Source organism: Bos taurus, chromosome 17 (genome assembly GCF_002263795.3).
Source record: "Bos taurus isolate L1 Dominette 01449 registration number 42190680 breed Hereford chromosome 17, ARS-UCD2.0, whole genome shotgun sequence".
NCBI lineage: Eukaryota > Metazoa > Chordata > Mammalia > Artiodactyla > Bovidae > Bos > Bos taurus.
In genome coordinates this window covers 40,662,298-40,950,655 of record NC_037344.1, presented here as the reverse complement: position 1 = coordinate 40,950,655, position 288,358 = coordinate 40,662,298, and the positions used below count along the sequence as shown (strand labels likewise).

At 39.4% G+C, this 288,358-nt stretch overlaps 2 protein-coding genes, 2 long non-coding RNA genes and 1 pseudogene across 15 annotated transcripts; 2 read left to right on the top strand and 3 right to left on the bottom strand.

Moving 5' to 3' along the window:
* Positions 1-140,998: 140,998 nt before the first annotated feature.
* Positions 140,999-155,467, bottom strand: GASK1B (golgi associated kinase 1B). The gene is given in 3 exon segments (NM_001083778.1): positions 140,999-142,002; positions 153,490-154,633; positions 155,341-155,467. Coding segments are annotated over 2 exon segments (1,083 nt in total). The 5' UTR covers positions 154,400-154,633; positions 155,341-155,467; the 3' UTR covers positions 140,999-141,829.
* A 149-nt stretch (positions 155,468-155,616) lies between these two features.
* Positions 155,617-180,193, top strand: LOC132342601 (uncharacterized). The gene is made up of 2 exons (XR_009491047.1): positions 155,617-155,911; positions 179,543-180,193. It is a non-coding gene; the product is annotated as an uncharacterized lncRNA (long non-coding RNA).
* On the bottom strand, positions 164,097-186,229 carry LOC132342600 (uncharacterized). 5 transcript variants are annotated; one of them, XR_009491046.1, is made up of 4 exons: positions 186,169-186,229; positions 183,552-184,050; positions 165,852-165,896; positions 164,097-164,530 (listed from the first exon to the last, which is right to left on the bottom strand). It is a non-coding gene; the product is annotated as an uncharacterized lncRNA (long non-coding RNA). The 5 variants fall into 5 exon arrangements; XR_009491043.1 differs by having other exon boundaries at positions 184,893-186,221; XR_009491042.1 differs by having other exon boundaries at positions 186,114-186,214.
* Positions 186,230-186,286: 57 nt separating this feature from the next.
* Positions 186,287-255,339, top strand: TMEM144 (transmembrane protein 144). 8 transcript variants are annotated; one of them, XM_024977206.2, is made up of 12 exons: positions 186,287-186,511; positions 215,839-216,010; positions 219,285-219,407; positions 221,906-222,005; positions 224,054-224,134; positions 231,551-231,632; positions 233,829-233,905; positions 235,926-236,044; positions 238,868-238,987; positions 241,302-241,468; positions 246,335-246,388; positions 251,761-255,339. In XM_024977206.2, exons 2-12 carry the CDS (start codon positions 215,902-215,904, stop codon positions 251,842-251,844), a joined length of 1,116 nt encoding a protein of 371 aa, XP_024832974.1. In that variant the 5' UTR covers positions 186,287-186,511; positions 215,839-215,901; the 3' UTR covers positions 251,845-255,339.
* Positions 228,773-231,291, bottom strand: LOC107133288 (ubiquitin-ribosomal protein eS31 fusion protein-like; annotated as a pseudogene).
* Positions 255,340-288,358: the final 33,019 nt, after the last annotated feature.

Genomic DNA, 288,358 nt, shown 5'->3' with positions numbered 1-288,358 from the left:
AAACTCAATGTAAATGCTTTTAATGGATCCAAAGACACAAACCCACTCAGGCACTGTGAAGTCCTTTGTTATACCCAGCAGATTACATCATTCTCAAGCTTGTGGAGACTTGCAAACTGAAACAAGAGGAAGCTAGTTGTATTTCTCAAATTTCTAAGAGGGTAGTTAAAATAAAATCATTATTCTCTGTATGCATGTGTGCTCAGTCACTTCAGTCATGTCCAACTTTTTGTGACCTATGGACTGTAGACCACCAGGCTCCTCAGTCCATGGGATTCTCCAAGCAAGAACACTGGAGTGGGTTGCCATAGCCTTCTCCAGGGAATCTTCCCAACTCAGGAATCGAACATATATCTCCTGTGTCTCCTGCATTGCAGGCATGTTCTTTACCCACCGAGCCACCTGGGAAGCCCTATTTTCTGTAGAAGGATATGCAAACCAGCTAATCAAAAGAGACCTGAAAGATTCAGACTTAGTTTATTCATTTTTATATTATTGCTATTTCATGAAATAAATTTTTCAGATGGAAAAATGTATTTATCCTGTATTTATTTATCACTCTATCATGTTAGGTAGATGCATTTTTTATTTAGTAATTATATAGAGCCACGGAGAAGGCAATGGCACCCCACTCCACTACTCCTGCCTGGAAAATCCCACAGATGGAGGAGCCTGGTAGGCTGCAGTCCATGGGGTCACTAGGAGTCAGACATGACTGAGCGACTTCACTTTCTCTTTTCACTTTCATGCATTGGAGAAGGAAATGGCAATCCACTCCAGTGTTCTTGCCTGGAGAATCCCAGGAACAGGGAAGCCTGGTAGACTGCCATCTATGGGGTTACACAGAGTCGGATACGACTGAAGTGACTTAACATAGCATAGCATAGCATAGCATAGAGCCACATCAAAGTAACTGAGTACATTAAGGTTAATTTGGCTCAGAAAAATTGATTATTCAAAATGTATTTGGCATAAGGAAGTAACTTCTGAAAGAAATGCAAGTTCACACGAGACTAGTAAATTTTGAGCAAACATGTTATACAACTAAAACATTACTCAAAAGGAAATCTACAGTTTTAAATATCACATTAATACTTAAAAGATTAAAATAAGTAAAATGAATCAAGAAAGCATTTCTCTTGAGAGGATATAAAAAATAAACTTGTGGCAAGTAAGTCAAACTAATAAATATAAAAGCAAACTTTAATGGATTAAAAATTATTAGATTAATAGAATAAAAATACATTAAGAATAATTTTCTTTAAAACACAAAAAATATTTAAACCATTAATCATTGAAACAATTTTAAAAAGTAAAATATGAATACAAACATTGAAATGCTTTTGTGACAATAACCATGGACAGAGAAAACACTAGTAGAATAATGAGAGAATATTTTGCTCACTACTCTGCTCAATGACAATGAGAACTTGCAGGAGATAAATTATCTGAGTTAGTTCAGTTCAGTTGCTCAGTCTTGTTCAACTCTTTTCGACCCCATGAATCGCAGCACACCAGGCCTCCCTGTCCATCACCATCTCCCGGAGTTCACTCAAACTCATGTCCATTGAGTTGGTGATGCCATCCAGCCATCTCCTCCTCTATCGTCCCCTTCTCCTCCTGCCCTCAATCCCTCCCAGCATCAGAGTCTTTTCCAATGAGTCAACTCTTCACATGAGGTGGCCAAAGTACTGGAGTTTCAGCTTTAGCATCATTCCTTCCAAAGAACACCCAGGGCCGATCTCCTTTAGAATGAACTGGTTGGATCTCCTTGCAATCCAAGGGACTCTCAAGAGTCTTCTCCAATACCACAGTTCAAAAGTATCAATTCTTCAGCGCTCAGCTTTCTTCACCATTCAGGTAGGACCTAAATCCAATCCCTTATGATTATACAGTAGAAGTAAGAAATATATTTAAGGGACTAGATCTGATATATAGAATGCCTGATGAACTATGGACTGAGGTTTGTGACATTGTACAGGAGACAGGGATCAAGACTATCATCATGGAAAAGAAATGCAAAAAAGCAAAATGGCTGTCTGGGGAGGCCTTACAAATAGCTGTGAAAAGAAGAGAAGTGAAAAGCAAAGGAGAAAAGGAAAGATATAAGCATCTGAATGCTGAGTTCCAAAGAATAGCAAGGAGAGATAAGAAAGCCTTCTTCAGTGATCAATGCAAAGAAATAGGGGAAAACAACAGAATGGGAAAGACGAGAGATCTCTTCAAGAAAATTAGAGATACCAAGGGAATATTTCATGCAAAGATGGGCTCGATAAAGGACAGAAATGGTATGGACCTAACAGAAGCAGAAGATATTAAGAAGAGGTGGCAAGAATACACAGAAAAATTGTACAAAATATATCTTCACGACCCAGATAATCACGATGGTGTGATCACTGACCTAGAGCCAGACATCCTGGAATGTGAAGTCAAGTGGGCCTTAGAAAGCATCACTCTGAACAAAGCTAGTGGAGGTGATAGAATTCCAGTTGAGCTATTTCAAATCTGAGTATATAAATTAAAATTAAAGCCTGAAACAGTATAAAATATTGCCAGAACAACTACTCTAAAATATGTTGCTATAAAGCTATTCTTTCCAAAATTCAAATGTTCAAATAACTTCACAGGGATTTCTACCAAACTTGTAAGGAAAAATTCACGACAATGCAATCATATTCTTCAAAAAAAAAAATATTAGTAAAACAGGGGAAAGAATGTAAAAAACCCAAAACTCTTTAGGAAATAAAAATAATATGGACTCAGAACCCAGAACAAGAGCAGACAAGGAAAGCTGAGTAGAACTTACTCTCAATGAATATTATAACTGTAAAAATAAAAGCAGATTCCAAAAAGCAAATTAATATAATAATACAGCTTAATAATTGTTATTTATTCTAAGAATGTAAGGATTCTTAAATGCTAGTATATCTATTTATATAAATTTGAAGATGGAGGAAACAATAAATAAAAATCATATAAATGACCTTTATATGCACTGAAAGGGCATTAACAAGCACCCAAAGTATTTGTTAGTATTCTCAATCTAAGACATTTAAGTTACTTGTAAAAATCATACTTAATTGAGAAACATTAGCAGAATTTAATTGAAATAAAAATAAGACAAATATATATTTTATCATTTTATTTATTTTTTTAATGAGGAAAATGTTTTTATTTTTTTATTTTTTTTAAATTTTATTTTATTTTTAAACTTTACATAATTGTATTAGTTTTGCCAAATATCAAAATGAATCCATCACAGGTATACATGTGCTCCCCATCCTGAACCCTCCTCCCTCCTCCCTCCCCATACCATCCCTCTGGGTCATCCCAGTGCACTAGCCCCAAGCATCCAGTATCGTGTATTGAACCTGGACTGGCATCTCGTTTCATACATGATATTTTACATGTTTCAATGCCATTGTCCCAAATCTTCCCACCCTCTCCCTCTCCCACAGAGTCCATAAGACTGTTCCATACATCAGTGTCTCTTTTGCTGTCTCGTACACAGGGTTATTGTTATCATCTTTCTAAATTCCATATATATGCATTAGTATACTGTATTGGTGTTTTTCCTTCTGGCTTACTTCACTCTGTATAATAGGCTCCAGTTTCATCCACCTCACTAGAACTGATTCAAATGTATTCTTTTTAATGGCTGAGTAATACTCCATTGTGTATATGTACCACTGCTTTCTTATCCATTCATCTGCTGATGGACATCTAGGTTGCTTCCATGTCCTGGCTATTATAAACAGTGCTGTGATGAACATTGGGGTACACGTGTCTCTTTCCCTTCTGGTTTCCTCAGTGTGTATGCCCAGCAGGGGGATTGCTGGATCATAAGGCAGTTCTATTTCCAGTTTTTTAAGGAATCTCCACACTGTTCTCCATAGTGGTTGTACTAGTTTGCATTCCCACCAACAGTGTAAGAGGGTTCCCTTTCCTCCACACCCTCTCCAACATTTATTATTTGTAGACTTTTGGATCGCAGCCATTCTGACTGGTGTGAAATGGTACCTCATAGTGGTCTTGATTTGCATTTCTCTGATAATGAGTGATGTTGAGCATCTTTTCATGTGTTTGTTAGCCATCTGTATGTCTTCTTTGGAGAAATGTCTATTTAGTTCTTTGGCCCATTTTTTGATTGGGTCATTTATTTTTCTGGAGTTGAGCTGGAGGAGTTGCTTGTATATTTTTGAGATTAGTTGTTTGTCAGTTGCTTCATTTGCTATTATTTTCTCCCATTCTGAAGGCTGTCTTTTCACCTTGCTGATAGTTTCCTTTGATGTGCAGAAGCGTCATTTTAAATAACATTGTTTTGAAAGTATTAGTTCAGTTAGATCAGAGAAGAAAAGAAATATGGAAATTGAAAGTTTTATTATCATTATATTTAGGTTATATTATTGTTTTCTGGGGAAAAGAATAAAAGAAACAGCTGAAAAAACTATAAGCAGTAAAAGCATTTACCAAATTTCAGTGAAAATTCAAATATATAGAAATAAATCATCTTCACATCACCAAATAACTGCCATTTGGAAAAGATAATTCATTTGAAATGAAACGAAAGAAGCAAAATATCTAGGAATAAACTTAAGAAGTCTACAAGATGGACATAAGCAAACTTTTAAATCCTATTCAAGAATTCAAATTTAGAAAAGACAGAGGAATCAAATCACCAAGATTCATTGGATCACAGAAAAAGCAAGAGAGTTCCAGAAAAACATCTACTTCTGCTTTATTGACTATGCCAAAGCTTTCGACTGTGGATCACGATAAACTAGAAAATTCTTAAAAAGATGGGAATACCAGACCACCTTACCTGCCTCATGAGGAAGCTGTATGCAGGTCAAGAAGCAAAAGTTAGAACCAGACATGGAACAATGGACTAGTTCCAGATTGGGAAAGGAGTACATCAAGGCTGTATATTGTCACCTTGCTTATTTAACTTATATGAGGAATATATCATGCAAAATGCTGGGCTGGATGAAGCACAAGCTGGAATCAAGATTGCCAGGAGAAATATCAAAAACCTCAGATATGCAGATGACACCACTCTTATGGCAGAAACTGAAGAGGAACTAAAGAGTTTCTTGTTGAAAGTGAAAGAAGAGAGTGAAAAGGCTGGCTTAAATTTCAATATTCAAAAAACTAAGATCATGGCATCTTGTCCCATCACTTCATGGCATAGAGATGGGGAAACAATGGAAACAGTGACAGATTTTATTTTGGAGGGCTCCAAAATCACTGCAGATGGTGACTGCAGCCATGAAATTAAAGGACGCTTGCTCCTTGGAAGAAAAGCTATGACCAACCAAGATAGCATATTAAAAGCAGAGATATTACTTTGCCAACAAAAGTCCGTCTAGTCAAAGCTATGGTTTTTCCAGTAGTCATGTATGGAATCAAGAGTTGGACTATTAAGAAGGCTGAGCACCAAAGAATTGATGGTTTTGAACTGTGGTGTTGGAGAAGACTCGAGAGTCCCTTGGGCTGCAGAAAGAGAATAGACAGAGTACAAGGCAGAACAAATATTTGAAAATATAATGGCTATAATTTTCAAAAGTAATAAAAGATACCAAAATTGAGAGTCAAGAGGTTAGGAGAACCCAAAGCAGGATACAAACATATAAACCACATACAGAGTTATCACATGTAAACTGCTGAAAAAGATAAGGAAATGTTGAGGGTAGCAGAGGAAGGAAAGACCCACCATGCACAGAGGAACAGTGATGAAAATTACTACTTCTTCCCATCAGAAACCATGTAAGTGAGAAGATAACCAGTGGTATTGTTAAAATTATGAAGAAAAAAAGAAAAATCTTCTGTCCCAGGTATCTATACCTCCTAGAAATATTTCTCAGAGATGAAGTTTAAAGGCTTTTTCAGACACTAAAGTGAAAGTGTAAGTTGCTCATTCGTGTCTGACTCTTTGCAACCTCATGGACTATACAGTCCATGGAATTCTCCAGGCCAGAATACTGGAGTGAGTAGCCTTTTCCTTTGCCAGGGGATCTTCCCAACCCAGGGATTGAACCCAGGTCTCTTGCTTGGCAGGTGGATTTTTTAGCAGCTGAGCCACCAGGGAAGCCCAAGAACACTGGAGTAGGTAACCTATCCCTTTTCCAGCGGATCTTCCTGACCCAGGAATCAAACCAGTGTCTCCTGCATTGCAGGGAGATTCTTTACCAAATGAGCTATCAGGGAAGCCCTTCAGAGAGTAAATGTGATAGGAAAAGATTGCCTGAGTGGTCACTGAAGAACAGCTAGCTACCCTAACCTTAAATATTTTCATCAGGGCAGAAAAATGTCCCAGATCACTGGCCTAAGCTTCCACCTTTAGAAACTAGGAAAAGAAAAGCAAACTAAATCCATAGTAAGCAAAAGGGAGAGAATAATAAAAGCAGAGGATAAATCAATTATATTGAAAGGCAAAAAGAAATTGCAAACAAATCAGTGACACCAAAAGCTGATTAAAAAGTGATTGATACAATTGATAAAACTCTGGCCAAACTGATGAAGAAAAAAAGATGTGAAAAAAACAATATCCAGATTCTACTAAAATAAAGTGAAAAGGAAAGTGCAATCATGTAACTGGATTATACTACAAGCATCATAGACATGAAATAAAATGTGTGTGTCGTAGGAATACAAGCTGTCAAATTATGCAATGGAAAAAGAGAGAACCTTAAGAATTGATAGTGCTAGATGGATCAGTATGGTTATATATAGAACCAAGAAGTATGAGAATAATAGCTATTATTTAAGAAACAATGTCAAGGAAATGGGAAATTTATTAAGAAAAATTAATTTGGACTGTTATTCTCACACTTTGCACAAGTGAAATTTTGATATCTTAAGTGTATGAAAATGTGAAATGTAACACTGTAAAAGTTAAGTGTAAAAATGTATTAGAAAGCATCTATCATGGGAGAATGGCATTGAAACATGTAAAATATCATGTATGAAACGAGATGCCAGTCCAGGTTCAATACACGATACTGGATGCTTGGGGCTAGTGCACTGGGACGACCCAGAGGGATGGTATGGGGAGGGAGGAGGGAGGAGGGTTCAGGATGGGGAGCACATGTATACCTGTGATGGATTCATTTTGATATTTGGCAAAACTAATACAATTATGTAAAGTTTAAAAATAAAATAAAATTAAAAAAATAAATTTAAAAAAAGGAAAAAAAAAGTTAAATATCGGTGAATGTGAATACCTCAAAATTAAGGATTTTTGCTTTACAGAGAAAGCTTGAGAGAACATTATAGGCATGGGGGATTGCAAAAAAGAAAAAAAAAAACCAAGACAATGTTATCTAGAATATGAGAGTCTCTTACAAGTTTTGGAAACATAAATTGCATCCCAAGTTATAACAAAAAGGTGACATATGTGACTAGGAAGTGAAACTTCTCAGATTAAAAAGCAGATGCAGGTGTTTCAATCTCCCTAATCATCAGAGAAATGTAAAGTTAAAACATTATTTATCACTTTACATCCATCACATTAAAATAACTACAAAGCTATATGATACCAAAGGCTGAGAAGGATGTGAGACGATAAGAATCTCCTGTGTTTTAGGTAGAACTATAATCGGGCAAAACTAATGTGAAGAAAATCTGAGAACATAGTAACTGTAAGGATGGCCCAACAGTGCTACCGCTGGATGTGGAGGAACTCACATATAGATGTACAGGAGCGTGTGTGCATATGCTTATTACAGAATCACTTGTCATCACAAACCCTGGATACATCCTATGTGTCACATATAGATGTACAGGTGCGTGTGTGCATATGCTTATTACAGAATCACTTGTCATCACAAACCCTGGATACATCCTATGTGTCACATATAGATGTACAGGAGCGTGTATGCATATGCTTATTACAGAATCACTTGTCATCACAAACCCTGGATACATCCTATGTGTCACATATAGATGTACAGGAGTGTGTATGCATATGCTTATTACAGAATCACTTGTCATCACAAACCCTGGATACATCCTTTGTGTCACATATAGATGTACAGGAGCGTGTATGCATATGCTTATTACAGAATCACTTGTCGTCACAAACCCTGGATACATCCTATGTGTCACATATAGATGTACAGGAGCGTGTATGCATATGCTTATTACAGAATCACTTGTCATCACAAACCCTGGATACATCCTATGTGTCACATATAGATGTACAGGAGCGTGTATGCATATGCTTATTACAGAATCACTTGTCATCACAAACCCTGGATACATCCTATGTGTCACATATAGATGTACAGGAGCGTGTATGCATATGCTTATTACAAATCACTTGTCATCACAAACCCTGGATACATCCTATGTGTCACATATAGATGTACAGGAGCGTGTATGCATATGCTTATTACAGAATCACTTGTCATCACAAACCCTGGATACATCCTATGTGTCACATATAGATGTACAGGAGCGTGTATGCATATGCTTATTACAAATCACTTGTCATCACAAACCCTGGATACATCCTATGTGTCAATATAGATGTACAGGAGCGTGTATGCATATGCTTATTACAGAATCACTTGTCATCACAAACCCTGGATACATCCTATGTGTCAATATAGATGTACAGGAGCGTGTATGCATATGCTTATTACAGAATTACTTGTGACCAGAAAACCTGGATACATCCTATGTGTCAACTTCTGGGAAGCAAATTAGGAAAAAGTCATAGACATGTGAAAAAGGATCATTAGGGAAAAATCATAGACTTGAAAAAAGATCATGCAGCAGTTCAGAAAGCAGTGCCAATGAACCACATTATAGAACAATAACAATACCATTAATGTAATTTCTAAATGCACACAAGCACACTAAAAAATATTTCACAGTTTACAAAAATACATATCCAAAGAAAAACACCACACACACTAGTAATGGCTATGGTGGAGGAGAGTGAGGAAATGCATTTGATGATCAAAAACAAAGGAAAATATAAAGAAAAGAATAATAAGGGAGACTTATACAGACCAATAATATATTTTAGTGCACCAAATAATGTAACCTCTGTATTTAAGCTTCATCCACACATCTATATACACAAAACACCCACATACTTACACAGACATATGTACACAAGAAAAGTGAAACACAAAGCCAGAACATTTGACAACATTTTGGTATGAGAACTGGTTAAAAATATTATGGCACATTCATGCAATGGCATGTTATGAAGCTGTTAAAAATAATGAAGTACTGATAGGAATCAATTTCAAAGGCTTACTATTGAGGTAGCATAGCAAAGTTCCAAACTATGTGAAGAGCATGGTAGTACTTGTTTTATCTAAAAGAATATATAAGTCAGTACTTGCATATACATAGACTGACTCTGGAAGGAGAGAGGAGAAAATGGTAATAATGATTGTTTCCAGGGAAGATACATATGCAACTGACAGTATTGGGATGGGAAGTTTCCATATTATAGCATATCATTTACTTTAAATTCTGTAGTCTATTTGCACTTCCAATTCAGACAAATAAATAAAAGCCACTGTTAATGAAAACTTACACCAATAAAATAATTGTCTGCTTTGAAATCAACAATAAGCTTCTCATAGGCTTATTATTATTTGTTTATTACAGAATTACTTGTGATCACAAAACCTGGATACATCCTATGTGTCAATTTCTGGGAAGTGAATTAGGAAAAAGTCATAGACGTGTGTCATAGACATGTAATAGCCAAAAGTAAAAGCTAAATATTTGTGATATATATTTTGATTAAGGTGACAGATGAGAAAAACAGAAACAGGACTTCTATGAAGTCAGAAAATTTCAAAAATGTCCATGCTTAATCTAAAATTTGTTTTATATTCAGAAACAACTATATTCATATCTACAACTCTGTGTTTTTATCATATTTGCTGTATCACAATCTTTGGAAGTAAAGCTATGTTTCTGATGAGTTAGAAGCATATTATATTTAGAAGTCAGAATAACTAGTAGGTTGCTAACAATCCTTTTTTGGCATCGGGTGGCCTAGTGGTAAGAATCCACCTGCCAAGCAAGAGATGTGGGTTTGATCCCTGGGTTGGGAGGATCCCCTGGAGAAGGAAATCGCAACCCACTCCAGTATTCTTGCCTGGGAAATCCCATGGACAGAGGAGTCTGGCAGGCTACAGTCCATAGGGTCACAAAGAGTTGGACACAATTTAGCAACTAAACAACAGGAATCTCTTTTAGGGCACACACAGCAGCATCTTCACTTTTCAATGGTGAAGGATCCCTAGATGCTAAAAGGTTCAGAGGATTCCCCATGGCAACCCTAAACACATCGATCTGCAGATGTACTGGGAGAGCTGTCCTGTGAAAGGACCTTCCTGGTGTGAGAACCAGTTTCAAATCTTGGCTCTCTCTGGAGTACTTTTGTTCAGAGCTTCACTTTAGTCTCAAAAGCCATTCACTTAAATCTTTCTTGATATGTTACTCATCGCTCTCTGATACAATTTCAGACTTCTATCAACTTGTACTCAACTTGTACTCTGAATTGTTCAACTGAGAGCAATTTCTTTCCTAAATCTCTCTATTCACCTCACTTAACTGATAAGAGGCCATTCTACAAAAACTTTATAAGAACATTTTGTATTTCTAGAGCAGACTCTCTAATTAGGGAAGGTAGGGAAGTCTGCCTTTACTCAGGACCTGGACACGGACTTATCTTGAACATATCATGATCTTGCTGAAACAATGATATGTGCTCTTAAGAAAGACTACAGAAAGAATAAGAAAGAAAAATGCAGAATAATGCTAATGCAGATTTATCTTTCCCCAGAGCTGGCTCCCAGAGAATTAAAAGTATTAGAAAGAGTAAACATTCAGCTAAAAAATGAACATTGTCTTTAAACTTAAAATGTTAGTAAGACATTCAAATATTCCTTTGCTTAATAATTGACAAAGCAGTTGCTAACAAGACAATAACTAGAAACGTGATTCGATTTACAGAATATAGAGAAACAATACCATTAACCTCAGTAACATTTTCAAAAAGAAATACTCCCACATGTTTAGATAGATAAGTTGCAAACACAATTTATTACCAACCTTCACATGTAAGGGAAACAATAAAAATTAAAACACAGCCAGAGAAACAGGAGTGAATCAGTATTAATTTTTCTTCCATGTGAAAGAGAGGTGAGACAATCTATTGTGCTCTTTGTTTGAATTTTTTCCTTGTTTTTTATCTGTTTTATTTCATTTTATTCGGGATATAGTTATTTCACAGTATTGTGTCAATTTCTGGGGTACAACAAAGTGAATCAACTATGTGTATACATATATCCCCTCCTTCTTGGACCTCCCTCCTACCCACAAACCTGTCCCATCCATTTAGGTCATCACAGACCACCCAGCTGAGCTCCCTGCACCATACAGCGTAAATGACACTAAAAGACAGCCCACAGAAAAGTGGGAAAATATTTGCAAACAAAACAACTGGCAAGGTATTAATCTCCAAAATATGTAAACAGGTCATAAAACTCAATATCAAAAAAAAAATAATAACCCAATGAAAAAAATGGGCAGAAGACCTAAACAGACCTTTCTTTAAAGAAGACATACAGATGACTAAGGAGTATGAAAAGATGCTCAACATCACTAATTGTCAGAGAAATGCAGATTAAAACATTGAGGTATCACCTCACACAGGTCAGAATGGCCACCATCAAACAATCTATTAATAATAAATGCTGAAGAGTGTGTGGGGAAAGGGAACACTTCTCCACTGTTTGTGGGAGTGTAGATTGATGCAGCTACTATGGAGAACAGTATGGAGTTTCCTTTAAAAAAAATCATATGTTTGATTTTTAACTGTGATTTGTTTCAGGCATCAGGAAGCTTTTCCTATACAGGGACAGAGAGTAAATATTTAAGACCACACAACCAAAATGTTCTCTGTGACAGGAACACAGCTCTGCCAGTGGCGTGCCATAGACAACAGGTTAATGATTGGACATGGCTGTGTTCAAATAAAGCTTTATTTACAAGAGAGGAGCCAGGCTGGATTGGTTTGCAGTGTGTGGTAATTTGCCTACCTCTGATCCATGTGATGGACATAACAGATTCATAAATGTATAGTTAGAAGCAAATATAATTCAGAGTTTCAAATCTCATCAGCATGTGTCTTTTGTGACTTCATGAATTCACCTATCTAATACCTAACTTGACATCATTTTATTACTATACATTCACCTTCCTTTCCCCTTGGACTCACATTAATGATAAATGGTAGAATTGGTGGATTCTTTAATTTTTTTATTTCACAACTTATTTTCTGGTCTAAGCTGAAGCTCTCACAAAGAAAACCATATTGTGTTAGCAAATATTTTCCAGAATTCCAGTACTCTTAATGGCTACCAAAAAGAATGTTGCTATGAAAAAGGGGGTGAGGATATCTTTTTCACTTAGTATTTTATTTCCTTGATGTATTCCTAAAGTGGAGTTGCTTGATCATATTGTAGTTCCATTATTAGTTTTTGAGGAAACTCCACACTCCTTTCCACAAAAACGTCACAATTTATATTCCCAATAACAGTGCACAAGTGTTCCCTTTCCTCCATATTTTTGCCAGCAATTGTTATTTATTGTCCTTTTTGATAATAGCTATTTTAACAGGTATGAGGTGATATCTCATTGTGGTTTTAATATGCATTTTCCTAATGATTTGTGATGCTGAGCATTTTTTCAGGAACCTGTTGGCCTTTTGTATATCTTCTTTTGAGATATATCTATTTAGGTTCTTTGTATATTTTTAATTTGTGTTATTTGTTTTTAGGTTTGTTTTTTTTTTTTCCTGCTGTGGAGTGTATGAGTTACGTATATATTTTGACTATTAACCCCTTATCAGATACATGATTTGCAAATTTTTTTCTCATTTCACAAACTATCTTTGCACTTTGTTGATGGTTTCTTTTCTTAAGGCTTTTTAATCCTAGCACATGTGATACATAGAAACTGTCTAATAAATAAGATAGTGAGGAGTATTGAACATACTCAATACAAATACATGCTAGTTTTATTCCACTCTATTTCTTCACCATCTACAACAAACAGCAATCTCTATGCTATTATTGGAGAAGGAAATGGCAACCCGCTCCAGTGTTCTTGCCTGGAGAATCCCAGGGACAGGGGAGCCTGGTGGGCTGCCATCTATGAGGTCGCACAGAGTCGGACACGACTGAAGCGACTTAGCAGCAGCAGCATGCTATTATACAGTTACAAAAGTTTTCTCTATGACCAGTATGGCTAATGAGCAGATCTAGATGGTTAAGGAATATATTTAGAGAATTTTATTAGATAGCTTATATATTGAATAATATTTGTGGAAAAAGATATTTTAAATAGCAGAATAACAATTTGCCCCAGTACACTGTACTTAAGACTCTGTCTATTCTAGACAACTGCAAAATAATTGATGAACAGCAGAAATTTCAGTCATGCTTATATAATACAATATTCTCAAGTACCTTATTATTTTTAACAAGATTAATTCTTTCAAAATCTCAGAAGCAGTTAGAGTTGCTAATAATACAGTCGACCCTTGAGCAATGCGGGGATTAGAGACACCAACCCCTGTGCAGTCCAAAGTCTGAGGATAATTTACTTTTCAGTCAGCCTCCACACCAAGGGTTCTACATCCCTGGATTCAGCCAGAAAAAATCACCATGTAAATGGATCCACGCATTTTGCAGCTATAGAGATGGGCTCCCAGGGAATAAATGATGTCTACAAAATCAGATAAATTGTTAATGATAGGATCTAAATTAGAACCCAAATGCTCTTCCTTTCTTATAGGTTGTACAGTCTAATCCCAGAGGTTAATAGTTCTGAGATAATAATATCAAGACATTAATATAAATCATATCCGGTAAGAAAATAATATCAATAATATCACATAATACACACTGCAAATATGATTCTACACACAACACATCGAGGGGTCAAAGTGTTCTGACCAGAGTTCTTGGCCTCCTTAATCAATAGAAATTGACTAGAGGTCAGAAAAAAAATCCAGGCAAGGCTTTATTGGGGCCCCTCCTGCAGCAGGGTGGAGCAAGAACAAGCAACATGTTCCCTTGCTTGTTCCCGAGGTGAGTCGTGAGCTGGTTCCTTAAACGGGGAGAGGGGAGGGGTGTGTCCAGGGGTCAGGCCTGAGGGCGGTGTTAGGTTGTTTGCCCACCCCTCTGGTGGTATTGTGTGCAGAGAGTATGCACAGTACCCTGCTTCTGCTCCCAACACCCAGTTTTTGCTCCAGGCTCCTCAGAAGTAGCAGTTGGGTTTTTATCTTTTTGTATATTTTGGGTCCAGAATTTGCTCCAACCGCACATACAAGCAGTTACTTTTAGTCCTGCATAGATGCTTTGTGTTTTGTTGCTAGAGGAGAGGTGTGTCCAGGTACAAGCTTTGCAGTAAAGGATCCCAGATTCCAGCCTGTCCCGTCTCAAGGGGTTGAGGAGGAGACTTAATTCAGAAAAGCTGTATTGGGGCACAGTTTGAAAGGCCAGGGTAGAAAGGCTGGAAACATACTCAAGGAAAGATCTTTTATTGAAAGGCCTTGCGCTTCCCTGGTGGCTCAGTGGTAAAGAATCTACCTGCCAATACAGGAGACGTGGGTTCAATCCCTAGGTCAAAAGATCCCTGGAGAAGGAAATGGCAACCCACTCCAGTATTCTTGCCTGAAAAATCCCATGGACAGGAGCCTGGCTACAGTCCATGGGGTCGCAAAGAGTCTGATAGAACTGAGCATGCAGAGAAACAAGATCTGGTTTTTAAAATACAAGGCTGACAAGAATGAGACTGGCCCTGAAAGTTAGTTGAGGACCAGAAGAGGCTGGTCTCTGCCTCTATGTATCCTGGAGGGAGCTGGAGCCAGCACCGTGACTTCTCCCCAGAGGGAGTCAAGGAGACTTGTCCTGCTCGTCCTTTCTGAAAACTTTGGGGCCTCAATCTTCTAACAGGAGAAAAGTCAAACTTGTTTTCAGCTCCTACTGCCTCTTGGGCAAAGGGGCAATACCATGGGTATCTACCTACCCCCACCCCCCCACAATCTGATTTGTTTAGTCCCAAGAAAAGAAAGGGCAGTTTGCCATTATTTGGGGACTTGTTCCTAACAATTAGGAATTTTTGTAAAAGCCATCTTCTCTCTCAGGAAAGAGAGAATTATTTCTCTTTCAAACAGGGTTTTATATTTTCTGTGCGTAACTGTTTGTTAGAAACAAGAGAAAACATTTCCTCTCCATGTACAACAACAAAACTATATGAAGAGAAAAACAAAATCTATTCTCCATGGAAAGAATTCTGGTAACAATAGAAGCTTGAGTCCTTTCCAGAAAAAATGTGTGTATGTGTGTTTTTCGCATGAACAGGGGAGACAGCTGGACACTGACCCATGTTAAATCCAACTTTCATTATCAGGTATTACTCAGGTCTTATAGAAAGAAAACCAGAAAAACCCAGTAGGCAGAGTTCCTTACAGACACCATGATGCAACATTACAAAATGCCTTTAGTAGACCATTGTCTTTCCAAAGGCTAGACTTTTAAGTAGTTCTGTGCAGCTATGTGGAATATAAAACCCAGACTTCATGCTTCAGCCTGGCTTCCTGGTTTGACCATGAGGAAGTCTGAAGCCTCCGGGTTTCCTAGGTGGTGCTAGTGGTAAAGAATCCACCTGCCAGTGCAGGGGACATAAGAGTAGCAGGTTCAATCCCTGAGTCAGGAAGATGCCCTGGAGAAGGGACTGGCTACCAACTCCAGTATTCTTGCATGGAAAATCCCATGGATAGAGGAACCTGGTGGTCTATAGTCCACAGAGTTGCAAAGAGTCTGACACAACTGAAGTGACTTAGCACAGAAGTGACTTAGCATACATGCACAAGCCTAAAGCATCACACTTGTTCACTGCAACCCTACATGTGAAGCTCAAAGCCGAAAATATGCCTCTGTGTGAAAGAAATAAAATGAAACTACAGACCAAACTGTTCCTGCAACACCCAGTCCATACAACATTCTTTGTGTTCTCTACATGGATTGATTGATAGACTTGATGTGCTATTGATTTGCAATGTAGTTTTACTTTCAAGTGTATAGCAAAATGATTTAGTAATGCACACACACACATTCTTTCTCAGATTCTTTTTCCTTATAGGTTATTACAAGATATTGAGCATAGTACCCTGTCCAATACAGTAGGTCCTTATTGGTTATTTATTTTATACATAGTAGTGTATATCTGGGCTTCCCTTGCTGCTCAGCTAGTAAAGAATCTGCCTGCAGTGCGGGAGACCTGGGTTTGAACTCTGGGTTGGGAAGATTCCCCTGGAGAAGGGAAAGGCTACCCTCTCCAGTACCCTGGCCTAGAGAATTCCAGTCCATGGGGTTGCAAAGAGTTGGACACGACTGAGCGATTTTCACTTTCTTTTCACTTTCAGTGTGTATCTATTAATCCAAAACTCTTAATTAATCCACCTTTGGTAAACATAATTTCTTGATGTCTGTGAGTGTGTTTTGCAAATAAGTTCATTTATATCATTTTTCAAGATTCCATAAATAAGTGATATCACTTTACATTTGTCTTTCACTATCTGACTTATTTTACTTAGTACGATAACCTCCAGGTCCAATGCTTCAAATGGCATTATTTCATTCTTTTTATGTCTGAGTGATATTCCACATGGACTTATGTTATCACACTGTGCTGTGCTCCTCCCACCACAACAACAACGACTCAAACTCACTAGGTCTACACCAAATCAGTCCTCTCCCCACCACCCAAAACTATGTCTTGTTTTGTTTTCCATTTTCCATAACAACAACATACTCCAAGGCTATAAAACCTTGTTGCATACTCCCCTTCCCCTGCTCACCCTCCAGATTCAGACCATCACTTCTACTCCTCTAGCCATGAGCCTCATTCAGACTTTCAACATCTCTCACCTGGAAAATAACAGTAACATCTTTATTTGGTCTGCCAATCTCTGCTGTCTCCCCTTCTTATTTCCTCCTTCGCACAATGGCCACAATCAGGTTTGATAATATAAATTCTCTGTTTGGAAATTCATCATTGCTAATAGTACCATTTCCTTGGCAAATCAGATTTGGCTTTTTCTAAGGTACTTTCAAACAATGTAGAAGGAAAGAGGTAAAGACAAAGACATTGGAAAGAATAAAAGTATCTCAAAACCTATGAAGTATGTTTACTTCAAATTTGGCTTTGTGTTTTACTTCTGTATGTTTAATGGACCTATTGTACAAAACACTCCTATTTAGGGAAATAAGAAAACATATATGGATCTGCTTATTTTTGCAAAAACAACCAAGAAAAGAATACATCTGAAACTAATATAATTAGTTAGCTACAAGGGATAAAACATAGATTAGATTGAAATCAACTTTTCTGAATTTTCTAACTATATTGATTTTATAAGAGAATATCTTTGTTCTTATTAAATACTTATAATATTAACAGATAAAGGAGTATGCATAGTCTGCCTACTCTCAAATGGTTCAGATTAAAAAAAAAATGAAACCAGTTTGTATATGTACATGTGTGTGTGTGAGAAAGAGACAGAGAGACAGGCAGAGTCAGAGACAGATCAAGAGAGAAAAACCAATTGTGCAAGATGTTAAAAATTGGTCAATCAATGTCAAAGAGTCATTCTTTTTTACTGACAGAACATCTATCAATTACTGCTTCTGAGGACCAATCAGAAGACCTTCCGGGTCACAATATCTATTTCTCAACACCAAAGGACTGGGAACCATGATAATTTGCTATTTCTGTGTCAGGAAAGACTGTCAATGAGTGAAGTTCCTCATCTGTGACCATGGGTTTTAGCATAGATTTAGTGAGTGGTTACTTTTTGCATATTTTCTCTTTTGTAGATGTGTAACAGATAGTTAATTCTTACTCTACTTTCAGCTTTATTGCCCAGTCTCTCGTGTAGCCTGTTCTTATGAAATGAGTATTTCTGGGCTTAAATTTTCTCATCTGCCAAATATGAACAGTTGAGTAATCATTAGATTACAACTTGAAGTTCCTTTACCTCTAAAAATCTTTTATATTTCCTTCCTCAATTTTCCTTTTAATTCCAAATGAATTTCATTATCTCTCGCACAGCATTTCTGTCTCTCTAGGGAAGAAAAAGCAATGCATTCATGGCCATGATTAAAGTGAAGTGAGGTTTGTTGTCATGCTTGTCCTTTCCTACATAATTTTAACTTAATTGAGCCTAGAATTGAAAGAAGCTTAGTATAATCAGGATTTCAAGAATACTAACTCATGCCTAAGATTGTTTGCATTCTTACAAATAAAAGAAAATTGTTGAAATAATTGATTTGTTGCCAGTGGAATGCTTTCGATTTTTATTACTTCTCAGCAGTGGCTTTGTAGAATCACTACAGGGGTTTGCTGCAAGTGCTAACTTGGCATTGGCTAAAAATACCCAGCATCAGGAAGGAATGATGTGCAAGACCAGTGTTTTATAGTTGGCAACAATTCTTCCCATTGTAACCAATGTCTGTTTATTTTGTAAATCATTGGCTAAATCATGTAAAAGGCAAATGTATTTCCCCTCCTTTTCTTTCCCAAGAATCTGAAAGGAACTAAAGCAAATGAAGCTGAGAAGCAGGCTTGTGACCTCTGACAGGTACTGGTTCTAGCTGGAATTCCAGGGAGAGAGTGTTGAAAGGGAAAAGGGACCACAGGCCATGTTCCAATAGTTGAAACCCTATGGGAGGTCTGTGTCCAAGGATTTGATTCTTCCTTTCATCGTGACACTCACAGACACCCTCAGCCACAATAGAGAGCCTACTTTAGGGGGAAAAAATTAATATGTAAGAATATAATAAGAAAAGCCAGGAAGATAACTTGGGGTTTACCTCCTAGGTCCCCGAGTCTGCACCACTTTGGAACACAGTGATCTCTGCCAGCCCTAAGGAGGCCATCAGGAAGATGCTGGTGACAAGGACCAAGCTAACTGCTAGGAAGATGACCAAGACCCCTGGACCACTGAGCCCTGTAGACAAGCCACCACAGCCTTCGACAGTTCCTCTCCAGTCCCCTGTTCCAGACATACCCGCTCCTGCCAGATCTGAGGGTCTGGAAGGATCCCAGCAGAAGGAGGGCAAGCCCATCACCCCACTTGCCAAAGCCTCCTTTGCCCACTTTTCTCCCTGATGGCTCTGAATCTTCCAGTTCCTCTTGGGGTGAAGCAGACCAAGTTCATCCCAAGTACCCCAGTTTGAGGTAGCCTTTAGTTTATAAAGTATACAATTACATTGATACTATTAAATAAAATCAATGTTACATATTAGAATTAGGCTAAACAGGATGGAAATCATATTTTTTTGTCAGTGAAAGCTCACCAATTTAAAAATAGCCTTAGTTCACTCATTCAATAGACATATATTAAGTATTTATTACATCCCAAGTTCTGTGGTCCACAAGACAGGTCCCTGTGTTCAGGAAGCTTACAGGTAAAACATTAAAGGAAACATTTTACACCTTAAGTATTAATTTTTTTAAATAAAAAGATATTTAAAAAATAAAAAGGAAAGAAGTAAAAAAAAAACAGATTAAAAAAATTTAAAAAAAAGATTAATTTGTGGTTGAAATTTTTAACTTTGTTTTGTGAAAGACGGATTTCTTTAAATAATGAAAATGCCAAGAATATAATTTAAATTTTTTCCCCAGTTACAAGTGATATTATTCTTGAAGATGGTTTGAGTATACCCTTGAAAACTATACTGATAATACTTTTTCTAAAACCTTTTTTGAGTATTATTGTTTATACTGTCCTTTACTTTGCCTCTCTACAATGTCCATGTTAAAAATCAAACATGTATTTCCAGGAATCTGCAGAATCAATACATTAGAAATTGCTGTTTTGCAGAAAATATTTTTATTTCCTGCTATGACATTCAGCTCACTTCAAGTTTTAAAGGTTCAGACACCTAGCTGGCGTTGACAACATTGTTAATCTTCCCTCACAGACATTCAGGCAAATTACCAAGGCAGGGGAGGAAAAAGTTAGAGTCATTTTTAAAATGACTTCTATTCAAACAATATTGTCATTGTCTAAATGCCAAGGTCTCCTTGGAGCCATAAAAGTTTTCATGATATCAGGCCGTACTGTTTGTTAAGCAATAAGCAGTTTTGGCTTTTCAAAATATGCTCTGTGTGTTTCTTCTGAAGAAATATTACCTTTGAAGGAGAAGATAGCATTATTTTAAAATTAATGCTTAATAAAATTATTTTGCTAGGATTGATTTTTAAATAAATATAAAACCATATTGATACTTGTATATAATAATCAATGCTATATAATAGGCTGATGTAGAACAGACTCTATATTAAAAGCAGAAATCACTTTTTTAAGTCAGTTAAAACTCATCAGTTAAAATATAGCTTTAAGGAAGTCCCCCTCATTAACTTTTTAAAAAAAATCTTTAACTCAACCATAAAATGGCAACCAATGAAAAACAAGGCAAAGAATCTAAATAGGCATTTCTCCAAAAAGGATACGCAATAGTTCCTAAACACATGAAAAGATGGTGGCCTCATTAGCCATCAGGGAAATTCAAGTCAACACTGGAAGATACCCCTACTCTGCCTCCACCAGGATGACTAAAATCTTTGTATAGTGTAGCCTGTATGGCTTTCATATAGTGGAGACTCTTTGGAAATACATTTTAAAATTTTTATTTAGATATTAAGTTATTAAGGTTAGCATTGTCTAATACTGGTGTTAAAGTACTACAATTTGAATTCTATTATCAAAAATATTGGAATAACCCCATATTCCTGGATAAAATTTTAAATACATAAACAAATAATGGTATAAGTTTAAATATTTAAATAAAATGAGTAGTGTGAATTAGAGAAATTAAGTAAATTAAATTAGTAAAATAAATTAAATTAATAAATTAAATAAATAAAATGAATATTTTAAATACTTGATGGAAATACTTAGCCTTTTCCCCTGCTTAGCTTCATTACAAGTTTGCTATAAAGAAAATGGAAGGAAAATTAATTTCATTCCAAAAGTCATTTACAAAACAGGGGAATATCTTCAGCCAGATATGCTGATGACAGCACATTTTTCATTTTGTTTTGTTGCACCTTTACACTAAATACAGTGTTGGAAGGAGAATGATCACTTCTGAGACAGGACACGTAACTTTCCAGTACTACCACAGAGCTGTCTGAAAGAGGACACAGAGGAATTTGCAAAAAGCAATTGCAATAGATAAAACAAAAATTAGAAGCTCGTCAGTAAACCGAAAGAACCAAAACCAACAAAAGTAAATTGGGTGCTGAATTTTAGGAGTAAAGATTCTGAAATTATCCCATGAAACACACACAAAAGAAGCACACACACAACAATGGCTCATGAAGACATTTATTTCATAAAAATTTACTTCATCAAAGACCACGAATCATTCACAAACACTTAACTCATAGAGAGTTTCCATGGAGACACAGAAAGCCCAACATGGAAACAACTTTTACAGGTTCTTAACTCATACAATGGCCAAAACTGTCTAGAATCGTAGTGGCAACTCAAGATATAACAGCCACAAGCAATTCCATAGAAAAATCACTTTATTACCAATAAAGAAATAATAAATCACACTATTCTAAGGCAACAGACAACAAATTCTGAAACATTAATGAGTTGCTGTTCCAAATGACATGCCCATATTTCTTAAAGTGTAGATTATTGATAAAACTGTTTCTTTCCTTTAATACATTTCATATGAGTCTCTGTGGTTGAACAAAACCAACATTAGCTGTTGCTATGGTACTTATGTATTCAGTACACATTTCCTACAGAAGAGTTATGAAGCTAAATTTATGTGAAGAAATTTTTGTTTGTGTGTTTCGCAATACATACAAGGGATAAAAAGTATGATTACAGGGCACAGATGAAATGCTATTTGACTCCAGTTACTCATAACCTGTGTTAAATAATCACTACTGCCCTCCACACATCCCTCCTCTTATATTTAGTGGAAAGAAAATTGCAGGGCTATTTTGTGCCACCAACATAGCCCTTCCTAGATGAGAGGATTACTACAACATCTTGCTTTATCTCTGGATTTTTCTAGTCTATTTTCCCTTTCTACATTGGAAAGAAAAGACATACTTAAAGATGGCTTATTTGAATTGACACTCCACAGGTCTCTTTACTCCCAACCTGTCTCTAATGTTGTTTAGTCACCAAGTAGCATCCAACTCTTTTGTAAACCCATGGACCATAGCCCAACAGCCTCCTCTGTCCATGGAATTCTCCAGGCAAGAATACTGGAGTGGGTTGCCACTTCCTTCTCCACTGTCTCTAATGCCCCTGAATAAATTGAGAACTACAATGCTGTTTTATTTCCTTGTAGGAGTCTTGGTTTTACTATTATGAGTAGGTAGAACTTGATGGTTTATTTCGTTTCTTGCATGAATTTCAGAGGACTAGAATTATGAAAAAGCTTACATTTTCCCCTCCAGTATTCTATAGTGCTAAATATAATCAGGATTGTCTATATCTCTGTCTTTATTAATCAGAAAAGTAGTGTGTTAAGGAAATTAAAATGGAAGATATCTTGTTCAGGCCTCAGAAGCACAACAGGCCTGTGACCTGCTTCTGATCTGCCTGGATTCCATGCCTGCCTCCAAGCACAGCAAATCAGGCAGCACTTTAGATAAGGAAAGGAATGAGTCCTGAAATCTTCTGAGTCCCTGAGGGCCTGGCTAACCACCTCCCCCAGTGGGTCTAAGATGTCTTACGACTCATTAGGTGAAACAAACTGCATTTTCAAAAAAAGAACAGAGCTGTATTTTCAGAGGAACAAACTGATGATGATATCAGTTCATGGTCTGGGGTTATAAAAAGGAGCCCCCAAAACTGCAATTTGAATTCTCATCTATGTGGTGAATGCACACTACCCAGGACTCTTTCCCAACTGGGACTCCAGATTGCTGTTAATGAGGGACTCCCCAGTGCTGTTCAAGACTGGATACAGGTCACTGGCCCAATTTGGTGATGTATATGCTGTTACTTCTCTTTATTATTTGTATTTCTGTTCTTTTAATGACTGTATATTGAAATTAAGTCAAATAATCCTCTATTAAATATTGAAATTGTTTATTTGTGAGCAACGAGTGGTTTCTATTGTTAGAAAATCCTTGGAACCTAAAACAAAAGTAAAATTTTGGACAAAATACATTATTTCAATTCTATTAATTATTACTTATATTTGATATTATCCAACATATCAAATGTTGGATCTTTTAATATAAAAGCTGATCAATCATATAAAACATCTTTAATGGAGTTGTTGAACACAGGCACATTCTTTTAGTCAGTTTTGGCAATTTTCTTCATCCAAAAGATAATTACTGGGTTGAATTTTTTCTCAGAGACTGTTGCACTATCCGTTGATTTCAATGACAAAGAAATTTAAGGACAGCAAAAGAAACAGGAGGGCTGCATTTTAAGAATAAGAATAAAAAGAGAGTTAAAAATCATAACCAAATGGAAAAAAAAAACTCATTAAAGGGAGAGGATGAGAAACAAAACCATAGAAGATGAGAAGAAAGGTCCTGATTGTGAGATATAGAGTTGAAAATTTTAAGACTGATACAGGAAATATTTTAATTTAGACAATATATTGATATTTAATAATTGCAGGCATGTTACTTTTTAACATACCTTTTAAGACTTCTCAGGTATAAATGCATTTAATTCTCACAGCCCATACTGAGTAACAGATGTCCACACTGTGAGGTCTACCATCACGATCAAATGATATGGCTGTCTCCCAAACTGGCCATTCTTTTCTGCCTTCCCTCTGCTCAAGTAAACACTGATCTGCTTTATGTTACTATAGATTAGTACAGACTACTATGAATTAGTATGTTACTGTGAATATAGCCACAGTCATACATAAAGGGCGGAGAAGGCAATGGCACCCCACTCCAGTACTCTTGCCTGGAAAATCCCATGGATGGAGGAGCCTGGTAGGCTGCAGTCCATGCTAAGGGTCGGACACGACTGAGCAACTTCACTTTCACTTTTCACTTTCATGCATTGGAAAAGGAAATGGCAACCCATTCCAGTGTTCTTGCCTGGAGAATCCCAGGGACGGGGGAGCCTGCTGGGCTGCCGTCTATGGGGTCGCACAGAGTCGGACACGACTGAAGTGACTTAGCAGCATACATAAAGGGAGTCACAAAGTATGTGGCCCTTTTCTGTCTGGTTCCTTTCCCTCAAGCAGGTTATTAATATTTTGAAATCATCCATTCTGATACATGTATAAATTCAGTTCAGTTCAGTTCAGTTCAGTCACTCAGTCGTGTCCAACTCTTTGGGACCCCATGGACTACAGAACGCCAGGCTTCCCTGTCCATCACCAACTCCCAGAGTTTACTCAAACTCATATCCATTGAGTCGGTGATGCTATCTGATCATTTCATCCTCTGTTGTCCCCTTCTCCCACCTTCAATCTTTCCCAGCATTAGGGTCTTTTCAAATGAGTCAGTTCTTCGCATAAGGTGACCAAAGTATTGGAGTTTCAGCTTCAGCATCAGTCCTTCCAATGAATATTCAGGACTGATTTCCTTTAGGATGGACTGGTTGGATCTCCTTGCAGTCCAAGGGACGTGTATAATTAGACATCAGTTTTTCTCCCTTAGTCGGTTCTATCACATGGTGTACCACTACTTGTTTATCCATTCATATGCACACTGACTGTTCCAGCTCCTGGTTATTACAAATCAAGCTTCCATGAATATTTACAGACAAGTTTTTGAGTAATTTTCTGAATAAATGACTAGGAGCAAACAGCTGGATCATGTTATTGATAGCTGTATGCTTACTAAAGATATTGCCAAATTGTTTTCTACAGTGGTTGAATCACTTTACATTTCCGCCACCAGTTTATTGGGTTCTATTTCTCCACATCTTTGCTCACATTTGGTGTGGTCAGTCTTTTAAGTTTTTGTCCTTTTTGCACAGTCTACAGTGACATCCATTGTGGTTTTAATTTTCATTTGCCTATAATAAATGTAATTTTACCTGGAAAATCCCACAGACAGAGGAACCTGATGGGCTACAGTCCATGGGGTTGCAAAAGAGTCAGACACAACTTAGTGACTAAACAACAACAATAAGTAATGAGTTAATTATTATTAACAATAATAACTTTTGTGTGTTTGCTTATTGAAAGTCACTCAGTCCTGTCCGACTCTTTGCAACTCCATGGACTATACAGTCCATGGAATTCTCCAGGCCAGAATACTGGAGTAAGTAGCCATTTCCTTCTCCAGGGGATCTTCCCAACCCAGGGATCGAACCCAGGTCTTCCACATAGCGGGTGGAGTCTTTACCAGATAAGCCACCAGGGAAGCCCCAAAATACTGGAATGGGTAGACTATTCCTTCTCCAGCAGATCTTTCTGACCCAGGAATCGAACTGGAGTCTCCTGCATTGCAGGCGGATTCTTTACCATCTGAGCTACCAGGAAATCCCATTTGCTTATTTGCTATTTGTAAATTCTCTTTTGTGAAGTGACTCTTCAGATCTTTTGCCTATTTTTATGGGTTGGCTTCCATGGTGGCTCAGCAGTTAAAGCGTCTGCCTGGAATGAGGGAGACCCAGGTTCGATCCCTGGATCAGGAAGATCCCCTGGAGAAGGAAATGGCAACCCACTCCACTACTCTTGCCTGGAGAATCCCATGGAGGGAAGAGCCTGGTAGGCTACAGTCCATGGGGTCTCAAAGAGTCAGACACAACTGAGTGACTTCACTTTCACGTATTATACTTATTGAGTTTTGAGAGATTTTACATATTGTGTGTACAAGTCCTTTAATTTTCTCTTAGTATATGGCTTATTTTTTCATTCTCTTGAATGTCTTTTGAAGAGGAGTTTTTTGTTTTTTGTTTTTTTTCCAATGTTGAAATACCAATTTGTCAGTTTACTCTTTTGTGGATTATGCTTTTGCAGATTGTGCATCGAAGATATTTTTGCTTAACACAAAGTCACAAAGATTTTACCCTATGTTTACATTTAGAATTATTACCATTTTAGGTGTGATATTTATATCTAGAATCCATTTTAAACTAATTTTTTATGGTATGATTAAAGGATTTTGCTTTTTGTATGTAAATACTCAACTGCAGATGGTGATTGCAGTCATGAAATTAAAAGACGCTTACTCCTTGGGAGGAAAGTTATGACCAACTTAGATAGCATATTCAAAAGCAGAGACATTACTTTGCCAACAAAGGTCTGTCTAGTCAAGGCTATGGTTTTTCCAGTAGTCATGTATGGATGTGAGAGTTGGACTGTGAAGAAAGCTGAGCGCTGAAGAATTGATGCTTTTGAACTGTGATGTTGGAGCGGACTCTTGAGAGTCCCTTGGACTGCAAGGAGATCCAACCAGTTTATTCCAAAGGAGATCAACCCTGGGATTTCTTTGGAAGGAATGATGCTAAAGCTGAAACTCCAGTACTTTGGCCACCTCATGCAAAGAGTTGACTCATTGGAAAAGACTCTGATGCTGGGAGGGATTGGGGGCAGGAGGAGAAGAGAACGACAGAGGATGAGATGGCTGGATGGCATCACCGACTCAATGGACATGAGTTTGAGTGAACTCCGGGAGTTGGTGGTGGACAGGGAGGCCTGGCGTGCTGCAATTCATGGGGTTGCAGAGTCGGACATGACTGAGCAACTGAACTGAACTGAACTCAACTGTTCTAGAATCAGTTGTTAAAAAGACTATCTTTTTTTCATGGAATTTCTTTCACCTTTGTAAAAAAAATCCAGTGTCCCTATACATGTGAGTCTATATCTGGACCTCTGTTCTTTTAATTGATCTATTTGTCTATCTTAATGGCAATGCCACATTACTCAGTTGTTGTGATTTTATTAAAGGTCTTGAAATTAGTTGTTAGTCCTGTAAATTTGTTCTTTTTAACAGTTGGCTTTTCTATAGTTTTGGTATTCAAAATCCTTGGTATTTCTTTATGAATTTTAGAATCAGCTTGCCAGTATTTACAAATCACTTGCTGAGGTTTGATTGAGACGTATTTTATGACCAAGAATATGAGTGATCTTGTTAAGTATTCCACGTGCAGTTGAGAAAAGGCATATTATTCTGTTGTTGGGTAGAGTGTCTTATATTAAGGTTTTCATCAAGCTTAGAAATGTTTTGGCTGTTATTTCTTCAGATGTTTTTCTTGACTCTCTACTCTCCATCAGGAACCTGAATACATGAGACTGCTTGAAGTTTTCCTACAGCCTACTGATGCTTTTCATTTACTTTTTCTCTCTCTACTTTTTATTTTGTGTAGTTCCTGCTACCATAACTTTAAATTCACTGATTTTTTTTTCTTCTGTGATATCTAATCTGCTGTTAATTCCATCCAATGTATTTTAAGTCATACTTTAAAGGTTTAGCCTCTAAAATTTTGAATTGGGTCTTTTTCTACTGAACACATTAAACATATGGAAAACAGTTATAACTATTTCAGGGTTCATTTTTGCTAATTATAACATCTATGGCAGTTCTTGGTTGCTTTGGCTTTTCTGATTATTTTATTCACTATGCATAATGTTTTCCAACTTTTTGCATGCCTGGTAAGCTTCAATTCAATAACAAGCATGGTATAACATATATACTCTACTATGTATAAAAATAGATAAACAACAAGGACCTACTGTAAAGCACAGGGAACTATACTCAGTATTTTGTAATAACCCACAAGGGAAAATAATATGAAAATACATATATATTAATTAAACACTGTACTACATAAATGAAACTAACACAACATTGTAAACCAACTACACCTCAATAAAAATTAATCTTAAAAAATAAAAGAAATGAAAACTAAAAGAATAATAAGTGGTGAACTTTGCTTTTTGGGGGGTTTTATTTTAGTATGCAATTAAGTACTTGGAAATAATTAAACCTTTTTGATCTTGCATTTCTGGTTTTTTAGGCAGCTGTAGAGAGCTGCTCAGTCTAAGACTAATAATTTCCTGCTCCTCGGGCAAGACCTACCTTGAATTATGAGTTTTTCCAGTCTGGCTACTGGAAACAGGCACTATTCCCAGGCTGTGCGAGTGCCAGTCACTGTTCCCACTAGCAGTTTTGGTTGGTTGTTTCCTCAGGCTTGGGCAGTTATTTCTTCCTCTGCACTGACCGGTGCTCTGATGAAACCTCCAGGGAAGATCTAGTCTTTCGATCTCCAGGGAGCAAACTCTGTGCAGCTCTCTTGTTTTGGGGTGGACGGCTTCTCTGATGGCTCAGTGGTAAAGAATCCACCTGCAATACAGGAGACATGAGTTTGATCCCCAGGTCGGGAAGATGCCATGGAAGAGGAAAGGGTAACCTACTCCAGTATTCTTAGCTGGAGAATCCCATGGACAGAGGAGCTTGGTGGGCTACAGTCCATAGATTTGTAAAGAGTCAGACACCCCTGAGCAACTGAGCAACACTTGTTTCCAAGGGCTCTGTCCTGGGAACTCCAGCTTCCTTTGTCTCCCCAGGTGGAGACTCAGGTCCAACTCTTACAGGAGTCTCCTGGGCTCCAAGTAGGTTCCCTTCCTTCCCATGCAGAAACGTGGGGCAGTAATGAAGGGAAGTGAATGACAGGACTCACTTTCTTTGTTTCTTTTGGGGATCATTAGGCTTTGAGTCTGATGGCCAGTGTCTTGAAAACTCTCTTTACATGCTGTCTGGATTTTTGGTTTTGGTTTTGTGTTTTTATCAAGCAGGAGGGTGTTTTCAGTCTCTGATACTATATCTCATGCAAAAGAGGAAATTATCCCTCACCTTTAAAAAATAATACTAAAGGAACTAAGGAAAAAGTACGAAATAGTTAAAGACAGAGCAGGAAAGGCTGAAACTGTCCTCTTCCTAACTTTTGATGATGTTGAGTAACTCATAGATTTCTGTTGCTGCTGCCAGAAATTATCATAAACAACACAATTTTATTATGTATATTTCTGTAGATCCAAATTCTGACACAGATCTCAGTGAGCTAAAATCAGTTTCATTCTGGAAGCTTTACAAGAGAATCCATTTCCTTGCCTTTTCCGGCTGCTAAAGACCACCCACACTCTTCAGCTCATCACTTCTTGCTCCATCTTCCAAGACAGCAAATTTGCACCTCTCTGATGGTTATTCTGGAGTCCTACCTCTCTCTGACCACAGCAGGGAAAGAGTCTTTGCTCTTTAGGACCCCTATAGTTACACCAGGCCACCTAGATAATCCAGCATACTCTCAACAACCTCAAGATCCTTAACCTAATCACCTCTGTCCTTTCTGTTGACTGATGCTGGCTGCAGGCATTGCAGTTTTTGATGCCTCTCATCAACTTGCTGAGCATACTTCTCACATGTAATGGTTTCACCAGGATTCAGAAAGCTGTAGTGGATCAGACCATCAGCAGACCACCAAACAGTGGCCATGATTTTTTGGTGCAAGTTTGGTTTTGGGAAGTGCTTTGGAGCTTCTTCTCAGTCCAGCCACTGAGCTGGTCATTACCAGTTGTATAAAACCCACTTTTCATTGCAGATCACAATCTGATCAAGAAATGGTTCATTGTTGTTGCATAGAATAAGAGAAAATGACACTCAGAATGATGATTTTTTTATTTGCAGTCAGCTCATTAGGCACCCATTTATAGAGCATTGTCATCTTTCCAATTTGCTTCAAACGGCCAACAACTGTAGGATGGTCAATGTTGAGTTCTTTGGCAACTTCTTATATAGTTGTAAGAGGATCAGCTTCATTGATTGCTCTCATTTGGTCCTTGTCAATTTCTGATGGCCTGCCACTATGCTCTTCATCTTCAAGGCTCTTGTCTCCTTTGCAAAACTTCTTGAATCACTCTTGCCCTGTGCGTTCATTAGCAGTTTCTGGGCCAAATGCATTATTGATGTTGCAAGTTGTCTCCTCTGCTTTATGACCCATTTTGAACTAGAATAAGAAAATTGTTTGAATTTGATTTTGGTCTAACAACATTTCTATAGTCTAAAATAAATATAGAATTACCAAGAAGTAATAAATTATTAGCAAAAAGAAAAAACATAAAGCAAGAAATGTGCATTAAAATGATGTATAACATAACCACATTGCAGGTCAGGAAGCAACAGTTAGAACTGGACATGGAACAACAGACTGGTTCCAAATAGGAAAAGGAGTTCGTCAAGGCTGTATATTGTCACCCTGTTTATTTAACTTATATGCAGAGTACATCATGAGAAATGCTGAACTGGAAGAAACACAAGCTGGAATCAAGATTTCTGGGAGAAATATCAATAACCTCAGATACGCAGATGACACCACCCTTATGGCAGAAAGTGAAGAGGAACTCAAAAGCCTCTTGATGAAAGTGAAAGTGGAGAGTGAAAAAGTTGGCTTCAAGCTCAACATTCAGAAAATGAAGATCATGGCATCCCGTCCCACCACTTCATGGGAAATAGATGGGGAAACAGTGGAAACAGTGTCAGACCTTATTTTGGGGGGCTCCAAAATCACTACAGATGGTGACTGCAGCTATGAAATTAAAAGACGCTTACTCCTTGGAAGGAAAGTTATGACCAACCTAGACAGCATATTCAAAAGCAGAGACATTACTTTGCCAACAAAGGTTCATCTAGTCAAGACTATGGTTTTTCCTGTGATCATGTATGGATGTGAGAGTTGGACTGTGAAGAAGGCTGAGCGCCGAAGAATTGATGCTTTTGAACTGTGGTGTTGGAGAAGACTCTTGAGAGTCCCTTGGACTGCAAGGAGATCCAACCAGTCCATTCTGAAGGAGATCAGCCCTGGGATTTCTTTGGAAGGAATGATGCTAAAGCTGAAATTCCAGTACTTTGGCCACCTCATGTGAAGAGTTGATTCATTGGAAAAGACCCTGATGCTGGGAGGGATTGGGGGCAGGAGGAGAAGGGGATGACAGAGGATGAGATGGCTGGATGGCATCACTGACTCGATGGATGTGAGTCTGGGTGAACTCCGGGAGTTGGTGCTGGACAGGGAGGCCTGGTGTGCTGCAATTCATGGGGTCGCAAAGAGTCGGACACGACTGAGCGACTTATCTGATCTGATCTGATTCCAATATCAAATGACAAAGCTGAACAATGCAAAACCACAATTACTTTTGCATCAACCTAAATAAAATATTCACATCATTTAAGAAGTAGGAGATAGATATCTTTAGGGAAATCATTATTCTGCCTACCACAACTAAGATTTGGTGACTTAAATTTTACTATTCTATTCATTTTAAGCAATGAGAATGACATTCACAGAAATCTTTTTAAAAACATTCAGTCAAATTCAAAGTTTTAAAAAATTTGCCTGTTATTCCTTTTTTCTCGGTTGATGAAAAAATTAATTGGACAGACTGCTTTTCTGCACCACCCACTGGTAAACTCTCCTTCATTGGCCTAAAATACTGGTTCTTTCTCAGTTATCTAGATTAAAATAGTGAAGTCTCACGTGCAATGAGTTATATATATATGTGTGTGTGTGTGTATATATATATATATTTCTCTGTATTTTTATATTGTATAATATATGGTGTGTGTGTGGTTGTGGTTATTGTCCAGTGGCTAAGTTGTGTCCAGCTCTTTGATCCCATGGACTACAGCATGCCAGGCTTCCCTGTCCTTCTCGATCTCCCAGAGTTTGCTCAAACTCATGCTCATTGAGTCAGTGCCACTATCTAACTATCTCATCCTCTGCCACCCTCTTCTCCTTTTGCCTTCAATCTTTTCCAGCATCAGAGTCTTTTCCAGTGAGTTATATATGTGTGTGTGTGTATACATACACACACACACACGCACAAACACACACACACACATATATATATATTATTTCAGGGTTGAATCTTTCTTCTTAGCATTCACACCCAAGAGTCTTCTCTAAAATTGCTTTTTGTATCTGTTAATATTGCTTTGAAACTAATTTCATCAGTAATATCAATAATGTAACAATAGCCAATGTTTATTATGCAGTTGCCATAAGTCAAACACTTGATTTAACCTAAATAACTCCTTTGGCATACATAGTAGCTACTACCATTTGAAGAGTTTAGAAATGAAGCAGAGCGAAGATAATTCACACTATGTTTCTGAAATACTTTTCTTGGAGGTCAGATCAAAGACAGGACAACCTGACTCCTGAGTCAGCATGTTGATCCCTAACATCACAGAATTTTGAGTTCCTGGAAGACAGAGATCATGCTTAAATATTTTGTTTACTGTTTCAAAGAATCTGGTGCAGTGCTCACTAGTGCTTAAACGTACAAGACGGCCTGATCAATTAATACTTATTCCTTTTATGTCTTTAACAATTAAGCAATCTAGATAGTGTTGGTGTCCCCATGGTGCTCCCCTGATTTCCGCGAGAGGCAGTGAATGAGGAAGAGGGGATGGAGCAGAGTATATAACTACCACTACACATTGGGACAACAGTGTTACACGGTTGCTAATGAGAGCGTGTCGACCACACGAGGAGCCTCATGATGGCGCATTGAGATCTGTCATCCTTCATCTTCACAATCACATATTTGTATACCTGAATCTGGAATTCTAGGCATGATTCATGTCTTTTCCTCTTATAATAGTTAAACGTTGACATCATTTTCACTAGAGTGGCAGAAAGCAGAGAGTCACAAAGTTCACAAACTGTTGAACCTGAGGGCAGTTGTGAAGAGCTTCTAAAGATAGAAGGGAAAAAAATACTCCCTTTCTGGTGATCAGTGAGAACATTGACCTCAAGGCCAGAATCCTCACGTTTCTCAAAACTTGTTTTCCCTCAGTGAGGAAGGAAGTATCGAACTGGCCAAAATGTTCATTCAGGTTGCTCCGGAAGCTGTTATGAGAATATCCCAAATGAAGCTTAAAAACCCAAGCAAACTTTTTGGCCAACCCAATAGTTAGCTGACTTCTAAGCTTTTGATTTTGTTTTGTTTTGTTTTTTTCTATTACTTGTCTTTATTTTAGGCCTATCAGCCAGGTCAAGATGGCTTGGAAGAAGTCTCCTACGTATACTGGTTTCCTGGGTGGCCATAACAGATGATCACAAACTGGGTACATTAATGCAACAGAAACATTGTCTCAGTTCTGGAGGCCCTTAGTCTTCCATCAAGGTGTTAGCAGGGTTGGCTCCTCCTGAGAGCTCTGACAGGGAAGCTCCTTCGTGCCTCTCTACCAGCCTCTGGTCCTAGCCAAGCATTCTTGGTTCCTTGGCTTGTGGATGCTTCCTGCCAGTCTCTGCTTCTATCCTAATAGTGTTCTCCTGTGTGTCTGCATCTGTGACCAAGAGCCTCTCTTCATATAAGGACACCAGTCACACTGGATTATGATCCACCATCATGACCTTATCTTAACCTGATTAAGTCTACAAAGACTCTATTTCCAAGATGGATCAAATTCACAGGTGCTAGCCACCTCATGCGAAGAGTTGACTCATTGGAAAAGATGCTGAGAGGGATTTGGGGCTGGAGGAGAAGGGGACGAAAGAGGATAAGATGGCTGGATGGCATCAATGACTCGATGGACGTGAGCCTGAGTGAACTCTGGGAGTTGGTGATGGACAGGGAGGCCTGGCGTGCTGAGGTTCATGGGGTCGCAAAGAATCGGACACGACTGAGTAACTGAACTGAACTGAACTGAGAGATTAGGATTTCAACAAATCTTTTGTAGAGAACACAATTTAACCCATAACACTGCCCTACCTGTTGAAGAATTTACATGTCAAGAATCACTTAAGCCAAGATCCCATTTAGGTCTGATTGTTTAGATACTTTATGGAATTCATTGATTTGATCATGTATCACTTATATGTACAATCTAAAAAGAAAAGATACAAATGAACTTATTTACAAAACAAAAGTAGACTCACAGATGTATAAAAATTTATGGTTACCAAAGGGGAAAGAGGAAAGGAATAAGCTAGGAATTTGGGGTTAACAGGTACACACTATTATATATAACATAGACATAACCAATAAGAACCTACTTACTGTGTAGCACAGGAAACTATACTCAATATTTTATAATAACCTATAAGGGAAAAGAATCTGCAAAAGAATACACACACACACACATGCACATATTAATATATGTTGTTATTTAGTCGCTAAGTTGTCTCTGATTCTTTTGCAACCCCATGGACTGTAGACCGCTAGGCTCCTCTGTCCATGGGCTTCTTCAGGAAAGAATACTGGAGTGGGTTGTCATTTCCTTCTCCAAGGGATTTTCCCCATCCAAGGATCGAACCCACGTCTCCTGCATTGAAGGCAGATTCTTTACCATTGAGCCACCAGGGAAGACCATATATGTATATATGTATAACTGAATCACTTTGATGTACACTTGAATTTAACAACATTTTAAATCAATAGGTATTGATTTCAATAAGTATTGAATATCAATAAATACTGAATATCAATAAATATTGAATTCAATAAAAATAAGTTAAAAATTATTATAGAAGAAAAGAATTCAGTGTTTGGTTTCACTCTGAAGATCATCACCTCAGGTGTCAAAGCCTTCCAAGAAATCAAAGAAAATTCAAACACTGGCCATTGAAATATGAAATGTATAATCATCCATTCCATACATCATACCATTATGTGTGGTAATAATACATAGTGCTACTTATGTATCATTTATCAATCATGTAAAGCTTGTATTCCTTTTTCTCTTGTCTTATGTGGGTAGGTTCACCTACATCTGATTCAACAGCTATTTAATCAGATGCTATTTAATGATTATTTAAAACTGTTTAAACCAAAGTGATACATACACACACACACATCACACACACACACACACACCCATATATATATTCTCTTTTTACATTCTCTTCTGTGCTGTGCTGAGTCACTCAGTCCTGTCTGACTCTTTAAGACCCCATGGACTGAAGCCCACCAGGCTCTTCTGTCCATGGGGATTCTTCAGGCAAAAATACTGGAATGGGTTGCTTTGCCCTTCTCCAGGGGATCTTCCTAAACCAGGGACCGAACCCAGGTCTTCCACATTGCAGGTGGATTCTTTACCAGCTGAGGTATCTGGGAAGCCCAGGTTCTCTTCTCTTTACAAGATATAGAGTCTAGTTCCCTGTGCTGTACAGTAGGTTCTTATTATTTATCTGTTATATATATAGTTATGTACATCTGTTAATCCCAAACTCCTAATTTATCCCTCCTCCTATCTTTCTCTTTTGGTAACCATGAGTTTGTTTTCTGTGTTTGTGAGTCTATTTGCTTTGTAAATAAGTTCATTTGTATCATAGCTTAGATTCCACATATAAGTTATATCATATGACATTTGTCTTTCTTTGACTTACTTCACTGGGTCTATTCACATTGCTGCTAGTGGCATTATTTGATTCTTTTTATGACTGAGTAATATTCCACTGTATGCATGTATCTCATCTTCTTTATCATTCAACTGTCAATGAACATTTAGGTTACTTCCATGTCTTGGCTATTGAAAAGAGTGCTGGTTTTAATTCAAAACTCACAAAAATACTTTTACCATAGTATCATTCCAGCTTTTCTCTCCTTTGCTCTTCATTCCTGATTACAAACAGTGTGAAGGAGAGAGTTCCCAATTTTGTCTCCAGGAGAGTAATTCTCCCTTCTGTCTTCCATTCTGAGGACTTAAGTGTACATTATAACATGTCAATAGGTGAATATTTGCTATTATCACTTTTTATCTAATAAATAAGCTTGTAGAAAAAAACAAAACCTCACTCAGGTTCTGTGAAGCTGCTTAAACTGTCTCAAAGTTGTCTTCCTTCCTGAAATTATCCTAATTCTCAGCATTTCACTTTGTTCAAAAGAGCACTGAAGGGTTTGCTTGGGCAGCTGCTAATGTCTTTCTCTGAATATGAAAAAGACAGTTACACAAAGAACAATCACATTCTTAATTGATGCCCCTGAACCTGGGCAATAAAAATTCAGATTGATTTTTGATAAGTTATGACTTCCTTCCTTCAATTCACTAATCCTTTCTCCAATTTTCATTTTCTATACAATCTGAAATCACAGGCACTATTGTGGCTTTACAGCAGAAATAAATTTTAAAAGGAAGCATGATTAAATTTGCCTCAATTCCTTTTTTAAAACCAAAGGGGATATATGAATTTCAAAGTGTGCAACTGTCTTTGCAGCACCAAACATATTCCCTGATTAAGTTAGGTAACCATAGTCCAAAAAAAAGAAAAATAGGGAAGGGTTAAGAACCTACATGGAAGGAGGGAAAATTCAGACAAAATTAAAGGTAAAGCCACTCAGCTAGTTACTTAGTTACTAAACCAAATATCCCTTAAAGATATTGCTAACCATAATTTTGATCAGAAGAATTAGACCAATAAATTTAAACAATATAATCAATCTACAAAATTAACTTGGAGCCCATACCTTGTATCTTTAATGGAGAAATATGTTAAAATGTTTTTTTTTTTTTTTGGCAATAGCCAGATAATTTTATTTTCAAGCTATATAAATTTCACCAAAAGTAGCTTTGCAGAGGCACATTATAGCATAACATTTAAATCAAGAACTCTAAAGTTAAGCTTCCTGGATTTAAGGCCAGACATTGCAATTTACTGGCCATATGAATATGACCTTGGACAAGTTAATTAACCTTTATAGCCTTCCTCTATTCTTTCTGTCTGTGAAACAGAGGTAATAAATAGTCCCTGCCTCACAGGAATGTTGTATAGATGCAATGGAATAATGTATGTAAAGTACTTGTAGTCAGGGCTCCATAGATAATTCACTATTATCTGCCTGAAAAAGTATGTCAAATAAGGCATTTGGAGCTCAAAATATGGAAAATGAAAAATAATGGACAAAATGCAATAAGAGGTTAACAGTGGTTAATATCAGAGTAGTGTAGCTATGACTGATTATTTTTTCTTTTTCCACTTCCCCCAAACTTTAAATGTAATTACATTATATTTAAAACAGAATACAATTTTATAAATTTCATTAGAGCAAATACATAGAAATGGAAAATTTTAAGTTATTCTTAACATTTTTTTTTAATGGAAACTTTCAGTCTCTAGAAACCAGAATCCTTCCTACCCCCATATCCACTCAACATTCACACTTCTCGCCACAAGATGAGGCTTTACCAAAATCTACACCCCTAGTGCAGAATCCTCATAGCACAGCACTGATTGAGTCAACCCTTTGCAGTTAAGAGTCATGTTTTAAATATCTCTAGAATTAGAAAATAATGTTCTGCAGAACTCAACAAAATAGAGCTGATTCATTTGTATATGTACTGATGTAATCATATCAAAATTCTGGATTTACAGTAGACATTTCCTTGCAATATATCGTCCAAATGTGATTTTATTAAAATTGATTGAATTGACCACTATTGATTGACTATCACATTAAAGAATTGGGGAAAATAAATAAGTTGGGGGATGTCTTTTTTAGTTAATTAATTTATTTTTGGCTGTGCTGAGTTTTCATTGCTGTGCTTGGGATTTCTCAAGTTGCCGCAAGCAGGGCATACTCTCTTGTTGAGGGGAGCACTGGCTCTGTGGTGCTCAGGCTTCAGTAGTTGGAGCAAGCGGACTCAGTAGTTGTGGTTCCTGGGCTCCAGCGGCTCGTGCTTCAGTGGCGCAGGGGCTTTGTTGCCGGCGGTATGTGAGATGTTCCCATATCAGGAATTGAATCTGACTCTCCTGCATTGGCAAATGGATTCTCAACCACTGAACCGTCAAGGAAGTTCTGGGGGATGGCTTTTTTAACATCAAGATTATTCATTTAAGTTCAATATTTTGAAGTTTAACTATAGAATGCATGGTTCTGGGTGGAAAGAAAGAAGAAAAACCTGCTTGTTTATTTTTTAACAATAAGAAATTCTGAAATAATTTATGGCAGCTTATATAAATAAATATAATAAATAAGATTAATACAACAACTATGTCCACATAAGGGACTTACTTAGAAAGCTAACTTATAACTTACAATTAACAGTGTTAGTCACTCAGTCATGTCCGACTCTTTGCAACCCTTTGGACTGTAACCTGCCAGGCTCTTCCGTCCATGGGATCATCCAGGCAAGAATACTAGAGTGGGTTACCAATTCCTTCTCCAGAGGATCTTTCTGACCCAGGGATTGAACTCAGATCTGACTTAACAATTAGTGGATTTATAAACAGTTTGTTTTAAAAGTACATAAAAGCCAACATCAGTAACCTGTTAAAGTGAGTTATTTGATTCATTATCCTGAGCGCCAAAGAATTGATGTTTTTGAACTGTGGTGTTGGAGAAGACTCTTGAGAGTCCCCTGGACTGCAACCAGTCCATTCTGAAGGAGATCAGCCCTGGGATTTCTTTGGAAGGAATGATGCTAAAGCTGAAACTCTAGTTCTTTGGCCACCTCATGCGAATAGTTGACTCATTGGAAAAGACTCTGATGCTGGGAGGGATTGGGGGCAGGAGGAGAAGAGAATGACAGAGGATGAGATGGCTGGATGGCATCAATGACTCGATGGATGTGAGTCTGGGTGAACTCCGGGAGTTGGTGCTGGACAGGGAGGCCTGGCGTGCTGCGATTCATGGGGTCGCAAAGAGTCGGACACGACTGAGCGACTGATCTGATCTGATCTGATATGAGTTTTGAAACAATATTTTGTTTAAAAGGGGGGAAAGTTATACCAAAAAAATGGCCAAGAGACTTTGTATAAAATTTCCTAAAAGTTTTAAAAGATTTTATGACTGATAAGAATTTGGCCATGACTGGTGAAATTTAATCTGGATTATATTTCCTTTTTCTTCCTGGTAGCATTCTAAGAAAGTAGCATATTTGTTCCCTTGGAATTTAAAATTGTAAAATATCATTTGCTTAAGCTTCTCTGGAGATGGGTGAACGGAGAAGACACTGAGGATGTTAGCAAGCAATGTGTCCCCCGACAAGATTCTCTAGACATGAAACAAGGTAAAAATAAACATCCACGATGTCATGAATTGACAAATAAGTCAGAACAAATCAAACAACCTGCTGGGACTTTGCCCCAAGCCTCTTCAATCTTTCAGTCTGTGAGAAGAAGGGGTGGCCATAGACACCTTTGGAAAATGTAAGTGGAGTTTTAAGCATTGGCTGCACTCCATGTCATTTTATTTTTACCTACAGACAGGGGCCACCTCCTTATGTATCTTCCTGGAACTTCCAACAGAACCACATGAGCACCAAGTATGAGTAACCCTGAAGGCATGTGTACTTAACAAGTTCATTAAAATGAAGTATGAAAAAATAAAGTGCTCTTCACTTCCTGCAGAGATTAGTGACAGCAAACTGAACAGGAAAGCATTCTTGAACTATTATTGTTTTTGCTATTATTTTGAAATTTTTACAAGATCAAGTGCAGATGCCCCTGAGTAGGAAGATGAGCCAGAGATTTTACATCTATCTAAGAAGCAAATGAATATTTGAATATTCAATATATTGAATAAAAATATTATGAATATTTTTCACTTCCAAATATAGTAAGCAAGTCTTCCACCATTATTTTGGGGATACTTCTTTTTTATTAAAGTACAGTTCGTTTATGAAGTTATGTTAGTTTTAAGTGTACAGCAAAGTGATTCAGTTGTGTGTATATATATATATATATAACACATCATATATATATTTACACACACACACGTATATATGTGTGTGTTCTTTTTCAGATTCTTTCCCATTATAGTTATCACAAGATACTGAATCTAGTTCCCTGGGCTATACAGCAGGTTCTTCTTGGTTATATCTATTTTATATACAGTAATAGTGTGTATCTGTTCATCTCAAACTCCTAATTTATCCCTCCCCCCATCTTTCTTCTACAGTAATCATAAAATTATTTTCTACATCTATGAGTCTGGGTCTGTTGTGTAAATAAGTTCATTTGTATCCTATTTTAGGTTCCACATATAAGTGATATCATGTGATATTTAATTGCAAAATATTCTCATCCCCATGATATCCTTTTTAAAAAATAGGATTTATTTGCAAAATATTGAGAAACACATCTTCTATTCTTGGCAAATAACTTTGTCATTAATATCAGCAGAAGCAGATGTGTGTTCACACTGCTATCCAAAAAGAATAAAAGAACACACGAAAGTCAGAGCTATCTGAAATCCAAACTCCAATCTAAATCCAGTAAATGGCAGATGAAAAAAATTATAGAAAATGAGGGATGTACAAGAAAGGCAGGAACCAATGGTTCTGTTCCTGGATTACACTGACAGTGGAGGAGGCAAGGCAGGCTGGCATTCATTATGGTTAGTTTTATGAGAAGTTCGTCACCTGGAACTGCAAAATTCTGGCAATCATTCATGCTCACACCAGATCATGTCCGACTCTCTGCGACCCTTTGGACTGTAGCCCGCCAGGCTCCTCTGTCCATGGGATTCTCCAGGCAAGAATACTGGAGTGGGTTCCATTTTCTCCTCCAGGAGATCTTCCCAACCCAAGAACCAAACTAACTTCTTTGTAATTAGGGCAAAGTCTAACTCCATCTTCATGAAATGTTGTAGAAGCTTTCCCCACTATTTGTTGAGATAATATTTTTTAAAAATATGAGTAAATCCAGGAGGAGGAGCTAAGATGGCAAGGAGCAGGACGGGGAGAACACTTTCTTCCCCACAAATTCATCAAAAGAACATTTAAACGCCAAGTAAATTCCACAAAACCACTTCTGAATGCTGGCAGAGGACATCAGGCACCCAGAAAAGCAACCCATGTCTTCAAAAGGAGGTAGGAAAAAATATATAAGACAAAAAAAGATACAAAAGAGGGAGGGACGGAGCTCCATCCCGGGAAGGGAGTTTTAAAAAGAGAGAAGTTTCCAAACACCAGGAAACCTTCTCACTGCCGAATCTGTGCCGAGCCTTGGAAGCACAGAGGGCAACTTAACAGGGAGGGAAAATAAATAAACAATTAAAACCCGCAGATTATGAGCCCTACGTAACTCTCTCAGCGGAGAAGCAGCGCAGATGCCTGCATCCACCATTAGCAAGCGGAGGCTGGGCAGGGAGGTGTGGTGCGGGCTTCATTGCTTAGAATAAGGATCTGGCCTGAATACCCCGAGCGCTATCTGAGCGAAATAATTTGGGCTAGCAAACCAGACTGCGGGATATCTACCACGTGATAAGCCAGCCCTAACCTGAGACACCGTCAGGCCCGCGCACGGAACAAAGGACTGTACAGAGATAGCCGGCTGCAGACCGTCCCCCTCTGGTGACAGGCAGCCAGAGCCAGAAGGGGGCAATCACAGCCCCAGAGAGACATTATCTACAAAACTGTAAGTAGGCTTCTTTGCTAACTAAAACTTCTTGGGGGTCTGGACGGTCAACATCCGCTTGAGAAGGTGCACCAGTTGTACACCTAGATAACTGAGCGGTGGGGAGGCGATAATCACAGCAATCACGCTTACCAAACACCTCATCACCTGAGCTGCTTGGACCTGGGAAGGGCACAAAATGCTGGCCCAACCAAGTCTGCACCTCTGAGGACTACCCGAGTGCCTGAACCTGAGCAGCTTCGACCCGGGAGGTGCAGGCAGCCCAGGGCCGGCCTCGGATGGTTCCTGGCAGAGCAACCTAGAGCCTGAGCAGTGTGGGCAGGGAGGCTACACGCGCCGTGAGCCGAGGCAGGCCCAGTGTGGCTGAGGCACTGCGAGCACACGCCAGTGTTATTTGTTTGCAGCATCCCTCCCTCCCTCCCCACAGCGCGACTGAACAAGTGAGCCTAAAAAAAAAAAAGTGTCCATCACCATCCCCTTTGTGTCAGGGCGGAAACCAGACACTGAAGAGACCAGCAAACAGAAGAAGCTATAACAGAGGGAACTGCCTTGGAAGCGACAGGCAATAGATTAAAACCCTGTGGTTAGAACTGAATACATAGGAAGGGGCCTATAGATCTTGAGAAATATAAGTCAGACCAAGGAACTAGCCGAAAATGAACTGACCCCACAATACTCAAAACAAAACCAGAGAAAGTCCTAGATATATTTTTACTATTTTTATGATCATTCTTTTTTTCTTTTTTTTTTTTAAATTTTAAGTCCTCTATTATTCCTTTAATTTTCACTTTTATAACCTACTATTACTTTGCAAAAAAAAAAGAGACCCTATTTTTTTAAAAGCAAACTTCATATATGTATTTTTTATAATTTTTGTGACCTTGTTTTTTTTCCTTCTTTTCTTTAACATTGTATTTTTGAAATTCCAAACTCTACTCTAGATTTTTAATTTTAGCTTTTTGGTATTTGTTATCAATTTTATACCTTTTTTTTTTTTTTAATTTTTGTGACTTTTTTTTTCCCCTCTCTCTTTCTCTTCTTCTTTTATATAACATTGTATATCTGAAATTCCAAAGTCTACTCTAGATTTTTAATTTATGCTTTTTGGTATTTGTTATCAATTTTGTACCTATATTTTCTTTATAATTTTTGCAACTTGGTTTGTTTTTGTTTGTTTTTTCTCTCTTTCTTTTCCTTCTTCTTTTCTTTAACATCGTATTTTTGAAATTCCAAACTCTACTCTAGATTTTTAGTTTTTGCTTTTATGTATTTGTTATCAATTTTGTACCTTTAAGAACTCAATCTTCAGTACCCATTTTTCACTAGGGAGTGAGATTACTGGCTTGACTGCTCTCTCCCTCTTTGGACTCTCCTTTTTCTCCACCAGGTCGCCTGTGTCTCCTCCCTAACCCCTCTCTACTCTATGCAACTCTGTGAATTTCTGTGTGTTCCAGACGGTGGAGAACACATAGGGAACTGATTACTGGCTGGATCTGTCTCCCTCCTTTTCATTCCCCCCTTTTATCCTCCAGGCCACCTCTGTCACCTTCCTCCTTCTTCTCTTCTCTGTATAATTCTGTGAACATCCTGAGTGGTCCAATTGTGGAGTGCACATAAGGAAGTGATTACTGGCTAGCCTGCTCTCTCCTCTATTGATTCCACCTCATCTCATTTGGGTCAGCTCTAACTCCCTCCTCCCTCTTCTCTTCTCCATGTAACGCTGTGAACCTCTCTGGGTGGCCCTCACGGTGGAGAAACTTTTCATCTTTAACGTAGATGTTTTATCAGTGGTGCTGTATAGAAGGAGAAGTTTTGAAACTACTGTAAAAATAAGACTGATAACTGGAAGCAGGAGGCTTAAGTCCAAACCCTAACTCCAGGGAACTCCTGACTCCAGGGAACATTAATTGACAGAAGCTCATCAAATGCCTCCATACCTACACTGAAACCAAGCACCACACAAGGGCCAACAAGTTCCAGGGCAAGACATACCAAGCAAATTCTCCAGCAACACAGGAACACAGCCCTGAGCTCCAAGATACAGGCACCCCAAAACCATAGACATCTCATAACTCATTACTGGATACTTCATTGCACTCCAGAGAGAAGAAATACAGCTCCACCCAACAGAACACCGACACAAACTTCCCTAACCAAGAAACCTTGACAAGCCCACCTGTACAAACCCACACACAGTGAGGAAACACCACAATAAAGAGAACTCCACAAACTGCCAGAATACAGAAAGGACACCCTAAACTCAGCAATTTAAATAAGGCGAAGAGACAGAGGAATACCCAGCAGGTAAAGGAACAGGATAAATGCCCACCAAATCAAACAAAAGAGGAAGAGATAGGAAATCTACCTGATAAAGAATTCCGAATAATGATAGTGAAATTGATCCAAAATCTTGATATCAATATGGAATCACAGATAAATAGCTTGGAGACAAGGATTGAGAAGATGCAAGAAAGGTTTAACAAGGACCTAGAAGAAATAAAAAAGAGTCAATATATAATGAATAATGAAATCAAAAACACTCTGGAGGCAACAAATAGTAGAATAACAGAGGCAGAAGATAGGATTAGGGAATTAGAAGATAGAATGGTAGAAATAAATGAATCAGAGAGGATAAAAGAAAAACGAATTAAAAGAAATGAGGACAATCTCAGAGACCTCCAGGACAATATTAAGTGCTACAACATTCGAATCATAGGTGTCCCAGAAGAAGAAGACAAAAAGAAAGACCATGAGAAAATACTTGAGGAGATAATAGTTGAAAACTTCCCTAAAATGAGGAAGGAAATAATCACTCAAGTGCAAGAAACCCAGAGAGTCCCAAACAGGATAAACTCAAGGCGAAACACCCCAAGACACATATTAATCAAATTAACAAAGATCAAACACAAAGAACAAATATTAAAAGCAGCAAGGGAAAAACAACAAATAACACACAAGGGAATTCCCATAAGGATAACAGCTGATCTTTCAACAGAAACTCTCCAAGCCAGGAGGGAATGGCAAGACATACTTAAAGCAATGAAAGAAAATAACCTACAGCCCAGATTATTGTATGCAGCAAGGATCTCATTCAAATATGAAGGAGAAATCAAAAGCTTTTCAGACAAGCAAAAGCTGAGACAATTCAGCACCACCAAACCAGCTCTCCAACAAATACTAAAGGATATTCTCTACACAGGAAACACAAAAACGGTGTATAAACTCGAACCCAAAACAATAAAGTAAATGGCAACGGTATCATACTTATCAATAATTATCTTAATCGTAAATGGGTTGAATGCCCCAACCAAAAGACAAAGACTGGCTGAATGGATACAAAAACAAGACCCCTACATATGCTGTCTACAAGAGACCCACCTCAAAACAGGGGACACATATAGACTGAAAGTGAAGGTCTGGAAAAAGATTTTCCATGCAAATAGGGACCAAAAGAAAGCAGGAGTAGCAATACTCATATCAGATAAAATAGACTTTAAAACAAAGGCTGTGAAAAGAGACAAAGAAGGCCACTACATAATGATCAAAGGATCAATCCAAGAAGAAGATATAACAATTATAAATATATATGCACCCAACACGGGAGCACCGCAATATGTAAGACAAATGCTAACAAGTATGAAAGGAGAAATTAACAATAACACAATAATAGTGGGAGACTTTAATACCCCACTCACACCTATGGATAGATCAACTAAACAGAAAATTAACAAGGAAACACAAACTTTAAACGATACAATAGACCAGTTAGACCTAATTGATATCTATAGGACATTTCATCCCAAAACAATGAATTTCACCTTTTTCTCAAGTGCACATGGAACCTTCTCCAGGATAGATCACATCCTGGGTCATAAATCTAGCCTTGGTAAATTCAAAAAAATTGAAATCATTCCAAGCATCTTTTCTGACCACAATGCAGTAAGATTATACCTCAATAACAGGAGAAAAACTATTAAAAATTCCAACATATGGAGGCTGAACAACACGCTGCTGAATAACCAACAAATCACAGAAGAAATAAAAAAGGAAATCAAAATTTGCATAGAAACGAGTGAATATGAAAACGCAACAACCCAAAACCTGTGGGACACAGTAAAAGCAGTCCTAAGGGGAAAGTTCATAGCAATACAGGCATACCTCAAGAAACAAGAAAAAGTCAAATAAATAACCTAACTCTACACCTAAAGCAAATAGAAAAGGAAAAAATTAAAAACCCCAGGGTGAGTAGAAGGAAAGAAATCTTAAAAATTAGGGCAGAAATAAATGCAAAAGAAACAAAAGAGACCATAGCAAAAATCAACAAAGCCAAAAGCTGGTTCTTTGAAAGGATAAATAAAATTCACAAACCATTAGCCAGACTCATCAAGAAACAAAGAGAGAAAAATCAAATCAATAAAATTAGAAATGAAACTGGAGAGATCACAACAGACAACACAGAAATACAAAGGATCATAAGAGACTACTATCAGCAATTATATGCCAATAAAATCAACAACCTGGAAGAAATGGACAAATTCTTAGAAAAGTACAACTTTCCAAAACTGAACCAGGAAGAAATAGAAATCTTAACAGGCTCATCACAAGCATAGAAATTGAAACTGTAATCAAAAATCTTTCAGCAAACAAAAGCCTAGGTCCAGACGCCTTCACAGCTGAATTCTACCAAAAATTTAGAGAAGAGCTAACACCTATCGTACTCAAACTCTTCCAGAAAATTGCAGAGGAAGGTAAACTTCCAAACTCATTCTATGAGGCCACCATCACCCTAATACCAAAACCTGACAAAGATCCCACAAAAAAAGAAAACTACAGGCCAATATCACTGATGAACATAGATGCAAAAATCCTTAACAAAATTCTAGCAATCAGAATCCAACAACACATTAAAAAGATCATACACCATGACCAAGTGGGCTTTATCCCAGGGATGCAAGGATTCTTCAATATCTGCAAATCAATCAATGTAATACACCACATTAACAAATTGAAAAATAAAAACCATATGATTATCTCAATAGATGCAGAGAAAGCCTTTGACAAAATTCAACATCCATTTATGATAAAAACTCTCCAGAAAGCAGAAATAGAAGGAACATACCTCAACATAATAAAAGCTATATATGACAAACCCATAGCAAACATTATCCTCAATGGTGAAAAATTGAAAGCATTTCCCCTAAAGTCAGGAACAAGACAAGGGTGCCCACTTTCACCATTACTATTCAACACAGTTTTGGAAGTTTTGGCCACAGCAATCAGAGCAGAAAAAGAAATAAAAGGAATCCAAATTGGAAAAGAAGAAGTAAAACTCTCACTCTTTGCAGATGACATGATCCTCTACATAGAAAACCCTAAAGACTCCACCAGAAAATTACTAGAACTAATCAATGATTATAGTAAAGTTGCAGGATATAAAATCAACACACAGAAATCCCTTGCATTCCTATACACTAATAATGAGAAAACAGAAAGAGAAATTAAGGAAACAATTCCATTCACCATTGCAACGGAAAGAATAAAGTACTTATGAATATATCTACCTAAAGAAACTAAAGACCTATATATAGAAAACTGTAAAACACTGGTGAAAGAAACCAAAGAGGACACTAATAGATGGAGAAATATACCATGTTCATGATTGGAAGAATCAATATAGTGAAAATGAGTATACTACCCAAAGCAATTTATAGATTCAATGCAATCCCTATCAAGCTACCAACGGTATTCTTCACAGAGCTAGAACAAATAATTTCTCAATTTGTATGGAAATACAAAAAACCTCAAATAGCCAAAGCGATCTTGAGAAAGAAGAATGGAACTGGAGGAATCAACCTGCCTGACTTCAGGCTCTACTACAAAGCCACAGTCATCAAGACAGTATGGTACTGGCACAAAGACAGAAATATAGATCAATGGAACAAAATAGCCCAGAGATAAATCCACGCACATATGGAAACCTTATCTTTGACAAAGGAGGCAAGAATATACAATGGATTAAAGACAATCTCTTTAACAAGTGGTGCTGGGAAATCTGGTCAACAACTTGTAAAAGAATGAAACTAGACCACTTTCTAACACCATACACAAAAATAAACTCAAAATGGATTAAAGATCTCAACGTAAGACCAGAAACTATAAAACTCCTAGAGGAGAACATAGGCAAAACACTCTCTGACATACATCACAGCAGGATCCTCTATGACCCACCTCCCAGAATATTGGAAATAAAAGCAAAAATAAACAAATGGGACCTAATTAAACTTAAAAGCTTCTGCACAACAAAGGAAACTATAAGCAAGGTGAAAAGACAGCCTTCAGAATGGGAGAAAATAATAACAAATGAAGCAACTGACAAACAACTAATCTCAAAAATATACAAGCAACTCCTATAGCTCAATTCCAGAAAAATAAATGACCCAATCAAAAAATGGGCCAAAGAACTAAATAGACATTTCTCCAAAGAAGACATACAGATGGCTAACAAACACATGAAAAGATGCTCAACATCACTCATTATCAGAGAAATGCAAATCAAAACCACTATGAGGTACCATTTCACGCCAGTCAGAATGGCTGCGATCCAAAAGTCTACAAGCAATAAATGCTGGAGAGGGTGTGGAGAAAAGGAAACCCTCTTACACTGTTGGTGGGAATGCAAACTAGTACAGCCACTATGCAGAACAGTGTGGAGATTCCTTAAAAAACTGGAAATAGAACTGCCTTATGATCCAGCAATCCCACTGCTGGGCATACACATCGAGGAAACCAAAATTGAAAGAGACACATGTACCCCGATGTTCATCGCAGCACTGTTTATAATAGCCAGGACATGGAAGCAACCTAGATGTCCATCAGCAGATGAATGGATAAGAAAGCGGTGGTACATATACACAATGGAGTATTACTCAGCCATTAAAAAGAATCCATTTGAACCAGTTCTAATGAAGTGGATGAAACTGGAGCCTATTATACAGAGTGAAGTAAGCCAGAAAGAAAAGCACCAATACAGTATACTAACACATATATATGGAATTTAGAAAGATGGTAACAATAACCCTGTATACGAGACAGCAAAAGAGACACTGATGTATAGAACAGTCTTTTAGACTGTGTGGGAGAGGGAGAGGGTGAGATGATTTGGGAGAATGGTATTGAAATATTTATAATATCATATATGAAACTAGTCGCCAGTCCAGGTTCGATGCACGATACTGGATGCTTGGGGCTGGTGCACTGGGATCACCCAGAGGGATGGTATGGGGAGGGAGGAGGGAGGAGGGTTCAGGATGGGGAACACGTGTATGCCTGTGGCAGATTCATTTTGATATATGGCAGAACCAATACAATATTGTAAAGTTTAAAAATAAAATAAAATTTAAAAAAAATATGAGTAAATCCAAACTCCAATCTGCAAATCAGACTATTTACCTTGAGGAAAAAGCAACAATAGAAATTCATCAAATATCAAATTGCTCATATTAAATGAGAGACCTTTGCTTTACAAAGGATACCCTGAAAGGAACAGTGCAGTGTGTTTCCTCTAGCGGCACACATCAAAGGAAATTCTGCACAAATGTTGCTCTTTTGCAAGTTTGTTTAGATAGGTCTCTTAAGGACCTGGATTTAGTCACTGGGTTAATTCTTAGCAAAAGAAAAAGTGAACAAATGTCAAAGTTATGGAGGATCAAAGTTAAAATCTACCAAGTGATTAATCTGCTCTAATGAAAAATAATTCTTGAGAAGCACTTGGAAATCCAATGCTCTGTTAAAAATCATAAATAAATGCTTCCTGACCAACTGTTGCATGGGATTTAACAATGATTTCAGCACTTACTGACAATATGATATTGCTCACGTCAACTTGGCTATGAATGGGCAGTCCAGACCCAGCCTCTTTGGAGATGAGGGAGAGAAGAGTGTACTTGGAGAAAAGTGAACACATGGATTAGCCAGGACAGAAGCACAATTTATATCTCCTGCTAGTAAGTTCAGGCAGGCAAATATCCGGACCCAGATTTCAGAGTTCTGGAGGTGCCATCACCATTAGTGCACCAGGCAAGGAGAAGTTCAGGGAGATGAGCTTGTTCCTTCACATCTGCTGCAAAACGTGAGGGCTGAAACCCTCTGAGCCCAGCAGCTGAGGCCCGAGGGATATTGATTTTATTCTTCATACCCTTCCTTCACCCCAGACTGAAAGGAAAGCTCATTTTCTCCAGTCTCCCTGAGAAATGACTGGAGATATTCCTTAAAACTTAGAGAAAATAAAATCTTTAACAAGGACGCATTTCATAAAGTAAAATTTTGACTCAAATGTGCTAATATTTTGGCTTATATGAATTATTTAACTCCTATAATACCTAGTCTGTAATTATTTTTATTATGGAGTCACTTTATATTTTATCTCTAGTTTTCAGAGAGACCACCTAGCTCTCGATCCTAGACTTCGTGGCAGTAAAGACTTTATTTCATCCATTGCTGTAATCTCTGCAGCATGCATCCAGCCAGGGCCATAAACAAGGCTTACTCCTGTCCTCATCTCTCACCTCCATACTTCACTGACATTTCCTAGCATCTTGTAACATGGAAAGCAGATTCCATATTCATCAAGTGGACACAGTCTATTCCAAGGATCCACACTGAGGATTTACTTACTTACCTTTAGTCCTCACTTCTGTCCATTTTTTCCAGCCCAGTTCTTTTCTGGTTGTTTTTTGTGGTTTTTGTCCCTCCTACTGCCATTCAGTGATTAGTCAAGTACCAGAGAAGATGCAAACGTGAAGTGCAGCAGTAAAGACATGACAGTGGATTGGTTGAAAGTCATCAGAGGAGACAGAACAAGAAGAGTCAAGGAAGGTATGACATACAGAACACAAGCTAAAGTGGTGCCTCGGGGATGTTTGATCACCCACTGAACATAGAACCAGAACCCATGATGTGAAACACAATAGTCTACAACTTACTCTGTAGTTTGGTCTTTATTGTTCTGAGATCCAGTAACCTACCATCATGTGAGATATTTACAGACACTAGTTAGTGAGCAGAGCACATCCTGGGGCTTTCTATGGGATCTTCTCTAAAATAACTCCACCAACATTAAAGGAGCTTACTCATTAAAGCCCCAGGAGTTTCTGTTTCTGAGACCAGAAATAAAAAAGAGAATTATGTTTCAAGTTTGACTCTTCCCTTTGCCAAATAAGGATATTCTTTCGTAGAATACACTGGAAGATTGGTATGTTAGGCTCTGAGAGTCATGAAATCTTCAATCCACTGCCAGTTAGGAAGGCTCATTATGGAAATTACAATCACAGTTGCTTAATTTGCATTGTTAAATATAACTTCATAACATTAAAAGTCTGTTCCATGATGATAGCTACCATATCCAAAATGATATAACTTACCTAATAAATCATTGCATTAACTATGATAGGAGAATAATTCAAGGTACTGTTGACTTTCCTAATGCTTTGGTCATATAATGTGCAAACAAGCTTTTGGAATATTAATTATTCTTCTTCCCTCTCAAGTATAGATCTTACCCCAAGACTCAGATAGGGAGAAATAGAGGGGGAAAATCATGGCGTACTTAAAAATAAAAAAAATTTAAAATGTAATAAAATTAGATTTTTCAGGTAATGTAAATTTCAAGATGAATTTACTATCTTAGACCATGTTTGGTATATTGCTGCCATCTCTAATTTCTCCACACATTTTTAAAAAATCACTCCAATTGGACTTCCAACCCCAGTACCCCAGAGATGCTTGGTTTGAAGGTCACTAATAAGTGGTCAGTTCTCAGACAGAGTTTCTAATCTTTCTCTTTGCCATGCTTTGTTTTTCTCTTTTCCTTAGATTTCAGGCATGGCATTAAGATGGCTTGGTTTTCCACCTATAGTGCTACTCACTCTTTTTCAGGAGCCACCATGCCTAGTAAACACCTCAAACTTAAATGTGTCAAAATGGACCTCTCCCCTGACCCCAATACCCATCCAGACTCCCCCATGTTGGCCATTATTCATTCTATTTCTTTCAAACCCACAGGCAGTCTGGTAGCTCCACCTTCAAAATGCATCCAGCATCTCACTACTGAGGTTCAAAACATCACAGTGCCTCACATGCATCATTACAGTACCCTCGCTGGCCCCCTTCCTTCTGCTCTTGCCCCTGAAATGTGCCCTCCACACTCCAGCCAGAGTGAGCCTATTAAGAAGGAAGTTAGGTGGCATCATCTTTAAATCCTTCACTCCAGTATAAATTAAAGTACTCACAATGGCACACAAGTCTCACATAATTGAAGCTACTATAAATGCAAAAATAACAGTTTTCTCATAAAAAGCTAGTATGATACCCCATTCACAGCCCTGATCTGTCTCTCTCTATATATATATATTTTTTTCTTTCATTTCCTCCATTTTTCTGTCATCTACTTTTCCTTCCCAGTGAGTATCCAACAGAGGATGCATCTAGAAGGTGTTGGAAATACTGATCTAAAAATCCAGGGTCAGACCCACAGAAACCAACTAGGGATTCACCAGTCTCCACTTAAACATCCTCAGAAGCAGAGAATTTATGAATAGTTCTGATTGTGAGCACATTTCCTAACTGGAATGAAATTAAGCTCCTTACAACTTCCAACCACAAGTCCTGTTTTTGTTTGTGAGGCAAGCCCTGAATGATTATTTTCCATCTCCTACATGAAATCTCCTCAGATATCTGAATATAAAAAATATGTCCCTATTGCTTCCAAAGTCTTCACTTCTTTTGTAAAGTAGCATCCATTCCTTCTGTTAGTTATCTGGTTTAGAATTTTAAAATGTAAAATTTATTCTAGGGTACCTGGAAGCACATCCTCTATGATGGAGATTGTATTAGTGGGGACCTCAAATGAGTCACCTCACTCACTCCTCACAGCAATACATTTGGGGAGGTGCAGCTATTTTTCATCCTTACTTTATGTTTTAAGACCTGCAGTTTGGAAGAGATGGGCAACTTGTCCAGGGCCCAGCGAAGGAAAGTGGTCCAGCTGGGATTTGATCTCGGGTTTTTCCAACCCCGAGATTAGATTCTTACCTACTATACTGTGCTGTCTCTTGGCAAATTGCTAAACAAATAGAGCATTCAATGTCCCAGTTATTTCCTAGGGAAACAGACTCTCTCATCTTCCCAGTTCTCATCGGGGTTTGAAATCCCAGGCTCACTGCTCACCATTTGGTGAAATTGAGCAATGTGTTTAGCTGCCCTGTGTACCATTTTTTTCACCTGCAGCGTGTGATGATAACATCTCACATACAGAGTCTTTATGGAAATTGGCTGAACTGATGCACTGGAGGACACGGGCCTCTGGGGTTAAATTCACCTCTGCTCCTAACTGTCTTATCTTTGTTTTTTTCAGGCAATGTCTTCTCACCAAAACACATCAGGGGTCATCATTGCTCCTGCTTCACATGTGGTTATGAGACTTAAAAGTGAAAATCTTTGCAAAGTGTTTGTCACATAGAAAGAGCTAGATATATTGAGTTATTAATATCGCTTTCATTACACAAAACATCTGGCAACTACAAATACTAGCTATTATTAATATGTATAAAAACAGCATAGCTTATGTGACAGAAGACAAACTAGAAACATATAACCTAAAAACATCCAGAAACTACAAAATTAAAGTTATACCAAGAGCAATGATATTAACAATAGAATTAAATGACTAAAATTGACTTACTTAAAAGCAAAGGCTCTCAAACTAAACTATAAAACCATAGCTATTTGCTATTTAGAGAAATTCATCTGAAGGCAAATAGTAGAGATATGTTAAAAATAAGAATACAGTAAAATATAACAATAATATTTACATTAAAATGCAAGGGCATAGGAAAAAGTACACAAATTAAAGTCTCTATAGAAGCTTTAGGAAAAATCATTAATAATACGAAGAGGAAATTTCTAACAAAACTCTACTGGCTTATGCTGGGAAGCAAAACAAAATTCTTAAAATCTTTGCAAGTTGTTTTTTCATTTAATAATGATATTAACTAACATGTATGAAATTTTCTAAGATTCTAAGAGAATAGAATTTCCATATTTCTAAGCGAATATATGCTTTTCAATTACTCATGTAGTGTTTACAAAGTATTTTAGGATACAAAGAACATTTCAAATAAAAAACAAATGTAAAGACCAAGTTTGATTATCATAATTTGATAAAATCTGAAAAAATGTTTTCATACATCAGAGTTTATTTCTTATTACTTTAATAAAACTAAAGGAAACTTTAAAAGTCAGACAACTTACATTTCTTAAAACCAAGTGAAAGATTTTGGGCAGATGCCAAGAAGCTTTAATTTGATTTGAAGTAGACAGAAGTCCCCGGCTGCGACCGGCGCGGTAAGCGCAGCTGAGAGGAGCCACTGCGCGGCTGAGAGGAGCCACTCCACGTCGGAGGTCAGGGGCAGAAGCCAGGAGGACCCCATGCCCGAAGGGTGGCGGCCAAGAGGAGTTACCCCACATCCGAGGTCAGGGGCAGCAGCAGAGAGTACCAGACTGCGACGGCGCAGGAACTGCTGAGAGGAGCTACCCCGCGTCCGAGGTCGGGGGGTCGGGGGGGCGGGGGGGTGGGGCGGGGGGTGGTCGAGAGGAGTTACCCCACGTCTGAGGTCAGGGGGCGACGGAGAGGAGATACCCAAAGTCCGAGGTCAGGGGCGGCGACGAGAGGAGTTACCCTGCATCCGAGGTCCGACAGCCGCTGGGAGGAGCTACCCCACGCCCCTAAGCCCGAGGCCAGGGGCAGCAGCCATGAGGAGCAACCCCACCCCCGAGGGCAGGGGCAGTGGACCAGAGGATGAACCCCACGTCCGAGGAGCCGTGGCTACGGGGCGCAGGAGGGCCTAGAGGAGCTATCCCACGTTGAAGGTCAGGAAGGGCGGCGGTGAGGAGATACCCCTCGTCCAAGGTAAGGAGCAATGGCTGCGCTGTGCTGGAGCAGCCGTGAAGAGATACCCCACGCCCAAGGTAAGAGAAACCCAAGTAAGAAGGTAGGTGTTGCAAGAGGGCATCAGAGGGCAAACACACTGAAACCATACTCACAGAAAACTAGTCAATCTAATCACACTAGGACCACAGCCTTGTCTAACTCAATGAAACTAAGCCATGCCCGTGGGGCAACCCAAGATGGGCAGGTCATGGTGGAGAGATCTGACAGAATGTGGTCCACTGGAGAAGGGAATGGCAAACCACTTCAGTATTCTTGCCTTGAGAACCCCATGAACAGTAAGAAAAGGCAAAATGATAGGATACTGAAAGAGAAACTCCCCAGGTCAGTAGGTGCCCAATATGCTACTGGAGATCAGTGGAGAAATAACTCCAGAAAGAATGAAGGGATGGAGCCAAAGCAAAAAGAATACCCAGCTGTGGATGTGACTGGTGATAGAAGCAAGGTTCGATGCTGTAAAGAGAAATACTGCATAGGAACCTGGAATGTCAGGTCCATGAATCAAGGCAAACTGGAAGTGGTCAAACAAGAGATGGCAAGGTGAATGTCGACATTCTAGGAATCAGTGAACTCAAATGGACTGGAATGGGTGAATTTAATTCAGATGACCATTATATATACTACTGCAGGCAGGAATCCCTCAGAAGAAATGGAGTAGCCATCATGGTCAACAAAAGAGTCCGAAATGCAGTACTTGGATGCAATCTCAAAAACAACAGAATGATCTCTGTTCATTTCCAAGGCAAACCATTCAATATCACAGTAATCCAAGTCTATGCCCCAACCAGTAACGCTGAAGAAGCTGAAGTTAAACGGTTCTATGAAGACCTATAACACCTTTTAGAACTAACACCCAAAAAAGATGTCCTTTTCATTATAGGGGACTGGAATGCAAAAGTAGGAAGTCAAGAAACACCTGGAGTAACAGGCAAATTTGGCCTTGGAATACGGAATGAAGCAGGGCAAAGACTAATAGAGTTTTGCCAAGAAAATGCATTGGTCATAACAAACACCCTCTTCCAACAACACAAGAGAAGACTCTATACATGGACATCACCAGATGGTCAACACCGAAATCAGATTGATTATATTCTTTGCAGCCAAAGATGGAGAAGCTCTATACAGTCAGCAAAAACAAGACCAGGAGCTGACTGTGGCTCAGACCATGACTCCTTATTGCCAAATTCAGACTTAAATTGAAGAAAATAGGGAAAACCACTAGACCATTCAGGTATGACCTAAATCAAATCCCTTAGGATTATACAGTGGAAGTGAGAAATAGATTTAAGGGCCTAGATCTGATAGATAGAGTGCCTGATGAACTATGGAATGAGGTTCGTGACATTGTACAGGAGACAGGGATCAAGACCATCCCCATGGAAAAGAAATGCAAAAAAGCAAAATGGCTGTCTGCGGAGGCCTTACAAATAGCTGTGAAAAGAAGAGAAGTGAAAAGCAAAGAAGAAAAGGAAAGATATAAACATCTGAATGCAGAGTTCCAAAGAATAGCAAGAAGAGATAAGAAAGCCTTCTTCAGTGATCAATGCAAAGAAATAGAGGAAAACAACAGAATGGGAAAGACTAGAAATCTTTTCAAGAAAATCAGAGATACCAAAGGAACATTTCATGCAAAGATGGGCTCGATAAAGGATAGAAATGGTATGGACCTAACAGAAGCAGAAGATATTAAGAAGAGATGGCAAGAAGAACTGTACAAAAAAGATCTTCACGACCCAGATAATCACGATGGTGTGATCACTGACCTAGAGCCAGACATCCTGGAATGTGAAGTCAAGTGGGCCTTAGAAAGCATCACTACAAACAAAGCTAGTGGAGGTGATGGAATTCCAGTTGAGCTATTTCAAATCCTGAAAGATGATGCTGTGAAAGTGCTGCACTCAATATGCCAGCAAATATGGAAAACTCAGCAATGGCCACAGGACTGGAAAAGGTCAGTTTTCATTCCAATCCCAAAGAAAGGCAATGCCAAAGAATGCTCAAACTACCACACAGTTGCACTCATCTCACTTGCTAGTAAAGTAATGTTCAAAATTCTCCAAGCCAGGCTTCAGTGATATGTGAACCGTGAACTTCCTGATGTTCAAGCTGGTTTTAGAAAAGGCAGAGGAACCAGAGATCAAATTGCCAACATCCACTGGATCATGGAAAAAGCAAGAGAGTCCCAGAAAAACATCTATTTCTGCTTTCTTGATTATGCCAAAGCCTTTGACTCTGTGGATCACAATAAACTATGGAAAATTCTGAAAGAGATGGGAAGACCAGACCACCTGATCTGCCTCTTGAGAAATCTGTATGCAGGTCAGGAAGCAACAGTTAGAACTGGACATGGAACAACAGACTGGTTCCAAATAGGAAAAGGAGTTCGTCAAGGCTGTATATTGTCACCCTGCTTATTTAACTCATATGCAGAGTACATCATGGGAAACGCTGGGCTGGAAGAAACACAAGCTGGAATCAAGATTGCCGGGAGAAATATCAATCACCTCAGATATGCAGATGACACCACCCTTATGGCAGAAAGTGAAGAGGAACTCAAAAGCCTCTTGATGAAAGTGAAAGTGGAGAGTGAAAAAGTTGGCTTAAAGCTCAACATTCAGAAAATGAAGATCATGGCATCCGGTCCCATCACTTCATGGGAAATAGATGGGGAAACAGTGTTAGATTTTATTTTTCTGGGCTCCAAAATCACTGCAGATGGTGACTGCAGCCATGAAATTAAAAGACGCTTACTCTTTGGAAGCAAAGTTATGACCAACCTAGATAGCATATTCAAAAGCAGAGACATTACTTTGCCAACAAAGGTCCGTCTAGTCAAGGCTATGGTTTTTCCTGTGGTCATGTATGGATGTGAGACTTGGACTGTGAAGAAGGCTGAGTGCAGAAGAATTGATGCTTTTGAACTGTGGTGTTGGAGAAGACTCTTGAGAGTCCCTTGGACTGCAAGGAGATCCAACCAGTCCATTCTGAAGGAGATCAGCCCTGGGATTTCTTTGGAAGGAATGATGCTAAAGCTGAAAGTCCAGTACTTGGGCCACCTCATGCGAAGAGTTGACTCATTGGAAAAGACTCTGATGCTGGGAGGGATTGGGGGCAGGAGGAGAAGGGGATGACAGAGGATGAGATGGCTGGATGGCGTCATTGACTCGATGGACGTGAGTCTGGGTGAACTCTGGGAGTTGGTGATGGACATGGAGGCCTGGCGTGCTGCGATTCATGGGGTCGCAAAGAGTCAGACACAACTGAGCGACTGATCTGATCTGAGACAGAAGTCCCCAAGATAAAATTTTGTATATTGAAGCAGAAGAGCTTTAGTTCTGGTGTTAGATGGTCCTTGTGCCCTGGAGGAAAAATGTTATATTTAGGTAGATTTTTTTTTTTTCACTTTCCACTTGTATATAGTGAAATCACAGGAACAAATTTAATCAGATATGAATCTCCAAAATATTCCTTTTTTTTCCTGAAATATAGTTGATTTACAATGTTGTGGTACCTTCACATGTACAGGCTAGTGATTCAGGTTTTTTGCAGATCATCTACCATTATAGTTTATGACAATATACTGGGTATAATTCCCTGTGCTATATAGTCAGTCTTTGTTGATTACTTACTTTATGGACATTGCTTATTTTATGGACAGCAGTTTGTACCTGTTAATCCCAAAGGCCTAATTTGTTCCTCTCCCCTTTGGTAACCACAAGTTTGTTCTCTATATCTGTGACTCTATTTCTGCTTAGTCAGTAAGTTCATCTGTACTGTTTTTCTAGATTCCACATATATGTGCTAATATAAGATATTTACTGTTCTCTTTCTTCACATTTTATGACAACCTCTAGGTCCATGTCAGTTCAGTTCAGTCATTCAGTCATGTCCGACTCTTTGCAATCCCATGAATTGCAGCACGCCAGGCCTCCCTGTCCATCACCAACTTCCGGAGTTCACTCAGACTCACGTCCATCGAGTCAGTGATGCCTTCCGGCCATCTCATCCTCTGTTGTCCCCTTCTCCTCCTGCCCCCAATCCCTCCCAGCATCAGAGTCTTTACCAATGAGTCAACTCTTCACATGAGGTGGCCAAAGTACTGGAGTTTCAGCTTTAGCATTATGCCTTCCAAAGAAATCCCAGGGCTGATCTCCTTCAGGATGGACTGGTTGAATCTTCTTGCAGTCCAAGGGACTCTCAAGAGTATTCTCCAACACCACACTTCAAAAGCATCAATTCTTCAGCGCTCAGCCTTCTTCACAGTCCAACTCTTGCATCCATACATGACCACTGGAAAAACCATAGCCTTGACTAGACGGACCTTTGTTGACAAAGTAATGTCTTTGCTTTTGAATATGCTATCTAGGTTGGTCATAACTTTTCTTCCAAGGAGTAAGTGTCTTTTAATTTCTTGGCTGCAATCACCATCTGCAGTGATTTTGGAGCCCAGAAAGATAAAGTCTGACACTGTTTCCACTGTTTCCACATCTATTCTAGGTCTCTGCAAATGGCATTGTGTCATTCCTTTTAATGGCTGAATAATATTCCATTGTACATATCTGTCTTACGTCTTCTGAAGCCTGGTGTCTATTGCTGGGCACCTGGGTTGTTCCTGTGCCTTGGCTGCTCTGATACCACTGATCCACCTTCTGTAACTGTTGTTCACCCAAGACAGATCTTACTGCCTCTTGTCATCTGTCCCTATTCCATTTACGGGATGATCTGCTTTTATTTTTATTTATTTATTTTTAATTTACAATATTGTATTGGTTTTGCCATATATCAATATGCATCCGCCACGAGTGTACACGTGTTCCCAATCCTGAACCCCCCTCCCACCTCCCTCCCCATATCATCCCTCTGGGTCATCCCAGTGCACCAGCCCCAATTTTCCTGTATCCTGCATCGAACCTGGACTGGCGATTCATTTCTTATATGATATTATACATACTTTAATGCCATTCTCCCAAATCATCCCCCCCCCATTCTCCCACAGAGTCCAAAAGACCGTTCTATACATCTGTGTCTCCTTTGCTGTCTCACGTACAGGATTGTCGTTACCATCTTTCTAAATTCCATATATATGCATTAGTATACTATATTGGGGAGAAGGCAATGGCACCCCACTCCAGCACTCTTGCCTGGAAAATCCCATGGACTGAGGAGCCTGGTGGGCCGAAGTCCATGGGGTCACTAAGAGTCGGACACGACTGAGCGACTTCACTTTCACTTTTCACTTTCATGCATTGGAGAAAGAAATGACAACCCACTCCAGTGTTCTTGCCTGGAGAATCCCAGGGACGGGGGAGCCTGGTGTGCTGCCATCTATGGGGTTGCACAGAGTCGGACACGACTGAAGCGACTTAGCAGCAGCAGCATACTGTATTGGTGGGTTTTTTTGATCTGCTTTTTAAAAGTATTTTCAACTTGAGAATTTGTGTCTTTGTTCAATTTTGGAAATTTGAGGGCTTTGTCTCTTGCATTATTTCAGCATCTCTCTTCTCTCTGTGCTGTCTTTTTGGAATTCCTCATAGATACGTGCAGGTCCTTTCTGTACTATCTTTCACAACAAAGTCATCTTTCTTTTTTCTTTTACTATTGTTACTGATTTAATCTGTGATATTTTCTCATCTTTATCTTCCAATTTCTTCAGTTTCTGTAGAGTAAGAGCCTACTGTCTGATTTTCATCTTGTCTTATTTATTCCTGGCCTCTTGCTCTTCTTGCGTGTGGGTGTGTGCTCAGTCATGTCTGACTCTTTTTAGCCCCATGGACTGTAGCTCCCCAGGCTCCTCTGTCCATGGGATTTTCCAGGCAAGGATACTGGAGTGGGTTGCCATTTTTATTCCAGGGGATTTTCCCAACCCAGAGTCAAACCCTCATCTTCTGAGTCTCCTGTGGCAATCAGATTCTTTACCAACTGTGCCACTTATATATGTATACATATAAATACATATATACATATTTAATCATGAAAATGATTTTCATTTTCATTTAGCACATTATTAATTTATAGTAAGTTTCACATTATTTATTGTTTCAAATGATTAAAGCAATGATTTTCTTGTAAACTTTCAGTAAATGTGTTCTTTATATTTTAATTTAAAACTTTTTTCTTCTTTGAGAGGAGCTTGTTTTTCACTGGAGTCTCAGGTACTGACTGGTTCTGAGGATGATGCTCCAAGGAAGTGCTGAGTTATTTCTTCTATACATCCCAAAGTTATCCCAAGGACCACCTTATATTAGTGTCTCAGCTGGGCAGTCTGGCCTTCTCAGATAAAGGTCAGCCTCCAAATCTTTGGATTGGTGAGGGGAACCTTTTTCCTGACACCAGATATAGGAACTTGCTTGTTAAACATTGGGTGAGAGATAGATATTTCATTTTCACTTTTCACTGAAGCGTCAGGTTTCTACAGCCCAGCATTTATGATAGAATGTTTTTCTTGAGGAGCTCTGAATCTTTTCTTCATACAGTCCCTGCATAGTTATTAAAATTCAAGTTCCATTTTCTCTTCGTGTGGTAAGTAAACTCTGCACCTCCAAAGTCAGGCTAACAGCTGATATGTTTATAATAAACAACAGCTCCATGTTTATTAAATTCCATTCCTTCTTTTATCATCATATAATAGAAAAGGAGTACATCAAGGCTGTATATTGTCACCCTGCTTATTTAACTTACATGCAGAGTACAGCATGAGAAACGCTGGGCTGGAAGAAGCACAAGCTGGAATCAAGATTGCCGGGAGAAATATCAATCACCTCAGATATGCAGATGACACCACCCTTATGGCAGAGTGAAGAGGAACTCAAAAGCCTCTTGATGAAAGTGAAAATGGAGAGTGAAAAAGTTGGCTTAAAGCTCAACATTCAGAAAACGAAGATCATGGCATCCAGTCCCATCACTTCATGGGAAATAGATGGGGAAACAGTGGAAACAGTGTCAGACTTTATTTTTTGGGCTCCAAAATCACTGCAGATGGTGACTGCAGCCATGAAATTAAAAGACGCTTACTCCTTGGAAGGAAAGTTATGACCAACCTAGATAGCGGAGATTGAAAAGCAGAGACATTGCTTTGCAAACAAAGGTCTGTCTAGTCAAGGCTACAGTTTTTCCAGTGGTCATGCATGGATGTGAGTGTTGGACTGTGAAGAAAGCTGAGTGCCGAAGAATTGATGCTTTTGAACTGTGGTGTTGGAGAAGACTCTTGAGAGTCCCTTGGACTGCAAGGAGATCCAACCAGTCCATTCTGAAGGAGATCAGCCCTGGGATTTCTTTGGAAGGAATGATGCTAAAACTGAAACTCCAGTACTTTGGCCACCTCATGCGAAGAGTTGGCTCATTGGAAAAGACTCTGATACTGGGAGGGATTGGGGGTAGGAGAAGAAGGGGACAACAGAGGATGAGATGGCCGGAAGGCATCACTGACTCGATGGACGTGAGTCTGAGTGAATTCCGGGAGTTGGTGATGGACAGGGAGGCCTGGTGTGCTGCAATTCATGGGGTCGCAAAGAGTCAGAAATGACTGAGCGACTGAACTGAACTGAATAGTAGTTATTTTATATTATATTTCAGTACCATTGCCTAGGCATTTTCTTTTTTATATGTTCTCAATGTTACATTCTGATAGAAAGATTTTATCAAACATTTCAACCCTAATGGAAGAATTCTGCATTTTTTGATACTTTTTATGGATATTTTTTAATCTTGCAGGAACTGAAAGCACCTGGGTAATTTCTTCTGCTTTCATGGATTTTAAATTTCATCCATATTTTGACAATTCCCAACTATATTTCTAAGCCATTCATTCTCAGTCAGTGGTGGTTTTACCCCTGAGGACATTTGGCAATGTCTGCAGACAGGTTTATTGTCAGAGCAAGAGGAGTGTCACTGGCATATGGTGTGTAGAGGCTGGAGATGGCACTGAACATTCTACAGTCTCCAAGATGTTAACTGGACCCAAAATCTCAAATGACACCAGTGTTGAAAGGCCCTGACCAGCTCACACCTCACATCTATATTTAATGTCTCCACTCAAATGCACAATGACTTCTGTCAAACAAAATATTCTTTTTTTTTTAATTCACCAAAGTTGTTTCTCACTGGATAGTTCCCATTTGAGTCAAGGGCAACATAATGAACCTGATTACTCAAGTTAGAAACCTTGTGGTCATTCTTGAAAACATCATTTTCCATCTGGTAGATGGAAGATACACTTTAAATACTTTAAATTCACTGATTTTCCATCTCCACTCCCCATAATGGTTCACCATCTCTCATTGGAGCTGCTGGGTGGCCTTCTGTCCCATCTCCCCTCCCTCCACATTCGTTAGAAAAATTAAAATGGAATAAGTCATGTTCAAGTTCAGAAACAGGAAAGCAGGACTTTGACCTGCCTGGACATTGCCTGGATTCCATGCCTACAAGAACAGCAAATCAGATGGCACTCTAGATAAGAAATGGAGTGGGTCTTACAATTCTTGAGCCCCTGGAGGTCTAGTCAACTCCCAAGGTCTAACAAAATCCTATGACTCACAAGGTAAAACAAATAGCATTGCAAAAAGGTTGAAGTAAAAGTGGAGCTGCAGTTTTGCATGCAATTTTGATGATGATATCTGTGGCCTGGAATTATAAGCAGGAGACCCACAAACTGCAATTTGAAGTCTTACCCATGGGGTTGATCCGCCACTCAGGAACTTTTCCCAGTTAGGACTCCAGATTGCTATTAACAAGGGACTTCACAGAGCTGTTTAAGGAATGTTGGTCGGCCCAATTTGGTGATGTATGTGCTGTTACTTTTCTCTATTGTTTCTATTTCTTTTCTTTTAATGACTGCATATTTAAATTAATTCAAATGATCATCTATAAAAATTTAAAACTATTTGTGTGTGTAATGAGTGGTGTCTTTTGTTAATGAATCCTTCAAACCTAAAGCAAAAGTAAAACTTTCAGGAAAACAACATTGCCTGTCTCCCACTCATTCTCCACATGGACTCTAGAGTGATCTCACCAAACCTGGGATGTAATCCAAATTACTTAGCAAGGTCTTTGGGTCAGAGGTGCACGATCTTGGCCTCTACTCTCATCATCCACCTGCAGTGTCTCTCCCTCATTTGCCATATTTCATAAGAGCTTTATCTCATTTTATGGAGGACATGGAATATTTTTCCACTTTCAAGGTTTTGCATGTGCTGATGCTTCTGCCTGAAATGTTCTTCTTCCCATTCTTGGGGTAACTGCTTCTCAGTCCTCTGACCTCAGCCTCCACATCCCTTCCTCTGGGGGCCTTCATTTCTGCCCTAATCAGTAATACAGCTCTCTGCTCACAACTTTCACTGCAATTTTCAATGTTATTATACATATTCTTCCCTAAATATATGCTCCAAAAAGTCAAGAATCATATGTGTTTAGTTCAGTACTTCTTTTTGGACTTGAGGATATGGCAGGTGTTCAGGAAATATTTATTGAAGGAATTAATTAACACATACCAGAAATTAACCAGGAGTGGTCACTTGATAACACCAGCTGAAGAGTTTCTGAGGATCTTGAACTTAGAATGACTTCAAATTTCTGGTGTATATGCCTGGACATATGCTGTGAAATGTTATACACAGTTACTAAATAGTTAATGCATTATATAATGTAGATACATATATGTACACTATGCACATCATAAATGCATGAGTGTATACATTATATAGGGCTTCCCTGGTAGCTTAGTTGATAAAGAATCCGCCTGTAATGCAGGAGACCTGGGTTCAATTCCTGGGTTGGGAAGATATCCTGGTGAAGGGATAGGCTACCCGCTTCTAGTGTTCTATCCTGGAGAATCCCCATGGACAGAGGATCCTGGCAGGCTGCAGACCATGGGGTTGCAAAGAGTCAGACATAATTGAGTGACTTAGCACAGCACAGCACAGCATACTTTATATAAACATGCATGTGAGTATTTAATATGTATATATTTTATGCATCTGTGTGTATTAAATATATTGTTGTTTGTTATTCAGTCTCTAAGTCATGTCCAGCTCTTTGCAGCCCCATGAACTGCAACACACCATGCTTCCCTGTCCTTCATTATCTCCCAGAGTTTGCTCAAACTCATGTCCATTGAGTTGGTGATACTCCCCAACCACTTCATCCTCTGTTGCCCCCTTCTCCTCCTGCCATCAATATTTCCCAGCATCAGTGTCTTTATATATACATATCTATGTATATAATATATGTAAACATAATATGTATTTTCTATGTATGTATAAACATATAGTGCATTAAATCTCTATTTATATATGCTATATGATAAAGCCTTTGGCTTTAATCTTAAAGCTAATATTAACATTGGTGAAGCTTAATGCCGCTGTGACATTGATGACATTTCTCTCACACATTTGTCCATTTTCTAATACATCAATTGTCCTGGTCCTAAAAAGCTCACTGATTTTCTTCTGTTTTGTGAGGTCCTATACACCAAACTTTTCAGAAGAATCACTCTATTTTTCAATCTTTATTTGCTATGGGTCAAAATTCAGCTTCCAAAAGTTCATCATTTGCATTTTTATGGCATAAGTGTTTTGTTACTTATAGCTTCAACTGGGAGCAAGTGAAACCAGGTGCTTCAAGTCCTTTTGCAAATGACATAGGGACAGACATGAATAAAAATAAATCAGTGCTGTATGAATGCATATCTTGATAGATGGAATTGATGGAGCTTTGTTTTCCAACAGTAGCCTCTTCTAAAATGGGTCTTGGACTGACCAGTTCTTCAGGTATTGCTTCTCATATTTACATATGGCATTGGAATGGATTTTGATAGCCTATTGTCTTCATGAAAAAGAACATAATATTCTAAAACAATACCTTATCTCCCACACAAAACACTGGACTGAAGCCATGGATTTTATACTGTTCTGTGCATTACAGGCTCAGATAGCCCCCCGGCTATGAGCTTTGACATGGTTTCATGCTCATGATGAGATAGATGTCAGGTTGGAGAGTCCAGTGTGCTTAAAAATCTGCTCACAACAATAAAAGGAGAGATGTCTATTTTTAACTCTCAGTCTTCCACAATCCTCAATATAAAAGTTCCAGAATTCCACATAAACCAGCTAGTTAGATACTGGATTGTTAAATATATGGTGGGGACTTAATATCATTTTTAAGAGTATTGTCATTCATACAACTGGCAACAGGAATGCCAAAAAATGCTTCAATCAAAGCCATGTTAAAAAATTTTAAAAGTATCACTTCTTGATCATGAAAATAAACATTTTTATATGCCTCTCAGTGAAAGTAAAAATTTGTCCCCAGAACAGAGCTGATTTTATATGAGTTTAAATCTGCTAATTGTTTTTTCAATCTCTCGCTTTAAAACACACTAACTAATCAGTTGAACAAAGCTCTAACTGGCTATTATATCTACTTGCAAACTAGCAAATTCAATTTTCGACATAACAACACAAAGTAAAATGAAGTGGAATGCTGTGATTTTAAGGGGGCTTTGCCCTCCTTTGTTCTGTGAACTTCACCAGCTTTCACACCACAGCAATCTCACAGCCCTTTGTTCAAACTCACAACATCGAATGTAAAGAATGGCTTTACATTGTGATTTTCTTACCCGAGGAATCCAAATGCATCAAGAAAAATGCTCACCAAGGCTTGGAACAGAAAGAGGTATTTATTTCACATGTGCCCGAGTTCTGTGTAACTCAGCATCATGGCAAATGGATTGAGATTGCAATTCTGAGCTGAAATTCTGTCTCCTGTGAATCAGGAGGCCAAGCATATGGACTAAGAAGATAACGATTTTAAAGAGTAGGTACCCATCTGGGAAAATGGTCATTGTCATTTCAATATGCTTGAGTAGAATCAGACATGAGAGGGACACTGAAAAACTTGAGGGGCTGACCCTTCTCTCAATTAGATGGCTGTGAGACAATGTTTCCCCTTCAGCACCTGGCCAAGGTTTCAGTTTATCTCGGTGTGTATAAGTGATACAAATTCTCTCAGGGAAATGAGTCACTGTGACAGAGTGGAGAGTCCTGGGTCGACTTGTGTAGGCCATGTGGCCTGACTGTCACAAGCGGAGCTTGTAAAGTTGGGTGGATTTGGATATGAATCTCAGATTGTCATTTCCTGGCTTTTCTTGGACAAATTATTAACTTCATTCTTTAATTTTCTCTTGTGTCAGAGTGGAGAGGACTAAAGTAGATACTATTTTTTGAAATATATCACAGTATATATAGCAGCCTCAAGGTGTGAACCTGAAATGGTAATTATCTTTTTTTTTAATTTTCATTTTATATTGGAGTATATTTAATTTACAATATTTGGTTAGTTTCATGTGTACAGCAAAGTGATTCAGTTGTCCATTGTCTTTCAGGTTCTTTTTGCTTACAGGTTATTACAGAATAGTGCCCTATGCTATATAGTAGGCCTTTGTTGTTTATCAATTTTATATTTAGTAATGTTTATATGATAATCCAATCTCCTGATTTTTTCTTCCCTTGCTCAATCTTTCCCTTTTGGTAACCATAAATTTGTTTCCTGTGTCTGTGCGTCTGTTTCTGTTTTGTAAATAAATTTATTTAGACTTTTTTTTTTTAGAATCCACATATAAGTGATATATTTGTCTTTGACTTACTTCACTCAGTGTGACAATCTCTAGGTCCATCTATGTTCTTGCAAATGGTATTATTTCATTCTTTTTATGGCTGAGTAATAGTCCACTGTACATATGTACTGCATCTTCTTTATCCAGTCAACTGTTGATGGACATTTAGGTTGCTTTCATGTCTTGGCTATTGTAAATAGAACTGCTGTGAACATTATTATGTTGCATGTACTTTTTGAGTTTTGCTTTTCTCCAGATATATGCCTGGGAGTGGGATTTCTGTGATCATATGGTAGCTCTGTTTTTAGTTTTTTACAGTGCTTGCATAGTGGCTGCCCCAAATTATATTCCCACCAACATTGTAGGAGTGTTCCCTTCTTTCCACACCATCTCCAGCATTTTTTTCCAGCATTTATTATTTGTAGAAATTTGATGATGGCCATTCTGACTGGTGGGTAGCTGTCATTATTAAATTAGGAGATCTATGTTGTTACAACCTTCTATAACTCACAGATTATCATTTTCAAAATATAAATGAAAATTGATACCAAATGAGCCTACATAATGACCAGTTCTCCAAGTGTCTCATTCTACTCATTATTTGCCTCTTTCTTTATGTCCTGCTCTTCTCCGTTGATTCAAATGGTATCCAGTATTTATTTAAGAAACTTCCAAAGAGCTGAAATATAAGACAAACAAGAGGTTTGTATTCATTAGACAAAGCTGATTTAGTTGTCATTGTCCCAGGCAGTAGAAACAAAGCTATGCATTTCTTAAGAGAAACAAGATGAGAGGGGGAAAAAAATGGGTAGTTTTTAAGGGAAGCAGGAGAACAGGACAGAATATCAAGAGCTATATCTCTGTATCTCAGAGAAAGAGGATAAATCTGAGTTAGTGGAAAAGGGAAAGAACCACTGGAGATTTTACATAGATGAAATGGCTGCATATGGCAGAAAAAGATTCCAATAGTCAGACATTGCATTGAAGAGGCTTTTTACCTAAAACAAAATAGAAGGTAATGATTCTGCAATGCACTAAAAACAAAATGGAAAGAGAGGAATACAACTGATAATGGAGGAATAGATCTAAGACACTGAAAGCTGTTGAAGGGGATGATGTTGCAACAAAGGGAAGCAGATTTACAGGAACTGGCTTCTTGAACCTTGCTGTCTGGTTCCCATTACTCTTTCTCTTCAAAAAAATGTCACCCATTCCTTTCAGGGCAGAACATTTTGCCAAATATGCTATTTAAATATTGATTTTAGAACATTTCCTTGATCTGAAAGCATGCTACCCAGATTGCCATAAATCCAAGTTCTTTCTTTCCAGAGTCCTTGTCATGATTTATTCGAGGAGTTTTTTTGTTTTTTTGTTTTTTTAACCAAAGATAAAAATCAAAGAAGAACAGACCATCAAGGGCACAAAATACACAATTCCTGACAATAAAGTGCATTGGCTGGAGCTATCATGAAGGATATTTGAGATATTACATAAGAGATTTTGATTCATAAATATATCTGAAAAATAACATGCCTTTTTTAGTAGGAACAGTTGAAGAACAAAAAGAAAAGGCTAAAGGAACTCTATATAAAATTAGTTTTTCTTATGTGTGAAAAAATTAGCTAATGATTCTGATTTCTATTCTACCACATATAGACAGATATTAACCTTTACAGTTTCATGATCAAAGATTTGAAGAAGGAAGCTGCTGAAAAAAAGTGATCCCTTATTTTCCTCTACTAAATCCCAAGATCTAAGGCAGTGCTTGGCACATAGTTGGCACTCAAGAAATAGTTATCACATGAACAACTCAATAAAGCCTTAAGGAAATAAAGTTAAAAAATTATGTAGTCATCACCAGTTAAGAGCTAATTATACCAGAAAATCCTGAGATCTGGTTTAATCTCATGGTTTGGGGCACCCTCACTTAAATTAAAAGCCTCAATTCTGATAATAGTAAATCACTTGGTTTTGAATCAACTGTGAAATCAGCCTTTTCATCAAGGAAACCCTCCCCCCCCCAAAAAAAAGAAAGAAAAGCAATCTACCTCTTTATCTAGATTTATTGTCCTATGTGTGTTGTGTGTGTGTGTGTGTGTGTCCCTCAATCTTTCTGAATCTTTCTCAATGATACAAACTCAGGTGACCTTCTCTGGTAAACATAGTTCCCTTTAGAGATGACTACTGATGAGATAACCACAGGTGCATAAAATGAATCTACGCCAGAGCAGACTATTTCTATTGCATGGTGTTTCTGGAGTATCTTTTCATGTTATCTGCCATAGCCATGACAGTTTTCTCAGAATGGTTAGTTAATTCCCTCCAAATCTCTATGTAATGGCCTACAATTATGTATGAAAACTACTTCAAAATTAGACCCATCCTGCCTCACTCCTTGATTTCTTTGTAACTAAGTAACTTCTAGAGCTTTTAGATCATGTTTCCACATCCTCTCCCCCAACACACATTCCAGTCCACCCCAACAGACTCTTTTCTCAAATGATTCTCTCCTTTAAGAACAGAAAAACTCATTAAAAAAACATGGCAAGGGATAGAAGACATGTGATTCTTCTTCAGAAACCACTGAAATGAATGAAGAAGATGCAAAAGGGAAAGAATGATGTGCCTAGTATAAAGCTATAAGATGACCATCACCAAAAGCAGAACGCAGAGTGCAGATTTCTTTGAAAATAAACAAGGGTCTAAGAAACCTAACAAAGAGAAAATGGGATTATACCACCAAAGACACCGCCATTTTGAAATCAAAGGGACAGAGAAAGCAGGATAGAATGAAGGAAGGCTGTCAAACTCGCTAACTGCAAATCACAGGACTACTCAGGCTGCATGATTCTACAACACAGGACTGTGAAGCTCTTTAGTTATGAAGGTACCCTCTTCCTCAAGGAAATGGAATGATGATGCTGAAGGTGATTAAGAGATCATCAGAGCTGATACTCTTACCACAGGCTCGGGGGCCACAACTAGTTCCTTCTGCTTTCACTGGGCCAGGATGCCTCTGCTCACTGCCCTCCCAGACATCAACATGAGCAGGACCCTTTCAGAGAGCAACAGGGACAGAGCTGTGGGGGTGATGCTGCCACCTCAGTGATCCCAAGAGGTGGGGCATAGAGTCAGAGAAGGTTATTCGCAAGACTTAAGAGCCAATGAAAATCACCTTTCTAGGTTTTGGACTTGCTTGGCACTTTTCCCTCCTCCCTTCGTCCCTATTTTTCCCTTTCTGAATGGTAGTGTTTATCCTATGCTTGTCCCGTCATAGTATTTTGGAAGCAGTTAACTTGCCTGGTTTCCCAGGTTCACAGCTGGAGAGGAATTTTGCTTCAGGATGAATCATAACTCAAGTCTCCTATGCATGTGACTTCGATGATTTTTAAATAAAACTTTGAACTTTTGACTTTAGAGATGATGCAGAAACAATTGAGGACTTGAGGGTTGTTTGCGTGGAATTAATGCATCTTTTATGCAAAAAGGATGTGAAGTTTGAAAGGCTAGTGCTATAGAACGAATTGTATCACACTTAAAATTCACGTGTTGAAGCCCCAACTTCATGTGATGGTATTTGGAGCTGGGGGTCTTTGGGAGGTTTAGAAGAGGTCGTGAGGATGGAGCACTCATGATGGGATTCGTTCCCTTGTGGGAAGACACCCAGGAGCTTGCTTCCTCTCTCTCCACCTGCACACCCCCAAAAGGCCATGTGAATACACAGCAAGGAGTGGCCATCTGCAACCCAAGGAGAAAGCCCTCCCCAGATACTGGCCCCATTGGCATCGTGATCTTGGCCTTCCCCCTCACCAGTACTATGAAAAGTAAATTCTTGGTCTATGGCATTTTGTTATGGCACCCCAAGCTGCCTAAGACAGAGACCAAAACCCTAACCTAGATGTGTTACCTGGCAGATGAGGTTAAGATAGAGATTGGGGAACAGCAGCTGTTGCTGAGGGTGGCACATGAAAATACACAGAGACACCTGTGCTCTGCAGCAATGCTAGCCAGTAGACATTCTATAATGATGGAAACATCCTCCACCTGTGCTGAGATGAGGACAGAGTATCCATTAAAGCACCCATGGCTACTGAACATTTAAAATGTTGCTAGTGTGACTGAGAAAATACAATTTTAACTTTATTTCATTTGAATTTTACTTGAAAATTTTCAGAAACTATTTCCTACAGCCTCTGAGAAAATTCTAAAACTCTTTGAAAAACTATTTCACCTAAAAAGATTAAAAATTTTTAAAAATCAACACAGAATTAATATAGAAGCAGAAAATTAAAACTGAGTTTTCAAAAAAGGAAATTTGAAGATAAATTCATTTAGAAGAATTAAGACTAATTAGAACCAGTAAGAAATAGGATACATACTGCTGAGATAAAGTTGGAAATATAAAGAAAACCTTTGAGAAAATAGTAAATTTTGTGAAGGAAAAATATAGAGAAAATTAAGTAAATAAGGAAAATACAATTCAGAGGCAGATTCCATACACACATCATACATATCTCTTTATCTGAAAACCTAACAAATAGAACCAAATAATATTCAAATATATATTGTAAAAGTATTCCTGAAATGAAGGAAAATATAAATATGTTGATTCCTTGTGTTCTAGGAAAATCTGATGTAGAATGACCAGCTTTAAGACATGTCTTGAGAATTTATTAAAATTAAAGAATGAATAAAAAACACAATGTGCACCAAAATTTGTAAAGCAAATGACCTACAAGTTAGAAGAATCCAGGGTGACCTCAGAAATCTTATTAGTAATGTTCAAAGCCAAATAATAGATTTGCAATGTCTACAAACCTCCAGGGGCATTTTTGTTTTGAAAATAAAATATGAAATCCAAATTTCCTATCACCAAGCTGTTGTTTAAATACATCAATAAAACACTGTTATTCACAAATGAGGATGTCTCTGTGAATATAGAACTCGTGAGTAAGTCTGTAATAATCATCTGATGAAGAAACGTGTCAGCAAAGAGATAAGGAGGAAAAACAAAGACCTCAGGAATGCAGAAGCTATAATTGATGGCAGGCAGGAAATCCATGCACACAAAGCAATAAGGCACCTGTGAGAGGCGGAAGCTAGAAGGTAAACAGTAAGAAGATTAACAATGTGAGCATGATGATACATATTTCAGAAGTTAGTTCATGAAGGAAAGAAGTAGGGGAAGAACATCTAAGAGCATGGACATCTTCATCTGTCATTGGAAAAAAATCATGACATGCTTTCCAAACTTGGCTTAGAAAAAGACCTAAATCAGAGATGTTTCTGTTGATTGCAAGCATTAGAAAAACAATCAACCTAGATTAAGTTGAAGCAAAAAGGTGAATCAATGAAAGATACTGAGCCATTTCAAGGAAAGAACAGGAAGGCATCTCCAGGGCAACAAAGGCAGCAGAAACAATAAAACCATGGGCTCAGCTACACCCGTTGTCAGCTCACGAAAAAGAAAATCTGACTAAGATCTCCAGAATATTGCCCATTAGTACTTTAGTTCTGTTTTTTCTCTTTTCCAGATCTAAAATTCTGAGGCATATTCTCCTAGTCAGTCAGGCGTTCAATTCTGAACCGATCAATGATGACAGCAAACGAAGCTAAATAAAGAGATGTTGTTTGCCCAGTGGAAATCACACGTACATCCCTGAACCTCTCAAATAGGGCCTGAGGGCCCTGACAGAGGGGAAGTGACACAGTGGGTTCCAGGTCCCCAGAAGAAGAGGATTGGTGGATAGACAAAATAAGATGTAGGTTGTATTTGCTTCAAATATAATGAGTCACCATTTATTTAATAGCTCTCACCATCCACTGTAGTTACCAATGTTATTCACCAGATAGTTCATTACCTGATTCTCAAACTGCTTTGTCTGATGACTTGTAACTGAAAGTACCAGCCCTTCAGAACTTCCCTTCACTCAGGCACAGCAATGGAAACATCCAGGCTGCTCATCTGCTTGATTCTCCAGTTTTTATGAAAAGCAAAGCCTTCCTGCCAAGCCGGAATGGACATTTGCCAGTAGAAATCTAACTTAGTGGTTTCCAGCCATGGAGATTTGAAGGTACTTTGTTCCTGTGACACTACTTGATCTATTATATCGATATTCTAACCTTTTCTTAGATTTCCCATGTGATTATGCTTTGCCCTTTGGCTGCAACTGCACCCTGGCCCAACAGTTTCTTTCTAATGCACTTCATTTCTCTTTCTCCTCACCTGCTAATAAGGAAACACCTGCCACAATGTCTGATCTTCTGTCAAGGTAGAGGAGGAGGTTCCTAGGACTGTTAGGTCCTGAGGAGAGAATGCCTTCTTTACAGACCAGTCTTCATGTCAAAGGACACAGATACTGGCCCCAGAGACAGAAGAAGGTAAAGCATTTTTACCACCACTCAACCCAAAATGTTTGCCTTGGCGTTTAATTATTTATCATACTGCTACCAAGTCCAAGCTCACTCTGCTCACTGCACGACAGGCCAGTAAATCCAAAAGACGAAGTGTTGAGGGAAGGAATACAAAGTTAGTAGACTGAGAAGATGGCAGACTAATGTCTCAAAACAACCATCTTATTGGGGTCTGGATTCCAGGTTCTTTTATAAAACAAAGATGGGAGTAAGTGAGGAGGAAAAGTAAAAAGGTCATTAATCTTGCAAATATCTCCTGGAATGGCCAGCTTCAGGGAAGGGGTGTTAATTTCTTCCTTACTGCAGCCATCCACAGGTGGACAGGGTCCTGAACAAAACATTTTGGTTTAGCATTCAGGCAGAGGGGTAAGGGTTCCCTGAGGCAGGCCATTATGTATAAACAGTATCCTTTTAATGAACAAAAGAAATGGGAAGCAAAGGTTAAAGTGAGAGAAACAGATGCAACATGGAGTCAGTTCTTCACTCTAATAATATGCTCCCAGATATATTTTTCACCTAAAATTTGTATTGATGAGCCCAAGGTATCTCGTCCTCATGATTTTCATGTGGCTTATTTCTAGACCCCTTCCCCCAAACCGTCAAACCTCTTGGGAATCTGATTGATGCCATAAAACATGGCAACCCATTCTAATATGAAGAATTGGACAATCTTTATGAATGTGAGAAGACAAAAGAAAATTAAAGGTGTACCTTCTATAGTGGGGCAGGGGGGTGCTTTTTAATCAATGGACTAAAGCTGTAGTTCTGAACCTTAAAGTGATAGCTTTGCCTTTCAGGGGACAGTTTGCAATATCTGGAGATATTCTTGGTTGTCACAACTTGGAGACCTGTTACTACTAGCATCTGGTAAATAGTCTAGGGCCAACATCAAAATTTAATTAGGAATCTAAGTCCTTAATTAGGAACTTTCTACTTTGGGTGCCACCATGTCACTTCTTTTTAAACATATTCTCTCTGCTTGCAACTAACAATACAGTAAAATGGAAATGACACAAATAGTACTGCCATAATTGTCAGTGAAACTCTCAGGAAAGTCCTATATTTTAACTGTCACTTGTTACCTGATTGAGAGAGAAGACTGACTCTCTCCTAGGAGATGCTATCCATTTTTCAAAATTCTCTTATGAAAGACCTAAACTTTGCAAGTTTAACTGTAAAGTATTTTCACCAAGTTAGAGAGGATATGTGAACTGCAGTTAATTTTTTTAAAGTATTATATGGTCAAAAAATAACATTGACTTCAAATTTTAGTACTCCTGAGGGCCTGAAATGAGGATGTAGAACAAGATCTCTTGTTCTCCTAAACAGAAGTTGAGCCAATAACATAGAGTACTTTATGAGCCAGATAATGTCTGGTGTCCTGGAGCTAAAGAAAATGTTGGCACGTCTTGCAAAATCACAGCTGTTTCAGTCTTATTTAGTGACTGGCCACAATCCCTGCAGCCCAGTTTGCCTTTTGAAATATAGCTCAGCTAGCTATTCTGCAGCATGACAAAAAGGCCCCTGACAAGGAAAGGTTTTTTTAATCTCTTTGTCTCAAAAGCTTTAAAAATCTTGACAAGCACTGCTAAGAAACACACATTATTTTTTAAGAAGATGCATAGAAATTTCTTAATGCATGCAAAATTGTGTATGTTTTTATAAACAAATAAAATGCACTTTGGAGACATGAGGGTAAAAAGATACCTTTCTAAGAAGAAAAACAAAATGTTGAACTAATTTAACTATATGCAGTGCTAGTATAAGAAAGGATTTCTGTGACTTCGTTCATGTACAATGTGCATTTTAGACTGCAAAACAAAGTCTGCCTGTAACCCATCTGAGTCAGACCTTTCAAGCAGATAATCAACTAACAATTTTTAATCAATTAAAGGATGAAATGAAAATAAACTTAAGCTGTTGATCAAATGGTAGCATTTAGTTTTTTAAATGATGTGACTCTGTTTTGAAAGTTGTTAAAATTTCAAAATTTTAAAATCATGACACTCAAGTAAATACAATTATAAGACTCTACAGTCAAAAGTTTATTAAGCCAAAATCTTAAAAAAGGTAAAACCGCAACTCTTATGCAAATATAAAATGAACATATTCAAAGATTTTATTAAAATAATTAATAACAAGAAAACTAGTAAGAAGACACTATGATTTCAAGAGGGCTTCAAAAGCTAAATATTTACAGGCAAATGTTAGGATAAGATTATTGGACAAATTAAAAAAAAAAAAAAAACTGGTTAATGTCCAACAGGGTAATAATTTGTAAAGCCATTAAGGTAGGATTGTTTTATCCACCAGACAGAAATTATTTGCATCTCCCTGGGGTAAAAATCTACAAGTTAACCTCTGCCCTAGAGCATTGTTAAATAGTCCATTCAATTCAAAATGAAGTCCAGCATTGCACTGAAAGAATACTTGGGGCTATTTCCAAGTGTCCAATACCTTTTCTGACAAGTCAAATCATCTTTCATTCATGAAAGTTCCTGATTCTTGATAACATTATTTATTCTTGAGAGAAATACCGTCATCATCTTCATTTGACTTATGTATCAATGCCATTTCCATATCATATTTTCAGGCTAGGGCTCTAATGTGCCTTATGTAATCTGTACTGAGATAAACATTAGAATTTCATAAGACAATATATAGATGAATCTACATTTAGGTTATTTTATTTCAGTCACTGGATATAATTTACCATATATCTAAAAGCACAATGGTATAAACAGGCTATTACAGAAGTTTAGAGATTATAAATATTTTGAACATAAGTCTAAGACATTTTATATTTTAATAAGTTCCCCAGGTGCCTAATAAATTTAATAAATATGAATGCTACCAAGGAAGCCTTAAATATAATAGTAAGACTCACATCAAGCAAAGAAAACCCCAAATTAGTATCTTTTTATAATTTATGATATCTGTTAGTAATTTGCATACCACCTAAAAGAGTGCTAAATGTACACCAAGGGAAGGCATAATATCATTATTAATGATATCAAATATATGCATACACAAACACAGTCTAGTGTAAGTCTCGACTATACAATTGTTTCTTTTATCATGGATAAAGGTAGCAAACACTCCCCCAAAGTTCACTTCTGAAAAGCAGTTTACCTATAAAACAAGATAAAAACAAAACAACAACAACAAAAACACTGACAAAATAAAAAACACACATCTTTAATTTTTAACATTTTTATGACATATTTTTAAGATATGTATTTATTTTCATAATATCAGTTTAAAAAAAGAATCACACAAGAATAAGCTTCGGTATGTCTGCCTACGTAAACTGCTCTATTTTAAATTTATCAAATTGTAAATAAAGCCCATAATGTGCAATGTGAACCAAACTGCAGCCTAATGAGTACATTTGAAAGGCAGAGTATTCTCATTGTTTCAGTAAGAGAAGAGTATTACTTATTAGAATGAAAAGCCTGGCCTCAAGTCATTCATCATTCAAAAATAACATAGCATGAATTATCCACTGATTCTAAAACAACATATACTGTTAAAAAGCAAAGGTGACTAAATTAAACATGTGTTCCTGGACCTGTCATTTGATACTTTGCATTTCAGAAAAACTGGAGGCAAATAAACAATGAGACCCACCAGCTGGAGGACCAAGTTGTCCAGAAGTGGTATAGGTTAAGATGCAAAATCAAAGCCACTTCTGAGGAACCTGAGATTTCCAGCACCAGTATCACAAAGTTGGACAGGATGGTATATTCCATGAAAGGCATATTAAAATGCAAATATGTCACCTAGATTAAGACAAGGTATAAGGCAACTTGACAAAGAGTTATTTTAATGTAGAGTTTGCATCTCCAGACTTCTGTTAGGCCAATTTCTCATTAATATGCTGATTATTGAGACACAAAGTGATCTTAAAAGACCAAATATAGCAGGTAGCAGTGGAGACTCAGCAGAGTCCACATGTACTTAGAAAGTATGGGGCGGAGGGTGGGAGAGGCGCACTCAGGGCTACGGAGGGAACGCTGAAGACAGCATGGTCTGGAGGCCAGCTCTCCAAGGGTCAGCTGAGAAGTGAGGGTGCTAAAAAGTAGGGCTTGAATGTAAGCCTAGAAAAGTTATAGAGGATCAAATGATTCCCTTTTCCTTTGACTATGTTTTCTTATAATCTACGTTTTATTATGTCACTTTGCCTCAAACGTTTGTATAAATTAAAATCTATAGATAGGTTAGCCTTTATCATACTGTCTTTAGTAGTTCTAATCTTCAGTGATGCTGAGTGACCCTTATTAGAACACAGAAAATGGGATGCACTTTAGGAATAACATGCAGAATTGAGAAAACAGAGGATAGAATGCATTATAAATATTCTTAAGTTATTTTTTTAAACTGAAAGAAGTCAGTATAGTAGCTTCTTAATAAGAGGTGAGGGGGGAGGGTCACAGCCATTTGTTCAAGACTTCAAATCTCTATGTGAACATCTATCAAACACCATGATGTAGATGCCTCCAAGGATATGTGGTGCAGTGGTAAAGAATCCACCTGCCAAGCAGGAGACATGGGCTTGATCCCTGGATCAGGAAGATCCTTTGGAGAAGGAAATGGCAACCCACTCCACTATTATTGCCCGGAAAATTCCATGCACAGAGGAGCCTGGAGGGCTGCAGTCTATGGAGCCTGGAGGGCTGCAGTCAATGGGGTCACAGAGTCGAACATGACTTAGTGACTAAACAACAGAGTTCAGAGAGAATTGTTTGAGGTTAAATATCCTCCAATTTCCTGTTTCTAGTCATGTGATTTCACTTGAGGAGAACTGATCAGAGTTGGATTTTAACTTATTTTGCTCCTATTTTTCATATTGGAATAAGTCAAACAATGTATTCAAACATACTCAATATCTGGTCCTATTGTCAATATCTGGACAATATCAATTAATTCTGTTTAAATATAATTACAAAGAACAAGCTTGAAGAAATCCACTATTATTTATGAAATAAGCAGAAATTATAGCCTATCCTTAGTAAAAATGACAAAAAATGTAAAAAGAACATCCGCCCAACCAAAAGACACTCAATAAGCGTAGTTTCACATATGCAACTTCATACCTAAACATTGAATTTTTAAGCCACCAGACATAAGTTGGACCAAAACAGAGAGTAAAACTACCTAATGTATAAACTCTCAGATGTAGGTTTCTATACTGATGACAAAATGTTAATACATTTCCAAAAGGGAATGGAAAATGCGATTCTTGTGTTGAGGATCACAAAGCTGGCTGATCATTTTTAGACACAATAGAATATACACTGGAGGTTTTACAAATAAACCAACATTTCTCCTTAAAATTACTATAGAGTCTGAAGTTTCTGAAGGTTATACACCTCCATTTTCCAGCGTAGAGTTGCCTCTGGGTAGTGTTGAAACTGCTGTCTGTTCTAACAATCAACAACAGAAAGATATCCAGAACTGTTCCCATTAGTATTTGGTTAGACCAGCAAATGGCATCAAACCTGATTTATTAAAGGAATCACCACTTCTGGTTCATACTATCCTGTTAACCGATGTGACAGATGCTTTAATACAACTAACTGGGATCAAAATTGCAACTATTCTGTGCTCAGATGTTGAGACTCCGAGTCATGATGTTAAAGGAAAATGTAAACAGATACATCTTAGCAGTATATTTGCAAAAGCTTTTAAAGACTGCTATTGTGCTCAGGTTCATCGTATTTACTAGATTAAATTCATTTACTTTGTGTATTCATCTCCACTGCCTCATCTCTAAAAGGACTGGACCGCTAGCCAGAAGACCTTTTCTTATTCATTCATAGGTAACACTTTGGCCCCGTGTGCGTTGATGTAGGTGAGCAGGATTTTGGCTCTCTGTTCTATCACATCGATTAGCTTTTCGATGCCCTGTCTACCTCCCTGACTCTCCCAGTAAACTTTATCAAGAAACAGAGACTGAAGGAGTTTCTGCCGTAAGTGTTGGCTCTTCAAAACAGAAACTGCAGATTCGGGAAACCTGAAAAGAGAAAATGATATTTCATTCTTCGTAATTGCTTGGAAATATTATGCCCTGCCCAGTGGTTCAGCCAGTCATTAATCTGTTATAAATCATACTATCAGATAATATCTTGAGGATCGAAACATTTCTGTCAGCGTCTAGCTTACACTTCTCAATAATTATATACTAGAAGAACAGATTTCAAAGGGACTGAGTTTTCTATACCACTGAGAACTTGACATACCAATGTCTTACTTAAGATCATTATATGTAGGCAAAGAGAGGGACAGAATTAGCAAGAATTCTGATAATCTGGAAAAGTACTTTCCTCAAATTTAAACTCCATTGAGCCCATAAGCGAAGAAGGCAATGGCACCCCACTCCAGTACTCTTGCCTGGAAAATCTCACGGACGGAGGAGCCTGGTAGGCTGCAGTCCATGGGGTCGCTAAGAGTCGGACACGACTGAGCGACTTCACTTTCACTTTTCACTTTCATGCATTAGAGAAGGAAATGGCAACCCACTCCAGTGTTCTTGCCTGGAGAATCCCAGGGACAGGGGAGCATGATGGATTGCCGTCTGTGGAGTCGCATAGAGTCCGACACGACTGAAGCTAAATAGCAGCAGCAGCAGCAGCACCCATAAGAAACCACTTTAATCTGTTGAGTAGAATCCTATCCTCTTAAGTATCAGCATGAGATTATATGCAAGAAAATATGAGAAGCAAAAAAAAAATGCTGACATTTCAGTAAATTACTCTTCCTGAAGCAGAGTTGCATGAATGAACTTAATGAGAAATTATACAAAATACATGTGGTGTAAAGAAAGAAGTCACACCAAAATGCCCAATTAAAGACTGAAATGCTTTTTATTCAGATAATACTTCAGAAATTCTAAGAATCTGGAAACATTATATTAAACCAGAATATTAATTTATTGTCAAATAAATTTAACAAAACTCAAGTTTGAGGGCCAGGGCACTCCACAAGGAAGCACCTTTCTGGAAAACCTGAGGTCAGTTTAGAGGGATCCTTGCTGAATTCCCTAAAGAAGGGCATTATGATTCCTGCTTTTCATTTAGAAATAATAAAGGCAGGGATACAGCACATACATTATCTAAAGGATTTAGTAAAATTTCTCGTTCAAAATTATAAGCAACATTTTGCTGAATCTCCAATTTGGCCTCTCTCCCAGCTTTCATTAAAATGCTGATGAAAGTACAGTACAAATACTGGGGTTTAAGAGTAAATTTAGTAGTTCCTTAAAAACTAAAACAGAATATATATTTGTTCCAAGAGTACAGTTTGCCAAGAGCTTCAGTCCTCTAAGCATCTTTTCCAAATGTCAATGGATCACGCTGGGGATGGCACTGAGGGGGCATGAATACAGCAGTCCATATGTTCCAGCATTTCTGATGCTGCAGAGAGACCAAAGGCCAAAGAGCTGGACATGCTTAATGAGTCTGAGTAAGTGTGGAATTAAATAATGTTAATCAGATGCTCTGAGCACCCCAAAGACATGTCCTTTATAGTTTAGTAACCATAGTATTAATTAAGCATTTTTGCTATAGGAAGTATTAATAATCCATGATTTATTAATTCTCTGGCCCTTGAACTAACTTAGCTGTGGCAGAATGTACAAGATGAAACCACTACATTCATGGATCTCTTTAGTGTCTAATCCTTGCATAAAGGAAAATCAAAAAAATTACCTGACTCTGCGCTATGCTGCTTAATGGAAATATTCTATGCATAAATCTGGTTAGTGAAATCTTCATTTTTGCCTTTGAATGTGGAAATTACATATTCAAAGAAGATTTAACTTTAAACCTATTACTCCTTATAATGCATTTAGGGTTAAATCTCCTTTGAAAGCATAAGTAAAATGTTACTCATATTTTTATGAATGTATGAGAGAGATGGATTCTCCAGGCACTATTAATTCTAAGAGGAAATTCAGGGATTTAAGAAGACTCCATAATATCGACTCAGTAAGTGATGCCACTGGTATGTAAATTTTCCTACACATAAAATTTCCTCACCTCAAACACTTAGCAGACACTTATATTTTACCTTCCATCCACAGAGATATAAGGAATGGGTATTAATAGAGAAAGTCATGGCAAAAACTCATGAAAATGGATGTCCTGAAACTCATTAACTCTAGCGTTGGAAATACATAAAATTCCCCATTACCTAATTCATGGTGCTAAGAATTATTAAAATATGCTTCAGAGTTTTGTTAACAAGAGAAATAGTAACAGCAGAAATGCCACAAGTTACTGCAGAAAAATGACTGGACTTGGTGTTGGAGGACCTGGGTTCTACTCTCAGTTTTAGACTTGCTCATGTGTCCCCAGCAATCCCTCGGCTTCACAAGGCTGGTGGACTGTTTCCCTAGAGCACCCTTCTATTTTCAAGTCTCAGACACACCCCCCAGTTTCTTAGTGACCCTGATTTCTGACTAAGGTTGAAAGACAATGAAGGGAACTTCCCTGGTGGTGCAGTGGATAGGAATCCACCTGCCAATACAGGCGACACAGGTTTGATCACTGATCCAGGAAGATTCCACTTGCCTTGGGCAACTAAGTCCATGTACCACAACTACTGACTCCACACTCTTTACCCTGCGAGCCACAACTACTGAGCCTGTGCTCCACAACAAATAACCCTCATTCACCATAACTACAGAAAGGCCGCATGCAGCAATGGAGACCCAGTGCAAACAAAAATTAATTAATTAATAATTAAGAAAAAAGAAAGAAAGACAATGAATAGGTGCTTATGAAGGGAGGCCTGAAATGTAGCTTCAGTCCCCATGTTTGGGGGTGAATATCTCAGACTCTACAGTGAGGTCCCTGCCACTATGGAATGTCTTAGTTTCCTTTATTTCCAAATACTTCTTGAGTGTAAGCTCAAGATACTTGTCCCCATAATCTATGTCTACAGAAGGATTTCCAAATGCTCAGAAACCCTCTTACCTGAATTGAACTGCCATTATTCTTGGCTACTGTGTTCTACTCAGCAGGTTGCCTCTAACTTCCCATGTGTTCATCAAAGTCACTGAGTTTATTCTGCCCTGGGATATCCTGCCTTGTCAGTATTTGAATGTCTGTTGGTTTCCCCATCCTGCACCCTGGTAATGGAGCCCCTGTGACCTGCTCACCTCCACCAGGCTAGCTCCTATTCCAGAAATGCCTGCATGCTTCCAACCTCATACCACCTGGATTTTCACATGACGGCCAAGCAATATGATGCCTGTGAAATGCAGCAGGACCTCTGTAGGTTGCACAGGCCAGTTACAGTGAAACCTGGCTGCACCTTTTTTCTACTTCCCTTGGGTTTGGTTCCCTTCTCTGGGCCTCCATTCCCAGATTCTCTTTAAAGGTTAAACTGATCAGACATAGGATATGAGTCTTCTCAAAGCTTACTACGTATTCAATAGAAATGCAATGTCCTGCAGATGTTACTACATCAGGAAACTTACTCTCTGATGCCTTCTAGGAGTTTGAAGTTCAAGTTATCTTCACTTCTGTCAAAGAAACCCTTGTTATCTATAAAAACCAAGTGTCTTGGGTCCTGCTTTCGCTGGACAATGTGGGCTAGAACCACAGTATCCTGGTTGTCGCATTTTGAACTCTGTCCACTCTGTACACAGGTATCTTCCTTCCGAGGTCGGAACCCACAGCAATTTGTATCCAGGCGGTTATAAATCTGAAAGGGAAAGCAAAAACAAAATCTAAGATGCTGAGTAAAAACAAAACTTGGGAAAGTTAGATGTCCAAAGAACAAGTACTTTCTAAGTGGCTGACTTGCCAGAATTTAATTGGGGCCAGGTTTGTTTAATTAACTGTCAGAATAAGTCCAAATTTCATATCCTTCTGATCCAGCTCAGTTAACAGCTCCACAGGCAGATCATCCAAACTAAGCATCTCCACCCTTCACATTCAGAGTTCCCACTGACATCATATGTCGATGCGTGGCCAGAAGAATCTCTGATGCTACTTGGGACAGAAGATACAGATCACTGTACTTGGATACATCCAGAAAATCTGGGTCACCTCAGTGGCTCTAAAAGTTTACTGCATTCCCTAACTCTCTCTGGATTTCAGTATTACAGTATAAAACTTTAAGTTACTGAGAATAAACCTATGGAAAAAACGTGATAACCGATAATGATAGCCAAGAACACACCACATATGGAGCCCACAGTTAGATTCTAAATGAACAAGCAGAACACTTAGGCTTATTGGGGTTTATTGTGGGAGTAGGGCGACCACCCTATAGAGGGCAGACACTAACTAGGAAAGGGAGAAATGGGTTATTTACATGTCTTTTTGGAAAGGGAAAAAATTATATTAATCATGGTAAGTTAAAGCCTAGGCTAAGGAGTTAGATACATTTAAACTCAAGTCTCCTCTTTGCAGTTCCGCAAACTTGTATAGCTCCCTTTACGTTACTGAGTCTCAATTTAATTTTCTGTATATCGGAAATCATACTATTAGCCTTGTACTTTTGATGGGTTAAGGACACAAAAGTGTCTGGATACACCCCAGCCTGACCCAGGCATCTAGAAGATACTTAAGAATGGAAAACTGTCATTACTATTGTTGAGACACACATGTACACAGTGTATGAAATGATTGACCACAAAACAAGCTTCTGAAACAAAAGGTAGTTTCTCCATTGCAGTGAAGGAAAACTGAGCCTTGGAGAGATTAAATATTGTACTCTGCATAGAATTTTAGTAAGTAGCAAAGTTAAGATTCAGACACAGTTGTGTTTGTCTTTGAAGTGTACATTTCCCCCTAAAACACCACATTGAATAGTTTGTCTAGTCAAATATTGTACGTATGCTCAAGATTCAAAAGATGGCTCGACACAGATTGTCTTTTGTTTTTTTAATTTTTGGCAGTACCACCCAGCACATGGGATCTTAATTCCCCGACCAGGGGTTAAACCTGTGTCTCCTGCATTGAAGCACAGTCTTAACTACTGGACCAGTAGGGAAGTCCCCAGGCTGTCATTTCCATTCTTTTGTCATTTTAAGTCTTTTATTTACTAAACTCCCATCTTTTCTCTTCCTCCTGTTTTTTTCCATATCTTATAGGGCTGGTCACTATAGGTAGTCAGTTGCTAAGACAGAAATGCAGAAAGAGTAGTACCAAAATTGAGCCTACGTTGCAAAAATCCTGTATTTATTCATCCAACAAATGTTTATGTAATATCTTCTACCACCCAGCAGTGGGCCAGGCACTGAGGCAAATGTCACCCAGGGCCAGCACCCCGCCCAAACCAGCACTACTTCCAGAGGGAGATGAATCAGTTTTGCCTCGCTAACACAGCAAACCCACTACCAGACAAATGACCCTCCTCTCTGTTTTCTGCAGGTAAGTAGACTTCACATCAAAAAGCATACTTCAGAAAGCAGTGATTATAAGAGAAGTTAGCATAAGCCAATTTTCTATGAAATTTATATAAAAGTAGTCACATGGGATGAGGTGCTCCATGAGCCACCAGCCTCTTGGACAGATCAGAGGGTACGGTGCTGGTCAAGAAACAGTCTACAGATCAGGGGACCTTGGCAGAGCTAGCTTCAGGCAAGCTGATCTGTGGGGTCATGGGCCTAACCAGGGGTTTATCCATAAATGTCACACAGGCTGTCTCCAGGGCACAAAAGCTCCCAGGGCTGGTTGAATGTTTTCCAAAGGTGAGCAAGAGAGCCCCAACCACATCACTGTAGGTTAAATGAAAAAAAGCATAAGCTGGAAAATACTAGAAAAATGAAAAATGAATTGACTCCTTTCTCCTCAATTTGATTCCTTTTATGTGTTATCTTGACAGATTTGAGTATAAGGGAAATCAAATGATATGAAGAGATGGTATGTGCTTGCTAGTTAATCAAGTTACCATCAAGAGGTCAGGGAGAATGTAAAAAATAACTCTCCAGGGAGCTGATTCTCATTTAATGTCCCTTTTTGTTATATATAGTAGCTAATAATTCTCAAAAAGTCTCTATACCTTATTCCTGTCATCATTGTATGTTTTTATCCAATTATAATGACACTATATATGAGAGAAAGCTCAATCTTACTTCACTTTTGCTGTAACATCAATGTGTGTTGTGTTGGATAAGTGTGTTTAGAGCTTTACTTGTAAGGACACATCTACCAACCAGTTCTTAAATGGTCTCTGAACCCTAAGCTCTTTCTCCATTGTTGATTTCTAGTAGTGGGAAAGGACCAAAACAAATAGCATTTCTGTTGTCACACAACAAAGCCAGGGGTATCACATACAATATTGTGTGATAACAAGCAATGTACCATCTAGGCCCTAACCTCCAGTACTCTATAAATAAATTATATCTTTCTGTTTTTAGACTACAAGAAAGCATTAAGAGTTAGAGGTGAGACAGAGCAACTTGGAGAAGGCAATGGTACCCCACTCCAGTACTCTTGCCTGGAAAATCCCATGGGCAGAGGAGGCTGGTGGACTGCAGTCCATGGGGTCGCTAAGAGTCGGACACGACTGAGCGACTTCACTTTCACTTTCCACTTTCATGCACTTTCCATGGCAACCCACTCCAGTGTTCTTGCCTGGAGAATCCCAGGGACAGAGGAGCCTGGTGGGCTGCCGTCTATGGGGTCGCACAGAGTCGGACATGACTGAAGCGACTTAGCAGCAGCAGCAGCAGCAGAGCAACTTAGAGCATCCTTTTAAAATTATTATTGGAGTATATTATTGGAGCTTTACAATGTTGTGTTAGTTTCTGCTGTACAACAAAGTGAATCAACTATAGATATACATATGTCCCATCCCTCTTGGATTTCCCTTCCACCTGCCATCCCACCCCTCTAGGGTCACAGAGCACTGAGCTGAGCACCTTGTGCTATACAGCAGCTTCCCACTAGCTATCTATTTTACACATCATAATGTATTAGTTTGGTGCAGAAGTAATTGCAGTTTTACATTGTTGGACTTTGCCATTTGATGTTGGAATACATTCTTAAATAAATGGGGTTGTGTTATACATCATTTTAACGCACATTTCTTGCTTTATTTATTTTGCTGCTGCTGCTGCTGCTGCTGCTAAGTCACTTCAGTCATGTCCGACTCTGTGTGACCCCACAGACTGCAGCCCACCAGGCTCCTCCGTCCCTGGAATTCTCCAGACAAGAACACTGGAGTGGGTTGCCATTTCCTTCTCCAATGCATGAAAGTGAAAAGTGATAGGGAAGTCGTTCAGTCGTGTCCAACTCTGTGCGACCCCACGGACTGCCGCCTACCAGGCTCCTCCATCCACGGGATTTTCCAGGAAAGAGTACTGGAGTGGGGTACCATTGCCTTCTCCATTTATTTTGCTAATGACTTATTACTTGCTGTTTATTTTATATTTATTTTAGACTACAGAAATGATGTTAGACACAAAGCAAATTCGAGTGACTTTTTATTCAAGTTCAAAATGGGTCATAAAGCAGCAGAGACAACTTGTAACATCAACAGTGTATTTGCTCCAGGAACTGCTAATGACTCTTCAGTGCAGTGGTGGGTCAAGAAGTTTTGCAAAGGAGACAAGAGCCTTGAAGATGAGAGCGTAATGACGGGTCATAGGAAGTTGACAAGGACCAATTGAAAGCAATCATCTAAGCTTATCCTCTTACAACTACAAGAGAAGTTACCAAAGAACTCAACATAGACCATTCTATGGTCATTGGGCATTCGAAGCAAATTGGAAAGGTGAAAAAGCTTCACAAGCAGGTGCCTCATGAGTTGACCACAAATCAAAACAATTGTTTTGAAGTGTCTCTTCTCTTATTCTATGCAACAACAATGAACGATTTCTTGATTGGATTGTGACATGAGACAAAAAGTGGATTCTTCTATACAACAACCAGTGGATGACCAGCTTAGTGGTTGGACTGACAAGAAGCTCCAAAGCACTTCCTAAAGCCAAACTTGTACTAAAAAAAAGTCACGGTCACTCTTTGGTGGTCTGCTGCCGGTCTGATCCACTACAGCTTTCTGAGCCTTGTGAAATAATTACATCTGAGAAGTATGCTCAGCAACTTGATGAGATGCACTGAAAGCTGCAGTGCCTGCAGCCAGCATTGGTCAACAGAAAGGGCCCATTTCTTCTCCACAGCAACACCAAACTGTATGTTGTACAACCAATGTTTTAAGAGTTCAATGAATTGGGCTACAAAGTTTTGCCTCATCTGCCATGTTCACCTGACCTCTCGCCAACTGACTACCAATTCTTCAAGTATCTCAACAACTTTTGCAAGGAAAATGCTTCCACAAGTAGCAGGAAACAGAAAATGCTTTCCAAGACCGTGGAATCTGGAAGCATGAATTTTTACACCACAGGAATAAGCAAACTCATTTCTAGTTGGCAAAAATATATTGAGTGTAATGGTTCCTATTTGATAAATAAAGATGTGTTTGAGCCTAGTTATCATGATTTAAAATTCACAGTCCAAAACTGCAATTACTTTTGTACCAACCTCATAACATGTTTCAAAGCTAGTCTCTCAACTCATCCCACCCTCTCCTTCCCCTGCTGTATCCACAAGTCCATTCCCTACATCTGCATCTCTATTCCTGCCTTGCAAATAGGTTCACCCGCACTATTTTTCTAGATTCCACGTATATGCATTAATATATATATTTATTTTTTTCTTTCTGACTTACTTCACTCTGTGTGACAGACTCTAGGTCCATCTTTTTACTGCCTTCCCAATGTGAGATTGTTTCCAACAGTGTATTTATTGTTTTGTTTTGTTTTGTTTTTGTTATTTTTTTTTTTTAATTTTAATTTCAAATTTCAGGTATACACATGCTCCCCATCCTGAACCCTCCTCCCTCCCCCCTCCCCATACCATCCCCCTGGGCCGTCCCAGCGCACCAGCTGGGACCAACAGTGTATTTTTAAAGCATTTTGCCTGATCCAATTTGAATCACTCAACAGTCTATGATAATTTCACCGCTTCCCTGTCAGACTGTTGTGCCCTTCAAGTCTCACAGACCTTGTTATTGAAAATAGGTGTGTGATTTCAGCCTAACTTCTCTTCCAAAAATGTTTATCACTCTTTTTATTCAGATAATGCATGTACTTGGTGGGTATAATACCAGTTTTCAAATGTGAGCTTTGTGTGTGTGTGTGTGTGTGTGTGTGTGTGTATGTGTACATATACAGAGAATCACATTGTTAGGCTTCAGATAATTATTTTACTTTGTTTTTCTTAGCCTCCAACTATAGTAAATTATGTCTTTGTTTACTGGCCTTGTCTCTTAAGGGCCTAGTTCAGTTCAGTTCAGTCGCTCAGTCATGTCCGACTCTTTGCGATCCCATGAATTGCAGCACGCCAGGCCTCCCTGTCCATCACCAACTCCCGGAGTTCACCCAGACTCACGTCCATCGAGTCAGTGATGCCATCTAGTCATCTCATCCTCTGTCGTCCCCTTCTCCTCCTTCCCCCAATCCCTTCCAGCATCAGAGTCTTTACCAATGAGTCAACTCATCACATGAGGTGGCCAAAGTACTGGAGTTTAAGCTTTAGCATCATTCCTTCCAAAGAACACCCAGGACTGATCTCCTTTAGAATGGACTGATTGGATCTCCTTGTAGTCTATGGGACTCTCAAGAGTCTTCTTCAATACCACAGTTCAAAAGCATCAGTTCTTCAGCACTCAGCTTTCTTCACAGTCCAACTCTCACATCCATACATGACTACTGGAAAAACCATAGCCTTGACTAGAAGGAACTTTGTTGGCAAAGTAATGTCTCTGCTTTTGAATATGCTGTCTAGGTTGGTCATAACTTTCCTTCCAAGGAGTAAGCATCTTTTAATTTCATGGCTGCAGTCACCATCTGCAGTGATTTTGGAGCCCAAAAACATGAAGTCAGCCACTGTTTCCACTGTTTCCCCATCTATTTCCCATGAAGTGATGGGACCAGATGCCATGATCTTCATTTTCTGAATGTTGAGCTTTAAGCCAACTTGTTCAGTCTCCTCTTTCACTTTCATCAAGAGGCTTTTTAGTTCCTCTTCACTTTCTGCCATAAGGGTGGTATCATCTGCATATCTGAGGTGATTGATATTTCTTCCGGCAATCTTCATTCCAGCTTGTGCTTCTTCCAGTCCAGCGTTTCTCATGATGTACTCTGCATAGAAGTTAAATAAGCAGGGTGACAATATACAGCCTTGACGTACTCCTTTTCCTATTTGGAACCAGTCTGTTGTTCCATGTCCAGTTCTAACTGTTGCTTCCTGACCTGCATATAGGTTTCTCAAGAGGCAGGTCAGGTGGTCTGGTATTCCTATCTCTTTCAGAATTTTCCACAGTTTATTGTGATCCACACAGTCAAAGGCTTTGGCATAGTCAATAAAGCAGAAATAGTTTTTCTGGAACTCTCTTGCTTTTTTGATGATCCAGTGGATGTTGGCAATTTGATCTCTGGTTCCTCTGCCTTTTCGAAAACCAGCCTAAACATCTGGAATTTCACAGTTCACATACTGTTGAAGCCTGGCTTGGAGAATTTTGAGCATTACTTTACTAGCGTATGAGATGAGTGCAATTGTGTGGTAGTTTGAGCATTCTTTGGCATTGCCTTTCTTTGGGATTGGGATGAAAACTGACCTTTTCCAGTTCTGTGGCCACCGCTGAGTCTTCCAAATTTGCTGGCATATTGACTGTAGCACTTTCACAGCATCATCTTTCAGGATTTGAAATAGCTCAACTGGAATTCCATCATCTCCACTAGCTTTGTTCATAGTGATGCTTTCTAAGGCTCACCTAAGCAGCTCTTAAATATCACTCCCTGGGTCTTCCCAGAATTGTTTTTATAGGCCTTCTTTCTAACTGACATTCAATGTATCCAAAATAATTGGAACACAAAATCGTTATCCACTCCTTTAAATTAAGTGTCATTTTGCTTGGCATTTAATTCAGTTATAACTTGAATATATTTCTGCTTACTTTGAGTAGAGTTCACCTACTTTTTAAGCCCTAACAAAGCATATTCTAGCCATCTATGTATCCATAATATGGTTTTAATATATTCACTTGTCTAGAGCACGCAGTAAAACAATCTTTTCATTTAACTATCACATGATCAAAATTGCAGGAAGAAAGATCAATAACCTCAGATATGCAGATGATACTACCCTTAAGGGAGAAAGCAAAGAGGAACTAAAGTGCCTCTTGATGAAGGTGAAAGAGGAAAAAACTGGCTGAAAACTCAACATTCAAAAAACTAAGATCATGGCATCTGGTCCCATCACTTCATGGCAAATAGATGGGGAAACAATGGAAACAGTGAGAGACTTTATTTTCTTGGGCTCCAAAATCACTGTGGACAGTGAATGTAGCCATGAAATTAAAAGGCACTTACTCCTTGGAAGAAAAGCTATAACAAACCTAAGCAGCACACTAAAAAGCAGAGACACTGTTTTTCTGACAAAGGTCTATCTTGTCAAAGCTATGGTTTTTCCAGTAGTCATGTATGAATGTGAGAGTTGGGCCATAAAGATGGTTGAGAACCAGTGAACTCATGCTTTTGAACTGTGGTGTTGGAGAAGACTCTTGAGAGTCTCTTGCACTGCAAGGAGATCAAAACAGTCTACCGTAAAGGAAATCAGTCCTGAGTATTCTTTGGAAGGACTGATGCTGAAGCTGTAGCTCTAATACTTTGGCCACCTGATGCGAAGAACTGACTCATTAGAAAGGACCCTGATGCTGGGAAAGATTGAAGGCAGGAGGAGAAGGGGACGGCAGAGGATGAGATGGTTGGATGGCATCACTGATGCAATGGACTTGAGTTTGATCAAGCTCCAGGAGATGGCGAAAGACAGGGAAGTCTGGCGTGCTGCAGTCCATGGGATCGCAAAGAGTCAGACATGACTGAGCAACTGAACAACAATCACATGATCAAGCACGATAGTTACCATCTCCCTGACTATGTTTTTAGATAATAATCCTACAAAAAAGCCAATTTGGGGGGAAATCTTGTCAGTTAAGCAGTTACGTGTTGATCACCATTGCAGCAGCTTGCTCAAATTCATATCTTCTCACTCCTTAAAACAAGGAAAGTCTTTTGCAAAACTGATCTTCTGAAGGCTTCTGAAGATTGATGACAATCATTATTTTCCATAAAATTACTCTTTGCTCTTTTAGAAAAATATATATTTTCAATGTTTACCTAATTAAAATTATACACAGAAAATTCAGGTGTCCCAGCCAAATATTTTGTTGGTGGGGGTATTTTTAGATATCTGGCCTTTGTGAAGTTTCTTTTTCTAATCCCATTTTCCTTTTGGTGGGGTAAGTTTTGTCTATAAGAAAAAGTATCTGTGAGTGACTCAAGCTATGTGTGCAGAGTCCAAACAAGGAAGTCTTAGCTGCCCCGACTAGCTCTTTAAAACCCAGAAGAAATCTGCAGAAATCCAGTAACTTCCCAGACTTCTGAATCCCACCCATCCTAGCTGTGTCTTCAAAACATGGGTCTGTCAACACAATTGTGGGAGTTTCTTATCTCTTTTTTCTCAAAGTAAAACAGTTAAATGACTAATTTTATTGTGTGAACAAAGGCAATTAAAATATTCCAAACTTGCTAATATTAATAATGAAAAACATAATAGCATTCATTGATTGAGTGCTTTGTATATGCCAGGAATTGTACACTTAAATATTTACATAGATTATTCAATCTTCATAGCAACCTTAAGACCTAGGTGCTACCAAGGGTCCCATTTTATAAATGAAGACATTGCTGTGCAGAGAGGCTAGCTGATAACTCAGGGTCCCTCAGTTCATACGTGATGAAACTCAGGATTCTAAAGCAGGTGTCCACCCCTTCAAAGTGCATCTCTTATCTATCCTGAGTGTATCTCCCAGGGACAGCCTTCAAAGATGCTATAGAAAGACATGTGCGTTTGAACAGAAGGTTAAATGATCCTACTTGCAATAACCACTGGTCACAAGGTTTCTGCAGAAACACAATGAACTTCAATGAAAAGTTCAGGCAAAATTCATATAGGAGAGGATATTACAGTTGGGATTTAAGAGATAGGTTCAGTTCCGTTCAGTTAGCTAAAAAACAGGCAAAGGCATGAAGGTAGGAAATCAAAAGACATTTTAGAGAACCTGAGGGAATGTTAGATGGGCACTTCTCAAATGACCTACGGTGAAAAACCTGGTATTTTTGTCTTTTCTCTCCCCAGACTTCACATTCCATGTGGACTGTTGCTTTGTTAAAAAACAATAAAATAGATATCATCATATTAACTGAAATAAGACAGAGAAAGACAAATATCATCTGATGCCACTGATACATGGAGTGAAAAACAAATTATATAAATGAACTTATTTACAAAACAGAAACAGACTCACAGACATAGAAAGAAAATTTATGGTTACTGAAAGGTAAAGGGGGAGGGATAAATTAAGAGCTTGAGATTTATATATACACACATAAAACATATACACATATAAAACATAACCAAAAAGGGCCTACTGTTCAGTACAGAGAACTATATTCAATATCCTGTAATGACCTATAATAGGAAAAAAATCTAAAAAAGAATGTGTATCTACATTGTATAACTGAATCACTTTGCACTACACCTGAAATTAACCAACATTGTCAATTAACTGTACTTAAATAAATAAATAAATGAACATCATCACTCATAGTTAGAAGTGCTTCCATTAGATTCATCTAATCATCTCAAGAACTCAGGGAACAAGAGCTTCATAAAGACCACACTATGATAAATGTTCTTACAAATGTATTCACTGTCCTTCTAATGAAACTTTTTTTAAAAAGATAATACAAAAGAATAAAACAATTTATTACAAGAGAAATGGAATTTTAAAAGATACAAAATACCAACCAAATATCTTGTTAGACTCAACAGACAAAACCACTCTACTAAACTGATATCAAAGTTTTTAAATGTTCATCTGCAGTGTTTGCCCTTCTCTCTCCGTGGATGGGTCTGGACTGACCAGGTGCCTGAACGCACCTGGAGCAGCACAGTCTGAGCCCATTTCCCGTAGGTAAAGGGGGCATGAAGCCAAGGACTCAGAGCTGGAGAGGACCAAGGGCCCGATGCCTACAGGGAAAGCTGAGAAATGGATGTATCTGCAGGCTCCACCACCACCTCCTTCCCAAGGCTGGAATAGAAGAAGACAGGGAGCAGGGCATCAGGAGACATCAGAAGAACAGGAACAGAAGGGAACCAAGGCCAGATGTGCTCAGAAGCTGGAGAGACTAAAATGAAGAGATACTTTCAAACAGAGATGAGAAACTCTCCAATCCAAAAATTTCATTCATTCAATTCTTTTAGGTAATGTTATCACCCTATTTTTTTACCTGTCTTTCCACACTTATTTGAAGGTTTGAGTGAGCACACGCATGTGTGTGTGTGAGTGCTTCTGGTCTGTTAAGTCAATACCTCAAGCTTCTCATCATCTCTTTTCAAATTATTTGTTTTAAAAATGCCACCTTTTGGGGGGAGAGAGATAAATTGGAAATTGGAGATTAAAATATACACATTACAAGGTATAAAATAGATAAACAACAAGAGAACACAGGGAACTATAGTCAACATTTTTTAATAACCTCTAATGGAAAGTAATATGAAAAAGAAATGTGTGTAAATGCTCAGTCGCTTTAGTCATGTCTGACTGTCTGCGACCCATGGACTGTATGACCTCAGGCTCCTCTGTCCACAGGATTCTCCAGGTAAAATACAGGAGTGGGTTGCCATGCCCTCCTCCAGGGGATTTTCCAGACCCAGGGATCAAACTCACGTTTCCTGTGTCTCCTGCATTGCAGGCAGATTTTTTACCACTGAGCTACCAGGGAAGCCCCAAAAAAGAAAAAAAAAAAATATATATATATATATATAAACATATATAAAGCTGAATCACTTGGTCATACACCTGAATAATTATAAATCAAATACACTTAAATTTTAATGTTAAAAATTATAAATAAATAAAATAAAAATTAAAAACTGCAATTTTACAAAGAAAGCTGCATTTTTAGAGAGAAAGCTTAAATTGTGCAATAAAATAGGTAAAGTGTTAGCACAGTAACTCATCCAATGCTTGGCACAGAGCAACCATTTGATAAAATTTTATTGTTAAGAGAATTTTCCTGATGATTGGTATCCACTTTGTATCTGGCTATTTACAAAGCTCCTCCAAAACGCTCTTCTTTAGGAAGAGTCAAGTAAATAAAATCATGCTGGCAGAGTAAGACATGGGTCTTTTAAAAACAGCATCCAGTATTAACTGGAGTGGGGAAAGATGGGCAGGGAGCAAAGAACAGAGCTGCCTGTGCTCGTCATCCCCTCCTGGTCGGCGTCTCTATGTGGATTCAGTGTCACTAGCGAACCAGAAGTCTCACATCCCACAGGGAGTCCACGTGACATCCTGCTTGTAAGAGACGTTTGATAAACACTTGACAAGAAGATGTGACAGAGGTAACAAAAGGACTGCAATTCGCAGTTTTCTGGAAGATTCCTTTGAATTTCAGTGATCTTATTTGACATCTCATTTGTTTTTAGAAAATGTGTGAGAATCACTAGCATTACCATCCCCACCCGAGAAAGAGAGAAACACAAACAGATGGGCTTATTTATTCATCAGCTAATAATTCACATTAGAAAATCCTTGTACTTGGGTTTGTCTTGATGTCGATCAATACATGGTTGCCATGTCATCAGTGGAGCCATATTTGGATCCCTGTGGTCTAATAGATGTGTGGATCTCTACCGGATCATAGAGAAGGGCAACTTCAGACAAACCCCACAGCTCCCACAGTACCTGTGATCACAGACCTGGCCTGATACCTTGGGAACTCGACAAAGCAAAAACAAAAGCAGAGGTTCTCACCAGCCTGCATCTGTCTTGCTGGGGAACTCTCACCTCAGAAAAGAATAGGTTTCATTTTTGTTCAGTGTTACCATGGCAACAGGTAGACTGTTAAATGAGTATGCATGCCAATGCCCAGCAGAGCAGCTTACGAACAATAAGGAAAGTAAAAATCATTTACAGTACATACATCTAACTATGGGCATGAGTTCCCCTGTGCTTTGGCCTCTGTAAACAGGCTTTGTACCACCTATGCTCCAGAGCTCAGCATTTAACAATAACAATTATTGAGTACCGGTTCAAGACAGACTCTCCAGCTTACATCCCATTGCTGAATAAGTAAAGACATAATAGTATTTTTTATATATAAGTAAAGCTATTTTTAATGCTACAACATATTTGGATCTGTTTCTACAGATAGAATAATTTTGTTTGTTTGTTTTTGTTTTGACCATGCCACATCGCATGTGGGATCTTAGTTTCTAGACCAGGGATGGAACCCGCACCCCCTGCAATGGAAGCACTGAGTCGTAATCACTGGGCCTTTGGGGAGGTCTCAACAGATGTGATATTTTGAATTCATGTAACTCTAAATAAATACCAGAAATCAAACATCATCCTGCCACAAAAAGACTCTGGAAAGAGTCACCAGGGAAGTGACAATCTATTTTTAGAGAAAAGAAAATTCACGTTCTGTAATCTGCACAAGTAGGGCTGCATGGAAATAGCCTCTATCAAAGGTGCACCCACCGACCGTAGTGCGGGGGGAGGAGCCAAGATGGTGGAGGAGTAGGACGGGGAGAACACTTTCTCCCCCACAAATTCATCAAAAGAGCATTTAAACGTCGAGTAAATTCCACAAAACAACTTCTGAATGCCGGCAGAGGACATCAGGCACCCAGAAAAGCAACCCAACTCTTCGAAAGGAGGTAGGAAAAAATATTAAAAACAAACAAAAAAAAAAGAGACAAAAGAGGGAGGGACGGAGTTCCGTCCCGGGAAGGGAATCTTAAAAAGAGAGAAGTTTCCAAACATCAGGAAACCTTCTCACTGCCGAATCTGTGCCGAGCTTTGGAAGCACAGAGGGCAACATAACAGGGAGAAAAAATAAATAAACAATTTAAAACTCGCAGATTGCGAGCCCTACGGTAACTCCCCCAGCAGAGAAGCAGCACAGACGCCTGCATCCGCCATTAGCAAACCGGGGCTGGGCAGGGAGGCGCGGCGTGGGCTGCATCGCTGAGAGTAAGAATCTGGCCTGAATACCCTGAGCGCTATCTGAGCGAAATAATTTGGGCTAGCAAACCAGACTGTGGGATACCTACCACGCGAAAAGCCAGCCCTAACCTAAGACCGCCAGGCCCGCGCACGGAACAAAGGACTGAACAGAGATAGCCGGCTGCAGACCTTCCCCCTCCGGTGACAGGCAGCCAGAGCCGGAAGGGGGCAATCGCAGCCCCAGAGAGACATTATCTATAAAATTGTAAGCAGGCTTCTTTGCTAACTAAAACTTCTTGGGGGTCTGGACGGTCAACATCTGCCTGAGAAGGTGCGCCGGTTTTACATCCAGATAACCGAGTGGCGGGGAGGCGATAAGTCGCAGCATTGGCGCTCGCCTGGGAAGAGCAAATTGGCGCTCGGACCTGGGAAGAGCACAAAACGCAGGCCCAACTGAGTCTGCGCCTCTGAGGACTACCCGAGTGCCAGAACCTGAGCGGCTTGGACCTGGGAGGTGCATGCAGCCCAAGGCCAGCCTTGGATTGTTCCCGGCGGAACAACCTAGAGTCCGAGCAGTGTGGACAGGGAGGCTACACGCGCCGTGAGCGGGGGCAGACCCAGGGTGGCTGAGGCACTGCGAGCCCACGCCAGTGTTATTTGTTTGCAGCATCCCTCCCTCCCTCCCCACAGCGCGACTGAACAAGTAAGCCTAAAAAAAAAAAAAAAAAAAAGTGTCCTCCACCGTGCCCTTTGAGTCAGGGCGGAAACCAGATACTGAAGAGACTAGCAAACAGAAGAAGATATAACAGAGGGAAACGCCTTGGAAGCTACAGGCAATAGATCAAAACCCTGTGGTTACTACGGACTACATAGGAAGGGGCCTATAGATCTTGAGAAATATAAATCTGACCAAGGAACTAGCCAAAAATGAACTGAACCCACAACACCCACAAAAAAAAAAAAAAAAGTCCTAGATATATTTTTATTATTTTTACGATCATTCTTTCTTTTTTTTTAATTTAAAAAAAAAAAAATTTTAAGTCCTCTATTGTTCCTTTAATTTTCACCTTTATATCCTATTACTTTGCAAAAAAAAAAAAAAGACCCTATTTTTTTCTTCTTCAACAAACTTCATATATATATATTTTATAATTTTTTGACCTTGTTTTTTTTTTGTTTGTTTTTGTTTTTTTCTTCTTTTCTTTAACATTGTATTTTTGAAATTCTAAACTCTACTCTAGATTTTTAATTTTCGCTTTTTGGTATATGTTATCAATTTTGAACCTATAGTTTTTTTTTATATAATTTCTGTGACTTTTTTTTTTTTTTTCTTCTTCTCTGTTCCTTTCTCTTCTTCTTTTATATAACATTGTATATCTGAAATTCCAAACTTTACTCTAGATTTTTAATTTATGCTTTTTGGTATTTGATATCAATTTTGTACCTGTATTTTCTTTATAATTTTTGTGACATTGTTCGTATTTGTTTGTTTGTTTTCTCTCTTTATTTTTCTTCTTCTTTTTTTTTTTTTTTTTTAACATTGTATTTTTGAAATTCCAAACTCTACTCTAGATTTTTAATTTTTGCTTTCTGGTATTAGTTATCAATTTTGTACTTGTACTTTCTTTATAATTTTCGCGACCTTGTTTGTTTTTGTTTGTTCGTTTTTTCTCTCTTTCTTTTCCTTCTTCTTTTCTTTAACATCATATTTCTGAAATTCCAAACTCTACTCTAGATTTTTAATTTTCGCTTTCTGGTATTAGTTATCAATTTTGTACCTGTACTTTCTCTATAATTTTCGCGACCTTGTTTGTTTTTGTTTGTTCGTTCTTTCTCTCTTTCTTTTCCTTCTTCTTTTCTTTAACATCGTATTTTTGAAATTCCAAACTCTACTCTAGATTTTTAATTTTTGCTTTTATGTATTTGTTACCAATTTTGTACCTATAAGGACCCAATCTTCAGGACCCATTTTTCACTAGGGAGTGAGATTACTGGCTTGACTGCTCTCTCTCCCTTTGGACCCTCCTTTTTCTCCACCAGGTCGCCTGTGTCTCCTCCCTAACCCCTCTCTACTCTACCCAACCCTGCGAATTTCTGTGTGTTCCAGACGGTGGAGAACACTTAGGGAACGGATTACTGGCTGGATCTGTCTCCCTCCTTTTCATTCCCCCCTTTTATCCTTCTGGCCACCTCTATTACCTTCCTCCTTCTTCTCTTCTCTGTATAACCCCGTGAACATCTCTGAGTGGTCCAGTTGTGGAGTGCACATAAGGAAGTGACTACTGGCTAGCCCACTCTCTCCACTATTGATTCACCTCATCTCATTTGGGTCACCTCTAACTCCCTCCTCCCTCTTCTCTTCTCCATGTAACCCTGTGAACCTCTCTGAGTGACCCTCACTGTAGAGAAACTTATCATCTTTAATGTAGATGTTTTATCAATGGTGCTGTATAGAAGGAGAAGTTTTGAAACTACTGTAAAAATAAGACCGATAATCGGAAGCAGGAGACTTAAGTCCAAACCCTGACTCCAGGGAACTCCTGACTCCAAGGAACATTCATTGACAGGAGCTCATCAAATGCCTCCATACCGACACTGAAACCAAGCACCACACAAGGGCCAATAAGTTCCAGGGCAAGACATACCAAGCAAATTCTCCAGCAACAAAGGAACACAGCCCTGAGCTTCAAGATACAGGCTGCCCAAAGTCACCCCAAAACTATAGACATCTCATAACTCATTACTGGACATTTCATTGCACTCCAGAGAGAAGAAATACAGCTCCACCCACCAGAACACCGACACAAGCTTCCCTAACCAGGAAACCTTGACAAGCCACCTGTACAAACCCACACACAGTGAGGAAAAGCCACAATAAAGAGAACTCCACAAACTGCCAGAATACAGAAAGGACACTCCAAACTCAGCAATTTAAACAAGATGAAGAGACAGAGGAATACTCAGCAGATAAAGGAACAGGATAAATGCCCACCAAACCAAACAAAAGAGGAAGAGATAGGGAATCTACCTGATAAAGAATTCCGAATAATGATAGTGAAATTGATCCAAAATCTTGAAACTAAAATGGAATCACAGATAAATAGCCTGGAGACAAGGATTGACGAGATGCAAGAAAGGTTTAACAAGGACCTAGAAGAAATAAAAAAGAGTCAATATATAATGAATAATGCAATAAGTGAAATTAAAAACACTCTGGAGGCAACAAATAATAGAATAACAGAGGCAGAAGACAGGATTAGTGAATTAGAAGATAGAATGGTAGAAATAAATGAATCAGAGAGGATAAAAGAAAAACGAATTAAAAGAAATGAGGACAATCTCAGAGACCTCCAGGACAATATTAAACGCTACAACATTCGAATCATAGGGGTTCCAGAAGAAGAAGACAAAAAGAAAGACCATGAGAAAATACTTGAGGAGATAATAGTGGAAAACTTCCCTAAAATGGGGAAGGAAATAATCACCCAAGTCCAAGAAACCCAGAGAGTCCCAAACAGGATAAACCCAAGGAGAAACACCCCAAGACACATATTAATCAAATTAACAAAGATCAAACACAAAGAACAAATATTAAAAGCAGCAAGGGAAAAACAACAAATAACACACAAGGGAATTCCCATAAGGATAACAGCTGATCTTTCAATAGAAACTCTTCAAGCCAGGAGGGAATGGCAAGATATACTTAAAATGATGAAAGAAAATAACCTACAGCCCAGATTATTGTACCCAGCAAGGATCTCATTCAAGTATGAAGGAGAAATCAAAAACTTTTCAGACAAGCAAAAGCTGAGAGAATTCTGCACCACCAAACCAGCTCTCCAACAAATACTAAAGGATATTCTCTAGACAGGAAACACAAAAACGGTGTATAAACTCGAACCCAAAACAATAAAGTAAATGGCAACGGGAACATACTTATCAGTAATTACCTTAAATGTAAATGGGTTGAATGCCCCAACCAAAAGACAAAGACTGGCTGAATGGATACAAAAACAAGACCCCTACATATGTTGTCTACAAGAGACCCACCTCAAAACAGGGGACACATACAGACTGAAAGTGAAGGGCTGGAAAAAGATTTTCCATGCAAATAGGGACCAAAAGAAAGCAGGAGTAGCAATACTCATATCAGATAAAATAGACTTTAAAACAAAGGCTGTGAAAAGAGACAAAGAAGGCCACTACATAATGATCAAAGGATCAATCCAAGAAGAAAATATAACAATTATAAATATATATGCACCCAACACGGGAGCACCACAGTACGTAAGACAAATGCTAACAAGTATGAAAGGAGAAATTAACAATAACACAATAATAGTGGGAGACTTTAATACCCCACTTACACCTATGGATAGATCAACTAAACAGAAAATTAACAAGGAAACACAAACTTTAAACGATACAATAGACCAGTTAGACCTAATTGATATCTATAGGTCATTTCATCCCAAAACATTGAATTTCACCTTTTTCTCAAGCGCACATGGAACCTTCTCCAGGATAGATCACATCCTGGGCCATAAAGCTAGCCTTGGTAAATTCAAAAAAATAGAAATCATTCCAAGCATTTTTTCTGACCACAATGCAGTAAGATTAGATCTCAATTACAGGAGAAAAACGATTAAAAATTCCAACATATGGAGGCTGAACAACACGCTGCTGAATAACCAACAAATCACAGAAGAAATCAAAAAAGAAATCAAAATTTGCATAGAAACGAATGAAAATGAAAACACAACAACCCAAAACCTGTGGGACACGGTAAAAGCAGTCCTAAGGGGAAAGTTCATAGCAATACAGGCACACCTCAAGAAACAAGAAAAAAGTCAAATAAATAACCTAACTCTACACCTAAAGCAACTAGAAAAGGAAGAAATGAAGAACCCCAGGGTTAGTAGAAGGAAAGAAATCTTAAAAATTAGAGCAGAAATAAATGCAAAAGAAACAAAAGAGACCATAGCAAAAATCAACAAAACCAAAAGCTGGTTCTTTGAAAGGATAAATAAAATTGACAAACCATTAGCCAGACTCATCAAGAAACAAAGGGAGAAAAATCAAATCAACAAAATTAGAAACGAAAATGGAGAGATCACAACAGACAACACAGAAATACAAAGGATCATAAGAGACTACTATCAACAATTATATGCCAATAAAATGGACAACGTGGAAGAAATGGACAAATTCTTAGAAAAGTACAACTTTCCAAAACTGGACCAGGAAGAAATAGAAAATCTTAACAGACCCATCACAAGCATGGAAATTGAAACTGTAATCAAAAATCTTCCAGCAAACAAAAGCCCCGGTCCAGACGGCTTCACAGCTGAATTCTACCAAAAATTTAGAGAAGAGCTAACACCTATCCTGCTCAAACTCTTCCAGAAAATTGCAGAGGAAGGTAAACTTCCAAACTCATTCTATGAGGCCACCATCACCCTAATACCAAAACCTGACAAAGATCCCACAAAAAAAGAAAACTACAGGCCAATATCACTGATGAACATAGATGCAAAAATCCTTAACAAAATTCTAGCAATCAGAATCCAACAACACATTAAAAAGATCATACACCATGATCAAGTGGGCTTTATCCCAGGGATGCAAGGATTCTTCAATATCCGCAAATCAATCAATGTAATACACCACATTAACAAATTGAAAAATAAAAACCATATGATTATCTCAATAGATGCAGAGAAAGCCTTTGACAAAATTCAACATCCATTTATGATAAAAACTCTCCAGAAAGCAGGAATAGAAGGAACATACCTCAACATAATAAAAGCTATATATGACAAACCCACAGCAAACATTATCCTCAATGGTGAAAAATTGAAAGCATTTCCTCTAAAGTCAGGAACAAGACAAGGGTGCCCACTTTCACCATTACTATTCAACATAGTTTTGGAAGTTTTGGCCACAGCAATCAGAGCAGAAAAAGAAATAAAAGGAATCCAAATTGGAAAAGAAGAAGTAAAACTCTCACTATTTGCAGATGACATGATCCTCTACATAGAAAACCCTAAAGAGTCCACCAGAAAATTACTAGAAATAATCAATGACTACAGTAAAGTTGCAGGATATAAAATCAACACACAGAAATCCCTTGCATTCCTATACACTAATAATGAGAAAACAGAAAGAGAAATTAAGGAAACAAGTCCATTCACCATTGCAACGGAAAGAATAAAATACTTAGGAATATATCTACCTAAAGAAACTAAAGACCTATATATAGAAAACTATAAAACACTGGTGAAAGAAATCAAAGAGGACACTAATAGATGGAGAAATATACCATGTTCATGGATTGGAAGAATCAATATAGTGAAAATGAGTATACTACCCAAAGCAATTTATAGATTCAACGCAATCCCTATCAAGCTACCAACAGTATTCTTCACAGAGCTAGAACAAATAATTTCACAATTTGTATGGAAATACAAAAAACCTCGAATAGCCAAAGCGATCTTGAGAAAGAAGAATGGAACTGGAGGAATCAACCTACCTGACTTCAGGCTCTACTACAAAGCCACAGTTATCAAGACAGTATGGTACTGGCACAAAGACAGAAATATTGATCAATGGAATAAAATAGAAAGCCCAGAGATAAATCCACGCACATATGGACACCTTATCTTTGACAAAGGAGGCAAGAATATACAATGGATTAAAGACAATCTCTTTAACAAGTGGTGCTGGGAAATCTGGTCAACCACTTGTAAAAGAATGAAACTGGACCACTTTCTAACACCATACACAAAAATAAACTCAAAATGGATTAAAGATCTAAACGTAAGACCAGAAACTATAAAACTCCTAGAGGAGAACATAGGCAAAACACTCTCCGACATACATCACAGCAGGATCCTCTATGACCCACCTCCCAGAATATTGGAAATAAAAGCAAAAATAAACAAATGGGACCTAATTAACCTTAAAAGCTTCTGCACATCAAAGGAAACTATTAGCAAGGTGAAAAGACAGCCTTCAGAATGGGAGAAAATAATAGCAAATGAAGCAACCGACAAACAACTAATCTCAAAAATATACAAGCAACTCCTATAGCTCAACTCCAGAAAAATAAATGACCCAATCAAAAAATGGGCCAAAGAACTAAATAGACATTTCTCCAAAAAAGACATACAGATGGCTAACAAACACATGAAAAGATGCTCAACATCACTCATTATCAGAGAAATGCAAATCAAAACCACTATGAGGTACCATTTCACACCAGTGAGAATGGCTGCGATCCAAAAGTCTACAAATAATAAGTGCTGGAGAGGGTGTGGAGAAAAGGGAACCCTCTTACACTGTTGGTGGGAATGCAAACTAGTACAGCCACTATGGAGAACAGTGTGGAGATTCCTTAAAAAACTGGAAATAGAACTGCCTTATGATCCAGCAACCCCACTGCTGGGCATACACACTGAGAAAACCAGAAGGGAAAGAGACACGTGTACCCCAATGTTCATCGCAGCACTGTTTATAATAGCCAAGACATGGAAGCAACCTAGATGTCCATCAGCAGATGAATGGATAAGAAAGCAGTGGTACATATACACAATGGAGTATTACTCAGCCATTAAAAAGAATACATTTGAATCAGTTCTAATGAGGTGGATGAAACTGGAACCTATTATACAGAGTGAAGTAAGCCAGAAGGAAAAACATAAATACAGTATACTAACACATATATATGGAATTTAGAAAGATGGTAACAATAACCCGGTGTACGAGACAGCAAAAGAGACACTGATGTATAGAACAGTCTTATGGACTCTGTGGGAGAGGGAGAGGGTGGGAAGATTTGGGAGAATGGCAATGAAACATGTAAAATATCATGTAGGAAACGAGTTGCCAGTCCAGGTTCGATGCATGATGCTGGATGCTTGGGGCTGGTACACTGGGACGGCCCAGAGGGATGGTATGGGGAGGGAGGAGGGTTCGGGATGGGGAACACATGTATACCTGTGGTGGATTCATTTTGATATTTGGCAAAACTAATACAATTATGTAAAGTTTAAAAATAAAATAAAATTAGAGAAAAAAAAAAAAAATAACAAAAAAAAAAAAAAGGTGCACCCACCTTCCTGTAAAGATTTCTAAAGAGCACTTGGACAGACAGAAACAATAATTTTTACATTTTATCAAGATCTCATTTATAGAATGGATTTAAATGAAGCAAATAAATTTAAAACAGCAATAAAATAACCTTAATTATAAGTACTGTTTCTTAAAAATGCTTTTTTTCCAATGAACCGAGACAGCATTTTTCATGATTTAACATTAAATAGGGTTGCCCGGTAAGTTTAAAACAATGTACATTTACATCTCAGGGCAGCATCATTAAAAGCTTTTGCTTTGCTCGACTCGACATGCATTCACTTTTAGCACTTTTATGAAATTTCTATCAGTTTTATTGTCCCCTATCATGTAGTATTTTATCATAAAGATAGTGACAAAAATAAGTAAAAATAAATGACTGCACTAAAACATAATTCTGATTGTCGTGACACAACTACTTTGCTCGACCAAACTTTAGTTAGTCTCCTGAACTCTCCTAAGCCTATCTGTGTACTTCCTTATAAAATTAACTTTTAGCAAGAACCCTGCAAAGTCCTTACTCTCGAAGATACCTGATCACACTTAATAGCTAACTTGGGTCCTCAGCTTTCACCATCCTCAAGGTGAGGTCTTGTCACTTGTCTTTAGCAAGAATCTGGTCAGGCCACTTTACCTGGAACTCCCCTTCCCGTGATGTTTGCTCTTAGCCCTTGTCTATCCCATGACCCTTCCTCTGCTCCCTGGCTATAAGTCCCTATCTGCACTGCTGTATGGAGCCCCATCTTTCTCCCTGCCTCCCTGTCAAATTCCACCACAGTGATCCCTACACCTATCTTGATGGTCCTGGATAAAGTCTCATTCACCATCTTCAACAAGCACCATGAAATATTTTTTCTTTTACAGTGATTAACACAACTTAATGTAATATATCCTAAAGATATTGAAACTCATTATTCATGGAAACTGGTTCCTTTATAAAAAGTTAATTCTGCTAGACTGATTATTCTCTGGCTATTTAAAAATAAATATTGCTTGAGGGTGGGATGGTGCTTGCCAGGGGCTGTGGAGTGGGTCAAACGAAACAAACTTTCAGTTAGAAAATGGATAATTTCTGTCTACAGCCATACCATCCTGAACACACCAGATCTCATCTGATCTTGGAAACTAAGCAGGGTTGGGCCTGGTTAGTCTTTGGATGGGATAAGCTGGATAAGTTCTGAGGATCAGATTATATTTAACAAAAGTGTATTGTACACTTGAAATGTGCTAACAGAGTAGATCTTACACATTCTCAACATATACATAGACAAAAGTTAACTCTGTGAGGTGATGAATCTGTTAATTAGCTTGATTGTGGTAAATATTTCATAACGTATATATAAATCACATCTCTAAATTGCAACATTGTACACTTTAAGTATATTCAATTATATTTGTCAATTATACCTCAATAAAGCTAGAAGGGAAAAAAGAAAATTAAAAAATGAATTCTGCTTTATTAAACTTAAAAAAGATTACTTTTACACATATGCATAGAATTTCCTGTTTGAAAATGGATTTGTTTTTATGCTCCCTGGGTTGGCAAAAAGCTATAAAACAAAGCCCTTTATGTAGTTTGGATATAAAATCCTAGGCTACTGCCACAGCAATTTGTATCATATAGTTTCTAATTATTAAAATAACCCAAAAGGTTGGTGGTGGTGGTTTAGTCGCTTAGTCATGTCCGACTCCTGCGACCCCACGGAGTATAGCCCATCAGGCTCCTCTGTCCATGCGATTTCAGTTACACACACATATGTGTTCTCAGTCACTCAGTCACGTTTGACTCTTTGTAGGCCCATGGACTGTACCCCACTAGGCTCCTCTGTCCATGGGATTTCCCAGGTAAGCATAGTGGAGTGCCATTTCCTTCTCCAAGGGATCTTCTCGATCCAGGGATTGAACCTGGGTCTCCTGCATTGCAGGCAGATTCTTTACCATCTGAGCTAAAGGTATCATTTTTTTTTTCTCTCATATTAACAAATAAAAAAAAAATCTCAATGAAGCTAAGGAACCTGCCCAAAGAGACACAGCTATGAATGATGTGGGTTTCTACCAACTTTTACCTCTTCCACACTGCCCCCAGTGTAGAGAAGACAAGATTCCTGCTTTCTGGGAGATTCCAATCTATCACCTATAAGTGTGATTCACTGTACATCCTCCACATTGACCACATCAGGTTTTGTGCAATGTACATACTCAGCAAAGTCTGTGGGGAAAAATGAAGGAATAGATGCTGGTTCCTACTGAAGTCTGTCTGATGGAGATACTAACCTACTAAAAGACCTCTTATCAGGCCGGACCTCCATGTTTTCCTCTATCCAATATCGTGTAAAAAGCTCAGAGTCTTAAAATCAAAATCAAAGAATATTAGAATTACAAAAATGTAATGATGCTGAAGTTTTTAGAGCCTATACAGGTAAATAATTGCATACGTGTGTGCTCAGTCATGTCCAACTCTTTGCCACCCCATGGACTACAGCCCACCAGGCTCCTCTGTCTATGCAATTGTCCAGACAAGAATACTGGAGTGGGTTGCCATTTCCTCCTCCAGGGGATCTTTCCCACCCAGGGATCAAACCTGAGTCTGCTTCATTGCAGGTAGATTCTTTACACTGAGCCACAGAGGAAGCCCATACAGGCAAAGGTAAGTTTATTCCAGAAAAATTACCCTAGAGCCACAGTGCTCCAACGTTTTTATTTTAGAACTTTTTGACATTTTTAAAAGTATGGGAGCCTCAGAATCCTCCTTGATGTGGTTATCTACCATATAGAAATTAAAACTGATAAAAATTGAATAGTTATGCATTAACTCATTGAAAAATAACACTGATACACCTATTACATGTTAACACTTCTATAAGAAATTGCTACACTTTCTAAAAATAATAAGAGAAATGAAATTGTTCTCACAAGTTAAAATAGTTTTAAAAGAAAACTCTGCAGTGAGCTCAGCCCCTGATTCAAACAACTGAATAAGCAGTTTTCCTCAAGACAACCACTGCACTGTGAGAAGCAGTAGAAGTGCTTTATATATACTTTCCATTTTGTTACCAAGAATATTCAAAAGGTGTACACTTAAAGGTAAAGACTTAAAAACATCATCAACATACAAACACTGCTTCATCAAGGGCTTTCTTAATTGAATCAGGCATGTATTCCATGTGTCTTTTCACATGAGTCCATTGGCCACAGAGAGCAGTTTGACCCTTCGGAGGTTCTGGTGCCAGCTTTGATTCATCCTAAGGCACCAAGAGGTTAACCCATGATTGCAAATTTTGTAAACATCATTTAAAAAAAAGCAAAACCTCTTTCAATGTTATTATAGAAATAGCTGTGACCTCATGGAACCCATTGAAAGGGCCACAGAAAAGCCACTGCCCCAAACAGTCCCATTCAATGTGACCACAAACAGTAACAAATGTTAAAAGCTCTCATTATCTCTTAGTTATCTGCATCCATAAACAACTTGAATATGGTTGGGAAGAGCCTTGTGCCAACAGAATCGTTATGGACCAGCTCTCCCCTAAGTGTCTCTGAGTCTATTCAGTTGGCCCAAATGAACCATAAATCTTTTTAAAATGATTACATACAAAAATATAATATATATTGAGCCAGATAAGTATCTGCTTGCCCTCTCATTGTCCCTGTGGCAATACTGTTGTTGCCTTTTCCATGGATTTTTATTTACTTTGTGGCATATTTATCTAGAGCTCCGAAACTTAGACCTCATATTTTACTGGAACAGAGCAGTCAAGGATGGTTTCAAAGTGTCTACATTTCAATGGCATAGGATTAGTGGGGAAACGAATCCCAAAAGCTAGCTCAAATGATGCATTAAACAGTCTTTGAGTCTCAAAAGATTATTTATGGAATCACACAGACTTCCTCCAATCCCTGATCTTTCCAACCCATCTATGGATACAACAAGATTTAGGGCTGATACATACTGACCATGTACTCATCAATTTCAACACAGTCTAAAAAAAGCATGGCAAGGATTGAAATAAAAAATGACCTGTTATTAAGGAAAATACACTGCTTTTGATTAATAGCTAAATTAGAATTGACCCAGAAATGCTCAGTTGGTTGTCATTTAGTAATACAAGGTTTATGAATATAATGTATTTGACGAGACACTTCCCCTTTGATTCAGAAAGATACAATAGCAAAGACCTATGTTATCCAGCCCACATTTTATGCAAATAAGGCTTTAGCATAATCCATCCTGGAAATCTCTGAGAATAAGTGCTAGACAATAGGTAAAAAGGATATATAAAATTCTAAAGGTTTTGAAGTCAGAAGAAGACGTCTGAGCATCTCTATGCCTCTGAAGAGGAGGCAGATGCTTTGAGACACATAGAACCATTATAGGAAGTGGGCCAGGTCAGAAAGGTCCCCTTGTGTAGAAAATGGCAACCTGACCCTGTATTCCCTCCTGAAAAATTCCATAGACAGAGAAGCCTGGTGGGCTATAGTCCATGGGTTTGCAAAGAGTCAGACACAACTGAGCGACTGAACATAGCACAGTACAGGATCTACAGAGACACCTTCCTGTTGTAGAGGCCAGGTCACCTCTATCACGCACTAGGCATAGTGTAACCGGGCAACTCTTTCTCTTCAACGTTGTTTCCATGAAAAACCAAATAAATAGCTTAAATTTTCTAGAGTGAGAGAATGTAGTCTCTAAAAGGTCTCCACCAGAGAAATGATGCCCAGACCACAAAGACAGATTGACAAATGTCAAGACCTTTGTACCATGAAAAAATACTTGAGGAGATAATCATTGAAAACTTCCATAAAATGGGGAAGGAAATAATCACCCAAGTTCAAGAAACCCAGAGAGTCCCAAACAGGATAAACCCAAGGTGAAACAACCCAAGACACATATTAATCAAATTAACAAAGATCAAAGACAAAGAACAAACATTAAAAGCAGCAAGGGAAAAACAACAAATAACACACAAGGGAATTCCCATAAGGATAACAGCTGATCTTTCAATAGAAACTCTTCAGGCCAGGAGGGAATGGCAAGACATACTTAAAGTGATGAAAGAAAATAACCTACAGCCCAGATTACTGTACCCAGCAAGGATCTCATTCAAATACGAAGGAGAAATCAAAAGCTTTACAGACAAGCAAAAGCTGAGACAATTCAGCACTACCAAACCAGCTCTCCAACAAATGCTAAAGGATATTCTCTAGACAGGAAACACAAAAACGGTGTATAAACTCAAACCCAAAACAATAAAGTAAATGGAAAATGGATCATACTTATCAATAATTACCTTAAATGTAAATGGGTTGAATGCCCCAACCAAAAGACAAAGACTGGCTGAATGGATACAAAAACAAGACCCCTATATATGTTGTCTACAAGAGACCCACCTCAAAACTGGGGACACATACAGACTGAAAGTGAAGGGCTGGAAAAAGATTTCCCATGCAAAGAGAGACCAAAAGAAAGCAGGAGTAGCAATACTCATATCAGATAAAATAGACTTTAAAACAAAGGCTGTGAAAAGAGACAAAGAAGGACATTACATAATGATCAAAGGATCAATCCAAGAAGAAGATATAACAATTATAAATATATATGTACCCAACACAGGAGCACCCCAATATGTAAGACAAATGCTAACAAGTATGAAAGGGGAAATTAACAATAACACAATAATAGTGGGAGACTTTAATACCCCACTCACACCTATGGATAGATCAACTAAACAGAAAATTAACAAGGAAACACAAGCTTTAAATGATACAATAGACCAGTTAGCCCTAATTGATATCTACAGGACATTTCACCCCAAAACAATGAATTTCACCTTTTTCTCAAGTGCACACGGAACCTTCTCCAGGATAGATCACATCCTGGGCCATAAATCTAGCCTTGGTAATTTCAAAAAAATTGAAATCATTCCAAGCATCTTTTCTGACCACAATGCAATAAGATTAGATCTCAATTACAGGAGAAAAATTATTAAAAATTCCAACATATGGAGGCTGAACAACATGCTGCAGAATAACCAACAAATCATAGAAGAAATCAAAAAAGAAATCAAAATATGCATAGAAATGAATGAAAATGAACACACAACAACCCAAAACCTGTGGGACACTGTAAAAGCAGTGCTAAGGGGAAAGTTCATAGCAATACAGGCATACCTCAAGAAATAAGAAAAGAGTCAAATAAATAACCTAACTCTACACCTAAAGCAACTAGAAAAGGAAGAAATGAAGAACCCCAGGGTTAGTAGAAGGAAAGAAATCTTAAAAATTAGGTCAGAAATAAATGCAAAAGAAACAAAGGAGACCATAGCAAAAATCAACAAAGCCAAAAGCTGGTTCTTTGAAAGGATAAATAAAATTGACAAACCATTAGCCAGACTCATCAAGAAACAAAGGGAGAAAAGTCAAATCAATAAAATTAGAAATGAGAATGGAGAGATCACAACAGACAACACAGAAATACAAAGTATCATAAGACTACTATCAGCAATTATATGCCAATAAAATGGACAATGTGGAAGAAATGGACAAATTCTTAGAAAAGTACAACTTTCCAAAACTGAACCAGGATGAAATAGAAAATCTTAACAGACCCATCACAAGCACAGAAATTGAAACTGTAATCAGAACTCTTCCAGCAAACAAAAGCCCAGGTCCAGATGGCTTTCACAGCTGAATTCTACCAAAAATTTAGAGAAGAGCTAACACCTATCCTGCTCAAACTCTTCCAGAAAATTGCAGAGGGAAAGTAAACTTCCAAACTCATTCTATGAGGCCACCATCACCCTAATACCAAAACCTGACAAAGATCCCACAAAAAAAGAAAACTACAGGCCAATATCACTGATGAACATAGATGCAAAAATCCTTAACAAAATTCTAGCAATTAGAATCCAACAACACATTAAAAAGATCATACACCATGACCAAGTGGGCTTTATCCCAGGGATGCAAGGATTCTTCAATATCTGCAAATCAATCAATGTAATACACCACATTAACAAATTGAAAAATAAAAGCCATATGATTATCTCAATAGATGCAGAGAAAGCCTTTGACAAAATTCAACATCCATTTATGATAAAAACTCCCAAGAAAGCAAGAATAGAAGGAACATACCTCAACATAATAAAAGCTATATATGACAAACCCACAGCAAACATTATCCTCAACGGTGAAAAATTGAAAGCTTTTCCCCTAAAGTCAGGAACAAGACAAGGGTGCCCACTTTCACCATTACTATTCAACATAGTTTTGGAAGTTTTGGCCACAGCAATCAAAGCAGAAAAAGAAATAAAAGGAATCCAAATTGAAAAAGAAGAAGTAAAACTCTCACTGTTTGCAGATGACATGATCCTCTACATAAAAAACTCTAAAGACTCCACCAGAAAATTACTAGAACTAATCATTGAATATAGTAAAGTTGTAGGATATAAAATCAACACACAGAAATCCCTTGCATTCCTATATACTAATAATGAGAAAATAGAAAGAGAAATTAAGCAAACAATTCCATTCACCATTGCAACAAAAAGAACAAAATACTTAGGAATATATCTACCTAAAGAAACTAAAGACCTATATATAGAAAACTATAAAACACTGGTGAAAGAAATCAGAGAGGACACTAATAGATGGAGAAATATACCATGTTCATGGATTGGAAGAATCAATATAGTGAAAATGAGTGTACTACCCAAAGCAATCTATAGATTCAATGTAATCCCTATCAAGCTACCAACGGTATTCTTCACAGAGCTAGAACAAATAATTCCACAATTTGTATGGAAATACAAAAAACCTCAAATAGCCAAAGCAATCTTGAAAAAGAAGAATGGAACTGGAAGAATCAACCTGCCTGACTTCAGGCTCTACTACAAAGCCACAGTCATCAAGACAGTATGGTACTGCACAAATACAGAAAAATAATGGAACAAAATAGGAAGCCCAGAGATAAATCCACATACCTATGGACACCTTATCTTTGACAAAGTAGGCAAGAATATACAATGGATTAAAGACAATCTCTTTCACAAGTGGTGCTGGGAAAACTGGTCAACCACTTGTAAAAGAATGAAACTAGAACACTTTCTAACACCATACACAAAAATAAATGCAAAATGGATTAAAGATCTAAACATAAGACCAGAAACTATAAAACTCCTATAGGAGAATATAGGCAAAACACTCTCCGACATAAATCACAGCAGGATCCTCTATGACCCACCTCCCAGAATATTGGAAATAAAAGCAAAAATAAACAAATGGGACCTAATTAAACTTAAAAGCTTCTGCACAACAAAGGAAACTATAAGCAAGGTGAAAAGACAGCCTTCAGAATGGGAGAAAACAATAGCAAATGAAGCAACTAACAAACAACTAATCTCAAAAATATACAAGCAACTCCTGCAGCTCAACTGCAGAAAAATAAATGACCCAATCAAAAAATGGGCCAAAGAACTAAATAGACATTTCTCCAAAGAAGACATACAGATGGCTAACAAACACATGAAAAGATGCTCAACATCACTCATTATCAGAGAAATGCAAATCAAAACCACAATGAGGTACCATTTCACGCCAGTGAGAATGGCTGCGATCCAAAAGTCTACAAGCAATAAATGCTGGAGAGGGTGTGGAGAAAAGGAAACCCTCTTACACTGTTGGTGGGAATGCAAACTAGTACAGCCACTATGGAGAACAGTGTGGAGATTCCTTAAAAAACTGGAAATAGAACTGCCTTATGATCCAGCAATCCCACTGCTGGGCATACACACTGAGGAAACCAGAAGGGAAAGAGACACGTGTACCCCAATGTTCATCGCAGCACTGTTTATAATAGCCAGGACATGGAAGCAACCTAGATGTCCATCAGCAGATGAATGGATAAGAAAGCAGTGGTACATATACACAATGGAGTATTACTCAGCCATTAAAAAGAATACATTTGAATCAGTTCTAATGAGGTGGATGAAACTGGAGCCTATTATACAGAGTGAAATAAGCCAGAAAGAAAAACACCAATACAGTATACTAACGCATATATATGGAATTTGAAAGATGGTAACGATAACCCTGTAAGTGAGACAGCAAAAAAGACACAGATGTATAGGACAGTCTTTTGGACTCTGTGGGAGAGGGAGAGGGTGGGATGATTTGGGAGAATGGCATTGAAACATGTATAATATCATATATGAAACGAATTGCCAGTCCAGGTTCGATGCATGATACTGGATGCTTGAGGCTGGTGCAGTGGGACGACCCAGAGGGATGGTACAGGGAGGGAGGAGGGAGGGGGCTTCAGGATGGGCAACATGTGTATACCTGTGGCGGATTCACGTTGATGTATGGCAAAACCGATACAATATTGTAAAGTAATTAACCTCCAATTAAAATAAATAAATTTATTTTTAAAAAAAAAAGACCTTTGTACTGACTTTCTCCATCCTGCCATGTTCTTGTAGAGAATTTTTAGCAACAGAAGTACATTTCATGTGAGGGCCATAAAAAGTAAAATTGTTTGCCTTTTGAAATATAGGCCAATATAATTCTACTGTTGGTTTTCTAATCTCCCCGAGGTTTGGGGACAGCTCTATTCTTAATGAAAAGGAAGCTCTAATGGGTCCATTTCTGCAGATGTTACTGACTCTGTAGATGGAACTGGGTGTGTGAGTCTACCAAGGGGCCTTCTGGGAGGAATCACACTGAGAAAGGAGAGAACAATAGTTCCCAGGCCCGGGAATGACACGGAGTCAGATTTGAGAGCCAAGACACAAAACCTGAAATGATGACTGAGGATGTCTAGCTAGCCAGAACACAGAAATCCCTCAGTCCAAGTTTGCTGAATTTAATTGAACCCTGTAAGCAGTATCCTGTACACTTAGAATTCCTAGTTTTGTTTATAAAGCAAAATAAAAAGCAAGAAGATATGCTTACAGGAAAAATAGAACAAATGGTTATAAAGCAAATTATGTAAACAGAACACTGATGAAACCAAGCAAAGCTTTTCACATAGTGTTAAAGAGTTCAAAAGCAATAATGTGGGATTTGTCGCACTAAGACTCCAGTTCCAATCCTGGAAAAACTTTTTGGCTGCTGCTTTGTAGACCTATATTCTTAGGAATAGATTCTCCCTAATATCCACTTCCCACCTCCCTCATCCTAAAACCACAGCCTGGCTAGACCCTGCCCCTCTTGAATTGTTACAAGTATAAGCAATTGGTAAAAAACCAGCAGTGACAAGATACAGGAAAATGCATGTACTCAACTGCATTTTCAATATGTAAAACTTTTTAAACACACAGATATCCATGTACTGTGCGTGTAAAATAATTTTTAATTGGCTGAAAAATTGTATACTAATGTCATGACAGTGATCACCTCTGGGGACAAAGTGCAGCAAGGGGATATGAGGTGATGGTCAAAGGGACTTTCACTAACTTTTACATATTTCTATCTCTAAAGAAAATTCTGAAAGCCAATATGCACAAGAAGTTGACAGGATAATTCTAGAAACTGAAAACACATTACTTGTTAGGACCATTGTTCTTTGGTATTTTTTTGTCTTGACAAGGAGATCTCAAGGAACAGAATATGAGAATAAAATCCCAGATAGTTTCCTGAATTCTGTCAGTGGAGAGCCCTGTAATTAACAAGCACCAAAGGAGGTACTGTCTGCAGCTCCCCTAATGTATGCAAAAATGCCCCTCACCAAAACCTGACCGGATGGCAGGTCCATGGAAATGGTCTCCCATGCTCTCATGGTTCCCTGCAGCAGCACCAAAGGCTACCAGGAGCAACTCTACACTGCAGAAAATTCAAAGATAGACCTACATGATTCCCACCACTAAAGGTTTGCAGTATTTGGAGATTCAGGAATTCACACCTTTCATATAAATTCAGTTCCTATAAATGGGGTGGTTATAGATGATAACTACGTTGATCTATTGAGTACTTGCTCTGTATCAGTGTCTTAGTCCATTAGTCTGGTTAGTTTATAAATGAGAAGCATATATTTCTCATAGCTCTGGAGGCTGAAAGTCTGGAGGCTGATATCATGGTGCCAGTGTGGTTGGGTTCTGGTGACAGCTCTCTTTGGGGCTACACTCCTGACTCCTCACTGTGACTGGAGTGACAGAAGGGACTGAGTCGGGGAGACTTTGTTGGGCTTCTTCCCTAAGAGGACTGATGCCATTCTAGGGGCTCTGTCATCAGGATCTCATCAAAGGCCCCACCTCCTAATACCATCACCTTGTGAGGGCAGGAGTCTCATATGAATTTGGGGTGAACAAACATTCAGCCCTTGCACAGCCAGGTACCATGGTAAGTACCTCATGTGAATTATTTCATGGTATTCTCACAGCAAATCTCCAATGGAAGTAAAATCATTTTCTTCTTCATATAAGAAGAAAGTAAAGCTCTGAGAGGTTATAAACTTGCCCAGGGTTGCAGAGGTGACTTGGAAGAAGCTGGGGTTTAAACCCAAGTCTGTTCTACATGAACGCTATCCATGCCATTTCTCTGTGTATTTGGTGAATTAAAAACTTGTAGGATTTTTTAAAAAATTGTATTAGACATTCAGGGGGGAACAGGAGCTTACTCAGATTAAGTTAGTCCCAGAGACTCTACAGACAGAATCTGAGCTGGACTTGGAGGGGTGAGCAGCCTGTACATCAGGTAGGAGCAGGAGCAAGAGCAGTGTTTTGGTGGTGAGCAGAGAGTAAAGAAGAAGTGGGGGCATGTTCAATGACTGACAGTTTGGAATACACCAAACTACGAAATTCACACACTCACACACAGAGTTAACACAGGCAGTTAACAAACACATACCTCCTCATTCTGCTTGTTAGTAATGTTGTCAGCCTATGGTACGCAAATACTATATAAGAGAATCATAACAGATGAGAATAAAAAGGAAGTTAGAAGCTCATGTCATGATGTTTCTTAAAAGTAATGCTAATTTTCTCCTATGTAAACCATACCTCTAGATAAACAGATGCTACATGACCTGTACCACTTTGAACCAGATAAGAGATGAAGGGAAATTACTCCCTAAAGAAGTATTCCAACTAATCAATAAAGAAATAATGACAGAATTAGAACACCCTCATTTTCAATGGCTAGTGAATGCATGGATCAATATTGAGCATACACAGTGATACTACCTTGAAAAAGTAGAACCAGCTAGACACCCACCAGCAAGCCCCTAGTGCAATACACCACTATCTGTGAAGAAGTCTAGATAAAATCAGTTACATCTAAGTCTGATCAAGTCTCTAAGCCTGACACCTACTTACATGAAAAGAGATGACGGGAGGACAAAGTAAAGTCACCAAGAAGTTCAACTAGCAATTTCCAGAGTCCAGAACTCTAAAAACAGGCAACCTAGTTTCTTCAATAAGTAGAATGAAGGGAAGAAAAGAAGAGATAAAGTGGAGTTTATTCATTAAAAGACATACCGACTGTTCACAAAGGGTAGCCTTCATTTTAATCCTGATCAAAAACAACTGTGAGATAAATGGATAGATAGATACATATATACTATAATACATAGGCAGACGCATAGATAAATACATAGAGAAATATTTAGTAGACAATTAAAAATTTGACCACTGACAAGATATCTAACTGAAATTGTTGATAATTTTTTATGCGTGTGATAATGGTAATGTGCTTATGTGTTTTATCTCCCAAAATACATACTAAAATATTCACAGATGAAATACAATATTTGGGACTTGTCTCAAGTAAATATGGGTGCAGGAAGTAGGTAGATAGAGATGAAACAAGACCAGCCATGAGGTGACTGATTGATGTATATAGATAACAGCTACCTGAAAGTTCATTATAATGTTCTACTTTTCTATATGTTTAATTTTTCTATAACACATTTTTGCAATGCATTGGGGCATTTAAAAATTCACTTTCCAATCAAATAGAAGTCTTAGGAGAATTTTTTTTTCACAAGAAGTAATACGATTAAGGGAAGTAGAAGAGACGAAATCAGCAGTGATTTGCACAATAAATTGTGCTGGGAAAGGCCAGATACCAGGAAATCACTTCAGAGTCTCAGCATCTTGACCCATAGGGGTGAGTCTGATTTGGGTCTGGGTTGTTCCCAGCATTAGTAGGAATGAAAAGAAAAAAGTAGAGTCATTCAGAAGAACTGTCAAAGTTTAGTGCTATTCAAATACAAATCACCCAGGAAAGGAAGATGCAAAGATGACTCAAAAATTTTAAATCTGGCTGATTCTAAAAACAGGAATGTCATAAATAGAAATAGGTAAGTAGAGAAAGCACACTGTTAGGGAAGGAAGTGACAAATTTGCTTCCAAACTTCAAGTTTGAGAGGCTGAAGAGACAACTTGCCTTTATTAAAAATAAAATTTTGTCAAAATAAAAGGTTTTACTTTTATTTGTTAAAAGCAAATTACATTTTAACTATACATGTACAAAAATGATGTTCTTCATGCTCTCTCTCTGACTGGAAGGACTCATTTAAAAATAAAGTGTTATACATTCAAGTTTTATAACAAAATAATTAAGTAAAAAATGTATGTTAAATCTTGTTGGACTTAATATTAAAATAGCCTAAATTCTTCTTTAATAAAAATATTTTCTTAGCATGGCTTAGCCATTTTATTTATATCCTTTTCCTGCAGAAATCCCTATACTCTGACTGCTATCAAAAAGTCTGTAAAAAATAAATGATGGAGAGGGTGTAGAGAAAATGGAACCGTCTTACACTGTTGGTGGGAATGCAAACTAGTACAGCCACTATGGAGAACAGCATGAAGATTCCTTAAAAAACTGAAAATAGAACTGCTATACAACCCAGCAACCCCACTGCTGGGCATACACACTGAGGAAACCAGAACTGAAAGAGACACGTGTACCCCAATGTTCATTGAGGCACTGTTTACAATAGCTAGGACATAGAAGCAACCTAGGTGTCCACTGGCAGATGAATGGATAAGAAAGTTGTGGTACATATACAAAATAGACTATTACTCAGCTATTAAAAAGAATGCATTTGAATCAGTTCTAATGAAGTGGATGAAACTGGAGCCTATTATACAGAGTGAAGTAAGTCAGAAAGAAAAACACCTATACAGTATATTAACACATATATATGGAATTTAGAGATAGTAACAATGACCCTATATGCAAGACAGCAAAAGAGACACAGATATAAAGAACAGAGTTTTGGACTCTGTGGGAGAAGGTGAGGGTGGGATGATTTGAGAGAATAGCATTGAAACATGTATATTACCATATTTTAAATAGACCACCAGTCCAAGTTTGATGCATGAAACAGGGCACTCAAAGCCAGTGCACTGGGACAACCCAGAGGGATGGGATGGGGAGGGAGGTGAGAGGTGGATTCAGGACATGGTGACACATGTACACCCATGGCTGATTCAGGTCAATGTGTGGCAAAAAACCACCACAGTATTGTAAAGTAATTAGCCTCCAATTAAAATAAATAAATTAATTTAATTTAAAAAACAAACAAAAATCCCTATATTCTTTGATATCATCAGGAGCAAATATGCTTCTGTTACCTCACTTCCCTATCTCTACACATAAAACATAAAAAATAATAAAGCCACGGTAGGGCACAATGGTACCAAATTTTCTACACAATTTGCTCACATATTGGCAAGCAGTACTCAGAAGGTTGAAACTATAGTGTCACAAGATAATCCATAGTCTTCTGAGGTCTCTTCAATAAATAGTCCCTGTATTACAGCATCATTAATACTAAAACAGTTTCTTCTAGTAACAGTGTGAGGATACATATAGTAGAAACTATGTCAAAGTCAGACTTTTGAATATCAAAAGGGCAAATTTAGTTTTATACTTTGAAAATTTATTAGTTAACCAGAGTACATTTCAATGCTGCAAAGTTAGAAGCTTGTCATTTTTAAAGCCGAGACTGACATATTCTCCATGACTCTATAGTCAGTGAACCACTGTGAGTTTTTAACAAACAATAAAAAGCAGGAATGTGATGTTCTCTAAATCCTCTCATCATCCTTGGCAGTCTTTGTTCCCTAGAGCCCAGCTACTTCAGCATGCCAACAGATATTGCCAAAGCTAATCCCAGATTTTCTCTGCTACTTGAAGCCAAGATAGAATCCGGCGGGATCATCCCTCATTATCTGCCAGCAAAGGAATCAGAACCTATATTTGCTTGTTTGGACCCACTAATACATACATGGCCAGGGCCATTTAGATTGGCAGTGTGCTAATTACACAAAAACAATAAAACTGACCCAAATTATGTATTTGAAATACCAGTGTCTGGGTCCCTGGATTGCTATGTCCTTTGCTGTCAGAACACCTACCTGCTTGTTAGTGTTTTTCTGCACTAACCTCTAAAGTTGGCAGCAAGGCCCTTGATCACTGAGCTGTACGGATAAAGGGGAAGGATTCTTAGAAGCCTGTCATCAATACCATGGAGACCATAGCTGGAATCTTTCTTTGCTGGACATATAGAACATTCCTACAGACTCAGTTTCCTTTTAATGAAGAGTAATATTTACTCTTAATAGTCAGTTGAAATTTTTACTTTTACTATTTGCTGTGTGAGCTAAATTACCTCAGTAGTGTCTGACTCTTTGTGATCCTATGGACCATAGCCCACCAGGCTCTTCTGTCCTTGAGATTCTCCAGGTAAGAATACTGGAGTGTGTTAGCCATGCCCTCCTCCAGGGGATCTTCCTGATGGAGGGATCACACTTTCATCTCGTATATCTCCTGCATTGGCAGGCAGGTTCTTCAACACTAGCACCATCTGAGAAACCCCTTTTACTATTATCACACCATTAAGAGAAAAAAATAACCCACAGAATAAAGAGTGGGGAAGAACAGGTCAGAGTTTAACACATACTAATTGATTCATTAAATTGACAAATTAAACCCTGAGCCAAGGTAAAAGTTAGGAGAGAGCGTGCTAGGGGCCAGGCTTACCAGTTCACACTGTTGCTATGCACCGAATCTATGATCACAAGTTTACTACTCACAGACATCTGGGAGAAACTACCTTAATGGAAGAGGAAGTTTCCAAAGCATCATTCCTTCCACTCAGGGAATTTTTCCTCTCTTCCAGTCCTTTGTTAGCATCCATCCCTCTGAAACTCTCTTCCTAACTCCTGTGCTCACCTGATTTCTGCCAGTTCTTACGTTTCTATATTAAATGTCACATTCTCTGTCCATATTTTTTTGCCTCAAACTCCATAAGAACTAATAATATCTAACTTGTTTCTACAAGTTATTAAACTCAATTATTAGACATAATATATTCCTCTGTGATGGTCTGTCTCTTCTATCTTATTTAATGACTCTTGTGGGCATGGAAACAGTCTCAGCATTTTATCCCAGCAGTAAACCTACCGAGTGTCTGGAACAGAAAAGAGCTCATTTCAGAGTAACATATATGAACCATTATATGTGAAAGAGAAAACCAACAAGGATCTACTGTACAACACAGGAAACTATACACAATGCTCTGTAATAACCTAAATGGGAAAAAAGAATCTGAAAAAGAGTGGAGATATAGATATATAAATATAAATAGATAGATATAACTGAATCACTTAGCTCCATACACCATAAACTAACACAGCATTGTAAATCAAATATTTTCCAACATAATATAAAATTAAATCAAAAAAGCAAAAATAAAAATTTTTTTAGAAAAGAAAAGAGCTCGAAAAGCATCTGTCAAATCTAACTGGAAAGAAATATGTGTGACTTATTTTGTTTATGGTGAAAGCCAACATCTCCCAAGATATCTTTATGTTGGTCCCTCTCTATAGAAACAGCCCTTAACTTACCAACAAATAAACAAAAAATATAAATACAGGGAGGACTTTACTAAATAGTAAAAATATTAAACATTTTCTATTCATTTGATTTTCATTTTCTAAACATCTCATTCTCTGCCTATAGCAAAATTTTATTTCTTTACTGCAAGGCAAGTACGCTTTTATTTCTTTTACTTTTAACACTTTTAATTTCACACTTTGGATTTAATATTTTGATATAATCAGGTAGTTTTCTTTGATCATCAAAAAAAAAAACAAATGCCCTGAGTAACTCTAATATTTTCAGACTTGCTGCTGCTAATTGAAAGGTTACAAAGTTGAATAAGACAGGGACTTGCCCTTGAGAAATTCACAGTTTATTAAAGAAGACAGAGTAATCAAAAATAATTAAGACTTAACAGGCTAAAATCTAAATGTAAGTATGAAAGCACATGAGAGTAGAAAAAATGGAATGCTTTGGGAATAATTTATAATTTAATACATGAAACTAATGATAAAATACTTTAATTCTTATGTTGCTATTTACCTCTACTATTATTTCTGGGTGATCAATTTCTTAATTAATATGAAATACCCACTGAGCACCTCCTGTGTTAACAAGCATTATTCTATATCCATTATGTGTATACAAAGTATTGAATCTTCTAAATAACAATATGATTGTTATTGTTATATAAAATCTATATAAACAATATGATTATTCCTATTTTACAGTTGAGGAAACCAAGACCTAGAAAAAAAATTAGTCATTGGAAATTAGAATTCAAGCTTAGCAAGCTGGTTCCAGAATCTCAGTTCCTATTATACAGACTATATCTGAGGTTAAAAAGCAAGTTTTCTACCTCCTAAATCTTCTTCTATTATTTTATTTAATCTTTTGAAAGAAATCTGACCAAATCTTGGAAACTCAAATGCTCTCTAGAATACTATTCTTTGTTATACTAATGGAGAAGAATTTTTATCCACTCTGCTCAGAACCCCACGCTTCAAGAATAAAAGGTTACTTGTGCCTCTATCACATTTTACAGACCCAGTAAAATGCCATTGCTTTGGGGAATGTAGATTTGTTAAGTGGGTGAAACAGAAAGAATGTTGTGTACAGAAAATTAACAACTGTGTTCTGTATTCCCTTGTCCTTGCTGCAACATCCCAGAGCAAGTGATTTCAATTTGTTTCAAGCACAACTTTTCTAAGATTGCTTTCAAAATCTATCCACTACAATCCAACATATTCCCAAACACCACTTAAATATTTGACTTTAAAATAAAAATTTCAAAGCAAATGATGGGAAGCATTATTGTATAAAAGATAACTATTCATTATGGTACTCATGAAAAATGGCCAAAGCTTGCTCATTTATTTGCTCAGTAAACACTTTCAATAAACATTGCATCATGCTAAATATAAGAAGTAAAATGATAAAATATGACCTTACAAAAAATGTAAAATTTCTCTAGCGTAAAATATACTATTGGAAAACTCAAAAGAAAACAATAAAGAAAATTGTCTGAGACATTTAGGATTGGACAATGGCTAATTTTCCAGATATAAAAATGCTTTTATAAATCATTAAGGAAAAAATTATGGAATGCGATAAAAAGATCAATGATATGAACAAGCAATTCACAGAAAACAAAATGTAAATGATCAATAGGTGAAAATATGATATCCTCAATCTCACTTGTAATGAAAGAACTGGAATATATGCAAGACCTTATAATCCTCCATAAAATCAGCAAAAACATTAGTTTTCCGTTTACCAAAGTAGGAAAGAGAGGGAAACAGACACTCTCATACATTACTGGTAGAATTATAAAACACTTCAAAATCTAGTAAAAAATTAGCCTTTTGTTTGAGACTGTGGGAGGAAATGTTGGATGAATTTAAAAAAAATGTAAACCCATTCTCACAGATGCCATCCTTGTGTGTGTGTGTGTGTGTGTGTGTGTGTGTAGTTTGATCCATTTTTGTAAAACTGACCAAATTAACTCTTATCAACCAGATTAACTTCTGACTTTCAGATTCAGTGCTTTAACTGTAGCTATAATTAGGAACTCTAATCTTTGTGTCTTTACTTGAACAGTTTCAGGAAAGGCTTGCTGAGATCTCATTCTCATGAATTATCAAGGATGAGAAAGACTGCCTTCCCCACCTAAGCAGCAGGAGCAGAGGGTAGACTACAAATAGAGCTGATCTGCCAAGAGCATCAGTTCCTGCTGAGGTAGTAGCCTGATGCCTGGTGTCTCAAGCCAAAGGTGACCTTGGCTCATACAATTTGAGTGTATTGGAGGGAATCATCCAGTTAATAAATGGCAAAGCCTGAACTAACGTAAGAGTGTGAACTATACCTGAGACAAGATGGCTTGGTGAGATATCAAGGACTGTCATTGTGTGGATGAAAGGGCAAGTATCCTGAAGCACCTGCACAACTCCAAATTTTTGACTTGGAAAATTGGAAGACAACCATCCACCCCCCACCCCCTACTCCACCCGCCATAAAATGAAAAGGAAGAGGCATTGTAGGAAATTTATCTCTCAAGTTGGAACACTTTGAGTCTGATTCCAGGTTCTATTGCATACCAGGTATATGATTCAGGTCATTATTTAATTTCTCTTTGTCTTGATTCCTCACCTCTAAAATGGGAATAACAGTATCTACTTTATAAGGTTGGTATGATAACTAAATAAGTGAATACTTTCATGCTTAGGAGCAAGTCTTAGAACAGTGCCAGGCATATAGCACACTTATACAACTAATAGACCATTAATAGTATTAGTTTAAGAATTTGAAATATTTATCTTTGTTGAAAACTGATTAGAGTGATACCCAGATGCATCCTCACAACTACAGGCAATAGACACAGTGATGATAAAAGCTGATGTACTCATGAGACTGTGGCTCAGCTGGGATTGGTTTTTGCTGAGTCAGGATAATGAACAGAGAGTTACAACATAACTATATTTTTTAAAAATAGCTCTCTTCCTCAATGTTCTATTGTATCTCTTATAGACAGAGAGTATAACTGCTCCCCTAAATAACTGCTTCAGACAAATGGTATACAGACATATATCATTTTATTGTGTTCCCCAGAAAATGCGATTTTTACAAGTTGGCTTTGTAGTAGGAAAGAACAAATCTGACTCCATATTTTACTTTAACTTTTGTATTCTATTGCTTTTGCTTCAAGTTAAGAATGTTGCCTAGAGCCATATATATACATGATAGCCCATTCTCAAGTCTCTAACTTTTAAGGGTATAACATTTCTCCATTCATATAGGGGAAAAAAGCTGCAGATAGAGAATAACATTTGTCTTGTTGGAGGTTCACAGGAACATGGTGACCTTGCCTTTAAAAATACTTTGCTGAAACCTTTGGGAGAGTTCCAGGTTTTGGAGTTTCCTTGCATGGCCCTGCAATAAGCATTTCTCTGTTCTAAACTCCAAGTTTCTGTTTGGTCTCACTGTGTATCAGGCACAAGAACTTGCATTTGGTAAGTCTGTGGCAACTCTGCATTGAGCAAGTTGACTGGAGTAATTTCTCAGCAGCATTTTTTTTTTAATTAACCTAAGTACATTGCTTTATTTAGACATAATGCTATTGCACCATTAAGAGATTATAATAGACTATCAAGCTAACTTTTACATGCACTGTGAAATGTAAAAATCTGTGTGACTCACTTTATCATCATATTCACTTTGTTGTAGTGGTCTGAAAAGGTATAAAAGAGACTGTTCGTTGCTCAGTTGTGTCCAGCTATTTGTGACCCCATGACTGTAGCTTACCAGGTTCCTCTGTCCATGGAATTCTCCAGGCAAGAATACTATTGTGGATAGCCATTCCCTTCTCCAGGGGATCTTCTCAACTCAAGGATCAAATCTGGGTCTCCTGCACTGTAGGTAGATTTTTTACCATCTGAGCCACCAGAGAAGCCCAGTGGTCTGAAACCAAACCCCAAATCTCCTGTGATGTGCCTGTATTTAGGATATCCTGAGTATCACAAGAACATTGCCAATCCCATGTTCTTTCACACACTTTTCTTATCTTCTTTATCATTCACAGCCTATGACCCTACTCAAACTTCCTCCTTACCATTTTATGGCAAAAGGTTCTTCTTTTTTTTGACCTCATAACAATAGGAACTTATATCATCTCAGTCAGCCATTTTACATGGATCTATCTTTTTGTTTTATACACTCTATTTTCCTAATTAAATAATGTTTTACAAACCAAACTTGGGGTAGGGTAGTGGGGGATAACCATTTCACATGACTTTGCTGCCCCTTCATAGTGGATGTTGCATAAATATATTTTCATTGGATGAGAACAGTTAAAGCTTCCTTCAACAGAAAGGAAAATGATAAAGAGGCTGTTGAGATTTAGTTGAAGGTTCCAAAATTAAATGTCAGACTTCTCTGGTGGTACAGTGGATAAAAATTTGCCTGCCACTGCAGGAGACATGGGTTTGATCCCTGCTCCAGGAAGATCCCACATACCTGACAGTAACTAAGTCCAAGATCCGCAGCTACTGAAGCCCTTGAATAGAGCCCATGCCCCACAACAAGAGAAGCCACCACAATGAGAAACCATGCACCACGATGAGGTGTAGCCCCCACTCACCACAACTAGAGAAAGAGCACACACAGCAAATCAAGAATCAGGGCAACAACAACAAAGAATCACCAGAAACAAGGCTTGCTGTCTAAGCATTACTGGTTAGCTCTTCTGATCATAGGCTGCAAACCTCAAGGTCTTTCTTTTCTTGTAGATCTCACCACTAGTTTCACGAACTTCCACTCCATCCTCTGCTCCCCCAGGCACCACCCTCAGGACTTGCAACAACTATGCTGCTCAACCCCGACAGTGAGTACCTTTACATACTTCATCCTAGATGTCTTCACACATTCTCCACTTTCTTGCTACAACAGTTTATCACACCAACTTCTTTCATTAAACTAAAAATAACTTGGCAGTTGTAAAATAATAGTGTAAAATATGAGAAATGCAGTTAGACAAACGCTGAAATCTCTATTTGGGAACTTTCTAAGTAACAATGAATGAAAGAGATAACTGTTGAGAAACAATTCTTCATGGCATTTCTGCACATCTTATATCAAGCTTTGTTCTGCAACCTTTGTTCAAGGATGTCAATATAGCAGAAAGCATTGCAACTTACAAAGACTGTCTCCTTCTGGGATGGAATATAGATTTTCTTCCTGACCAAATAATAAAAATAATGTCTCCTTCTGGGGCAAATGTTGGGCAGGTCTGCTAGCAGCACCTCATTAGATTGGTGGTTTTCTATAGCAAACATTATTCTCAATGGTTAAAAAGTGAAAGCATTTCCTCTAATTTCAGGAACAAGACAAGGGTGCCCAATCTCATGACTATTATTCAACATAGTTTTGGAAGTCCTAGCCATGACAAACAGAGAAGAAAAAGAAATAAAATGGATCCAGGCTGGAAAAGAAGTAAAACTCTCACTGTTTGCAGACAACATGATACTATGCCTAGAAAACCCTAAAGATACTATCAGAAAATTACTAGAGCTAATCAGTCAAGTCACAGGATACCAAATCAATACACAGAAATCCCTTGCATTCTTATACACTAACAATGAAAGATCAGAAAGAAATTAAGGAGTCAGTCCCATTCATCATTGTAACAAAAATAATAAAACACCCAGGAGTAAACCTACCTAAGGAGACAAAAAAGCTGTATACAAAAAGTGTATAAGACACTGATGAAAGCAGTCAAAGACAAAATAAACAGATGAAGAGATATACCATGTTCCTGCTTTGGAAGAATCAATATTGTGAAAATGACTGCACTATTCAAAGCAATCTACAGATTCAATACAATCCCTATCAAATTACCAATGGCATTTTTCATAGAACTGGAACCAAAAATTTCATAATTCATATGAAAATACAAAAGACTCTGAATAGCCAAAGCAATCTTGAGAAAGAATAATGGAACTGGAGAAATCAACCTTCCTGACTTTATACTACAAAGCTATAGTCATCAACACAGAATGATACTGGCACAAAAACAGAAATATAAACCAATGGAACAAGATAGAAAGCCCAGAGATAAATCCATGCACCTATGAGGCACCTTATCTTTCACAAAAGAGACAAGAATATACAGTGGAGAAAAGACAGCCTCTTCAATAAGTGGTGCTGGGAAAACTGGACAGCTATATGTAAAAGAAAGAAATCAGTACACTTCCTAAAACTATACACAAAGATAAACTCAAAATGGATTAAAGACCTCAGTGTAAGAGCAGAAACTATAAAACTCTTAGAGGAAAACATAGGCAGAACACTCTTTGACTTCAAGATCCTCTATGACCAACTCCCTAGAATAATGGAAATAAAAACAAAAATAAACAAATGGGACCTAATTCAACTTAAAATCTTTTGCACAGCAAAAGAAAGCATAAACAAGATGAAAAGACAACCCTCAGAATGGGAGGAATTCACAGCAAATGAAACAACTGACAAAGAATTAATTTCCAAAATATACAAGCAGCTCAGGCAGCTCAATATCAGAAAAACAACACAATCAAAAAAATGGGCAGAAGACCTAAACAGACATTTCTCCAAAGAAGATATATAGACGGCCAATAAACAAAATGCTGAGCATTGCTTATTATTAGAGAAATGCAAGTCAAAACTACAATGAGGTATCACCTCACACGAGTCAGAATGTGCTTAGTTGCTCGGTAGTGTCTGACTCTTCGCAACGCTTTGGACTGTAGCCTGTCAGGCTCCTCTGTCCATGCGATTTCCCAGGCAAAAATACTAAGTGTGTTGCCATTTCCTTCTTCAGGGGATCTTCACCCAGGGATCAAACGAGTGTCTCCAGTGTCTCCTGCATTGCATGTGGATTCTTTACCTGCTGAGCCATCAGAATGGCCATCATCAAAAACATCTACAAACAGTAAATTCTGGAGAAGATGTGGAGAAAATGGAACCTTCTTGAACTACTGGTGGGAATATAAATTGATACAGCCAGTATGGAGAACAATATGGAGATTTCTTTAAAAACTAGGAATAAAGCTACCATATGACTGCACAGTCCCACTACTGGGCATATACCCTAAGAAAACCACAATTCTAAAAGACAAATGTACCTTGATGTTCACTCTAGCACTATTTTCAATAGCCGTGACATGGAAGCAACCTAGATTTCCATCAACAGATAAATGGATAAAGAAGTCATGGTACATATAATGGAATATTACTCAGCCATGAAAGGAACAAATTTTAATCAGTTCTGGTGAAGTGGATGAACCTAGAGCCTGTTGTACAGAGTGAAGTAAGTCAGAAAAGAGAAAAACAAATATCATATATTCACATATACGGAATCTAGAAAAATGGTACTATTGAAGCTATCTGCAGGGCAGGAATAGAGATGCAAACATAGAGAACAGACTTGTGGACATAGCAGGGGAAGGAGAGGGCAGGACAAATTGAGAGAGTAGTATTGACACATATACATTACCATATACAAAATAAATAGCTAGTGGGAAATTGCTGTTTAAGACAAGGAGCTCAACCTGATCCTCTGAAAATCTAGACAGGTGGGATGGGGTGCAGGGTGGGAGAAAGATTCAAGAGGGAGGGGACATACGTATACTTATAGCTGATTCACATTTTTATATGGCAGAAAGCAACACAACATTGTAAAGCAATTATCCTCCAATTAAAAATAAAAAATAAATATGCTGCATTTATAAATATTAATTATGAACCATCAGAAAGAGAAATTAAGAAAATAATCACTTTTACAATTGTATCAAAAAGAATAAATTAGCTAGAAATAAACCTGATCAAAGAAGAAAAAGATCTATACTCTGAAAACTATGAGAGATTGAAGATGACAAAACATATGGAAAGATATTTTGTGCCCATAGATTGGAAGAATCGTTATTTGTTAAAATGACTATACTACTTAAGCAATCTACATATTTAGTGCAATCCCTGTCAAAACACCAATGGCATTTATCACAGGAGTAGAGCAAATAACTCCAAAATTTGTATGAAAACAAAAAAGACCCAAAAGAGCCAAAGCAATCTTGAGAAAGAAGAAAAAAAAACAAAAAACTAGAGTTGTCACAGTCCCTGATTTCAAACTATACTACAAAACTACAGTAATGAAAGCAACATAGTACTGGCATAGAAACAAACATATAGATCAATGGAATAGAATGGAGAGCCCCAAAATAAACCCAAGCTTATATGGTCAATGAATCTACAACAAAGCAGGCAAGAACATAGAGTGGGGAAAGACAGCCTCTTCAATAAGTGGTCGTGGGAAAACTGTACTGCTGTGTACAATAGAATCAGTCTGGACTACTTTTTCATACCATGTGAAAAAATAAAGTCAAAAATGGATTAAAGACCTAAATATAAGGCCTGAAACCATAAATCTAGGAGAGAACATTATCAGTATGCTCTTTGACATCTGTCTTAACAGTATGTTTTTTTTCTGGGATCTATCTCCTCAGGCAAGGGAAACAAAATGAAAAATAAACAAATGGGACTACCAAACCTAAAAGCTTTTACACAGTAAGGTAAACTGTCAACAAAAGGAAGGCCACCTTCTGAATGGGAGAATATATTTGCAAACTATATACCTATTAAGGGGTTAATATTCAAAATATACAAAGAATTCATACAATTCAACATCAAAAAACAATTAAAAAATGGGCATAGAATATGAATAGACATTTTTCCCAAAGAAGACATTCAGATGGCCAACAAGCACATGAGAAGATGCTGAACAACACTAATCACCAGGGAAATACAAAACCACAAGGGGAAAAAATCAGCAAAGAAAGGGACTTCCCTGCAGTCCAGTAGTTAAGACTCCACACTTCTGCTGTAGTGGGTGAGGGTTCAATCCCTAGTCAGGGAACTAAGATCCTGCATACCAACTGCTCCACTCCCCAAAAAATCAGCAAATAACCACAAGGAGATACTACCTCATGCCTGTCAGAATAGCTATTATCAAAAGATAACAAATTTTTGGCAAGAATGTAGAGAAATGAAAAAAAAAAAAAGAATGTAGAGAAATGGGAAACCGTGTGCAATATTGGTGGGCATAAAAATCAGTGCATCTGGTCCCATCACTTCATGGCAAATAGATGGGGAAACAATGGAAACAGTGGCAGACTTTATTTTCTTGAGCACCAAAATTACTGCAGATGGTGGCTGCAGCCATGAAATTAAAAGCCACTTGCTCCTTAGAAGAAAAGTTATGACAAACCTAGATAGTTTATTAAAAAGCAGAGGTATTACTTTGCCAAAAACGGTCTATCTAGTCAAAGCTATGGTTTTTCCAGTAGTCATATATGGATGTGAGAGTTGGACTATAAAGAAAACTGAGCACCAAAGAATTGATGCTTTTGAACTGTGGTGTTGGAGAAGACTCTTGAGAGTCCCTTGGACTGCAAGAAAATCAAACCAGTCAGTCCTAAAGGAAATCAGTCCTGAATATTCATTGGAAGGACTGATGCTGAAGCTGAAACTCCAATCCTTTGGCCACCTGATGAGAAGAACTGACTCATTTGAAAAGACCCTGATGCTAAGAAAGATTGAAGGCAGGAGGACAAGGGGACAACAGAGGATAAGATGATTGGATGGCATCACCAACTCAAATGGACACGAGTTTGAGCAAGCTCTGGGAGTTGGTGATGGACAGGTAAGCCTGGCATGTTGCAGTCCATGGGGTCACAGATTCAGACATGACCGATCAACTGAACTGAACTGAACTGATGGAGGTTCCTCAAAAACTTAAAAATATAACTGCTATATGATCTACTAATTTCACTTCTAAGTATTTACCTGAAGGAAACATTAATTTGAAAAGATATATGCACACCATTGTTCATTGCAACATTATTTACAATAGCCAAGATGTGGAAGCAACTTGTGTCCAGCCATAGATGAATGGATAAAGATGTGAGATATCTATATATATATGTATATATATATATATATATAAAACTTCTTAGCCATAAAAAAGTGAAAACTTGCCATTTGTGACAACGTGGATGATCTAGATGGCATTATGCTAAATGAAATAAGTCAGATAAAGACAAACACCATATTTATATGTACAATCTTAAAAATAAACAAAAAATCAAAACAAAAGGAAAACTTACTTCTAAATGCAGAGGGGAAAAAATGGGTGGTTGCCAGAAAGGAGGGAGATTGACAGGTGAAATAAGTGACAGAGGTTAAGAAATACAAACCTCCAGTTATAAAATAAACAAGTCACAAGGATGTAACATACAGCATAAGGAATATAAGTAATAATACTGTAATGACTTTACCAGACCACCTGATCTGCCTCTTGAGAAATTTGTATGCAGGTCAGGAAGCAACAGTTAGAACTGGACATGGAACAACAGATTGGCTCCAAATAGGAAAAGGAGTACATCAAGGCTGTATATTGTCACCCTGCTTATTTAACTTATATGCAGAGTACATCATGAGAAATGCTGGACTGGAAGAAACACAAGCTGGAATCAAGATTGCTGGGAGAAATATCAATCACCTCAGATATGCAGATGACACCACCCTTATGGCAGAAAGTGAAGAGGAACTCAAAAGCCTCTTGATGAAAGTGAAAGAGGAGAGTGAAAAAGTTGGCTTCAAGCTCAACATTCAGAAAACGAAGATCATGGCATCTGGTCCCATCACTTCATGGGAAATAGATGGAGAAACAGTGGAAACAGTGTCAGACTTTAATTTTTGGGGTTCCAAAATCACTGCAGATGGTGACTGCAGCCATGAAATTAAAAGACGCTTACTCCTTGGAAGGAAAGTTATGACCAACCTAGATAGCATATTCAAAAGCAGAGACATTACTTTGCCAACAAAGGTTCGTCTAGTCAAGGCTATGGTTTTTCCTGTGGTCATGTATGGATGTGAGAGTTGGACTGTGAAGAAGGATGAGCGCCAAAGAATTGATGCTTTTGAACTGTGGTGTTGGAGAAGACTCTTGAGAGTCCCTTGGACTCCAAAGAGATCCAACCAGTCCATTCTGAAGGAGATCAGCCCTGGGATTTCTTTGGAAGGAATGATGCTAAAACTGAAACTCCAGTACTTTGGCCACCTCACGCGAAGAGTTGACTCATTGGAAAAGACTCTGATGCTGGGAGGGATTGGGGGCAGGAGGAGAAGGGGACGACAGAGGATGAGATGGCTGGATGGCATCACTGACTCGATGGACGTGAGTCTGAGTGAACTCCGGGAGTTGATGATGGACAGGGAGGCCTGGCGTGCTGTGATTCATGGGGTCGCAGAGTTGGACACGACTGAGCGACTGAACTGAACTGAACTGAACTGAACTGAATGACTTTGTATGGGGACAGATGAATGCTAGCTTTATCACACTGCTCATTTCATAATGTCTGCAAATGTCAAATCACTGTGAAGTATTCCTGAAACCAGCATAATGTTGTACATCATTTCATTTTTCAGTTAAAAAGAAATGAAATAAAGACTGGAGGTTTTCTTCAGTTCAGTTCAGTTCAGTCACTCAGTCATGTCCGACTCGTTGCAACCCCATGAATCGCAGCACGCCAGGCCTCCTTGTCCATCACCATCTCCCAGAGTCCACTCAAACTCACGTCCATCAAGTCAGTGATGCCATCCAGCCATCTCATCCTCTGTCGTCCCCTTTTCCTCCTGCCCCCAATCCCTCCCAGCATCAGAGTCTTAGAAGGTACAAAAACCCACTGTGTGCGCTTTCAGTGAGGCCACTCCATAACTCCCCAGTGGGCTTTGAGGGCAAAGGAACATGGGTAATGAAGTCATTTGTCTCTCATCTGGTAGTCCTTTATCTTCTGCTAACATCTATGGCTGGCTAACCTGTTAGCCTACAAGCAGAGTAAGACCTCAGACACTTCACAGTTCTCAATAATAACCTCTTTACGCCTCAGTGACTTTAACTGTACAATGGACAGAAGGTGTCTACCTCATAGAGAGAGTGTGCTAATAAACGAAATAATAAGATTATACATATACTGAGCCCGGCCTGAGCCTCACAGATACACAGCTCATCAGTATCTGGTGCTTCGTGATGGCCTCCTCCCCAAACCAAGTGGTCTGCTCCCAGCTCAGTTCTCACTGGTGGCTCTGAGGCATGGACAGCAGAGATCGTCTCTCCTCGAAAGTTCCTAATCCCTGTCCTGTGGCTCTCACCAAACTGGGTTTCTTTCTACACTTTTTTTTTTTTTTTGCCACACTGCATCTTGATTGCTGCCTGGGCTTTCTCTAATTGCAGTGAGCAGGGGCTACTCTCTAGTTGCGGTGCACAGGGTTCTCATTGCAATGGCTTCTCTTATTGTGGAGCACAGGCTCTAGGGGGCTGGGGGCTTCAGTAGTTGTGGCGTGTAGGCCCAGCTGCTCTGAGCATGTGGGATCTTCCTGGACCAGGGATCAAACTCGTGTCCCCTGCATTGGCAGGCAGATTCATAACCACCAGATCACCAGGGAAGCCCTTCTTCCTACATTTTTGTCCCTCTCTAGTTCCTTGCTGAAAAGGCACACACACACATATGCACAACACAAAATTAACAAAAGGAGAATGTTTTGTAGATGTCCTAAGATAGTCCTAAATTGCCACAAAAAGTACTAATTAACAATACAACAACAGGCAGCTTTTCTAAAGTGGAAGAAGAGAAAAGCAGTAATTGGAACGAGGGGACAGAAAGAGTCATAAGATCCTCATCAGAAGGAGATAAAAGTTATAAGAAACCTATAAAACATTTAATCGTGCAGTTATGTAGATGGCCAATATTTATTATTCTCCAATGTCAATCTTAATGATGTATTTACAAAGAATTACTGGACAGAAAACAGGAAATGGTGACTGTAAGAAAAGTGACCAAGGGACCCCTGAAACAGTGTGGAAAAATAGAAAAAAAGCCAAACTTTTACTATCACAAGATCCCAGGATTCCAGCCCCGTTTTGAGCAGTTGTGACAACTTGGGTGAGTTACTTAACCTCACCAAACTTCAGTTTACTTACCTTCCAAGTGCTGTAAGACTAGCTACCTTGAAAAGCCACTGATGGGTTATCATAATAAATTGTATCTATGATAGATATGATGATTCTAGTAGTAATGTACTGAAGAATTACCTATTCAGAAATTAATAAAAGGACTGAGGGACATTTCTGAACATTTCTAAAAAGATATAATGTCTTATGACATTGTACCAGGCTTGCCAAATACAACATTATAGAATTTAAACTACACTTTCATAAAAACCCAAAAGGTGCAGAAAGTTCCTCACTACAGACTTCCATAACTCAGTGTTAGTCTCAGGTAACTACTTACTTGATTAAAAAAAAACTTACCTGTAACAAAAAATCAAAGAGGGCCATCTTGGACCACTCGTGGTGATGTATTTCAGTACAGCCCCATTCAGGCTTGGGTACTCGACCATTCTGCCAGCACTTCTGTTTCAGCAACTGCTGATAAGTTCCCCAAGTGAGCTTAACAGAAGAGTGGGTCTCATTATTTGTTGGAGACAAAGATGGATCCCAGAGGATGAAAGGACATGGGCGGCCATCTATAAAAGCAAAAAAAAAAAAAAGAAGAAGAAGAAAAAAAACAGTTAGCAAGTTACTGACTCTGTGAGTGCCCTTGGATGTCATTCACTCTTTCACAGCCTTACACTCTCACCTGTCATGTGCTAGAATTGGATTAGATGACATTTATGGTCCCTTTGTCTTCTGAATAATTTAATATTCATATACCTTTATGATGCTTCCTGATAACAGTCTTATACGATGGAAAGTTACTATTAGACAAGGAAAGAAAAGGATTTTAAGAAAAGATACTTTACAGATGTGGCAGGAATAGGCCTGTAACCACCAATAACAACACCCTCTGGTTAATGTGGTTTTATTCCACATCTAAAAGCAGCCACCATGAAAAAGGAAAGAATCCAGACATTTATAATTGTCTATTCAGTGTCTGAGTGGAGCTGCACTCTATTTGTAATAACAACTGTCTGATTTTCTGAGGCCACAGTATGATATTAGGAAGAAAAAGAATTTTTAGAAGTTGCAAATTTAAAAGTGAAATTGTATGTTTCACACTAGTCACTATAATCTCCAAAGAAAGAGAAAGGAAGTAAGAGGTTTAGAGGTGTTTTGGATTTTTTTTTTTTTTCTTTTCTGATAGAACAATGGCACTGCTGGTAAATGGTCATTTATTCACATAAAACCGCATGAAGTACATTTAAGCAAATATCATCTTTTTCAATTTCCAGTGCATAGAATATATTTCAAAGAAAATGTCACTTGAATGTTTTTGATAGTTTAGAAATTTCACTGCTAAACTGTACATTAAATGATACGGCAGGCTTAAAACCAAAAGTATTTCTCTCAAGCCTCAATGTCTGTCAAATAAAGTCACTCAAAGAGGATGATGAGCAGCTTTGCTTGTAACTTAAAAATCAGAATGATCTCTTGAAAAAAAGAAAAGAAAGTAAGTCACAAGGATGTGAAAAATCACATTTAACTCATTCTTAACAAGCCTGAACAATAGAAGCCTCTGAAACTATGATTGGAATGTCAAGACACATCACAGGGATTTTTAAAGCTTTTTCAAATAACCTGAGAGGTTCTCAGTCTATAACTGTTTGTTTTTGTTAAAGACTTATTTTCCCACCCTGCTTGTTTGCCTTCTGTAGAGTTCTTATCTCTGGTCTTTAATGCAAGGACAGTCACTCTTCTAACCACTCTTCAATTTGGTGTTCCAGGGACCTCAGTAATATTAATAACATTCACTTAATCATTCTAAGCACCTACATTCCACTTTTGTTCAAAAGAAAAATCTTTCTCCTTTTAGCCTTGCAATTTAAGCCAGGGCATGTAGAAAGTCCTTCAGACTGTGGAAAATAGGTCACAATCACTGATGTACAATTAAAAGAAAAATAAAGAAAGAGGAACCATAACTAAAGAACTTAATTGTTATCTCACTCCTTTTTATTTCCTTTACTGTACTAAATGACTTGGTGCTATTGGGACCTAATTATCTTCTTAGATGCTAGATAAATATAATGTTAAATGTATATGCTTCAAATACTATGCCAATTTTAAAAATAATAATAATAAATTTCAGGTAGAAGCAGTCAATCCTAAAGGAAATCAACACTGAGCATTCACTGGAAGGACTGAATCTCCAATGCTTTGGCTACCTGATGCGAAAAGCCAACTCAGTGGAAGAGACCCTGGTGCTAGGAAAGATTGAAGGCAAAAGGAGAAGGAAGTGGCAGAGGATGAGATCATTTGAAGGCATCACCAACTAAATGGACATGAATTTGAGCAAACTCTGGGAGACAGTGGAGGACAGATGAGCCTGGCGTGCATCAGTCCATGGGATAGCAAAGAGTCAGACATGACTTAGTAACTGAACAATAACAACAGAAGCAGTCCATCATGTAGTGGGAGACACGAATAAACCAGTGTAACCAAACACATGTAAGACACACAGCATAGCTTTCAAAGATTTTTTGTTGTTGTTTAGGCACTAAATCATGTCCAGCTCTTTGGGACCCCATGGATTGTAGCCCACTGGGATCCTCTGTCCATGGATTTCCCAGGCAATTATCCTCCAATAACAAAAATGAACACAAATAACAAAAGCTGGAGAGAGTGTAGAGGAAAGGGAACCCTCCTACACTGTTACTAGCAAGGCAAATTGGTGCAGCCACTGTGGAAAACAATATGAAGGTTTCTCAAAAAACTAAATATAGAGCTACCATATGATCCGGCAATTACAATGCTGGGCATATATCTGTAGAAAACAAAAATACTAACTTTAAAAGGTATATGCACCCCAATCTTTGCAGCAGCACTGTTTACAATTGCTAAGATACCTAAACAACCTACGTGTCCATCAACAAAAGAATGGGCAACAAAGATGTGGGGTGTGTGTGTGCGTGTGTGTGTGTGTGTGTGTGCACATTCAGTGAATACTACCTGGTAATAAAAAAGAATGAAATTCTGCCATTTGCAACAACATGGATGAACCTGAAGAGTATGATGCTTAGTGAAATAAGTCAGACAGAGAAAGACAAATAATCTAAGTTATCACATACTTGTGGAATTTAAAAAATAAAGCAAATCAAATTATGTAATAAGACAGAAACGGATTCACAGACATAGAGGACAAATTAGTAGTTACCAGTGGAGGGAGGGAAGTAGGAGGGGCAAGACAGGGGTAGGGGATTAAGAGTCACAAACTACTATGCATAAAAACAAAGAAAAAACAGAGATATATTATACAGGACAAGAAAATATAACCATGATTTTTAATAACTTCAAATGGAGTATAAAACTACAGAAACATTGACTCACTATGCTCCACATGAAACTAATAAAATATTCTAATCAACTATAATACAAAGAAATATATATATATACAGCCTTAGAAAACAACAATCATCTACAATCTCCTATCCTAGTAACTGGTCCTATTATTTGTGTATTTTTTTTTATTTGTGTATTTACATCAGATATTTTCCCATGTCTTTCTTTCACACCTGAAAAAATTGGTTGTTTTTAGAAATTTAAGGAGCATAGCTTGTGGTTAGAGTTCAGACTCTAGAACCCAAGAGACTTTCTGAATTCTGGTCACATTATTTCTTAGATTTGTGATGTAAGACAAGTTACATAATGTCTTCAAACCTCGCTTTCATCCTCTGTAAAATGTAGGCAATACTGTACCTTCCAAAACTAACTGCATTAGGGTTAATGAGATCATGCATTTAAAGTTCTCAGCATGGTGCCTCACATATATGCATATCCTAGAAAGGTTTTGCTTTGACCATGCCTGCATTATAAAATCACATAGTTCATCAGCCTTCCCTTAGCCCTTATTTGTTTATTGGGCATCTACTATATCTCAAGTGCTGCTCGAGGCCTAAAGCATACATATATACATGCACACATGCATACATGTCAGGTTTTCAGTTGTTTGGTTTTTGTTTGTTTTGTTTTTTTGTGGCTGTTTGGCTTTCCTAGAACTTACATTTCCACCAAGGGAAAGACGCAAAAATTATAAAGGATGATAGACTATTTGGAATCATCTTACACATATAGTTTGTCATAACTGTCTCACTAAATGTTATAGTGCAAACATGTCTCTTACAATTAAATATTCTTAAGTATTATCACTTTAACTGTGGTATCTAGCCCTGTGGTCAGATGGTGACTGAGGGCCAGACAATGTCCATTAGCAGGCACTCAACTCCATTGCGACACAAAAGCAGTGGGAACAATACATACACAAAGGGTGGTGACTGAGTTCCAATAAAACTTTATTACAGACACTGAGTATACATGTTATATATTTGTAAGTGTCATAGTAATATTATTATGATGATATTTTTTCAACCATTTAAAAAATTGTAGAAACCATTAGTAGCTCACAAAACACAAAAATGGGCTGTGGGCTATCTCTCACCCACAGACTGTAGTGAATCAACTATTACCATTTCAGTCTATTGAGTATATTGCATTTCATTTACCATTTTCTTCCTTTTAAACCTTAAAATTTTTTGAACGATACATTTTCTATTAAATCATTTTAAAAATTGTTCTCAAATGGCCACAGGGAGCTTTCAGCAGATAGGAATAATTGGTTTTCTGTTAGTATCGACTGTTTTCCTCCACATCCATCTCCCGTTAGCAAATATTCTGTCACAAAAAGAGGTTCTATCCTGCCCTCCCTGACATCAGTCACCACGGGAAAGGGGCTTCCAGAAAGCAGGGCCAGTGCCAGTTCTCAGAGTTGGTAGGCCACCCGCTCTTCCTCCCAACAAACAGGTCTTGCAGAGTATTTGTGCACATTGCCCTCCCTTGAGGTACTGACAGCTGCCAGGATGGCTCCAGAGCTCAGAACTGTGAGCAGCTACTGCGAGGAGAACTCCACTTTGTATAAAATATGGCTGATAACAGCATTAAATGAACTTTGATAGATCTGAAGGCATGACAGAAAAATAGTCTCTGAAAGCAGGAAATGGGTTAAAGCAACTTACCTGAAGTGCCTCAGAGATGAGCTGCATTCATCTCTTCACATTCGGGTTTGTCAAAATGATGCAGCACTGTGCTCTCCAGAGAAATTTTACAGTGAAGAAATAAAATTCTAACTGTCAGAGTGGGGAGGAAGTGGGCTTTTAAAAGATATGCGGGTGCTCATGTAAACTAAAGGTTATACAGCTGTCTTTTTAAAAAATGAGACTTGCCAGTATAAAACTAATATTTTTTCCAAAATCTGAATAGTTCCCCTGAATTTTTATGTTCTCCCAAGTTTGTTCTTTATTCAAAAGCACAAAGAAGACATTCTTTTGAGAAGACGGATGTGAAAATCCACTAAGAATGAATGCTATACACAGCCTCCTCTACCCTAGTTGACTAGGTGCCCTTCGCCTGCAGTCAGTGACGGGTCTTGTTGAACTATAGGTGGAGTTGTCAGTCGGCATCTATCACTGGGCAAAAATAAGTAAAACATCCTGAGCTCTGAAATCAGAAGCCTTTTTTTTATCACGTGGGCCAAGTTCCAAGACTTCTTGTGAACAAGACAAAAAGGAAAGTGACAGTTCAGCTCAGAGCCTTTCATTAAAAATAACTCCAAAATCCATTAAAGAAAACAAAGACCAGCCAAACCTTGAGGCTCATCTTTGTTACGGGAAACCAACTGTGTCCAGTTCCATTGCAACTGTCTGATGCACTGAAGGAAAATTTGAAGGTTGCAAAACTCTAATCTGCTAAAAGCAGGTGTTGAAGGGGTGTACCTCCCATGAGAGGGTAGCAGGTGTCTGGTTATTAATGAATGATCTGCTCTATTTTTCTACAGTGCCTTTCACAGTAGGGTTCTGGTGACTAAAAATATTAGACAGAAGTGAAAAAAGCAGGTAGGACCTCTTGGCTTAGTGTTGATGAACCTGGACAAGTTACTTAATGTGAGAGAGGGTAAATAAGAATGCAAGATTCTGATGGCCTTTCAGGAGAGGGTAGGGACAGAGAATAAGATACTCAGGTTTTTAAGCATCTTTTTATTCCAAAAGCATGTATTTACCATTACCCCTTAATTTCTGGACCCATTTTGTCCCTGTGTTTTGGATAGAAAGAGTTCAGAGTGAAGCATACCAAAAATGGAGGACCTACCAGATCCCAGTCCAGGCAAGACCCATGCTGTGGCTAGGAATTCAGCAGAATCAGACAAATACGTGTGTAATGATGACCAGGTTACATGTCTGCCAGTTGAAGAATGTTCTGAAGGGAGTGAATGAAGGACTAAAATAAAGGCTGAGCTCTCAGTGCAAAGACAAGCAAAACAAAATACTGCTGGGCTCCGGAATTGGGCTATAGCCGTTGTTGAGGAAAAGAACCTTCTCTGAAGAAGAGCTGAGCATGTGGGTGGGGTTGAGAAAGAAGTCACAAGTATTGATTGTATCCCACCACCCCCCCCCCCCCGCTTTCTTTTTTTTTTTTTTTTTTTGGTTCTGTTGGGTCTTCACTGTAGCATTCAGGATCGTTAATTGTGGCATATGGGATCCAGTTTCCTGACCAGGGATAGAACCTGGGTCCCTTACATTGAGAATGCAGTCTTAGCCACAGGACCACCAGGTAAGTCCCAGGGTTCTACTCTTGACAGTATCTCTGGTCTCTGTAAGACTGGAGCCCAGTCCTCCAGCCACCCTGACTGAGGCACTGAGCACCCCAAGAGGTAAAAAGACCATCTTCCAAACCTGTCTGGCAGGGTGATGAGAGGTTGAGACAGACACTGAAATACAGCACTGTCACATATTAGGAAGAACCAATTTATATTAGGTTTTTATGATTTTAAAAGGGGAAAGCAACAGAGAGGCAGTGCAGACAATCGAGCCCTGAATACAAGGTCTTGTTTTAGGAATCCAATTTCTGGGTGATTTAGTTCTTGCAACAAAAAAATAAATGCATTTAGTTACTTTTCTGTTTCACTAGTTTTCTTGAGATTGAACTGAGTTTAAATAATCTCCACATTTCCTCAAGCATTAGCTAAGCGTGAAGCACTTGTGACTTCCTCCACCACAGACGACTCAAACAATCCAAACCATCAGTTCCACTTTAAAAAGTGTCCTTCTTTGTTCCGAAGCTTTGACTCATGGACAGGAACTTCTGCTTTCGAGGTCTGCCCAAGACTTCCGCTATGAAAATAGAAACTTCCAGACTCTTCCTGCCTCAATATTCCACTTTGAAAAACAGGAACCGACCTCAGCTTCAGAGGATCGTGAGGATGGGATCACTGCCAGGTTCCACAGACACAAAAAATCACATTTTGCCAATAAAGTGTTCGTCACATCTGGGTGATGCAGTCCTGGGCCATTTAGTGTTTGCTAATGTAGATGAAGAAGCCATGAACTCTTGACTGGAGTAAGCTTCCTGCAGTCCAAAGCCCATCACATCACCCTTCTTCTTCAGACTTGTCAATGATTCTCCATGGTCTGTGGGATAAAGTCCATGTCTTTCCATGACACAAACCCAATCATTCTCCATTCTCCCCCTCCAACCGCTAATCTCCTTTTCCCAGAACTGTTTTCCAGGCACATGCTCTCTCCATATTTCTACACCCACCCATCTCTCACTTCATCCACAGTCTGACATTACTGCTTCTACATCTTTTTTCAATACCCCTAACTATCTCCCTAAATACACATCCCTCTCTGTGCCTGCGGGGTTCTCCAAAAATATCTCCATTGAGGTCTTTACCTGACCACTCTTGTAGGATAGGTTTGCTTAGCCACCTCCCGCCTTCCAAGCTGGGAGCTCTTGAGAACAGGGACTCATCACCAATCATCTTTGGTTCTCCAGCTCCTGACATAATGTCTAGACCAAGTATTCAAATATGCTGATGAATAAATGAGTGAATTTTTCAGAATCCCCCACTTTCCATCTCTAGACTGTAGGTTCTAAGCAATAGTCCATGGCCCCTGAATAAACACTTGGTTGATGTGACCTCCTAGTAAGTGGTGATTTCACTGTACTCAGAAAGTGAAGAGGAACTAAAGAGCCTCTTGAAGGTGGAAGAGAAGAGTGAAAAAGCTGGCTTAAAATTCAACATTAAAAACAAAGATTATGGCATCGGTCCCATCACTTCATGGCAAATAGACGGGGAAACAATGAAACAGTGAGAGACTTTATTTTCTTGGACTCCAAATCACTGCAGATGGTGACTGCAGCCATGAAATTAAAAGATGCTTGCTCCTTGGAAGAAAAGCTATGACACACCTAGACAGCGTATTAAGAAGCAGAGACATTACTTTGCCACCAAAGTCTGTATAGTCAAAGCTTTGGTTTTTCTAGTAGTCATGTATGGATGTGAGAGTCAGACCATAAAGAAAGCTTAGTGCTGAAGAATTGATGCTTTTGAACTGTGGTGTTGGAGAAGACTCTTGAGAGTCCCTTGGACTGCAAGGAGATCAAACCAGTTAATCTTAAAGGAAATCAGTCCTGAATATTCATTGGAAGGACTGATGCTGATGCTGAAGCTCCAATACTTTTGGCCACCTGATGTGAAGAGCTGACTCACTGGAAAAACCCTGATGCTGGGAAAGATTGAGGGCGGAAGGAGAAGGGATCGACAGAGGATGAGATGGTTGGATGGCATTACCAACTCAACAGACATGAGTTTGACCAAACTCTGGGAGATGGTGCAGGACAGGGAAGCTTGGTGTGCTGCAATCCATGGGGTCGCAAAGAATTGGACATGACTGAGCAACTGAACAACAACAGTATAAATGGATCAAAAAGAATTAGAGGCCCTGAGAAGTAGAAGTGGGGGCGTCAAGGGGTTCCAGGCCCTCATTCTACCATCCAGCCCCACATCTCCATAATTCTCTGAGACTGGGAATGATAAACACAGGAGTGGTGCAGATGCATTGCCTCACTCCTTGGGACCCAAAATCAGTGTCTTGAGAAGGGGACAGTTAAGGCATCCTGTCTCCATTCGGGAATTATACCAAAAGGCCATGGAGGTAGCAGGTTCTGATGTGGACGCTGATTACCTGGGAAGGCCCAGCCCCACCCGCTGAGAATCCATTAAGGCGAGAGGGTAATGGCGAAGGCTCATACAGTGATGAGGATGAGGCTGGGTCCCAGCCCCACTGCACACGACCTGCCAGCCTTTGGAGGACACGTTTACTCTCTGAGCCTCGTTTTCCCCGCAGGAAACCTGTTCAAGACTAACTGGTGTGTGTGGCTGCCATACAATTTGGTGAGATGAATGTAAAGTGCCTTGCACTCCATAAACAGGAAAGACTGGGATCATCCACCATCCACCCCAAGCACCTTCATTAAATGACAACATGAAGTGCCTGTTTATTTAGTTCACATAAACATCAATTTAGAGAAACAAACTAAGAAAATCTAAGGAGACATTATTACGAAGAGCTGAATTAGCTTAGAAACCAAATGAAAATAACAGGTAGCAATCACTGAGTGTCCTTTTGAGAGGGGTGGCGCTGTTATATATATTTTATCCACATCAGCTCACTCAATGCTCACACCTCGATGAGGTTAGTACCATTACCAATATCTTGATACTCTTGAAAAAATAAGGCAGAAAAAGATTAAGTCATTTCTCCTAGACCACACAATTCTCAGGTGGTAGAACACGGCTTCAAATTCAGGGAGTCTAGACTGCCAGTCGTTATGAGCTGAACTGTGTTCCTCCAAAATTCACATGCTGAAGTCCCAACCCCAGCACCTCAGAAGGTGACTGCATTTGGAGAAAGAGGCAATTAAGAGTGGTCCTAATGCAGTACTCTTGCCTGGAAAATCCCATGGACGGAGCCTGGTGGGCTGCAGTCCATGGAGTCCCTATGAGTCGGACATGACAGAGTGACTTCACTTTCACTTTTCACTTTCATGCATTGGAGAAGGAAATGGCAACCCACTCCAGTGTTCTTGCCTGGAGAATCCCAGGGACCAGGGAGCCTGGTGGGCTGCCGTCTATGGGATCACACAGAGTCGGACACGACTGAAGCGACTTAGCAGCAGCAGCAGCAGCAATGCAGTATGACTCATGTCCTTAGAAGAAGAGATCTGGGGACTTCCCTAGGGGTTCAGCTGGTAAACATTTCGCCTGAAATTCGGGAGAAATGTTCGATTCCTGAGTTGGGAAGATCCTCTGGAGAAGGGAAAGGCTACCCACTCCAGTATTCTGGCCTGCTTGGAGAATTCCATGAACTACAGTCCATGGCGTCACAAAGAGTCGGACACGACTGAGCGACTTTCACTTTCACTGATGGTCCAGTGGTTAAGGCCTCTCCTTCCAATGCAGGAGATGCAGGTTCAATCCCTGCTCAGGGAGCTAAGACCCACATGCCTCTTGGCCAAAAAACCAAAACATAAAACAGAAGCAATAAAACCTGTGCACATAAAAAAAGAATCCTAAAAAAACTTTTTTGAAAAATTTTAATTTTTTCTAAATAAAAGAAAAAGAGATTTGGACCCAGTGAGGGAATGCAAGGGGCCCAGGATCACACAGTTAAGCTCATAGGAGGACGCAGTGAGAAGGTGGCTGTCTACAAGCCAAGGAGGAGGCCTCAAAGAAACCAAACCAGCTGACACCTTGACCTAGAACTTCCAGCCTCCAGAACTGTGAGAAATAAAGGTTTAAGCCATCCAGTCTGTGGTATTTTGTGGTATCAGCCCTAGCAAACAGATATGCCAGTCCACTCTGTGAATTGCAAAGCTATTTGAATTTAAAACTCTACAGCTTCTTCCTCATGTTTAGAGTCACAAACAGAAAGTACATGCTACAAATTACAACCAAACTCAACTGAAATGTCAATATTTGCCCATTAACTGAGGTCAGCACCTATGTAGTCCTTAACCCACCTAGAGACAGCAACAGATTCAGTCCCAATAGAAAGGTCATGACCGTGGGCTCAGGCTCAAGCTGACTGAATCTTGAAAGCAGGGGTCATATAAAGAACCCCTCCAGGCTATGAGCTGTCACGTGATCCAACCCTGGAAGCTCCATGGGGACAGGGGTTCTTGACTGCTCTGCCCACTGATATAGCCCCCAGTGAAGAATGGCTGGCACATAGCAGGTGCTCAATAAATATTTCTTAAAAGAAAAAAAGGATAATGTGATGCTGGAGAAGGAAACAGACTGCATGGAACTGAGGAACATGCCATTTTCAGGCTGTGAGGACTGTGGCAACTATTAGCCACTGACCCTTCTATGCCAGCTTCGTGGGAGATCCAGGGGCACCTTCCAGAGGAACAGCAGAGAAGGCTCCCAGGTTCCCCTACTTGGCCAATGAAAGTATGTAGTGAGCAAACAAGAAAATAGCAGAGCTAAGCGCTGCTTGGAGCCCATGCTCAGTAAACCTGTGTGTGAAGCTGACCAACTCAATTTGATTGCTAAAGAAATAAAACCCTTAAGGCTTTTCTGATAAAGAACACAACATGTTTTCCTTCCAGCTCCTCAAAAATAAGACATGATTCCTATACTCTTGAGTTAATATTTTAAGAAAGTTTGCACCCCGTGTCCAAGATGTCTAGGATTTTGAAGTCAGGGTATTTCCAAGTTGTATGGGCATCTGGGTGATTCTTATAACTCCCTGAAAAACACCTCTGTCCTTACCTGAGAGCTTGAGACAACATGAATTGTGCAGCTGCGATCTCCCTGCCCTGGCAGTCTCACTGTCAGCCAGCAACTCATAGCACTGCTCACATGCACTCGAGAGGAGAGTGGAAAATACACAGCATATTTCTCCTGCTTTATGATAAGACGAGGCAGTACAAGGCGGAGAACAGTGAGCAACTTGGGATTTACAATGAATTTAAATGGAAGTTGGTGGGGTGCTTGCAGTTTGTCATCCAAGCAGCCTTGACACACGCAATTCCTGGAACTACCTTAATTCAGTCTGACATCTCTGTGGCAGTAAAGCAGCATCCTAAAAATAAAGCAAACATAATGCATCTTCTATGCTAGGCATGAAAAATAGTAGGATGCTTAAATGCTACCAAAATGGTAGCCCTTGGGATTCATTTGTGTAGCTGGGCAGACTGCCACAAAGGTTGGCCAAGCTGCTAAGTGGAGGACCACAGGGGCTGCTGGGTTCCTCTGCTCTTTACGTGGACATAATCTGCTTTGTCTTGCCTTAGATACATATTTGAAATATTTTATTAAAAACTTATCTAAATGTATCAACACCACACAGTATCTGGTGACCTCTGTCATGATTGATGACTTTCCCAAGGACAGTTTGGCAGAAAACATACTAATGTGTTCAGTCATATTTACACACAAGTAATTGTTTATGGTAAAACAAGAAGATCTGGGAGGCATTGGCTTGTATTTAAACAACAATAACCCTTGTAGCCGTGTTTAAAGTAGTATGCTCATACTTCCCTTGAGTGAAAATTAGTATCTATATTAAATGGTTGAGTTGAAAAAATAGGTTAAATAGAAAGGTTGGCATAATGGTAAATTAGAAATCACCAGGTTAAAATTTGCACATTACTGTCACTATCTCACGATTATATCAAGTTATGTTTAAGCGGTATTGTGGGTAAGAAAGCAACATGGGAGACTAGTATCAGACAGATCTGGGTACAAATTCCACTTCCACTGCTCACTAGCTATGTACCCTTACCAAGTCTCAGGATTCTCTGCTGTGTGGAATTGTTAAGTAATGCAACAGATAAATGATATCAAATGCAGTATAGATGTTCTGTGATACATAACACTAGATTCTTTATAGACTCACAACTAAAAAAATATTTCATTATTGCAAACATGGATTTTTTTTCAAAGCTTTTGATGCTATCTTTCAATTCAGTTTTGTATTTCCCTCACAGGTATCATAGGATGGGACTCTGGCCCAGTGATCATGGCTAGACTTTGTAGGATGGTCCCCTCCTGAACCATCCCTACCTAATTACAACCTTACGCTTCCCCAAGTACACGCTTCTTATTTTCTAGGATATATTTGGAGTGACACCTGTCAGAAAATAGTTCAGTACACCATTCAGGGCCAGTATACCTGCTAATTTCACATACATCTATTTTGGGATTCAAGGAGAGACATCTAGAATTCATCAAGTTGTATAACCAAGAACCTGCCCCAGATGAACCTTAGCTAGTGGCTCTGGGATGACAGGATCACTTCTGTCAGTTTTACAAACAGACAAATAAAGAAATACCTGGAGCTTTATCAGTGGGACCTTTTGTCTTCGGACTGAATGGGCAAAAAGCTTCATCTGAGGGGCTGCGACAGGCCCATCATTCAATCACAGCCTCTGATGCTCTTTTACATCTCCCTTTGCATCTTATGGACCCTTTTTACATCAGGGTAATTTATATGACTTTGAGAAAAGGTATTTAACTACGCTAGGCCTCTCCTTCCACGTCCACACAATGTCTCATAGAGTACCTGTCATAAATAATGAGATAATACGCACACGGTACGTACGACTGTGCCTGGTACGTAGTGACACTCAGTGTTATGCTTGCTATGGTTACAGTGCTGTCTCCTTAAGAAATGAAATGGCCCATATTTGGGCATCAGCATGCAAGTCATCAGCATCTAGTTGTGCTAGATAACTGACTAATGAGTACATGAATAGGTTGTGGTGATGGGGAAAGAAGACACACTTAATTAAGGCCCCTGAAATGATTTGGTGAGGAAAGCAGATGATAAACAGGAAGTTACAAGACAAGTGCTTGAATTCTTCCTGGAAAATAAACTCATTGTATGACCTTGAGCTGCTTTCTTCTTATCTCTCTTTCTTCTCAAAATTGAAAGTGTCTCCTGCATAGGTTTCTTTGAAAGATTAACTGAGATAAGCAAAATATCTGCATTCATCACACAAGATACACTAGCCATGTTCTTGTTACCAAGCATAAATTCATTTTCACAAACATTCATCAAAAGTCAGAGAAGAAAAACAACACTTAGAGCAGATTACTTATAGGACTGTCTCCCTAACCACTCTCCCGGATATTAAAAGCTTTACTCCCAGACCAAGCCAGATCATCAGAAAAATACATACCTGAGTTCCACTGCTCCTCCTACAGAAAACTCACTATCAAATTACATTACAGTATGAGGTTGCTTCCCAGGTGGCCCAGTGGTATGAGGCCACCATACATTATGGTATGAGGTCATGTACATTATGGTATGAGGCCACCGTACATTATGGTATGAGGCCACCGTACATTATGGTATGAGGCCATGTACATTATGGTATGAGGCCACCGTACATTATGGTATGAGGCCATGTACATTATGGTATGAGGCCACCGTACATTATGGTATGAGGCCACCATACATTATGGTATGAGGCCACCGTACATTATGGTATGAGGCCACCGTACATTATGGTATGAGGCCACATACATTACGGTATGAGGGGCTTCCCAGGTGACTCAGTAGTAAAGACTCCGCCTGCCAAAAGAGGAGATGCAGGAGACATTGGTTCAATCTCTGGGTTGGGAAGATACCCTGGAGGAGAAAATGGCAACCCACTCCAATATTCTTGCCTGGAAAATGCCATGGACAGAGGGGCCTGGAGGGTTACAGTCCATGGGGTTGCAAAGAGTTGGATACAACTAAGTGACTGGGCACATGATGTTGCAGACCATATTATATTGATGGTCCTCACAAGAATAAGCTCCATAAACCTTATTATTTGCATAATTCAGAGGCTGCCAAGGACATTTTTCATTACCCTTTTCAATGAGCTATTTATAAGATACTGCAGGAGAAAGACCAGCCTGGATTTAGGACAAAAAATGTTGTCCTGAGTTTTGAAAGCCTGAAGCAAATATAGATTTACTGTTTAGAGTCAGTGGAACAATCCAAAAATGCATTCTTACATTTATTCAAAAATATTTGCTGAGCACCTACTATGTGCCAGACTCTCCACTGGGATCCAGAAACACAGTGATGAGCAAGACGGGAGATATCTCTGCCTTCACAGACCTAAAGCCTAGTGGGATGGAAGAGATGATCAACAAGCAAATGTAGTTACAAAGCAGTGACACAGAATGAGCCAGAAGCAGATGCTGGGTACCTAGATGAGATCTATCATCACTTTAGGTAGATGCGGAGGCTCAAATAAAGCTAAGCTTGGACCAAGAGAGGCCTAGGAGCACCCTAGAGGGAAGATACACATATCTGTGGAAATCAAAGGGAGAAAGACACAAGTCAGGAAAAAGCTAGAGCTAGTACCAGGAACCTAAGACTGTGTTTCCCCTACCATGACCAGAACTGATCTATGTATATTCTTTACATCAGTACAATGTCTCCACGAATAGAATCATATTGTGCAGAGTGCTCATAACTATATCTAAATTAGGTTCTAGCCTCCTGAGGAAATTGGCCTGATTTTATGACTCTCCTAGAATAACTACATTCTAGGAGAAAGAATCAAAGAAAGAACAAAGAAATTTCTAGTATTACCTGAAATACAATCTTTGGCATTTAATTCATCACATAGAGAGTCATGTCAATGCAACCTTGCTGGTTTCTTTCCATAACCACTTACTTCTGAAAGGAGAGGGGAACACCAGTCTATACTGGGATTATAAATGCCTCCTTCAAATTGAATGCAACTGCCTTCTTCATTTGCAAAGATGCTGGATACCTTAGAGGTATCCTGGCACCAAGAAGTTTCACTAAGCAAGAAGGACACCACAGTTTCAGTTCTAGTCCTGTCACATAAAGAAATGTTATATATCCAGAGAAAACTAATTCAAAAAGACACATGCACCCCAGTGTTCATAGCAGCAGTATAAAATCCAAGACATGGGAGCAATCTAAATGTTCATCAACAGAGGAATGGATAAAGATGTGGCACATATATACAGTGGAATATTCCTTAACCATAAAAAAGACTGAAATAATACCATTTGCAGCAATATGGATGGACCTAGAGATTATCATACTAAGTACAATAAATCAGACAGAGAAAGACAAATATATGATATCACTTAGATGTGGAACCACCAAAAAAATGATACAAATGAACTTACTTACAAAACAGAAATAGATTCACAGACATAGAGAACAAATGTATGGTTACCAAAGAGCAGGGCATCAATTAAGAGTCTGGGATTAACAGATACACACCACTATATAGAAAATGGATAACCAACAAGGACCTACTGTATAGCACAGAGTATATTTTGTATATTCAAAATCTTTTAATAAACTATAATGGAAATAAATCTGAAAAGAATATATATGTGTATGTATAACTGAATCACTTTGCTGTACACCCGACACTATTACAACACTGTAAATCAACTACACTTCAATTAAAACAAAAAAGATGATAGATGAGGCTTGGAGGCTATATGAGTTCATTGAGGCTACTCAATGAAATTGGTACCTCATGTGCTTAGTGTAATAATAAGCTAAGCTAAGTCACTTCAGTCGTGTCCGACTCTGTGCAACCCCATAGACGGCAGCCCAGCAGGCTCCGCTGTCCCTGGGATTCTCCAGGCAAGAACACTGGAGTGGGTTGCCATTTCCTTCTCCAATGCATGAAAGTGAAAAGTGAAAGTGAAGTCGCTCAGTCGTGTCCGACCTCAGCAACCCCATGGACTGCAGCCCACCAGGCTCCACTGTCCCTGGGATTCTCCAGGCAAGAACACTGGAGTGGGTTGCCATTTCCTTCTCCATAGCCAATATTTACTGAAGGTTTTGGAGAAGGAGATGGCATCCCACTCCAGTATTCTTGCCTGGAGAATTCCATGGACTGTGGAGTCTGGTGGACTACAATCCATGGGATCGCAAACAATGGGACACAACTGAGCGACTAACACACACACACACACACTCTGAAGGTTTTCTATGGATTAACTAACAACAGCCTCATGAGGTGGGTATTGTTACATGGAGGGTCACATGACTGGTAAATTCAAACTCAAGCGGTCTGGCTCCGGAGCCCAGGCTTCTAACTCTACTTCACTCTCCCAACTCCATCCAGCATTTTCCCAGGGAATCTGGAAGGACAGATCAGACTATGGTTCCTTGGGATACATTCAAGTGTGCATCACCTCTTCTTAAAGGCCTTTACAACGTGAAATGAATGGCAAGAGAGCCTTCCCTGGGAACCCTCTGTGCTGCTGGTCCAGGATAGCCTCAGTGTGTGCCTGCTGTCTCGGTGCCCTCCTGGATCTCCCTTATCTCCAAGAACTCCTGTCTGGAAGAAGTGATACAGCCACCTAAGCCCAAAGGCGAAGAGCTGATGTCAGGAAGTTTGCTGGGCCTGTGCTCAAAACCCAGCTTAGCCATGAACACAAGGCCAATTACTTTGCCTAACTAAGCCTCAGTATTCTCATCTACTAAGTGGAACTAATAATAGCACCTACCTGCTGGCACTGTTGTGAGAAACATAGGAATCGAGGTGTATATGGACTGTATGTCTCAATTTGTGTAGTGTTTAGCAAATAGCAAGCACCTGCTAAAAATGAGCTTTTACCAACATTTGATTGAATGTTAGAGAAGTTTTCTCACATTGGCCTCCTCCTGGTGAAGACTCTGTGAACTTGAGACATGGAAACACACCTATGAATCTGAAGCACTTAGCCATAAACCAGGATGAGTAAGGGATGACCAGTCTTTCTAAGCAAATCACAGGTAGTTCAAAAAGTACCCATTCTAAAGCTAAATTACACTCCTGAAGTCATTAAAATGCAGTTTGGCTTTTGACCACTCCAAAGGCTTTAATGTATTCCAGTCCAGACTCCACAGGGCCTGGGCTGAAATGCTTTTACGGTGACAGGAGGGGGCTTCCCAGGTGACTCTAGTAGTAAAGAACCCACCTGCCAATGCAAGAGACATAAGCGAGGCCGGTTTGACCCCTGAATTGGGAAGATCCCCTGGAGGAGGGCATGACAACCCATTCCAGTATTCTTGCCTGGAGAATCCCACGGACAGGGGAGCCTGGTGGGCTCCATGGGGTCCATGGGGTCCATGGGGTTGCAAAGAGTCAGACTTTGCATTCACTGAAGTGACCTAGCACGCACTCACATGGCAACATGAAGTAAATCAATAGCCTTTGAGCTTACAATGTCTTTGGGGTTCTTTTTAGCCTCTTGGACTAGCCTGGATTGAGCTAGTGACAACTTCTGGGATCACTATGCTTTCAAACACAAGCAAGGGACCTACCTTACTTTGTCCTAACACTCTGGAATTACCTCAGGCACCAGAGAAAATTCTTTCTGTGGCATGAGCATGGCCACACACCAGTCCTGGCCACCTGCAGCCAAAGCAGCTGGCTGTACACCCTGGGACTTGACAAAGTGTCTATCACCTGACGGCATCTGGACACTCAGGTTCCATAAACCAGAGTCATGGACTTGGAGAAACCACCAGCTGATTAGTGCATCTATGGAACAAATTACCTCTTTTGATCTCATTAGCTTTGTAAATGAAAGCAATTAAATCCATTGTGAAAAATGAAGGTGTTGAATCTAACATGATCTGGCTCTGGGCCTCTTAGAAAGATTCCATCTGCAGAAAAAAGATAACCCACCCCCTACCCCCACCTTACTTTTAAAAACTTCCCATCCACAGCATTCTACTTACTTCCATAGTAGTATCCTACTTAACAATATGCCTGACTGTCTGCAAGTTCTTTTCTTCCACCCCACCTTCCACTCCTCATCACTGAAATTGCCACTGGCTTTAATTAGGTTTAATAAACCTCTGGGAAGCAAGGTCAGGGACACAGAGAGCTCAGATTACCGCAGTGGGAGCTTTCTCTTGCCTGTGGAGGACAGCTTGCATCCTCCCAAAGCTGGGAAAATCAAGGATGCCAACCACGTGGATAGACACGCTGCTGCTGCTGTCCAAATGGGAACCGTGGGTGGAGAAAATCATTTAGAAAAAGAGAGGGAGGCAAAGAGAAAATCAAGCCCAATCCCCGACAGCTGCAAATAAGGAAGCCTGGGAAAGGGTTACCTTGGATGAACTCAGACTTCCTGCTCACAGAGGGCAGGGTCCGGTTGAGCCCCAGGATCCTGTCCAGGTGGAAGGCAAACACCTCGCTCATGTCCAGAGACTGCTTGAGCAGCCCGCAGGGGCTGGGACCGCAGGCGGGCACAGAGGGCCGGGTAGTCCCCTCCAGCACCAGCAGGCGTGCTCCGCTCCTGGACTGGGCCGGCTGTAGACCCGCCACGGCGCGGTTGGCCAGCAGGCGCATCTGGCCGATGTCTTCTTTGCTCAGCCACGATGGGGCGCTCTCGCTGTAGATCCTGATGTTGCTCTCCACGGCCAGGGGCAGCTGCACATCTGCGCCCCCACCTCGTGCTCTTGGACCCTGGATCCACCTCCAGGGTCGCTCCCCAGCCTTGGCCAGGTTTCCTCCTGGGACGTGCCCGGGCACTTCAGAATCCACTGCCCTTGCAGCTACCTGAGGCCGAAGGGATGGTCCCACCAAAGCCTCGGGCCCTGGGACTCTCGAAGCCACCGCGTACTTTTTCCTGCGCTTCGGTTTCACTGTGCCACGGATGTTGGCTGGCTTGCTGCGCTTCGAGCGCAGGGTGATGTACACCACGTTGGGCTGCAGCGTGGTGCCATTGCCCTGGGACTCGGGAGGGGCCAGCGTGCCATCCAGGGGTATCTCAGGGAAGGGGGCCTCGGTGGCAGCCCGGCTCCGGTGCGGCCCCTTTCCTGCCGGCCTTGCGTGCTGGACAGAGGCGCGCCCCACCTGACTGACCAGGAAGCCCAGGTAGATGGCGCAGGCGGTGCCCAGCAGGAGGTTCCTCCGCGTCCTGGGGCGCCGACTGCTCCAGAGTTTCCGCACCCTCGGGACGCACAGGGAGCAGAGGAACCAGTTTATGAGCTGCCCTGGCTTGTCCGGGCAGCTCATTTCTCCGCGGTGTCCACATGCTGAACAGAGTTTAAACTCGGCCGTTGGTGCCTGCTGACATGAAGCATGGTTTTCTGAACGCAGCTGTCGCCTCCGCTCGGGTGTTTAAGTGGTCTCCAGTGGGTCGAGGTGGAAGTTAGGCGTTGGTGATGGAGCTGGGAAGGCTTCTGACACTGGCCACAACGAACCTTTTACACCCCCATTAGTCTCCCCAAGGAGAAGTCTGACTAGTTCCTGGGAATGAATGGAAAGAGTGCACTGAGTCACAGTCTCAAACTCCCGTTCAGTTCCTCCACAAGAGGAAATTTTTTAAAAACGGGACCCTTTCCTTTCATTACTGTCACCACTAAATGAATTTTTAAATGGAGTTAAAAAACAAACAAGATAGATCTATACATTTGATATTCAGTTGCAATTAGTGAAAACAAACTACCAAAATCCAAGACTGTTTTATAACTTGTAGCTAGAGTCTTTTAATTTGATCCTGAAGGAAAAGCATTAAAATTGGACAAATCCAGTTTTTTCTCTTTGAAATTAAAAAGTGATTTAAGAAAAGCAACAAAGGGTTTTAAAAATCTATAGCTATCTTCTATTTATTTTTAGAAGTCTTGCATTAATTAACTGGGCAGAAGCTCCAAATATTAACATTCAAAATCAGAAATATATTCTCTTAATCTGATGGTACAATCTTTTCTTCATAATACATTTCATTATCTTACATTAAGAGTCATTATACTATAAAGCCATACGTGTTCACGTATCTTGGAAGTAATTACATTTATTCAGTCATACACACACAAACATAAACACAAAACACGCATCTAACTGCTTTTTATTCCTTTTCTTTCCACCAAATTCAGCTGAAAGAAAACCCAAAGCTCTCTAGCTGTCTTTTTTCACGTTATTAAAAAGAAGAAGAACTGGTAAGCAATGTTACTTACACAGCTGGCCCCGTGCTTGGCTCCAGGAAGAATGTAATCTCTGACTCTAATGCAAAGAACTTTTAAAGGCTGAGGCATGTAAGTAGAACATATTTCATGGTCAAGAGTGTTCCACATTTCAAATATTTCAGCTCAGCTTTAAAAGTTCCCTTTAAAACTACTGATCACAAAGCAAAACGGATACTTGTTAACTGGCTGCTGACAACCCAATTTGAAGACGTGAGGGTTTTTTTTTTTTTCATATTAAAAAAAATGAACTTTAATTTTAAATTCTGAAAAAAACAAATGCCGTCCAGAAGCAGTTTTCATTCAAATATTTCTCCACTTATTTTTAACCCCCGGGAGCCCTCTAGTGTCCTGTTTAGAAACAGACTCTTGGAATTCAAAGGCATTTGAGAGGGTTTGCTTAGCAGCAGTAGAATAAAGGCCTCCTGAGATGAATGCCATCACCCCAGAGGCCTGGGATTAGAGCATCGGAGTTCCCAGGGACTCACCTTTTCATCCTGGCTGTGGCCAGAGTCACATTGATCTCCCACCTCTTCTGAGAAGTGGCCTAGAAATTCATAAAAAGGTAAGAAAGTGTTAAGGCAAATGAAGGTTAAAATAGAACAGGCAAATAGGAGTACACATGGGTAGGAAGAGACGTTTACAGTGTGCTGTTGCACAGTACAACAGATCACAAAAAGAAAGTTGCGGATTCTCTCTGATTGGAGGTATTTAAAAAACAGGTTAGTGATTGGTTTAGGTGATTTGTGTGTCCCGGTACAGAGGCAAGGGTTGATGACCTCTGGGTCTCACTTAGACGTACCGTTTTTGCTTCTACAGCAAATAGAATCTAGAAGGCAAACAGGCAGGCACACTGGAAGCAGATAGGGAATGACTCCCCGCCCCAGAAAAGAAGGTTGTGATATGGGGGTTGGAGAAATTAGAGTATTGTCTGTAATCCTAAAAAGACTACATTTGACAATGCAAAAAAGATCAAGGCATTAGAATATATATAGAAGGAAAGAGTTAACTTCCAAGTAATGAAATACCGAAAATCATAATAGAACTGTTCCTTTAGCACTCAAACTCAGATCTTTCTTCCTCTTTAAAAGTTCTGCCATGTGGAGGAACGAGACAGGACAATTCCAGTACTGACAGAGGCCTAGAAATACCTGTAGATTCTGTCTAAGCTTAATTAGAATTTAAGCATCAAATTGATTTCCATTGTACTTCAATACTCTTTTTAAAATTTGTATTGGGGTATAGTTGATTGATGATGTTATGTTAGTTTCAGGTGTACAACATAGTGATTTAGTTATACATATATATGCGTCTATTCTTATTCAGATTCTTTTCCCATTTAGGTTATTACAGAGTATTGAGTAGAGTTCCCTGTACTATACAGGAGGTCCCTGTTGGTTATCTACTTTATATATAGCAGTGTGTGCACGCCAATCCCAATCTCCCATTCTAGCCCTCCTCCCTACCTGTCCCCTACTGGTTATCATAAATTTATTCTCTAAATCGGTGAGTCTGTTTCTGTTTCATAAATAAGTTCATTTGTATCCTTTTTAGATTCTGCATATAAGCAATATCATATGATATCTATCTTTCTCTGATTTACTTCACTCAGTATGATAATCTCTAGGTCCATTTATATTCCTGCAAATGGCATTATCTCATTCTTTTTAATGGCTGATAATAGTCCACCACATATATATACCTCATCATCTTTATCTGTTCCTCTGCTGATGGACATTTAAGTTGCTTCCATGTCCTGGATATTGTAAACAGCCATACAGTGAACACTAGGCTGCACGTAGTCTTTCAAACCATGTTTTTCTCCAGATATGTGCCCAGGAGTGAGATTGCTGGATTATATGGGAGCAATACTCTTTAAAGCATACCTCCATGAGCACAGAATTACTTTCTAGATAATAAATATTAACTTCTTGAAAGAAAGCTATAACAAAGCTGGTTTGTAAAATTATCTTGTTATTTTCTTGTATTTAGAAGAATAACTGACCCGAACTCTTCAAAAATAAAAGTTAGTGTTTGGCAAAGGCCAGGATATACTAAGGGGAAAGCTCCACTGTTCCCAAAACTTGTTTTTTTAGTGGATAAATGTATAGGAAGTAGAAATGAATTGTCTGAGTTAGTGAACTTGGTTGACTGTCCCTCTTCTCCCCACATTTTTGTCCCTGACACCTCACTGATCATCTCAGAGGCCCTTCCCAGCCTTGGCCTCCTGACAGGGAGTCACCATTGCCCCAAAGCAAAGATCTCTGGTAGAGTTAGGAACCAGCTCATAGAACCATGGTTGTAGCTAACATGCTGATATTAAAAATACACTGGATAAGCAATGCTCAGCAGTAAGAATCAGAAAACTTTTTTTGTTGTTTGTTTGTTTTAGTTTTGGGCTGCATCGGGTCTTTGTTTCTGCAGGGGCTTTTCTCTAGTTGCAGAGAGCGGGGGCTACTCTTCGTTGCAGTCCATGGGCTTCTCGTTGCAGTGGCTTCTCTTGCTGTGCAGCACAGGCTTTAGGTACACAAGCTTCAGTAGTTGCTGCAAGCAGGCTAAGTTGCCCCACAGTATGTGGAATCTTCCCAGATCAGGGATTGAACCTGCGTCCCCTGCGTTGGCAGGCAGATTATTTACCACTGAGCCACCAGAGAAGCCCCAGAAAGCAATTTGAATCATTCTTCCCACTGCCTATTCAAACCTGCTCTGTGGACTAGTATAGCGCTTTTCAACTCCTTTGCATAAAAATTCAGACATAACTTCTATAGTCAGACTTAGATTATATTTTTAATGTCTCTATTTTAGTCACAGATATAAACTAATCAAAAGTTAGATTCTATGTAATAGTCAAGATGTTCACATTTATGTTTACAGCATTTCCCCTCTCTGGAAGCTTGCTATTCCTCAGAAAGTGTGGCCAAAATCTATAGAAAAAGGAGAAAGGAAATCCACAGGGGGTTGTTTTCTCTGTCTAGCCCCTCCTGTACCTGATCCTCCCGCCCACTCACTCTGCCGTGAGTGGCTCTGGCTGTCCCAGAGGTGAAGGGTGATGGGGAGGCAAAGCTAACAGCAGAAACGGCCTTGCTTTCCTCTGACGCGATAAATTGGCATGCTGGCTCTCTGGACGGGGCAGGTGCTTAAAGCTGACCCTTGACCGGGGAGGGGGTGGTGCCCCGCCTTTGAAGATCATGGCCTCTCTGGCTGGCTGTTGATGTCTGCTCAGCCCTTTGGAATCTGACAGCCTACTGTTCCGTGGAGTGCTCCTTGTCTCTTCAGGCTGTCCTCTTGGGCAGCACTTAAGATGACCGGCAGGCTGACTTTCTCTTTTGGGCCTGTGTGTATTGCTCACAAGTGGTCCAACAGACAGAGCCACATCCTCTGCCCCAGAGACCTCAGGCTCCCCAGGGCAGCAGCTGCATTCCCAGGCCTGGTGAACCCACATTGAAATGTGTAACCATTCCCACCTTCTGTTCAAGGTTAAAATTGAAACTGAACACAAAGGTATTTTTTCCCATCAGGTATCATGGGCTCCAAAGAGTAGTTTCATTTACTTTTAGAAAAATAAGGCTGAATTCCTTGAATGAGTCATGGTTTGAAAATTTGCTGCCATGCTCTAATATCCACATATGCCACATAAAGACACATAGAACACTCAAAATATTTGCATTGCTATGAATATTATTAGCTCAGAGAGACTGATAGGATAATCCTCACACCTAACATTCTCTCTCCATTGAAAAATAAACCTATCAGGAGAGCAAAGTGGAAAAGTAGACAATGAGACAATGGTGTGGCCCATTAAAATAACCCACTAATTTTTTATACATTTATGGAGAAGTAATGTGCGCAGGCACTGTGGTATGTGCTAATGTTCCACTTCTTTTTTTTCTTTTAACTCATATTGTACACTCTTTTTTTTTTTTTTTTTTTGGCCTGTGCCACACAGCTTGTAGGATCTTGGTTCCCTGACCAGGGATTGAACCTGGGTCCCTGCAGTTAAAGAGCTGAGTCCTAACTACTGGATCTCCATGGAATTCCCTAATATTCTATCTCTTCACCTGCTGCTGCTAAGTTGCTTCAGTCGTGTCCAACTCTGTTCGACCCCATAGACGGCAGCCCACTAGGCTCCCCCGTCCCTGGGATTCTCCAGGCGAGAATACTGGAGTGGGTTGTCATTTCCTTCTCCAATGCATGAAAGTGAAAAGTGAAAGTGAAGTCGCTCAGTCGTGTCTGACTCTTAGTGACCCCAAGGACTGCAGCCTACCAGGCTCCTCCATCCATAGGATTTTCCAGGCAAGAGTACTGGAGTGGGATGCCATTGCCTTCTCCATTTCTTCACCTAGGTGGTATTCATTTGGGGATAGCTTCTTGGCTATCCATTTACTATTTGTGTATTTCCATACATATCTTATCCTTTAATAAAACTGAAAAAGATGGTGGGTAAACAAATACTCATTTATATTCTTTATATCATGATCATAGACACTATACCCTTATATAGAAAATGAGTAAGAGAGTAATACTTTTTTACATCTTTTTTAATTACAGTGAAGAATTTGTGGTTTACAATGATGAATTCATTGAAGTGAAGTGAAATGAAATGAAAGTTGCTCAACTGTGTCTGACTCATTGTGACCCCATGGACTATGCAGTAGCTGGAATTCTCCAGGCCAGAACACTGGAGTGGGTAGCCTTTCCCTTCTCCAGGGGATCTTCCCAACTAAGGGATCGAACTGCATTGCAGGCGGATTCTTTGCCAGCTGAGCCACCAGGGAAGCCCGATGTATTCATTATTTCAAAATTAAATAAAAAGTTAAAGAACAATGAAATCACTGAAAATTTGAAAAAAAAAAATAGATACCTATATTCCATCCAGCTCCCCAGAGATTCCCCTTAATTTCTGTGAGAAGGAGCCCAGAAATTCACAGTTTGAAAAAGTCTAGTGTGAAAGGTTATAACTCAGGCTTCTAAAAGTTAAATGCCTAGTTTCAGAAACAAATTTAAACTTATCTACAGTCAAGTGGAACATCTTAGGTTTCACTGGCCATGAAATAATCTTTAAATCTTTCAAGGCTTCCCAGGAAAAGATACACGTGTGGAAAGACTGTTTGTCCTTTACCTGAGAGAAGTCCAGGACCAGAGCAGATGGTGAGGAGGGCTCTCCTTTCCGCACATCTGTCAAGTATGCTATTTGCTGCTGACGTGGGCGCAAGCTCACCCACCAGACGGATGCCTAAGGGCCCCCGTCACTGAAAAGCTTAGCGGTAAACTTCTTGCTGTGCTTGACCCAGACTTGGTACATAAGGTACAGACCCACAGATGGATACTTGTTTCTGGTCTGAGGCAGGAGAAAGATGGGCCCCAGGCTAGATATTTACAACTGGCCTCCTGTTTACATTTCTTGGGGCAAGAAAAAGATGGACTTCGGGCCAGACACTTACAACCTGTTTGAATTTCCTGAAACGGGATAAGTGGGCTCCAGGTTAAGATACTTACAACCAGCTTCCTGTTTGCTCTCCGAAATGGCCATGACACCTGAAACAAGATAAATAGCCAGGCTTTGCTTCCTGTGGATACCTTAAGGTAATAATCACGGCAGGAATAGAGAGGGGCTAAATCTTGTTTGAGTCAAGGATCAAGAGGTCACATATTTCCCATCCTTGGAGCAAGGGAGACACTGCACATGCGCAGAAAGTCTCCTTGTGGGTCAAAAAGGAGGGGGCACCACCCCATAATAGGTGATGCTAATATCCCATAGGCCTCTGGGCTGGAATCTATCTTGGAAAAAATGTTGGGGAGGATCATAGAGCAGGTCAGGTGTGGGGGAAAAAAAAAACAAAAACAGATAATTGGCTAAAGGTAAACAAAGACCCGAAAGAACCGCCCTATATAAAAAGGACTTAACTGCCTCCTACTAGGAGGGGACGCCCACACCCTTTCTCTTCCTGCATCTCTACCTTGCTATTGCTATTGCTAAGTCACTTCAGTCGTGTCCGACTCTGTGTGACCCCATAGATGGCAGCCCACCAGGCTTCCCCATCCCTGGGATTCTCTAGGCAAGAACACTGGAGTGGGTTGCCATTTCCTTCTCCAATTGCATGAAAGTGAAAAGTGAAAGTGAAGTCGCTCAGTCATGTCCGACCCTCAGCAACCCCATGGACTGCAGCCTTCCAGGCTCCTCTGTCCATGGGATTTTCCAGGCAAGAGTACTGGACTGGGGTGCCATTGCCTTCTCCGATCTCTACCTTAGTTCTGTCTTAACTAAAACTGTTTTTCTGTGTGCTTCCTCATTTGTGGTGCTGTGTCAGTAATAATAAACTTTGTACCTGCATTTACAGTTTTGCCTTTGCGAGACATGCATTTTTCAATGAGAGCAAAGATCCAGGGAAAAATAGCTTCTAGCCTCTAGCCCTTGCTGTTCTGATGGCTAGGATTTCTGGTTTTCATCCAGACTATGCAGGTTCAATTCCTGGGCAGGGAACTAAGATCTCGCTCACTGCTTCCTCTGTGAAATCAATTTGTGCTGACCAGATCTGTCCACTGAGTCCTGCCCTTTGCCTGCTGCCCTCCTGATCTCTAAGATCCGCAGCTCTTCTAGAGCTATAATCCTGGCTTTAGCCTCAGTTCTTGGGCCCGACTCCTGTCCTACTCGTCGTGGGGAATTTGCTAGCACCCTTATCACCGATCTTAACATCAGGCCTGGGCAGCAACAAGCTGGCCAGGCCTGTTGCTGAAACACCCTTAGCCTGATAAGCTTTGAAATTTTTTTATAAATGGGTTTAATTGGTACCAAGAAATTGGTGGTTCCTTCAAAAGTGATCCAAATTAGTTCTGTGTATTAATCACTCAGTCATGTCCGACTGTTTGCAACCCCATGGACTGTAGCCCACCAGGCTCCTCTGTCCATGAGATTTTCTAGACAGGAATACTGAAGTATATAGCCATTCCCTTCTCCAGGGGAACTTCCTGACCCAGGGATCGGACCCTGGTCTCCTGCATTGCAGGCAGATTCTTTACCATCTGAGCCATCAGGGAAGTCCTAGATCTGTCTCTAAACCTTTATAAAGAAGTTACAGGTTTTGTGTTGTATGTTCTAGAAATATGTGCACTTTCATCTGACACTTGATGACTCACAGTTAAGGACATCTTTCCTGTTGACTCAGGCCACCACATCTAGTCTCAGTAGGAGTTGTTGTTTGTTGTTTAGTCGCTAAGTCATGTGCAACTCTTAGAGACCCCACGGACTGTAGCCTTCCAGGCTCTGCTGTCCGTAGAACTTCCCAGGCAAGAATATAGGAGTGGGTTGCTATTTCCTTCTCTAGGGGATCCTTCTAACTCAGGGATCAAACGTGAGCCTCCTGCATGGGCAAGCAGATTCTTTACCACTGAGCCTCCTGGGGAGCCTTGTGAAAGAAAACCCAGTGTTGCCTCTGAGCTAGCCTTACAGATCTATGAAGTGGTGCTGAGTGTCCTAGATTCATCTCTCTTATGTGGCCAGGAAAGCCCCCAATAGGACTATTTCCAGGGAACAAACTACCCAGTCTTTCACGCACTGGATGTCCTCCCCTCGGTCCACTGTTACACCTGATGAAGAGTTACCCTGCTGTTTCTAGGTGTAGGAATCCCCCACAACAGTCCCTTTACCCTCATCTCACTAGGAACGCTGGTTCCATTTATTTAGAGTGTGTTTGTGTTAGGATGGCCCTGCCACACGATCGGAAACTGAGCAGTGTTTCCAGGAAGCAGATGAAATGTACTTCGACCAGTTTGACATCTGTTTGCAATAACAGATATTCATAGGGTTGTCATCTCACTTCTGAATAATTAGAGGATCTATGCATGTCATAGGCTTCCCTGGTGGCTCAGTGGTGAAGAATCCGTCTACAATGAAGGAGACGCGGGTTCAGTCCCTGAGTTGGGAAGATCCCCTGGAGAAGGAAACGGCAATCCACTCCAGTATTCATGCCTGGGAAATCCCATCGACAGAGGAGTCTGGCAGGCTACAGTCCATGGGGTCACAAGAGTCGGACACAATTTAGCGACTAAACCACCACCATTATAACCATGCATGTTATAATAATCAGCATCTGTTTTATAGTTTTAAAACCCAACGACACCCAGAGTCATGGTGGAGGAACAGAAAAAGTAGGTAAGTTGGAGGTAAGTTCCGTTTAAAAGCCCCAGACAGTCTAGACAACTAAGCTTCTCTGTTTCCACTGTGGATGCTGAAGGCCTCAATTCTCTGCTTCCTGCCCACACTCCAAGGCCACACAGAAGAAAGCCAAGACAGATAGACACACTGGCCCTGGGTCGTTCGTGGCTCAGGACCAAACGTCCTGGGCAGCAGTGGTTTTCTGTCTGTGTCTCCATCCTTAGGCTCCTTGCAGGAACCTAGTGTGGACAAAGGATCGCTGCTGTAAAAGAAATAAGCTGCAGGCAGAATACACTTAAAGGAAGGGAGGTCCCTGGCAATCCTAGACGAAATTTGCCACATTAGAAATGGAGCTATAAATGAACACCTTAAAAGTACAGGAAAATAAGACCAGGAGAAACTGAGGTCCCGTTTTGCATTTCTATCCAGTCGTTTTGAGACTCCGTTGTGCTCCAGATGATGGCTCAGACACATGTGGCAAACCACACACACGTGGTTATGAACAGATAGAAAAAGAGGATTAGAAAAGACAGAATGTATGAGTGTCATGTATCCGACCCATTGACCCTAGGAGTTCAAGCCCCAGGAAAGAACTACAGGCAAACTCTGATAGAGGGATTTACGTGTTTTATTCTGAGACAATGAGGTACTAGCAGCACAGGTCGGTCTCGAGGTAAGAAATAGAGTCAGGGAGCTACCCCGCTCCCTGCTCCCACTTCGAGAGAATGGCAGTTTGGGAAACAGAGGGGTGGCACTCCTGGTGTGGGCACCATAGAAGGTGGCAGCAGTGGCGAGAGGGCTGGGCAGTGAGTCCCTTGTAAGTAGCTCCACAGAGAAAACATCCCGGAGAGAGACTGGCGTGCAGTGATCAGAACTGAGCGGGTTTATAAACACACCAGTGACAAGTCCCTGTGGCAAAATAGTGCTTTTTGAGAGCTACTGGAGGTCTGCTTTCATGCAGGAGATGGGGAGCATCAGTGGAGTTGGAGTCAGTCCCACCAAAGAATGCTTGGTTCCCACAGACTGCCGAGACTCGAGGAAATATAGGTTGGACAACAAATTAACATTTATTAAAGACTCACTAAATAACGAAATGGACCAGGACTCTATGGTCCTAGCCCCCCATGTCCTCTGCCCACCTTTTGTCTTTGAAAATATCTTTAGCCAAAGAATAAGCATAATCAGAGAAGTGAGAAAAAACAGTCAGAAGCAAAGAAAAATAGTCAAAGGAGACCAAATAATAACAATGCAGTCAGTAAGCAAAATCAAGGGCTTGCAGTTCCTTCTCAGGGGCTATAGCTAAGATTCAGAGTCATATCCTGTGAGCTATTTTGCAGGTACTGAAACACCCACCAGGTGGAAAAAAATGAACTACATTATGACCAGACTATAGCCATGACATAAGCTGCCACAGTTCCAAGAACTGGCCTCAAGGAAAGGGGAACAAACAGACCCTGGAACTGAAGATTAACTGTACCTAAAACAATCAAGACGACACTGATCAGACCACAGATGACCAATTTCAAGACGACTATTAGAGCTGGCTGTGCTGTTTCTGCATGTAGACTCCCCCACCCCCAACTATAAAAGCTCTTGTCCCCGATTGTCAGTAGCGGGGTGGGGGATTGGGTCAGCCTTTGGACAGGTGTCCACCCTTCCCAGGGCTCAGATGGTAAAGAATCCTCCTGCAGTGCAGGAGATGCAGGTTCAATCCCTGGGTTGGGAAGATTCCCCTGGAGGAGGACATGGCAGCCCACTACTGTATTCTTGCTTGGAGAGCCCCATGGACAGCGGAGCCTGGCAGTCTATAATCCGTGAGGTTGCAAAGAATGGGACATGACTGAGTGACTGAGCACACACACTACCCTTCCCACTCATTGCTGGCATCCAAAGTGAAGCAAACTTTCCTTTCTACCAACCTGGCCTCTTTATTGGCTTTTGAGCCAGGCTCCACTTTCAGTTACAATACCAGTCCCTAAAGCTGGGTTCTGTCAGGGGAATGGTGTGTCTAAGACTCAGTAATGTCTCACTAAACACTGAATGAATGAATGAAAAGATTCAGATAATAAAGCACAGTCCCTAGACCAGTGGTTCTCAGACTCTGGCCCTGGACCAGCAGCTACCACTTCACTTGGGAATTTATTAGAAGCAAGTTCTTCAACTGTGCTTCAACCCAGCCCTCCCTCCAGATAATCTGATGCGTGTTTATGTTTGAGAACCATTGCCCTGATGGACGAACCCTCAAAAGAACTAGGCAGTCCAGGGAGAGAGGAAAAATGCCAAAAGAGGAAGGAAAGGAAAGAAAAAAGTTGTATGAAGACTCAAAAACATATTATGCAAAGTCATTCTGTACCTTTTCTCCCTTTATGAGTGTTCTTTTTCCTCCTCGACATTTAATCTGTTGGATTAGAACAGATAGAACAGGTTAATACACATATCTAGCCAGCCAGTCACCCAGCCCTCTGGATCCAAGCCCCTTTCTCAAAGCAAGGTCATGCTGTATAAATACTGGGGAAAGGAAAAATTTGAGAGAGACTGCAATTCACAGTCCATGAAATGAAAACCAGGAGCCCTCGTGGCTGGGTGTGGAGGGACTGAGGAAAATTGCAGGAAGAACTCAAAGCTTCCTCGGGCCAGCACCAGTTCTGTGCCCATAAAGACACCTTTTATGGTAAAATCACACTGGTTTCCAAAAAGCAGTCCTCAGGTTCCCATGGCCACATAATGTGTATTGCAGCCAAAAATTATAAGCCAGAAAACTTTGGTGAGAAGCCTGGAATGGATTCTGAAACTAAAAAGATGAATAGATACAAAGTGCTGTAACACATAGAAGAAAATCAAATATTTTTCTAAGAACGAACATGTTGTTTCTCTAAATATAACACACCCCAATTATTTCCCCTCAGGAAATCTTTAGTGAAGAAGGCATCATTTTGCAGTTCCCTGGGGGATGAAAACAACCTTGATTGAGGTCATCACCAGCTCAAAGGCAAGCTTCTTTGCTTTATCTTTGCACTAATTGCTTAGGATATAGAAATAACCAGACAATAGAGCTGATGACAGGAAATCTGTACTTGAATTCAGTTGAGCTGAGGAATCTACAAACAAAATACTCTTATCTCAGTGAGGTGCTTTTGGCAAGTGCTGTGGATGTCTGTGTCCCCTCAAAATTCACATGTTGAGACTCTGATGACCACTCTGATGGTGTCCAGGCCTTCGGGAGGTCATGAAATCATGAAAGTGAAGCCATCTTGGTGGAATTAGTGCCCTTAGAAGAAGAGACAGGGGCTTCCCTGGTGGTCCAGTGGCTAAGACTCCGCAGTCCTGATGTAGGGGGCCCGGGTTCAATCCCTGGTCAGGGAACTAGATCCCACATGCTATAACTAAGATCTGACACAGCCAAGTAAATAAAATAAAATAAAATAAAATAAAGAGGCAGAAGAATTTGCTTCCTGCCTCTGCTCTGTGTTGTATGAGGACACAGCAAGAAGACGGCCACCTGCCAACCAGGAAGAGGGCTCTCAGTCAGAGTCCCAGCATGCTGGCACCCTGATCCCAGACTTCCCAGCCTGCAGCACTGTGACAAAGAAATGTGTGTTGTTTTAGTTGCCCAGTCTGTGATAACTTGTGATAGTAGCCTGGACTAAGACACCAAGAAATTTCATTTTGCTCAATTTCCTCATCTGAAAAACTGGGATTATTGTATCTAGTTCAAGGGTTGTGCTAAGAGTCAAATTACATATTACATGTATGTAAAGCACTTAGCACCATGCTTCATACACAGAAGAAGTCATGGCTTATTCACCTGCTCCCTTTTTCTAGCAAGGATGATGCTGATGACTGAGCATTCTCTAAGGAGGCTGCAAGAAAACAGCGGTGGGTAAAACACTGATCAGCACTTAGTTTCAGATTCAACAGTCATTAGTCTTACTGAGTTATTAATATAGCAAATTATTCAGAATTTGACTATTTCCTTCTACACTTAGCAAAGGACTTAAAGATAATCAGGTACGTCCTGCTGGTTATTTTGGATTCAAATCTTTGGTAATTTTTGCCTTTATTCAAAATCAGTCTGTGGTAACCACGGGAGGCTATAGTCGATGTTCTTTAGCAATGTGATGGCCATGGGCAGGGGGCACTTGTTATACATGGTCTTGTGTGTAGATCATACCTGGACAGACTTCCCCTCAGGTAAATTGACATCTTCAGGCTGCTTAGACCCCTGGCAACATTACCAGAACAATAATGAATGATGTCAGTAGACATATAATAGATTAATGTTCATTTTACTCTTCTTAATAATAGCTTTCCTTAGGGTTGCTGTAAAGGTTAGATGAATTAATAAATAAAAGCCCTTAGCATATCAAAAAGGAGTTACCAGGACACTATACCAGGACACTATAGTGGGGGAAAAAAAAAAAAAAAGACCTTAGGAATGTTTACTTATCATGGCCAGAAAGAGATTCAAGTTGATCACACCCATCTGCTCAGAACTCAGGGGAGCGGTCACCAGTTGCTGGACGGTTTTAGATGTCCCTTCTCCAGGCAGGTGTCTCCCTACTATAGAAACACTTGTAAGGGGTTTATGAGAGCCTGAGGTGCCTGTTGCCGTGTCTTTAGGCTCCTATATTAGTCTTTTGTTTTTTTTTATTTGAAGTCTTTTTGGAGTAGCTACTCTGCGGCAGTCACTGTCAAGTCTCTTTGGACATAGTCATGGAGGAGAGTCAGTGGTGCCACCATCAAGAGGAGTATGGGATCCCACTGTCCAGGCCAGACTCTATTTTGGAGCTTTCACCCTTTCGGTTCTCCACCTCTTTCCCAGCCACCACCTCAGGACCTGCCCAAACCTAACAGATACATCTGGCTTCAGATCTAAATTCCTCCCATCCTGTCTTGCCCCAACACAGTCAAGCTGATCCCACCTACACACAGCCTCAAACACGACAATCCTAATCAGGCCAAATTTGTCATCTGCCAAGTGACTGAGCTAGAGTGCTTTGATTAGTTTTATAGATTATTCATTTTAGTTTGATGAATAATTCAACTGCCAACCTGTCATAAATTTCAAACCAAACAGGGGCTTATTTTTATGTATTCATTTATTGGACCTTGGGGGAAAGACATTGTCCTTTTCCTTAAGGGAAAAAAAAAAAATCTTTCAAAATGAGTTGAATTTTAACTAACATGTAAATAACCTTCCCTCTAAAATATATTAATTTTTAAATAAATAAAACATTTAAAAGATGAGCATGGAATTTCAGCAGCTAAAGGTTTTAACTGCCTGAGAAGCTGAGTGAATCTAAGTTCATCACTAAACATTTCTATCACTTTTATAAGTTTTCCACAGAGAACACAATTCAAGATTAAAATGTATATTTTCTGCTTCAGCATTATGTCAAGATAGATACTCTCACAGGCTTTTGTATTTTAAATCTAGACCCAGAATAAATAAGGACAAATAGAGAATCCACTGTTTGCAACTTCTCTAAAATGAAACATCTCTCAAATTTAAATTTTCCATAAATGGATATAAGTTCGTATGAGGTGAATATAAGAAATAACAAATATTAAAAAGAAAAAGGAGACATTTTAGAATTAGAATCCAAACATATATTTAGTATGCACTATACAAATAATGTTTAAAAGACAGCAAAGTGAGTAGGCAATAAGAAAAGATTAAAATGATTGAGTGCATATTTAAAAGAAATTTTAAAATGCCATTTAGAGATGGCATTAATTTTAATTTAATAGAAATTAAAATTCAGTGGATACAATTTTGAACCCTGGGCCCAACAATGTAGCTTATACTGAATAAAATCATCTACCAAAAAATGACTTTGAAGTTGGAGAAACATATAAGCAATCCTTGGAAGATGGCTTCCCAGGTGGCGCTAGTGGTAAGTTGAAGGCCTTGGAGAGTTAGCACAAGTGGATTGGAGAAGTTGGAATCCTTAGAAAGGGAAGTACATGGGGTACCCGAGTGACCTCAGACATCTCCCGTGGGCATCTTCCAGATTGTGGCCAGGGTGACGAGGGCTCCAGAAAAAGGCACAAGTCTTACAGGCTCGGACAGACATGGAGTCAGTGATGCCAAAGGAGCTGGGCTTTGAGGAGAGGGGGTTCTCAGACAGGCTGCACTTAAATCTACATTCACACTTCCCTCAAACTGTTGGTCAGCTTTCCACTGTGGATGTACAGAGCAGACCTGAAGAAAAGCAGGAAGGTGAATGCTGTCTGGGTTAAGGATAAAGGCCTGGTGCTCAATGGAGTCCAGGGGGCTGTGAACCAGAGGTCAAGGAAAAGTACAAAAATGGTGTTGCTGGCTCCCCGCCTCCCCCGAGAGCCCAGACACACCACCGGGCTTTGGAGGGGGACCTCCACCTGATCTCAGGGAAGCAGCAGTGAGTGGTGGCTTGAAGCAAGATCTTAGTTCTCTGCCCAAGAACTGAACCTGTGTAGACTGGATGAAAGGGGCTTCCCAGGTGGCGCTAGTGGTAAAGAACCTGTCTGCCAATGCAGGAGTCACAAGGGACACAGGTTAGATCCTGGGTGGGGAAGGTCACTTGGAGGACGGCAGGGCAACCCACTCCAGTTTCTTCATGGAGAATCCCATGGACAGAGGAGCCTGGTGGGCTACAGTCCATAGGCGAAAAGAGTCAGACACGATTGAAGCGATTTTGCATGCACCACTCACAACATGGATGAAGGCCAGGAATCCTAGCCACTAGTCCACCAGGGGCTATGAACTTGAAGCCAGGAAAAGTGGAAAAATGGTGCTATGGGCACCCTTCTCCCCATCCACAGCCTAGAAACAGCCCTGGGCTTTGGAGGGGGACCTCCATCCAGGGGTCAAGTTGCTGCTGTGCAGCGAGGGCTGCGATGTTCATCCCCACAACAGGCAGTGAAGCCTGGGCTCAGGCTCCCGGGGGATCATAGTGCACCCTCCTGGGCACTCAGCCTGGGTTAGGAGAGGCCTATTTCTCCATCAACCATCAGCAACTATGCAGACAGAAACTCTTCACCTCATTACAGAGGACACTTTTGGATCTTTCCTGTACTCCTTTCTCCAAGATGGAGCTAGCTGTCACCTCCTCCTGATTTATTCTTGCTCTTTATGTCTCTCCTTCCCTCTTTTGTTTCCAATATTTTACTTATTCCGTGATATTGTCATTTGTCACTAGTGCGATGCTGTTTTTGTTTGCAGGCAGCAGGAAACCTAAAACTCGATTCAAGCTACAAAATTCTACAAAAAAAAGTCAATCTACAAAAGAGAAATTGTCTTGGCTGGGATTGCCAGAACATCCAGGGTAGAGCCAGCCATTGGTCTGTTGGGTCACGTCTGGCCATGTTTCTGTTTTCTTATCCTGGCCTTGCCTCTGTCAACAGCTGACCTCCTCAGGCTGATCACCAAGTGGGTGGCTTCCTGGAACAATAGACCCTCCATGACCCCTCTTTTACCTCTAGCTGTAAAAAAAAAAAAGTTATAAGCATGGCACCAAACAAGATTTCTGAGCCTCATGCAGAAGACAATCAGTATAGTTAAAATGGTGCCATATAAGGTTACACCCTCATTGCTGAACCAATACCTGAAGTAAATGACTTTCAATTGTCCCTGGAGCTGCATGTGATAGCACTCCCATACAAACCCTTAATCTTCTGGCTGCTACACGGTGGGAAACAGACTGGTATTGGGAGACAAACAAAACATCCATTTTAACCACCATCTATTGCCCCATAAAACCGTGAGCGCCTGTAAGAGAAACAGTCCTGACATACCTCTGTGCCTTCAGATGCTACCTAGTGGCTGGCATAAAATCAAGATTGGATATTTGTCTGAATGAATGAGCAAATAAAATAATAGTTGATCACCTCAAACATGTATTTGTCACCAACCATTTCTGTAATTCTTAAAGCATATTGTAGTTGTGACAGTATTTGCACACCACCTCATTTTCAACCCCATCCTGCGTGGATGTAATTTTTACCTATTGCTTGCTGGGTCTTTCACTTGATTTCAACACATTACCGATTATTTTTAGAGCTGCTATTAACACAGACTTCAATTGCTGTCCTGTTTTTTCCCCTTGAGCAGTGAAGCAGTTGCTATGGAAACAGAATCCAATACCTCTGTCTCGAGCTCCACATCAATGCAGTTTGATGAGAGAGACTCACACACCACCTCCTACCTCTTTTTTTTTTTTTTTTTTTTTTATAAATCTGAAGATATATTACTTCCCAAAGATGCAAATCATTACTGGGGTGAGGCACCCTTGATGAAATGTGGGTTTGACAGCTTGTCCCAGAAGATGTATCAGAGCTCTCATCTGGAAATAATTCCTTAATCAGAGTTAGAGAAAGGTTTGAATGCTTGACTTGACGGAAAAAAAAAAAAATCGAAATCATGAGGTAGATTTCATATAAAGATGGGAGGAGGATCATTTTAATTGACAGCATGCAATCAGCACAAAGTCACAAAGTCACAGATCCACAACCTTTGCAGAGAACTATGTCTGGTGATTATATGGCTGAAGCATCTTTCCTCCCAACTCCACCTACGAGTGGAATGAGATTTGAAATCTGATCCAAGTGGGCTGCTGGGGAAGGGAGGAGTAGGGTCCTAAGCCTCTCTGGGAGGGCCAGGTTTCATCAGCCAAGGAAGGGTGAGGGCCATTCTCAGGAGGAAGCTTGAGCTCCTCTGCTCAAAGCAGCTATGGGAGGGCACACCAGCTACAGGAACTCTGTGGGAACCAACTGCCTCAACTGCATACAAGAAGAAACGATTCTTCACCAAGTCCTAAACTCTCAGAAGGAATAAATTTTCCAAGACAAAGCTTTGACCTTGTCAGCACTCCAGAATCTTTTATGTGATAGCTGGATGGGCTGTGATGGAATTTTCTATCCTGCAGTGAGATGTTTGCACAGAGTCTATCTCTGTGAATGTATCTCTGAGAGAACCTGGATTAACCCAAGGACGTGATCTAGAAGAAACCAGGATGGGGTGGATGCAGGGGACAAAGGGGAGCAGGGGAAATGTAACAGGAGGGAAAGAGGCAAGGCGCAACTTTTGAAAGAATGACATAGCCCAAGGACACAACATAAACCAAGTAGAATCAAATGGGACTAAGATGGCAGACAAGACTAGGCCTTGATCCTCAGTCAGCAAGTGAAATGACACACCCAGAGGTGCCATGACAGTTCCAAGGCACTGTTAAAAGACCAAGGAGTGGATAGTGGCCCAAATCCTGGAAATCTCTGCCCCTTCCCGAAAATAGGTGGAATAGTCCTCCCACTCACTAGCATATGAAATTAGCCAGCCTATAAGGACTAACCATGACACATTCCAAGACTGCTGTGCACTTGCCCTCTGTGATGGCCCACACTCGGTCTGTGGAGTGTGCTTCTCTCTGAATCTGAATAAATCCACTTTATACCTATCACTTTGTCTCTCACTGAATTCTTTCTGTGATAAGACATCAAGAACCTGAGCTTCACTAGGTCCTGAAACCAGGTACTGTGGATTTTGGCTGGATTCGAGTCCCACCCACATGGCTTCAAGTCCAAAACTGGGTTTTGGCTGGGTTCAAGTCCCAATCTGTGGCAAATGGTTTCAGAAGGATGACAATATGAGAGTCTCGTGTACCATTGGGTACCAAAAGCATAGGATCTAGCCAGAAGACAAACCACAGCTGAGTTATAATGAGGGTATTGAGATACAGGCTAACAAGCAGCTCAGGGATCAGACACCAGCCAAAAAGGTGTGTGTCCAGACCAGAACAAAATCAATAGACCAGTAGCAGAAAAGGAGAAAAGATAGAAGATGAAGCCAGGCTGAGGACAACAGATGGATCTCACCCTGATTCTTCTGCGAAATCTGGTCGATTTTGTTGCAGGATCTTTTACTCAATACAGTGATGTTTTGGTTTGGGGGGTTTTTAAAGTTTCTTATTTTTTTTCCTAAGTCTTATTTGAATTTGTTACAGTACTGCTTTTGTTTTATGTTTTGACTCTTTGGCCCCAAGGCATTTGGACTCTTAGCTCCCCTACCAGGGATTGAACCTGTTCCTTCTGCACTGGAAGGCAGTCTTGACCACTGGAACACCAGGGAGGTCCCAAGTGCAATGTTTTTAAACTGAACAAGCTAAATATCAGTTTTTATATTTGTTTTCTTTTCGATTATCTTCTTGTTTGGTTTATAATCCCAACCTTATCAAGTTGAGACTTTAAAGATAACACTTAGTATATTTGCTCTTGACCTATGTTTTTTCTGCCTCAAGAAAAAGAAGATTATCCATGAGCTGGACTGAGACCAATTCTCCCAAGTGCCTTTGTTTTGTTCTTTGCTGTGTTAACCCTCGCCCTAACCCTAAACCCATCCCAGCTGCTCCCAAGGAACATTCAGTTCCTAGTCGCTTTTCTAGAAGAGAAGCAGGTCAATATTATTAGTGGAGCATGTTCTACATACCACCCGATTTGGAAATACTTTTTGTCCAGACATGCACAGGCTTCCTAACTTTGAATACTCCACAACAAAGCCAGACCACACTTCTCCCACGTCTACCTAGGACTAAGGAGTATTGAAGGTTGCCAGGTTCTCTGCAGGTACTAGTTGGGGATTTTTTATTGCCTTCTTCATAGCAGGCCCATTTCCAAGGTACCCATTACAGATCATACTTTCACTTGCTCTGCTTTGGACAAAATTCCAAATTCCAAAATTGGACCTGCTCCTCCTCTGCTTCTTACCACTTAAACCTGCCCGCATGCCTGCACCCACTGCATTCAGTCTCTCCGTCTTCTTTCTCACTTATTCTTGTTTTAAGAGTTCTACTGTATTCCCCATGGTCACTCCACTCTAGGATGGCTAGGATGCTCAGTCTGGATGGACTGAGAGGGTTTTTTTATATCCCAGGAGAGCTCAGAACAAGGCCGAGGCCACTGTAAGAACACTGGCTTTTACTCTAGAGAAATAGCCACTGGAGAGTTTTCAGCTGAGAAGTGGATTTAGTCTAAAAATGATGCAATAGGATCACTCTGGGGATGGTTTTGTTTTTAATCTGTGAGATAAATGTTATCAGCATTCCCTTTTTATGAATGAAGAACTTGCTGTGCAGATCGCTTAAATGATGTGTGAATGTGGTTGCCATTAGCTGAGAGGGACCCATCTAGGAGGTGAACATATCTGAAGCAATATGAGGGGTTTACTTTTCTACTTTCCAAGGCCCAGAGACCACTAACTGCCCACCTGTCTAGGCTCAGTACACCTGTGCTCTCATGGTACACACTTCTTTCTGCAAGGGTTACATCAGATACTTCAGGTTGACACCAGGACTCCCACTGCTTGGTCTTGCTCTGAAAACAGGGGTATGCTGGAAAATATTTCCCAGTCCCTTGGGGCTGGGGGGAATAGCGTTTTTGAGTATTTGCTGATTTCTGTGGTTGGTGTAAATATTCAAATTCTAGCTCAAACAATGTGATTTTACTGAATATGGAGTTTGGGAGAGAAGTACAGTCTCCTGTCAGCTGAAGTTTACCCTTCACTTGAGCCTTTATGATAATTTTAAAGGGTTAGTGACAATCTGCCTGTCTATCTAGTATTTGTACCCCTGAGCCATGCTTAGTCACTCAGTCATGTCCAACTCTTTGTGACCCCTTGGACTGTAGCCTGCCAGGCTTCTCTGTTAGTGGGATTTTCCAGGGAAGAATACTAGAATGGGTTGCCATGCCCTCCTCCAGGGGATCTTCCTGACCCAGGGATCGAACCAAGGTCTCCCGCATTACAGGTGGATTCTTTATCATCTGACCCACCAGGATAGCCCAAGAGTACTGGAGTGGGTAGCCTATCCCTTCTCTAGGGGAACTTCCTGACCCAGTAGTCAAACCGGGATCTCCTGCATTGCAAGTGAATTCTTTACTAGCTGAGCTATGAGTGAAGCCCATTTGGGCCCCTAAGTCAGGAGAATTTATGGCTGGAGATAAGGCCAAAATAGATGGGAAAAGTAATTTAGACTTGAACTAGAGGTTGAAGGATGGATGATAAAGGAAAATTAGAATAAATCCAAGGTTGTGGAATTATGACAGGCTACATAGCCAAAGGAGAGCTCAGTGGTTGAAATCACTGATCCTTGGCTGATGGCTCCAGAGTCCAGAGCAGAGATGACTAGGATGTAAATCTGAAGAGATTCCAAAGTCAAGTCGGCCAGTCAGAGGTCTCAGGAGTAAGTAGAGGAGGAAAGCCAGTCAATGCAAAAAAGAGGCTCAGAGAACCAGATAGTAGGCAAAAGCAGACACTAAAGCATGGTATTTGCCAAAGTCCTACTTCTGCAAACCACCTGCTTCAGACTCTCCAGGAGTTCATTTCAAAAAATATTTCTGATGTAGAGTATCTGGGTTGAGTCAAGGAACTATGTGACTTTTAAAATCTTTCTAAGCTATTTATAGAGAATATCATGCTTGGGAACATGGTAGATATCAAAGGCAGAAGGAGTCAGGATAGTGAGGAATCCCAAGAGCCAAAAAGAGACACTGAATTAGATTAGAGTTTAGGGCCAAGGCAGCGATGCCTGAAAGGAATAGGACCAAGCTAACAGGATAACACACCAGCCAAGGTACAGGATATCTAGCCAGGAGCTGATGCTGAGACTCGAACACCAGGCCCATGTGAGGCATCCTCAACACAGGTTTATAAGGGTCCTGAATACATCACCAGGGAGTTTTTAACTTCTTGGCAATGGGTCCAAGAGAAAACTCTATTCAGGAAGTGACATCATGATCATTTTACTTTCACGGTAAGATGGAGGAAGGCAAAGAAACAAGATTAGAAATAAGGAACTTCCCTAGTGGTGCAGTGGTTAAGACTCCACACTGCCAATGCAGGGGGCCTGGGTTAGATCCCGGGTCAGGGAACTAGATCGCACTGCCACAACTAAAAGAGCCCAGTGATGCAAGTAAGACCCAGTGCAGCCAAATAAATAAACAATAAAGTCACTATTTTTTTTTAATTAAGAAGACTAGCAGTAAGGAAACCAATGAAGGGAGCAAATCTACTGAAAGATGATGAAGGCATGAACAGTAGCTGAGACCATAGGGATGGAACTGTGAGGTTAGTTTTAGAGACATTTCAGAACTAGAAAGTTAGAGACATTTCGGAGCTAGAACTAATGTAGGATATTTGATTGAATGTGCAGAGGGAAGGATAAGCAGAAATGGAGGCTAATTCCCACATTTTTGGATAAAGGGAGAGAGAGATAGGCAAAAATGGAAGAAGATTCCCACATCTCCTAGTAGGGTGGCTTGGTAAACAGCATCCTGCTGGGAGCAAGGCATGTAAGATGAAAAACAGAGAGATCAGGATTCTTGATGGCAAATGAGATAAAACAAGTCAACTGGCTAAGACCCCCAAAAAAGGCTTTTTCTGTTGAATGAAATCAAAGGGAGCCTTGAACCAGCAATGGAGTAGTGGACAGTGGTAACTACAATTGTCTTCTCAGAATGCATTTTCATAACCCTTCTAATAAGTCTCCAGTTTTTAAGTACAGCAACGTCTGATCTACCCACAAACATAGGAGCAGTGAAGGAGGCAGGGCTGGCCAGTGTGCCCACGCTTTTTCCAGAATGATGGGTTCAGAGGTGGTCTGAAGACCTGAGCATGCCAATCAGGGCTTCATGAGACTTCTCCAGTACCGCCAGCAGGGACTTTCTCCTGGAGTTGTCGTCTTTGGGGAAATGTCTAGGAAGAATGAACAACTACAGCAGCAAGCAACCCTCTTCCACAACAACCTAGAAAAAAGTGTAATTGTATGAAGTTCAACAGAGACCAACTCAATTGCTGAGACAAGCAGAGTTGAAAAATGGAACAGTGTGAGTTCCGGGCATAAGCAGAGGCCTGGGTAATGCAGGTATTTCTTTGATCATATTAGCTTTTTCAACATCCCTCCCAAACAATATGAGGAAATAAAGGCCTTTTCTCCCTTTGGCTAGTTAGCAATGGGACTCTGAAATATAAAACATGAGATTCTCCATGAATACTTGCTGAGAGGCCAGAGCTACAATTGGGCCTCAGGGAAAACTCAGTCTGGGGACTGGATTGTCAGACTGTCAGCAGAACCCAGCCCGCCTTTCCTCTGTGTGTCTCTGTGGATGCTGGTCTCCTTTTCTCTCACTACAGACTACTTTCCATCGTTGGCAACGTGACCACATACAGCTCCCTGGGTTCACTCTTCATTGGTTCTGTCTCTGTTTCTGAACCAGGTTCTATCTCTATATTTGAACTTGAAAGTGCAGAGAGTACAAGGCAGGCAGTTTTACTCTCTACCTTTTATTCTCTGTGCTTTTAAGTTCAAAAATTCTAAGGGAGGAATCTGATCAACTGCCTTGCAATCGTCGCTAGGGTTTTGCAGTCCTACCCCTAGCTTAGGTTGGGCCAGGATGATACCCCTGAACCAATGAAATGAAGTCAGTGGGGCAGACTTGTGTAAGAGAACAGCCAGGCTCATGGAAACCGCAAAGTCAGAGAAGGGAGAGGAATAATTCCAAGAAGGACAGGCATACTATTCCTGGAAGAAGGGCAAACACAGCATAGGTGTCCCTTACTGAAAGGAAAATGTTTCACATATGCTGAATCTGAAGGCCCCCCAAAAAAGTGAAAGTGAAAGCCACTCAGTTGTGTCCAACTCTTTGAGACCCCATGGGTATAGTCCATGGAATTCTCTAGGCCAGAATACTGGAATGGGTAGCCTTTCCCTTCTCCAGGGGATCTTCCCAACCCAGACATAGAACCCAGGTCTCCCACATTGCAGGTGGATTATTTATCAGCTGAGCCACAGGGAAGCCCAAGAAAACTGGAGAGGGTAACCTATCTGAAGCCCCATGAATGATGCAAATGAGGCCATGAAAATGTGAAGTTAACATTATTGCTTAACATCTATAAGAGACAATTTATGCATGTTATTGATTCTAATGAAACAGGTCATCTTAGCCGAAACTTCAAACTGTAAAGTATGTGTAAATTTACCATGAAATTATCTAGAACTTTCATTTTCAGAGGAATTTTTGTTCACTTTGAAATGGTTATGGGCTATAGAAGAGTGGGTGTTCGCGAAGAGTCGGACACGACTAAGCGACTTCACTTTCACTTTTCACTTTCATGCATTGGAGAAGGAAATGGCAACCCACTCCAGTGTTCTTGCCTGGAGAATCCTGGGGACAGGGGAGCCTGGTGGGCTGCCGTCTATGGGGTCGCACAGAGTTGAACATGACTAAGTGACTTAGCAGCAGCAGCAGCAGAGTGGGTGTTATAAGAGCAAAGAATGGGTCATAAGTCACAAAAAGGCAAGAGCTCAAGAGCAAAACATCTAGATTTGTATTTCTCCCTTCTGGGGCAAGAGACAAGGTCATGAGCTAGCAGAGTCTCAGAACCCCAAGATTTTTTATCTCAGCCACTCGAACAACAGGGTTACCGCTGATGGAGAAGGGGAAGTTTATGAGCAGGGTAAGGCTAGGGTAAGTTTGAGTTTTCTCTCAGGTGCTTACAAGGAGAGGTCAAGGGAGCTATTAGAGGGACTTCCTTGGTTAAGTGGCTAAGACAACGCCTTCCGATGCAGGAGGTGTGGATTCTATCCCTGGCCAGCAATCTTAATCCCACATGCCTCCTGGCCCCAAAAGCAAAACATAAAACAAGATAAACATTGTAACAAATTTAATAAAAGACTTTTTTTAAAAGGGTCCACATTTAAAAAAATCTTAAAAAGAAAGGAAACTGTTAGAAATGTGGGACTGGATATCAGAAGAACAGTCTGGTCACTGCTGCATTTTTTTTATTGAATTACTGGTTTTATTTTTTGTGATTTCCTCTTTGTTTTTAACATTTGACTTTCAGGGTGGGTGGATTTCATGATTTCAACTTATATATCCTATGTACATTTTGGTGACAATCCGTTTTTGGTCATTTTTTTTTTAATTGAAGTGTCTTTGTTTTACAAGGTTGTGTTAGTTTAAGGTGTACAGCAAAAGGATTTAGTTATACATACATTCATGTCTGTTCTTTTTCAGATTCTTTCCCTTGTAGGTTATTACTCAGTGTTCAGTAGAGTTCCCTGTGCTATTCAACAGGTCTGATATTAAAAGTTCAGAAATAAATGAGGAACCATCCAAGCAGATTGAGGAAGCCTTCAGATTATGCGAGGAAAACCAGGAAGAGGGATGTTCTGAAGACATGTCAATGAAAAACATCAAAGAAAAGATCACTGTGACAGTCCCGCTGAAGGGTCACAGAAGAAGTGACTAAGGATTAGTCATCGATTTAGCAATGTGGCTGACATCGGTGATGTTGACAGTTTCCATGAAGCGATGGCGCTCAAGGCAAAAGTCACATTTAAGCTGGGAATGCCAGCACAGGAATCAGAGATTAAGTGGGACACTGTCCTGGAAACAGAGGATCCTAAGACACAATCCCTTAAGGCTCTGGTTCCTCCAGATCCCTAACCTGGACCACACTGTAGACTTTAAATATGTCCTAAGACACAATCCCTTAAGGCTCTGATTCCTCCGGGTCCCTAATGCCTCATAAGCCGCACCTTCCCCCCAACCCCTGCATTGGAAGAACAGGGGCTGGGAGGCTATTTGATAAACTAAGCACTGTTTGCGCTGTTTTCTTATGTTATTAAGAGAATCTGAGCACTGAATAAAGCTTTTAACTTAAAAGAGCTGCTGCTACTGCTGCTAAGTCACTTCAGTCGTGTCCGACTCTGTGTGACCCCATAGACGTCAGCCCACGAGGCTCCCCCGTCCCTGGGATTCTCCAGGCAAGAACACTGGAGTGGGTTGCCATTTCCTTCTCCAATGCAGGAAAGTGAAAAGTGAGAGTGAAGTCACTCAGTCGTGTCCGACTCTTAGCAACTTAAAAGAGCAAATCCCACTAAATCCTAAATCAAAGTTCATGTTCTCCCTCCTTACCAGCAGGTGGGGAGAAAGACCAAGTCAGAGACAGACAAAACCAAAGGAACTGCGTGGTGTCCTCGTATTGGATTTGCTGCCTGTGTTAATAAGTTTGTACTCTAATTGGAATAAAGTTTCATGGTAACTTTTTTCAATTTTATGAAGTTATAAAGAAAATCATACATATTTAAAGTCTACCATGTGGTGAGTTGATATACATACATTATGAAATGATCCACAATCAAGCTAATTAACACTTCATCACCTCCCACTGTTACATTTCTGTGTGTGGTGAGAATGATTAAGATCTACTCTTTCAGCAAATTTCAAATATACAACATTATAAGAAGGATAGTCACGCTGCCATACATCAGATCTCAGAACTTATTCATCTTCAAACTGACACTTCCAACCCTTTGACCAGCATCTCCTCATTTCCCCCACCAACCCCCAGCCCCTGGCAACCACCACGTTACTCTCTGCTTCGGCTTTTTTAGATTTCACATAAAAGTGAGATTATGCCCTTTATTTCCTTCTGTGACTGGCCTATTTCAGTATGCATAATGTCCTCCAGGTTCATCCCTGTTGCCTCATATTGCAAGATTTCCTTCTTTTTTATGGATGATAATATTTCATTGTAATATATGTATAGTAGCCTCTTGATGAAGGTGAAAGTGGAGAGTGAAAAAGTTGGCTTAAAGCTCAACATTCAGAAAACAAAGATCACAGCATCTGGTCCTATCACTTCATGGGAAATAGATGGGGAAACAGTATCAGACTTTATTTTTCTGGGCTCCAAAATCACTGCAGATGGTGACTGCAGCCATGAAATTAAAAGACACTTACTCCTTGGAAGGAAAGTTATGACCAACCTAGATAGCATATTCAAAAGCAGAGACATTACTTTGCCAACAAAGGTTCATCTAGTCAAGGCTATGGTTTTTCCTGTGGTCATGTATGGATGTGAGAGTTGGACTGTGAAGAAAGCTGAGCACCAAAGAATTGATGCTTTTGAACTGTGGTGTTGGAGAAGACTCTTGAGAGTCCCTTGGGCTGCAAGGAGATCCAACCAGTCCATTCTGAAGGAGATTAGCCCTGGGATTTCTTTGGAAGGAATGATGCTAAAGCTGAAACTCCAGTACTTTGGCCACCTCATGCGAAGAGTTGACTCATTGGAAAAGACTCTGATGCTGGGAGGGATTGGGGTCAAGAGGAGAAGGGGACGACAGAGGATGAGATGGCTGGATGGCATCACTGACTCGATGGACATGAGTCTGAGTGAACTCCGGGAGTTAGTGATGGATAGGGAGGCCTGGCGTGCTGCAATTCATGGGGTCGCAAAGAGTCGGACACGACTCAGCGACTGGTCTGATCTGATCTGATCTGAATGTTGTTATATCACATTTTCTTTCCCTATTCATCTGTTGATGGGCATGTAGCCTGTTTCCCTATCTTGACTACACTGAAGTGAACCCAAATGGGCAGATATCTCTTTGAGATATAGATTTCATCTTCTTCTAATACATATCCAGAAATGGGCTTGCTATATCCATTATAAATTTCTGTTCATAAACTTCCCATATCAGTGAAAGTGTTAGTTGCTCAGTTGTTTGAGACTCTTTGTGACCCCATGGACTGTAGCCTTTCCAGGATCCTCTGTCCATGGAATTCTCCAGGCAAGAATACTTGAATGGGTTGCCATTCCCTTCTCCAGGAGATCTTCCTGACCCAGGGATCAAACCAAGGTCTTCTGCATAGCAGGTGGATTCTTTACTGTCTGAGTTACAGGACCCGTAGCTTATTGTTAACAGTTCTTTTCAAACACAACTGGTCTTTTTCTTGTGATAATGGAAACTGTAGAGCTGCCTCTTACTCTTGATTTTGGTCCCCAAAATTGAGTTATAATCAGCTGAGATCCTACAGGGAGAAATTGATAAGTTAAGTTTGAAAATGGGACATCCACCTGAAAAGTATAAAAACACTCGGAACAGAGTCAGATTAGCAGAGCTTTGAGGTCAGGAACAAAGCAAGTAAAGCTGTAATGGATCAGCGGTGGATGAAGCCAGCTTAGAGAATTTTTGAACATACATGTCAAGCTGTATAGATGCATTACAATTTTTTACTTGCTCAGCTACTTAGATGCACGTTTCAGGTCTTTTAGAGGTCAGAATGAGGCATCCATGACATAATATTTTAGCAAGTATATAAACAATGAATAACCCAAGCATTGAAATCAGAGAGATTTTGACTTGAAAATTAGCACTGCGACCGACGCTCTGTGTGAATCTGAGTTGACTTTTCAAACTTTGCTCAGCATCCTCATCCATCAAATGGAGGCAGTAATGGCATCACCCAGTTGGTCTAAAAACTGAACAAGATAATGAAGAGAAGGGTCTATTGTAAACATCTATAGTAAATGCTCAGTAATTACTAGTTAGCATTAATGTAATTATCCCCCATCCAGAAGGTTTCCTCTTAGGGCCCCTTTGGTGACTTTCTCTCCTGCCTTCATATCTGACCCCACTACCAGTTCTCATCAGCATTCTCCATCAGCTGCCCCATGACCTTGCTCCCATGTCCTTCCCCACAGGTTACTTCCTGTGGGGTAACTGGAGGTTGTTACTTCCCTCTTACCCTGTGAATTCATCAACTGGAAACAATGTTGAGGAAAAATTACAGTCACACAAGACTTTGCTGGTGGTCCAGTGGTTAAGAATTTACCTTGCAATGCAGGGGAAACAAGTTTGATCCTTGGTCTGGGAAGTAACATCCCGCGGGGCAACTAAAGCCTGCAAGCCACAACTAGAGAGGTCGTGCTCCACAACAAAAGATCCTGCATGACCCAGTGAAGATCCTGAGTGCTGCAACTAAGACCTGACACAGCCAAATAAATAAATAAACATGAAAAAAAAAATACGTTCATGCCGACAAGCAAGCAAAAAGAGGCATGTGGGTTCACCAGCAGGCATTTAAAGATTACTTTATCCCAGATAAGATTGGACTCAGCAAACTTTACATTTTTGATGAGTAAAATCAAGTAAAAACTTTTAATTAAATGTGATACTAGAAGAAGATTTTGATCTCCAAACACAGAGAGTTTAAATTACCTGGACCATGCCATTACCTTGTTTTTAGAAAGATCCACAGACCAGCCCTTTGACTACACACTTAAGGCAAATCCTTTGTTTCTGACATAGATGAGGTGATCTGTAGGCTGAAGTTAGATGTTGAGGTTTGATCAGTCACCACGCAAGGTAGAATGAGCTGGATCGCTGGGAATATAGACATCCTTTCTTTATCATTATTGTTGTCATTGGTTGATTTGTTTCTTTGATTTTGTTTCATTTGCTTACTTGTTCAAAGCATTGAGGATCATTGGCAGGTGATGAGGCCCGGAAGGAAGAAGCAGCTCAGCCAGGTGAATGAGGTGGAGTGGAACTGCTTCAAGGTCCAGGGGACGTTCTGAGAGGCAGGGCTTCCTCTGAGCTTCTTGAACCAACAAGTGTCCCATGCCTGGAGAGCTGCAGCTATAGGAGCACAGGTGTGGTGCCCATCCCATTCGTTACAGACACTGCAGGTCTTTCCCAGACAACGGGATGCTGGTAGCTGGTAGCCTGGGGAAACTGAACAAGAAAAGAAGATGAAAGTGTCACATGGGCACTGTGATCACCTCAGAGGCCTCCTTTTAGGGTCTGGCAGGTGCTGAGGGATGGTGTGGGAACTCAGATGCTGAGATCTTGTAAACGTACTGCAGGAGGCATCGTAACTTCAGTATTAAACATAAAAGGGGTCTAATTTCATAAACCAACTGGCAAGGAATTTCTTCAACCTCCTTATATTTCAAATTGAAAATATGAGGTACAAACTATTTAAGTGTCTTGACCAAGAGTACGCAGGAAGGGAGAATGACATTTGCAGCAAGATTTTGAGCTCTACTTTACATATCTTAATTCATTTAATCTGTGCAATGACTGTATGAGATAACCTCTTTACACATAATGGAAGTGAGGCATATAAAGTTTTAATGGCTGTATAATATTTCATAACATAGATACAAAATTACTTAACCTTTTCCTATTGTTGAACATACAGGTTACTGCCATTTTTTTTATATCATTAAACTACATTTAACCATCAAAAAAAAGATTTTGAGATTTACTAAATTATAATAATACAGAATATAGGGCTCCCCTGGCTGCTAAGACAGTAAAGAATCTGCCTGCAATGCAAGAGACCTGGGTTTGGTCCCTGGATCAGGAAGATCCTCCGGAGAAAAGTAAAAATTGACTTTGACTAATAATAAGCATCTTCCTTACAATTCACCAATCCAGGTTCGAACTTCAGGTAAAGCCAGGTGCAAATTTATCAGAAAATAGTAATCCTTCCAAATACACACTACAGCCATAAAATGTCATAGCAACCCAATTCTTGGAGTGACCACAAATTTCATACTGAAAAATCTTACTTTCTGAAACCATGGACTATCAGGAACATTTCTGTTGGAAATCATTTCAGTAAGATGAAATATCCAAGTGTGGTCTGAAGGAGTTTAGTCATTGCATCACAGAACTTGATTTGTAATCCATGTGCAGAGTTTTGCATGGCAGTCTTGGATATAGCATTTGACATCTCTATTAACTTCATTTCCAAGGAAACAGATCCACAGGTCCCTTTCACAGGCCATAACTGATGGTGACCTCTTTACACACAGTCCTACTTTGCTTGGAGCCCATCAGAACAGTGCTTCAGGACTTCCCTGGAAGCCCAGTGGTTAAGACTCTATGCTCCCACTGAATGGGTTTCAGATTTGATCCCTGTTTGGGGAACTAAGATCCCATATGCTACACAGCACGGTCAAAGGAAAAAAAAAAAAAAGATACTGCTTCATTTACATTGCACCTAAATGCCATTCTTGCAAAATCCCATAATTACTTTTTCTCTCGTGAAATGTCCCCACATGGCAATGAGTCAGTGAACCTGACTTTGGTAGTCCACAGGTTTATCTCTGGTGGTCTTAGGCTGATCAGGTAAGGAAAAGAATGTGTCTTATATTTCAAATATCTACTTTTAATTATCTGTGTTTTATTTCATTCTGTAAGGAGTAACAAAATAATCTCACTGCACACCAAAGGATGTTTATAACTTAAAAGTTTCCATGCTATAAACATAGAAAATTCTTGAGATCAAAGAGGAAGAAAATCACTGTATTTAAAATGAAAAACAAATATGAAATGAAAAACAAAAACCAATGACTAAACTCCTTGGTTCTTCTTTTACTTTCCCCAAATCCAGCCCATGCCTCATATAATACAAGAATGATCAAAAAAGGTGTTTTTCTTTCCTCCTTAGCAATATGGCCAGGCAATGCTTAGTGACAACGACCACTGCATTGCTTAAGAGATACTGAAAAACTTGAAATACTGATGAATTTCCAAAACCTCCTTCCCAGTCCTCATTCTTGACATATAACCTTGTTTTCTACTTCACTGAGAAGCGGGAAAAAATCAGAAGTAGAACAACAACAATAACAACAAAAATTGCACATCTTCCCAACCTCTTGCAGCTGCACCTGTATGCTATCACTGGTCGGGATGTTCCTGTTCACCCAACAGGGCTCCTCTCTCTCTTTTGCACTAGATCCCATTGCTTGGGAGGACATTGTTCCAGGAATTCCCTCCTTCTTTACCCTGGTCATCCACCTCCAAGACAGCCCCTGATGAACCTCAGCTCTTGGTACCCACACTGTGAAGCAGTCCCCTCACACGGAGTCAGGGCTGAAGTATGTGATCAACAGAATTCTGCGGATGCCCCGGTGTGTGACCTCAAACGCTAGGTCATAGAAGACAGTGGGGCTTCCACCCTCTTGGAGTTCTCACCCTGGGCAAGCCACACTGTGTCATGAGGACACTCAAACAGTCCTCTGATGAGGCCCATGAAGAGAAACTGAGGTCTCCCCTGAGAGACAGCCAGTGTGCCCATCCCATGAGCAAGCCTCCTCGGAGGTGGAGTCTCAGGGCCCATCCACATCTTCAGAAGCCAGGAACCACAGCCAGCATATCCATGCAGCTTCAGGAGAGACTCTGAGTGAGAACCCTACCTACCCAAGATGCTCCCTAATTCCTGACCCACAGAAACTGTGAGAGAGGACAAATGTCTAATGTTCCCCAAGATAATATAAAATGGGACAATTTGTTATGCAGTAATAAATAATACATCTTCTGTGATCACAGGACTTGAACTTCTCCCCACCTTCCCCAGAGGAAAAGCATAGTCCTCTGGAGACCCCACAAGGACCCTCCTATCCTGCCTGTGGGCTAAGTCACTGCACTGTATCCAACTCTTTTCGACCCTATGGACTGTAGCCTGCCAGGCTCCTCTGCCCATAGGATTCTCCAGGCAAGAATACTGGAGTGGGTTGCCATGCCCTCCTCCAGGGGATCCTCTCTACTCAGGGATTTAACCCACATCTCTTACAGCTCTTGCATTGGCAGGCAGGTTCTTTACCACTAGTGCCACCTGGAAAGCCCCCTTCCTATCCTGCTTGCCTCCTATTTCCTCCCTGGCTCCACCATCTTCTCACCACCACAGGCCCACCCACAGTGACCCAGTTGTCTTCCTCAGGAGCATCAGGACATCACTGTTCCCTCCCCTCTCCCCCTGCTAGCCCATCCCTCTGTGTTCCACTCTCAGGGAGGCCCTCCCTGATGACTTTTCCAGAAATGCAGCTTCCCACATATACCCACACCCACACACATTCTTCTTTCTCTTTCCTTTAGTTTTTCCTTCACTCGCATTACTGTTTAATAGACCTCATATATTATGTATGATGGGCTTCCCTGGTGGCTCAGATGGTAAAGCATCTGCCTGCAATGCAGGAGACCTCGGTTCGATCCCTGGGTCAGGAAGATCCCCTGGAGAAGGAAATGGCAACCCAGTCCAGTACTCTTGCCTGGAAAATTCCATGGATGGAGGAGCCTGGTGGGCTACAGTCCATAGGGTCACAAAGAGTTGGACAAGACTGAGTGGCTTCACTTTAACTTTCATTATAGATGATGCCTCTGCACTGGGTAGCTGAGAGCTGAGTTGGTGCATAGATTGTTGTCTCTTCCCAATGTGGATACACTGCCCAGTTTATTGTGTGTCCTCCATAAAGATTTCTCAGATGAATACATGAGAGTCAAGGATGCATGGATATCCAATCAATATTAACTTAAGGGGATTTCTCTGGTGGTCCAGTAGTTAAGACTCTGGGCATCCACTGCAGGGGTTGCAGGTTTGATGCCTGGTCAGGGAACTAAGATGACATGTGCCTCTCAGCATGGTAAAAAGATTTTACAAAATAATACCTTAAAATGCCACAAATATAGGCTTTTGTGACTGGCTCCCACTTTATAAAGATGCCTCTAAAATTTACTACTAGTTTGCATAGCAAATATACTGGTTCTTAGAATCTGTATCTTTTGTTTTGTTTCATCTTGATTTTCTTCTCTCATTTAGAAGTTCTCTGTTTTTTATATTTCATTCCTATTATTATGTTCTCATTCTACACTGCTTCCAAGACTTCATAAAATTAATATAAATAAATAAAGGCAAATAGTGTTAGTTCTATCCTAAACTCAAAATAGGTGATTAAAACTATCACTGGTTCAGTATATTATAGTAAACTTTTTGAAGAACAAAGATCTAACTTTTTTGTGAACCCTATTTTAAAAACTCAATAAAATGTAATTGTTTTATTTTTCATTGAAGTAAACTTTATTGTAAAATAGTTTACATGATAAATAAGCTTTGGATTGGGAAAGGAACATTTATTTTTAACATTTTGCATCATCAATTCTTCTAGCATATTTTTCTAGTGTCACGTTATTCTTGGAAATTTTTGTTTGCTTTCATGATATAATAAAACTCTTCTTGAAAATTAATTGTTTTAAATTGATGCCTTCTTTTGCAAAGAACCCAGGGAGAGTTCTTTTCAACACTAAAGTGAATGATTACACTATCTAGTGAATAAACAGGATTTTTCTGCCTTCACACAATTCACAGTTCCTCATTCTGTATAGAATCTAAATTTGGGATCAGGATAGCACATATCATAGGATTTGAAAAGATCATTTAGCAACTATGGAAAGGAGAAAGGTAGCCTAGATTTTACATCCATACTTACCCAAAAGAGCCATCAAATGATAAACAGGTATTCAGAGATCAAAATGGGAAGTAACTGGTTTTGATTCTAAGGGAAAGGATAAAATGGTACTTCTCAGTATATGTTTCACTTTATAAACTTGTCTTTTGTATTCAGTGAATGGTCAAAAAAGACAATAAAATTAAAAAACATATCTATCTATACACACACACACACACACACACATATATATATATATCTTCTCATATGTATGTAGTTGATATACTTTACCTAGCATAGGAAATAGTGTTAACTTTCACAAAATAATCACAGACTTAATACTTTTGTAGATTTTATTTTTTATTTATTTTGCTATTGAAATATAGTCAATTTTTTGTTCAGTCACCAGGTCATGTCCAACTCTTTGTGATGCTATGGACTGTAGCATACCAGGCTTCCCTGTCCCTCACGATCTTCCAGAGTTTGCCCAAGTTCATGTCCATTGAATCAGTAATGCCATCGAATCATCTCATCTTCTGTCCCCCTCTTCTCCTTCTGCCTTCAATCATTGTAAATAGTTGATTTACAGTGTTTCAAGTATACAGCAAAATGAATCAGTTATACACACACACATACATGTCTAGATCATTTTTTGTTATAGATTATTACAAGATACTTAAAATAGTTTCCTGTGCTATACAGTATGTCCTTGTTGTTTATCTATTTTATATACAGTAGTGTGTGCCTGTTGAAGAAGCTCTATACAGTCAGCAAAAACAAGACTGTGAGTTGGCTGTGGCTCAGATCATGAACTCCTTATTGCCAAATTCAGACTTAAATTGAAGAAAGTAGGGAAAAGCACTAGACCATTCAGGTATGATCTCAATCAAATCCCTTATGGTTACACAGTGGAAGTGAGATATAGATTCAAGGGATTAGATCTGATAGACAGAGTGCCTGATGAACTATGGATGGAAGTTTGTGACACTGTACAGGAGACAGGGATCAAGACCATCCCCACGGAAAAGAAATGCAAAAAAGCAAAATGGCTGTCTGAGGAGGTCTTACAAATAGCTGTGAAAAGAAGAGAAGTGAAAAGCAAAGGAGAAAAGGAAAGATATAAGCATCTGAATGCAGAGTTCCAAAGAATAACAAGGAGAGATAAGAAAGCCTTCCTCAGTGATCAGTGCAAAGAAGTGGAGAGAAACAATAGAATGGGAAAAACTTGAGATGTCTTCAAGAAAATTAGAGATACCAAGGGAACATTTCATGCAAAGATGGGTTCAATAAAGGACAGAAACAGTATGGACCTAACAGAAGCAGAAGATACTAAGAAGAGGTGGCAAGAATACACAGAAGAACTGTACAAAAAAGATCTTCACGACCTAGATAATCATGATGGTGTGATCACTCACCTAGAGCCAGACATCCTGGAGTGCGAAGTCAAGTGGGCCTTAGGAAGCATCGCTATGAACAAAGCTAGTGGAGGTGATGGAATTTCAGTTGAGCTATTTCAAATCCTAAAAGATGATGCTGTGAAAGTACTGCACTCAATATACCAGCAAATTTGGAAAACTCAGCAATGGCCACAGGACTGGAAAAGGTCAGTTTTCACTCCAATCCCAAAAAAGGTAATGCCAAAGAATGCTCAAATTATCACACAATTGCACTCATTTCACACACTAGGAAAGTAATGTTCAAAATTCTCCAAGCCAGGCTTCAACAGTATGTGAACTGTGAACTTCCAGATGTTCAAGCTGGCTTTAGAAAAGGCAGAGGAACCAGAGATCAAATTGCCAACATCTGCTGGATCATCGAAAAGGCAAGAGAGTTCCAGAAAAGCATCTATTTCTGCTTTATTGACTATGCCAAAGCCTTTCACTGTGTGGATCACCACAAACTGTGGAAAGTTCTGAAAGAGATGGGAATAACAGACCACCTGACCTGCCTCTTGAGAAATCTGTACGCAGGTCATAAAACAACAGTTAGAACTGGACTTGGAATAACAGACTGGTTCCAAATAGGAAAGGAGTACATCAAGGCTGTATATTGTCACCCTGCTTATTTAACTTATATGCAGAGCACATCATGAGAAATGCTGGGCTGGATGAAGCACAAGCTGGAATCAAGATTCCCGAGAGAAATATCAATAACCTCAGATATGCAGATGACACCACCCTTATGGCAGAAAGTGAATAAGACCTAAAGAGCCTCTTGATGAAAGTGAAAGAGGAGAGTGAAAAAGTTGGCTTAAATCTCAACATTTAGAAAACTAAGATCATGGCATCTGATCCCATCACTTCATGGCAAATAGATGGGGAAACAGTGGAAACAGTGAGAGACTTTTTTGGCGGGGGGGCTCCAAATCACAGAAGATGGTGACTGCAGCCATGAAATTAAAAGATGCTTGTTTCTTGGAAGAAAAGTTATGACCAACCTAGACAACATATTAAAAAGCAGAGATATTACTTTGCAAACAGAAGTCCATCTAGTCAAGGCTATGGTTTTTCCAGTGGTCATGTATGGATGTGAGAGTTGGACTGTGAAGAAAGCTGAGTGCCAAAGAATTGATGCTTTGAACTATGGTGTTGGAGAAGACTCTTGAGAATTCCTTGGACTGCCAGGCGATCCAACCAGTCAATCCTAAAGGAAATCAGTCCTGAATATTCATTGGAAGGACTGATGTTGAGGCTTAAGCTCCAATACTTTGGCCATCTGATGCAAAGAACTGATTGATTTGAAAAGACCCTGAGGCTGGGAAAGATTGAAGGTGGGAGGAGAAGGGGAAGACAGAGGATGAGGTAGTTGGATGGCATCACTGACTCAATGGACATGAGTTTGAGTAAACTCTAGGACTTGGTGATGGACAGGGAGGCCTGGTGTGCTGCAGTCCATGGGGCCGCAAAGAGTCAGACAGGACTGAGCGACTGAACTGGCTGAACTGAACTGTGCGTGTTAGTCCCAAACTCCTATTTATCCTTCCCTCTACAACCTTATTTTAGAACAGTTCTAGATTCACAGAAAAATTTAATCATACAGGATAGAGTTCCCATATACCTCATCCCTACTCTCTCACAGTTCCCCAGTTAATAACACCTTGCATTAGTGTGGTACCTTTGATATAATTGATCAACCATTATTGAAACATTTTTATAAAATAAAGTCTGTTGTTTGATTAGAGGTTAATTTTTACATTGCTCAGTTCTATGGATTCTGAGAAATGTATTATATCAAGTACCAACCATGATTATTACATTATCATGCAGATAGCTTCACTGTCCTTAATCCTCCGCCATCACTCCCCTCCTCCCTTGAACTTCTCACGACTACTGGTCTTTTTAGTATTAATATCTCCATAGTTTTGTTTTGTCAAGAATATCATATAGTTAGAATCATACAGTGTGGAGCTCTTTTAGATTGGCTTCTCTGACTTTAGAATATGCATTTAAAGTTTCTTCATGTTTTTGTTGTGGTTTGATGGTTTCTTTCATTTTTTGTTTTTTTTTTTTTAATTTAATTTTATTTTTAAACTTTACATAATTGTATTAGTTTTGCCAAATATCAAAATGAATCCGCCACAGGTATACATGTGTTCCCCATCCTGAACCCTCCTCCCTCCTCCCTCCCAATACCATCCCTCTGGGTCATCCCAGTGCACCAGCCCCAAGCATCCAGTATCGTGCATCGAACCTGGACTGGCATCTCGTTTCATACATGATATTTTACATGTTTCAATGCCATTCTCCCAAATCTTCCCACCCTCTCCCTCTCCCACAGAGTCCATAAGACTGTTCTATACATCAGTGTCTCTTTTGCTGTCTCGTACACAGGGTTATTGTTACCATCTTTCTAAATTCCATATATATGTGTTCGTATACTGTATTGGTGTTTTTGTTTCTGGCTTACTTCACTCTGTATAATAGGCTCCAGTTTCATCCACCTCATTAGAACTGATTCAAATGTATTCTTTTTAATGGCTGAGTAATACTCCATTGTGTATATGTACCACTGCTTTCTTATCCATTCATCTGCTGATGGACATCTAGATTGCTTCCACGTCCTGACTATTATAAACAGTGCTGCGATGAACATTGGGGTACACGTGTCTCTTTCCCTTTTGGTTTCCTCAGTGTGTATGCCCAGCAGTGGGATTGCTAGATCATAAGGCAGTTCTATTTCCAGTTTTTTAAGGAATCTCCACACTGTTCTCCATAGTGGCTGTACTAGTTTGCATTCCCACCAATAGTGTAAGAGGGTTCCCTTTTCTCCACATCCTCTCCAGCATTTATTACTTGTAGACTTTTGGATCACAGCCATTCTGACTGGCGTGAAATGATACCTCATAGTGGTTTTGATTTGCATTTCTCTGATAATGAGTGATGTTGAGCATCTTTTCATGTGTTTGTTAGCCATCTGTATGTCTTCTTTGGAGAAATGTCTATTTAGTTCTTTGGCCCATTTTTTGATTGGGTCATTTATCTTTATGGAGTTGAGCTGTAGGAGTTGCTTGTATATTTTTGAGATTAGTTGTTTGTCAGTTGCTTCATTTGCTATTATTTTCTCCAGTTTCTTTCGTTTTATTAGTAAATAATATTCTACTGTATGGATGTACCACAGTTTGCTTACCCACTCATCTATTGATAGACATCTTGGTTGCTTAACAATTTTTAGCAATGAATAAGGCTGCTAGAAAGATTAGATGTAAGTATCAATACTTTTGTGTGAATACCTGGAAGCATGTTTACCAAATTATATGGTAAGACTGCTTATCTTTGTAAGAAACCACCTACCTGTCTTTCAGAGTAACCACACCATTCTGCAGTCCCACTTGCAATGAATGAGAGTTCCTATTGTTCTAAGACATTTTCATAATTTGCTACTGTCAGATTTTTGGATTTGAACCATCCTAGTAGGTGTATCGGAGAAGGCAATGGCACCCCACTCCAGTATTCTTGCCTGGAAAATCCCATGGCTGGAGGAGCATGGTGGGCTGCAGTCCATGGGGTCACAAAGAGTCAGACACAGCTGAGACTTCACTTTCACTTTTCACTTTCATGCATTGGAGAAGGCAATGGCAACCCACTCCAGTGCTCTTGCCTGGAGAATCCCAGGGACGGGGGAGCCTGGTGGGCTGCCGTCTATGGGGTCGCACAGAGTCAGACATGACTGCAGCGACTTAGCAGCAGCAGCAGCAGCAGTAGGTGTATAGTGGTTTAAAAGTGTGAGGTAACTTTCAAATATTTTAACTTGCAACTTCCTAGTAACATATGATACTAAGCATCATTTTACATAATTATTTGCTATTTTAAAATCTTTAATGAGCTATCTGTTCGGATCTTGAGTCCACTTTTTAAATTGTGTTGATGACTTTCTTACTATTTAATTTTAAGGGTTTTGTGTATATTTTTGGATACAAGTCTTTTTTGTCTGACATGTATTTTACAGATATTTTCTCCCATATTAGGGTTGTCTTTTCATTCTCTTAACATCTTTCAAAGAGCACTATTTTTAATTTTAATAAGCTCAATTAATTGTTTCTTTTATTCATTGTGGTTTTAGCATTGCATATAAAAGCTCATCACCAGACTTAGTGTCAGTTAGGTTTTCTCCTATGCTATCTTTTACAAGTTTTTAAGTTTCGTATTTTATATTTAGGTATATATTTGTCTTAAAATTTTGTAAAAATTATAAAGTCTGCAGCTAACCTAGTTTTGCACATGGATGTCTAGCTGTTCCAGCACCACTTTCTTTCAAGAAAGAAAGGACAATTCTTTCTCTATTGGCTTCTCTATAAAAAACAATCGACTCTCTACATATGGGTCCGTTTGGGGCTCGCCATTCTGTTCCATGGATCTATGTGTCTATTCTTTCACTAATACCACATTATCTTGATTATTGTACTTTCCAGTAAGCCTTGAAATTTGGTATTATCATTTTTCTTTTCTGTCTTCAGTACTGTGTAGGCAATTCTGGGTCTTTCGTCTTTCTATATAAACTTTAGAATCAATTTATCAATATTCACAGAATAAGTTTTTAGGATTTTTATTTGGATAGCTTATAATCTACAGATCCACTTGAGAAGAGTGACATCTTAACAATACTTTTTTCTGTCCATGAACATGGAACATTTCTCCATTTCTTTAGTCTTTCAGTTTTGTTCAAAATTATTTTGTACTTTTCCTCATATAGGGCTTATATACATATTTTGTTATATTTATTCTAAGTATTTTTTTAGTGATAATGTAAATGGTATAGTACTTTTAACTTCAAATTATACTGTCTGTTGCTGGCATATATAAAACTATTGACATATATAATCTAATTTTGTACATGGAAAAACCTGCTATAATTGCTTACTTGTTCCAGGAGTTCTTTTTGTAATTCTTTGGGATTTTCTACATACAAAATCAAATCATTCATGAACAAAGACAGTTGCCTCTGTATATCTTTTTTTTTTTTTCTTGTCTTATTGTTTTAGCTAGTACTTCTATTACAGTGTTGAAAAGCAGTTGTGAGAGGAGCTATCCTTATCTTGTTACTTATCTCAGTGGAAAAGCTTCTAGTCTTTCACTGTGAAGTATGATCATAACTGTAGGTTGTTAATGATGTTCTTTATTAAACTGAGAAAGTTCCCCTTCCTCAATTTCTGGTTTACTGAGTATTTTCATTAAGAATGGGTATTGGATTTTGTCAAATGGTTCTCCTGTATCTATTGATGTGATCATGCAATTTTTTAGTCTGTTAATATGATGCATTACATTAATTGGTTTTTTAATATTGAATCATTCTTCCATACCTGCAATAAGTCTCACTTGGACATTGCGTATAATTCTTTTTATAATATTGGTGGCTTCTATTTGCTAATGTTTTGCTGTGGATCTTCTCATGTATAGTCATAAGTGATACTGGTCTGTAGTTGTCTTGTGATGTCTTTATTCGGTTTTATTTTTAGGGTAGTGCTAGCCTTATAGAACTTTTTTAACTTATATGCAGAGTACATCATGAGAAATGCTGGGCTGGAAAAAGCACAAGCTGGAGTCAAGATTGCTGGGAGAAATATCAGTAACCTCAGATATGCAGATGACACCACACTTATGGCAGAAAATTGAAGAGGAACTAAAGAGCCTCTTGATGAAAGTAAAAGAGGAGAGTGAAAAAGTTGGCTTAAAGCTCAATATTCTGAAAACAAAGATCATGGCATCTGGTCCCATCACTTCATGGGAAATAGATGGGGAAACAGTGGAAATGGTGGCTGACTTTATTTTTCTGGGCTCCAAAATCACTGCAGATGGTGATTGCAGCCATGAAATTAAAAGACACTCCTTGGAAGGAAAGTTATGACCAATCTAGATAGCATATTAAAAAGCAGAGACATTACTTTGCCAACAAATGTCCATCTAGTCAAGGCTATGGTTTTTCCTGTGGTCATGTATGGATGTGAGAGTTGGACTGTGAAGAAAGCTGAGCACCGAAGAAATTATGCTTTTGAACTGTGGTGTTGGAGAAGACTCTTGAGAGTCCCTTGGACTGCAAGGAGATCCAACCAATCCATCCTAAAGGAAATCAGTCCTGGATGTTCATTGAAAGGACTGATGTTGAAGCTGAAACTCCAATACTTTGGCCACCTCATGTGAAGATCTGACTCATTTGAAAAGACTCTGATGCTGGGAAAGATTGAGGACAGGAGGAGAAGGGGACAACAGAGCATGAGATGATTGGATGGCATCACCGACTCGATGGACATGGGTTTGGGTGAATTCCAGGAGTTGGTGATGGACAGGGAGGTCTGGCGTGCTGCAATTCATGGGGTCGAAAAGAGTTGGACACAACTGAGCGACTGAACTGATCTAAGCCTCATAGAATGAGTTAGGAAGTGTTTTTCTGTTTCTATTTTCTGAAAGAGTATAGATAATAGATATACATTTCTTCCTTAAATGTTGGTAGAATTCACCTGTGAACTTTTCTGGGCTTGGTGCTTTCTGTTTTGAAATGTTATTACTGATTCAGTTTCTTTGCATAACATTTCTTATGCAAATTGTGTACTTTATTTGAATTTTGGCAATTATGTCTTTTTACAGATTGGTCCATTTAATCTGGGTTATCAAATGTATGGCCATAGGACTGTTTATCAGAGAAGGCAATGGCACCCCACTCCAGTACTCTTACCTGGAAAATCCCATGGATGGAGGAGCCTGGTAGGCTGCAGTCCATGGGGTCGCTAAGAGTCGGGCACGACTGAGCGACTTCACTTTCACTTTTCACTTTCATGCATTGGAGAAGGAAATGGCAACCCACTCCAGTATTCTTGCCTGGAGAATCCCAGGGACAGGGGAGCCTAGTGGGCTGCCATCTATGGGGTCGCACAGAGTCGGACACAACTGAAGCGTGGGATAAGTAGTGTTGTCCTCACTTTCATTTCTAGTATCAGTAATTTGTGTATTTTTTTCTTTAGTTAGCCTCAGCTAGAAATTTATATATTTTATCTTTTCAAATAAATAGTTCCTACTTTTATTTTCTCTAATGTTCTCCTGTTTTCAATTTCATTGATTTCTATTTTTTCTTCTTCTTCTTCTTCTTACTTTGCACTTATTTTGCTCTTCTATTTCTAGTTTCCTCTTATGGAAACTTAAATTGTTGATTTTAGATATTTCTTTTCTAATGTATGTATTAGGTGCTATAAAATTTCCTCTATATATATTGCTTTCACTGCATCCCATAAGCTTGATAAGCAGTATTTTCATTAAGCTTGAAATAAATTTTATTTTGAGAGCACTTCTTTGATCCATGAGTTATTTAGAAATGTGTTGTATGTTTTCCATATTTATTTGTAACTTAATTTTATTGTGCTCTGAGAGCATACTGATAGCTACTGGATTCATGGTCTCTGAAGGAAAAGATTTAATTCTGGGACCAAAGACAGGTCTCAGTCACTCAGAGCTTTGTGTGCAAAAATTTATTTAAAGTGACAGGACAGAGAAAGCTTCTGACATAGACATCAGAAGGGGGCAGGAGAGTATCTGCCTCACTAGTTTAAGCACAACCTTATATACTTCTTAACTAGCTGCTGATAATAGATAAAAAGAATACTTCAAGGTTGTAAGAGTTCCACCAGACCTTTTCCCAAGGCATACATCCTGAGATAACTTTAGTACGAGATTAGCCAGAGAGAACGGTTCTGGGCAACGTCTCTGGGTGAGATATACTATTGTGTAATCAGGGGTACACGTATGGAGAAACAGGTTCCCAGGCAAGATCTGTTACAATTATGATCATTAACATAAAAAACCATTTCCATGAATAATACATTGTGTTGTGTGATCATTAGTTCCAGATCTAAAGAAAGGCCAGTTCTCAGGCAAGATACCTTGCTGCACAAGGCTTAAGGAAAGCATGAGCAAGAATGTTCACCTCCTCCTTAAAGGGCCTTAAGCTTTAACTCTCTCAGTACTTTGTATGATACTTATTCTTTTAAATGTGTTGAGACGTGCTGTGCAGCCTAGGATGTAGCCTATTCTGGTTAATGGTTTATGCGAGCTTGAAGAACTTTCTGTATAAGGTTAGTGTTTTATGCATTGTCTCCTCAGATTGGGTGAAATATACAACTGACAGTTAGACCCAGATGATGATGGCGGCATTCAATTCAACTATATCCTCATTGATTTTATGCCTGCTGAATCTGTCAATTACCAATAGAGAGTTGCTGAAGACTCCACCTATAATAGTGCATTTAAGTCTCCTTCTCGCTGCAGTTTTATCTGTCTTTGCCTCATATACTTCAATGCTGTACTGTGAGATGCAGACAGAGGATTGTCATGTCATCTTGGTGAGATGGCCCTTTACCATTATATATCCTTAAAAGTTTCCTTGTTCTGAAGTCAGCTTTGTCAGAAATTAAAATGGTTAATCCAACTTTCTTCTGATCAGTGTTACCGTGGTGTATCTTTATCCTTTTTCATCTGTGTCTTTATAATTAAAGTTGGTTTCTTGTAAACAATATGTGATTGAGTCCTATATTTTATTCACTCTGTCAGTCTTTATTTTTTCTTTGGTGTATTTAAACGACTCACATTTAAAGTGATGATTGATAGAGGTAGATTGTTATCTACCATAAACTTTTTTCTACTTATTGCCTTTGTGCTTTGTTTTCTTTTTTCTTCCCTCCCTCTTTCTGCTTTTTTTAGTTTTAATTAAGGACTTATGTGATTCCATTTTCTCTCCTCTCTTAGCATATTAATTATACTTTCTACACAATTATTTTAAGAATTGCCTGAGTATACAGTACAATTATAACTAATCTAAATCCACTTTCAAATAACACTATACCTCTTCACAGGTAATGCAATTTCTTTATTATAAATTATTTGCAGCTCCTCCTTCCTATCTCTTATAACACTGTCATTCATTTCACTTACCGACAAGCTATAATCACCCAATGGGAAATCTTTAAGTGTCATTTCAGGAGTGCTCCAAAGAACTTCGTTACCATAGTCCTTTATGTCTCAGTGTAAAGAATTCAATGAGAGCAAAGTGGTAGGTAAGAAGTGATGTATTGGAATAGAATGCTTGTGAGGCTTACAAGCAGGTGGGCAAGAAATGCTATGCTCTGAGAACCTACTGGGCTACAGTTTTATAATCAAAGGAAAAGTGGAGAGGGAGAAGAAGACCTTATTTGTCTCTCTTGAGTTGGCAGTTTCTCCTCCAGGTTGAGCAGGAAGTTTCCTTGTCCCTACATGGTCAAGCTAGTTCCAGAGATTATTGTTTTGTATGTGTGCAGGCAGCATGTCACAGAGATCATTAACTTACTGAGCACACTGGGCAGTATGCGATCCTCTTGCACCATTGCTTTATTGTTTTGGGGCATGTCTCATGCTTCCACTGCATGGTTTTATTGCTAAGCAAATATGGTTGGTTTTGTGGTTTAGCAAACTTGTTTTCTTGAATGATCATTAACTTACAGGGGTCTTATATATATATATATTTTTTTTTTTTATTACAACCCCCTAGTGGAATTAACAATATAATCACCTACTTTGTCCCTTCACTCTGTCTGTATCAAATATATTGTTGCTATTATTATTTTGAAGTTATCTATTAGATCAATTAAGAATAAAAATCTTATTTTTACTTTTGTTTATTCTCTTTTTCATGTTCTACCTTTCTTCATGTAGATCAAAGTTTCTGACTATATCATTTTCTTGTCTATGAAGAACTTCCTTTAACATTTCTTCCAAGGTAGATCTAGTAGTGAAAGATTCCCCCCTCCTTTTTTGGGGGGGGGGTCTGAAAAAGTCTATTTCCTCTTCTCTTTTGAAGGATAATTAATTAACTGGATTCAGAATTATGCATTGGTGGATTTTTCTTTCAGCACTCTAAATGTTCCATTCCACTCATTTGCCTGGTTTCTGAAGACAGATATCTGATGTAATTCTATTCTTGCTTTGCCATGGGTAAGGTAATTTTCTCCTCTAGCTTTTTTCAGTATTTTTCTTTCTTTGTCTGACATTCTGCAATTTGAATATGATATACTGACAAGTAGATAATTTTGTATTTATCCTATTTGGTGTTTTCTGAATTTCGTGAGTCTCTGGTTTGGTATCTGCCATCAATTCTGGAAAATTTTCAGGCACTATTACTTCAAATATTCGTATCCTTTCTTTTCTGTTTGGTATTCACATTACCTATATTTAACACTTTTTTGTAGTTTTTCATAGTTCTTGAATATTGTTCTTTTTTAAAAAAAATCTGTTTTTACACTGAAATTTGAGATCTTTCTATTGACATATATTCAAGTTCATGGATTATTTCTCAGCTGTGAAAAGTGTTCTTCATTTCTGTTTCAGTGCTTTATTTTCTAGTAGTTTCTTTTGATTCTTAGAGTTTTTTATTTCTCTGCATATATTACACACCTGTTCTTTCATATTGTCTAATTTCTCCAGTAAACCTCTTAGCATATTAATTGTAAGTATTTTAAGTTCCCACTCTGATAATTTCAAAACCTCTACCAATTTCAAGTCTGCTTCTTATGCTTGCTTTATTTTTTCAGACTGCTCACCTTTCAGCATGTGTTGCAATTTTTTTTACAAGCCAGGCATAATGTATCAGGTAATAGGAACTGAGATAAGCAAGTCTTTAGTGTGAGCTTTTATGTCAAAATGGCCACGAGTTAAGCTGCGTTTAATATTTGGTGAGCAGAGGTTTCACTTTCCTTTAATGACGTTTGTTTTGTCTGCTCTTTTGTTTCCTTAGAAACTTCTTCCTGAACTGTGTCTGTGTCCTGCAGCTCTCAGTTATAATCCACTGCTGCTGTAACTGGAAAACTTTTAATACGATCATAAGGAATTGGGAAGGGGATGCATTCTATAATCTTGGGATTAAATCTCCATTTTTAGCGAGCTGGAATCCCTGGGCTATGAATAGTTGTTCAGCTTTCTTGTGATGACAGGCATGACAACTTGCAAAATCTTCAAATATCCAAGTGGGAACCAGCAGTTCTTTTTCTCCTCACATGAGATAGGCTTGAAGGAGCAGAAGTTGTCTAATTATCCTCCCTCGAGGTCAGATAGAGCTCTGATACAGAAATGACCCTTGCAGACTAGCTTTGTTTCAACTTCCCAAGTGGTTAAGTGGTAAAGAATCCAACTGCCACTGCAGGAGATGCAAGGGATGCCGGTTCGATCCCTGGGTGGGGAAGATTCCCTGGAGAAGGAAATGGCAACCCACACCAGTATCCTTGCCCGGGAAATCCCATGGACAGAGGAGCCTGGCGGGCTACAGTTCATGGGGTCACAAAAGAGTGGGACATGGCTGAGCAACTGAGTGTTCACGCAGCCTTTGTTTCAGGGACAGGAAGCTCTATGTGCATTTCAAAGCTATTGCTCCTCCTCCTTGCCCGACCCAAGAGGGAATTCCTCTCTTATCTTCACAGGAAAAACCGGTAGGGCTCCTCAAGGTAAAAATCATGTAAGTGTGGGTGTTGACCTAAGCCTAAATTCTACTGCCTCAGAGTTTTGCACTCTCAGTCAAGTTCACACTGGTCTCAAGCTGTCCTCCGATTACTGCCCCTATCTGTGACTGGCGACAGTGGCTTCTGCTCCTAGTCAGCTGGGATTGTCTGAGTCAGTTTCCAGAGAGGTAATTTGTCCAGTGACCTCACTTCTCTGGTAAGTTTGTAAAAAGAATCAGTGATTTTCAGTTGGTCCAACTTTTTTCTTATTGTGGTGGCAGTAGTGACAGTTTTCAAGATCTTCATATGTCAGAGCAGAAACCAAAAGTCATAATAATAATATTTTATATCCATTATATCTTTTGACCACACAACAGGGTGTGGATGGAAAATTAATCAGTCAATCAAAGAAAGAAAGAAAAATTTTATTTGAGCCAAATTTGAGGATTATAACCAGGAAGAGCATCTCAGAAGTTAAGGCACAGTTGTGTAAGCTTTTTGAGACAGAGAGCTATATATCAAATGACATTTTACAGTTTACATATCCAGACTAAACATTATCATAGTAGATTACGTGACCCTTTACAAGATTGAGAAGAATGTTATCTTTTAAGAAGTTGTCTTATCAATGCTGGAAAAATGTTACTCTTTATGATTGAGCAAGTATTCCAAAGAATGCTCAAACTACTGCACAACTGCACTCATCTTACATGCTAGTAAAGTAATGCTCAAAATTCTTCAAGCCAGGCTTCAGCAGTACATGAACTGTGAACTTCCAGATGTTCAAGCTGGTTTTAGAAAAGGCAGAGGAACCAGAGATCAAATTGCCAACATCTGCTGGATCATCAAAAAGGCAAGAGAGTTTCAGAAAAATATCTACTTCTGCTTTATTGACTACACCAACGCTTTTGATTGTGTGGATCACTGCAAACTGTGGAAAAATCTGAAAGAGATGGGAATAACAGATCACCTGACCTGCCTCTTGAGAAATCTGTATGCGGGCCAGGAAGCAACAGTTAGAACTGGACATGGAATAACAGACTGGTTCCAAATCAGGAAAGGAGTACATCAAGGCTGTATATTGTCACCCTGCTTATTTAACTTATATGAAGAGTACATCATGAGAAATGCTGGGCTGGATGAAGCACAAGCTGGAATCAAGATTGCCTGGAGAACTATCAGTAACTTCAGACACTCAGATGACAACACCCTTATGGCAGAAAGTGAAGAACTAAAGAGCCTCTTGATGAAAGTGAAAGAGGAGAGTGAAAAACGTGGCTTAAAACTCAACATACAGAAAAGTAAAATCATGGCCTCTGGTCCCATCACTTCATGGCAAATAGATGAGGAAACAGTGGAAACATTGAGAGACTTTATTTTGGGGGCTCCAAAATCATAGCAGATGGTGACTGCAGCCATGAAATTAAAAGACACTTGCTTCTTGGAAGAAAAGTTAGACAGCTTATTAAAAAGCAGAGACATTACTTTGCCAACAAAAGTCTGTCTAGTCAGTGCTATGGTTTTTCCAGTAGTCATGTATGGACGTGAGAGTTGGACTATAAAGAAAGCTTAGTGCTGAAGAATTGTTGTTTTGAACTGTGGTGTTGGAGAAGACTTGAGAGTCCCTTGGACTGCAAGGAGATCCAACCAGTCAATCCTAAAGGAAATCAGTCCTTAATATTCATTGGAAGGACTGATGTTGAGGCTGAAGCTCCAATACTTTGGCCACCTGATGCGAAGAACTGACTCATTTGAAAAGACCCTGATGCTGGGAAAGACTGAAGGCGAGAGGAGAAGGGGACGACAGAGGATGAGGTGGTTGGATGGCATCACCGACTTGATGGACATGAGTTTGAGTAAATTCCAGGAGTTGGTGATGGACAGGGGGGCCTGGCGTGCTGCAGTCCATGAAATCGCAAAGAGATGGACACAACTGAGTGACTGGACTGAACTGAACTGAACTGAAGTATGCTTGCTGATTTGGGAGGTCTGGTCCATGCATAATGCACATCCACAATGCAGAATGCAGAGCAGTCAATGGTCAGAGGAGAAATTTTATGTTTAAATTTTTGTCTTCCCATGTACGTGTATGTGAGTGCAACTTAGTCATGTACAACTCTTTGTGACTTTATGGATTTTAGCCTGCTAGGTTCCTCAATCCATGGGATTTTCCAGGCAAGAATACTGGAGTGGGTTGCCATTTCCTTCTCCAAGGGATCTTTCTGATCCAGGAATCAAACCCAGGTCTCCTGGGTCTCCTGCAATGGCAAGAGAATGGATTCTTTACCCCTAAACTATGTGGGAATCCCTGTCTTGCCATAAAATATGAATTTCATTTCACAAGGGCAAAGTACACAGGTCTTATTATTGGCATTTTACATACTAGAAAACTGAAGTTGAGAGAGAATGAATGACTTTGCCAAGATAAAGGGTCAGAAGGTGAAGGTAAGCCACATCTTCTAGAGGTTACCAAGACTCCTTCAACACAAAACTTCATGCTCAGGCATTAATGCACATGAAACAACTTGAAAAAATCATTGGATTGTCCATGTTTCAGGTGTATCTGCAGCCTGACGTAAAAAGCCCTGGAGAGTGATATTCCATAATGTGTCCTGAAGCCTGACTCAGTCCCTAACTCATACTCAGATTTTAGGGAATTCACAACAATGGGAGTCTGTTTCTCAGTGAACCTGGAGCAAGACCTAACCATGTGATCATCCGCTGAAGTCTTTTGTAATCACAAAAAGAAGCAATTCTAGGTTGTATTTAGGCTCTGTAGTTTTGGAAGAGAGAGCGGTTGTATATGTGTGTGTCTGTGAGTATGGATATGTGGAAAGGGGAACTTATTTCTCCACAGTTTTTCTGAACTGTTGAATTTGTTCTTTCTCTGAAGTGAAAAGCCTTAGCTTCTTTAATTCTTTAAATGGGATGACACTTTACCTTCCCATTCTGCTTAATTACAATGATAGCTTATGAATGTGATTGATATTTAAAACAAGACCTCCTTCCAGGGTTTCCTTTGTCTTTGAACTGTCGTTAGGGTTTCTCATTGTAACTCCACAACCATTACCAACCGTTGAAATGTCTCAGTGCAAAGTCACTTCCTCAGAGAGGCCTTCCTTGAACTTCCTCTTTCCGAACCTGTGTGTTCATAGCTCTGTCCCTTGCTATTCTGGAATCCTCACGAGGGTAGACTGTGCACAAGTCACGGCTGATCCCCAGGACAGACAGTCCAGGACAGTGCTCTCCACTAGACACTTCTGCAGGAATAGAAATGGTCTGTAATCCACACATGTGGCTACTTGTACTGAATTTTTTATCTTAATTTAAATTTAAATAGCTAAATTCAGCTTGTGGTCACATCTCTGACAGTGGGGGACTAGAGCCGTGTTTCTCAAAATCTAAATCAAGATGTCACTAAGATGCTTAGTGACCCATTCTCTGGGTAATTCAACAACATTTCACAACTATTGGTCTAGAATGGGATTCTCAATCCTGGCTTCACATTAGACTGACCTGAAGGAAGTTTTAAAAGAAAATACGTCCCAATCACACTTGTAGAGATTATATTTCAGTTGGCCTGGAGCGGGGTCCAGGTATTAGTTGTTGTTTTTAATTTGGCTGCCCTGGGTCTTTGTTGCTGCACGCAGGCTTTTTCTCTAGATGCAGTGAGCGGGGACTTCTTGTAGTGGCTTCTCTTGTTGCAGAGTGCAAGCTGTAGGCGCAGGGCAGGCTTCAGTAGCTGCAGCTCCCAGGCTCTAGAGCACAGCTTCAGTAGTTGTGGTGCACAGAATTAGTTGCTCCATGGCACGTGGGATCTTCCCTCACCAGGGAGCAAACCCATGTCTCCTGCACTGGCAGGTGGACTCCTCTCCACTGAGCCACCAGGAAACCCCCAGGTATTAGTCTTTTTAAAAAATGAAACAAAACAGAAAATCTCCCCAGAGACTGTGATGGGCAGCCAAGCTTGAGTCTAGAAGATGTGTTCTCACCTGCTCCTCAAAACAGACCCAATAAATATACAGATAAATGGTCTGGGAGCTTTTATAAAGGGTGGTGATGTCAAGTAAAATCTTGTGATGTTACAAGAGATATTAGTGACATTGGTGGTTCAGATGAATTTCTTCACATTCTGTAAAAAAGAAAACACAGCTTTAGATAATCTTTAACAGTTGTGAAATTCCTTGTCCTTTTATCCATTAATAGTACCGATCATACCATGCTCTGGGAGATTTAGTGAGGATGACACTTTGAGTTCCCTAAAACAATCACGTTTTAGAAAACACAAAAGCCTTTCAAGTTTGCTGGTTGATTGACAAGCGGTCAGTTGACCGCACAACAAAGTCACGTGACCCGCACCGCCCGGCAGCTGGAGGAAGGTGTTTCCCAGCCTAACGCCCCGCAGGTCCGGGATCTCCTTTGTTAAGTTCTTCTCGGTCCTCTGCGGCCAGGTGTGCAGGTCATTGCCTCCCGGGAAGGAAAGGAGTTCAGACGAGCCTGGGAACGTGGGTGCAGGAGCCCTGCCCTCTCTTTCTGCAGGTGAACAGGTAAGGAAGGTCTCGCAGGAAGTCCAGGCTGGCTGGGCGCCGGAAGAGTAAGGCGGTGCTTGTTCGGCATCTGCGTAGGGGAGGCGGCTGTGCAGCTGCAGAGCGCCAGGGGATTTCAGCCCAGCCCGGAGCACCAAGCATCGTGGGGACAGCAACTTAAGGAAACCCGGGCAGCTGGACAGGGGAGTGTCTGATGATTTTTAAAAACATGCTCCTGATTGAAATAAAAAAACAAAACAAAAAAAGTCTCAGAGTAAGTAAATTCAACACTGCTAATGTTAGCCAAGACACCGGCGCATATTTGAGGAAATTAACATGAAACTAAAACCGAAATCTTAGGTGAAGTGGAGCAAGCAAAATTGATCAGAGCGTACGAAAGACTAGCCAAAAAAAAGGTCTCTATAGACGTTTAAATTGTTAGGAGAGAATTAGAGGAAAAGCTTTCAATTGCTAGGAGAGATTTAGAGGAAAAAGTTTAAATTACCATGAGAGATTTCAAGAAGTACTATTCAGTAAATCAAAAGTACTAGAACAAAAATAAATAAATATGGTTTAACAATATATCAGTAGATAGCCATTTAAAAACTACTTTAGTCGAGAGTATGTTAATTTAAATATTTTCAATTATTTAAATTAAGCATTATAATTAAAAGTTTGAGTCTTGTTAACTCGGTAGGTTTGCACCAAAAAAACCTGGGAGTAATGTGCTAAAGTGGTGTTTTCTTTTCCACAATAATGTCATTGATTTAGAAAGAATAGACTCTTCTTTAAAGATAATAAACATTGTCAACCCACGATGAGATTAGATCACATGCTTTCTGCAATGTGCCAGAGGCGCATGCAGTAAACTTCATTTGACTGCATCTGCCCACAATAACTAAGTAACTCCGGTTAATGTTCACCCAGCAGTCAAAATGCAGTGTATCCACTGTGATTAGCATACCAGGTTATTCTTTCAAGGAAATCTGAGCGGTTTGGGGCTTTCAATATTCTTCAATAGAACCATCTTTTTGCTCACTTTGCTATTTTTTAAGGGTGGGCATTCTCTTTGCAATGTGCTTATAAAGGATCCACCACCCCCCGGCTTCCTTGAGTTTAGTTAAAATGGGAAAAAAAATTGCTTTCTTAGCTGAAAGTAATCATGTGTCTTTAGTCCTGTGATATCCTTCCTGAATATCTCCAGTTTCTCTGAAGTATTGCCTCTCTGATATTTTAGCAACAATCCACCACCTTGATCTTTGAACCAAACTCATGTAAGCCACTGATGGAAGCCACAGGGCTGAAACTTTCTTTGCATCTAACGATGAGATTTGTAGTATTTTTATTGCAGTTTTTTTACTCTGTCAGTGTTAAATATGTCAGCACCTCTTTCTCAACTACATCCTCATGGAGGATATTGTCTTACTGGCATTTTGTTTCATTTTAAGAAAGCATACAAAATCTCAAATAGATAGTTTTCTTACTAAAATTTATTGATCAGTATTGAAGTTATCCCTGTCTGGGGTTAAACTATCTTTAATAATACCAAAGAAGATATGTTGTAGATAGTTGTATATAAAATATTCTCTGCAAAGAGCATTGTTCTTTGACAGTGAACAAAATGAAACACCTTGAAAGTAAATGTTTATTATTGTAAAATAAAATAATAAAAGTGATTTTAGATGTATAAAATGCTTTATTCATTACATATTCATAGAAAAATATCACTATATATTAAATTTGGGGGGGAAAGAGGTGGATTGTTTTAAATTACATTCCAGAGGATTTATATACAGAAGTGAGTGAAACAAAAGGTCAGTGTGCCAAATATGATTTCAGAGTGGTATTGTGGCATGACTCTGGTTACCTCTTGTGATAAAATGACTGTTGTATTTTTCTCATGTAGCTTTTATAGCTAAAAAAGTGAATTATGTTCAATAACCTTTTCCAAATATTATCTTGTGAAAAATGTCTGGTTCTTGGCTCTTTGAGTTTTGATCCTTTTCTTCATAGTAAACCAGAGCTTTTTAATAAGCTTAGGAGTGTTGTCCAGTAGAACTTTCTGCAGTGATAGGAATGTTCTAAATACATTCTGCACTGTCCATTGTGATAGCTTCTGGCTCTATGTGGCCATTGAGCACTTGAAATGTAGTTAATTTAACTAAGGAATTGAATTTTTTTCTTTTGCTACATTTAATTGATTTTAATGAAAATGTAGTTATCCTTATGTGACCCATGGCTACCCGATTGCACAGACAGCTAGTTAGCTGCTTCCCTTTATTCTGCTGCTGCTGCTAAGTCGCTTCAGTTGTGTCCGACTCTGTGCGACCCCATGGACAGCAGCCCACCAGGCTCCCCCATCCCTGGGATTCTCCAGGCAAGAACACTGGAGTGGGTTGCCATTTCCTTCTCCAATGCATGAAAGTGAAAGTGAAGTCGCTCAGTCGTGTCCGACTCTTCACGACCCCATGAACTGCAGCCTACCAGGCCTCTCTGTCCATGGGATTTTCTAGGCAAGAGTACTGGAGTGGGGTGCCATCACCTTCTCTGTCCCTTTATTCTAGTGGCCAGTTATAGAATCGTGCAGGACATAACTGCTGACCTTGGATTTTCAGATAGTCCTTAAGGTATTTTTCAAGAACATTACTCCTGAAGGGATTTAAGAGATTAATTTTTTTCATTCTTAATGACATTGTTTTGTTTCTCATTTTATAAGCAATATATGTTCTATTATACCGCTCAGTTGTGTCTGACTCTTTGTGACCCCATGGATTATACAGTCCATGGAATTCTCCAGGCCAGAATACTGGAGTGGGTAGCCATTCCCTTCTCCAGGGGATCTTCCCAACCCAGGGATCTAACCCAGGCCTCCTGCATTGCAGGCGGATTCTTTACCAGCTCAGCTACCAGGGGAGCCCATATGTTCTACTAGAAACACATAAAACCATCGAGTAAAAGTTTACAATTCACTCATAATCCCTACCCTCCAGGGGTGACTGTCTTTGCTGTTTTGACATATTTCCTCCCAGTGGCTAATTTTTTTAAAATAAAGGTATAGTTGACCTATCAGTTCGGTTCAGTTCAGTCGCTCAGTTGTGTCCGACTCTTTGCGACCCTATGAATTGCAGCAAGCCAGGCCTCCCTGTCCATCACCAACTCCCAGAGTTCACTCAAACATATGTCCATCGAGTTGGTGATGCCATCCAGCCATCTCATCCTCTGTTGTCCCCTTTTCCTCCTGCCCCCAATCCCTCCCAGTATCAGAGTCTTTTCCAATGAGTCAAGTCTTCACATGAGGTGGCCAAAGTATTGGAGTTTCAGCTTTAGCATCATTCCTTCCAAAGAAATCCCAGGGCTGATCTCCTTCAGAATGGATCTGCTTGCAGCCCAAGGGACTCTCAAGTGTCTTCTCCAACACCACAATTCAAAAGCATCAATTCTTGGGCGCTCAGCTTTCTTCACAGTCCAACTCTCACATCCATACATGACCACTGGAAAAACCATAGCCTTGACTAGATGGACCTTTGTTGGCAAAGTAATGTCTCTGCTTTTGAATATGCTATCTAGGTTGGTCATAACTTGCCTTCCAAGGAGTAAGCATCTTTTAATTTCACGGCTGCAATCACCATCTGCAGTGATTTTGGAGCCCCCCAAAATAAAGTCTGATACTGTTTCCACTGTTTCCCCATCTATTTCCCATGAAGTGATGGGACCAGATGCCATGATCTTTGTTTTCTGAATGTTGAGCTTTAAGCCAACTTTTTCACCCTCCTCTTTCACTTTCATCAAGAGGCTTTTTAGTTCCTCTTCACTTTCTGCCATAAGGGTGGTGTCATCTGCATATCTGAGGTTATTGATATTTCTCCCAGCAATCTTGATTCCAGCTTGTGCTTCTTCCAGCCCAGCGTTTCTCATGATGTATCTGCATAGAAGTTAAATAAGCAGGGTGACAATATACAGTCTTGATGTACTCCTTTTCCTATTTGGAACCAGTCTGTTGTTCCATGTCCAGTTCTAACTGTTGCTTCCTGACCTGCATATACGTTTCTCAAGAGGCAGGTCAGGTGGTCTGGTATTCCCATCTCTTTCAGAATTTTCCACAGTTTTTTATGATCCACACAGTCAAAGGCTTTGACATAGTCAGTAAAGCAGAAATAGATCTTTTTCTGGAACTTTCTTGCTTTTTCCATGATCGAGCAGATGTTGGCAATTTGATCTCTGGTTCCTCTGCCTTTTCTAAAACCAGCTTGAACATCTGGAAGTTCACGGTTCACGTATTACTGAAGCCTGGCTTGGAGAATTTTGAGCATTACTTTACTAGCGTGCGAGATGAGTGCAATTGTGCGATAATTTGAGCATTCTTTGGCATTACCTTTCTTTGGGATTGGAATGAAAACTGACCTTTTCCAGTCCTGTGGCCACTGCTGAGTTTTCCAAATTTGCTGGCATATTGGGTGCAGCACTTTCACAGCATCATCTTTCAGGATTTGAAATAGCTCAACTGGAATTCCATCACCTCCACTGGCTTTGTTGACTTATATCACTATTATTTCCAGGTACACAACACCATTATTTGATATTTCTTTTTCATGTAGCTGTCCAGTTTACCCAACACCATTTATCAAAAAGGTTTTCTTTTCCCCATTGTATATTCTTGCCTCCTTTGTCATAAATTAGTTTACTATGTGTTTGTAGATTTATTTCTGGGCTCTCTATTCTGTTCCATTGATCTGTATGCCAGTTTTGTGCCTATACCATATGGTTTTGATTACTGTAGCTTAGTGGTATGAAATCAGGGAGCATAATAACTCAAACTTTGTTCTTTCTCAAGATCATTTTGGCTATTTGTGGTCTTTTGTGTTTCCATACACATTTACAATTATTTGTTCCACTTCTGTGAAAAATGCCATGCTGTTTTGACAGGAATTGTATGAAATTTGTAGATTGCACAGGGTAGTATGGTCATTTTAACAACATTAAGTCTTTTAATACATGAGCATGGTATATACTTCTGTTTGTGTCATCTTCAATTTTATCAGTGTCTTATAGTTTTCCAAGTACAGATCTTTAACCTCTGTGGTTAAATTTATTCCCAGAGATTTTATTCTTTTTGATGCTATTGTAAATGGGATTGTTTAATTAATTTCTCTCTCTGATAGTTCATTACTAGTGTACAGAAACGCAACAAGTTTCTATATTTTAATTTTGTACCCTGCAGCTTTACTGAATTCATATACTAGTTCTCACGTTTTTGATGCATTTTTAGAGAAGGAAACGGCAACCCACTCCAGTATTCTTGCCTAGAATATCCCATGGACAGAGAAGCCTGGTGGGCTGCTGTCCATAGGGTCGCACAGTCGGACACAACTGAAGCAACTTAGCAGCAGCAGCAGCAGCAGCATAGATATTATCATGTAATCTGCAAACAGTGACAGTTTTACATCTTTCTTTCCAATTTGTATTCCCTTTATTTCTTTTTTTGTCCACAATGCCAGGGCTAGGACTTCCAATACTGCATTCAATAAAAGGGATGACAGGGGGCATCTTTTGTCTTGCTCCTATTCTTAAAGGAAATGATTTCAGGTTTTCACCGTTGAGTGGTATTAGCCGTAGGCTCCTCATGCCCATGCCTGCTGCACATACCACCACCTAGTTGAGTGTGTAGGTGTGCTCAGTCGTGTTCAACTCTTTGCAATCCCATGGACTATAGCCCACCAGGCTTCTCTATCTGTGGAATTTTCCAGACAATAATACTGGAGTGGGTTGCCATTTCCTTCTCCAGGGGATCTTTGTGACCCAGGGATCAAACTTGAATCTCTTGTGTCGCCTGCTCTGGCAGGCGGATCTTTAACATTGAGCCACCAGAGAAGCCCCAGGTTCATCATATATGGCTGTTATTATGTTAAGATTTGCTCCTTCTCTATCCACTTTCTTGAGAGTTTTTTTTATCATAAATGGATATTGAATTTTGTCAAAAACTTTTTCTGCATCTATTGAGATGATCATGGTTTTTATGCTTCAATTTGTTAATGTCGTGTATCATGCTGATTGATTTGCAGATATTGACATATCCTTGCATCCCTGGAATAAAGCCGTCTTGGTTTCATCACTTAAAATATATCATGCCACTCCCTGTGGCCTGCAAAGTTCCTGCTGAAAAGTTAGCTGACAGTCTTATGGGAGTTCTCTTGTATGTAACTACTTGCTTTTTCCTTGCTGCTTTTAATATTCTCTATCTTTAATTTTTACTGTGTCTTAGTGTGGACCTCTCTGAATTGATCTTGTTTGGGATGTTTTTGCTTACTGGATCTGGATTTCTGTTTCTTTTCCAAGGTTGTAGAAAGTTTCAGCTATTATTATTATTCTTTATTTTTTTTTTACAGTAGGCCCTTGTTGGTTATCTATTTTAAAGAGAGCAATGTATACCTATCAATCTCAAACTCCCTAACTATTCCTCCTCTTCCACCTTCCTCCCTTGGTAACTATAAGTTTGTTCTCTAAGTCTGTGAGTCTCTTTCTGTTTTGTAAATAAGCTCATTTGTATCAGTTTTTTTTTAGATTGAATATATAAGGAATACCGTATGATATTTGTCTTTGTCTGACTTACTTCACTTAGTATGATAATCTCCAGGTCCATCCATGTTGCTGCAAATGCATTATTTCATTCTTATTATGGCTGAGTAATCTTCCTTTGTGTATACATATCACGTCTTCTTTATCCTTTCATTTGTTGGTGGTTGCCTCCATATCTTGACTTTTGTAAATAGTGTTTTAGTGAACATTGCAGTGCCTGTATACTTTTGAACCACATTTTTCTCTGCCCAGGATTGCTGGATCATATTATAGGTATTCTGCCCACTTTTTTGATTTTTTTTTTCATATTGAGCTACGTGAGCTGTTTGTAAATTTCAACTTTTATTTTTTCAAATAACTTTTCCTACCCTTTTTCTCTGTCTTCTCATTCTGGCACCGCTTAATGTGAGTACTGGGCTTCTCTGGTAGCTCAGAGGTAAAGAAGCTGCCTGCAATGCAGGAGACATAAGAGGTGTGGGTTTGATTCCTAGGTCAGGAAGATCCCCTAAAGGATGGCATGGCAACCCCCTCCAGTATTCTTGCTTGGAGAATCCCATGGACAGAGGAGCCTGAGGGTCTACAGTCTATAACGTTGCAAAGAGTCAGACACGACTGAAGTGACCGAGCCCAATGTGAATGTTAGATGCTTGATGTTGTCCCAAGGATCTCTTAAACTATCCTTAGTTTTCTAAATTTTTTCTTTCTGTTCAGCTTTGGTGATTTCCACTACTCTGTCTTCCAGTTAGCTGATCCCTTCCCATGTAACATCTAATTATCAACTGTTATTTTTCTCTAGTGTACTTTTTATATCAATTGTTGTATTCTCCACCTCTCTTTGGTTCTTCAGATTTTCTAGCTCACTGTTAAAATTCCTATTGTTTCATCCATTCTTAAGTTCCTTGAGTATCTTTATGATCATTACCTGAACTCTTCATTGGGTAAATTTTTTCTTCACTTCACTTAGCTTTTCTTGTTTAGTTTTATCTTGTTTTTTTATTTTGAAACTATTCCTCTGTCACCTCACTTTTCCAGTTCTTTGTTTTTGTTACTCCGTATTAGGTAAGTTGGCTATATTTTCTGATCTTGGAGAAGTAGCCATAAATAGTAGACATCCCTATGCATCCCAGCATGACACTCCTCTCTGATCACCAGAGCTCTAGTGGTGCCCCCTATATGGATGCATGAGCCCTTCTGTTGTGTTGGAGCCAACTACTGTGGGTACACTGCTAGGTGTGGCTGGCCCTCAAATCAGTTGCTTGCGGCCCTGCCTAGTGCATAGACTGCTAGCCACTGGTACGAGGGGCCAAGTCCCAGCATGGCTGGACTATGGGGCCCAGGTCATCCCAGGGCTGCTGCCCACCTGCTGGTTGGTGAGACCAGGTCCTAACGCAGCTGACTGAAATGGACCAGGAGGTCATGGAGCCAGTGTTCTGCGCTGGTGGAAATAGACTTTGCTTTTAAAAGGTGAATGCAAAATCTCACATGTTCTACTGGTGGGCTAGGACTAGCTCTAGGACCCCCTAATGCTGAGTCAAGTCCTGTGGTAGCTAGCTGCAAGCCAGGAGGTTCTGGAGCTAGTCAGGACTTGCCAGTGGGCAGGGCCAGGTCCTGGTGGTCCCAGTGCTGGTGTCACTAGGCAGGGTCAAGTCCTGGGAATACTGAGGACTAAGCAGGGGCCTACCTGTGGCTGCTACTGGTCTGCTAGTGGGTTAGGCTATGTCCCTGCCTTGCTGGTTGCTTGGCCTGGGTCATCACAGGAATGGTGCCAGCAGGCCTTTGAGTGAGGCTGGGTTAGTGGAAGGATTTCAAAATGATGCTTTCCAGCATCTTCCAGGCAGACTGAAGTCCCCAAAATGGCTGTTGTCAACATCTGCATTCCCCAGAGTGTTAGTTGCCTCCTTCCTCACCAGGCAACTTTTTAAGACTAGCAAGGGGTCTGAGCCAGCTCCTTTCATACGACAACCTCTGCTTTTGGTCTTGGACCATGTGAGATTTTGTGTCTGTCCTCTTAAGAGCAGAGTCTGTGTTTTCTGCAGCCCTCTGGGTTTCCCAAATGTAAGTCTCTCTGGCCCTCAAAGCTGGAAGGGTCCTCTCCAAAGCATGGAGTCCTCTTCCCCATGCAGGAGCCTCAATCTGGGGAGCCCAGTGTGGGACTTGGGCCCCTCACCTTGGCAGAATCCCAGCAGTTATGATTATCATACTCTTTTTTGGTCACCTACAAACAGGTATGGGTCTCAACTCTACTGTGTCTCCACCCTTCCTCCCATCCCTGTTGGGTTCTTTTTTTTTTTTTGCTGCACTTCATGGTATGTGGGATCTTAGTTTCCTGACCAAGGATCAAACCCATGCCCCCTGCAGTGGAAGCACAGAGTTTTAACCACTGGACCACCAGGAAATCCCCTTGTGGTTCCTTCTTTATTTCTTTAGTTGTAGAAGATTGTTTCTGTTAGTATTCAGGTCACTTTCATTGATAGTTTCTCTGTAAATAATTGTGAGTTTGGTGTGTCCATGAGAGGAAGTGAGTTCAGAGTCTTCCCACTCCACCGTGTTGGCCACCTTCAAGAGATTTAGGAGATTGTTGAAGAGGTCTGTAGGAGATTCTTCTATGTGTCTGGTGGGTTTTTTTTTTTTTTAAGTCACAAAAGATAGTTTCATGAACTGAACTATTTGAACTATTACACACTGAAAGGGTGCTACTGATGAAGAACAATGACTTTACCTCTAGGGGATCCTGAGTATGTAGCAACAATACAACTTAAATATGCCCTTAAGCTTGTATTTCAAATAGCAGAAGAGCTTGTGCTCAGAAGGTACTGATAGTACCTTCTGTCTTCACATGTGCTCTGTCACTTAATTGTCACAAGACCCAATTGAAATGAATAGAATTTTGGTCCACAAATCTTCATTATACCAGTCTACCCACACAGAATTTCTCTAAAATATCATACAAATTGTAGCCGGATCTTGGAAGAAGTTAGGTTTTTCAAACTCTGAAGACAAAGTTTGCTTGTTTTTTCTGTTTGATTTTTATTTAGGTCAGTAGTCAGAAAATATTTGTTGGCAAAATAAAAGAAGAAAATGAATTAATGTGGGGTGTGGACATAAATTCATAATGTCCTAAGTTTTTAATCTAGATGAAGGAATCTTACCATACTTTTGAAAAACTTAATAGTATCATGTATTGATCATAACTTGCTCACAGATTCACAACTTCTTAATTATTTCATTTTTGTTTCTTTTATTTCAGAAGTTCTTGAAAAGAAGATCAAGTCAAAAGTGAATCAGCTTGCCCTTGGGCAGCACCAGAGCCATGAGCAGTAATGCCACAGATCTCACCACTGGTTTCATCGCTTCTATTGTAGCCATTGTTTTGTTCGGCTCAAACTTTGTACCACTTAAAAAATATGAGACTGGCGATGGTAATTATGTTTTCTTCATTGTTAACCTTAAGTTCATTTTAAATATGAAGTTCACTGTTTAGGTCTTCTTTAAATGATAACTGTAAAAATGAATTTTGCTGTGCCAGATGCCAAGTGAATAGAGCTTAAAGCAGTTGATAATGCCCATGCCAGGTTATCTATGTGCTAGTCAGTATCAGTTCAGTTCAGTGAGGTTCAGTCGCTCAGTCGTGTCCGACTCTTTGCGACCCCATGAACTGCAGCACACCAGGCCTCCCTGTCCATCACCATCTCCCAGAGTTCACTCAGACTCACATCCATCGAGTCAGTGATGCTAGTCAGTATGCTGCTGCTGCTGCTGCTAAGTCGCTTCAGTCGTGTCCAACTCTGTGCGACCCCATAGACGGCAGCCCACCAGGCTCCCCCCATCCCTGGGATTCTCCAGGCAAGAACACTGGAGTGGGTTGCCTTTTCCTTCTCCAATGCATTAAAGTGAAAAGTGAAAGGGAAGTCGCTCAGTCATGTCTGACTCTTAGCAACCCCATGGACTGCAGCCCACCAGGCTCCTCTGTCCATGGGATTTTCCAGGCAAGAGTACTGGAGTGGGGTGCCATTGCCTTCTCCAGCCAGTCAGTATAGGATAACCTTAATATTCTGTTTCATGGTAAAGCTAGGATGAAGGAAGCTTTTTAGCCACACCTGCTATGTTTATGGGCTTCCCTGGTGTCTCAGTGGTAAAGAATCCATCTGCCAAGGCAGTAGATGCAGATTCAACCCCTGGTCCGAGAAAATCCACTGAAGAAGGAAATGGCAACCCACTGCAGTCTTCTTGCCTGGAGAATCCTGTGGACAGAGGAGCTAAACAACTACAGTGACAAAAGTTATGTTTACAAAGGAAGAAAGTTAATCAGTTCTGTAATAATACTTGCTTTTTAAAACCAAAACACATGATATAAGAGGAAGCAGTTTGCTCATAACACAAATTTTGTGCTTGCTCATACACAATTTTGACTGACACACCTTATGTGAACATAGAAAACTGCAGCCAGATGGATAAAGGTGCATAGCAATGCACAAAATGTGCTCACACCCTCTGCCCCAAACCACCACACCCATCCACATCTGGTGTTCAAACCTTCCCAACCTTTGCAGTAATTCATGGGTTACAACACTTTTCACACTCATTTGCTTAAGTAAACTTCATGTGTTTTACAAGGTAAAGTGCCATATTTATTACAGAATTTGTGAATTTCTTAACCACTTAACCAGTATAAAGCTATACTACCATTTTTTGTTAGGCTTTCTTTTTTAAAAAATAATTTTATCTATTTATTTTTGACAGCACTGGGTCTTTGCTGCTGGGTGGGTTTTTCTATAGTTGCAGCAGTGGGAGCTACTCCTTGTTGCGGTGCGAGCACTTCTCATTGCAGTGTTCTCCTTTTGTGGAGCACAGGCTCCAGGGTGTGCAGGCTTCGGTATTTGCAGCTTTGGGGCCCTAGAGCACAGTCTCAATAGTTGTGGCTGCTGCTGCTGCTGCTGCTAAGTCGCTTCAGTCGTGTCCAACACTGTGCAACCCCATAGACGGCAGCCCACCAGGCTCCCCGTCCCTGGGATTCTCCAGGCAAGAACACTGGAGTGGGTTGCCATTTCCTTCTCCAATGCATGAAAGTGAAAAGTGAAAGGGAAGTCGCTCAGTCGTGTCCGACTCTTAGCGACCCCATGGACTTCAGCCCACCAGGCTCCTCTGTCCATGGGATTTTCCAGGCAAGAGTACTGGAGTAGGGTGCCATTGCCTTCTCCGCAATAGCTATGGAACACCGGCTAAATTGTTCCAAAGCATGTGGGGTCTTCCTGGACCAGGGATCAGACCTGTGTCTCTTGCATTGGCAGGCAGATTCTTTAGTACTGAACCATCAGGGAAGCCTTCCTATCTTTTTTAATACCTTTTTTTTAATGAAGTTTTCAAGTGTTCTGTCCTTAGTCCCATTTCCCTCATGAGCTCTGTGGGTTTTATCACATTATTTTACCTAGTGCAGTGATTTTTGAAACATACATGTCACATTTTCATAGAATTGACTGTAATGTGAATTCAAGGAAGGAGAAGTAATACTTGTTTTTATCCACTTGCTTTTCCTGTTAAAGCCAGGAAAAGGAATAGAGATGTTATGGTGAAAGTCTGGTGAGAAGCATTGTGTTATCACCCCAATTTCTCATGTCTTTATACTACCTGGACAATAGAGTCGCAAATCCTTTCCTTCCATAGCCTTTCTTCTTTTTCCCACTGGAGTCAGAACAGGAATAAAAAGTACTAAAAGAAGAACAAAAAGATGCTAAAGGGTAGAGGACCTGGCTTTCGGGGTTTAGAAGAACCATGTGATCCCGGGAAGCCTGATCAGTTCGTTTGTTCTCAGTTTCTCGTTTGTAAAATGAATGACTTGTAAAATGAAGTGCCCTTTCATCTCTGTGTTCCTAATTTTAGAGGTTAACAGATGTTTTTCTCTCCTCCACCATGAGACCGAGTAGAAATACGCAAAAATCTTCCTGTAGAGTCTAAAGTGCTATAAATAATGTTGAGTTATAACAACCTTAGTATTTCTTCCAAGGTTGATGTTTCTGTGTCCTTTTAATCCCTGAACCTTCTTTCGGAGCCTCAGAAAGGTACAGATATACCCCATATCACCACATGACCTTCCAGTAACTGACAGACAGCGGCCAAGAGCATAGGAAGGGGAGTAGAAAGGCTAATTCTCAGGTCTGGAATGTCTGCCTCACAACAGACACTGGACTCCAAGTTCATGGATCCTACACGTGGCCATAAAGGACTTTATGTTTATCTCAGAGTGACTCATATGATCTCCAATGGTTCAAAGTACTATTGTGCTATTCTGAAATTCTTAATGCCATTCTCTTTGGTCAGGAATGGCACTAAGTATGACATCTGAATAAAAATATATTGACTTGGTCTTGCCCTTACTCTTTGGCAGAAAATTCTTGATCCCTGTTAAGCAGGAATGCACAATGTAGAACAAGCCTTGGAGCCAAGTGAGGAATTCTAGTTTTACAAACTGTTAGCTATTTGGACAAGTTGCTTCATCTCAGATTTGTTTTCTCTGTCTTTGAACTAGGGTTAATTATGATGCATAGTAGTTACAGGTGTTATAATAGAGGTGTAAAGCATCTGGAATATAGGTATTCAAAAAATTGTGACTGTTATTATAATATCTCATTGATATTCCTAAGCACTAATTTTCTTATATCAGGTTGAGCCCCTGACACTGATTTTTTTTATTTCTAGGAATGTTTCTCCAGTGGGTACTTTGTGCTGCCATATGGTTGGTTGCCTTGGTGGTAAATCTGATACTACATTGCCCTAAATTTTGGCCTTTTGCAATGGTTGGGGGCTGCATTTGGGCAACAGGTAATGTATGATACAACTTATCCTTTAATCATTTGATACTATGATCATAATAGAAGGAAATGGCAATAGATACTAGAAATTAATGATTTCATTTCTTTCATTTATATGCTCCATAAATATTTTTGGTTCATATTTTTGACTCAGATATTTTTCCTTACTCTTTCCTTTTAATGATTTCTTTCTTGTTCCTGCTAGAAAATTATTATAGCAAAATTATTATATTTATATTATTATATAAAATTATTATAGGAAAAATGTTTCACTTGCTATTTGTTCAAGCATAAGTGCTCTGCCCTTTCTCTAGCATGTTTATCAGAAAATACTTATTAAATAATCCTCTCTACTAATAGCATTTTTAAGACTTGTGCTTAGAAGTAGACAAACACAAACACAGTATCATTTCAAAAGCACTGGCAGAAAAACAAAAACAAACAAAAATCTTCCTTCTGTTGCCTTATCACTATTGCCTGAAATTTTATAGCTACAGTTTATGCCTTTGCTTGGCCTATCAGTAATATTTTTCTTCTATTAATATATCCCTGGGGGAGTTTTCTTTTCTTTAACAAAGAAAATCAAGGATCTCTAGAGGTAATTTGATTAAAAGCAAATAGATGTTTAAATGTTAAAAATTTATTGGGCACCTACTTAATTTGAATCTCTACAGAATTAAGTGATTTAGTGAAGATGATGAGTTGGAGGATAAAAGAGTTAAATTTGCACTAGAGTTGTAATTATTATACCTCATGTATACTTTAGTATGATTGTGATCATCATTTTGAATAGGAGAGGGGAACAGAGAGACCAGTCATTCATCCTGCAGATCTGGACAACCACTTCAGTATTTATATTCACACGGCTGTTCACACCAGGAGTTGGTTGTTGTTGTTCAGTCATTCAGTTGTGTCTGACTGTTTGTGACCCCATGGACTGCAGCATGCCAGGCTTCCCTGTCCTTCACTATCTCCTGGAGTTTACACAAACTCATGTCCGTTGAGTCGGTGATGCCATCCAACCATCTCATCCTCTGTTGTCCCCTTCCTCTCCCGCCTTCAATCTTTCCCAGCATCAGGGTCTTTTCTAATGAGTCAAGCTCTTAGCATCAGGTGGCCAAAGTATTGGAGCTTCAGCATCAGTCCTTCCAATGACTATTCAGAATTGATTTCCTTTAGGATGGATTGGTTTGATCTCCTTGCAGTCCAGGGAACTGTCAAGGGTCTTCTCCAATACCACAGTTCAAAAGCATCAGTCCTTTGGCCCTCAGGCTTCTTTATGGTCCAAGGAGTTGGTGGGAAAAGTTTAATTTGAGAACTGCTGCAGACTGGGATGATGTGGGTCACAGTATTTTTCTTTGGTTGCTAAGTTGTGTCTGACTCTTTGGGACTCCATGAACTGCAGCCCACCAGGCTCCTGGGTCTTCCACTATCTCCTGGAGTTTGCTCAGACTCATGTCCATTGATGTAGTGATGCTATCTAACCATCTCACAGTGTAGGGCACAGTAGCTGACTGGATATGGTTAGTAGAGGAAGGGGAAGAGTTAACAGTGATGTAGAGATATTATTGTAGGTGATTAGGAGAGTGACAGTATCATTGAAATGGATGAGGAGAAAAGGGAAAAGAACATGGATGAGAGGGAAAATGACTTCAGCTTGGAACCTTTTTAGTTTAAAGTTCCTAATATTCCCACAATGGGGGACATCTGGTCGGTAATCTCTTACTGGCACTAAAGCTCTGGAGAAGGTCCAGGCTAGTGCTGGAAGCATGTGTCTCTAGCTGATAGCTGAAATCATGAAACTAGTCAAATGCCCAAAGAATATAGCAAGAGGAGGAGTGTACTTTAGGGATAATTTTTAGAGGGTTCCTCTATGCAGATGGTATGATGAGAAAGAACAGCCAAAGAATAAGAGGAACAGGAGGGAAGCTGATGATGAAGGCATCTTGAAAACCAAGAGAGAAAACCTGTCAAGAGGATATTGACTGAGTCAGATAGCAGGTCAGGAACTGGAAAAAAAAAAATGACTGTGAATTTGGTCCTGAGTGACCCTCAAGAGCACAAAGCGCTGGGTGGGGCAATCCAAAAGACAAGTAAATGAGCATGAGAGAGCAAAGTCTGGAGCCATATGAGCCAAGGACATCTGCTGATAGGTGGTCTAGTTCCAGTCTAAGAGGATGGTCACCATTAATTTTATCATTGACCAACTTCTGCAAAAAAGTCGTAATGGAGACCTGCACTAAAGATGAAGAACATTGGTGCAGTTAGGCAAAGAGCTAACTTAACATTTTCTTTGTAGGATTTTGCCCTAAGCCTGGCTCTTTTAGTAATCATAATCATGAGGTTAATGCCAAACATTGGTTGTTTTATTTTTAAAATGAGGAATTAAGCTTTACTAAGTTTGTCCAAATCCCATAAGCTTCATCTGAAATTAAAACTAATTTAATTTACAAATAGATTTTTCTGTATTGAAAAATAACACCTTTCTTCTTTATATTTCACCTACAGGTAACATAGCTGTTGTCCCAATTATCAAAACCATTGGTTTGGGCCTTGGAATCTTAATCTGGGGATCATTTAATGCCTTAACTGGATGGGCAAGCTCAAGGTAACACAAAACAGGGTGTTTTCAACTCAGATTCTCTTCACTCACATTCTGTGTAAGGTAAACGCTGATTCCTGCCCTCAGAAAGGTCACTTCTTGTAAGATACACACGTAACTTGTGCTACGTTGAATTATTTGCCTTAATTCTAAAGAAGTGATCTAACACACCAACCAAGATAAATAATTTTCTTTAGAGAATGAAATAGGGAGAGAGAAAGGGCATTGATATTTATTTTCCTTTTCTGAGTGTGACTGTTTTGTTTCACATGTTGTACACATCATCATTCTAATCTTATTTCCACAAACAAATGAGGTAGGTGCTGTCTTAGAAGATAACTGACACACAAAAAGATGAGTGGCTTGTTGAAGGTCGCGGAGCTAATGAGCCGAGTTCAAACCCAGGTCTAATAGTTCTAGAGCCTATATTCTTCCCTGTAGGGTCTGAGCCAGGGTCAGCAAATCATTGCCCAGCTTCCACTTTGTAAATAAATATTATTGACACACAGCCAAACACATCCATTTTAGGAACATTTACAGCATGGCTGCTTTTAATCCATAAAGGCAGGGGTGAGCAGTTACCAGAGGCCATCCAGTCCACAAAGCCTAAAATATCTACTCTCTTGCTCTTTATGGGAAAGTTAGCCAACCCCTCAGCTCTAGAGTTGAGCTGTCAGATGGGGTTGCCACAAAACATGTGGCTGTGTATATTTAAATTCATTAAAATGTGATAAAATTAAGCATTCAGTTCCTCAGTGGTCCTGGCCACATCTCAAGTGCTCCATCACTGTATCTGGTTAGAAGCTGCCCTGTGCAACCATGGAATAGCCATGGAGCATTAGAGAAGTCCTGTTGGACTGTACCATCCTCTGTCAGCATTAAGATGAATATTCCAGTTGAGTTTGGGATGATAAATAGAAGGAGGATTTTATTCTAACCTTACTTTTCCAGCTCCTCTTCCTACTCAAAGCACTACAGCAACCTCAGTTATAATGAAGCAAACTAACCTCCAAGACATTCTTTCCTGTCCTTTCTCCGCCCCCAGTCTGCCTTGTACAAGTGCTGTTTTCTTCTTCTTGCCTCCATTTTTCTCATCCTTGGATGGTTCACAGTGATTATTGGTAATAGTCACTGCAAGATCAAGGGATTAAAAACAGAATTTAAAGCGATGCCAAAGAGTAGAGATCTTTAACCAAATAGTCACTGAAGTTTATTTCAAATTCTGTACAAAATTGCAGTCAATTTATCAGCATTCAGTTAGCCACTTAACCTATTTTTTCTTCTTTATCTCTTAGTCTTAAAGTGAAAGGGAGTTTTCTTTTAGACAAGTACTTTTATATATACTGACTCATTTAATCTTCATAAGAAACTTGTATATTAGGTATAATTATAGATATAATTATCCCCATTTTAAACATGAAAAGTTGAGACACAATAAAGGTAGTTAACTTATCCAAGTCACAGTTAATAAATCATGGACCTAGGGTTTGAATCAGGAATCTGATCTTGAGTCCATGGCCTTAAATAGTGTGATGCACACATATTCAAAAATATCTGCTTTTTTTTTTTTTTACAATTTATTTATTTATTTTATTGGAATATAGTTGTTTCATAATGTTGTGTTGGTTTCTGCTGTACAGAAAAGTGAATCAGTTATACATACACATATATCCACTTTTTTTAGATGGTTTTCCCATAGAGGTTATTATAAAGCACTGAGTAGAGTTCCCTGTGCTGTATACAGTAGGTTCTCGTTAGTTACCTGTGTTATACCTAGTAGTTATATATACATCAGTCCCAGTCTCCCAATTCATCCCACCCCGCTTCCACCCCTTGGTGTCCATAGGTTTGTTCTCTACACCTGTGTCTCTATTTCTGCTTTGCAAATAAGTTCATCTGTATTGTTTCTCTAGATTCCACATATGCATTAATATGCGATATTTTATGGTATATTACCTTCTGACTCACTTCACTCTGTATGACAGTCTCTAGGTCCATCCATGCCTCTGCAAACAGTGCAACATCGACTTTGATGTGACTTTCTCCATTTCCAGGTTTGGCTGGTTTGGAATGGATGCAGAAGAAGTGGCAAAACCAGTGCTCAATTATATTGGAGCTGGGCTGTCTGTAGTAAGGTACACGGCCATTTATAATCATTTAATTCTTCTTCCCAACATCAAAAACCATTTTTAAAGATCCTGATGTGTTTACGTTGTTTTACATCCACATCTCATCAATCAGCATGATTTTTTCCTCAGATCCTTCATTTACATTGACAGCCATGATGACTTCAGAGGATAGAAAATGCCAGCTCTGGGGTCCGGAGCCCCAGCTTCACAGCTAGAAAGCTCTGAGACCCCAAGAAACTGTTCAGCTGTTGTCAAGCTCACTTTCATTATCTGTAATATTCAGAAAGTCCTAAAACATGGCTCATAAATGAGGATCAAATGGTAGTTAAAGTATTGAGTTGGCCAGAAAGTTCATTCGAATTTTTCTGTATGCGCTTATGGAAAAACCCAAATGAACTTTTAGGCCAACCCAGTATTTCGCAAACTAGAAAATCCTATACGAATCAGGGTTGTGCTGGTTTCCTATGGCTCTGAAATAGCTACTGGCATGCTCTTCTCATTTCTTATGGATTCTTTGCCACTCGGTTTCCGCTTTCCCATGGCCTCACTCCCGTCTCCTCAGCCTGCTCAGTTAAGCACACTCTCACCTGTGACAACATACACTCCTGTAGCTGCCTCTTTGGGGATCTAGTTGTAGTCACCGTATGAACAACACACACTCCTGTGGCTGCCTCTTTGGGGATGTCTAGTTACAGTCACCGTATGAACGAGGGTGAAAGTGACTGAGTCTCTGCATGGCAGCGTTCAGTCCATAAAAGTCATTGCTGAATTAGGTCACCTTTGATTCACTCCCTTCTCCTCTCTAGACTCCGTCTATATTTCCTGTCAGCACCTCACATAATGGATAACACTGCCTGCGAAGATTTTAGTACTTTTTTATTCTTCAGGGAAAAAACACTATATTTCTCTTCCTCCTGTGGTGATGACTTTTCCCCAGTCACATTCAGGAACAATCTCTTTGTCACTGAAATGTTGCCTTCGAGAGTGGTTCCAGGCCAATCAGAGAGGAAATAACATAGATTATTCTACAATAGCAGATTCTTGACATTTTTGGTTAGAGGCAATTTTGTGCCTTTTGTATAATTCACATAGCATTCGAGCTTTGAATAGCTTTCTCAAAAACCATTTCTTTACTCCCAAGGATTGGAATGTGGCATGCGTTTATCTTGACTTAATGGTAATTTAAGACCAATTTAGCCAGTCCATCAGACATTGTTTCTTTTCCATATTCCTTCTTCTTTAGAAAGTGTACATTCTTTGAAATGACAGATTACTCATGATTTACCATTTCCACCTGTGTGACCTTAATGTCCCTAAATCTTGGTTTCTTGTCTGGGGATAAAGTGTGGATAATAATTGCACCAGCCTTATATGACATTTTGAGCATTAAATGAAATAAAATATGTTAGACACATAGCTAAGACTCTATATGTTGGATAATTTTAATTACAGTAGTCATTCTTTTGTTAGTAACTGTTCCATGCTCAATTACTCTTTCCTCTTTGGACCTGTGGTGTCCATCCCTGCAGTCAGCTAGTCAGAGTGCCTGGGGAGTCTCCCAGTTTGGCCTACAGCTTGATCTGAGGCAGGGAGATGCAATGGTCTCTGCTTGTGGTGCATCCTCGCTCTCTTTTGTTGACCTAAAATAAATACTACACGGCCAGATAGTCCCCAGCCAAAATGGGTTTATTCGGGATCACAGAGAATTGCCATTCGGGGTCTGCAGCCATGACAAGCCAGTACCAATCTCCCACAGCAAAGGGAGGAGAACTCTATAGAGGGGAGAAGGAAGCTGGGAAGGCTACAGTAAGCAAGGAGTGCATGGATTTTCCCTGACTGAGTCCTGGACAGGAAGGAAGAGGTGCCTTTTTCTTTCTGTTGGCTCTACCATCCTCACAGGGTGTGAGAAATTTCCTTTCCCTCTGTTTAATTAAAGGTTCTGTTTATTAAAAAATTTTATGCTTTCGTAAGAGAAATTTATAAATTAGTTTATTCTGAGTGGAATTCACTGAAATACCTTGGAGTCTCATGGTCAGTATAAGGAAACTTGACATATGGTCCTCTTGGTTTAAGATGTTGCTTTCTTTTAAAATTGCAGTGATTGCTTCAGTCCTCCTGACCATCATGTCTAAACGGTTGCTTAGGCCATGTCTAGCATTACGTTTTTCCTACATGATATCTATTGTAAGGATTAGTCACTTTCCACATTCTGACCACTCCAGGCATCCTAAGCAGCAGAGGATTTAACAGAGGAAATTGTTGACAAAAGTGTTGCAAGGACCAAAGGAGCAAAGGGAGGAAAGTGGCCTCACCAGAAGCCCCAGAGCCCCTGTTCCTGCTGGCGCTGTGGGGACAGACTCCCCTGCCCTGGGCTACCGCCACCACTGGAGCCCCCACGAAGGCAATATAGCACCTCCCTACTTTTGCCTTATTCATGTGTCTCCCGCTGACAAAGCCAAAATGAAGCGCAAAGTTTGGGTAAACATAGTTTTCAGTCTTCTAGGCTCCATGGTTCAGGATAGAAGTGGAACTGATGACAAGAAACAAAATTCAAGACACTCTCTTAGACATGCTTTAGTGAAGATCCTGGAGTCAGAATTCATCAAAAGACAGAGTTCCTTTTCAGTTAAAAGCAGGCTCTGGATTATCCTTGAATCTGTCTCCATTCTTTACTTTCTTAACTTGTTTTCCCTGGAGAATGGTGCTGTGAGGAAACCCAGGCCTTGGACTCCAGCCGTTACCTTCTTCAGAGCCATGGCCCTTACATGGAACTGTGGAGCAGGCTAGTCATCTTAAGGTAGATGCTCTCCGGGCACCTCCTGTTGCATTTCAGGTGGGGTGACCTGTGGAAGGGGACCCTGCCAGGTCAGGAACAAGGCCAGGACTGTGCAAACCCTGGGCTGTTGGTTCCTTTTTCTTTGCCTTCAACATTTGCAATCAGAATTACTTTTCTTAGGGCTTCCCTGGTGGTCCAGCGGTTAACACTGTTCTTCCAATGCAGGGTGCACCGGTTCAGTCCCTGGTCAGGGAGCTAAGATTCCCACATCATGTATGTCCAAATAAATAAATTAATTTAAAAAGTACTATTAAAAAAAATAAATACTTCTCTTACTTTAGCCTTCCCTGAAAACTGATTTCTCTTCTTGCATTTCTTCTCTGCATGGAAGATATTAGTCACAGTCATCCAAATTCAGAAACTGCAGGCTTCTTATTTTTTTTTCCTTTATAACCCCCCATAACTAATTGTTTTTAGAATTCTTGTAAAATTCTTTTTGAATGTTTCACAACTTCCTCCGCTCCTTTGCCTTGGCCCCTTTCTATCTACTCACCTGTATACAGTTGTAAAAATCTCGCATCTCATTTCCCTAGTTCTGTTCTTTCCTTTGTCAGAATGACTTGCTTGTATCTGCTCTCAAATCAGGACATCATTCTTCTATTTAAGAACCTCTGAAGGCTCACCACTGGATTCAAAATAAATCTGTCTCATTAGTCTGGCATGTCCCCCATAGTTACAGATCTAGTGCTTCTTCCTAGCATGGTTTCTCCTGTGTTGTCACCTCATTGACCTGGAATTACTTATCACAGCATATGTGGCACTTCCCTCAACCCCAAAAGCCCTTTCTTCTGCTTCATTGGCCACTCTGAAATTTCAGGTAAGATTTCCCATCTGATGATATTTTCTTCTTCCTAAATTCTTACTGTATTTTGCACTTCCTCTATTGATATTATCCACATCCCCCAGGTGTGTTTTGTATTATTCACACAACCGTCTTTATCCTTAAACCATGGGATCCTAAAGGACAAAGTCTCCTCTTTGTATACCATCTCCCTCACCATCACTCTCAGACAGTGCTTGACTCAGAACAAACGCTTGTCGAAATCCATTGTCAGTGTAAACACACACACACGTGAGTTTTCCTAATAGAAAGTTGCAGATCTACGGAAATTGGAAAGGTTGAAAATGTAGAAAAGCACCCTTGCCTGTAATATAATTGATTTTTTTTTCTTTTTCTTTTTTTGCTTCCCATGCTTTTGACAAGATTTCTAGACTTTCTCATGGAACTTTGTGTTTGACAAACTGCACCAAGTTCTTTGCATCTATAACCCAGAAGACCATGTGATCTATTTACCTTTATGTTCATATTAATATATTGACATATATGATATGTCTCATTACCTTGCCCTAACTTAGTGCCACCACATCCTCTCTTGACCTGACTTAGCTGGGATTCTTCTTTCTGACTTACCCATTTTGTGTCTAGTCACACAGGCTCAGATGACTGACTTAGTCTTGATTTCTTTCATATGCTCCGCACCCTTCTCTTCCATCCAGTTTATAGCTAAGGTTCTCAATTGATTAACATATTTTGAGCTTTTATCATGTGCCAAAAAGTACCTTGAGAATTTTGTGACCATTTTTTTGAATTGTTTTTAATTATTAAAGACTATAATTGTACACTATGAGAAGTATAGACCAAAACATAATTATCGGAGGACAGTTGCTCATCACAGCTCTGTAAAGCGGGTCTCTCCCCATTTTTTAGATGAAAACAGTTGAAGGTCAGTGAGGTTAACTGATTTGTTGGAAAGTCGTACAGGTGTTTGACGAAGCGTTCAAGGACTTTTCTCTGGATCCTTCAAGTATTTTTTTAATGTTAGCTCATATCTTTATTAACCAATATACAATTACTTGTTTTCTGGTTTGTTGAAACAATAGGTCAGACAACATTTGCCGCAATAATGTCTGCCGAAATGACTGGCCATAAAAATTCCAGCACCACATTCATGTGAGGGACACTCCCAGCGAAGGCGATTGATTTTGCCATTCTCATCTACCTTATAGTATTTCAGAACAGCCAGCTTAACCTTCTTTCTCTTATGCTTGTTCTTCTTGGGAGCGGTGTAAGACTTCTTCCTTTTCTTAGCACCACCACGAAGTCGCAACACAAGATGAAGAGTGGACTCCTTTTGAATGCTATAGTCAGACAAAGTACATCCATCTTTCAGTTGCCTCCCAGCAAAGATCAGTCCTTTCTGGTCAGGAGGAATTCCTTCCTTATCCTGGACCTTGACCTTTACATTTTCTATGGTATCCGAGGGCTCGACCTGAGAGTGATGGTCTTCCCCATCAGGGTCTCCACGTAAATCTGCACCTTGGCGGTGGTTCCACCACAGATGGCGGATCCGAAGCTCCTTCAAGTATTTCTAAAATATCATTCTCTATTGTTATTAGAAAACAGACTGGTCTATACAAAGTAGAAAGTTTTCATGGTAATTTTGAGGAGAAAATGCAAAGGTAGTGTCTAATATTAGCTTTGCGAATTAACATATATATGAGCACACACACATGTTTACATATTTAACAATTAAGATAGACAAGTACTTTGAGGACCTTGAAAGAGATAGAAAATGTGGTTCCTATTCAATTTTCTATGGAATTGGAACATCTTTAGAGAAAAAAGATTGCATGGAAAATGGTCTGGATTGTGTGATGACGGTTCTCAGTGTTGCAGGAATTGAGAAAAGAGGAGGATTTGGGGAGGATTGGCCTGGGGAGAGCTCCCATCTCACAGTCAGTAGTCACCTCTTCTGTAGTTTGGAGAAGAGGCGAGAATATGGTATGCCCAGCTAAGGAAAGCTGGCAAGCAAGACATGAAAGCTTGGAGCAGGGGCTGGCCAGAGAAAGAAGTCCATGGGGAGTTATGTTCAGGAAGGTTGGGTGTGGCATGAAGTAGAGAGCAATAAAAGGAGGACTTCCCAGGCAGTTCATTGGTTAAGAATCTGCTTGCCAGTGCAAGGGACACGATGCCATCTGTGGTCTGGGAAGATCCTACATGCCAGAGGGCAAATAAGCCTATGCGTCAAAACTACTGAAGCCACGTACCTAGGGCCTGTGCTCTGCAACAAGAGAAGCCACTGCAATGAGAAACCCACACAGCACCACTAGCAAGAGTATCTCTCACTCGCCGCAACTAGAGAAAACCCACACACAACAACAAAGACCCAGCACAGCCAAAGATAAATAAATAAATACATTTTTAAAAAATCAAAAGGAAACTTGAATTTCCTATGGGATGGAGTATGGAGCCGGTTAAGTGTATAAAGCAAACAAGAGACTGAAGTAAGGAAACCACTAGACATTTTTAATTTTTATACAAATAATAGCATATCTGGTGGAGAAGGCAATGGCACCCCACTCCAGTACTCTTGCCTGGAGAATCCCATGGTTGGAGGAGCCTGGTAGGCTGCAGTCCATGGGGTCACTAAGAGTCAGACACGACTGAGCGACTTCCCTTTCACTTTCCATTTTCATGCATTGGAGAAGGAAATGGCAACCCACTCCAGTGTTCTTGCCTGGAGAATCCCAGGGACGGGGGAGCCTGGTGGGCTGCCGCCTATGGGGTCGCACAGAGTCGGACACGACTGAAGCGACTTAGCAGCAGCAGCAGCAGCAGCATATCTGGATGCCTTTGTCTGCACCCAGCGATCTATACTATTTCAGTCTCATGTGTGCATTGAAAACTTCTTGTATTGCTTTCACTTTTGAGCCATGCAAATGTTTTAAAAAAAGAAAGCAAAAGAATACTAGAGTTGTGACGTTCCTTCAGTTAATTAAATACTTTAACACATTTTAACATTTCTGCATAGTTTAAAAGTCAAGGTCATTGAGGTATTTATTACAAAGATGCTGGACATGAATAGTTAGTAAATTAGGAGAGAGAGGTTCAAGGGAAAAATAAATCATTAGGTCTACATGTGTTTTTATCTCTTAAAATATAGTCTGGAGGTCTTTCCATATCAGAACATAGAGGGTATCCTCATTCCTTTTTTATGGCTGTGTTGTATTCCATCGCATGCCCATGAAGATCAGCTCACCTGAGTGTGGCTGTGCCTGTGTTATAGGGCCTGGAGCAGGATTCGTAAGGGCAGGAGTGGACACACCTGTGCCCTTAGTACCTGGCCGCAGAGTCTGCTCCCTGGGGTCACACAGTCTGCACTCATATCAGTGGTGCTTTTCTCCTCCAGGTTGCTCAAGCATGTTAAGCTTTGGGGGTTTTGTCAATAGAATAGGTGAGACATATATTTCAATGTAGTTTTCATTTGTATTTTTCTTACCATGTGATTCCAGCACTAAGCAGGAATAAAAAGAAGGATAGGGTCATTGACTGAAACAAGAAAACTGGCAGAAAGAGCTGATTTGGGAGGGAAGCTTATGAGTTCAGCTTTTAAACTGTTGAAATTAAGGTTGAGGAGAGACATCAAAGAGAATGTCAGTGCTGGAGAAATGGCAGGATCTCTGCAAAGGCAGTTTGGAAGCAATACCATTAGGTCTTCATTTTAGCTCTGTTTCCCTTCAAATGCAGGCATCTTAATGTGAACCAGGGTTATGATAAATGTCACTAAAATTTGTTTTCTTTACAGTGCTTTCATATTTTTGTTCATCAAAAGTGAAATACCAAATAACACATATTCTGTGGACACCACACCACTGATATCAGAGCATGTGAGTACAGAATGAGAACCACCTTGATCTGAAACATGAAATTAGGATAAAAGGAAACTGCATGGATTTGAACTCAGATGAGAGGATGGTGGGGCATGTTGTTAAATCAAGGCTATCTGAAATATCTTAGCATATTTTCATGGGTAGGTTTATGTAGCAGTCAATCCATATTTCCACAGTAAAATTTCTCAACGAATATAGAGGTCTGGTTGTTTTTATTAATGGTAGATTCCTAGTAGATGTTCATACAAGCCCATATTTTTAATAACTTAAGGATGCCATGGTATAGCAATTCTAAATACTTAGAGGAAGATGAAAATTACTTGGAAAGGAGGAGGGAGGAGGTTTTAATAACTCCAGGGAGGGCAGCAGGTAACCGATCAGAGGAAGTTAATGAAAAGGTAAATCAGGTCGTATGAATATAGGAATTAGACTTGGATTTCTTCTCATTTTTCTGCCCTATCTCTTCCACTCAAAGGTGAAGACAGGAACTATGTAAGGAGTCTGTGTTTTGACCTTAAAGAAGCTAAATGAGTCTGAACATAGCAAACCTAGATTAAGCAGGGACAGTCTTTCCAAGACAGCCCACACAGCACCAGTCCCAGTAGTTCCACCTTACAGGAGCGATTTCAGGACCCCAATGGCCATGAGCACAGACTCCTGTCCTCCTATGTCACGTATCTTGTCCACCTGCCAGGGCCCAGTGCTAGCAAGCTAGCCTCAATCCCGCATCCCACCCCCACATTCAGGCAATGCCCCCCTGGAAGGCACAGCCTTTAAGCCTTACTTCAAAATTAATCTTTCTTCCCCCTTTTATCTTTCCCATATCAAAACTCTTCTCAACTAAGGTGACAGAAACCTTAGTTAAATTGACATTAAGTATGTTAGTCACTCACTTGTGTCTGACTCTTTGTGACCACGTGGACTGTAGCCCCCACCAGGCTCTTCTGTCCGTGGGATTCTCCAGGCAAGAATACTGGAGTGGGTTGCCATTTCCTTCTCCAGGGGATCTTCCCAACCCAGGGATCAAACCTGGGTCTCCTGCATTACAGGCAGATTCTTTACCATCTGAGTCACCAGGGGAGTCAAGTTAAATAGTAAGTAGCTTAGGTGTAAGAGGAAAGAGATGTATTCATCCACGGGCATCTCTAATCAGGGAACTCTTTAGAGAGGATGGAGAAGTGAGATGGGGGGAAGGTGTTTGGTGTCCCTGTCTACTTTAGTGTTCCAGATACCTCCTAACCAACCTCCCTTCAAACAGTGGAGGAGGGGAGGAAATAAATGCAACTTGGGGAAAGCTACATAGGAGTCTAATTGCCTTAGAGTTTTCCATCAAGCTGGCAGTAGGCCAACTAAGATTAAAGTTGCATAAAGTCTTGATTGTGATGCAGCCATACATCCGGAGGTCCTCATGGGAGAAGAAAGCATAGTTGTCAGAAGAAAGCTTGACCTAGCACATAACAAAGAATTCAGTTCTAATCTCATCTTTTACTATTAGGAGTATAGCATCAAGGAAACCTCAGCTAAGAGACAAAGATGATTACTTTGATAGAAATATTATGAACTTGGGCAGAATTTTTCCGAAGTTAGAATATGAGCTAATCTTGAAACAAGGCTGGAAATGTTTAAGCAACCAATTTAGTTTTTAAAAATCTGGGTAAAAATATGCCTGTTGATCTTAAGTACTCCATAGTAGAAGAGTCTTAAGATCTAATTTCTTGACAGATTATTCAGTTCAGTTCAGTTCAGTCGCTCAGTCATGTCCAACTCTTTGAGACCTCATGAGTCACAGCACGCCAGATCTCCATGTCCATCACCAACTCCCAGAGTTTACCCAAACTTATGTCCATCGAGTCAGTGATGCCATCCAGCCATCTCATCCTCTGACAGATTATTAAAACTTGCAAATAAAATGCAAGCACTAATAACCTCATTAGTTTTGATAGGTGTATCAAAGTAGCCATTTATTAAACTGTGAAAAACATTTTAAAAGAGACCAGACCATTCTGAGTAAAACAGAAACAGAATTGGAAACATGTGAGTCTAGTGATGCCCACAGAATCAGAATGCAGGGTGGCATGGTTTTATTTTAAAGTGTATCTGAGACAGAAGAGAAAAACACTGAAAATCTTGTCACCAGTGTGGCTATTAATTGACTGCTGTTTTTCTTTTGGTTTTTGCCAATGTTTTCACTAGGTGATTAACAAAACTCAAGATCCTGATCCTGACTGTTCCTGGGTGGATAAACTTTCCACAGCACAAAGCCACTTAGTGTAAGAAGAGGTTCTGTTATTCTGTTTCATATATGGTTACAGCAAGGATAAGCAGAGTAGAGTTGTATCCATTTGAGCTCAAGATAGAAATGGTAACACAAGCTTTGACTTCCTAACTTCATGGTAGACTTTCTGGTCCCTTGCTGAATTTTACAGCACAGAGGGCCTTGGTCTCAGTGCTTCAAGGAATTCCTAAGCCCCTGCAGTGTTTCTAGTCAATAAGTCACTCACAGAAGCAATCTCATTTTGCAGGACTTTCATGCCTAAAGAAAAAGGAAAGATTAAAAAAAAAAAAGCAAAGTAAAGGAAAAGTACAGGCCACAGAGTGTGGCAACCAATATGCTCCCAGCAATCACTGTCGAATTAGGCAATCCACATCTCTAGCCAAGATGACCACTGTGCCCTAGGAATCCCTCCACTCATGCATCAAGAGTTTTATAATCCTGAGGTATTTATTGTCAAATATGGTAGAATATTTTGTGTCCATGTAGGTCTTAGTCCCCACCCCTGTGCTGTCTCTGTAAAGAGTGAGAGACTTAGGCTCAACAATAGCTTCTATATTTAGGGGTTTAGGGGGCTAGCAAAGAAATATGAGAATGATATGTTTTATGTATGAACCTTTATATGTTTATATAAGAAATATGAATACGTAGTAGTATGTAGCTTGCATTTTTCAATTGAGGGCTGTTTTAGACTTTATGTGGTGATACTTTAAGAACAGAAAGCATGTCCTCTGTTAGTATATACACTGTCTTCACAGTGGAAAGTAGCAGTGCGGGGCACATAATAGATGCTCAAAAAATATTTGGATCAATTAAATGAATGAAAGAATGAACTAACCTATAGGCATTGGAAGAAAGAAATGTTATTTTTGCTTTGAAATAAAATAGATCTCTCCAACAAAACGTTCTTCACGAAGCATCGCCTTCATTAAGGGAATATTTGTTAAGCACTCTTTCAGTTGTCTCATTGGAGAGCCTAGTCCATTAGTCTGATCTGTTTGGGACCCTCCTCCAGGATTCATGGTCTTTACCATTATGTAGAGGTTTCCATCATGAACAGAGCTTATTGGTCTTGTGAGTACCTACAGTCTCATATTCCTCCAAGCACCACTAAAATAGACTTTAAGAATTTATTTTTAAGCTTAGAAAGTAATGGTTTTTGCCTAAAACTCTTTCCTGTTTCATGCCATTCTCCTTTATGTTAAGCTAAAGGGACTGTTCTAAAATATTAATCATCTCCCACCAAAGTCAATGAAGACTGTTGCTTCATGCAGATATAGCCCAAGTATGAAGGTCCAACATGATTCTACTGCTTAAGGCAAAACATTTTCTTTTTACAAAAGTAATGTTTTATCTGAAATATTCAAATTATTTTATTAAGGAATTTCCTGGCAGTCCATTGGTTAAGACTTGGCGCTTTTGCTGCTGTGGACCCAGGTTCAATTCCTGGTCTGGGGAACTAAGATTCTACAAGTCACCCAGGATGGTCCAACTTTTTGGGACCCCATGGACTGTAACCCTCCAGGCTCCTCTGTCCATGGGATTTCCCTGCCAAGAATACTGGAGTGGGTTGCCATTTCCTCCTACAGGGGATCTTCCTCACTCAGGGATCGAACCTGAGTCTCCTGCACTGCAGGCAGATTCTTTACCACCAAGCCACCAGTGAAGTCCTAATGTAGTTAGAGAGCCTTGTTTTTTTCATGTCACTTGTAGACGATGATGGCAATATTCTCACCTATGTAATGACAATTTATAATAATAATCCTTTACAGTGTCTGTAAATCATGTCCTTCCACCGTTAGATAGCGAAGGGCTGAAGCTGTGTCCCAGCAAGGTACCTGGATGCTGCAGGGCATTCCTGGGACTTTTGCTCATCACCCCGATTGAGATAGATGGGTAATTGCTACGTGATGCCTTGTGATTTACATTTTGAAGCATGCTTTAGATATGATTCCATTTATGTGTGGCAGAAATATTGCTTTGGGCCAAGATGAATAGAAATGTATTTGTTTTTTAAGGGGCTGCAGTCTCGCAGTGATATCTGGAATTCTCTATGGATCTACATTTGTGCCCATCATTTACATCAAGGACCACAGCAAAAGAAATGATAGTATATATGCAGGGGCAAGCCAGAATGGTGAGAGGAAAAAGTCATTTTACTTCATAAGTGAACTCAATACCTGTGTTTCTACTTTAGACTATAAAAAGAAACGGACTGTGGTAGATATTGGTACATAGATTGGTTGGTGGAAATACAATGAAAAATCAAGTTAAGAAGGAAAAAAAGGAAATTTTATCTGAGCCAAACTGAACATTATAACCCGGGAGACCCACTCTCTGAAGCTCTGAGAACAATTCCACCTGTTAAAAGTTGAAGGCACTTTTAAGACAAAGGATGTACATCAAAATGACATACTGACATTTCACATAAAGTTCACCAAGGATACATAATCTAGGGAAGCATAGTACAAAGTGAACAGCGAGTCACCATGACCCCCTGCAGAGCTGGGAAAGAATGTTACTCTTTTAAGAAGTTATTAATACATCACTAGCATGAGAAGAAAGAAAGAAATTGATCTTTATGGTCAAGCAAGTGCCCTCATCTTTGAGAAGCTCTGATTAAAGTAAAAGGCAGGTGCACACTTTGTGTTGAAGATGGAGAAAGCCCAGACAGACACAGACAGAATTTTATGCTTAAGCTTTCTCATCCCATCTTAAAGTATAAATTTCCTTTCATTAGATTTGATCTTACTTTGTCATTGTAAGTGGTGAATTAGAAGGGCCCTGGAAACTAAAAGAAATAAAGGACTATTTCAATATTTTCATATGATCTTCAACATACTAATGGAATCGATTTTAGTCAAGATTCATTTCAGCTACTCGGATTTTAACATATGGTTTCTGGATTTGCTGCAAGATTTGGAGGTTATTTTCCATTTTGATGATCTCTGGGAAAATGTGTGTTCTTCTCCTCTTTAAAAAAGAAACTGAAGTGTAGCATACAGTGCTTTCAAATCAAGTAAAGGTCAAAATATAGCCTGCTTAGGATATTATTTTTCAAGCACAAAGTAGTACATTGAAAGACCCAATGTAATGCTTGCAAATTGTCTCGGGTTCTAGAGATAGAATTCCTCTCTCAGACATCACCTCCACACTGCGTGCAACAGCCTTCTACAGGCTCAGAAGGAGATGAGAGGGTCTAGTTCAGGATCCTGTGATTATATTGAAATGTGGCTCACATCTATGATGATAAAAGGAGATAATGGTTAAGTCGGTTCTACCTCAGTGGCATGGAAAATGAATGTCATCTGTGTTCAGATAAGGGAGAAGTTTGGAGGGCAAGTCATGAGGGGCAGATGGATGGAAAAACTGGGATCTGAACTCTAATTGAATGGACTGACTTTGAATAGACACCATGGTTTGTTTTTTCCCTTATATGTTCAGCCCCACAAACAGTTCCCAAAGTACTTTTATTACCTTCTGTGTTTTTTAAGATTTTATGCAAATATTTTTTGTATTTTTATTCTTTTTGTTTTAAAGGATAAAAACTAATAAAAATAGAATCACTTAGGAAAAATTAAGAGGGAAGGGAAAATGAATGACCAAGCAAAATGGAACCATGAACGAGTCTTAAAAACTGCACCACACTTGTACACTTGCTAGTAATGAGTCATAAATTTGGCTCCAAGATTCTTACAGCCACAAAGGAAATCAGATCAGTCCCAGAATTCAGCAAACACAAGATAAAAACAACTGATTGTTCAGAAGCACAGTTGTTCTTGGTCCTGGAGCATAATGAACAATGTCCTTAACAATCTCTTCACATAAATAGTACAATCAGGTCTAAGGGATCTTTTTATGGCAACTCAAATGTAGTCTAATAGAAACACACTTTATTTTGATTCATTCAAAACTCATTCAAGGGGGCATAGTTTTTATTTCATTTATTTAATGATCACGTAAACACTATATACTGTATCTTGGGCACTCTTCTAATTACAATAATAACTTGATTGGCCCTCATAGCAGCTTTACTGTTTGGGTACCATTATTATCCTGGTTTTACAATAAGATGAAACAGAGAGATATAAGTTAATTTACTTAAGTCTCCAAGTTAGCAAATGGTGGATTCAGGAGTCTCACCAGGTGGTCTGTGTTTCTGATCGTTAGATTAAGCTGCCTTTTGTGATGGTCTTGGGACAGATGAGTTATGATATGACTCAGAAGAATAGACAAGCCCTTTGACTTTCAAGCTCTCCTCTCTAAGCATGGCGGTTCATCCTCTAGATTTAGTTGAAATACTGGGCCCAAAGTGACCTTCCCGGCCAAGAACCTGCTATACCCATCTCTATGGAAAAGGACCGTCTGCTTTCCTCAGTGGAGTTGGGTTTCTCAGAATTTGGGCCACCATCTATGTATTAACTTCCCAATGTAATTAGTTTTATAACAAATAATTAAATCCCCTGGAATAACTTCCTGAATATCCTTCTGTATAGCTGCAACCTGGACACTGGTTTCCAGATTGATCAATGCAACCTATAAAATCAGCTCTGCCAAAGTTCTTTACATACTACCCCCTAAATACCGTCTGTTAGGAGATTTGCTAGTTTCTATAGCCATCAGTAATATTAAGTCTGAATACTTAATATACTTAATTCTTAAAAAATGAGATATTAATGTTATATTCACATAATGTTTGTCATTTCTTACTTAGCTTTCCAAGACAATATAAAAGCCAGCCTTTTAGATTTGATTATAGTAACCAACTTCTTAATATTTTAAATATGTTAATTAAAATTCTCTATAAATAGCATGCAGGAAAATAGTATGATAAAATATAATGAATGCTTCCTTTACAATTGAGGTTAATTTTGGTGAGCTTGTTTTATTCTTAGAACTCTAAATATATTTGAAATGACTAAAATGATATGCTTGAGATTTTTATAATCTGTACTTCCAGATTTAGACTACGTTTTTGCACACTTCAGTGGCATCTTCCTCACAAGTACAGTCTACTTTCTGGCCTACTGTGTAGCCATGAAAAATAATCCTAAACTACATCCTGAAGCAGTCTTGCCAGGTAAGAATCTTTACTACAGAAAAATCTTCCTACGCTTTGAAAGCATCATTCCCTATTAATTTAGCTTGAATACTCACCTTCTGGAAATGAAGCCATTCTGTGTGTCTGTGTGTGTCTGTGTGTCTGTGTGTGTCTGTGTCTGTGTGTTCCTTCCCTCAATTGCTCTGGTTCAGTTCACCACCAAATATGGAGGACTTAAAAACTATGAAACTGTATTTGAAATGCCAAGTCATTAATGCTAAACCCAGAACTGGACCAGTGAATCTGAGATTGTTTCCTCTGCTGAAATACCTTGTGTGATAAGCATGAGACTTTAGTATTTCTTCCTCACTAAGGATACACATTAAAAGTCAGAGTGCTGGGGCTCTTTTATTCTTAAAGGTATCCACAAATACAAATCTGCAGTCACTTGGGAAAATAAGCATTTTCTCCAAAAATTTAGGAGAAATTATTTTAGAGTTTAAAAAAGGTATGTCAAATGAACATGCTTTGGATTTGATCAGTTAGGCATTGTTGGTTTTATATATATATATATACATACACACACATATATATATGATGAATTATAATTTCTCACTTATTTAGGTGTTTACTATAATTCAACTTGGAATATAGATTCACAAGTAAAATTTTTTAAAGAACAAAATAAAGCATATGCCAGAGATTTGCTTTGAGTGCCTGATTCATTTAAGCCAAAGTATACCATTACACCGGAGAAGGCAATGGCACCCCACTCCAGTACTCTTGCCTGGAAAATCCCATGGATGGAGGAGTCTGGTAGGCTGCAGTCCATGGGGTCACTAAGAGTCGGACATGACTGAGCGACTTCACTTTCACTTTTCACTTTCATGCATTGGAGAAGGAAATGGCAACCCACTCCAGTGTTCTTGCCTGGAGAATCCCAGGGACGGGGGAGCCTGGTGGGCTGCTGTCTGTGGGGTCACACAGAGTCGGACACGACTGAAGCGACTTAGCAGCAGCAGCAGCATACCACTACACCATTGCACCATTTTATACTACAGAATGTTTACTATAATTCAGACATTATAGTAATGGTATAATGTGTAGATGTAAAAATGGTAGAATTCTTACTGAATGTCTAGCTAAAATATCCTGAAATTTTTAGCTAGTATCTTTATTCAAATTCCAGATTTTTTTCCCCCTTAGCTAAGCATCATTCTGAATTTCACATATTTTTATATTGTCACTAGGGAAAATAAGTATTTTTTTCCAGATAGTTAGGAGAAATTATTTCAGAGTGTAAAAAAGTTATGTCAAATATACATGCTTTTGAATTTAATCTATTAGGCACTGATGGTAATGTATGTGTGTGTATATATATGTATAGAACATGGATCTTCTTCATTTTAGGCAGATTCTTTACCATCTAAGCCATCAGGGAAGCCCATATATGCTCATATATGTATGTATATACACACATATATAATGAGAAATTATATATAATAAGAATTATAAATAATATATAAATTATAAAAAGAAAGTTATATATAATTGTATATATATCAAACCCATGTCTCTTGCATTGCAGGCAGATTCTTTACCATCTGAGCCACCAGAGAAGCCCATATAAGCCCATATATATATATATATACTCAACACATATACAATGAGAAATTATATATAATAAGAATTATAAATACATAAATTATAAAAAATATATAATTCAATTTAAATATGTATTATGCATTAAAGATTTAAATTAATATACTTTAAGTTAATTATAAAAATACATTGTATATAACTATAATTTCTCACTTAAAAATTTACTATAATTCAATATGGAATGTAGGTCCACAAGTAAAAATTTTTTAAAGAACAAAACAAAGCATGTATCAGAGATTCACTTTTGAGTGCTTGATTCATTTAAGCCAAAGAGTGCCACTACCCCACTATACAGTTTTGGAAGAATGGTAGAATATTTACTGAATGTCTAGCTAAAGTACCCTGAACATTTTAAGCTGGTATTTTTATTCAGATTTCAAGTTACACCCCCCCCCTTATTTAAGCATCATTCTGAATTTCACATAGTTTGACATACATGGCTTAGAGTAAATGGTGTTTTCAGAAAATATTCAGACCCAGTACCTTCCCTGGGTCCCACTCCATTATCCAATCTTTACTGCACCTATTACTTTGGGTACTTGATTTAATGTCAATAAGGTAAAAGGTGATCCTTACACCTAGTGCAGTCACAAAAAGAGAAATGATTTGTTTTCCAAATGGTCATAAACATGACTCAAAAACCCATGTTGGCTGTCGGTGTTAATAAGAGTGTGTGATGTGTTCACTTTAGTAGTCGTTCCGCTGGGAGTGTGGACTTTTCTGGAGAGGTATGTGGTTGGCGAACTCGTCTGTGTTTCAGGGTTCCTGTCCGGAGTCCTCTGGGCGATCGCCACCTGCTGTTGGTTCATAGCGAACCGCTCTCTCAGTGCTGTGGTCAGTTTTCCAATCATCACTGCCGTAAGTAGCTGTATTGCATTTCCAAATTTTTGTTTTCCAAATGTAAATCACACTTTTCTGAAGCTTTCTTAGTGAATCACTGAAGTCTGTCATGGAGTTTGATTTTTCAGGAGTACAGTCAACATAACAGATGCATGTGGATAAACTGACCCCTGTAGTCTCTTGTCCTTGATTGCTAAGGGAATGTTGCTAACTTCATTTTAACAAGTCTGTTCATCTTTGATGCCTTTGCAGTTTTTGTTTGGTCATTTTGCCTAATTTCTTTTGGGATACATTGTAATTTGCTATTAATAGGAATGTGTGTGCTCAGTGACTCAGTTGTATCAGACTCCGCGACCCCATGGACTGTAGCCCACCAGGCTCCTCTGTCCATGGGATTTTCCCAGCAAGAATACTGGAGTGGTTTGCATTTCCTCCTCCAAGGGATCTTCTTGACCCAGGGACCAAACCCACTTCTCTTGTGTCTCATGCATTGGCAGGCAGATTCTTTACCACTGAGTCACCTGGGAATCTGACTGATAACAATATTTATCTCTATGTAATAGTTTATAGATATAAAAATGCTTTTGTGTATATTGTCACACTTGAATCTCATGGCATCCTTGTGAGACAGAGAGTACTTTAGCCCCTCTTCATAGTGTGTGTCAGTGTTTTAAAGAAGGTTTTCAGAAAGTGCTGAAGCAAAGTACTGTCTCTTGATGGTGCCATTTCTCATGCATTCATAATGTAATTTGCTTCATCTGATATTTTTGAGTGCCAGACAGGTAGCACATAGTCAGGTAACAGAAAAACAAAAATGTTTCTTTTGATGTAGATAGGACTAGTATTGATAGGATTGTCCCCAATTTGCAGATGAGAAAGTTGAGACAGTAGCTAAGAGCATCATCTGAAGGGACACAGCCACATGGACATCTCAAAGCTTCTTAGTATGGAGTTTACTGTACACAGGACTGCTTTCTGCCTTCAGTATAAAATCCAATTTAAAATGTTTTAGGTTCCTTATGGTGCCAGGACTGACATGCCTACACACGAATTAATTGCTCTTATTTCTACTCTTGGTATCTTAGATTGTTCAGTTGATTACCTGCCTCCCCTGCTTCCTAAATCATAATCACAAATAAAATTTGCCTGAAACATTTTAGCCACACACCTGTGCAAGCATACAAAACTGAATTTTTAAAATACATTGTCTAGTCTAAAATACAACTACATAAAAGTTTGAAACATCCTTCAATTTTAATAGGAATCTGGGTTTCAAATAGCATATTTTTGACAGTTCTACTGTGTTCATAAAATAGCTTTAGTGTACAATTAAATTCACATGATAAAGGTTTGGGGTTTTTTTAACTTAAAGGACTCACATTTTGACATTCTTAATCTGTACTGAGGGAAAATGTTATCAAAATTGAGCAGATTATAAGGAATAGTTTAAGTCCTCATCATTGGAGTGGTAAAAACCTGAATTTTTCCCCAAAAAGTGTTTGTTTTTCATTTTTTCAAAGATATATAGTGCAAGAATTGACCAATATAACAGGAAAAATAGTAATGGGCAATGGGATGTAAAACTTATCAGTGAAATACTTAAAACTAAATGAAATTAAACAAATTTAAACTAAATTTGTAGAGCAAAGTATACAATGTGGTATGCACCTCGACTAGGGATGCAAATGTTGCATGACAGTCGTATCCCACTATATAAGGAAGAATGACATGTATTGAAATAGGTAAGTCATTAATCACATCAAACTTAAACTTGGTCATATGACAGTGATTTTGTCATTCAATCAAGCTATCTTCTTGAACAAATGTGGATTCTTCAAAATGAGTTTGAGGCAACTTTCTGTAAAACACACAGATACAATTAAGTCACACAAGTCACACAGAGGGTAAACAGTCATGTGATTAAGCATTTTTTTTTTTACACATTGTTTTGCTTTGTGCTTGCAGAAGTGGGTGAGACAGTGAGATAGTTAATTCTTTTTGACTGGTAACATTATTTCCTCAGAAAAGACTATTTTCTAACACTAATTTTTTTTTGGTTCTTTTAAAAATACTGAATTTAAGTCTTAATAGAATTTATCCTGTGGGTCCTGTATAGGAGACATGGAACAATAATAATAATATTCTTCACAAAAAATTTATAGTAGATAGATATGATTTTCCTACTATTCTTTCTTGTGTTAAATTACAGTGAAGACTTAGGGCAAGACATGACAGCCAAATGCAATGCAAATACATTGCTGAGGCAGGTGGGCGTGGGTGGAGGGCCGGTGGGAGTGGTCTCTGTGGCATCTGGAGACTGACCTGTCAGAAGGATGACTCTTGACCACTGTGATGGAAGCAGGCAACTCACCCCCCTGGTGTGGCTTCCTCTGGTGCCTGAGGATTGTCTCCTGGAAGGGACAGGTATCTCTGGGAGGTGAGGGCCTAGATCTTTACTGCTACTGGACTCTTGCTTGATTTCATTGTCATTATTCAGTTCAAAGATGGCCTTATCTGCATGAAGAAAAAGGTCAGCCATAACCTCCAGGATCTTACTTTCTTCTTTATTTTCATCATAGAGCTAGATTTGCTTTAAGTTTAACTTTTTGATGGAAAATTTCAACCATACCCACCACCCAGCTTTAAGAAGTATGGATCTGGCTAATCTTGTTTCATCAAGAGTACATTTTTCACATCCCAGCAGCATACTTTTCCTCCCAAGGACATGTATTTCCACTGTTAGAATCCATTGGTGACTAAACCGGGAGTTCCTTGAAAGCATTATTTGCTTTTCCTTGGCAAATATTCAATTAAAAAGCAAAAAGGTGAAGAAAGAAGAAAAGCCCATGTAGCAGGACAAGGGGCTCTCTTTCCAGTCTTCCTCAAGGAGCTTAACAGCCAACTCAGCTTCTCCAGAAGGGTCAGCCTCTCCAGATGGCTCCAGCTCACCTTCTTTTCAAAGGTCAATTTATAAATGTGTCAGTTCAGTTCAGTCTCTCAGTAGTGTCCGACTCTTTGCGACCTCATGAATTGCAGCACGCCAGGCCTCCCTGTCCATCACCAACTCCCAGAGTTCACTCAGACTCACGTCCATCGAGTCCGTGATGCCATCCTGCCATCTCATCCTCTGTTGTCCCCTTCTCCTCTTGCCCCCAATCCCTCCCAGCATCAGTCTTTTCCAATGAGTCAACTCTTGGTATGAGGTGGCCAAAGTACTGGAGTTTCAGTAATTTGTGTTAATTTACAACAGAAAAATGCATGATCCCAATGCCAAAACAGTTGTCTCTTTTGTTTAAGATGCCCTCCCTACTCACAAAGATTCGGATGTGACTTAGGGACTGAACAACAGCCTTACTCGGATCTCCTTTGCCTGAACTGAGCCAGGCACATTGACTTCTGCTTGGATTACTTCTAGCAAAGCACTACATTGCTCCTTGCAATAACCCTTAAGCCACGTCCAAACTCATATTTAAAAAATCATCAGCCAAAAACCTGCAGAGGTCAACGGTACCTCTTGGTATAGTCTTCGCCCACGTACTCTGAAAGGGAAACGAGTTTCCAGATTGAAGAGGATAAAGTGCGATTGGCATGATAACATTAATATTTTGTGCCCTGTGCTATTGTTTCCTCCCATCCTGCCCAAAGTCAGTGTGGAATTGCTAAAGGGCCCAGGTGTTTCTTGTTTGGTTTGGATTTTTGAGGCTTAAGACCATACATCATTGGTGGAAGACAGTTCCTTTGACCTATTTCTCTGGCTCTTTGGATCTTGACTTTTCTGGAACCTGATAAACAGAAAGTAATGTGTTCCCATTGCTTGGCTTACCCGTCAGGAGTGGAGTCCAGCTCTGCTGATCCAGTCATGTACAACTGGGAAACGGGGAAACAGGCTGGGATTGTTTATTTGGAACTCTTCCAGAGTTTGTGCAGGACTTGAAAAGGAATCATCAGAATGCTGATACATCTCTTTCACAAAGACAGCAATTGATCTAAGTTACAATGTTTTCCTTTCTCAGCAAAAAAAAACAATAATAATAATAATAATAAATGCTTTAAGAGCTTAAAATTTTCAAATTGCAAATCTTTTTTCCGTCTCGTTTCTTCTCTTTTGTCCTATATTATTTCATTCCTGTCTTTTTTTCCTGCTCACTAACCCACTGTTTATTTTTCCATCATGATTTTTCCATCTTGCCATAATACTATCTTTAGCATTCATTAGAGTGAAATGTCAGATATAGCTGATTACTGTCCAGTAATATCAGTTGAAGTGTTAATTGCTGAGTCGTGTCCTACTCTTTTGCAAACCCATGGACTGTACCTGCCCAGGCTCCTGTGTCCATGGAATTCTCCAGGCAAGAATACTGGAGTGGATTGCCATTTCCTTCTCCAGTTAAGGAAAACTTTAAAGTACATGCTATATTTCAAGTCCAAAATAACATATTAGAATTTCTTCAGTTTTGAAATTATCTCATGCTAAAGGAAGTTATGTTTATTCATACACTTGTTCCTATTAAGCCCATTTCTAGTATCTTGAGGAACTAGTGAAAAAGATTATCTATTTGCTTATGAAAATATTTTGTTATAAATCACATTGAAGAAAAACATTCTATGGCACACAATATTCTATCACCATCAAAAAAATAAAAATGAAAACCATAAAGAAAAAAAAGGGAAAAAGTCTTCGTTTTTCTCCTAATGCTGCTTAGTTTAATTTAATGTTGAGTTTGAATTGAGATTATGAATAGTTTTTCCTGACAATGTTATTATATTGATTTAAAATCAAAATTTATTTGATAAGTGTCAGGTCAGCTCTCCAACTTACTGTATTTGTATAGAGTACAGTCACAGAAAAATAGCCAATTTAATAAATTTTTTTTTAAATTTAAGGGTCCAGGATTTATAGCTACAATGTGGGGTGTCTTCATGTTTAAGGAAATACAGGTATGTACATAAAAGGTGCAGATCCAGTCAAGAAACATATTTAATAGTATGTGTTATTTCTGAAAACTGCAACACCAAAGCCCAGGGCAGAAAACATGTGAATGAATTTGACAGGTCAGATATTCAAAGTGTTATCATCTCTAATTAGAAAAGAAAATACTAACCATATGATAATTATTATGGGTATGTTTTTCTCCACCCCAACCTTAGAGGAAAAATGCTTTAGTTGACTTTATTTTCCCTTAAGACATTTTGGTTAAATCATCCAATAAAATCAGATAGATAGAAATTTTATCTAGTGAAAAATGTTAGATAAACAAGATGAAAATTTTTACCCCCAAAATTAAAACATCCTTGAGGCAGATGGAATTTGAGAATAGATTTTTTGTTGTTGTTGAATCTCATGCTTTCCAAACTCCTCCACATCCAACCAGCATCTTTATAGGAGAACACCCTCTCAAGTGTAAATGATGGTGACTTAAAAGTAGTTCTAGGATGTGTGTGTGTGTGTGTTTTCATTAAACATTGTTTTTAAGATTTTTTCCCCCTTTACCTTTATTTGTGGCAAAAGCCTTCAATTGAGGCTGTGTGAATGGTATTTTGTAGTAGTTTTTACTGAAAACAATATAAATTAGAGACACTGTCAAGGCATTATGGATATAATATTTTTTGCCTTAACAAGAAGCAAATAATTCGTCTCTTTAAGAAGATCTGACGTTGCTAACCTCTGGGAGCCATAAGGTGAACATGTCCTTGGAAAATTCTTAAAATGATTACTCAGTTTTAGGTTTAAAACGTCATTTCATTCATTTCAAATGAAATGTGTTGACTTAGAAAGTCGTAAGATGTTAATACAAGTAAGATTTTCAGGTTAAAGAAGTAATTTGTTTAGAAGATATTTGGATCACAATCTTGATTGCTGTGTTTTTAAATTTACAAGACAACTTAAAACATTTATAGATGTTATTCTTTTGAATATGTTTTTTACTTATTTTAGTTAGGATTGCTTTCCACACAAAAAAATAATTTTATGCCAAAGCACACTCTAAATCTCTTCACAAATATTTCATCTGCTTCATGAAGGATAATGAATCCTATTTAAGAACTGGATATTATTCAGCATAACATGCTGAAACCTTAGAAAATCACAAGCCTATTTACAACTGTATGTATAAATAAACATAAACTAAGAATAGATTTATTATGAAGCATGTAAAAATTATTTTACAGTATAACAGTACTGAATTAAAATCTTCTTCCCTAGATAGAGGAACTTACTTGAACAAGAGAATACCTAACCATTGGGCCTACTGTTAATTCTTGAGAGTCTTTTAAAGAGACACATAAAAGACAAAATGACTTTTTAAGATACCTGGAAAAAAAGCTCAGACCAATTAGAGGAGGGGCTTTTAAAAATGATAAAACATGACCAAGTAGGGTTTAATTCAGGAATGCAGTAATGGATCATATTATGTATAATGTAATTTATTGTACTCTTTTTAGATAGAAAAGAAACTGTGTAATAGTATATATTCAATAAGTATTTACTAAAATTAAAAACCAGTTTTTAATTGAGAGAACAACCTTTAACAATAGGAGGAATAGGATATAAGAGGAAGTTTAACTGATATAAGATGTCTATCAAAAACTATGTAAATACATAACTAAAGTGAAACATAAGCATTCTCTGTCAATTATATCTCAATAGAACTGAAAAAATATGAGTTCTCTATAAGTCAAAGATCTTTCCATCATTGCTGTTACTCAGTATTTTCTGGAGATCATAGCCAATGGGCTAAGATAAAATTAAGACATGAGAAAAATAAGGAAAAATATTGTTTGCATATAATATTCTCTTCTTTAAATTTAAAAAAAATCAGCTGAAAATCTGGAGAACCAATAAGATCACTTTGTAAGGCACTGAAATATAAATATTAAATTAGTAACTTTCCAATATGCCATCAAGAACCAATTAAAAAGAAAAAAAATAAATGCTATTCATACCAACAAAAATGATAAAAATGTAAGAAAATTGCAAGAAATGTGCTGAATTTAAGAAATAATTTCCTATACTCCAGAACATCAAAGATTGTCATAACAAATGAGCAACTCACCATATCCCTGATAGAACAGCTCCCTGTTGTTATTGGACAGCATCTCCATTCACCATCAGTGTAATTCCAATAAAATCCCAGGGTGTTCCATCTATAGATGTGCAAGCGAGTGCTTGAGTTTGGCCAAGTATGTATCCAAATAAAGAGAGGGAAGGCAAAGCTGAAAACACAGCAAATTTTGTTGACCTTTTGGGCTTCCCTGATAGCTCAGTCCTAAAGAATCTGCCTGCCAAGCAGGAGACATGGGTTCAATCTCTGTGTTGGGAAGATCCCTTGGAGAAGGAAATGGCAACCCATTCCAGTATTCTTGCCTGGGAAATCCCATGGACAGAGGAGCCTGGAGGGCTACAGCTGAAAGCTCAATGAGTTTTGTTGACCTTTTAACTCTAGTTAAAACACCTTACAAATCTGTCTACAAGCAGAACTTAAGGAGTGTCCAGTGTACTTATCATTCAAAGCAAATGCCTAACGGCCTCTTGCCAGATGACCTAAAGGACAGTTTTAAACACTTTATATGCCAATGAGTTTAAGAGTTTAACTAGACACTGAAACCAACATCCTATTTGAATTTTTTAAATTATTTTTCTTAAAAACAAAACCCTGGAGGGGAAAAAAAAGCAATTTTTTAAAAAGTTTTTATTAAGGTATAGTTGATTTATGACGTTCTATTAGTTTCTGCTGTGCAGCAAATTAAATCAGTTATACATCTACATATATTGGCCCTGTTTTAGATTCTTTTCCCATATGGGTCATTGCGTATTGAGTGGAGTTCCCCATGCTGTAGAGTAGGTCCTTATCAGCAAAACGTTTCACGTTTGTGACTTGTAGGTCCTGTCAGCTATGTCTTGAAGCAGTCCTGGAAGACACATATTTAAAAGTCCACAACCTACAGCAGTGAGGACTTAATCGGAGATCCGAGCACTGTGTGGAAGAGTTTAAAGATTTTATTTCATTTCAATGCCATTAGTGCTTTGGTTGGACGCTTTGCCCTTGTGACATTCTTTTATATCTAATATCTGTTCCTCTTTGGAAAATTTGTTTTAGAATCTCATATTTAGCTATTTTAAGCTAGACCGCCAGTATATTTTTAGCAACACACTTTAGTCAGAATGTCCACAGTAATCCCAATGCAGGGAATTGTGGTAACAATTTACAAGTCAATAGTGACTTCCAGATAAAGAATGAGATGATTTGTCATTTTACTAGCTGTCTCAGAAATCCACATTAAACACTTTTTGCTTTGGGGAGATTGTTAGCGTGCTCTTTCTAAGAGTTAGCATTCACCTTTGACAAAGTAAAACTATTGCTTTTGCCCAAATATAATTGGTCTTTTTCTCTAGGAGACTAGGAAGTTTGCTCAGATTCTTAACCTTAAAAGGGAAAAAAATTTTAGTCCCTGAGAACATTGTTCTACTGTCTCCAAAGACAATAAAACATAGAGCTTACAACATATTCACATAATTTGGTTGTAAAGTGCTGATAACTGAGACCCCATATATTGTTTTTCTTTATGTCAATGATCTCATCAGTTGTTTAATTCACACAGCACATTTGGAAATTGAGTGTATTGACTCTTTGAACAAATATTTATTGAGTGCCTGCTCTGCACCAATACTGGTATCTAGGCAAAGGCTGCAGCCTTTAAGAAAAAGTTGTCAGGAAACCTTAAAGCCTTCAGGAGTGTGTGTGTGTTTATGTGTCTCTGTGTGTTGTATGTGAGTGTGAGTAAATTAGCTGCCCTGTGCTTGGCAAGGTTTTATGCTGTCTTTCACTTGTGGAACTTATACCAGAGTGACTTTTGCAGAGTTTGTGCTGGCAGTGAATCAATTAAGCCAGCCAAATCCAACTTAAAAAGACCACTCTGGTCATCAGATAGATGCAGAATCACCTACTCTAACCCAATTCTTTATTCACATGAAAAATGGGGATATACATTTTTGACATTTTGGTTATATATTAATTGTCATTAGTTTTACTAAAAGCTGATAATAGTATCATATGATTTGACTACCAGGAGATCTCAGTGTAATTGAGATCTTGTTCCACTTGCCTCAGAGTATTGGGTCTACATTTAAACCCAATCATATAGACTGTTTAGCCTGGCAATCATTCAGAGGAGAACAGCCAGGACTATGTGGGAGCTTCAAATTGTTCCCTATGAAGGATGGTCAGAGGAGCTAAAATATTGACCAAGGAAAAAAATGCTTCAGGGATATAGCACATTTATTTTCCTGTGTCTGAGGGTTTATCTTGTGGGAGAGAAATTAGAATCGATCTATCTGAACTCTTAGAGATGGAACTTGTGAGAAATACAGTATTCTACTGAACACAGAGTGGTATATGTTTATTCATATAAAGATTGGCTGGCATCCTCCGTGGTTCCATCTTTAAGACCAGTGCACCCACATGTAGCTGGGGGAGTCATCTTTGTTTCTATTTCTCCCTTGCCCTTTAGCTTGGTCTCTGTCTCTCCATCTGCACTTCATCCTCTCTTCCCAGGAGGACTGCGGTCACCTCCTCACTAGTCCCCTTGCATCCACTCTGGCCCCCTCCAATCTGTTCATCATCTGCAAAAGTGTGGGCTTTACAAAATGCAAGCCTGTCTTTTCAATATACTTGGCTCTGCCTGTTCCTCTCATGTCTTCCCATTGCTTGAAAAGTAAATCCAAAGTATAACACGGCCTCTAAGATACCTCCTGCTCAGGCATATGCATAGCCTCCAGCCTCATCAAGCCACACTTAATTCACTGCTGCACCCTCTCAGACCTTCTTTCAGTCCCTGGAAAGTACCATGTTTCTCTTACAACAGAGCTTTGCACACACATTCCTTCTACTCAAAATCTGTATTTGAGATTTTGCTGCCCTCCTCTTCCCCCAATTCACTGATACTTAGGAGCTCAACTCAACTCTAGATCTGCCTCCTTAAGATTTTGTTGTGATGCACTCACAACAGCCACTGCTGTTTGCTTGTTACTCATTCCCATCTCCCACATTACACGAGTCACTGAATAGGGGCACATTTTGCTTACCATTTTAATCCCAGAACATGTGGATGGATAGTAGGAGTGCACATGTATTTATTGAATGGGTAATGACAGAGGACCTGAGAACCTGGAAGATTCATACAGAGGGATAATGGAAAAGCATACAGGAGGTAGACCAGATGGTTAGTAAGGTCCACAGAAATCTTGAGAGTTTGTGCTTTTTATATATTTGATTCAGGTCTTCTTAATAACAGTTATTCTTTTTATTACTCAGGGTCGAAAAAACTACCTGCTGATGATGCTTGCATTTTGCATCATCTTGACTGGAGCCTTATGCACAGCTTTTTCTAAAATTTGACAACCACAAGGCCAGCAGATGGCAGCGGTACTTGAGAACACTTCTCTCCTGGACACAAGAGATTGTGCTGAAAATAGAGTTCATGCTCACACAGCAAGTGGATCTTCATCCGTCCTGGATTAGGGTAAATGATTTTCTTTCCCACAAATGTGACACTGAAGGAAAACCAGCTTTCAGTCAAGCGTAAAAATGAGAAGTTCTTCTAATGAACTGTTTATGAAAGTAGGACTTGACCTCATTGTATCTGAAGATGCTGCTTTGACCACAATATGTGTTTACTGGTATATAACCTAGCAAACAGTGTGGCATTCGTATGTAAAGAATTTTGTATGTGTCCACATTTCCAAAATATGAGCCTCATTCATGAAGACAGGCATAAAAATGTGGGGGATGGAGCAGGAAGAAGACTTATATTATGACGGAATTAGGATCCAAAGATATCTGGAGCCTTTGTGAGAAAAAATAAATGTCAGAGTTGGCAAGTGAATGTTAAAAAAGCCATTTCATTATTTTCAGCCCAGACTTATTTTTACTTCAAATTAATGTTGCCCGATTCTCAATCACCCACCCAGTTAGCTCAAAATGCCTTTGATATCTCCAGATAAAATCCATCCTTAGAGAGCAAAAACTTCCCACTGTTGAGAATATGTGTGTAACACATATACGTATGTTTACAAGTATACACCCGTAAATACACATGCATATATGAATGTTCTACTATAAATTGGGGGTAAAATCTAGAATTGCTGAAGCAAGATTCTAGCTTATTACATACCCATGAATATACACCCATATATGTATGTACTCTAACTTGTGGAGAAATTCTAGAATTGCTGAAGCAGGGTTGTAGCTTATCACAGTGAGAATTTTAAGGAACCAATACACTCCATTAGATGTACAATTTAATTTTTTTCTGAAATATATTTTTTCTAAAACCTCTCTTCTAACCAGTGGTTTTCTTTAATTTTTAAATGGTAGTTTACACTAGGTCAAAGAAAATCACAGAACATGATAATTGTCTTTAAGAAAACTGAAATGGAACGGCTATTACAGTGTTTATTACAATGGTTCCCAAACTCTTAAAATAATAGTATAAAAAAAAACTGAAATAGTGCAGTATAAGTTTCACCCACTCCCACTTGATGATATCACATTACTTTGCTACTTGGAGGGGCAAAATGTATGTGACTCCCTAGCCGATCTGTGTGGGTTTAAATCTCACCTCTACTTCATCTTAATTGTGTGACTTTGGATAAATGTTCTAGTCAGATTCCTCATCTGTAAACTGGGGCTCTTGCTAGTATCCATCTCACATGGTTACCAGGAAGTCCAAATTAGTGAAAATCTATATTTTCATGATTGTCTGGCACTTGGAAAACATTTTATAATTCTCAGCTATTATTACATCTTGTTTGAGGGAAAAAGCCTGTGTCTGTAGATTAGAGAATACATTGTAAGAACCGCTTCCCTTACCACTCCCCCACAACCCAACTTATACCTGTCTATGAGTACAATTTAAAAATGACACTGCTTAATTGTTGAATTGCAAATATAAATAAATATTTGATTAACATCTTCCAAAATCTCATTTAATTTTAACCTGAAATGTCACTAACTATACTGATAGCTTTGAATAAATTGATATGAAGCAAAACTATTTTTCTCATTTAAATATATTTAATTTTTTTTATATTAATGGCATTGAATTACTTTTTAGTTGAGGTTGCAAATTTGTATGCAAAATTTTAAATGTGAAGTAAAGCAGTTGCAGAGGAAAAATGAAAGAAAAAAAAAATCCCATTACCACTGTATAGTCTCTGCTATCAGGCAGTGCCTATAGCGTTAGTGAGAGTAGTGTTAGTAAAAGTTAGAGAAAAGAAGCTTTTTCAAAATGCTTACCAAGCCAGCACCTTTTTAGGTAGAGACTAGTCTAAATGGGCAATTGTAGATCTCCACTTTCTTTGCTTGCCTTAGGAAGTTAACGCCCATGTCTTTTGAAGTCTGGGGCTTAGTTTGGTCAGATTCTTGTGTTTGCATTAACTTTGTCTTTGCTTTCTGTCTCTTTGTGCAGAGAGGCAGCACTTATTCCCAGTGAGACTGGCATCCTGAGTAAGACTTTTCTACTATCACAACAAAAATGCCTGATTACTAAAATTCCCTAACAGGTGTTAAAGAATGAATAATATAGCATTTCCTCTGAACTACCAAATCTTCTTTTAGTCCTGTTATACCCATTTATTTGTACTGATAGAGTTGCTACCTCTTAGCCGTGTGTGTATCAATATTGGGAGAGCTTCTGAAAAACACACTCAGTAAAAAGATGAGTTGTAGAACCATGTACACAGTATTGTGATACCATTTTTAAAAAACTGTAAAAATCAAAGTAATATGTATATTTTCTATAAATTCATATGTATGCAACATGTTAGAAAAACATGTACCCCAAACTCATAAGGTTTGCTTTTAATGAGGATAAATGAGATTAAAATGGCAACACTGGATCAAGGTAACCTTGAGCATTACCTGTAATACTCTACTTTTTATGGCAATGAATTATCTATGTGTTCGTTAATATGTGTTAAAGAATCAACAGCAAAATAGTTCAGAAGCATATGTCTAAATGTTGAAGTAATTAAAACTAGGCAAAGAGAGTGTGGAGGAATGTTACTTTCATCTTTATCCTTTTTGGTGTTGGTTAAAACTTCAAAACAAGAATGCATACACACAGGTACACACAAATAAAAGCAGCAAAAATCAAGACAGTTGGGAAAATTTCCAGCTTGGGAATCCCACCTCCTAAAGGTGGATGCCAGAAACTCACTTTCATGGCCTCCGTGCAGTAGGATCTAAGCCTAGTTCCATGGTCCTGCTTGAGATCCTGTGAGCTACCGAACATACTTGTTTCAGAAATTTGGCCTCATTAAAAACACATACACACACATACACACACACACACACACACACACACACAAATATCTTACAGTCTGTTTATTAACTTTAATGAGGTATAATTTGCATCCAATAAAATTCTCCCATTTTAAGTGACCAGTGCTATTTGAGCTTTAGCAAATACACACCCATATAAGCACCACTACACACTACACACAGAACATTTCCAGCAACCCCAAAAGTTCCCTTCTGCCTCTTTGGAGCTAACGTTATGCTCCAGGCCACGAATGATCTGTTTTCTGTCATTCTAGATTGCTTTTTGCCTATTCTAAAATTTCATATAAATGGGATCATATATAATGTACCCTTCGAATCTGATTTCTTTCATGTTCTAGCCATTTTTGAACAATTTTTCTTGATCTCAAACAATTATAATTCACTCTCAATTATTTTCCCTAGTGGAAGAAAGCATATGTGTGTATTCAAAATAACAACAAAAGCAAAAATGACTAACATTTGGAATTATTATATTTAGTGTGTGATGTATCCTGCTCCAGAAATTCACTGTTTTAAATTAACAGTGTAATTAAAAAGACTTCTTAGCTACTCTTTGAGTCCATTCCCATTCTTTAATGTTCTCTTTTGAGGAGCTGCAAAACACTAAGCTGCTTAAACCAGATCACTTCCATTTTCTGCATGTTGAAAAAAAAATGCATACTCTTGGGTTTCCTACAATGGCCTAATGGATTACTATCTCTGGGGCTGCAAAGTATGAATGTGCACTTTTTACAAGTGCTCTTGGTGATTCTTATCACACCTGAACTCTAAATTCTTTTGAATCTGTGACTTATACCTTGATATTTAAAGGATTTCAAAGTACTAAGTTCTTACAAAATAAAGAATATTGTCTTCTACCTCTAGAGGAAGAGAGAAAAGTTATTTTTAAAAAACAGGTATTCATTTAATTTTATGAAGATTTGGGGGAGAAAAAAACAAAATGCTTAAAACCATTCCATTTAAGTGGTATTTTTAGCAAAAAAATAACAATAATAATAACTGGGCATTGTATTATTATTTTTGGTTCAAACACTTAATTTCCATATGTTGAATCATCTCCAGGTAGTGGCCACATCTATTTGCAGTCATATATTCATTCTTTTTTGCTTCTTTTCCCATACAGACCATTACAGAGTGTTGACTAGAGTCGCCTGTGCTATACATTAGGTTCTTATTAATTATCTAGTGTATTTTAGTGGCCAATCTGAAGTAGCCACTTCAGATTCTGCAAACTGACTCTTTCTTTCTTTAATAATAAAATCTCTAATACAATTCATATTGACAAGATCTCATGAAACCAAACAAAAATCCCAACTTCCAAATGGATATTTTGCAGCAAGATCCAGTGAAACAAATCACTGGAAATGAACTGGAGAGAAAGGTGAAAATTGTTTCATGTGTGGAGACAGCAGGCTGCAAGCCTGACCCCAACTTACTACTTATTACAGGTATAAGTCACAAATACAGCACTCCACATGGTTTTCTGGAGAACCTCATAGAGTCTTCCAAGACACTGGCTATTTTTTCTTTTTTATATGCCTTTCTTTCTTCTTTAAAAAAATTATATTGGAGTAGAGTTGATTTACAACATCGTGTTAGTTTCAGGTGTACAGCAGAGTGACTCAGTCATATATTCATTCTTTTTTGCTTCTTTTCCCATGCAGGTCATTACAGAGTATTGTCTAGAGTTGCCTGTGCTATACAATCGGTTCTTATTAGTTATCTAGTTTATGTATGCTGCTGCTGCTGCTGCGTCGATTTAGTCGTGTCCGACTCTGTGCGACCCCGTAGATGGCAGCCCACCAGGCTTCCCGTCCCTGGGATTCTCCAGGCAAGAACACTGGAGTGGGTTGCCATTTCCTTCTCCAATGCATGAAAGTGAAAAGTGAAAGTGAAATCGCTCAGTCGTGTCCGACTCTAGTGACCCCATGGACTGCAGCCTACCAGGCTCCTCTGTCCATGGATTTTCCAGGCAAGAGTACTGGAGTGGGGTGCCATTGCCTTCTCTGAGTTTATGTATAGTAGTATGTATATATCGAGTTTATCCCTTCCCCACCTTTGATAACCATAACCATAGTTTGTTTTCTATGTCTGAGTCTGTTTTTGTTTTGTAAAGTTCATTTGTATCATTATTTTTAGATACACATATAAGTGATATTATATATTTGTTTTTCTGTGTCTGACTTACTTCACTTAATTTGATAATCTCTATGTCCATCTAGTTCAGTTCATTTGCTCGGTCATGTGACTCTTTGCAACCCATGGACTGCAGCATGCTAGACTTCCCTGTCCATCACCAACCCTCAGAGCTTGCTCAAACTCATGTCCATCAAGTCGGTGATGCTATCCAACCATCTCATCCTCTGTTGATGCCTTCTCCTGCCTTCAATCTTTCCCAGCATCAAGGTCTTTTCCGGTGAGTCAGTTCTTCACATCAGGTGGTCCAAGTATCAGAGTTTCAGCTTCAGCATCAGTCCTTCCAATGAATATTCAGGACTGATTTCCCTTAGGATTGACTATGTCCATCCATGTTGCTGAAAATGGCATTATCTCATTGTTTTTAATGGCTGAGTACTATTCCATTGTATACACGTGCCACATCTTCTTTATCCATTCCTCTGTTGATAGATGTTTAGGTTGCTTCCATGCCTTGGCTATTGTGAACAGTGCTGCTATAAACATTGAGCTGTGTATATATTTTTAAATTAGAGTTTTCATCTTTTCTGGAAATATGCTCAGCAGTGGAATTGCTGGATCATATGGTAGCTCTGTTTTCACTTTTTTAAGGTATCTCCATACTGTTCTCCTGGAGAAGGCAATGGCAACCCACTCCAGTACTCCTGCCTGGAAAATCCCATGGATGGAGGAGCCTGGTGGGCTGCAGTCCATGGGGTCGCTAGAGTCGGACACGACTGAGCGACTTCACTTTCACTTTTCACTTTCATGCATTGGAGAAGGAAATAGCAACCCACTCCAGTGTTCTTGCCTGGAGAATCCCAGGGACGGGGGAGCCTGGTGGATTGCCGTGTATGGGGTTGCACAGAGTCGGACACGACTCAAGCGACTTACCAGCAGTAGCAGCAGCATACTGTTCTCCATAGTGGGTACACCAATTTGCATTTCTCCCAAAAGTGTCAGAGGGCTCCTTTCTCTCCACATCCTCTCCAGTATTTATTATTTGTAGATATTTTGATGGTGGCCATTCTGACCAGTGTGAGGTGACACAGCTAAAAAAGAGATCTATTTTTCCTTTTTCTCTTACCAACAAGGTACTTGTAAGTACTCTTAACTCATTCATACCTTCCATAATTAAAGGGTTTATAAGTTTGTCTTTCCCATATACCATAAAGTTCTGAATTATGAAACTCACCTCTAAGTTTTTCTGACATAGAAAGCTGTTTTGTCTCCCTTTATTTGAGAATTATATGAGCTTTATAGGCAAATTGATAGTTTAAATTATTATGAAATGTGAATGGTGTTTGATTAATCTTTATATCTCAAGAACATAGCACAGTGTAGACACATAGGGGGGAAAAGTGACTTTTTTTTTTACCATATACTCTGAAGAATATCTTTAAGTTATAGTTCAGAACTTATTACCCTTCTTATGTACTCTGATACTCAGATCCTTTTATACTATAAGAATTTTGGTGGCTTCGCTATTTGATTTTTTTGTTCTTTGTTAGGTTTTTCGTATTGGGGGAGGTTGGTTTTTTTGTTTTGTTTGGCAGTGGTGAACCAGAAATCTCCCAAACTCTAGGTCATTTGGGGTTTTTTTTCCCCACCTGTTTTTACCTTTTCTCTGGTTCTTTGCCCCGTCTCCAACACTTTAGCGACCTGAAGACTTGAGAAACTCCCTGGATATTGCTGGATCTCTCGATCTCACTCTCTCCCTTCCCCAACTTTTAGTACTTAATCCTACTTACTGTACCTACCTTGACATTCCCAAATTCTTATCTCTGTCTACTCAGGAAGATTGCTGGGGTCTGTTTGTTTTCCCCCTTACTGCACTAAAGCCTGCAAACTCTCTCCAGGAAGTAAAACTGGAAAATTGTAGGACTCAACTTGTTTCCCTTTATAACAGGTATCACAGTCTTGTCCTGCCTATGGCCCAATATTTTATATATTTTACTCATGTTAAATTTCTTTATTGTGTGAAGATTCATGTGCCTTCAGTTATTTCATCTTTGCCAGAAGCAGAACCCCTCTGGTGAGCATTCTGTTACTAAATTGCAGCAGGTTAAATTACTGAAACTTCTCTTCTGTCACACTTTCATAAACAACAATATCAGATAATAATTAGGCATTATACCAGGTTGAGTGTGACTACCCAAAAAGTATATCCAAGTCCTAATTTTCAGTACCCATGAATGTGACCTTATTTGGCAATAAGGTCTTTGCAGATTTAATTAAATTATGGATCTCACAGTGAGGTCATCCTGGGTTTAATATGGACTCTAACTCTTATAAGAGGAGGAGAGGGTTATTTGGCATTCTCAGGAACACAAGAAAGGATACTTTAAAAGGGAGGAGAGATAAGAGAGACATAAGCAATACAAGCCAAGAGATGACTTGGATTGCTGGAAGGCACTGGAAACCAAGAGACAGACATAGAAAGAACTTCTTCCCCACACTCTCCAGGACACAGCCCTGCCAAGATCTTAATTTCAGACTTGATAGCCACCAGGGGTGTGTGTAAGAGAGCACACACCCCTAAGCAACTAACTCAGGTATCTCTAACCCAGTGAGCATACAATATATTGCACAAAATAAGATACACAAATGCAAACTAAGAACTTTAGCCCTGGCAATACTACTACTAAGATAAAGATGTTGGCTAAACTGCAAGGCAAACAGAATAAGTAGAAAATTACATTTTGTGAAGGTCCGAAAAAGTGGCTGTTTTTGCCTCAACAGAGTTGTGCATTTCATCTTAGTGTGAGAGAGGGCACACCTTTCTTCCTCTATGAAAAGGAAATGTGTCAAATGATTTTCCATTTGTTTGGTTTTCATTTTTAAAAAGGAAATAAACCTGATGATCTGGGATGTTGTGTAAAGCATCTTAGGCAGACATCTCCATATAGGAAACAGGAATTAGATAAGAAAAATAACAGAACTTCATTTTACTAGAATTTTATGTTCTATTAAAAATAGTAGAACTTTGTCTAAAGTTTCTTGATATTGACAGTAAGATCCTTCTAGCAAACAGGACACTGACGTGAACTCAATTGTTTTTTGGCTACTGATGTACTCATGTGGGAGCTATGTCGCTTTCTTTTTCCTATTGAAGACAAACTGTCTCTGTGGAAGATAATTATAAGGATTCTGAGTAAAGTGAAAAATAAAATGTAACACAGAATTTTTTTGAACTGTGGTGTTGGAGAAGACTCTTGAGAGTCCCTTGGACTGCAAGGAGATCCAACCAGTCCATTCTGAAGGAGATCAGCCCTGGGATTTCTTTGGAAGGAATGATGCTAAAGCTGAAACTCCAGTATTTTGGCTACCTCATGCGAAGAGTTGACTCACTGAAAAAGACTCTGATGCTGGGAGGGATTGGAGGCAGGAGGAGAAGGGGACGACAGAGGATGAGATGGCTGGATGGCATCACTGACTCGATGGACGTGAGTCTCAGTGAACTCCGGGAGTTGGTGATGGACAGGGAGGCCTGGCGTGCTGTGATTCATGGGGTCGCAAAGAGTCAGACACGACTGAGCGACTGATCTGATCTGATGACTCACTCATCATTGTTTATACCAGTGCTCGAGTTACCTGTACATAACTATGTAAAAGAGATTCATTATAAGTAATTGGTTCATACGATTATGAGGCTAAGTCCCTAGTCTGCAGTTGGTGACCCAGAGACCCTGAGGGCTTGTGTAATTCCAGTCTGAGTCCAAAAGCCTGGAAAACAAAGGAGTTGATGTTGTCAAGCCCAGCCTGAGTTTGAAGGCCAGAGAACCAGGAAAACCAAGGCTATAATAAGTTCTGGTCTGAGTCCAGGTCTGCCCAAGGCAGGAGAAGACCCCTGCCCCAACCCAGAGACAGGCAGAGAGTGTGGCTTCTCTCTTGTGCATGTTAGGTCACTTCAGTTGTGTCCGACCCTGTGTGACACTATGAGCTATAGCCTGTCAGGCTTCTCTGTCAGTGGGATTCCCCAGGCAAGAATACTTGTCACGCCCTCCTCCAGGGGATCTTCCCGACCCAGGGATCAAACCCACAGCTGTCAAATCTCCTGCATTGGCAGGTAAGTTCTTTACCACTAACACCACCTGGGAAGCCCAGCTTCTCTCTTGCTGCTGCTGCTGCTAAATCACTTCAGTCGTGTCCGACTCTGTGCGACCCCATAGATGGCAGCCCACCAGGCTCCCCCGTCCCTGGGATTCTCCAGGCAAGAACACTGGAGTGGGTTGCCATTTCCTTCTCCAATGCATGAAAGTGAAAAGTGGAAGTGAAGTCGCGCAGTCGTGTACGACTCTTCGAAACCCCATGGACTGCAGCCTACCAGGCTCCTCCGTCCATCGGATTTTCCAAGCAAGAGTACTGGAGTGGGGTGCCATTGCCTTCTCCGAGCTTCTCTCTTACTCAGCCTTTTATTCCATTTAGGCCTTCAGTGGGTGGAATAAGGCCCACCCAATCTGCCTCACTCATTCTGCCATTCAAATGCCAATCTCATCCAGAAACACCCTCACAAGACACACCCAGAGTCATGTTCAACCAAATATTGGAGCGCCCTGTGGCCCTGCCAAGTTGGTACATAGTATTAACCATCACACATATGGGAGAATATTTTCTCGTACTCAATCATATTTTACCCCTCAATCATAAAAAGAACTTGAGTTTAAATTCTTGAATGCACTGTTTGGTAATACTGATAGGTAGAGATTACTTGTGATATGTCTGAGACTATAGTTAAAATATGCTTATTATAAACACAAAAGAATATGCAATTCTTAGGAAGTTTTCCTCTGGATCTTATCTGGTCTGATATTATTTCAAATTTCACTCACTTATATTAAAGTCAAATTCAACTCCGCAGAATTAAACGTGAAACCATGTAAAAAATGTGGTTCAGCCTTTTAAGAAATTTGTGCAATCTGAAAAAGGAAACAATATTTTCTCTGTGTATAATTTATCTTTCAGCTGAAACCTGACATAAAGCTGTTGAAATATAAAGTTGTCATTTATGTGAGTGGTCACAGCATTGAGAGGTTGGTGGTCAACTCATTCATGATAAATGTTTCAAATACATAAAATGTTTTAGTATGTGATAAAATTCCATAAAATTTGAGGGAGAAATTGTATTAAACCTATGTTCAAAATAGTTTTTGTTTATTTGGTTCAAAATATGAGATAATAAGAGAAAGAGGCTTTGGGGCAACTTTGAAGACTACTCTTATTGAGGCAAATTATGTAATTTGCAGGGTGATAGGACATGGCTAAGAAAAGTCAGATACCTCTTCACTGAGGCATCAGCACAGTCCACACAGACTGACTTGTCTCTTATCCACGTCCTAACAAAGTCTGTGGTGTGAGGAAGGGAGGTGGGCAGAGAGCAAGTGGGTAGTTGCCCTGGTCTGACCTTGCAGATAGTTCTCCACTGGTTTTCGGCATATACACATGTACAGAGAAGCTTCTTCATCTGTCCTACATCCTCCATTAAGCGTGGACACTCACTAGTGACCCCCGAGACATGCTGGGAAGTGCAACGAGGAACAACTCTTGAGAAACTCTGAGGCTTGAGGTCTGAAGCCCCATACCTGAGCACTCACCCCAAAGCAATTAGTATCTGAGATGTGACTGAAAGCAAATTGCAAGAGCACATGTTAATGAAAAGCAGGTTTGGAGGAAACCTGCTTTCATTTTTGTTAGCAACAGAGAATATATCAGAATTTGAAGACTATAGACAAAACCACTAGATGGTATCAGGACACCTACATACAACCAGCAATGAAACTGTGGACATATCAACTGATTCCTCTTGATTTAACATTTTTCCTTTTAAAACAATATTTTTTGGTACTTGCATGGCAGTCCAGTAGCTAAGACTCTGCCTCCCAATGCAAGGGGCCCGGGTTCAGTCCCTGCTCTGGAAACTAGATTCCACATGCTGCAACCAAGACCTGGTGCAGCCTAGTGAATAAATAAATAAACAAAAGTATTTTTATAATATTTTATGAATATTTTTTATTGTGCAAGTAGTAAAGTTCAAATTAGAAAAATTTAAAACTGTTAATCAGAAAAATTATCTAACAATAGAGAACACTAGGTTTGGTTGCTGGATTAAGTCTATGACCTGACATACCATGATAATTGTGTGTCTGTATTCCTAAAATATTCATTTTAATATGCATTATAAAATTAAAACATAATAATTCATCATCTACTCTATAAATAGTGTAACAAATTGAAGAACATATTTTCTTATTATTTCAGCATAATTTCTCACACGTATAAATACCTAAATCCCAAGTATGTAAGTAGTATTACTCAGTATTACTCAGTAAATTACAATTTACTACATGTAAATTTGTCACATGTATAAATACCTAAATCCCCAGTATGTAAGTAGTATTACTCAGTATTACTCAGGAAATTACAATTTACTACATAAAGCTTCTATAATGAAGTTTAAAAATGAAGAATTGGGACGTCTTCATAAAGAAGCCATTCAACCTTGATAATTAGGGGAAATCAGGTCAAGTGAGTTGTTGAAAATGCAAAATGAGGCACCTGGTCGCCTTACCTTTAGTTGTTTTCGTATGTGTAAAATAATTATTCGTTTAATTCAACTGTATAAATGTTTTCATATTTGACCACCAGAGGGCAGTGTAGGTTTAGTTGTGATAGTCTATATTTTTTAAAATGTAATTTTTTTTTTTTTTTTTTTGCTTCCCTGGTGGCTCAGTGGTAAAGAATCTGCCTTCCAATACAGGAGATGCCGGTTCAACCTCTGGGTCAAGAAGATCCCCTGGAGAAGGAAATGGCAACCCACTCCAGTATTCTCGCCTGGGAAATCCCTTGGACAGAGGAGCCTGGCGGGCTACAGTCCATTGGGTCACAAAAGACATGACTTAGCGACTAAAGAACAACACTCCTATATCTTATATGTATCAATCAAATCCTCACTGTAACATCTGCTTTCTTAAAGTTTTCACACCTTTATAACATTATTTGCATTCTATCATTTGGTTTCCTAGAAGTTTGAACACATCACAGAATACATCCACCCCTAGAATTATTCAAACAGAAGAATGTGTTACCTAAGAATATTAAGGACATAGAAGAGTTCTCACAGCCAGTGCTGCAAGTAAATACTGAGCTGGAAGTCTCAACATTCTCTGCCCCAGTGACAGAAACATCATTATCAAATCATCAGGCTGAGTGGCCTCAGGGTTCTGTAAGTTGTTCTAATAATTCCTGAGCTTCGTTAGACATTTTAGGTCAAAGAGACCTGGGACTACTTGCCCTGCTGTTTTTGAAGAAACTTTTGCAACCAAGAGAGAGAAATGTTTTCCAAATAGGTTATTAAGTAATCGTATGCTGAATTTGGATGGATTCTAAATATGGATTCTGAAGGGTTTTGCCATCACTGGCTTCAGGAAGGCATGTCCTCAGCTTCTATTTCCAGGGAACAGAACAATGTCTTACTAAAGTGAATTATTTGACGGAAAGTGGGTAGCAAATGAACATGATGTCTGCTCCAACTCCAAAATGCCTAGTGGAAAATTACTGCATAATATATTCCACTGAGATAGGGAAGTTGGACATGCCTCAAATGCTCAAATCAGAAACTGAGACATTTTCCACCATCTTGGGGCTTCCCTGGTAACTCAGATGGTAAAGTATCTGCCTGCAATGCAGGAGACCTGGGTTCAATCCCTGGTTTTGGAAGGTCCCCTGGAGGAGGGCATGGCAACCCATTCCAGTATTCTTGCCTGGAGAATCCCCTTGGACAGAGAGCCTGGGGGGCTATGGTCCAAGGAGTCGCAAAGAGTTAGATACAACTGAGCGACTGTGCACCAGCATCTTAATTTCTCTTCATTTATGCAATAAATGTCATTCAGAATCCTGTCTCTTCATTTACATCATCTTGTGTTGCTTCCTATAGAAGACCTCAAGTCTGAAATTCCAAAGTCACATATAAGTGTTGTCTTAGTAATAAGGCCTTCAAATTTAACATGAAACTATGATCCTTTACTCTTGACTGGAAAATCCCATGGATGGAGGAGCCTAGGCTGCAGTCCATGGGGTCGCTAAGAGTCAAGACATGACTGAGCAACTTCCCTTTCACTTTTCACTTTTCATGCATTGGAGAAGGAAATGGCAACCCACTCCAATGTTCTTGCCTGGAGAATCCCAGGGATGGGGGATCCTGGTGGGCTGCCGTCTATGCTGTGGTTGCTTCAGTCGTGTCTGACTCTGCGACCCCAGAGACAGCAGCCCACCAGGCTCCCCCGTCCCTGGGATTCTCCAGGCAAGAACACTGGAGTGGGTTGCCATTTCCTTCTCCAATGCATGAAAGTGAAAAGTGAAAGTGAAATCGTTCAGTCGTGTCCGACTCTTCGAGACCCCAAGGACTGTAGCCTACCAGGCTCCTCCATCCATGGGATTTTCCAGGCAAGAGTACTGGAGTGGGGTGCCATTGCCTTCTGTGCCGTCTATGGGGTTGCACAGAGTCAGACACAACTGAAGTGACTTAGCAGCTTAGCAGCATGATATATTTCTTGTGTGGTTAGAAAAAATACATATAATTAACTCTCTCAATATATTCTAATAGGTTTTTGTGCATTTTATTGGCAACTTGGTATTGGACACTTTTGCATAGGAAAGATTTTCTGCAGAAACAAGGCTGTCTCCACATGCTGTGCTGTTTTATGTGGGTGTCTTTTACATGACTGCTGCAAAAATTCTAAGTGCCCAATCACTGCTTAATGTCGATGCTGTGTGGGATTGATTTCTCCTCCTGAGAAGATGTTTCAAGTTCATGAATGAAAGGGGCAAAATGTAATTATCCTCATGTGTTGTGTGTTTTTTGGGTTCTACAGCCTCAGCTGCTTGATTCAGGCAAACTTTTCAGAAAAGTCTCTGAAAAATCCAGCAGAGCCAAAACAGTCCAGTCTGATTGCAACTGACCTGTCCAAGAGAAAGAAGCACATCAACATAAATTGCTATTCATATTGGTTGGAGTTTAAAATTATATTTTTAAAATTTATTTATAGAACAAGATTCTGGTTCTTCTTTTTTTTTTTTTCATGTAACCTATACTGTCCATCTAAATTCTCTCCAAAATGGACATAGATATTGTTTAAGTAGGTTTGTTTGTTTATCAGTAAAACAAGTTTGTTTTTAAAATAGTGAAAGATCAAAAGTACAAAACTGTGAATTAAATAGCACCTTTATTTACGCTTTCATTGTCTCCCAATCTGTCAATTTCTTTCTTACACACACACAGTGTCCCAACATTTCCTGTTTGTTACTAAATGAAATGCTGCCATTAATATCTTTCCATATATATTGTATATTGTGATACACTTACATTTGTTTACAAGGCATATTCCCAGTAGAATTACTGTATCATGAGATAGTTACACACTTAAAATTTCTGTATATATTTTCACAATACTTTGCAAAAAGTTGTAACTATATTTTAACACTGCTAAGATTCTCCATACACTTGCTAAAAGGATTTTCTTTCTTATTTCCCAACGCGATGTGGTTAAAATGGCATCTAAACCACTAAATGTGTCTAAGTGATCATTAATATGTGGACAGAACTGATCAATCCTTTCTATGTGTATTGGCTCCTTGTATTGCCTTTCTTGTGATTTCTTCTTGCTCCTGTTGTTGATTTTTTTCCTAGGAAGTTTTGGGGTCTAAACATAATTTGTAGTATACCTTTGTTTAGTAAAAGAATTCATCTCTTTGGTGTAATTGTTGTCAAAATCATAGCCGCCTGTCCCTCAAATTAAAAAAAAATATATATATATATATGGAGATAGTTTGGAGGAAATAGAAAAATGGCTTTATCTTTGCCTGGCAAAGGGGAGTATGTAGCAGGCTAGCGCCTCAAGAAGGTAAAGAATCTGCCTGCAGTGCAGGAGACCCGGGTTTGATCCGTGGGTCGGGAAGATCCCCTGGAGAAGGAAATGGCAACCCACTCCAGTATTCTTGCCTGCAGAATCCCATGGACAGAAGAGCCTGGCAGGCTACAGTCCGTGGACTCGCAAAGAGTCTGACATGACTGAACAATTAACACAGTGCCTCACGAACTGTGCCCTGCTCCCCAAGAGAATAGGGAGAGGTTTTATATCCTCATGAAGGTCTTGTATATATATATATATTTTTTTTTTTTTTCCTACAAGTTTAGAGCCAAAAACTGGCATTAGGTGGCTCAGCAACTCTGTCTGGTGTCCCTGAAGTTATTGGACATGAGTTTGAGTGAACTCCGGGAGTTGGTGATGGACAGGGAGGCCTGGCATGCTGTAATTCATGGGGTCGCACAGAGTCGGACATGACTGACGCGACTTAGCAGCAGCAGCAGCAGCAAAAGTATCAAATGTCTCCATTTAACGGATTTTGGTCTCACTCTCAGGATAATTTGTTTTTAATCTCTGTGATTTTTTTTTCTTACACTTTCATTTTGATGTTTCATATTTAAAATTTTAATCTACACATAGTCAATTTTAGAGTAAGGGGTGAAGACTTATCTATATTATTTTTCCAAACACCTCATGAGTTATTTCAGCACTGATTGCCAAATAATTCTTCTTTTATCCAGTGTTCAGAAATGTTTTTAGAAATGCTAGATTCCTATAGGAACTTGAATCAACCTCTGGATCATGTAATCATTTTTTGTGCTAGGACCACAGAATTGTAATTACTGTATTAACAATATAGACTAAAATTGTTTAGCTTGTCCATTATCTTCGTTATTCTCTTTCACGTTATTCCAGGCTATTCTTGCATCTTTATTTTTATGGATGAATTTAGAATAAGTCTATAAAGTTTCAAGCAAACACATACAACAGCAATGAGATGTCAGCTGATATATTTATTGGATAGTGTCTGAATTTTCAGATTTAATTTTAATGTTAAATTTGAAAAATTCAATATATAAACTTCAAATAGTCTTTCTATTCAAGAGCATTTAATATCTTTGCACATTTAAAAAACATTTTGGTTGTGCTATTGCATGATCTTGTATTTTATTATTGTTTTAAAGTATAATATCAGATATTGGTTTTATTAATGAATTCTAGTTATCTTTTATACTTGTTTTAATCATTTTAATTCTCTTCAATATTTTGAATGCCTCCAATTCAGTATTTTGCTCTATTTTTTTTAGTAAGTATAAGTTCCTAGGTCTACTAATATTTTTAGTAACATGATTTTAGACAAGTCATATAATTTTTGATATCTAGAGTTTTATTTTCATTCTAGAAATTGTGTACCATGAATTTCAGTATCCTGCTTTACACAACAATAATTAAGGTAGCATTTAAAATTTTCCAGGTGTTTAAAGCTTTCAATTTTTATAATTTCTATTTTTCAAAAAATTAAGGTAATCTATATCTTATATTTATTAAAATATATTTAAGAATTTTTGTGTGCTAAGATAGGATATTATTTCTATAAGTACTTAACAAAGTTTGAAAATAAGATGTCATAACTGTTCTAAAGCTATTAAATTCATCATATGTCTATTAAATCAACCTTATTTATTATCTTTTTCATCACCTTTAAACAAGCCTGTTTTCTTAATTTAATCTATCAGTTAATGTTCCCTGAAAATTATTTTTCTATTAACTTTCTTTTGTATTCCATGTAGGTTTGCTTCTTGAATTCTGATGTTATATTACTTAGTTCAAAGAGATTTACTAGTTAACTAGATCTTCATTACAGAAGATAAAAGATCTTTTTATCTTTGAATACACTTTTTCACTTAACTTTAGATGAATTGCATGTAAGCAGCATATAGTTGAGTCTTGCTTTTTGATCCAGTACAAGAGTTTTTTTTTTTTTTTTTTTTTACTTAAGAAATGAGTTTTATCCATTTATAGTTATCCTTTTAAACACAAGGTTTTATTTCAATTCTTTCATCTTCTTTCATTTTTAGTAACTTCCTTTTTTTCCCAATCTTTTCCTACGTAATCTGTATTCTCTGACCCTCTGTCCTCCTTGTAATTTAGAAAATATATGCACCTCTCTTAGTTCTGTATAGGGTAGTGTTTCTGAAAGTGTGGACCATGGAATCACAGAGTCACCTTAGTGCATATTACTCAGGCTGATCTCAGACCTACTGAACCCCAGATCTCAAAGATGGAGGGAGAGGTGTGCTTGGTCAAGCTTGCCAGGGGCTCTTTTTAATTCCTCCAAGTTTTACATTGCAAAATTTCAAACCTACTGACAACATGTACAACAAACTCAAGTTTGAAATTTTGCAAAAATAGTAGTATAAACAGCTTTATGCCCCTCATCTAAGGCTAATCAGTTCAGTTCAGTCGATCAGTTGTGTCCGACTCTTTGTGACCCCATGAATCGCAGCACCCCAGGCCTCCCTGTCCATCACCAATTCCCAGAGTCCACCCAAAGTCATGTCCATCAAGTCGGTGATGCCATCCAGCCATCTCATCCTTTGTCATCCCCTTCTCCTCCTGCCCCCAACCCCTCCCAGCATCAGGGTCTTTTCCAATGAGTCAACTCTTCACATGAGGTGGCCAATGTGTTGGAGTTTCAGCTTTAGCATCAGTCCTTCCAATGAACACCCAGGACTGATCTCCTTTAGGATGGACTGGTTGGATCTCCTTGCAGTCCAAGGGATTCTCAAGAGTCTTCTCCAACACCACAGTTCCAAAAGCATCAATTCTTCGGCACTCAGCTTTCTTCACAGTCCAACTCTCACATCCATACATGACCACAGGAAAAACCATAGCCTTGACTAGATGGATCTTTGTTGGCAAAGTAATGTCTCTGCTTTTGAATATGCTGTCTAGGTTGGTCATAACTTTCCTTCCGAGGAGTAAGCATCTTTTAATTTCATGGCTGCAGTCACCATCTGCAGTGATTTTGGAGCCCAAAAAAATAAGGTCTGACACTGTGTCCACTGTTTCCACATCTATTTCTCATGAAGTGATGGGACCAGATGCCATGATCTTAGTTTTCTGAATGTTGAGCTTTAAGCCAACTTTTTCACTCTCCTCTTTCACTTTCATCAAGAGGCTTTTTAGTTCCTCTTCACTTTCTGCCATAAGGGTGGTGTCATCTGCATATCTAAGGTTATTGATATTTCTCCCGGCAATCTTGATTCCAGCTTGTGCTTCTTCCAGCCCAGCGTTTCTCATGATGTACTCTGCATAGAAGTTAAATAAGCAGGGTGACAATATACAGCCTTGACGTACTCCTTTTCCTATTTGGAACCAGCCTGTTGTTCCATGTCCAGTTCTAACTGTTGCTTCCTGACCTGCATAGTTGCCAGCATTTTGTTCCCTCGCTCTCTCTCTCTCCATCTTTCTTTATAGGCCTCTCCCCACCTACCACTTCCCTCCCTCCCTTCTTCCCTAAAGTAACTGAAAGAAAATTCCACCAGTCATGACACAAATCATGTCACACTACCTTTAACTAATCCAGCTTTTTTTGCTTAAGACTAGGATATTAAAAAAAAAAAAAAAAAAGACTAGGATATTGTGCTTCATGACAATATGAGTAATACATTCATAAAATTTAACCTTGTCCCCAAACTGTTATCTACTATACCTTTGTGCATTCCTTTTGGAAGGCTGCTGGAGCCACAGAGAGAGTCTGGTCCACCCTGCTTGAGGATAAAGGGCTTGTGGACAGAGGAGTCCATGACCCAGTGGTCCCTCCAGCTGCCTGCATGAGTGCAGGCGATGCCAACAGGAAATTCCCAACCCATCCACAGAAACTTGACAAATTACTTTTTAAGTTACTTAGCTTTTATTGGTTGCACAGCAATAAATATATGATACTATAACTGAGCCTCAACTCATATGCTCCTGCCAATAAACTGAGAAATGAAGGGCTAGGGTAAGGAATAGGGAATTTATAAGGAAAGCCCACAGAACAGACTGGGATGGTGGAGTTATGTCCCAAAGAATCACCTGAGTTAGAATTCACTCTTCTTTTATACCTAAAGGGAAGGTGATTGGCTGGTGCAAACTTCTTGATGCCGGAATCCTTAGCTCTTGCAGCTGTCCTCATGGGTTAGGTCGTGAGGTTTCTGTAAACCTCAAACAAGACAAATGTTATCCTGTGTTCTGCAACTTTTTATCTCTATGTTACTGGAAGAGTATAATATCTCTAAAGGTCAGAGCCTAGAGAATGGGCTTCCTGTATATCTCAGGCTGTAGGGCACATTCTTAACTTATAGCAAAAATAAAAGGTTAAAGTAAAAGACACAGATACAATATGGAATCAGAGTTGGTCTTCCCTGTTACAATTACTGAGTCTGAATTTAAGCTACCTGACTGTTAAAATAAGATCCTTTATGCTGCTTTCAGGTTTTTGATCCAGGATTGATTCAAGACTCACACATTGAATTTAGTAATCATGTTTCTTTACTGCCTTCATTTATTGCGTCTCCATCCCTAATTTGTTTTTCAGTCTTTAATGACATTGACAGAGATGCTTCCTGCTTTCTCTGTGGCTGCGCTCACTCTGTTATTCACTCTTCCTACTGCAGGATTGTTAGTTGAAGCTGTAAAGACAATAACAAGAGGCCTCATTTGAGAAAGGAAAATGCAAAATCAGAAACAACATCCTGTTCAAAAGGGAATTAGCTAATAGTTGAAAAGAAAAAAAAAAAAAACTATGATGAATAGCATTGGAACTTGGAATTGGATACTATATGGGGCTTGTCCCTCTGATCCATCTCACCTAGTCACCTGCTTGAACCAAAAGGAGAACAAGGGCCAAGTAAGAACAAAACGTCTGTCCATTAAAATCCCAGTCAGACACTGGAGTAGCAGCCATTCTCTGTAGCTGGTGTTACACAGTGTTGAGGGGAGCAGGATGGCCCCCAGCTTCCAAAAGGATGAATCACAGGCTCTGTTGTGTTTGTGGAGCGGATGGTATCAGCAGGTGTGCACAACAGGGGAACTTCTGCAGGGCTCCCCCTTTCACACTTGTGTAGTAGTGAGGTATCTCTGATTTCAAGAGACAAAAACCCAACACAAACCAGCTTGAGACAAATAGAAGCTTTTCAGTTTATATCAATAGGGAGACAGTAGGGAGTGGCCTTAGGCATCACTCAGTTCAGAATGGTGGGTGTTCTGTTTTTCTCTCTCCCCATCTCCTGCCAGCTTAGTCCTTACTACCTCTGCTTCCCCATATTTTCTGTCGTTTACTCTCAGCTGTACTCTGCTTTGACTGGTTTCATTCCCTGCCCTCATCTAGGCTATCTCCACAAGGTGATGAAACTTCACAAGCAGCTCCAACCACCTCCCACATATCTTAAGAAAAGCATCTTCCATGTTAGCTAGAAACAAGAGCCCCAGAGAAGACTTTCATCACATACTCACTCTTGGACTCACCACTGATCCCAGTGGGGATGCAATACCGAGTATCTTGAATGGGGGGCCCAGAAAGCTATTAGAGGCACCCCCAGCAGAACAAAATGATTGAAGAGAGACAAAAACAATGTCACAAAGAAAGGAAGCACCTCACAAAAATAGCACTAAACCATGCCCGCTCGGCCCAGAAGATGTGCAGCAAGACGTTCGGGTGTAATTACAGGCAATCCAAATGTAGCAGCCCCAGCTGATTCAGGGTATCAGTGACTTTTCAAAACCATATGCAACTTTCATGACATCAGAGACTGACCAAGATGGAGAACTGGCATGGAAGAGAAAAAATGAAAAATACAACTGCATCATCCAGTTTCCACTAAGTGAGGCTGCGTTGCCAGCTAACCCTAGAATGATACTGAAAGTGAAAGTGAAGTCACTCAGTCGTGTCCAGCTCTTTGCGACCCCATGCACTGTAGCCCACCAGTCTCCTCCGTCTATGGGATTTTCCAGGCAAGAATACTGGAGTGGGTTGCCATTTCCTTCTCCAAAGGATCTTTTCCAACCCAGGGATCGAACCTGGGTCTCCCAAATTGTAGGCAGACGCTTTACCATCTGAGCCACCAGGGAATGATAGTGGCTTACTCAAAAAGACCCCTGTCTTGTTTGAGGTTTGGTGTGGCTTTGGTGCACATCCTCTTGTTTCCAGACCAAGGCTGAATCCAGGAGCATCTTCTATCTGGAACATTCTGTGCCTGCAGCAGAGAGAACAGTGAGAAAGCAGGACTGCATGATGGTTCTAAAGTGGCACTGGGACTTGCACTCACACTCACCTGTCATGCAAGTGTCACAGCCAGTCTTCCATCAGTAGGGTGACACGTGTGTCTGCTCCACAGGTGGGTGGAGAGGCGCCTGATAGCAAGTGTTTCTGTAGACATGGGCGGCAATCATTTTTTCCAGTGATACAGCGTATCACAATAATGAAAGGGACACAGAAAGCTATCTTTCTGAGAAAATGTGAGCTATCCCATCCCTAGAGACTCCTAGAAATAGTTTGTCAGTGAACCTTGAGGGTCTCTCAGGACTAGAGTTTCTGTGACATGCCATCCATCAGAGTCAGTAAGATATGGTTTATAGAATTGGCCTGGGGAAGATTGACTATACTGGGCTAAGCCCACGTGAAAGAAAGCAGGAGAAACTATATCCTCTCCTGCTTTAATAATGAATTATTCTTAGGGTGGCCATACTATTTATCATATAAACTGGGATACTTTTGTGAAGAAAGGGGGAAGTCTTGACAATTACATTGGTCCACGTAGCAAGCCTCAGCCAATAAAAACCTGTAATTACTCTTATTTCAAGACTGCTGCCAATTGTAATAATTTTTTAAAGTATTTATTTATGTTTGGTCATGCTGGGTCTTCACTGCTGCGTGGGCTTTCTCTAGTTGCAGGGAGTGGGGCCACTCTCTATTTGTGGTGCACGGGCTTCTCATTGCGGTGGCCTCTCATTGTGGAGCAGGGGCTCTGTGGCATGCAAACTTCAGTAGTGGCAGCCTCAGGGCACAGGCTCAGCAGTTGTGGCACTTGGGCTTAGTTGCCCCGTGGCATGTGAGATCTTTCTAGACCAGGGATCAAACCAGTGTCCCCTGCATTGCCAGGCAGATTCTTAAACACTGGACCACCAAGGAAGCCCTGTAATAACTTTTATACTCGTTATTTGTTCCTAAACCTGGGTCCCTTCATTGAACTCATAAAAATTCTGATGACCACTGTTCAAAGTTCGACTTCCTGAGACGTATCTGTAGAATCAAAATCTCCACTGCTGAGTGTAATGAATGTGTCAACTTCAAAGTGGTTCAGGCTTCTCCACATCAGTCACCTCCGTCTCTGGCCTCTCCTGCAGAAATATTTTACCTCTCACCCCACTGACATGAAGCTTACCTCTGTAACTTGCACTGGCCAATGAAACATAAAGGGTGTGAAGCTCTGTCATAGCAGAAGCTACATCATTATGGGCTCCATCTTCCCTTTTTTCCCTATGCCATGTTCAGGTCAGCAGTGTTCCAGTTAGGGGCTGCTCTGTTAGCCTTGGTCTCCCCATTGAAGAAGAGGACATGGATCCCAGCCACCCTTAAGGGACAAGTAACATCAACAAAAATAAATCTCTGCTGTGTGTGACTACAGTGCTAGGTGCATTTGTTTCTACAGCATAACCTAGTAGGATATGCCAATATTATAGACAAAAACCTTAATCAGGTTACTTATTCCTGCTAATGTAATTTTATTTAATGCCCAGTTCTATTTTTTAAACTAAGCATCTCAAGCAGGACATAGTACAGAGGATGTGCCCAATAAATAGTTATTGACTATTTTAAACTTTCATCTGATTGATTGTATTTATAGTACTATTAGATTCACTTTCAACTATCCGCATTAAACAGTTTCCAAGTATTATTGTGGTTTTGTTCCCTGATGACAAAAGCACCAACATGTACACTGTAGACAACTTAAAAGTACAAAAGAATATTAAAAAATAAATCACATGCCATTCCTGAAAACTTTATCATGATCAATATTTTATTACTATTAAAATATTATCACTATTAATGTTTTAGTTTATTTTCAACCATTTCCTAAAGATATTTTATTTAAACGTGCTATGCAGTATTAAATATTATTCTTCATGTATTTCTACATGAGTATGTCCTATGTTTTAAAACAAGAACATTTTCATTAACGTTAGCATTTCAGTGGATATACAGCATCCCAATATATCCAAGTCATAGCTGACCTAACTCTATTCGTATTGTAAGACACCTGGGTTGTTTCCAACTGCTGTTATAATTAATGTTGTTGTGAGAACCTCTGTGTTGAATCTTGCAAGTATGTCTGTCTTCTTATATTAAAGTCCTAGGAAGTGCAATTATAGGGCCAGATAATATAGACAATTTTAAGCCTCTTAATATGCATTGATAAATCACATGACAGATAAATTTTACCAAAATATACACCCACAAATTCTTGCTTCACTGAACATTTATCAGCATTAAACCTGACCACTTTTTAATCTTTCTAGTTGGATAATCAAAAGTAAGTCCATTGTCTTAATTTCTGTTTCTAATAAGCTTGAATATTTTCATATGTTTATTAGTGACTGATCTTTTCATAGAATTTATGTTGCCATAATCTTGATCTAATGGGTCCATAGGGACTGATTCAAAGTTCCAACCAATTTTCAAATGAGCTTTCAGTGTGCATCTTATTTGTAAGTAGAAGCTATTTATATTAGCTGCAGACTGGGATGAAGCAAGAGAGCTGGTACACTTCCAAACTCTATCAGTACTACCCAATAGAACTTTCTGCAAAATTGGAAATGCTCAATATTTGTACTAAACACCATGTAGCCACTAACCACATCTGGGCATTGAGCTCTGGAAATGTGGCTAATTGACTGAGCAACTGAATTTTGCTCTATTCCATTTCCATTAATACAAATTTTAATTTTAATTAATAGCCACATATGGCTAGTGGTGATTACAGTTGACATCACAGCTCTCAGAAATTTGCCCATCTTAGAGAATGAGTCAGTCTAGGCTCTATACTTGGCCTACAGATTTATGTAAGCAAGAGGGGAAAGACAATAACAAGTGGCAAACTCCAGAGTGTGAGTCAAAATCAGTAAATATAGTACAGGTTCACTATGTTTTTATTGGTTTTGTTGACCATGTTAACCTAGCACAGTCATCTATAATGGTAATTAACGTTCCTTGAGTGCTCACCTCTGCACCGATCTGTGTCCCACATGCTTTTCACATATCTTCACAATGAGTCTAAAGCTGCTATCCGTTTCTCCATTTTACAGATTAAACAACTGAGGCATAAAGATGCAGCTTGCCTAGGAACATACAGCTAGTAAGTGCCGGATCCAGGATTTAAGCTCAGCTGGTCTGACTCCAGAATGCATGCTTTTAACTGCTGCTTTATTTGTCTGTGGGTACCTAATCACTATGGGTACATAATGCCTATTGCACTTAATGAAACTAAATATGCTATTAGCTGATTGTCTTTCTTAATAATGCCTGTAATAAGAGACAGACCTTCTATTTCATGATTTAGAGTCAGCAGGCATACAGTCAAGTCCCTGGCTAAAAACAAGAATTGTTTGTGAATGAGAAAGAATTGATGCAAGAAAATATGGTGAAGCAGTCAACACATACATGAAAAGAACTGACTATCAAATCATTCCTCAAAATAGTACCTTCACAAAAAACAAATCTAAGAGACTTCACAGCTTGGTCAAAGAATGGCCGTGTTTAACATTTTCTGGGTGAAGCACATAGAAGCAAGTGTTCATGTTACCACACTGCTCAGGAATTGCAATGTGTGCATGCTCAGTTGCTCAGTAGTATCCAACTCTTTGCAACCCCACAGACTGTAGACAGCCAGACCCCTCTGTCCATGGGATTTCCCAGGCAATGGAAATGAGTTGCCATTTCCTCCTCCAGGGAATCTTCCCAACCCATCCCTTATCTCCTGCATTGGCAAGCAGATTCTTTACCATTGCACCACCTGGGAATTCCCAGGATATACAGTTTATGAAAGTGGTATTTGTTAAATGTTTAAAAGCTTTGCTTGCAGGGGATTGTTTCATTAATGTCTTTTCTCATTTGTGTTTAGTGATAAGAATAATATATTGACTGATTCGTTTAATCTATAGTGTTCCAAAGCACAATATTAATCAATAAACTGGCTCAACACTCACCCAATCACATATTCCTTCAGTAGTAAGGCTGCCTATGCTAAATACTCTGCATACAACTGTATTAGACAAAACTTTAAGGTAACCCATGATGTGATGATGTTCTAACTCCTTGTTGATGGAACAACTAGTGGGTAAGCGACAATTAGCAAGAATACAGATGATCCTTGGACCTGACTGAGAAGGTCACTTTGACAATTTCCTAAACTCACTGCTCTTTGCCTTTGACATGGAAAAGTTAGCTCAAGTTGCCTGAGCTCCAGAAACACCATTATTAGAATTAATACAAAGCACTGTTTAATCATAGTCAAGACTATAATTTTCAGTGTAGCTAATAAGATAAGCAGCATACAGTTTGATAGTATTAAGCTATCAAAGCTATCAAGCTCAGGTCTGGCTGATGGCTGCTCAAAAATCAATACTCAGGAGAAGCAACTGTTGGTAGAGAGGAAAGTTGCTTTTAATCAAAATGTTATCAATCTGGGGAGATGGTGGACTTGGTGTCTGCAAAAAAAAAAAAAAAAAAAAACCTGAATATTCTGCTTGGCCATGAACATTTTTAAAGGGAAACGATGAAGTAATCTCAGTAATTGATGGAGATGAGAGGTCAGAACCATCACCACCCACCACTGTGTGTATACTTGTCATTCTTGTGATCTTTCTGTGTGTGCTGTCTTATTTACATAGTTTGTTCACCAGATTACTGAAGGGAAAGCTGGGGAAGAGATCTGATTATCTGTAAATTACTTATTCTTCATTTTCACTTCTTTGATCTATGGAAAGAACCAACATGTTAGGCAAGGCATTGTGTGATCAAAAGACTTGAAAGATGTGCTTGGGCCAAAGATGAGAAGAGCATGGGGCGGGGGTGGGGGTGGGGGGGAGGGTGTCTCTGGTTTAAGATTAGTGACAAGACAAAGGAACCTCCTGCAGGGAGCTCTTTCCTGCTAAAAGCTGCTTACAGTATCAGAAAAGCAAAAGTTAAAATCCTCAGCCTGTCACCTATTTGTAGTGTGAATGTGATAGTTGCTCAGTCATGTCCAACTCTTTGTGACTCCATAGAGCGTAACCCACCAGGCTCCTCTGTCCATGGGATACTTCAGGTAAGAATACGGGAGTGGGTTGCCATTCCCTTCTCCAGGGGGTCTACCCAATCCAAGGATCCAACCCAAGTCTCCTCATTGCAAGTGGATTCTTTCCCATTCAAACCACCAGGGAAGCCCACTAGTAGTGTAGTACTAGGTAATTCAGTTAAGCTCCCTGAGCCTTGGTTTCTTCATCTGTTATGAAAGCACACTATTGACCTGAGTGCTGAGGACAGCAGAAATGAGATGGCAAAATTTCTGAGGCTGGTCACACAATCAGGAGACGAATCTGAGACAAAGTGGCATCAGCAGCCATTAGCACAAGAATGAACTCAGAAAAAGATGAAATTCCAAATTGAGTTAATCAGGTTGCAGAGACAAAGCAGAAAGCAACAACTGGTAGGATAATGAAGTAATATCTGATGCATGCCAAAGTCATAATCATACTAAGACAGAGAGAAAGACAAATATGATATGGCATTGCTTATATGCAGAATCTAAAAAATGATACAAATCATTTACAAAACAGAAATAGACTCAAAGATTTAGAGAACAAACCTATGGTTATGAGGGGAGTGAGGAAGAGAGATAAATTGAGAGTTTGGGATTAACACGTACACATATGTATATGTATATATAAAATAGAAAAACAAGGACCTAATGTATAGCACAGGGAACTCTACTCAATATTCTGTAATATCCTAAATGGGAAAAGAATTTGAAAAAGAATAGACAGGTGTATATGTATAACTGAATCTCTTTGCTGTACATCTGAAACTAACACAACTTTGTTAACCAACTGTACTCCAATATTAAATAAATATTTTTAAAGTCACAATAGAAGAAAGATAATGTTACCTGTCAAACTGAAAACAATTTTTTCTGACTGCCTTGTAACAAATTCCATATCCAGTGTCGTTTAAAGGGTGTGAGAACCATTTCTGACAATGTCAGACTCAGTTTTCACAGTGTAGAATAAAAATTAAAACTACCAACCCTGCCTATAACATAGCTATCTGCAAGAACAAGAGAATAACGCAAATGAAAGCATTATTATGCAAACTAACATCTGGTAAAATTAAGTACCCTTTACTGTGTTTTCAATGTCCTCAGTTCAGTTCAGTTCAGTCGCTCAGTCCGTCTGACTCTTTGTGACCCCATAGACAGCAGCACGCCAGGCCTCCTGGTCCATCACCAACTCCCGGAGCTTATTCAAACTTATGTCTATTGAGTCAGTGATGCCATCCAACCATCTCATCCTCTGTTGTCCCCTTCTCCTCCCGCCTTCAATCTTTCCCAGCATCCAGGTCTTCCAATGAGTCAGTTCTTCGCATCAGGTGGCCAAAGAATTGGAGTTTCAGCCTCAACATCAGTCCTTCCAATGAATTTTCAGGACTGATCTCCTTTAGGATGGATTGGTTGGATCTCCTTGCTGTCCAAGGGACTCTCAGAAGTCTTCTCCAATACCACAGTTCAAAAGCATCAATTCTTTGGTGCTCAGCTTTCTTTATAGTTCAACTCTCACATCCATCCATACATGACCACTGGAAAAACCACAACCTTGACTAGACGGACATTTGTTGTCAAAGTAATGCATCTGCTTTTTAATAATCTGTCTAGGCTGGTCATAAGTTTTCTTCCAAGGAGTAAGCATCTTTCAGTTTCATGGCTGCAGTCACCATCAGTGATTTTGGAGCCCCCAAAATAAAATATTTCACTGTTTCCATTGTTTCTCCATATGTTTGCCATGAGCTGATAGGACCAGATGCCATGATCTTAGTTTTCTGAATGTTGAGCTTTAAGCCAACTTTTTCACTCTTCTCTTTCACTTTCATTAAGAGGCTCTTTAGTTCTTCTTCACTTTCTGCCATAAGGGTGGTGTCATCTGCATATCTGAGGTTATTGATATTTCTCCTGGCAATCTTGATTCCAGCTTGTTCTTCCTCCAGCCCAGCATTTCACATGATGTACTCTGCATATAAGTTAAAACATCAGGGTGACAATATACAGCCTTATATACTCCTTTCCTGATTTGGGACCAGTCTGTTGTTCCATGTCCACTTCTAATTGTTGCTGCTTGACCTCCATACTTCTCAGGAAGCAGGTCAGGTGGTCTGGTATTTCCATCTCTTTAAGAATTTCCCACAGTTTGTGATGATCCACATAGTCAAAGGTTTTGGTGTAATCAATAGCAGAAGTAGATGTTTTTTCTGGAACTGTCTCACTTTTTCAATAATCCAACAGATGTTGGCAATTTGATCTCTGGTTTCTCTGCCTTTTCTATATCCAGCTTGAACATCTGGAAGTTTATGGTTCATGTACTATTGAAGCCCAGCCTGGAGAATTTTGAGCATTACTTTGCTAACATGTGAGATGGGTGCAATTGTGTGATAGTTTGAGCATTATTTGACATTGCCTTTCTTTGGGATTGGAATGAAAACTGATCTTTTCCAGTCCTGTGGCCACTGCTGAGTTTTCCAAATTTGCTGGCATACTGAGTGCAACACTTTCACAGCATCATCTTTTAGTGCCCTAATCATGCATATTAGTAGAGAGGTTTTACTTACTTCATTATCTTAAGAAATATAAATGTAAGTAGTAATCAAATTAATAGTCATTCTAAGAGACTGTCTTTGCTACATAAGGTAAATAGGATTAATACATGAAATCTTAGCACTTGCTTATTATTTATGATTTTTATATGTTCTTTCTCTGATGGATACTTACTTTGTCAGGAAAGGGAAGATTTCCCCCAGCCCCTCTTGAGCTTTTGTGGCAGGACTAGTAAGAAAATGGACACAGGACACATTAACAGGAAAAAAAGAAACAAATTTTAATTTGTATGCATGAAAAGTGTTAGGCAGTCAGTCATGTGTGACTCTTTGTGACCCCATGGACTGTAGCCCAGCAGGCTCCTCTGTCTGTGAGGTTTCCCAGGGAAGAATACTGGAATGGGTAGCCATTCCCTCTTCTAGGGGATCTTCCTGGCCCAGAGATTGAACCCAGGTCTTCTGCATTACAGGCAGGTTCTTTACTGTCTGAGACATCAGGGAAGCCCAAGGTCTCACAGAAATGGGACAAAAGAAGTGGCCAAAACAGGCACATTTTATCTCTTTTAGACAAATAATACATTTGTGAGGAATTGACAGGACAAAGAACTGTAGGCTTTGGGTGCTCAATTAGTGAAGAATCTAAATAAACTTTGGGCTTGTAGTAGTAAATTTATAAAGAATTACAGGTTGTTTACACAGGCTTCTCTGCTCAATTATCTGTCTCCAACAGTAAGGGTGGCCTTTGACCTCCAGAGGCAAGGGGTGCACATTTCTCAGGGGAGATTTATTTCCTGTGCTTCTTGGAGACAGGGAAGTGTTAATTTTCCGCCTGCATCAACTGCTTCTCCAGAAACTTCTACTCAAAATAGTGAAGTGAAAGTCGCTCAGTCGTGTGCAACTCTTTGCAAACCCATGGACTATCCAGGCCAGAATACTGGAGTGAGTAGCCTTTCCTTTCTCCAGGGGATCTTCCCAAATCAGGGATCAAACCCAGGTCTCCCACACTGCAGGCAGATTCTTTACCAGCTGAGTCACAAGGGAAGCCCTTACTCAAAGTAATCTATGCAATTGGGCCATATTTGGGAGCATCCCAGCACAAGCCCCAGTACTTTGTTTTTTAATATATAGCAATCCAGTTGATTTTATACTATATTAGGGGTCAGCAATCATTTATGACAAATTTGGCCACAGAGAATAATGATTTATTGGGGCTTTGGGCTGTTTACTGCTTCCAGATACATCAGCACCACTTATGAAAGGATGTGCAATGCAATGACTGATCAGAACAGACTGGCAGTTTATTGACCTGAGTTAACCTCTAGCTTCACTTGTTATCTAGGTAAACTCTGGCATACTATGCCTTCTCAGCTTCAATTTCTTCTTCATTTGTAAAATGGAGAAATAAATGCCTACAGAAGTTCAAAGAGTGAATGAAATAAAAGAAGCTCTCACTAGGTCAATACTTGCTAGCTTCATCCCCTGATGGGATGAAGTACTCTTGATATCAGTTAGTTGGGACCTGGACTTGGTCCTGAAAACTCAAAAACTGAAAATCATAGGGACCCAGAGTACACTGGTCCCAGCCATTCTGAGTCAAGCTATCAAAACACAGAAGAGACAAGTATAAATTTTTGTACATTAGTCCATTGGTTTTAATGAGGGAGCACTCTCGGCCATGTGGACCTCTCTGTTGCATCCTTAAAAGTGATCTGCATGTAAAAGGAAGTTCTTGCTGTGGGAGGAATCAGAACAAAAAAACTGATGATTGGATTTGGGTGTATAACATAACTGTGGGGATCTTTCTCCATCATCTGGTGATGAAAAAGATCAGAACATACCACCCACTTTGGCATATTTATTTTGAGCCTAAGGCAATTGAGAAAAAGTAGATGTAGGAAGGAATCTCTGACCTTATATAAACTATGACCAGGGCATACATTTCCCACAAGAAGGGTGCCCTCGCTGTACCAGGAAGACAAAAGCATTCTCATCACTGGAGATGTGGAGTTGACTCCAAGATGAATCTCTAGAAACAAACCTCAAAAATGAGCTCATTGTTATGGAATCCAAGCTTACTGTGTTCGCCACAAGACAGGACAATAAATCAGAGACGAAGTGTTGAAGCAAGGGATTTGATTTTATTTGGAAAGCTGGAAGACCAAGAGGATGGCAGACTAATGTCTCAAAGTTACTATCTTATTGGGCTCTGGATGCTAGGTTCTTTTATAGAGCAGAGGGGGAGGAGGTGAGGAAATAAAGTAAAAAGGCAATTAATCTTGCAAATATCTCCTGGAATGGCCAACCTGGGGGAGAGGATGTATTAATTTCTTCCTTTCTGAAGCCATCCACAGGTGGGAAGAGTCCTGAACAAAGGCATTTTGGTTTAACAGTCAAGCAGAGAGGCATGGTTCCCAGAGGCAGGCCATTATGTATAAACAGAATCCTGTTAGTGAGCAAAAGCAATCAGAAGCAAAGGTTAAAGTAAAAGAAACAGATCCAATATGGAATCATATTTTGTTCTTCCCTGTAACAATATCTTCCATTAGTTTTCTCCTTAAATTTCCTACTTGTTTTCCCACAATTTACTACCCCTAATCCAAATCCCTTTTATCTTTGTCTTGTCACATTTGCACAAGTCATCACTCTTTGTTAGAATAATATATAAGCCTTCAGGACCATTTGCCTCTTTGGGTCTTCACTTCTCATATATGAAAATCTCTGTGAACAAGGAAAATATTAACATCAAATTCGTAGTGTATTCTTTTCTCCTGGTAACTTGCCTTTGTCAGTTTAATTCTCAGGCTCAGCCACAGAATTTTAGAGGGTAGAGGAAGTCTTTCCTATGGCTATATCTGTCATGTTGACATACCATTCCCTAATACTGCAGCCACTCTAGTGGGCTCCTGCTGCATACCTACATTGAGTGAATGTGTAATTTCCTCAGTTCTGTCTCATCACAACAAAAATTTGAAGCAATGGACCAGTGTTAAATCCCTCAGACAGACCATGTCACAGCCCTCAGACAGACCGTGTCACAGCTCTCAGTGACAGATCAGTGTCACAACTCTCCTACAGATCAGTCCTCCATACAGCTCAGTTTTATTTAGAAAATAAAGGGAAATACATCCTCGAGCCATGAGGGCATGCCAACCCAAAAGACACAAAGAGAAGAGACAGAGACCCCCGGCCCTTTGGCTCCTTTTTTTTTTTATGTTTTTTCTCCTCCCCCTGGGCCTGACCTATGTAAACTGGGCTAGCCAGGAGTGCTGTTTGTTTTATCTGAGGTCCTCACTCCAGTCTTCTGACCTTCCTTTGTTCTATTTTCCCAGGCTTTTCCCTTCCTTTTCTTTTAGCCACCACCATTCTGGACTCCTTTTTCCTATTCTAACTACCTAACACTTACATGGGCACCCCCAGTATTTATCCTTCTGACTTGGTCTTTTTGTTGTTGTCGTTGTTCAGTCACTAAGTCGTGTCCAATTCTTTGCGACCCCACAGACTGCAACATGTCAGGCTTCCCTGTCCATCACCAACTCCCATATCTCACTCAAACATGTCCATTGAGTTGGTGATGCCATCTAACCATCTCATCATTTGTCATCCCCTTCTCCTCCTGCTTTCAGTCTTTCCCAGCATCAGGGCCTTTTCCAATGAGTTGGCTCTTCACATCAGGTAGCCAAAGTATTGGAACTTCAGTTTCAGCATCAGTCCTTCCAAAGAATATTTAGGGTTGGTTTCCTTTAGGATTGATGGTTGGATCTCCTTGCAGTCCAAGGGACTCTCAAGAGTCTTCTCCAGCACCACAGTTTGAAAGCATCAATTGTTTGATGCTCAGCTTTCTTTATGATCCAACTGTCACATCTGTGCATGACTACTGGAAAAATCATAGCTTTAGCTACATGGATTTTGTCAGCAAAGTGATGTCTCCACTTTTTAATATGCTGTCTAGATTTGTCATAGCTTTTCTTCCAAGGGGCAAGCATCTTTTAATTTCATGGCTGCAGTCACCATCTGCAGTGATTTTGGTCTAAGCCTCCATTTCTAATTGGCTTTTCTTTTGATTGACACAGAATACAAAGAAAAGCATGTGTACCTTTAACTATTTCATAATCGAGTCTTATAGGGCTAAGACAAATTTTTCTGATTTTGCAGCTTAACTCTCAAAAGACAGTCTAATTTCCTTCCCTTGATAGGTTTCGGTGCATTCCTTAGTGAAATGATCAAGCATTGGCTAACATACTTGCTCATACTACCTGGCAATTGGTATTTGATAAAATTTAGTTTATTGTTTTTGTTCCCCACCAAGCCTCCAGATGAGTATTCATCAATGAGTTTATCTTCATCTTTATCCCTACTCTATACCAGAGAAATGAAAGTCAAGTTTTGTCTAGTCTCATTGTAGTCTCTTAACTGAGTTTAGTTACCACTAAATCTACCCTCAGCCTTCTTTATGGTCCACTCTCACATCAGTACATGACTACTGGAAAAAACAAATTGCCTTGTAGCTGCTTCTTAGTCAGTTGAACAGACAAACTTCCTTAATGTTGAGAGCATATTGAGTTAGTCCCAGTGATTATAGAATTAGGAATATGGAGAAGAGTATTTTCTTTACTTTTTATCAAAGTATAGTTGATATACAATGTTGTATTAATTTCAGTGTACAACACAGTGATCTAGTTGTACATATATATATGTATATAATATATATTCTTTTTACAGATTCTTTCCCCTTATAGGTTATTACAAGATATTGAATACAGCTTCATGAGAAGAATATTTTCAAAAGAGGTTTATTTTGAAGGGTGCAGGGAAGAAATCAGGAGCAGTTAGACTTGTCATATTCATTAATAGTGATTTCTTTTTCTCCACTGCTTATATTAAAAAAGAGAAAACAAGAGTAGGGTATGGACAGATTGAGATACAAATAAAAAGGCATTTTTAAAATTACAAAGTCATAGGTAAAATACATGTATCTTTTCCCTCTGCAAACAGTCTCCCAACTCTAATAAAGGTCTCTGCCACCATCCCCACCCACCTCCGCAGCTGCTGTAACACCTTTGCCACCTGTGCCTACACACAAATTGTGCCTTTTAACTTTTTCAGTCTTCAAAGTGAGAACATGTTCTTTTTTCAGCCTTCAATGTATTAATTAATTAATGAGAAATCCTGAGGCTGGTATAGAGGCAAGGAATTCTGTGAACAAAACAGATATATCAACAGAGGGATAAGCCTGAAAACAGGAGAGCTGCCAGGTAAGTGGGCATCTGACTCCCACTGCAAATACTCTGCCTGAGAATGCCTCAGGCAAAGGACTGAGCACACTAGGCTAGGGCTCAAAGACAAATTAATTATGACCAAATCTGTAGTCTGAAGCACTGACACTAGTGATGAGTGGCAAACAGGTGATCTCACTGGAGTGAAACAAATGACAATCAGCAGAGAAGACCCACGCATGCCTATAGAAATATGAAATCCTTCTTCATGCAAGGTCACTGGAGATTACTCATGAGGAAACCTGATGAGGCAGTGCTCTCCCTACTGGGCAAACTTTGAGCCTCTTTGTAAGAAAAAGTAATTTCTGATAGTTAATAAGCACATACTGTATAGGAACTCTACTCAATACTCTGTAATGACTTATATGGGAAAAGAATCTAAAAACAGTGGATATATGTAGATGTATAACTGATTCATTTTGCCATACAGCAGAAGCTAACATAACCTTGTAAATCAACTATCAGTTCAGTTCAGTCACTCAGTCATGTCCAGCTCTTTGCAATCCCGCGGCACATCAGGCTTCCGTGTACATCACCAACCCCCTGAGCTTGCTCATGTCCATTGAGTCAGTGATGCCATCCAACCATTTCATCTTCTGTCATCCCCTTCTCCTCCTGCCTTCAATCTTTCCCAGCAGCAGTGTCTTTTCCAATGAGTCAGTTCTTTGCATCGGGTGGCCAAAGTACTGGAGCTTCAGCTTCAGCATCCATCCTTTCAATGAATATTCAGGACTGATTTCCTTTATGACTGACTGGTCTGATCTCCTTGCAGTACAAGGGATTCTCAAAAGTCTTCTCCAATACGACAGTTCAAAAGCATCAGTTCTTTGGTGCTCAGCTTTCTTTATAGTCCAACTCTCACATTCATACATGACTACTAGAAAAAGCATAGCTTTGACCAGATGGACCTTTGTTGGCAAAGTAATGTCTCTTCTTTTTAATATGCTGTCTAGGTTGGTCACAGCTTTCTTCCAAGGCTTTCATGGCTGCAGTCACCATCTTCAGTGATTTTAAAACCCAAGAAAGTCAGTTATAAACCAATGAAAATTAATTCAACAAAATAAAAGAAAGGACATTTTCTAAAGTGATATAGAGGCTTAACGTTTTGCAGTTCTTTGAGGGAAAATGCCAAATATTCATTCTATCCTATAAATTCCTGGATTATAAACTAACTCTGAAATGCTTATTGTATTTCCCCTGTGGGGGCATTTATGTAGATTCCAATGGACAAGAACCCAGAGACTTTCATCTTTTACTTTCAAATGGAATTTGTTTCCATTAGAAAGATTGGGTTTGTCTTTGTCTTTCCAGATGGGTTTTCTCAAAGTGTTTTCTTAAATGGAAGGCAGCAGTGAGTAGAAAGATAAAAATGTTTCCATCACCTTCAAGACATTTCCAAATAAACTGATCATTTCACAATGTTGCATTACAGACCGTACTTCAGCGGTCTTCTTGAAACAAAACTTTGTTGTTTTTCTTCGGATTTATGTCCAGGAGTGGGATGGCAGGGTCATATGGTAGCTCTATTTTTAGTTTCTTTAAGAACATCCATACTGTTCTCCATAGTGGCTGTACCAACTTACATTCCCACCAACAGTGTAGGAGGATTCCCTTCTCTCCACACCCTCTCCAGCATTTATTGTTTGTGAATTTTTGAATGATAGCCATTCTGGCTAGTATGAGGTTATATCTCATGGTAGTTTGATTTGCATTTCTTTAATTATTAGCAAGGTTGAGCATCTTTATACCTGCCTATTGGCCATCTATCTGTATGTCTTTTTTGTAGAAATGTCTGTAGATCTTGTGCCCATTGGTTGATTGTGCTGTTTGGTTTTTTTATTATTGAGCTATATGAACAGCTTTTATATTTTTTAAGGTAAGCCCTTGTTGGTCGCATCATTTATAAATATTTTTCCCAGTTCATAGGTTGTTTTTTTTATTTTGTTGATGGTTTCCTTTGCTGTGCAAAAACTTATAATGTTGATTAGGTCTTTTTTTTCAGTTTTGTTTTTATTTCTATTTCCTTGGGAGATTCATTTATAAGCAGATAATAGTTACTAGAATTTTGTGCTTAACTCAGTTTAGTTTTTTGGGTTTTTTTGGGGTTTTTTTAGGTTGGGTATATTGTGTTCAGAGCTTTTATATATTGACTTGAAATTACTCTAATTTAATTTTTTTAATTACTATAAATTACTTCAATTGCAATCAATCAAAGAAGCAAGAAAACAAGGTTTAAACTAAGTCCTCTGTATAACACTTCTTAGGTTTCAAAAAGTTTAAAACATTGAAGTAAAATAAAGACAAACATTAACAAATGATTCCAAAATGCAGAAAGAGACCAAAAGTATTGGGAAACAAGATTAATACAAATGTCA

What these genes read in the sequence shown, in the direction of transcription:
- TMEM144 (XM_024977206.2), top strand. Translation starts at nt 215,902, where the DNA reads ATGAGCAGTAATGCCACAGATCTCACCACTGGTTTCATCGCTTCTATT. An exon ending in GGGCTGCATTTGGGCAACAG is followed by an intron (nt 219,408 to 221,905) that starts GTAATGTATGAT and finishes TTTCACCTACAG; the next exon opens with GTAACATAGCTGTTGTCCCA. An exon ending in ACAGCACAAAGCCACTTAGT is followed by an intron (nt 233,906 to 235,925) that starts GTAAGAAGAGGT and finishes TTGTTTTTTAAG; the next exon opens with GGGCTGCAGTCTCGCAGTGA.